This window comes from Hylobates moloch, unplaced genomic scaffold (assembly GCF_009828535.3).
Source record: "Hylobates moloch isolate HMO894 unplaced genomic scaffold, HMol_V3 SCAFFOLD_14, whole genome shotgun sequence".
Taxonomy (NCBI): domain Eukaryota; kingdom Metazoa; phylum Chordata; class Mammalia; order Primates; family Hylobatidae; genus Hylobates; species Hylobates moloch.
In genome coordinates this window covers 59,192,074-59,480,431 of record NW_026652289.1, presented here as the reverse complement: position 1 = coordinate 59,480,431, position 288,358 = coordinate 59,192,074, and the positions used below count along the sequence as shown (strand labels likewise).

The following is a 288,358-nucleotide window of genomic DNA, read 5'->3' as shown; positions in this document are numbered from 1 at the left end:
AATTTTCTCCCACCCAAAAGGGTGGGAGATTGTTTTATCTTATGGATAGGGTATATCTATATGCTATTAAGTTTTCTTCTGTAAGTAAGCCTTTGTCCCTTCTCTTCCATTTATTTATTCAGTCATTTATATCAATATGTATACTTATACATTGGCTTATAGTTCAATACTATGTTATTTTGTTGCTAAAGTTGTTCCAGTGTTGGTCCCTGTATTCCTTTGATATGTCCCGTCCTTTTCTTTTTTGAATACTTCCTTAATTTCTGGTACTACAAGATACTTCAGGCTTATCATATATTTTCTCTGCCCTAGCCCTAGAATCAGCCATTTCCACTAGGAGCCCTGGTTTCTTGTATTGGAGAATTGTGTGTAGATCTATTGTCTCTCTGGGTATTGGATATACTTGTTGATACAGGGGTATCACCATTTCAAGGCCTTCTCAGAGGATAGAGCTAGGAAATAATACATTTGTATATTAATCACGTATTTATGTACAACTATAATTGTACCTATCTATTTGTATTATATATTATGCTGTATATATAATATATATTAAGTTCATACTGACGTCTGTGACTAATCCAGTACCACGGGGTTCATACTAGGCTTCCCCACTTCGCTTATCTGTAACTTTCCTTTCTAACAGCAACCTGGCCTTGATCATCCATCCATTTACTTGTTTGTTCCATCTCAGTAAAGCAAGTTCACAGTTGTTAACCAGTACCCCTGTGAGAAATAAATTTACCCTACCCCCTTTAGTTGGGTTATGCCATTCGTTTATAATACAGCCAGATTCATTTGTCGTGGACTGCATTCTATCTTAAAATTCCCCCAACATTTTAGTTGATTTGTAAAAATTTGCATACGTTAAAGTTCAGTCTTTGTGATGTGCAGTTCTGTGGGTTTTGACAAATGCACAACGTCATGTATACACCACCTCAGTGTCATACAGAATGACTCCATCACACTAAAAGATTTCTCCATGCATCCCCTTTGTAGTCAGCCACTACTCCATACCCCAACTCCTCTCCTGACAACCAAAATCTCCTGTAGTTTTGCATTTTCCATTGTGTCATCTGAATGCAATCATATATTGCTTTTGGATCTGACTTCTTTCATTTAGAAAAATACATTTAAGGTTTATTCATGTTGTTTCATGAATCAAATAGTTCATTCCTTTTCATTTCTGCATAGTATTTTATTGTATAGGAATACCACAGTTTGTTTATCCATTCACCTGGACATTTTGGTTGCTTCCAGGTTTTGGTGATTATGAATAAAGCTTCATTAAATATTGGTGTACAGGTTTTTGTCTGAATACAAGTTTTCAGTTCAGTTTAGTAAGTATCTAGGAGTTTGACTGCTGTGTCATATGATAAATGTATACTTAGCTCTATTAGAAACTGCCAAACTGTCTTTCAAGTGGTTGTACCATTTTTTTAATTTCCACCAGTAATGAATGAGATTTCTATTGCTCTGTATCTTTAGCAGCATTTGGAATTACCAGTTGTTTTTGTTTGTTTTTTAAGCTATTCTAATCATGTGCTTTTGCTCATATTTAAATTATATTATTTTCTTACTGTTGAGTTTTGAGTGTTCTATATATTTGTTGGATGGAAGTCCTTTGCTCCATAAGCAATTTGCAGGTATTATCTCCCTGTCAGTAGCTTGTCCTTATGTTATGTTAAAGATACCTTTCCAGAGCATAAATTTTTAATTTTGGTGAAGTCCAATTTATAACTTTTAATTTTATGGATTATGTTTTTGGTGTCATATCTCAGAACTCTGCTTAACTTCAGGTAACAAAGATTTTATTCTTTGTCATTTTTTGGGTACAAGTTTTACAGTTTTATATTTTACATTTGAGTGAATTTTTGTGTAACATGAGGGTTTAGGTGAAATTTTATTTTTTTCTTTGCATATGGATGCACAATTGTTCCAACACCATTTGTTGAAAAGACAATCCTTTCCTCATTGTATGCCTTTGAACCTTTGACAAAAATCAGTTGACCCTGTTTGTGTGGATATATTTGTGAACACTGTTCTTTTCCATTGATTGACAGATCTCTCCCTTCAGCAATATCACATTGTCTTGGTAAGTAGCTTAAAGCCTTAAAATTAGGTAGTATAATTCCTTCAACTTTATTTATTTTAAAAATAGTTTTGTCTTCTCTAGTTCTTTTGCTTTTCCATAATAATCTTAGAATCAGCTTGTCTATAACTACAAAAAATCCTGGAATTTTTATTGGAGTTGCATTAAATTTCTAGACCAGTTTGGGGAGAATTGACATCTTTATGATGTTGAGCTTTCTGATCCATGAACACAGGATATCTTTCGACTTACTCAGATTTTCCTGATGCCTGCATCAGCATTTTGTTGTTGTTAGTGTATAGCTCTTGTGTATGTTCTAATAGGTTTATGCTCAACTATTTGGTTTTTATGGAGCTATTTTGAATGGTATTATTTTTAAATTTGAGGGTTCTAAACTGTTCATTGTTAATGTACAGAAATGTGATTGATGTTGACCTTTTCTCCCCAATCTTTGTCTATGTTCATATTGGATCATTTTTATTCATCTGTGGTAAGTTCACTGACTTTTTCTTCTGTCATCTTCATTCTGCTATTGAGCTCATTTAGTGAGCTTTTTATTTTGGTTATTGGTATTTTTCCACTTCTAAAATTTCCATTTGGTTCTTCTTTTATCTTCTGTTTTTTTTTTTTTCTGAGTTTATCTCTTTGTTTCAAGAATGTTTGCACTTACTGTAATAATGGCTCTAAATAGCTTTAATGTCTTAGATAATTTCAACATCTTTGTTTTCTTGATGTTGGTATTTTTCCTGTGCAAGTTGAGTTTTTTTGATTCCTTGTATACCTAGTAATTTTGGATTATATCTTGGACATTTGACTATTGTGTTAGGAGACGTTGGGCCTTGTTTAAATACTGTGCAAAATGTTGATATATTTGTTTTAGTAGACAGTCAACCCAGTTAGAGTCACACTGCAAATTTCTGTGGGTTGTAGTTACAACATCAGTTTGATTTTCAAAGCTTTTGCCATATTACTTGGTTCTGTCCCACATGTGTACCACCCATTGCCAGTCTGGAATTTGAGGAGTGGTCTGTTCATAGTTCTCAAAGTCTGTGTATGTTTGTTTGGCTCAGATGTATGCATGTGCCACTCGAGGGTGAGTCCAGGAGCTCATAAAACAACTTTGAGGTGTTGCTCACCCATGTTCCTTGTTTGTGATCTCCCAGTAATTTATAATTCTGCATGGCTCCCCTTTTCTGACCAGAAAGTGGGTCTTTATCCCTCTTTAATGTTCACTCCCTGCAGCTGTGCCCACATTCAGGGCCAAGTGGCAGGAGGACAGAGAGAGAAGCAAAAGGGATTCACCATATCCTCTTGGGACCACAGCTTCTGTGATCAGAGAGGTAGATTCCCTCTCTCAGAGTTTTAGTTCCTAATAACCTCCATTGCCACTGCTGCCACAGCTGTGATGGGTGGCTGGGCTTGAGAGAGTAAAGAGAGAAAAAAATGGGGATATTTGCACACTTTCTTGAGAGTCTTAGGAGACCGCTTTCCCTCTCTCAGAAGCTTTCCATTTGGGCTGCATTATGTTCAGTCTGGATGAAAGCAGAGGGGGAAATAAATGGTAAACCTGTGATTGCTTCAGTGGTACATCAAATTCTGGTTGTCTTAATCTGCCTGCTACTGTTACTTTTCAAAGTTCCCTAGTAGTTGTTCCATGCATTCTGTCCAGGTCTTATAGCTACATTAACTTGTTGGCATGTGATTACCCCATCTTATTTGGAACTGGAAGCTGACTTAAGGTTTTCAATTTTGTTTCTCTAGGAATTTGACAAGAAACTGAAGTTTTGATTCAGATATATTTTGAATTGAAACCAGAGATGTACTAGAGTTTAGATTCTTTCATTTGCTTAAGGTAAGATTGTTTGATAAAATTTAATCATACCTTTACTATACATTTTCAGAGATGTGCTAGAATTTAGATTGTTTCATTTGATTAAGGTAAGATTGTTTAATAAAATTTAATTATACCCTTACTATGCATTTTTAGACTTATATTTTAATGTGTATTTTATTAACACGTTTAAATTTCCCAGTCTAATCTGAGATTCTGACCTCAGGAAATATTTTTATGGTTTCTTTACCACTTAAATAGCTAATGTTCCTTGTAACAACTACTAGATTCAAGGGAAACATGATTATACATTCGCTGGAAGTGTTATATACTGATATCAAATCTGTTTGCCTAGAGCAGGAGTCAGCAAACTACAGCCTACAGGCCAGCCACCTATTTTGGTAAATAAAGTTTCATTGGAACACAGCCACACCCACTTAATACATATTGTGTGTGGCCATCTTAGGACTACATTGGCACATTGGCAGAGTTTTTAGTTGGAACAGTGTCTGTATGGCCCACAAGCCTAAAATCTGGCCCTTTTAGGAAAGTTTGCTGACCGTTGGCCTAGAAAACTGAAGCAGGGTATCTTATTATGTTATGTAATTATAATACATGAAATGGTAGCTAACTGATTTTAGTTGTCAGTAAGGCTTGTTGTATGAAAACTTATTAGAGATTTAAATATGCATATAAGTATATGTGCAGATACAGGAACTCTAATTTCTTGAAGTGAAGGGTCTGTATTATTTCTTAGGAGGTGCTAGTTTTCTGAAGTAATTGATTTTTAAAATAAGGCTTAATGTTAGCAGTTAAATACTAAGTGCTTATTTTTTAAGTAGAAGCCTTCATTTTGCTTAGATTTTCAAAAATAAAAGTTTACATGATAAAGGTCAAGCTTGTTCTCATTCTAAAAACTATTCACACGAATGTATTTAATTATATTTGTCTCTCCTACTAAATTTAAACTGAACAAATAATATTTTGAGAGTGATGATTGTGTGTTTTTAATATCTGTTCTAGTAATGCAAGTGGTTTAGCATATATAAACTTAAATGAAAACATGCTAATATAAAACTACATTTAGTGGCTAAAGTTGGAGTTACGTTTCTCTCTGAGGTTTAAATGGAAACGCTTACACTTGTTTGTGATTCCTAAAATTATTAGTGTTTAAATAAACATTAGAAGGAGAAAATAAAATTAGAGCCTAGAAAGTCTATAAAATCTTTGCTACACTCCTCAGAAGTCTCTTGGCTGAAGAAAAGAAGGTATATTTTAAAAACATGCCATATAAGTTAGAATTTCCAACCAATATCATAGAGGAATTTCTGTGTTCAGGGCACCAAAATTAGAAACAAATTATTTTTGCTATTTTCCATGTAATTTTAAGAAAATAAAGTAAGTTTCTAAAATCTTCATCTCGTAAAGAATGATTATTTGATTTGAAAACAACCTCTTTTATATCCTGTGTAACCTGAAATATATTTGGTTTCCTAATAGACTTGTGTGAGGTATCTTTGCTTGCATTTTTATAAAGTCAATTTAAAACTTCTTAAAATTTACTTTTTAAAGGAGGGAATCTGGAAACTTATCAGAAAGAAAATACTTTGCATCTTTTTGTGCCATCATGCATTTTATATTTATATCAGTATGGATTTAGAATTTGAGTGCTTATACATTTGAATTATGAAAGGTGATAAAATTAAGCTGCAGAAGGGATGGAAATCTTGATAGCTTTAATATGTTAATGAGGCCACCTTAGCATTGTGTGTGTTTAGCTGTGGAGAGTATCTGATTTGTAAACTAAGACTTATGAATAAAATAATCAATTTCTTATGAATAAGTAAAATTTCCTTTTAAGTGATGGATGATATAAGAAGGTAATGCTAACATTTTTTGCATCTATTAAAATCATATCTTAAGGCATCTTTTTAAAATTTCCCTGATTGATGTTCTAGTTGTGGTACTTAAAACAAGGGGAAATAAACTCATAGGAAAGTTTATACTTTGATTTTCTCTTTCATATAATCTTAGATTATTTAGATTTTTCTAACAGCATAAAATATTTCATTATGAAAATCAAATACTGAGTCATTGCCAATTTGACAGTATCATTAGAATTAAATATGTGTACTTTAAAGACAGGCATATAATTTTTTCTTTTAATTGAATATACTGCTTATCTTTTAAAGTATATGTGGCTAGATAAGAAAGGACCTGAATGGACTTGATTTGGAATTTTCTCTGTTCATGTCTTTGAAGGTATTCAGACTAAAAGAGAATGTCAGCTTTTTAACTTTGTAAAACATGGTCCATATTACCGCATAGCTGTTAGTTACAGTAGCTATTTGCAATGTTGAATTTTTGAGATGAGTATTTTTCCTGCTAACGATGTAGACATGTGTATTATTTTCATGTAACTGTCAGGGCAGTAAAGAAACTAGTTTGGAAGTAAACCTCCAAGATTTATCCTCATAGGAGACAGTGTTAAAAATCTTACTTTAGTTGACCACTATGGGGTTTTCTTTAAAATGTTAAATAATGTTTTTGAATAATTTGGTTTTTGTAACCATTTTATCTTCTACCAAATAAATTTAAAAAAATCAATTTTATACACATAATTTGCTATCAAGAAAGGTATACTGCATTTGAAGGAGAGGAATAAAGTCTCTTTTTCTCTCTTTTAAAGCTCTTAAAAATTTTATTTTGAAATAATTTTAGATGTACAAATAAGTTACAGTGATAATATAGTACAGAGAGTTTTTTTAATATTCATTACCCAGCTTACCCTCATGTTAACATCTTACATAACCATGGTATAATGATCAAAACTAAATAATCAATAATGACTTACTAAAACTACAGACCTTATTAGAATTTCACCAGTTTTTCCACTGATGTTCTTTTTCCAGGATCCCATATTACATTTAGTTGTGTTATTTCCTTAGTCTCCTCCGATCTGACAGTTCCTTAGTCTTTCCATGTCTCTCATGATTTTCACACTTTGAAAGACTCCTGGTCAGGTATTTTGTAGAATGTCATTCAATTAGAGTTGAGTTTCTCTGATGTTTCCTCATAACTACATTGAAGGTACAGATTTTGAGACAGAATACCACAGAGGTGATGTGCCTTTCTCAGCACACAATATCAGAGGCTACGTGGTGTCAGAATGTCCTATTACTGGTGATGTTAACCTTGATCACTTGATTATGGTGGTGTCTGCCAGATTTCTCTATTAAAAAGTTAATAATTTTCCCTTAATTAATAAATATTTGGGGGGAAATGCTTTGAGGCTTCACAAATATCTTGTTTTTCCTTAAATTTTTGGCCACTAATTTTAGCATTTATAGGTGGATCTTGCCTGCAGCATCTGTGGTGTTTTAGTGGTGCTTTTCTATTCTCTGTATTTCCTCTACATTTATCAGTTATAATTCTTCTGTAATACAGAGTAGTCCTTCCTCACATTTATTTGCTTAATCATTTACTTGTATCAGTGTGAACTCATAGATACTTATTTTATTCTCTGGATTAGAATCAAAATTCTGTTGTTATTTATTTTGTTGCTCAAATTGTTCCAGCTTCGGCCACTGGGGAGCACTTTTCAATATGTCGTTGTCTTTTTCTTTTCTTTTCTTTTTTTTTTTTTAAAGCAAGTCCTTATTTTCTGACTTTATGAGATGCTTCAGGCTTATCTTATATTTTCCCTGCTTTAGCCCTGAAATCACTTACCTCTCCAAGGAACCCAAGTCCAGCTTATTGGAGAATAGTATTTAGAAACCAGCATCTGGGTGCTAGGTATGTTCGTTGCTCTGAGGAGTTACTGCTTTTAGGCCTTTCAGGGGTCAGAGTTAGGAAATGTATACTGATATGGTTAGGCTTTTTGTCCCCACCCAAATCTCATCTTGAATTGTAATTCCCATAAGCCCTACATGTTGAAGGAGAGACCTGGTGGGAGGTGACTGGATCATGGGGCAGTGTCCCCATGCATTTCTTATAATAGTGAGTGAGTTCTCACGAGATGTGATGGTTTTATAAGTGTCTGACAGTTCCTCCCTTACACACTTGCTCTCTTGCCTGCTGCCGTGTAAGACATTCCCCTCTGCCATGATTGTAAGTTTCCTGAGGCCTCCCCAGCCATGTGGAACTGTGAGTCAATTAAACCTCTTTCCTTTATAAATTACCCAGTCTTGGGCAGTTCTTTATAATAGTGTGAAAATGGACGAATACATATACCAACTCACATACATACATACATCTATATTTATTTGTGTTTACTTTCTGTATACACGCTTAAAGTATTAATTCATACTGATACCTTCGACTCCAGTTTTGCACCACAGGGATTATTCTAGCATTTCCCCTTTGCTTATTTGTAATTTCTTTCTCCCACAGTGAGAAACCTGACTCTCATTCTCTACACTATATTTATGTATTTATTATACACATATAGTAGTTTCCAAATTGCTAACCCATACTCCTGTGAGAAACAAATTTACCAAATAGAATACAGTGTTTGTGTACAGTTATCTTTATCTTTATTCTCACATTATCCAGCCAGAATGCTTTTTTTTCCAAAGTTAGTTGTCAGGTCTTTTCTTCTGTACATCCCCATCAGTCTACTGTGCCATTTCATTTGTACCACAGTTAGATTCATTTTGTCACAGTTCGCATTCCCTCTTGGATTTCCCTGATATCCTGGTTGTTTGCATTTAATTTGTATACAATAAAATTCATTCTTTGTGTTGTACAGTTTTGTGGGTTTTGAAAACTGTGTAGAGTCACGTATCTACCAACAGCAGTTCTGTGACCAATCCCCTCCCCCCTCCCCAATTTTCTGTGCTGCCACTTTGTAGTCAGCCTCTCTCCCCAGCCCCAAATCCTGGCAACCTCTAATGTGTGTTCTATCCCTTTAGTTATTAGCCTTTTCCAGAATATCATATACATGGAATCATATAATATGTAACCTCTTAGGTCTGGCTTCTTTCATTTAGCAAAATGCATTTTAAGTTTCATCCATTTGTTGCATAAATCCTTAGTTTGTACCTTTTTGTTGCTGAGTAGTATTCTATTATATGTACACAATTTGCTTATTCATTTATCTGTTGAGGGACATCTGGGTTGTTTGCAGTTTCAGTCAATCATGAATAAAGCTACTACATTTACATAAAGGGTGTGTGTGTGTGTGTCTGTGTGTGTGTCTGTGTGGGTGTATGTATACATAAGTTTTCATTGCACTCGAGTGAACACCTAGGAGCAGGATTATGGACCTTATTTTAAGTGTATAGTTAACTTTATGAGAAACTGTTAAACTATTTCCAAGTGAATGTACAATTTTGCATTCCTGCCACCAATATATAAGAATTTTTGCTGCTCTGCATCCTTTTCAGCACTTGATGTTGTGCAGTATATTTTTGCCTTTTATCTGTTCTAATGTATGAGTAGCGGCATCTTGTGTTTTTCTAATGACTTATAATATTGAGCACCTTTTCATATGTCATCCTTATATGTTTGTGAAAAGGTAGCTGGTCTCTTTTATTTCTCTGTATTTTCTTCTTTTATGATCAGCCAGGTGGATAGTCTTTCCAATATCTTTTTTACCAAATTAGCTGCCATTATCTCTGACTATTTGGCTGTGCTTTATAATAAAATACACATTTTCATATATGAGTTTTGGTTATCTGTACCTATTCCAAGGGAATGTATGTATAGTTTTATATAGCTGAGTATTTGAATGATAATTTTATTGTTGTCTAAAGCTAGATTGCATTATAGGAATCTATCCAAAGATTACATCTGTGACTGAAAAAACATGTAAGACAAGACAAAGTGTAATAAATGCTGCTAGTGCTGAAGATTGGCATGGGATTGACAAATGTTACTTTAGAAAAATAAATTTTAGGGTCTTTGGTGAGATCTTTTCACCTTGGGTATCAAATGAACAAAGAAACCTGATACTCTCTTGGGATATCTGTCAATATGGACAAACTTTGGTATGTTCTTACAACTAATCAGTTAATATTAGGTGAAAGAGATTAGAAATGAATGTTTTTAAACTTGGGCTACTTTATATAAACATTTAAACTAGCAACTTAAAATACTTAGGACTTATATTTAGTTTCTGTCAGAATGGAATGAAGACACAGCAAGTTTCAGTGGTGGTTTTCTACCCTATTTAAGCCTGATATTTACTATTTCTTTTTGTAAAGACCTATGTTTAACCCATTAGAATATGTGCGGGGATGCTGTGTTATTTAATTAGGCCTTTCTATTTGTTTGCTGTATAACAAATAGAAAGTTATACAGCAAACTGTATAACTGCTGTATACTTCTTGCCCTTTTAATAACTTACTATATTACATAAAATAATATGCTTAGATTTGGAAAATACTATATGCCTAGATTTGGAAAATACTATATGCCTTAAAGGATAGCATTCCTGTCACATTATGTGGGTAATTATGATTGATTCTGTTGGTAATTCTAATTAGCTAAGTGAGTTCCCTATTTCAGTAGGAGATTATTTCCTATTTCAGTAGGAGAAAGCCAAACGAAACAATGTTTTGTTTACATATTCAGATTCTGAAAATAACTTTAGTATTAGAAGTCATTACATATGGGAAGATGGCTTTTTCTGCTTTAGAATAAGCATACCTCTTTAAATGTCCTATTTAATAGTGTGATCACATGACTGATATTTCTAATGGCTAAACCCAGTGTTGTTATTATGATGATGATGACAGTCTTTGATTTAAACCAAAGCCATTATAGAAAGGTCTACTCTTTCCAATATAAAACTTATATATATATAACTTACATTGGATGTAACTTGTGTATATATAACTTACATTAATGACTGCTGTAGTCATTGTATATATCTTACATTGTTGTCCCTTCTCAGGCCATGTTTGTAAATGAGATGTATTTTTTGTTTGTTTTTTATTGATCCTTATTCCTAGAAATGTAAATGAGATGTAAATAAGACAAACTGTTTTCCAAGCCTTGTAAAAGTGAAAAATTACTATATATACATATATTATAAATATATATTTTATTTCCTTTTTCCCTTCTCCTGAAAAGCAGGAAAAAAAAAAAACAAAGAATGTGGTTTTTTATTTGTTCTGTAAGGCCTTAATAGCAGCCTACTTCTTTGTTTATAGGAGACTAGGAAGGTGAACTTTGTGACTTCAATTGAGTATGCTTTAGAACCTGAAACATAATAAAGTGGCACCTGCTAGCAGTTTTGCATGTATGACAGTGACATTATCAATTTCACTTTCATTGTTGAAATCAGCACTTCTGAAATTGGGGTATTGAAGAAGGATGGAATTTAACTTCTTTTGAACAGCTGTTCTTTGGTTGACTCTGACTCAGGCACTTTGTTTCCTTATTATTTTATTGAATTCTTAAATTTAATCCTCACAATTTATTTAATCTTCACAATTAGCCTACAAAGGAGGTGTGATTACACACATTTTACAAACAAAATTTACTCAAAGGAACACAGCAGGCCAGGCGCGGTGGCTCACGCCTGTAATCCCAGCACTTTGGGAAGCCGAGGGGGGGCAGATCACAAGGTCAGGAGTGCAAGACCAACCTGACCAACATGGTGAAACCCTGTGGTGGTGCGCACCTGTAATCGCAGCTACTCGGGAGGCCAAGGCAGGAGAATCACTTGAACTCAGGAGGCGGAGGTTGCAGTGAGCTGAGATTGTGCCATTGCACTCCATCCTGGATGACAGAACGAGACTGTCTCAAAAAAACAAAAAAAAAGGAAATTCACACTTTTATCAACTATACTATATTGCTTCTTCTAAAACTAGAAAAGTAGTCCGGGCACGGTGGCTCATTCCTGTAATCCCAGCATTTTGGGAAGCCAAGGCGGGTGGATTCCTTGAGCTCAGGAGTTCAAGACCAGCCTGGGCAACATGACGAAACCCCATCTCTGCCAAAAAAATTGGCTGGGTATAGTGGTGCATGCCTGTAGTCTCAGCTACTTGGGAGGCTGAGGCTGGAGGATCGCTTGAGCCTGGGAGGCAGAGGTTTCAGGGAGCCAAGATCAAGCCACTGCACTTCAACTTGGCTGCTGGAGTGAGACTCTCAAAAAAGAAAACAAACAGAAAAAGAAAAATGATGAGAATTGTTAGAAAATCTCTCTAAATTTAAGCCTGTGGGAGGGAAACTAATAATTAGACAAGACTGAAATTTCAACCTTATGTAGTATTTTTCTCAACCTCACGGGGCTTCACTTTTGGAAAACCTGTTTTATGTGTGTTATACAAGATAACTGTCAGTATAATACCTATTAATGCTAATCATATGGCTAAATATCCATTTGATATCTTGGAAAAGATTAATAACATTACTGATAATTGTTTTCTTAGAAACAAATTATCTGTGAATCAGAAATAACACACATATCTGCATTGCTGTTAGCAGTAAAAATACTCATCTCAAAAATTTAACACTGCAAATGTAACTTTCTGATAGTCCAGTTAAACTCTTAAAATGATACTTAATATAATATTTGCAAAACAAACTCATATAGCTGCAAATAATACTTTTAAACTGTTTTGTCAATAAACTCATTTTATCGTAGATCAGTAAATTCTATTTGCATAGTGATTAAACTGTCTTTATCTTAATGGTATTAATAGTAATATAGTAATGTTATACTGTGAACATTAATAACTTCATGTAGAATTGTCAGTTGTAAGAGTTTTTCTTAACATTTTTGTTATATTAGCAGTCTTATTATACACTTAATATAAATTTATCTGTAGTCCAGTCATTATTTAGTATTTATTTCCAGCATATTAATATTCTCAAATCAATAAAATACAGAACATGTTTCAAGGATAATGAAATTGTATAGACAGTTGTTTCAGTATATATAAGCAGTCAAACTGTAGATTTTCTGTTGAAAAAGTGATAAATGTTAGTTGACATTTGGTAAGGAAAAAGTCCAGTAATTCAACATTTTTTTTTACAACATCCCAGGGTAAAAAGTATGTTTTAATACTAAGTAGTATATATAAAAGTAGTATCTGAGTCTGTGTATTTATTTCAGTGTTATAGGTAGAACAACAAAGTTAGAAAGCTGCAATGGAAAGCAAAGCCTTCGTAAGTAATCACAAGACTTGGGTCTAGTGTTGGTGCAGCCAGAACTAGTTGTATGACTTTGGACAAGTCATTAAACTCTAGATCTTATTTTTTTGTTGTTGTTGTTTACAAATAAGCTAGTTGGATTACGGTTTTTAAGATTATTGCCAGTTCTGTGATTCTTTTTTGTTTTCAGTTGTTTAAATTGTGTTAAAATACACATAATGTAAAATTTACCATCTGAACTATTTTTAAGTATGTAGTTCAGTGGTATTAAATACATTCATAATGTTGTGCATCCATTTCCATTACTCTTTCAGTCTTGTAAACGTGAAACTCTGTACTGATTAATCAGTAACTCCCCAGTTTCCCCTTCCCCCACTCCCTGGCAACCACCAATCTACTGTGTGTCTTTATGATTTTGAATAAGTACCTCATACAAATGGAATTATAGTATTAGTGTTTTTGGTGACTAGTTTATTTCACTTAGTATAATGTCCTCAAGGTTCATCTATGTTGTAACGTATATCATAATTTCCTTTCTTTTTAAGCCTGAAAAATACTTTGTTGTATGTATATACCACATTTTACTTATTCATTCCATTGATACACTCTTGGGTTGCTTGCACATTTTGGCTATTGTTAATAATGCTGCTGTGAACACAGGTTTACCAATATTTCTTCAAGATCCTGTTTTAAGTTCTTTAGGGATATACTGAGAAATGGAATTGTTGGATCATATGGTAAACTCTATTATTAATTTTTTGAGAAATTGTCATACTGTTTTCCAGAGTGGCTGTACCATTTTGTTTTTCTTATTTTTTAAATTTATTTTTCTTTCTTTTATACAAACCTGCACATGTAAGTGGCTGTACCATTTTACATTCTCATCAACACTGCACAAGAGTTCCATTTTCTTTACATATCCTTGTCAGCACTTGTTATTTTCTGTTTTTTGATGGTAGCCATTATAATGGGTATGAGGCAGTATCTCATTGTAGTTTTGATTTGTGTTCATTAATGATTAATTATGTTGAGCATCTTTTCATGTGTTTCTTGGCCAATTATGTGTATATTCTTTGGTGAAATGTCTATTCAAGTTCTTTGCCCATTTTTGAATTGGGTTGTTTGCTTTTTGTTGTTGAGTTTTAGAAGTTATCTATATATTCTGGATATTAATCCCTTATCAGATATATAATTTGCAAATATTATCTCCTATTCTGTGAGTTGCCTTTTTAGTCTGCTGATACTGTCTTTTGATGCACAACATTTTAAATTTTTCATGAAGTCCAAATTGTCTATTTTCTCTTGTTGCTTGTGTCTTTGAGTAATATCCAGGAAATCATTACTAAATCCAATATTGTGAAGCTTTTGCCCTGTTTTCTTCTAAGAATTTTATAGTTTTAGAATTTATGTTTAAGTCTTTCATCTATTTTTGCATATGGTAAGGATCCAACTTCACTCTTTTGCATATGGAGATCCAGTTTTCCCAACAGCATTTGTTGAAAAGACTGTGCTTTTATTCCCCTTTGGGTGGTCTTGCCACCCTTGTCAAAAATTATTTGACTGTATATTTGAGGGTTTATTTCTGGGCCCTCTAGTGTATTCCATTGGTCTATATGTCTATGCCAGTACCATACTGTTTTGATCATTCTAACTTTTGAAGTCAGAAAGTGTGAGTCTTCCAACTTGGTTCTTTTTTAAGATTGTTTTGGCTATTTGAGGTCCCTTGAGATTCCATGTGGATTTTTGGATAGGTTTTTCTATTTCCGTGAAAAACATGTCAGCAGGATTTTGATAGTGATTGCATTGAATCTGTAGATTGCTTTGTGTAGTGCTGACATTTTAACAATATTATGTCTTCCAATCCATCAACATGGGATATGTTTCTATTTATGTCTTCTTTAATTTTGTTCAGCAGTGTTTTGTAATTTTCATTTTACATGTCTTTCACCTCCTTGGTTAATTTCTAAGTATATTTTTCTTTTTGATGCTATAATAAATGGAATTACTTTTGTCATTTTCTTTTCAGATTGTTCATTGTTAGTATATAGAAATTAACTAATTAAAAAAAAAATTAGGCTGGGCACAGTGGTTCATGCCTATAATCCCAGCACTTTGGGAGGCTGAGGTGGGTGGATCACCTGAGGTCAGGAGTTCAAGACCAGCCTGGCCATCATGGCAAAACCCCATCTCTACTAAAAATACAAACATTAGCTGGACGTGGTGGTGGGCACCTGTAATCCCAGCTACTCAGGAGGCTGAGGCGGGAGAATTGCTTGAACCTGGGAGACTGAGGCAGGAGAATCACTTGAACCTGGGAGGCAGATGTTGCAGTGAGCCGAGATCACGCCATTGCATTCCAGCCTGGGTGGCAAGAGTGAAACTCCATCAAAAAAAAAAAAAAAAATTGAAAGGCTTCGTTGAGATATATTTCATATACCATAAAATGTACTGATTTAAAGTGTACAGTTCAGTGGTTTCTAGAATATATAGAATTATGCAGTCATGCCACAGTCTAACTTCAGAACATTTTCAACTGTTCAGAAAGAAACCTTGTACACATTAGCACTCATTCCTGCTTCTGTGCATCTCACCGCATGCTTCACTATAGCTCCAGGCCACTACAAATCTACTTTCTGTCTCCATGGATTTTCCTGTTCTATACATTTCACATAAATGCAGTCAGACAATACACAGTCTCTTATGACTGGATTCTTTCACTTAACATAATATTTACAAGGTTCACTCATACTACAGCATTTTTATTTATTTTTATTTTTATAGATCGGGGGTACATATGCACTTAATTCTGTTACGTGGCTATCTTGTGCAGTGGTGAAGTCTGGGTTTCTACTGAACCTGTCACCCAAATAGTGAATGGTGTTACCTTGTAGATAATTTTTCAGCTCTCACTTCCTTACTGCTCTGTCCTGTTTTGGAGTCCCCAGTGTCTATTAGACCCTTCTGTATGTTCATGTATACCCATTGTTTAGCTCCCACTTATACATGAGAACATATAGCAATTGATTTTCTTTTTCCGAGTTAATTTTCTTAGGATAATGGCCTCCAGCTCTATCCATGTTATATTGTAGCATTTTTAAACAGCCGAATAGTCTTTTAAAATTCATTTTTAAGGCTGAATAGTATCCCATCGTATGGCTATACCACATTTTATTTATTCATTCATCAGTGACAGGCATTATGTTGCTTCTAGTTTTTGACTATTTTGAATAATGCTGCTATGAACCATGTATGTACAAGTTTTGGTATGAAGATGCCTTTTCATTTGTTCTGGGTATATATCTAGGAGTGGAATTGCTGGATTATATGGTAGCTATGTATTCAACTTTTAGAGGAACTACCAGATGTGTTCTAAAGTGGCTGCACTGTTTTACATTCCAACCAGCAAAAAATGAGGATTCTGATTTATTTAAATTCTCATCATCATTTTTTAAAAAAACTTAGGTTTTAACTTTTATTTTAGGTTCAGGGAGTACCTGGGCAGATTTGTTACATGGGTAAATTGCATGTCACTGAGGCTTGTTGTACGAATGATTCCATCACTCAGGTGGTGAGCACAGTTCTCAATAGGTACGTTCCAAGCCATTTTCCCCTCCACGCTCCCTCCTTAAGCAGTCCCCAGTGTCTGTTTTTCCTATCTTTGTGTCCATGTGTAGTCAGTGTCTGGCTCCCACTTATAAGTGAGAACATGTGGTATTTGGTTTTCTGTTCCTGCATTAGTTCACTTAAGATAATGAATTCCAGCTGCATCTATGTCGCTGTAAAGGACATGATTTCATTCTTTTTTATGGCTGTATGGTATTGCATGGTGTATATATACCACATCTTCTTTATCCAGTCCACCGTTGATGGGCATTGTGGTTGATTCCTGTCTTTGCTATTATAAGTACCACTGCCATGAACATACAAGTGCATGAGTCTTTTTTGGTGGAACAATTTATTTTCCTTTGGCTATATACCTTACTGTGGGATTGCTGGATTGAATGGTTGTTCTATTTTAAGTTATTTGAGAAATCTCCACACTGCTTTCCACAGTGGCTGAACTAATTTACATTCCCACTGGCAGCATTTAAGTGTTTCCTTTTCTCCACAACCTCACCAGCATCTGTTGTTTGTTGACTTTTTAGTAATAGCCATTCTAACTGCTATGAGATGGTATCTCATTGCAATTTGTATTTGCATTTCTCTAATGATTAGTGAGGATGGTCATTTTTTCATATATTTGTTGGCTGCATGTATGGTTTCTTTTGAGAAGTTTTTGTTCATGTCTTTTGCCCATTTTTTAAATGGGTGATATGGTTTGGCTGTGTTTCCACCCAAAATCTCATCTTGAATTATATTCTGAATTATAATCCCCACATATTAGGGCTCAGAAGACAGGAAGATATGGGAAAGTTAGAACTTCCTAGAGACTTGTTGAATGGTTTTGACCAAAATGCTGATAGTGATATGGCTGAGGTGGTCTCAGATGGAGATGAGGAACTTGTTAGAAATTGGAGTAAAGGTCACTCTTGCTATACAAAGAGACTGGTGGCGTTTTGCCCCTGTCCTAGAGATATGTGGAACTTTGAACTTGAGGGAGATGATTTAGGGTATCTGGTGAAAGAAATTTCTGAGTGGCAAAGCATTCAAGAGGAAGCAGAGCATAAAAGTTTGGAAAATTTGCAACCTGAAGATGTAACAAAAGAAAACCCCATTTTCTGGGGAGAAATTGTAGCTGGCTGCAGAAATTTGCATAAGTAACCAGAAGCCAAATGTTAACCACCAAGATAGTGGGGAAAATGTCTCCAGGGCATGTCAGAAGCCTTCATGGCAGCCCCTCCCAGCACAGGCCCAGAGGCCTTGGAGGGAAAAATGGTTTCATGGGCTGGGCCCAGGGCTCTTCTGCTCTATACAGCCTCGGGACGTGGTGTCCTGCATCCCAGCTGCTTCAGCTCCACCTGTGGCTAAAGGGGGCCAACATATAGCCTCAGGCCGTAGCTTTAGAGGGTACAAGCCCCAAGCCTTGGTGTCTTACACATGATGTTGGGCCTGTGGATGTATAGAAGTCAGTAATTGAGGTTTGGGAACCTTTGCCCTAGATTTCACAGGATGTATGGGACCACCTAGATGTCCAGGCAGAAGTTTGCTGCAGGGACAGAGCCGTCATGGAGAACCTCTGCTAGGTCAGTGCAGAAGGGAAATATGGGGTCAGAGCCCCCACACAGAGTCCCCACTGGGGCACTGCCTAGTGGAGCTGTGAGAAGAGGGCCACTGTACTCCTTACCAGAGAATTGTAGGTCCTCCGACAGCTTGCACTGTGTATCTGGAAAAGCTGCAGGCACTCAATGCCAACCTGTGAAAGCCATCAGGAGGGGGGTTGTATACTGCAAAGCCACAGGGATGAAGCTACTCAAGGCCATGGGAGTCTACCTCTTGTATCAGCATGACCTGGATGTGAGACATGGAGTCAAAGGAGATTATTTTGAAACTTTAAGGTTTAATCACTGCCCTATTGGATTTTGAACTTGCATGGGGCCTGTAGCCCTTTTGTTTTGGCCAATTTCTCCCATTTGGAATGGGTGTATTTACCCAGTGCTTGTACCCCTATTATATCTAGGAAGTAACTAATTTTTGATTTTACAGGCTCATAGGCAGAAGGGACTTGCCTTGTCTTAGGTGAGACTTTGGACTTGGACTTTTGGGTTAATGCTGGAATAAGTTAAGACTTTAGGGGACTGTTGGAAAGGCATGATTGTGTTTTGAAATGTGAGGACATGACATTTGGGAGGGGCCAGGGGCAGAATGATATGGTTTGGTTGTGTTCCTACCCAAAATCTCATCTTGAATTGTAGTCTGAATTATACTCCCCATGTGTGGTGGGAAGGCCCTTGGGGGAAGTGATTAGATCATGGGGGCGATTCCCCCATACTGTTGTCATGATAGTAAGTGAGTTCTCATGAGATCTAATGATTTTATAAGGGGCTTTCCCCTCTTCACTCATTCTTTTCTCTCCTGCCACCTTGTGAAGAAGGACGTGTTTGCTTTCCCTTCTGCCATGACTGTAAGTGTCCTGAGGCCTCCCCAGCCCTGCAGAACTGTGAGTTAAACCTCTTTCCTTTATAAATTACCCAGTCTCAAGTATGTCCTTATAGCACATGAGAATGGACTAATACAATGGGGTTATTTGGTTTTTGCTTGCTGATGTGTTTAAGTTCATTATAGATTCTGGATGTTTAGACCTTTATTGGATGCATAGCTTGTGAATATTTTCTCCCATTGTAGTTTGTAGTTTACTTCGTTGATAGTTTCTTTTGCTGTGCAGAAGCTCTTTAGTTTAATTAGGTCCCACTTGTCAATTTTTGTTTCTGTTGCAATTGCTTTTGGGGACTTAGTCATAAATTATTTGGTAAGACCAATATCTAGAATGGTACTTCCTAGATTTTCTTCTAGAGTTTTTCTTGTTTTAGGTCATACATCTAAGTCTTTATCTTGAGTTAATGTTTGTATATGGTGAAGGGAAGGGGTCCAGTTTTAATCTTGTGCCTATAGCTGGCCAGTTATCACAGCACCTCTTATTGACTAGGGAGTCCTTTCCCCCATTGTTTGTCAACTTTGTCTGGGTTTATTTGGGTTCTCTATCCTGTTCCATTGGTTAATGTGTCTGTTTTGGTAGCAGTACCATGCTGTTTTGGTTACTGTAATCTTGTAGTATAGTTTGAAATCAAGTAGTATGATACCTCTGGCTTTGTTCTTTTTGCTTAGGATTGCTTTGGTTATTTGGGGTCTTTTATGGTTCTATGTGAATTTTAAAATAGTTTTTTGTCTAATTCTCTGAAAAATGACATTGATAATTTGATAGGAATAGCATTAAAACTGTACATTGCTTTAGGTAGTATAGCTGTTTTAACAATATTCTTTCATTTATGAGCATGGAATGTTATTCCATTTGTTTGTGTCATCTCATTCCTTTATTTGGTGTTTTGTAATTCTCATTATAGAGGTCTTTCACTTCCTTGGTAAGCTTTATTCCTAGGTATTTTATTCTTTTTGTGGCTATTGTAGATGGGATTATGCACTTAATTTGACTCTAAGCTTGGACATTATGGGTGTATAGAAATGCTAGTAATATTTGTACATTGATTGTATATCCTGAAATTTTACTGGAGTCATTTGTCAGTTCTAGGAGCCTTCTGGTAGAGTCTGTAGGGTTTTCTAGGTATAGAATTACATAGTCTGTGAAGAGAGATAGTTTGACTTCCTCTCTTTCTCTTTGGATGCCTTTTGTTTCTTTCTCTTGCCTGATTGCTCTGGCTAGGACTTGCAGTACTGTATTGAGTAGGATTGGTGAGAGTGGGCATCCTTTTTATGTTTCAGTTCTCCAGGGGAATGTTTCCAGCTTTTGCCCTTTCAGTATGATGTTGGTTGTGGGTTTGTCATATATGGCTCTTATTTCCTTTAGAGGTATGTTCCTTTAGTGCCTAATTTGTTGAGGGTTTTCATCATGAAAGGATGTTGAATTTTATTGCAGGCCTTTTCTATGTCTATTGATATGATCATGTTCTTTTTGTTAATTCTGTTTATGTGGTGAATCACATTTATTGATTTGCATGTGGTGAATCACATTTATTGATTTGCATATGTTGAACCAACCTTGCATCCCAGGAATAAAGCCTACTTGATTGTGGTGAATTAACTTTTTAATGTGCTGCTAGTTCAGTTTGCTAGTATTTCTTTTTTTTTTCTTTTTCTTTTTTTGAGACGGAATCTCTCTCTTTCACCCAGGCTGGAGTGCGGTGGCGCGATCTCTGCTCACTGCAAGCTCCGCCTCCCGGGTTCACGCCATTCTCCTGCCTCAGCCTCTCCGAGTAGCTGGGACTACAGGCGCCCGCCACCACGCCTGGCTAATTTTTGTATTTTTAGTAGAGACAGGGTTTCACCATGGTCTCGATCTCCTGACCTCGTGATCCGCCTGCCTCGGCCTCCCAAAGTGCTGGGATTACAAGCGTGAGCCACCGCGCCCGGCTGCTAGTATTTCATTGAGGATTTTTGTGTCTGTATTCATCAGGAATACAGGTCTGAAGTTTTCTTTTTTCCTTGTGTCCCTGTAGGGCTTTTATATCAGCATGATGCTAGCTTCATAGAATGAGTTAGAGAGGAGTCCCTTCTCCTCAATTTTTTGGAATAATTTTAGTAGGATTAGTACTAGCTCTTCTTTGTCCATCTGGTACAATTCACCTGTGAATCTATTTGATCCAGGGCTTCTTTTGATTGGTAGTTTGTTGTTGTTGTTGTTTTTAATCACTGATTCAATTTCAGAACCCATTATTGGTCTACTCAGGAATTTCACTTCTTCCTGGCTCAATCTTAAAAGCCTGTGTGTTTCCAGGAACGTATCCATTTATTCTTTGTTTTCTAGTTTGTGTGCGTAGAGCTGTTCATAATAGTCTCTGAGGGTTTTTTGTATTTCTGTGGGGTTAGTTGACATGTCACCTTTGTCATTTCTAATTGTGTTTATTTGGATTTTCTTTTTTCTTTATTAATCTAGCTAGCAGTCTAACAATCTTGTTTAATCTTTTGAAGAACCCACTTTGGTTTCATTGATCTTTTCTATAGATTTTTACATTTCAGCTCTGATTTTGGTTATTTCTTTTCTTCTGCTAGCTTTGGTGTTCACTTACTCTTGTTTTTCTACCTCCTTTAGGTGTGACATTAGGTTGTTAATTTGAGATCTTTGTAATTTCTTGATGTAGGCATTTGTCACTCTAAACCTTCCTCTTAACAATGCTTTAGCTGGCTGGATGCGATGGTTCACGCCTGTAATCTCAGCACTTTGGGAGGCCAAGGTGGGCGGATCACGAGGTCAGGAGTTCAAGGCCATCCTGGCTAACATGGTGAAACCCCGTCTCTACTAAAAATACAAAAAAATAAGCCAGGCATGATGTTGGGTGCCTGTAATCCCAGCTACTCGGGAGGCTAAGAGAGGAGAATCGCTTGAACCCCAGAGGCGGAGGTTGCAGTGAGCTGAGATCGCACCACTGCACTCCAGCCCAGGTGACAGAGTGACACTCCTCTGAAAAACCAAAATCAATGCTTTAGCTGTTTCCCAAAGATTCTGTTATGTTGTGTCTCTGTTTTCATTCGTTTCAACTAACTTTGTGATTTCTGCCTTAATTTTGTTCTTTACCCAAAAGTCATTTCAGAGCAGGTTGTTTAACTTCCATGCAATTGTATGGTTTTGATAGATCTTTTTGGTATTGATTTCTGTTTGTATTGTGCTGTGGTCTGAGAGTGTGGTTGGCATGATTTCGATTTTTTTTTAATTTGTTGAGACTTTCTTTATGGTCCAGCATGTGGTGAATCTTTTAGAGTATGTGCCGTGTGCAGATAAGAAGAATGTATATTCTGTTGTTGGATGGAGTGTTCTGTAGATGTTTACTAGGTCCAATTGGTCAAGTATCGTGTTTAAGTCCAGCATATCTTTGTTTGTTTTCTGCCTTGATGATCTGTCCAATGCTGTCAATGTTTTTTTTTTTTTAAATCCCCCAGTCTTATTGTGTGGTTGTCTAAATCTCTTTATAGATCTCTAAGAACTTGTTTTATGAATCTGAGTGCTCCAATGTTTAGTGTATATATATTAAGGATAGTTAAGTGTTCCTCTTGTATTGAACTTTTATCATTATGTAATACTCTTTCTTTGTCCTTTTTGATCATTGTTGGTCTAAAATCTGTTTTATATGATATAGGGATAGCAACCCCTGCTCTTTTTTTTTCCCACTTGCCTGATATTTCTGTACCCCTTTACTTTGAGCCTGTGAGTGTTGTTACTTGTGAGATGGGTCTCTTGAAGACAGCAGACAGTTGGTTTCTGCTTCTTTATCCAACTTGCCACTCTATGCCTTTTAAGTGGAGCATTTAGCCCATTTATGTTCAGAGTCAATATTGATATGTGAGGATTTGATCCTGCTGTGCTATTAGCTGGTTGTTATGTAGACCTGATTGTATAGTTGCTTTATAGTGTCAGTAGGCTATGTGCTTAAGTGTGTTTTTGTGATGGCAGGTATTGTTCTTTCATTTCCATGTTTAGCACTCCCTTTAGGACCTCTTGTAAGGCAGGTCTAGTGGTAATTAATTTAGCATTTGCTTGTCTGAAAATAACTTCTTCTTCACTTATGAAACTTAGTTTGGTGGGATATGAAATTCCAGTTTCTTCTGTCTTCCAAGATTTCTGCTGAAAGGTCTGCTGTTAGCCTGATGGAATTCCCTTTGTAAGTGACCAGCCTTTTCTCTCTAGCTCCCTTTAAAATTGTTTATTTCATGTGGACCTTGGAGAATCAGATGACTGTGTGTCTTGAGGATGATTGTCTTGCATAGCAATCTCACAGAGGTTCTCTGAATTTCTTGAATTTGCATGTCAGCCTCTCTAGTGAGATTGAGATTTTCCTGGACTATATCCTCAAGTATGTTTTCCAAGTTGCTTGCTCTCTCTCCACTTTCAGGAATGCCAGTGAGTCGTAGGGTTGGTCTCTTTATATAATGCCATATTTCTTGGAGGTTTTGGTCATTTTTAAAAAGTATTTTTTATTTCTGGGTTTTATGTCTGCCTGTGTTCCTTCAAAGGAGCAGTCTTCAAGCTCTGAGATTCTTTCTTCAGCTTGGTCTATTCTGTTTTTAATGCTTCCAGTTTTATTTTGAAATTCCTGTAATTAATTTTTCATTTCTGGAAGTTCAGTTTAGTTCTTTCTTAAATGGTTACATCATCTTTCAACTCTGGGATCATTTTACTGCTTTCCTTGGATTGGGTTTCAACCTTCTCTTATTTCTTGATGAGATTCCTTGCCATCTAGATTCTGAATTCCTTGTCTGCCATTTCAGCCATTTCAGTCTGGTTAAGAACCATTGCCAGGGAGCAAGTATGATCATTTGGAGGTAAGAATATGCTCTGGCTTTTAGAGTTGCCAGAGTTCTTGTGCTGGTTCTTTCTCGTTGGTGAGGGCTGATGTTCTTTTTTCCTTTGAAGTTGCTGTCCTTTGAATGGGACTTTTTGTTTTTATGATCTTTATTGCCCCAAGGGTTTGACTATGGCACAAGTTGCATGTGGTTGAATGGCTTTGTTTCTGAATGCTTTCAAAGGGCCAAGGTTCAGCTTTACACTCATGGGCTGCATGCTCTAACTCTGGGTGGCCTGGACTGAGTCCACAGCTTTGTCCACTGGTCCCTGGAAGCTGAGCCCAGGCTGGGCTAGAGGGTCTGAGGTACTCCCAGACTGCTGACAACAGCATTCCATAAGGTATGGCAGCACGGGTCCATGGGCTTAAGTGCTCCTGTGGGAGCATTGCAGGTGGGAGGCATTCTGGCAGGGGCACCATGGGTGGGAGGCAGGGGTGGTGGAGGCACCACGGGCAGGAAGTGCCCCAGCAGGATAGTCGAGGCTGTGCTGTGTGTAGGCACGACCAGACAGGGACTATGCGAGGGGCTGGTGGACAGCAGGGTGCACAGATCAGGCTCACCCTGGTCCCACAGGAAAGAAAGCCCTGTTCTCTCCAGGTCTGGCAGCTTACACAGGTCAGAGCCACCCCTTCCTAAGGAGCTGTTTAGGGCCTTGAACATATCCTGGCACTTGGCAACCCTGTGTGGGGTTCCCAGTTTCCTCCCTCTTCAGTCCTGGCATCTGGGTCATCTCTCTAACCTCTTTCAGTTTGATTTCTCAGATGATCTGTCTGGATTATGCTGGTTTAGTTGATACTCTGGTCTGTCTCAATGGGAGAAGTTATTTCTGGCTATGTCTAGTCAGCCATCTTGTTTGGGTCCTCTGCAACTGATTTCTGTTCATATCCTGCTCCTTTGCTGAATTCATAGTTGATTTTTTTTTATAGTGAAAGGTTTAAAATAATTTCACATTCCCTTTTGTGTATTTTCTATAGCTACTTTCTTTGTGGTTACCATGGGATTACAATTAACATCCTAGGTTATAACACTCTAATTTGAGCTTATAAAAGTTTAACTTCAATAATATCCAAAAATCCTGCTCATCTACAGCTTTATTCCCACACCTGTCAGTTGTTGGTGTCACAAATTACATCCTTATACATTATGTACCCACAAACAAACTCTTAAATGCATTAGTCTCTTAGGTTGTATAGAAAACAAAAAGTGAAGTTACAAACCATTATTACAGTAATAGTAGGTTTTATAATTGCCCATGTAGTTACCTTTATTGAGATATTTATTTCTGGTGTTCTTTCATTTTACCTTATAGGTTTCCCTTGATCATTTCTTGCAGGGCAGGTCTAGTGGTAATGAATTCCTTCAGCTTTTATTTATCTAGGAATATCTTAATGTCTCCTTCACCTTTGAAGGACACTTTTGCTAGATATAGGATTCTTGTTTGACAGATTTTTTTGTTTGTTTGTTTTCCTTCTAGCACATTGAATATGTCAACCCACTGCCTCTGGCCTCCAAAGTTTCTGATGAGAAACATGATGATAACCTTCTTGAGAGTCTCTTCTATATGATAAGTCTCTTTCTTACTGTCTCTTTCTTACTGATTTTAAGATCCTCACTTTGTCTTTGGCTTTTGATAGTTTCATTATACTATATCCCAGTATGGGTCTCTGAGTTCATGCTACTTGGAGTTTGTTGAGCTCCTGGGATGTTTATACTCATGTCTTTCATCATACTTTGGAAGTTTTTCATCATTATTCATGTAATCTCTTTGCCTCTTTCTCTTTTCTCCTCCTTTTGAAACTCCCACAATGTATATACTCATCCAGTTGATGGTGTCCCACAGATCTCTTAGATTCTCTTCATTTTTCTTCAGACTTTTTTTTTCTGTTCCTCAGAGTCATAGTTGCAATTGTCCTATCCTGAAGTTAGCTGATTCTTCAGCCTGCTCAGATATGCCTTTGAATCTGTACAGTGAATTTTTCATTTTGTACTTTTCAGCTCCAGAATTTCTCTTTGGTTCTTTTTTAGGTTCTGTAGCTCTATTGATATTTACACGTTTTTCATACATCATTTTCTTGATTCTGTCTGCATCTTCCGTTAGTTCTTTGCACATCTTTAAGACAGCATTTTTAGAGCTATGGTAGATTAGCCATCAGGTCTGTTTCAAGGACAATTTCTATGATTTATTTTTTGCCTTTGAATGTGCCATACTTTCCTGTTTCTTTGTATGCCTTGTGATTTTCTGTTGTTGCTGAAAACTAGACATTTAAATCTATTAATGTGATAAGTCTGGAAATCAGATTTTCTCCTTTCACTAGGGCTTGTTGTTTTAGTATTATTTTTGTTTATTGTTTTTGGTTTTTGTAGACTGGGTAAGGAAACAGGGATCAGCCTATGTCAGGGATAGAAATATAAACTTAAGGTCTTCCCAGGTATTTTCTTTGCATCTTTTCCTGGGCATGCATGATCATTTTCCAATTTTGTCCATATTTACAGTTGTTTTTGAATGTCCCAGTCTTTAATATCTGGCTCCCAAAAGGAGAAAAAGAGAAAAATAAATACAGGAAGAAAAATTGGCTCTGGCCCTTTAACTTCTCTGGAAGTCATTTCAGGGGAGCAGAGGGGCTCTTGCAACACTGGGAGGAGGTGCAACAACAATGGCTGGCACCCTCTTTGATTACACCCATGTGATCTTTGGCAACAATCAGTGATCAGAGTACAGATCTCTATACTTGGAGGACAAGGTCCTTTTTGCCGTGGGCTCCTGCAAGCTGAGTACAAACTGCTCCAGGAGCACATGCACAGCTGCCTGCCAGGGAGCTAGGAGTGGAGGATGGCTTACTGCAACTGTGTTAAGAGCTGAAAATGACCCAAATTAATGCACTTTATCATTTAGTCCTTCTCTTGGAAGTTGCAAGCCTTCAGTGGACTACAGAGTTCCAAGATAGTTACTTGAGACAGGTTCTGCCAGTGCAGTTGTTGTCTAAGTTGGAAGACAGATTCCTGGTGGTTCCTACTTTGTCATCTTTCTTGAATCCCTCTGTGATTTCTTATGGCAGAAATTATGTTAATAGTAAACTCAACATAAGTGATATAGTTTTTTGGTTCTTAATAAATTAGGTTTTTGCTTTTTGTGTTTAGAATGGCAGACCAAGGTAACTATGCTTGTGGTTTTATGGCTTATGGTACTACATATACCCATAGTGATATAATATGTCTAAAAAGGTATGATTCTTGGTATTAGGAATAAAAGGCTTCATTAGCCAAATATTTTAAAGCTGTTTTTTTTTCTTTTTTGCAGGGCAGAGGTGGAGAGGGGTTAGATGATTTCATCTACCCTACAGTTGGCATAATAAAGAGTAAGCCCTTAGTTTTGGGAATGTATGCAGTAAGCTAGGCATCCTTGCATCAGCTCTCATAGAAGTGTCTGTCCTCTTAGTCTTCAGTAAACATTAGGATATACCAGGACTTACATTCTGTACCACAGAGTTCAGCATTCAATTAAATATGTTCTTATATCATAGTCTAAATAATTTGTTAATAATTATAAGGTTTTGAGGGGCAGTTGTTATGCCTCTTGTTTGTACACACAGTGCCTAGTAGGTATTCAATAAACACTTGTTGATTAGGTTATCATGTATAAGCAATAATTTTTTTGTGGAATAATGAAGGTCTTGAAACTTGAGTAGACATTAGACTGAAAGTATGCACAACTCCCTGTGAATTATGCATAAATTTATAGATTTGAACTTTGACTTGCATACTAAGGATTCTTTTACTGTTTTTAGAGTGGTAGTGCTGATATTTCCTAACATTTACTGAGTACTTTCTCTATTCCTGGCATCGATCTGAACAATTTACATACAATAACTCATTTAATACTACCTTATGAAGTATTCTTTAAATCCATATGGTATATGAGGAAACTAAGATATAAACAAGTTAAATCTTTTCTTAAATACACAGAGTTAATAAGTGATAGAGCCAGGATTCAAATCCAGAAAAAAACAGCTAAAAGCCTACATCCTTAACTTCTATGTTATACTGCCTCCCAGTGTTACGTATATGACGTTTCCAATTTTTATTGGATTTAAGGGCCTAAATTCATCAAACCTCACTCCTCTAAACACACACACACGCGCGCGCACACACACACACACACCTATTTTAATCCTTTGTTATTAGATACAGTTATTAGACCATCTTGGGATCATGGCGTTTTTCTGTAACTTAAACTACCTACCTTTAGGTGAATTGAGTTAGAATTGAGTATTTGACACAAATATTACTTCTATTCCAGATTATGAACATTTCAAAACTCTATTTCATGAGTAATAAACATGATTTTGGCAATATTCCAAACACTGCTGTTGTTGGAAGTGTTAGGCTAGATAGAATTCTGAGTACTTTATTAAGTTAAATAGACACTGACAGGAATATTTTTATAAAGATCTGATAAGCCTTCTGGTCTGTATAAACCCAGTCTGTCCTACAAGTGTACAAATGCAGAAGATAGCAAAATCTGAGAAATGTTATAGTCAATCAGTCACTCCTAAAATGTAGGTTTTTACTTTGTCCATAGTGTTTATTGCAAAACAGCATAGGAATAATGGGGTCTTAAGAGTAAAGCTCAGTTGCCAAATAGGAAAGCTTATACTAAAATGGATTCCAATTTCTTAGTGAAAATCAAAACTTGATTTCATAGAAAGTATAAGAATTTCATGTTCACGAACTCCCTAATCCATAAATCAAGACTTTGAATATAGATTTCATCTCTTCAGACAGAGTGAGCTTGCTTGCTTGCTTTTTTTTTTTTTGAGACCTAATTTTTCTCTTGTCACCCAGGCTGGAGTGCAGTGGCATGATATCGGCTCACTGCAACCTCTGCCTCCCAGGTTCAAGCGATTCTCCTGCCTCAGCCTCCTGAGTAGCTGGGATTACAGGCACCCACCACCACACTCAGCTAATTTTTGTACTTTTAGTAGAGATAGAGTTTCGCCATGTTGGCCAGGCTGGTCTCGACCTCCTGACCTCAGATGATCCACCCGCCTCGGCCTCCCAAAGTGCTAGAATTACAAGTGTGAGCCACTGTGCCCAGCCAAGCGTGAGCTTTCTAATTAGTATATTCTTGAGTCGGATGTCAGTAGGGAAAAATGTGTATGTGTATAAAATATATATAATTATTGCCTAACTAAATCAAGAATGATTTATTGTTTAAATGTAATTTGAGTCAGTGGACCATGTGTAAGAGAGCAATTTTTGCTAAGTCACTAAGATTATGGGGAATATTTGTTACAACCCCAGGCCTAGATTATCCTGACTAATTAATACCCTATAGAAAGGGTATCCAGATAATCATTAGAGACCCCTATTTGTATTGGAGAGAGAACATCAGTATTAGTGAAGCCCTATGATAACTCAAGTCACTAGTCTTAAATATGATTTGTTCAATGTAGAGCTGATACTAGAGTAGGTGTGTCAGAGAAAGCTTTTTAAGTATGCACAAAAACACAGTATTTGTTAGAATGAACTGTTAGATAACTAAATCAGGAGAGTCATCAACTTTCTTTTTTCATATGACAGAAAAAAAATTAGATAATCTTTTTTGAGTGAATGCTGTGAGCCAAACATAAACCTTGCAAGAAGCAGCAAGGTCTGCAAGTATAGCTAAACCATTTAAAAAACAGTCTTTGTGTGCAGCAAACTTGGGCATATATGCTGACCTTATACTGATAATTTCAATTTTGTTCTCACCCTTTGTTGGTTGTCCATGATAGAGTTAAATATGACTGATTAATCTGTATGGTTATAAAAGCACATTAAGGAATATAGGTTTAGTATGGTAGTATCAATCCCTTTTGTATTTTTATACATGAGAAAATTCTGCTTTTATTTTTATGAGCTTATGTGGAAACTGGGTAAGGTAAACAATGATACGTAAGAATATGACTGCTAGTAGAAGTAAATATAGGTAAGTTGCATGTTATCTAGGAAGAGTTATTAGAGTACTGAAAATTGTCACATAAAGTATTTTCAGTTGATCTGCTAATAGATGCATTGAAAGCTAGCATTTGACATTTAAGCCTACTCTTAAAATAGTAGAGAAAGCTAGGAGGAAAGTTTTTCTTCTCTAAGGCATTATGTTCTTTCTGTACTGAAGTATTATGCTTTTCCTTCCCATAATCTGTCTGATAACATTTTTATTTTCTACATATCTTCTTTGTATTTTATAGCACTGTGAGGAACTATAAGTTGTCAAAACCAGTATGTATGGAAGAGTGACAAAGTGTAAATATATAGATGAACTATATTAATTGTATCAAACAATTTTTATGAGCTCTAAAATGTATGTGGAATTAAAACTCATGATATCAGCAACTCAAAAAGTGGGAAGGGTATACATGAAGTGTTTTAAGGTCTTAGAGTTAGCTATAAAGTGATAGAAGTACTGATTTGTATTAGACTGTAATTAGCAAGGATGGTTTTAATCATAAACAGTAAAAGAATGTATTAGCTAGCAAAAGAAATTGAATAATGAAAACTACTTGATAAAATCAAAAGAAGGGAAGAGAGAAGAGAAAGAATATAAAACAGGTTAATTGGAAGAAACAAACAATAGGCTAATGGATAAAATTTAAAATATATTAATGACATCAAATGTAAATGGTTTAAATATTCTAGTTAAAGACAAATTTGTTTGAAAAATTTGGAAGACTAAATTTCTTTCTTTTTCTTTTGAGTCAGAATCTTGCTGTGTTACCCCAGCTGGAGTGGCACGATCTCGGCTCCCTGCAACCTCTGCCTCCTCGGCTCAAGCAGTTCTCCCACCTCAGCCTCCCAAGTAGCTGGGACTACAGATGCATGCCACCACACCTAGCTAATTTTCTTTATTTTTTGTAGAGACAGAGTTTTGCCATGTTGCCCAGGCTGGTCTCAAACTCCTGAGCTCAAGCGATTTGCCTACCTTGGCTTCCCAAAGTGCTGGGATTATAAATTTCTTTAAAACCAAAATATATTTCATTTTCAAGGGATACATGTTACATATAAGAACACAAAAAGGTTGAAACTAAAAGGATTAAAATATACCATGCAAATGCTAATCAAAGGAAAGCTGATGAAGGTATGCAAATATCAGGCAAAGTAGACATAAGGCAAAAAGCAATACTAGACATAAAAAAGGTCATTTCATAATAATATAAAAGGTCCATACACTGGAAAGACATAATAATTCTAAATTCGTGTGAACTTAATAATTTGGCTTTAAAGATATAAAGCAAAATATGACAGAGCTAAAATGAGTGTGGCCACAAATTTAATTTCTCTAGAAGCTAAACCAGAGAGTCTAGCTGTGTGATTTAGAACAAATGAAGTGAGCCCACAATGTTTCTAGGCCATAGCACAGGGAGAGGGAAACCAAACAGCTCAGGAATTACACAGGTTTGAGTTTGGGGTTCCGAGATGACAAGGAATGAAAATTATGTCAGATGGAAATTTGCATCTACAAAAATAAATGAAGAGCCCTGGAAATGGTGAGTGTATATGAATAGATATGAAAGTCTTTTTTCTCTCATTTAAGAAACTTTTTTCTTAAAGATAATTGCTTAAAACAAGACTAATAATATGTTATGGAATTTTTCACATAAGTGGAGGTTTTTTTGTTTTTTTAAAGCAGTATAGTAGTGGAGATAAAATGGAATTATGAAAATTACTTACCGAACAATGACAAAAAGAAAAAAAAGTGACCAAGAAAAGATGAGACAAATAGTAAACCAATAGCTAGATAGCAAATATATACCCAATCATAGCAATAATCACATTAAATGTAAATGGTCTAAATACCGTTAAAAAATGGAGATTATCTAATTTGATTTTTAAAAAATTTCATTTACATATTGTCTACAAAAACTCACATTGAATATAAAAACACAGGTTAATAGTAAACAGATGAGGCTGGGTGCGGTGGCTTATGCATGTAATTCCAGCACTTTGGGAGGCAGAGGAGGGTGGATCACTTGAGGTCAGGAGGTTGAGACTAGCCTGGCCAACATGGTGAAACCCCATCTTTATGAAAAATTTAAAAAAATGAGCTGGGCATGGTGGTGGGCACCTGTAATCCCAGCTACTCAGGAGGTTGAGGCAAGAGAATCGCTTGAACCCAGAAGGCAGAGGTTACGGTGAGCCGAGATCGTGCCACTGTACTCCAGCCTGGGTGACAGAGAGAGACTCCATCTTGATTTAAAAAATAAATAAATAAATAAACAGATGAAAAAAGATATACCATGTAGACACTAATGAAAAGAAAACAGGAGTTCCACGATTAGTATCAGATAAAGTAGATTTTAGAGCAAGAAGTATGAAGGACATTTGATAATATGAAAGGGGTCAGTTTACCAAGAGTATATAGTGGTCTTAAACATGTAGGCCCCTAATAATGGAGCATTAAAATAGATGAAGGAAAATTAATAGAATTCAAAGGAGAAATAGACAAATATACAATTATAATTGGGGTCTGCAACATTATTTCTCAATAATTGATTCAGTTGAACTGTAGTCTACCACAAGAGGCATGATTTATCCTTGTTACATTAGTTTTAATGTTTCCATTCTAATTGGGAGTTGCTCTCTCATTAGCTAAAAGATTATTCCTGCTAACCCTGATTATCAAAGTAGTGTTAAAGTGCACATTCTATTCTAAGTATCAACAACCAGAGGTCAGTAAAAATAGCAAATACTTATTGGGGCTTACTAATTTCTAGATGTATTTGTGTCCTGTTGTTACTATAGCAAATTACCACAACCTTAGTTGCTTATAACAACACAGATTTATTTTACAGTTCTGGAGATCAGAAGTTCAAAATGCATATCACTGGGCTAAAATCAAGGGGCCAGTAGGATTATATTCCTTCTGGAAGCTGTAGTGGGGATCTGTTCCTTGCATTTTCTAACTCCTAGAGGCTGTCTGCATTCCTTGGCTCGTGGCTCCCTCCTAAAGAAGTAAAAAGGCCTGTATTTCAGATGGAATACTTGATCTGTGTAATCCATCAAGTAGATTAAACCACTTTTTTGGTTTATTGAAACAAGACCATGAAAGTAAAGTTTTGAAAAAGAAAACAAATTTTCAGTTCGAATCCCCTTTGCAATTCTGACGACAGTTTTTCTCCTGGTGCTCTGCTTAGGTATGGGTAAGCAGGGGTGAGACAGATTTCATTATACTTTAGACTTTTGAAGACAAAATATCTAATTTTACCAAGTTTTTATGAGCAGCCAGAGATTTTGCCTTTGCTACCTAGTGTTTTTTGTCCAGTCATTTTTTTTTTTTGAGACGGAGTCTCGCTCTGTCGCCCAGGCTGGAGTGCAGTGGCCCAATCTCGGCTCACTGTAAACTCCGCCTCCTGGGTTCACGCCATTCTCCTGCCTCAGCCTCCTGAGTTGCTGGGACTACAGGCACCCGCCACCACGCCCAGCTAATTTTTTGTTGTTTTAGTAGAGACGGGGTTTCACTGTGTTAGCCAGGATGGTCTCGATCTCCTGATCTCGTGATCCGCCTGCCTCGGCCTCCCAAAGTGCTGGGATTACAGGTGTGAGCCACCCGGCCTTGTCCAGTCATTCTTAAAAATCACATGTTAAGTCAGTTGATGGACTATTCCCTGAGCACTTGGCAACATCCTCAGCAAATGCCCTCATTTCATTTTTTTGTTGTTGTTTGTTCTCTAGATCTTAAAGGACTTTTTGATATCTTTATATATGCCTATGAGCTTTTTCTGTTTAGGATATACATGTGATTCAGATATCTATCTATCTTTTTTTTTTTTTTTAATCTGACACGGAGTATTGCCCTGTCACTCAGGCTGGAGTGCAGTGGTACGGTCTCGGCTCACTGCAACCTCCGCCTCCTGGGTTCAAGCAGTTCTCCTGCCTGAGCCTCCCAAATAGCTGGGATTACAGGTGCACACCACCATGCCTGGCTAATTTTTGTATTTTTAGTAGAGACAGGGTTTCACCATATTGGCCAGGCTGGTCTTGAACTCCTAACCTTGTGATCCACCTGCCTCGGCCTCCCAAAGTGCTGGGATTACAGGCCCAAGCCACCACCCCTGGCCTCAGATTTTTATATATACTTTTGGATGGAGTAAAGTAGGCTATTGTCTGAGTGATTATAGTTTCCTTTTATTTGCAAGAAAATAATTTTAATTATTTGAGAATGAACAGCTTCCTGTGTCTGGTATGTTAATGAGTGAAGCCATAGTGTCAGTCTGGTAGGAGAGTATGGTAGAATAGTCATTAATGCCTTTCTAACATCTAGTGCTAATCTAGGACTAATATTAGGTTCTTAGTAATCAGTGATACTTTCAGGCAATGGCTCCTGAGATACATATTGTGTTATATTACGAAATGTCTTCCTAGGAACAAAAGTCTTGATTAGTCACTTGGTTTTATGGGATTGATATGACTACATGAATCATGTGTGTGTGTATATTAATATGTCTGTATGTTCTTACTTCTGAGTTATTTGTCATGAAAATAGAAATCATTGAGTTATGCCTTTATTTTGCCAGTTGTCTAAAATATTTCAAGTACTTTTTAAAAAATTGATGCATTGCTTTCCAGTTTTTATTGTTGCAGAGCTTGGAACCATTATACTTCCTAAACTAGCTGCGGCTTCTTACAGGGAAAAAATAAGTGTTTAGAATAGCAGAGTAGAATTTGAGGGGGGAATTATATTCATATAATTTGTTTATATGTATTCTAGAAACAATTAGACAATTAAATAGAAAACAAGGGGGGAAAATCTATCCACACATGGCTTCTTCTCTCAAGGAGTTTATTTTTTGACATAAATGCAACAGCAAGGACGTGTAAGACATTTATCCTTGAGAGTAAGCTTTTGATTAGTCTAATGTCATAGACTAAATGGGAGTATTTCTGTTTGGGTGGAGAATATGCTGTTTTGGGAGGAGCAGCAGACAGTAGGAAAGGAGCCAAGAATACACAATTGAGAAACAGTTTTCTAACAGTGTAATATGACTTACTTGACATTTATTATTAAAGATTGTAGAATATTCATGTTGGGCATTTTAGGATAGTTTCTCATTTTCCCAGAAAGGCTGAAAGAGGGCATACTGGCTTAAAATTTCATAGTCATCTTAAGGGGTTCCTTTCAGAAAAAAAGTATGTTCAAAGTGGACATATTTAACTTTTGGGTGCTCTATAACCTCTAAGGATTTAGGTGTAAAGTATGTGAAAAACATGTAAAAGATTCCGTAAAGCCCCCAAAAGTCTTGAATTTTGACGTCCTCAGTCACTTCTTGTGACTAACATGGAGAAAAGAGAAATAAAAATTTTATTGACTTTATGTTTGTTTTTAGTTTATAAATTCCCCTTGTTTTATCTCTGCATTCAGGCTCTGTAAATTTATACCAAGAAAGTGCTAGAAAAATTACATTTTAAGTCAAGAAATAGACATCAATAACGTACTTAAATGCTTTCTCCCTCCCCACCCCAGGCACTAGTAATGGGGGGAAACATTGGTGTCATGTCTTCAAATTCAGTATATGTTAAACTTCTGTTTAAAGTCACTTTGCTTCCTAGAGGTGGAATTTCAGCACTAAGGAAAAAGAACAGTCTCTATCCTTATTACATATGTGCATTGTAGGGTGTGATAAGAAGCTCAGTTTATAACCCAGGTACCCTATTAGACTGTTTAGAGACCATAGCTACTTTGTGGTTGGCTTAATAGAGAAGGAAAGATTTGTATAACATCTTAATTTCTTAATCAACATTTGCCACAGTTTGAAACCTAGAGTTTATTATGATGTGTGAGTAATAATTTAAATTCTGTCTTAAGGAAGCAATTTTTAAAACATGAAGCAGTGTGTAGGCTACATGGTACAGCTTGTTGCAGGAAGAAAACACATATATAACGTACATATGAAATATATGTGATGCACATATACATACATATTTGGAGAAGATTTTTTTTTTTTTTTGAGACAGAGTTTCGCTCCTGTTGCCCAGGCTGGAGTGCAATGGTATGATTTCGGCTCACTGCAACCTCCGCCTCCTGGGTTCAAGCGATTCTCCTGCCTCAGCCTCCCCAGTAGCTGGCATTACAGGCACATGCCACCACGCCCGGCTAATTTTTGTATTTTTAGTAGAGAGGAGGTTTCACCATGTTGGCCAGACTGGTCTCGAACTCCTGACCTCAGGTAATCCGCCCGCCTCAGCCTCCCAAAGTGCTGGGATTACAGGCATGAGCCATCGCTCCCGGCCAGAAGATTATTTTTAAAAAAATTTTTTGACCTTATTTTTTCTGGGGCCACTGTTGCCACAGCCGAGGTGGGGATGCTACCCCATAGAAGATGATTTTGATTTGGGAAGAAAGACAGAAAGTATAATTTTCTCCTTGCCAAATATTTGTAATTCAGGTTTTACCTTTGTAACTAATCCTAGTGCCAAGATTTTAGGTTATTTATATAAATGTCAGTGAAAACTTAGTTTCAACTCTTAGAAAATGTATTGATATATATATATGGAATATATTTATATGCATTAAGAAATAATCTTAGGTAAAATTTCATTTCTGCTTTACCACCTTATTTTTTTAGGTAAATGCTGTTTCTGTGCTGCAAGTTGCATTCACCTCAGATTTAAAAACCAACAGAAAGTATCTGCACCCTTTGATCAGCATGAAGTAAGGTCTTAAGCAGGAGGTTGATGAAAGTTCTTGCAGTGCTGAAGTTAATTCAATTTGGTAACCTTCTTATTTGCTTAGAAAATTGTGCAGCTGGGAAATCTTAGTTTAAATATTATTTAATTCACATTTATTGCTGATAAAATTTATGTTACCTACCAATATATATAATGCATTTGTAATTCTGTGGAAAGGCAGATTGTATTTGTTTCTTGATTGCTATTCTTACCAACTTTTATGAGAAAATAAAAATTACAGAAGCTTAGAGAAAGGTGATTTTTTCAGGGGAATATGTACTCTGGTTTTACTGATTGCTTATTTGGGAAAATGTTAACATACCTTATAACATGTTTAACAAATATTTGTTGATTAAATGAACTGATACAGATAGATGAAGATTATTCTTTTTTTTTTTTTTTTTTTTTTTTGAGATAGAGTCTCGCTTTGTCACCCAGGCTGGAGTGCAGTGGCACGATCTCAGCTTACTGCAACCCCTGCCTCCTGGGTTCAAGCGATTCTCCTGCCTCAGCCTCACAAGTAGCTGGGATTACAGGCTTATGCCACCACGCCCTGCTAATTTTTGTATTTTTAGTAGAGACGGAGTTTCACCATGTTGGCCAGGCTAGTCTCAAACTCCTGACCCCACGTATCTGCCCATCTCAGCCTCCCAAAGTGCTGGGATTACAGGTATGAGCCACTGTACCTCTCCTGAAGATTATTATTTTTCTAATTGACTTAGATATCACTTCATCCATAAGCATTTTCCTTTGTTTGCCTATTATGAGTGCCTACTGTGTGTTAGGCACTAAATTATGTGTTCTCTTAATCTTAAAACTACTTTATAAAGCAGAAAGTATGATATCAGCTTAACAGATGGGGAAACTGAAGTTTGGAAAGGTCAACTAACTTGTCCAAGATTGTCAAGCTTACCAGGTTTCAAATTTAGGCCTATCAGACTAAAAAGCTCAGGTTGTCCCAAAAATATACCTTCTCCCTTTGTTTATATGACCTATTTAATTAGTTTCTTCTATATTTTCATAACATTTATTACTCAAAAACAAAACTATAGAAACCCATTATAGATTAATTTTACTAAGGTATAGTTTACATAAAATAAAATGTGCCCCTTTAAAATTTATAGTTGGATGAGTTTTATCGGATGAATACAGTCATTTAACTACCACCACAACAATCAAAATCTAGAACATTTCCATCGTCCTCAAAAGCCCCTCATCTATGTCCCGTTATAGGTCACTCCCTTCCTGCCACTGCTGATTAACTTTTATCCCTATGATTTTCTTTCTCCAGAATGTCACATAAATGAAATTATATAGTAAGTATGCTTTTGTGTCTGACTTCTTTCACTTAGTGAAATGCTTTTGAGATTCATCTATGTTGTGGCAGGTATCAGTATCAGTGCTTTGCTGTGTTGTGTTCCAGTGTATGGATGAACCACAGTTTATCCAGTCACCATTTGGCGGACATTTGGGTTGTTTCCAGCTTGGAATTATCGTTAATAAACTGCTGTAACCATACATGTTCATAACCTGTTTAGTTTTAAAATTTCTGGATTATTATGGCATTCTCTGGAGTCATATGGCCTTCTCATGAGTTCATAGATTCCTTAGTTTTAGATATGAGATACATCATTGAAGGCTGTGAGCCCTTTGTTAGAAATTGGAGATGAATTTGTTGATAGCTTTCAAAATTTGGAGGTGACATTTGAGACACGCCTTTTAAAAAAATTAGCATGTAGTAGTAGTAGTAGGAAATAAATGATATGAAAAATGCAGGGAAATGTAGTATAATGGCAAACACTGGACTAAGATAAATTTGGGTTCTGAGCCTATAATCTGGTTTCATTTTCCAGCTGTATCTCTTAATAGATTTTGGACAAGTTGAGACTTGAAAAAATTAGTAACCTCTCTGAAAGAAAAATGGAACTTACATTTCCACATTCTCGAGTATATACACTTATCTCATTTAGTCCTCAAGACACCTGTGAGGTACCTGTGCACTAGATAGTACTAGTGCTAGTGTACTAATGAGAAAACCGTGATTCAGAGAAGTGAAATAACTGGCAGTGGAAGAAAAGCTAGTAAGTGGTTGAGTCAACAGTTGCCTCTATATCAGTTTCCTTATCTGAAAAACGAAGGTAATACCACTTTGTAGTTATGAGAATTAAGTGGGATTACATTAATAAGGACTCAAAACTGCTGCTAGTCTCTTCCTCTACCCCCCTTTTTATAAAGGTCCCCACTTCCCAGTCTCTTGACCTGCCATTCTGTTAACTATTAATTACTAAGAGAAATTTATAATATGGATACTACTCTTATGTATCTTTAAAATTGCACAAGATTATGCAGTGTCTGAAGGCTGTATATTAAATGTTTCTTTTTATCATAAACATTAGAAAAAAATTACTTGAAATTGCAAGTAGAATTTGCAGTGTTGTTTATTCTACCAGATTATCCTCACATGTTTCCATTAGCATATTCTCTCAATCATTTTTTCTGATATCATGCTTTCTGCATTGCTTTGTGAAGTAGCTCAAAACTGCATTCTATATAAAAAATTATCCTAATAACTCATTTAAAAACCAATTTGGGGCTGGGTGTGGTGGCTCATGCCTGTAATCCCAGCACTTTGGGAGGCCGAGGCAGGTGGATAACCTGAGGTCAGGAGTTCGAGACCAGCCTGGCCAACATGGTGAAACCCTGTTTCTACTAAAAATACAAAAAAAATCAGCCAAGCATGGTGGTGCACGCCTGTAATCCCAGCTACTTGTGAGGCTGAGGCAGGAGAATCGCTTGAACCCAGGAGGCAGAGGTTGCAGTGAGCCGAGATTGTGCCACTGCACTCCAGCCCAGGTGACTGACGAGACTCTGTCTCCAAAAAAATTTAAAAAAAAAAATTGGGCACTGATTTCTTCCACATATAATTTCTTCTGCATAGCTAATACTCTGTATCTTATGATTTTTAAAATTACTATAAGCAGGCTTCTTGATGAACCTTTCTCCTTTAGACATTCCAGTTTGCAGGATGGCACCAAACTTGGTAAAAGATGTTTCATAAAAACTTATTGTCAACAACTATTCTATAGAACCTGTGTTTGAACCATGCAGAGTAAACACATCATTAAGTTTTCTTTTTCTTGGCTTTCCTAATGAGTGGAGAAATCTTAACACAGCTGGAGAAGCCTGGAACTCCTTTCTGAACTGATTTATTTACATAGCATATGCTTAGTTTGACACATTGCTTAGAAGCAAGCAGAGAGCTTTTAAAGTTAAGTGCTATACAGTACTTCAAAGAACATTTTAGCTACACTGTAATTGTTCAGCTTTTCTGGATACAAAGCATCTCTTTGCTGTTAAAAAAACATTCCTGTCCCACTTTTTTATGTTATGGCTTTCAATGCTAGAGAAAAGTAAGCTGAATGTATTTAAAAGCTCTTTTTAAAAACGTATTTTAGTTTCAGAAGCTGATGCATAATGCTAGTAGTTTAAGATTGTGTCTGCACAACCAAGGGTAAATCTTTCTGCTCTTATCTAGTTGGTGTGAAAGTATATGGTGACTTGGAGCCATACTATGATACTATGGTCTGATGTAAAGAACTTACACTTCAAAGCCAGATTAAATCTAGCTTTAAATCCCACTGTGTGCTCACTAATAATTTTTCTTCAGCAGAGTTAAGAACTACTCAGTTTCTGCAACCATATGTGGGTGATAAAAAAAAATCTTCTTAGGGTTTGATTTCAATAACCAAAAGTATATCTAATGCTTAGCATATATGGTAAAACTACTCGTTAAACCTTTCCTTTTTCTGTGACCTTCCCCACCCTCCCAAAAAGGAACAACTTCCTTTCTCATTGAAATGAAGATTTTTTTTTTTTAGCCTAAATATGTTTTATTAAGGTTTAAGGATAAATGAGAGTAGCAGGGTTGACCTACTTATGGAGTGCTGATGATGATTTTCATTCAGCACAAGCTCTGGATTGTGGGAAGAATAGGTTGCCATACAGGTAACAAAACCCGATAGAATAGTTTGAAAATGAACATACATAACTATAAACATGGCGACAAAATACATGCCTTCAGTGTGTCTGAATAAGGCACGTTTGAGTTGAATGCCTGAATAGACATTGATAGAGGGAGATATATATATAAATAAAAAGTGCCCTGCATCTTCAAGGAATTCAATCTAGAGAAAAATACCCACAGATTCATAGTTACATGCAAACCAGACTTGAAGAATTTGTGTAATTGAGATATAGTAAAGGGCTACATGGAGAGAGAGTGATTAATTTGTACATTGAGAAACTTTCTGGTGAGATGGTATGACAGCGACTGTGGGTTTCCTCTCAGGGTCTGTTTTCCCCTTAATAATAGAACCCTGTTTTTTTCCACTTGGCATGTGGCTGCCTAGAACAGAGGTGCCTCCTAGCTTCCCTTGCAGCTAGAGGTGGCCATGTGACTAAGATTTGACTAATGAAATGTTGGAAATGTTGTGTGAAGCTTGAGGAAAGTCTCGTTAGTGTGAATTAGTTCTACTGAGAGATGTGCTGTTTTGCCCTTTTGCCTTTCTTTTTCTCCCTGGGATACAACATAGACATGATGGCTGAGGCTTCAGTAGCTTTCTTGAGGCATAAGGTGATGTAGAAAGATAGAAAGCACCTAGGTCCTTGATGAGCACATAGCTGCATATATGCTCCAGACTGCCTATTTCTAGGTATATTTTATATGAGTGAAAACCCAAGCTGGAACATAAGATGGTTTATTTCTGGTGTCTGTTACTAATAGCAAAACCTGTTCCTCACAGGTACAGATAGCAGTGTGGTACAAGCATCTGACTCCCTCTAACCCCACATCTAGTTACCACTGAAATGACTATAAATATATCTAAATAGCGTGTACCAGCATTGAAAACACCGAAAAGGAAGTGTTCACATACCTGAAATACCAACATCCCAAGAAAAAGAAATAACTGCAGTAGGTTGAAATGTTATCAACTATGTTAAAAATCTGTGAGTTCATATGTTACTTTTTTTTAAAGCTCCTTATGTTTGGAGGCTAGGGAGCCAATTCATTATTTTGAAAATTGATAAAGATTTAATCATTAATTCTGCCCTTCCTATACAAACTGTATATCTCAGGGTAACCAAGTAGTTGGCAAGAGCAAGATTTTCTTTATAGAAATATTTTAACTATACATTAAGAAGGGCTGATAGAATATCACCCATTTTGCAACTTTTAATGAAACGATCATCAGTGATTGCTAAAAGTAATATTGGGTGAACTGCTAAAGGGTAACTTTATAATGGCTTTCCTCTTCTTTTTTGGCTACAACACAGACATGGCTGAGGCTTCAGTAGCTTTCTTGGGTCATATAATGGCGTTATAATGGATTAGGCTAAAAATAGGGATTAATCTTAACATCATAAAAAGAGAGACAATTGAACATTATATACTTCCTGATGAAAGTTCACATCTCTATCATGAAGTATCCTTGTGAAAAATCAAACTCTACTTTTATCAAACCTCTAGATATCTAGTAACTAATATGTAAGAAATATTGAGGAGACAGACTCTGAAATAAGATTCTGCAATCTTAAAAATACAGGAATGTTGCACTCAATACCAGGGCAAAAACACATACTCTTGATATAACAGATTACTTCTGTAACAAGAAAATTGTAGAAAACATTTTTTTATGCTTGTAGGTTTTTTAAATTGTGGAGTCTTTGGAGTGAGACGTAGAAAATAAGTTCATAAGGCAGCAGGCTGGGATGAAAGTGGGGGCTAGCTAACGGAGAGGCATACATTAAAAGGGTGTTGGATATTAATAAGTAAGGCCTATAGGATGGAAACTAAAAAATGCAATATCTGAATAAGAAACAATAAAATAGAAACTAAATAGGCAGTATATAGATTAAACTGCACCAGAAGCAACAGAGAGTGGATTAGAAAATTGTATTAGTGATACAGACTACAAATTTGAGAAGCTCTCCCAAAATGCAGAGGAAAAGGGGGAGAAGAGATGAAAAAAGAAAATTTGAAGAAAAAGATGATTGACATAAAGGATAGAGTGCAGAGATCCAATATATACAATTGACATTTTGGAAGAGACCAGAACAAATTCAACAGGAACAATTATTAAACACGCTATGGGATAAAAACTTTTCTGAGATGAAGGATGACCTGAGCCTGCAATTCGAACAGGCTTGTTGCCAAACACCAGGAAAAATTAATGAAAACAGCCTAACAACTAAATCTATTCTGGTGAAACTTTGTACTTTCTCTTGTTAAAATCGTCATCGTCGTCGTCATCATCATCATCATGATCATCAGGCATCCAGGAAGGGAGAAAAACAAGAAAACATATAAGTTGTTCACAAGGAAAGAAAAGGTGGACTAGCTTTAGATTGATTGTTCTTATCATTAAACATTGGCTTGTTCTTACCATTAAACAGTTGAGCAGTGTATACAGAGTTCTGTAGGCAATTTGGACCCTAAAATTCTTTATTCAGCCAAGTTGTTTGATGAAGAAGCAACACATATTTTCAGTTCTGCAAGACTTCAAAATATATACCACCCACCTACCCTTCTAAAAGAATTATTTCAAAACATACTGTTGCTGAGAGATTCTGCAATATACAGGCAAAAGCCAAAACTTACAAATTTTTTCCAAGCATGACTTTAGGGCTTAGCTAACTCTTGAATCACTGCTTCGTAAATTGATTCAAGAGTTAACTAAAGTCATTCTCACTGGAGCACAAACTAATTATTCTGTAAAAATCAATATGCTAGTGACCCTAATTTTCAGAATTGCCTAAGATAGTTCTGAGTTTGGGCAGCATATGTATTTCCACTTGCACATAGTACCTACTTTATGCATATGGTATATTAACCGTGGTTCTCAAAGTGTGATTCCCTGACCAGAAGCATAGGTTTCGCCTAGAACTTGGTAGAAAAGCAGGTTTTTAGGTCTCTACCTAGATTTAGTAAATCAGAAACTGTGGGGTTTGGGAACAGCAATCTGTGTTTGAACAAACCTTCTAGGTAATTCTAATGCCCAGTGAAATTTAGAGCCAGTTGTATTGGTTCTCAGACCAAATTAATCGTCAGAATCACTTGTGTAAGACTTTGAAACATCTTTTCCCAGTCCAGATGAGACTTAATTATCTGGATTTGGAAATCACTGGTCTGATAAAGCTTAGAACCAAAAGACCACCTTATCAATTTCTGAGCCTTAGTATTTTCTATTGTAAAATAGCACTCATTTTCCTGACCATTTCATTGGATTGTTGCAGAAATTAAATGAAGAAATGAATGTAAAAGTACTTTGCAGTGTAGATAAGGAAATCCATAGCTACAAGTTCATTATCCTGTGTTTGAAAAGAGCCTCACTTAATGGTTGTTAATATTCTCTTGGAGACCAGTATATACCATCTGTGTTGGGCTTCAGTGAAGTGTTCTCCTCATGCAGCTCTTTCTAGTATCTTTCCCTTTCCTAACTAAACTACCTGCCACACTACTTTTTATTTGATTTTCAAATTCAATTATTATATTTATTTTACCACCTTTTCAATGTGGATTTTTTTTCAGTTGCTTTCTGTATGTTCAAGTCTTGTATCTTCAAGGTTCTAAGTTATTTGAGAGCAGAAATCGTTTCTATATATATTTTTATTTTCCTCAGTATCAGATCTTAAGCTAAGCTATACATCTATATATATCTATATACTATAGATATATAGTAATACTAAGTAAAATGCTTCACTTATTGAATTTAATCTGTTAATTAGCTCATTGTCATTAACTGTTGTAGGAATTGATGAGGATTTTCTTTTTCTATTTCATTAATTTAGTGCTTTGATGCAAACAGCTTTCCTTCTAGTAGTATGAAAAGGTGGTTGGCCTGGAACCAGTCAACATCTGTACTTCTTAAAATTGTTTTTTAAAGGTTCATCATATTATTCTTTCTGCCTACTTTATGGTTGCTGAAGTTAAGAAAACTGGAACTAGGTGTGGTAGCTCATGCCTGTAGTCCCATCACTTTGGGAAGCCGAGGCATGGCGTGTTGCTTGAGTTCAGCAGTTCAAGACCAGTCTGGGAAACATAGTGAGACTTCATCTCTACTAAAAATAAAAATAAAAAATAAAAATTAGCTAAGCATGATGGTGTGCACCTGTAGTCCCAGCTACCCAGGAGGCTAAGGCAGGAGGATCACTTGAGCCCAAGAGATTGCAGCTACAGTGAGCTATCAGCATGGCACTGCACTCCAGCCTGGGTGACAGAGTGAGAGATCCTGTCCAAAAAAAAGAAAAGAAAGGAGAAAGGAAAGAAAAACAGAAAACTGAAATTGCTTTGGTGTCCTGTTAGGGGTAAGACAGATTTTCCTACAAAAGTATGTCAGGTAGGAGGCCCAGTAGGCTTAGAATATGAATTTCCACACCTGAGCTGATAGAAGCCACCAGGTGGTCTCAGGTCTTATGAGTAAAACGCAATAACCACGAATGTGTCTTACCCCAACTTCTAGTTCTGTTTTGCATTTTTATTTATACATTATCTTTAAAGGTTAATAAAATTAGCTTTCCTTAGATGGTTCTCCTTTATCTCTACAGTGTTGAAATTTTTTATTTTTGTTTTGCTTTTTCCTTTCATAGCTTCAAAGCTGATTTATTGGCTCAGCTCAGTGGCTCACACCTGTAATCCCAGCACCTTGGGAGGCTAAACGGATCACTTGAGCCCAGGAGTTCAAGACCAGCCTGAGTAACTAATGAGACTGCCCCATCTCAAAAAAAAAAAAAAAGCCAATTTGTGTTGCATGACACAAGCAAATAAATTTGACCTTTGGTGTCACTAGTGATTTTCATTCTAAGGGTAATTACAGTCTGTATTCAAGATTATATGTTCTTGCTGGAAATTAAACTAAGTAGAAAAAAAAAAGTTAAAGCTTTTTATTCCCCTTGACCTCTTGCCTTTTTAAAAATTATTTTTATTTTTGCTATGGCTAATAAAAAGTCATAGAAAAAAATAATTTTTTTTTTAAAAAGACAGGGTCTCAGGTCACCCAGGCTGGTCTGGAACTCCTGGTTTCAAGTCATCCTCCCACCTTGGTCTCCCAAAGTGCTGGGATGACAGGTGTGAGCCACCATGCCCAGCCCAAAAAATAGCTTTATCTTTACATTCTTCTGTTTTACACCCTAATTTCTTGTACTAATGTTAGTTACTCATATATACTGCCACCTTGGGGCTTTTAGAACATGAGTACATTTTCAAAGCCTCAGATTAACATGGGGAAAGTTTTGCTTCAATGAGCTATGCCAGAACATCGTAATAATTATTAACAGAAATAAGGTATTATAATGCATTTGTAAGCTATTGCTGGATTTGTGGGGCCAGTGAGGATTCTGTTGTCAAGAGCTTAATTATTCTAATCCCTGGGGACCAGGTAGCTTTCTTAGAATATATATACATAACATTCACAATCATGACTCTCATTTCTGTCCCTTTCTAATATTAATATGGCATTTAATTATACTGTTAGATTTAAAGAAAATTCAAAAATTTCAGTAGCTTCATTCAGAAATGCTAATACATTTTTAGAACAACTAGATAACTTTTCCTAAAATTGTGTTTACCTGTGTGAACTGTTGATTTATGGTAAAATTAAACTTTAACCAAAACAAGACCTGTGAATGTCTGAATTCAGTTCACAATCTAGTAACCTGTTATAAGTTAAAATCTTCTGGGGAAGGGGAGTATTCAGCTTCTGAAATATAATATTTATATATCTGTTCTAAGATACCCTGTGACATATCAGAGCACGGGCTTTGGAGTCAGACTGAAAAACTGGAGTTAAAATACCGTTCTTAATACTAGATATGTGGACCATCAAATAATCATGTGGCTTCAGGTAAATTACTTAACATCACAGTGCCTCAGTTTCATCATCTGTAAGTAGGGAATGCACAAAATTTTTTTATCAAATTTAAGTTCTCGTCTTGGCTTTGTTCCTGTCCTTTTCCTTTAGTAAATCTTTTTGTGGATTCTTATGCCTTAGTCTTTTCATCTATGAAATTCAAATAATATAATTTACTATAGGAATACATTGGAGATACTGCAGATTCAGTTCCAGACCACCATAATGTGAATATCACAATAAAGTGACTCACACACATTTTTTGGTTTCCCAGTGCTTATAAAAGTTATGTTTATTCTGTATTGTAGTCTGTTAAGTGTAGAATAGCATTATGTCTAAAAAATATACATACCTGGCTGGGCGCAGTGACTCACGGCTGTAATCCCAGCACTTTGGGAGGCCAAGGTGGGGAGGATCACTTGAGGTCAGGAGTTCAAGATCAGCCTTGCCAGCATGGTGAAACCCTATCTCTACTAAAAATGCAAAAATTAGTCAGGTGTGGTGGCATATGCCCATAATTCCAGCTACTTGGGAGGCTGAGGCACAAGAATCGCTTGAACCCGGGAGGTAGAGGTTTCAGTGAGCCGAGATTACGTCACTGCACTCCAGCCTGGAAGACAGAGCAAGACTCTGTCTCAAAAAAAAAAAAAAAAAAAGAAAAAAGTACATACCTTAATTTGAAAATACTTTATTGCTTAAAAATTGTTAGAGATTGTCTGAGCCCTTAGCAAGTCATAATCTTTTTACTGGTGGAGGGTCTTCCCTTGATGTTGATGGCTGCTAAATGCTCAGGGTGGTGGTTGCTGAAGATTGTGGTAGCTATGGGAATTTCTTAAAATAAGACAACGATGAAGTTTGCCACATAGAATGACTCTTCCTTTCATGAAAGATTTATCTGTATCATTCCATGCCATTTGATAGCATTTTATTCACAATACAACTTCTTTCAAAATTGGAGTCAATCATCCCAAATCCTGCTGTTGCTTTATTAACTAAGTTTATGTGATATTCCAAATCCTTTGTTGTCGTTTCTTTTTCTTTTCTTTTTTGTTTTTTGAGACAAGAGTCTCACTCTGTCTTCTAGGCTGGAGTGCAGGGGCACCGTGTCGGCTCACTGCAACCTCCGTCTCCTGGGTTCAAACAATTCTTCTGCCTCAGCCTCCCAAGTAGCTGGGATTACAGGTGCCCACCACCACTCCCGGCTAATTTTTATATTTTTAGTAGAAACAGGGTTTCACCATGTTGGCCAGGCTGCTCTTGAACTCCTTAACTCAGGTGATCTTCCCGCCTCAGCCTCCTAAAGTACTGGGATTACAGGCATGAGCCACTGCGCCCGGCCAGTCATTTCAACAATGTTCATGGCATCTTCACCAGGTGTAGATTCCATCCCAAGAAACCACTTTCTTTGCTCATCCATGAGATTGCAGCAGTTCAACCCCATCTTCAGAATCCACTTCTAATTCTGGTTCTCTTGCTGTTTTCACCACATCTGTAGTTACTTCCTCCACTGAAGTTTTGAACCCCTCAAAGTCATCCATGAAGGTGGGAATCAACTTACAAACCCTGTTCATGTTGATATTTTGACCTCCTCCCATGAGTCATGAATATTCTTAATGGCATCTAAAATGGTGGATCCTTTCCAGCAGGTTTTCAATTTATTTTACCTAGATCCGTCAGAGGAATCACCATCTATGGCCCGCTATAGCATTACAAAATGTATTTATTAAATGCTAAGACCTGAAAGTTGGCTGGGTGTGGTGGCTCATGCCTGTAATCCCAGCACTTTGGGAGGCCAAGGTGGGTGGATCACGAGTTCAGGAGTTTGAGACTAGCCTGGCCAACATAGTGAAACCCTGTCTCTACTAAAAATATAAAAATTAGCCAGCCATGGTGGCACACGCCTCTAATCCCAGCTACTCAGGAGGCTGAGGCAGAAGAATCGCTTGAATCCAGGAGGCAGAGGTTGCAGTGAGCCGAGATCATGCCACTGCACTCTAGCCTGGGCCATAGAGTGAGACTCCATCTCAAAAAAAAAAAAAAAAAAAAAAAGACATGAAAGTCAAATTGCTTTTTCATCTGTGGGTTGCAGAATGGATGTTGTGTTAGCAGGCATGGATACAGAATTAATCTCCTTGTACATCTCCATCAGAGCTCTTGGGTGACCAGATGTATCGTCAATGGGCAGTAACATTTTGAAAGGAACCTTTTTTCTGAGCAGTAGGTCTCAACAGTGGGCTTCAGATACTCAGTAAACCATGTCATAAACAGATGTGCTGTCATCCAGGCTTTGTTGTTCCATTTATAGAGTGCAGGAAGAGTAGATTTAGCATAATTCTTAAGGGCTCTAGTATTTTCAGAATTATAAAGGAGCATTGGCTTCAACTTAAAGTCACCAGTTGCATTAGCCCCTAACAAGAGTCAGCTGGTGCTTTGAAGCCAGGCATTGACTTCTCTCTAGCTATGAAAGTCCTAGATGGCATCTTCTTCTAATAGAAGACTGCTTTGTCTACATTGAAAATCTGTTTAGTGTGGCTGCTTTCATCAATGATCTTAGCTAGAGCTTCTGAATAACTTGCTGTAGCTTCTACATCAGCACTTGCTGCTTTACCTTGTACCTGATAAACCAGCCTCTGCTAGCTTCCAACTTTTCTTCTGCAGCTTCCTCACCTCTCTCAGCCTTCATAAAATTGAAGAGGGCTAGGGCTTTGCTGTGGATTATTAGGCTTTGGCTTCAGGGAATATTGTGGCTGGTTTGACCTTAAGACCGCCCAGATTTTCTCTGTATCAGCAATAAGGCTGTTTCACTTTCTTTTCATTCATGTGTTCACCGGAGCAGCAATTTTAACTTCCACCGAGAACTTTTCCATTGCTATCACAACTTGGCTGTTTGGCACAAGAGGCCTCGCTTTTAGCCTATTTTGGCTTTAGACATGCCCTTCTCACTGAGCTTAATCATTTCTAGCTTTTGTTTTAAAGTGAGAGACATGTGGCTCTTCCTTTCACTTGAATAGTTAACTGGTCATTGTAGAGTTATTAATTGGCCTAATGTCCATATTATTGTGTCTCAGAAAATAGCAAGGCCCAAGGAGAAGGTCAGAAACAGGGAATCGGGGAACAGCTGGTCATTGGAGCAGTCAGAACACATACAATATTTATCAATAAAGGTTGCCATCTTATATGAGTACAGTTAATAGTACCCCAAAACAATTACAATAGCAACATTGAAGATACTGATCACAGATCACCATAACATATCATTATAAGAAAATATTAGAAATACTGTGAGAATTCGGTAACATAAAGCATGTCCGTATATATACCTCCTACTCAGTTTCTTTGGGATTTTTTTCCTAGAAATACAATCTTATTTGAAGTATTATGAGCACTTGTATCACAGATCATTTCAATTTTGTTACTAAAAAATAGAAGAGACTTGCAAAATTTCCTTCCTGTTTTGCCTTATTGTGAGTAGCTACCAGAGAATTCTACTTGTTTATGTTACTAGAAGGATCCTAACAACCAAAAATATTAGACAGTTCTCCTTTGAGTTACAACTATCACTGGATATTTAACAATTTGACTGTATAATTTAAATCTTGGTCTATTAAGCAGTAAACAGATGGAACATTACTAACAGCAGTAATTAAATTGTAAATCTGTTTTAAAATTGGCCAATATACAGCATCACAGTCCATATTCTGTTAGGTCAGTTATGTTCATTTTTATTTGGATTACAATTTCTGAATACCCAAATATTGGAAAGAAAACAAAGTTGTCTGGTTCAAATGTCTGTTTTTTATTTTTATTTTTTAATTATATAGGGCAAGTGCTTGCTTGCTTGCTTGCTTCCTTTCAAGAAAGGAAGGAAAGGAGGGAGCAAAGGAGAGGAAAGAATATTTAACAATGTTCATTTATTCAACAAACCTTTAATGAATGTCTACTGTGAGCTAGGCACACATTTTTTTTTTGCCCCCTCACTCTGTTGCCCAGGCTGGAGTGCAATGGCGATCTCAGCTCATGGCAACCTCTGCCTCCCAGGTTCAAGCAATTCTCCTGCCTCAGCCTCCCAAGTAGCTGGGACAACAGGTGCGCACCACCATGCCCAGCTAATTTTTTGTATTTTTAGTAGAGATGGGGTTTCACCATGTTGACCAGGCTGGTCTCAAACTCCTGATCTTGTCAAGTGATCCTCCCACCTCGGCCTCCCAAAGTGCTGGGATTACAGGCATGAGCCAAGCTAGGCACATTTCTAAGTATTGGGGATAAAACAGTGACCAGGAGAAGCAAAACCCCAGCCCTCATGGAATTTGCATTCTAGTGGATTGGGGATGAATAATTTAAATGTATCATATGTCAAATGGTGATAAATTCTATGAAAAAAATAAAACTGAGTAAGGACCTACAGAATGATGGGGTGAGAACTGGTATTTTAGATAAGGTGGTCAGGGAAGCCCTTTCTATTGTATTGGCATTTAAGCGGTGACCTGAATGAAGTGAGAGAGCCATCCAAATGGATATCTGGAGAAATAGAGTGCTAGGCATGGGGAATGACAAGTGCAAATACCCTGACTTGGGAGCATGCTTAACTGTCAATCTTCAATTCATTCTACCTGGAAGCTTTTCTTAACACCTTAAAAGGTTTAAGGTGTTTTATAGCGTAGTCTACATAACTTTTTTTTACAGTTCTTAAATCTTAGCATTCTTATTTTTTCTGCCTGCTAATCTGTCCTTCAGAGACATGGATAATGTCTTACCTGCCACATAGTAGCTGCTGAACAAATATTGATCAAAACAATCAGTGAGTTTGATAATTTGTTGAGCAATTACTATTTCGTCTACTTACTCAGTATCAATAAATTATTTTTTTAATAAGAGTAAGCATTCTTCTCAATCAAGGAATTATAGGAAACATAAATAGATGCATAAGTAGATAAGAGAAATAAGCAGGGAAACCTTGGCCTACATTATTCAGAGGGAAAAAAGCCAATAACAATGTAAGTGAATATTTAAAAAACCTATTGAAAGGTTGTTCTTTACTGAAATATAACCTTCATATTTTGAAAGCTCATGATGCTATCCATAATTCCTGATATTTAGTGAATTACTCTAATAGTCACTTGGAGTAACTAGGAAAATAAATCTGAAAAGTAAAGTATCACAGAAAAGATAGTTGAATTGCAAATCGCTTTAGAATAGAACAATTTACTTTCCAAAAAAAAAACCCTAAAAGTTATATTTTACTTTCCCTAATTTTTAACTATTTCTACAAAGAAGTTTTTCCACAGTTTCTTTATGATGCTTACTGCATGACATTTTCTGTTTTAGATATCCAGCATTGTAAGACCTGATTTTTATTGGATTCTATTTCTAATGAAATAAATCTTTAGGGTCAGCCAGTAGGTGAGGTTTCAAGATTTTTTTTTTTATTTGTGAGTTTTTCATTTGTTGGTTTTACCTAAAACATCAATCTATTTTGTAGATGTGGCAAAAGCTTCAAAATAAGTAGGAAGCCTCTCACCACTCAAAGTTACCATCATTTATACCTAGCAGAATGTCAGTGCAATCTACTTCTTGAAATTTCAGAGTATCTGTGTCAGTTTTCTATAATTTGGCAACATTATAATGAAATTACTGTGTTTCTCTTTAAATGAGCCTATTTTTTAGTTAATACTGTATGTCAACACTCAGAGATTTCCTTCTCTTCATCTTCCTTCCATCTCCCTTATCATCCCCGCCCCCATGAAAAAACCCTGTGCCCGTTTGAAAGCTAAATTTTTCTACAGATTTTTAACTGATAAACATTTTTTTCTTTCAATATTTTAACAAAGTTAACCTTGCCCTTCTTAGTTTTTCATTTTTTTTTTTTTAAAGAGATGAGATCTCGCTGTGTTGCCCAGGCTGGAATACAGTGGCTCTTCACAGGCACAATCCCACTACTGATCATCACACTCCATTTCCAGCCGGGGCTGGTTCATCCCTCCTTAGGCAACTTGGTGGTTCTCTACTCCCGGGAGGTCATCATACTGATGGCAAACTTAATGTGGACACCCAATCGGCATAGCACCCTATAGCCCAGAACTCCTGGGCTCAAGTGATCCTCCTACCCCAGTCCCAAGTAGCTGGGACTGCAAACACATGCCATTTTTTATAGTTAAAAAAAAAAACAAAACAGTAAGCATGATCATGGAAAATTAGAAAATAAAGACCTATATAGGCATTGTTTACTTAAAATAAGATAATACTAAATGCGCTGTTTTGTAACCTGTTTTTTTCAGTTAACAGTCTTCATTTCAGTATCTTTCCATTTTATCAAGTCCATTGTTGAATTTCCCAGTCTAGGACCAAGTTTCACATCTGGTTGTTATGTCCCTAAGTCTCTTAAAAACACACACACACACACACACACACAAAACAGCCCCCTCTTTTTTTCTTTTCATATCACTAATTGAGTTGAGGAGACAGGACCAGCTGTCCTGCAGGATGTCTCACCTTCCAGAAGTGTCTGGTTGCTTCCTCCTTTAACTTGTTCCTCTATCCCTTGTATTTCCTGTTAACCAGAGATTAAATTTTATGTCCTGAGAGATCCAAGTGAAACATTTTGGGCTGGAATATATGATAAGTGATATATTTCTTATTATGACTTATCAGGAGACAGCTTCTGGATGGGTCACAATTAAGGAGACTAAAGTTGACCACTGAATTAGGGTATGACTGTCTGATCCTTTCACTGTCAAGTTTAATCTTTTTCTTCTTTCAACTAGAAAATAATGTATTTGGTGTTACTTTGCACAGTATGAATCTCTAGGTCATGGCAAACATATACCTGCATTTAACACTTGCCTGAATCTGTAATATCATGAGGGATTACATAATGCTAACTTTCTGATTTTTAAAAAAAATGTACTTACTATTATTAGATAGCCTTTTGTACAACAGAGTATTTTATTTACTAGGGTTATTGATTTGTTCTGAAATATGGTTGCTCCTACAAAGACCAGTAAATAATTTTTTTCACTCAGTTGCCAATTTTTGTCAGCTCAGATGATTAGGTCAGTTTTTTGCTGGCTTTCTCCTTTTTAAATATTATTGCAGATTCATGGATTTTTATTGCTTCGTTGTGTTGCAGTCTACTTCAGTCATAATTCTTACAAATTTGACTAATAGGGAAGAGGACCTTTTAGACTGATTCCTGTGTCTTTTTGCCATGATGTTATATATTTATGGAAATTTTTAAACAAAAGTATATAGTGAGTGGTATACTGAACTTCCAATATATCTATCACTCTCAGTTTTAGCAATTAGCAATAATTTTCTAATTTTATCCATCTCCTGCTGCTTTTTTGACACCCTTGATTTTTATCTCATTGGCCGTTGAAAGTTTGTTTTCTGGTATGGCAAGGTGTCCCATCCCTAGACCTGGAATTACTCATTTCTTTAAGAAGCCCTGATTGTCTTTAGTAACGAATGACATCAGACAATAAAACCTGAACATAAGGATTATTGGAAGTTTTTAAATTTGATTTTTCTTTACTTTCCCATCGTGTGCTTCAACATATTGGTAGCTGTGTTAGTCTGTTCTTGCATTGCTGTAAAGGAATACCTGAGACTGGGTAATTTATTTTTTTAAAAAAAGAGGTTTAAAATTGGCTCACAATTCTGCAGGCTATACAAACATGGTGCCAGCATCCACTCAGCTTCTGGTGAGGCCTCAGGGAGCTTTTACTCATGGCAGAAGGCAGAACTGGAGCAGGCAGGTCACATGGCCAGGGCAGGAGCCAAGGGAGTGTGGGCAATACTTTTCAGCAACCAGATCTCACACAAACTCATTCATCATCAAGGGGATGGTGCTAAGCCATTCAAGAGGGATGCACCCCCGTGATCCAAACACCTCCCCCTAGACCCCACCTCCAACACTGAAGATTACATTTCAGCATGAGATTTGGGTGGGGACAAATACCCAAACTATATCAGTAACCTTGTTCCATAAGCAGGGTTACAGGCATTTGAATAGTGGAGGAAGGGCACTTCTCAAAGATAGGATAAAAAGCTTTCTTTATATTTCTATATTAATTGGTCAAAATGTAAGGCATAGCTGACAGATTACTCAGCTGTTGACATATAAGTGTTTTTAATGAAGGATTTAAAAAAAAAACACCATTTAGTGTTATCAGTTTGTCCCCACTACAATATAAGGAAATCCTCAATTTATATGACTTCTAAAGTTTTGTTTGTTACACGTTTTGGTTTCTCATAGTAATAATGCAGATGATGAAATGAATTATTCTCAGTTAATAGGGTTAAAAATGCATTATTGGGTTTCCAGTTCTTAAAGTCTGTATTCACCTCCTTTCCCTTCTGATGCCCCACCAAAACAAAATGTCTAAAAATGAGAAATGAAGAAGCCAGTAACAGTAAATAGGAGGACTACCCAAGGATGATAGTTGAACAGATTTCCGGATCTCTAGTTGAGTACCAGTAGGCCCAACTATACCCTCTTCTCCCCTCCTCATACCTCTTTCACCCCTACACTTGAATACAGATAGCTGGCAAGAATCCCAGGCAAACACTAAGCAGATTTTCTTTAGAGAGCATGAGAAAGATGAAGGCTTCTAAAGTGTGTGCTGTGCTCGTGTAACAAAAGAGAAAACACCATCTTCTTTCTGGCATTTGAAAGGTCTGCTGGCTCCCACCCACTCACCCTGTGGAAACACTGCCAGTCAGCTTATGTCCAGCCCACACAGAGCTCCCTCTTTTTATCCCCTCCAGGGGAACAATCTAGCCAAAATCAGACTATCTTCAAAATAACACAGGAAATCTATGTTGGCTAATGAGTCATTCTCCCTTAAATGTGAACAAGTAACCGAAGATCTATGTTGGCTAATGAGTCATTCTCCCTTAAATGTGAACGAGTAACCGAAGATCACCAGGCATAGTGGGAAAAACTAATGGCATGAAAGACTAAATAACCAGGAAAATGGCCAGTGGAAAAAGTAAAACTAATAAGAAAGAACTTTATTTTAAAAAAAGAAGAAGAAATCATCTAATATATTCAGAGATCCAAGAAGATACTATATCCATTAAACAAGAATAGGAGGACACAAGTTTTTAGATTGAAAGGGCACACCAAGCGCTGAAATAGAGAATCAAACATGGTACTGTGACACATCTCAAAACTGCAGAATTCCTAGGATAAACAAAGATCCAGAAAGAAATCACACACATAGTAACAATTAAGAGACTGAAATCAAACCCCTTATGAATAACTCTTAATGATTTAAGACACTAAAGTATTGCCTACAACATTTAGAGAAAAAATAATATGCAACCATGGATTCTACAACCTGCCAAACTATTAATCAAGGGTGAGAGCAGAATACAGTTGTTTTCAGACACTGAAGGGTGCAAAGTTTGCTTTCCATTGGAAGTAAAAGAAATGAATGAATTACACATTCACCATCAACTTCTTGAGAAACGGAAGTTTAGCATTTGATTTTTTTAAAATATATCATTGCTGCCAAAAGGGTTGAGGGGAAAATGAGAAGGGGGGATTAAAAACAATAAAATTAGTTGTTGATTCACACCATACAATAAGTTACAGAGCTCCTGTGGCAAACGGCAGTTAAACTACTCCCTTTTCTCTCAGCAGGCTGAAATGTATCATATGTTATACATGTAACTATCCATAATTTCCCATGTTTCCCAATCATCCCAGCAAAAAGTAACCCAGGACTACTTGCTTTGCAATCACAACAGGCTCATACACTATATGGCCAGAAAAAGCAACAGGATGACATTTTCCTCCCATCAGGACTGGAATGACATGATCTGACTTAAATTTAAGAGCATCATTCTGACTGCTGTATTGAGAATAGACTTGAGGGTGGAGTAGTAGGGTAAGGGTAGAAGGAGAGAGACCAGTTTGAATATCACTGCTGTGTTCCAGGTGAAAGATGACAGTGGTTCTGACATGGTAGTAACAATGTAGTTGGTGAAAAGAGGTCAGATTCTGGGTATAATTTGAAGGTAGAGCCAACAGAATTTCCTGACTTATGGGATATTGAGTGAATAAGAAAGGGTCAAGATTTTTAGTCTGAGCAGTAGGAAGGGTGGAACAGATTGAGGAAAAGATTGGGAGTTAAGTTTTGGATGTTATTTCAGAAATTTATTTGACCTGCAAATAAAGATATATGTATTTGGTTATATGTATCTGCAGCTCTGAAGAAAGGCCTGGCCTGGCGAGAGAATTTGGGGATAGTCAGCCTTGTATTTAAAGGCATGAGGTTGGGTGAGATCAAAGTGAATAGAGTGAATAGAGATAAAGAAGTCAAAAGACTGGGACCCTAAGGTACTCTAACATTTAAGAATTAGGGAGATGAAAAGGAAGATTCAAAGAAGAGAAGAACAGCCAGTGGGATTTTAGGAGAACCAAAAGAGAATGGTGCCCTAGAAATCATGGGAAGAAAATGTTTCAAGAAGGAAAGAGCTACTGCCTATTTTGTGCTGTTAGGAGGTCAAGTAGGATGAGCACTAAAAATTCATTGTTGGATTTAGCAACATGGATGTTGATGTTTACCTTGAAAAGGTCTACTGTGTTTTTTCAGACAGCTACTAAGGTGTTAGGACATAAACACTTGTACGTAAGTAGTTATTTGGCCCCAACTATTTAATAAATGCTACATGGTGAGCATCCCAAGTTCAGAAATACAAAATACAAAATGCTTCAAAATCAAGAACTTTTTGAGCATCAACGTGTTGCTCTAAAGAAATACTCAGTGAAGCATTTCAGATTTTGGATCTGGGGTGTTGAACTGTTAAGTGTAATGCAGATATTCCCAAATCTGAGAAAAATCCAAAATCCAAAACCCTTCTGGTCCCAAGCATTTTGGGTACAGCATACTCAAACTGTATTAGGTATTTGTTTTGGCCTAGGGGGCATTGTGAAAAGTTACTGAGATACCAAGGGAGCCACAAACTAAGAAAGTTTGAACATCTCTGCTTTAGAAGCTTGACCTAACTAAGGATTTCACCAAAAGGAGGAAGTACCTCTTACCCTTTTTTGTGCTGAAAAGTTTGAGTTTGCAGTTTTAAATCTGATCCAAAATTGTCCTAATACAGTTGTTCAGCATTTAAAAAAAAAAAAAAAGCAAAGAAAACTTTATCCTGTGAAATGCCAGTAGTACATCTTTGCATGATTTTTTTTTCTTCTTGCCTCCATAGGTATGGTCTGAATATGCGTTGCTTGGCAGCTCGGGTCAACTATAAGACTTTGATTATTATCTGCGCACTCTTCACTTTGGTCACAGTACTTTTGTGGAATAAGTGTTCCAGTGACAAAGCGATCCAGTTTCCACGGCGTTTGAGTAGTGGCTTCAGAGTGGATGGGTTTGAAAAAAGAGCAGCAGCATCTGAGAGTAACAACTATATGAACCACGTGGCCAAACAACAGTCTGAGGAAGCACTCCCTCAGGAACAGCAGAAAGCACCCCCTGTTGTTGGGGGCTTCAATAGCAATGTGGGAAGTAAGGTGTTAGGGCTCAAATATGAAGAAATTGACTGTCTCATAAATGATGAACATACAATTAAAGGGAGACGAGAGGGGAACGAAGTCTTTCTTCCATTCACTTGGGTTGAGAAATATTTTGATGTTTATGGAAAGGTGGTTCAGTATGATGGCTATGATCGGTTTGAATTCTCTCATAGCTATTCCAAAGTCTATGCACAGAGAGCCCCCTATCACCCCGATGGTGTGTTTATGTCTTTTGAAGGCTACAATGTGGAAGTCCGAGACAGAGTCAAGTGCATAAGTGGGGTTGAAGGTTGGTATCTGTCTGCTTCACTTGCATTTTTCAAGCATGATTGTGTTGAGGAATAAGAAAATGTTGTTAATTATACATCAAGTACATAGCTTACTGTCAAAAGACCTTTCATCACTCTAATTTGGCAGGGAGGAACAGGTTAAGCCCGAACCTAGGGCAACTTCCTAGGTGCTATGACTTAAGGGCTGCCATAAGACCATACCTGGGCAAATAGAATTATTTTATTAACCTAACTCAGATTCTAAAATTCTCACCAGTAAGGTAAAGGCACTGCTTCTCCAGAATTTTGCATTAAAATATATAGCTAGAATCCTGTGAGAGATGGGAAAAGGAGAGAGACCATCCAGTGGACCCATCAATGTGCCAGTGTGGTCTGGTTACCTAATTAGTCAGGTGTCATCTCTGGAAGGAGGTTTCAAGTCTTCAGAACAAGACAATACGTAGATGCTTTTTCTCTGGACTTTATACTGAACTCCTAGTCTATTACGTTTTTCATTGTCTTTAAAACCTGGGGCAGTAAGAGTTCCTTGTGGATACAATTAATATGCTTTGGAATTTGCTTTTCAAACCAGAAAGCCAAATTGAATTTGACTTTAAACTATATCACTTAAACAGAGGAAAGAGCTTAATGTGTTTTGAGATTTATTGGTTTGGGTTTTACTTTCCTCATTTTGTTATAAAGTGATTTTAACATCTTAATATTTTAAAATCTGTATTGAAACAAGCTTTTAACTAACTAAGTATATATTTTTTGCTCCGGAAAGAAGTTTGTGCTCACTTGGTGACCATGTGGATATTTTCAGACTCCCACAGACCGAAGGATTATAGCCCACCCATGTCTGTGAAGTTAATGGTGTGTTTATTCATCAATTTGGAAATTGGAATTTACGTATCTGATGCGAGAGTTTTTTCATTTGTTTTTACTGCTTAGATAAATTTTTTATAATATCTTTTTCTCTTATTTTGAGACAGAATCTCACTCTGTCACCCAGGCCTGGAGTGCAGTGACACTGTCATGGCTCACTGCAGTCTCAATCTCCCATGCTCAAGTAATCCTCCCACCTCAGCCTCCCAAGTAGCTGGGACGATAGGCATGTTCCACCATGCCCAACTAATTTTTTAAAATTTATTTTTTGTAAAAACAGTGTCTCACTTTGTTGTCCAGGCTTGTCTGAAACTCCCGGACTCAAGCAGTCCTCCCGCCTTAGCCTCCCAAAGTGCTGGAATTACAGATATGAGGCACAGTGCCTGGCCAATATCCTTACCAAATGTTTAGAAGAGAGAATTGACCAGATTCACCTATACTCTTACCACCTCAATATAATTATTATTATTTTTATATATTCTCTGGAGGCCTTTGTACTTAGACATATGTTTTAGCATAATCGTAATGATGTTTACTATACAGTGATTCAGGAGAGTAATAGAGATTTCAAAGATATTCAGAGTCAAACCTTTTTTTCAGCAATTTTTTAAATGCATGAAATTAATAGGTGCCTAAATTCTAAAATAAAAAAGTAAGAAGTACCCATAACCACTATTAATATTTTGACTTTTTTCCCCAATCTTTTTTTGTTGTAGAAATATATTTTTTATTTTATTTTATGTTATGTTATGTTATTTTATTTTATTTTTAACTTTTAAGTTCAGGGGTACATGTGCAGATCTGTTATATAGGTAACCTCAAGTCATGGAGATTTGTTTTACGGATTATTTTGTCACCCAGGTATTAAGCCTAGGACCCATCAGTTATTTTTCTGATCCTCGCCCGCTGCCTACCCTCCACCCTCCAGCAGGCCCCAGTGTGTGTTGTTCCCCTCTATGTGTCCATGTGTTTTCATCATTTGGCTCCCACTTAGAAGTGAGAACATGCAGTATTTGGTTTTCTGTTCCTGCGTTGGTTTGCTAAGGATAATGGCCTCTAGCTCCATCCATATTTCTAAAAAGAACGTGATCTCTTTCTTTTTTATGGCTGCATGGTAGAAATGCATCTTTAAAAAAAATTCAGGGGGGTGGAGCCAAGATGGCCAAATAGGAAAAGCTCCGGTCTACAGCTCCCAGCGTGAGCGACGCAGAAGACGGGTGATTTCTGCATTTCCATCTGAGGTACCAGGTTCATCTCACTAGGGAGTGCCAGACAGTGGGCGCAGGACTGTGGGTGCAGCGCACTGTGCACGAGCCGAAGCAGGGCTAGGCATTGCCTCACTCGGGAAGCGCAAGGGGTCAGGGAGTTCCCTTTCCTAGTCAAAGACAGGGGTGACAGACGGCACCTGGAAAATCGGGTCACTCCCACCCTAATACTGCGCTTTTCCGACGGGCTTAAAAAACGGCACACCAGGAGATTATATCCCGCATCTTGCTTGGAGGGTCCTGCGCCCACAGTGTCTCACTGATTGCTAGCACAGCAGTCTGAGATTAAACTGCAAGGCAGCAGCGAGGCTGGGGGAGGGGCATCCGCCATTGCCCAGGCTTGATTAGGTAAACAAAGCAGCTGGGAAGCTCAAACTGGGTGGAGCCCATCACAGCTCAAGGAGGCCTGCCTGCATCTGTAGGCTCCACCTCTGGGGACAGGGCACAGACAAACAAAAAGACAGCAGTAACCTCTGCAGACTTAAATGTCCCTGTGTGACAGCTTTGAAGAGAGTAGTGGTTCTCCCAGCACGCAGCTGGAGATCTGAGAACAGGCAGACTGCCTCATCAAGTGGGTCCCTGACCCCTGAGCAGCCTAATTGGGAGGCACCCCCCAGTAGGGGCAGACTGACACCTCACACGGCCGGGTACTCCTCTGAGACAAAACTTCCAGAGGAACGATCAGACAGCAGCATTCGTGGTTCACGAAAATCTGCTGTTCTGCAGCCACTGCAGCTGACACCCAGGCAAACAGGGTCTGGAGTAGACCTCTAGCAAACTCCAACAGACCTGCAGCTGAGGGTCCTGTCTATTAGAAGGAAAACTAACAAACAGAAAGGACATCCACACCAAAAACCCATCTGTACATCACCATCATCAAAGACCAAAAGTAGATAAAACCACAAAGATGGGGAAAAAACAGAGCAGAAAAACTGGAAACTCTAAAAAGCAGAGCGCCTCTCCTCCTCCAAAGGAACGCAGTTCCTCACCAGCAACGGAACAAAGCTGGACGGAGAATGACTTTGACGAGAGAAGAAGGCTTCAGATGATCAAACTACTCCGAGCTACAGGAGGAAATTCAAGCCAAAGGCAAAGAAGTTAAAAACTTTGAAAAAGAATTAGACGAATGTATAACTAGGATAACCAATACAGAGAAGTGCTTGAAGGAGCTGATGGAGCTGAAAGCCAAGGCTCGAGAACTACGTGAAGAATACAGAAGCCTCAGGAGCCGATGCAATCAACTGGAAGAAAGGGTATCAGCGATGGAAGATGAAATGAATGAAATGAAGCGAGAAGAGAAGTCTAGAGAAAAAACAATAAAAAGAAATGAACAAAGCCTCCAAGAAATATGGGACTATGTGAAAAGACCAAATCTACGTCTGACTGGTGTACCTGAAAGTGACAGGGAGAATGGAACCAAGTTGGAAAACACTCTGCAGGATATTATCCAGGAGAACTTCCCCAATCTAGCAAGGCCAACATTCAGATTCAGGAAATACAGAGAACGCCACAAAGATACTCCTCGAGAAGAGCAGCTCCAAGACACATAATTGTCAGATTCACCAAAGTTGAAATGAAGGAAAAAATGTTAAGAGCAGCCAGAGAGAAAGGTCGGGTTACCCACAAAGGGAAGCCCATCAGACTAACAGTGGATCTCTTGGCAGAAACTCTACAAGCCAGAAGAGAGTGGGGGCCAATATTCAACATTCTTAAAGAAAAGAATTTTCAACCCAGAATTTCATATCCAGCCAAACTAAGCTTCATAAGTGAAGGAGAAATAAAATACTTTACAGACAAGCAAATGCTGAGAGATTTTGTCACCACCAGGCCTGCCCTAAAAGAGCTCCTGAAGGAAGCACTAAACATGGAAAGGAACAAACAGTACCAGCCACTGCAAAATCATGCCAAATTGTAAAGACCATCAAGGCTAGGAAGAAACTGCATCAACTAACGAGCAAAATAACCAGCTAACATCATAATGATAGGATCAGATTCACACATAACAATATTAACTTTAAATGTAAATGGGCTAAATGCTCCAATTAAAAGACACAGACTGGCAAATTGGATAAAGAGTCAAGACCCATCAGTGTGCTGTATTCAGGAAACCCATCTCACGTGCAGAGACACACATAGGCTCAAAATAAAAGGATGGAGGAAGATCTACCAAGCAAATGGAAAACAAAAAAAAGCAGGGGTTGCAATCCTAGTCTCTGATAAAACAGACTTTAAACCAACAAAGATCAAAAGAGACAAAGAAGGCCATTACATAATGGTAAAGGGATCAATTCAACAAGAAGAGCTAACTATCCTAAATATATATGCACCCAATACAGGAGCACCCAGATTCATAAAGCAAGTCCTGAGTGACCTACAAAGAGACTTAGACTCCCACACAATAATAATGGGAGACTTTTAACACCCCACTGTCAACATTAGACAGATCAACGAGACAGTTAACAAGGATACCCAGGAATTGAACTCAGCTCTGCACCAAGTGGACCTAATAGACATCTACAGAACTCTCCACCCCAAATCAACAGAATATACGTTCTTTTCAGCACCACACCACACCTATTCCAAAACTGACCACATAGTTGGAAGTAAAGCTCTCCTCAGCAAATGTAAAAGAAGAGAAATTATAACAAACTGTGTCTCAGACCACAGTGCAATCAAACTAGAACTCAGGATTAAGAAACTCACTCAAAACTGCACAACTACATGGAAACTGAACAACCTGCTCCTGAATGACTACTGGGTATATAACGAAATGAAGGCAGAAATAAAGATGTTCTTTGAAACCAATGAGAACAAAGACACAACATACCAGAATCTCTGGGACGCATTCAAAGCAGTGTGTAGAGGGAAATTTATAGCACTAAATGCCCACAAGAGAAAGCAGGAAAGATCCAAAATTGACACCCTAACATCACAATTAAAAGAACTAGAAAAGCAAGAGCAAACACATTCAAAAGCTAGCAGAAGGCAAGAAATAACTAAAGTCAGAGCAGAACTGAAGGAAATAGAGACACAGAAAACACTTCAAAAAATTAATGAATCCAGGACCTGGTTTTTTGAAAAGATCAACAAAATTGATAGACCACTAGCAAGACTAATGAAGAAAAGAGAGAAGAATCATATAGATGCAATAAAAAATGATAAAGGGGATATCACCACCGATCCCACAGAAATACAAACTACCATCAGAGACTACCACAAACACCTCTATGCAAATAAACTAGAAAATCTAGAAGAAATGGATAAATTCCTGGACACATACACCCTCCCAAGACTAAACCAGGAAGAAGTTGAATCTCTGAATAGACCAATAACAGGCTCTGAAATTGTGGCAATAATCAGTAGCTTACCAACCAAAAAGAGTCCAGGACCAGATGGATTCACAGCCGAATTCTACCAGAGGTACAAGGAGGAACTAGTACCATTCCTTCTGAAACTATTCCAATCAATAGAAAAAGAGGGAATCCTCCCTAACTCATTTTATGAGGCCAGCATCATCCTGATACCAAAGCCGGGAAGAGACACAACCAAAAAAGAGAATTTCAGACCAATATCCTTGATGAACATTGATGCAAAAATCCTCAATAAAATACTGGCAAACCGAATCCAGCAGCACATCAAAAAGCTTATCCACCATGATCAAGTGGGCTTTGTCCCTGGGATGCAAGGCTGGTTCAACATACACAAATCAATAAATGTAATCCAGCATATAAACAGAACCAAAGACAAACATTTCATGATTAATAGATGCAGAAAAGGCCTTTGACAAAATTCAACAACCCTTCATGCTAAAAACTCTCAATAAAAGATATTGATGGGTCGTACCTCAAAATAATAGGAGCTATCTATGACAAACCCACAGCCAATATCATACTGAATGGGCAAAAACTGGAAGCATTCCTTTTGAAAACTGGTACAAGACAGGGATGCCCTCTCTCACCACTCCCATTCCACAGTGTTGGAAGTTCTGGCCAGGGCAATTAGGCAGGAGAAGGAAATAAAGGGTGTTCAATTAGGAAAAGAGGAAGTCAAATTGTCCCTGTTTGCAGATGACATGATTGTATATCTAGAAAACCCCATTGTCTGAGCCCAAAATCTCCTTAAGCTGATAAGCAACTTCAGCAAAGTCTCAGGATACAAAATCAATGTACAAAAATCAGAAGCATTCTTATACACCAATAACAGACAAACAGAGAGCCAAATCATGAGTGAACTACCATTCACAATTGCCTCAAAGAGAATAAAATACCTAGGAATTCAACTTACAAGGGACGTGAAGGACCTCTTCAAGGAGAACTAGAAACCACTGCTCAATGAAATAAAAGAGGATATAAACAAATGGAAGAACATTCCATGCTCATGGGTTGGAAGAATCAATATCATGAAAATGGCCATACTGCCCAAGGTAATTTATAGATTCAATGCCATCCCCATCAAGCTACCAATGACTTTCTTCACAGAATTGGAAAAAACTACTTTAAAGTTCATATGGAACCAAAAAAGAGCCCGCATTGCCAAGTCAATCCTAACCCAAAAGAACAAAGCTGGAGGCGTCACACTACCTGACTTCAAACTATACTACAAGGCTACAGTAACCAAAACAGCATGGTACTGGTACCAAAACAAAGATATAGATCAATGGAACAGAACAGAGCCCTCAGAAATAATGATGCTTATCTACAACTATCTGATCTTTGACAAACCTGACAAAAACAAGCAATGGGGAAAGGATTCCCTATTTAATAAATGGTGCTGGGAAAACTGGCTAGCCATATGTAGAAAGCTGAAACTGGATCCCTTCCTTACACCTTATACAAAAATTAATTCAAGATGGATTAAAGACTTACATGTTAGACCTAAAACCATAAAAACCCTAGAAGAAAACCTAGGCATTACCATTCAGGACATAGCCGTGGGCAAGGACTTCATGTCTAAAACACCAAAAGCAATGGCAACAAAAGTCAAAATTGACGAATGGGATCTAATTAAACTAAAGAGCTTCTGCACAGCAAAAGAAACTACCATCAGAGTGAACAAGCAACCTACAAAATGGGAGAAAATTTTCGCAACGTACTCATCTGACAAAGGGCTAATATCCAGAATCTACAATGAACTCAAACAAATTTACGAGAAAAAAACAACCCCATCAAAAAGTGGGCAAAGGACATGAACAGACACTTCTCAAAAGAGGACATTTATGCAGCCAAAAAACACATGGAAAAATGCTCATCATCACTGGCCATCAGAGAAATGCAAATCAAAACCACAATGAGATACCATCTCACACCAGTTAGAATGGCCATCATTAAAAAGTCAGGAAACAACAGGTGCTGGAGAGGATGTGGAGAAATAGGAACACTTTTACACTGTTGGTGGGGCTGTAAACTAGTTCAACCATTGTGGAAGTCAGTGTGGCAATTCCTCAGGGATCTAGAACTAGAAATACCATTTGACCCAGCCATCCCATTACTGGGTATATACCCAAAGGACTATAAATCATGCTGCTATAAAGACACATGCACACATATGTTTATTGTGGCACCATTCACAATAGCAAAGACTGGGAACCAACCCAAATGTCCAACAACAATAGACTGGATTAAGAAAATGTGGCACATATACACCATGGAATACTATGCAGCCATAAAAAATGATGAGTTCGTGTCCTTTGTAGGGACATGGATGAAACTGGAAATCATCATTCTCAGTAAACTATCGCAAGGACAAAAAACCAAACACCGCATGTTCTCACTCATAGGTGGGAATTGAACAATGAGAACACATGGACACAGGAAGGGGAACATCACACTCCGGGGACTGTTGTGGGGTGGGGGGAGGGGGGAGGGACAGCATTAGGAGATACACCTAATGCTAAATGACGAGTTAATGGGTGCAGCACACCAACACGGCACATGGATACATATGTAACAAACCTGCACATTGTGCACATGTACCCTAAAACTTAAAGTACAATAATAAAAAAAAATTCAGATCATACTGTATGGTCAATTTTTATTCTGATGTTTTCTACTTAACATGTTTTGACTATTTCCCCTCACTGAATATTTATTGAACATTTTAATAACTAATATTTGTAGTAAGGACATGCCATGATATATGTAATGTATGAGACCCTTCTCTTTAGTTGTACAGTTAAGTCATTTCCAGGTTTTTTATGTTTTTTAATTAATGTTTTATATTTAATTTTTGTGGGTACATAGTAAGTGTATGTATTTATGGGGTATATTAGGTATTTTGATACAGGCATGCAATGTATAATAATCATCACATCAGGGTTAATGGTGTATCCATCACCTCAAACATTTATCCTTTCTTTGTGTTACAAACAATCCAGTAATATTCTTTTAGTTATTTTTAAATGTATAATAAATTAAGATCGAGTGAATAAAATCTGGTATTCAGTAGCACAAAGGGTGACTAACTACATTTCCATTTTTTTTGCTATTATAAATGGTACAGATTTTCATTGTTAGTCTTTACTTGCTATTTTAATTTTATTCTCATTGTAGTGTATTCCTATTCTGAGAATATAATTAACTGCCATGTCAAATAACCTGCCAAACCTTTGCACTGTTTTGCCAGCTGTTTTCCAGAAAGGTGGAACTTGCTCATGCTTCCAGCAGCAGAGTATGAGGGTGCCGTTGTCACCCAACTCTTGTCATCATGGAACGTTGTTTTTTTGTCTGTTGGTTACAGAGGGATATTATAATTTTCTCTCTTTAACAGCTAGTGAGATCGGGTATCTTTTTCTTATGCTTTTTGCAGTATTTTCATTTTCTTTACCCCTTTTTCGAATGTGATAAGTGGAGTTTTTTAAAAATGTATTTGTGTGAACTTACGTAGTAAGGGTAGCAGTACTCATATTTGTTAAAGATATTTCTTCATTTTGGTTGTCTTTTCATTTTACATATGATTTGTTGGTTGTAGAAGTTTTTAGTTCCATTTATTAAACTTAGGACAGGGTTTTTTGGATCTTTGTACCTCTTCTTTTTATGCCTAGAAAGGCACTTGCCACACCACATTATGATCAGCTTTTCACTTTTAGTTTCTCTGATAGTTTTATGGTTTCATTTTTTTACATTTAACTTTTTTAGTTCTGCTAAATTGATTTATATTTTGGCAAATGGTACAAGGTCACAGCCTAATTTTAAATGTTTTTTCCCAATATGTATTGAATCATCTCTTTTCCCACTGAGTTTGGTGGAATATTCGTCATTACACTAAATTCTTAGGAGTACTAGAATGTGTTTCTGGACTGCTACTTGGTTTCATTGATCAGTCTCAGTTCTTACACCAGTTGCACATTATTGTAGTCACCACTCATGTTTAATGAGGTTGTATAAACCACCTTTTATTAATTGATGATAATTCTATTTGAATTACAGAGGGGATACCCCTTTTGGAGGAAAGGTACAAATGTTAAAAAGCTTATCTGTAGCCTACCTAATTCCTTAAACATTGTTTTGAATCTACAACAAAACAAATAAAATTTTGTAGATTCCCAGTCTCTGCTGTGCTCATCAGATTCTTATTAATTTTAGAACTACAGATAGTAGTTTGTCTCTCAATACATACATGATTCAGCAATACAACATTATGTAAATGTAGGATTTGTAGCTCCTAAGTAGTAAATTACTAAGATAAACACTAATACCAAACATTTAAAAGTTGTACTTAGAACTTTACAAAAGGTAATCCATTAGTGAATTATTTCAAGAATCTGTGGTAAAATATACAAACTAAATTCATGTTTTAAAAAACAGTTCTTATTCTTAAGAATTACATTTTAACAGGAAAGATATGAAAAAGAATTTCAAGCTGTGTTTATATTTTAAATTGCCAAGTCACAACTGGCTTTTTTATTGTTGTTGTTGAGTCAGAGTCTTGCTCCATCATCCAGGCTGGAGGGCAGTGGCGCCATCTCGGCTCACTGCAACCCCCACCTCCTGGGTTCAAGCGATTCTCCTGTCTCAGCCTCCCAAATAGCTGGGATTACAGGCACCTGCCAGCACCCCCAGCTAACTTTTTGTATGTTAGTAGAGACAGGGTTTCACCGTGTTGCCCAGGTTGGTCTCAAACTCCTGAGCTCAGGCAATCCACCGACCTCGGCCTCCCAAAGTGCTAGGATTACAGGCATGAGCCACCGTGCCTGGCCACAACTGGCTTTTTAAGCAAATACATTAACCATCAGATGACATACCTAATTAGTAGACCACACTTTGACATTGGAGGGAAAGATGAGTATGTAGTAACTTGATTGTTAAGTATAAATGTTTAAGAAAATTTCAGGATTAATATAGAAAATAGAACTGTGGTGACATTAACTATATGCATCTAAATTGTGCAGAATTTGAATGTATGAAACAGGATTATGAAACATGACATCTGTAGCCATGAGCAAAAATAACACACATAAAAAGCCAGTCCTTAAAAGGTAATTTATAGTGTTGTACTATTTGTTAACAAATAATGAGAGTGAAAGAATACTTAATTTTTGTTTTTCACATCTGGTTAATTTGGTGTACTAGATCTGGTCATTATGAGAGCAGTATTATAAGGAAGCCGACAACTTCCTGATAACCCTGTAAGATTCCCCAGCAGTAAATCAGTGAGGAATGGTATTAGGAGTAGGCTTGTAAATGTCTGGATATGATTAGTCATTTTGTTTCTCTATTTTATAGGTGTGCCATTATCTACACAATGGGGACCTCAAGGCTATTTCTATCCAATCCAGATTGCACAGTATGGGTTAAGTCATTACAGCAAGAATCTAACTGAGAAACCTCCTCACGTAGAGGTATATGAAACAGCAGAAGACAGAGACAAAAACAACAAGCCTAATGACTGGACTGTGCCAAAGGGCTGCTTTATGGCTAATGTGGCTGATAAGTCTAGATTCACCAATGTCAAACAGTTTATTGCACCAGGTAAGTTATATATTATATGTGCCTGCTAATTTTATGTTGATTTATGGGACCCTGATATTCCCTTAAAATTTTAATATGGTTTAAAAAAACACATAAGCAGACCCTTTATATTAGATATATAAAGTAACAAATGGTGTCACCCCAATGAAATCTCTAAAAAAGATACAGCTAAAAAGTCAAGGTTATAAAAAGGAATATTTACTATGTAAAGAGCCAAGCCATAGATTGAATGGTAAGGTCCAGATTACTGCATAATGTGTACCTGCCTCCAGGGGTCTATATCCGATAGGAATGAAGTTCCTCCATTTAATATTTCAGTACAGTATAGTTTAATTTTTAAACTTTTGCAGTAAATAGAATGGTTTAAGGAGACAGCCATCCTTTCCTTTGCCTATTTGTTGCCAATAGCTTTTAATTTTTTCAGGATAATGTAGCATTACCAAAGAGGCCTGTTTCCCATATTGGATTTTGTTAATGTAGTAGATTATCTCAAACTTCATGTAAAGTCATTTTCATTAATAAAATAATTTACAAAATCAAATTAACTTTATGCAACATTTCCCCTTTTACTAAGACAGTCTCATTAATTAGAATGTAATGCATTTTCCTGCACTAATCAATATCAATGAGAATTAATGAGTCCATTACTTAAGAAGACAATGAAATAATTTTAGTTAGCACCTCAGGTTTAATTCTCTATGGGGGAATGTAGTCAAGTACAGAACTTGTTCCACCCTCCCACCAATCTTGCAGTTGGTAAATAAAAAGAGAGCAAGGGTTATAAGACCTCTTCTGTATTCTCTCCTTGTTCTTCATTGATGATGGTGTGATTTACAGACCCTGAAAGCCACAATACAAACCTACTCATTCTAGATAGCCTTAAGTAATGAATTTATGAGTACTGAATGCAGTGCAAATAAGAGATGACCTTTAATTTTTATTCTGTCACTAGAACTCCTTTTCTCCCATGGCATTCTGTGATATTCTGGTACACAGAGCATCTTTGCTTATTGTAAACAACAAGTTTGGCTGAGTGAGAAAGTACAACTAAATGTTTAAGAATATTTAGCTTGTGATACCTAAGAGGTTATTGCAACAGGAAATGATTAGACTATGCAAAAGAACTTTTGGGTGCACTCAAGAAACTTATTTTTGCACTAGTTAATAATGGTTGTCTGGATTAGGGTGGAATCAGCAGCCCTCACCTTGATCTCCTTGAGTGTTTGGAAGGTTTTCTAGGACAGTCTTTTGAACTCTTTCCTATTTAGAGCAACAGATTTCATTGTGTACTTTTGAGTGCTCTGAGTAATACAAAAGATAGGTCCCCACATCTTAAGTGAGGGATCCTCACCTTAGCCCCTCATTCTGTAGCCAGTAGCTGGAGATAAAACTACTTCCTAAGATGGTTTTAAGCATATAGAGGAAAGAACTCTGTGTCTTAACAGCCACTCTGAGAGTGGGACACAGCTGTTCCAAGTTGGAACTCCCTGTTGGTGGAAGCGTGCTAGCTGGGAATGGAATTCTCTGTGTGCATGTACAGGTTGAGTATCCCTTATCTGAAATGCTTGGGACTAGAAATGTTTCACATTTTGGAATATTTACATATACATAAATATCTTGCAGATGGGACTCAAGTCTAAACACAAAATTCTTTTATATTTCATATGCTATACACATAGCCCGAGGGTAACTTCTTATAATATTTTTAATAATATATGTGACCCATTATGAGGGAAGATGTGGAATTTTCCACTTGTGGCATCATGTTAGCACTCAGAAAGTTTTGGATTTGGGAGCATTTCAGATTTCGGATTTTTGAACTAAGGTTGCTGCATCTCCAGTTGCACTCCAGCCTGGGCGACAGAGCGAGACTCTGTCTCCAAAAAAAAAAAAAAAAAAGAGTATGAGAGAAGGTGAGTTGGAGTTACATGGGAGTTATTGCTCAGAACAGAGCAGAAGGGAATCAAAGAGGTGAGACTGTTTTATTGAAGCATAGGTATGAGAAATGAGGCTTTTTAGAGGATATAGACCTCATGGGAGATAAATTCAGAGAATCACCATTAAGAGGAAATTGGAACTTGTACATAAAAGCATAGGCCCAAGTGAGGTGGGACCCTGGAGGACCACAAACTGAATGCTGTTGGCCTTTTTTTTTTTTTTTTTTTTTAATTTCTTGGCCTTGAATTTTTTTTCTGAAAGGGGATAAAATCAAATATGAGTAAAGAGTCATATAATACGGTTCTGCAGCATATTTTTGTTGTTTTATTTGTTGGATAGTGTTTTATTCCTTTTTCTAATTTTAAAATTGAATGAATCGAAACTTTAGGCCTGTCCTACTCTGTTAAATTAAATTAGCTTTCCCTTTCCCCAAGCACTCTTTTCATTTGATTTCCACGACCTCACTTTCTCCTATTTCTGTAGCCATTCTTGCTCATACTTCTTGGGAGCTTCTCTTCTTCTGCCTGATTCTTCTTTCTCTTGGTGTTTCTCAAGATTTTGAGTAGGGCCTCTTCTCATGCTACACAGTAAATCTGTTGATTGAATGAATGGATTGATAACAGTTTTTGTTGGATGTGAAGCATTGATTTAAAGGCTCTTCTTTTTTTCCCAGCTTTATTGAGGTATAACTGGCAAACGTATACAATGTGATGCTTTGATATACATATATGTTGTGAAATGATTGCCATAATTAAATTGGTTAACACATCCATCACCTCATAGTTTCCTTTCGTAGTATGGTGGTGGTGGTGGTGAGAACATTTAAGAGATATTTTAGCACATTTCAGGCATACAATACAGTATTATAAGCTGTAGTCACCGTGCTGTACATCAGACCCCTAGAACTTATTCATCTTATATCTGAAGTTTGTACCCTTTGATCAGTATCTCCCCATTTTTCCCACCCCCCAGCCTGACAACCACCATTCTGTTTCTGTGAGTTCAGTTGTTTGGGGGTCTACATATAAGTGAGATCATACAGTATCTTTCTCTGACTTGTCACACGTAGCGTAATGCCTTCAAGGTTAGTCTATGTTGTCACAAATGGCAACATAGTCTTTGTTATGGCTAATATTCTATTCTATATGTATGTGTGTATGTATACACACGCGCACACACACACACACACACACACACACACATATATATACACCATATTTTCTTTATCTATACTAGACACTTAGGTTGTTCCCGTGCCTTGGCTATTGTGAATAGCGCTGCAAAGAACATGGGAGTGCAGGTATCTTTTTGAGATCATTGATTTCATTTCCTTGGGTTGTATACCAGGAAGTAGGATTGCTGGATCATATGGTAGTTCTATTTTTAATTTTTTGAGGAACCTCCATGCTGTTTCCTAATGACTGTGCCAATTTACATTCCCAGCCAAAGTGCACAAGGGTTCCCCTTTCTCCATATCCTCACCAGTACTTCTTATCTCTTCCCTTTTTTATGATAGTCATCCCAACAGGTGTAAGGTAATGATACATCATTGTGGTTTTGCTTTGCATTTATTTCCCTAGTGATTAATGATGTTGAGCACCTTTTTATATACCTTTTGGCCACTCATATATCTTCTTTGAAAAAGTGTCTATTCAGATCATTTGCTTATTTTTTAATCAGATTATTTTTTTGCTATTTGTGTAAGTTCCTGATGGATTTTGGATGTTAAGTGTCTATTCAGATCATTTGCTTATTTTTTAATCAGATTTTTTTTTGCTATTTGTATAAGTTCCTGGTAGATTTTGGATATTAACCTCTTATCAGATATGTTTGTACATATTCTCTCCTATTCTATAGGTTGCTTTTCATTTTGTTGATTGTTTCCCTTGCTGTACAAAAGCTTTTTAGTTTGATGTAGTCCCACTTGTTTGTCTCTGCCCCTTTTGCTTGTACATTTGATGTCAAATCTAAACAATCATTGATTGCTAAGACCAATGTCAAAAGTATTCTTAAATGTTGATCATCCTTTATTGCCTAAAGTGCATATATATGTGTCACATATGCCAAAAATAAACAGTTATAATAACTCCTGGGAATAACTGGTCAGGAGAGGATGGGTCATGGGTTTCAAACAATAAAAAAAACAAAACTTTCTATTAGATTTGAAGGAGGAATCTTCAGATAGTCTAGTACTTCCAGTAGAGCTCAGAACCTTACCTGGCACATGGCCAAACTGGTTGCCACCATCCCATTTGCTCCCATTCAGATCCTCCTGAATGATGCCGGGAGGTTATTTAACCTCCTCTGTATGTCTATAAAATGAGAATTAAAAGATTTGTAAGATTTTGGTTAATTTAAATTGAGGATTGTGACTTCTGTCACTTCTCCTAGATGACTCAGTAACCCCCTCTGCTGGTGTTAAGGTCGTAGGGAAATTAATACATTGGCTTTTTAAAAGGTTACATCCCTTGACATCGTTCATTACTGAGTTCTTTGGACTGGTTTGTCATATGAAGACATAAGGAGACTGATTAAACCATGTCATTTCATTAAATTTGTGTAAATAAAATTGAAATTCTGGGAGGAAATGGGTACTCTTCCAGCTTCCGAAATTCTGGGAGGAAATAGGTACTTTTCCAGCTTCCTCACACTTGGACTTCTAAAGATGGGTCATTGTTATCCAGTTTGGCCAGAATAGATGTCATAGTTAATAATCCCGTCTGATGAGAATGAAAAAATAAGTAGCACTCAAGACAGTCTGCTCCACTGAGTATAATTTAATCTTGAGTGGTTCATAAGTCAATTCAGAATCCTGCAATGTTTCAGGGATGTTGTCCTGAACTTCAGATCCCATTTTACTATAGATGCAGAAAAATACTAGTTAAGAGAGAGAGTACATGTTGACATTTTGCCAGATAAAATGGATTTTTTACTGTATTAGAAGTTTACTTCTGAAATCAGTTTTTCTATTAAGTTACTCAGAGCATTGTTTGATGCATAAGTCTATGAGGATGTTCTCATTCTTGATACAACTTTCAGAATTGTCTGTTCCATCCAATGAAGTAATTAAGAGCCTTGGACAAATATAACCAGACTGCTAGAGTCCAGTGTTGCAAGAGTTAAATGATAACATAGTGACACCCTCCAAGTATACACTATCATCAGTTTCACATTTCTTTTTCCCTTTTTTTTTTTAAGAGACAGAGTCTCATTCTGTCACCCAGAACAAGAGTGGTGTGATCATAGCTCACTTCAGCCTCAAACTCCTGGGCTCAAGCAATCCTCCCACCTTAGCCTCCCAAGTACCTAGGACAACACATGCCACTGCACTTGGCTATTGTATTGTATTTTTTGTAGAGTTAGGGTCTCGCTTTCTTGCCCAGACTGGTCTCCAGCTCCTCGCTTCAAGCAGTCCTCCTGCCTTGGCCTCCCAAACTGCTGAGTGTGACCAGTTGTGCCCGGCCCAGTTCACATTTCTGATCTTTGCTCCTGGTGACACACTAAAGATTTTTTCAAGGATTCTGCAAAGCAGAGATCTGCTTCTATGGCTGTGTCTAAGAGAACCTTTCTATTGAATATTCTCATAAGAATACCATTTCCAATATCATTTGTCTTTTTCACAGTCTGAACCTGAGTCCGGGAAATGTGGATTCTGGTCCCTGCTCTACCACTAATTAGCTTTTGGCATTGGGCAAACCATTTAACCTTGCAAAGCCTACATATCTTCACCTCTAAAATGGAGATGTAATATAATAATTCCTGCCCTACCAGCTTCAGAAGATTAAGTATCACATGAGATAATACATGTGAATGCGTTTTGGACATTTAAGCTGTGAAAAAATCAAGATATTAAGATTTCCCTTTAATATTTTTAAATTTGTACTACGTATATTTTTGTTGTTCTTATTCTTGCTGCTGCTATTTTAATATGCTCAGTTTCTTGGTAGATCTAGATGAGCAGTATTCAAAAAGTCATCTTTCTGGGAATTAGCCATCATTAATACTATAAATATTCAAGAGAAATTTCCTCTTTAATAATTTGTCAGATAAAACAGCTTTAACTGCTTTTTTAGCCTCTGAAGCCAGTGGCTTCGGAATAATAACCATCATTTATTACTATATTCCACTCCACTGTCTTTTTTAAAATCCTCACAATTACCCTGCAAAGTAATATTATCTCTATTTAACATGTGAAGAAACTGAGGCTCAAAGAGGTGCATCTTGCCAGACTTCTCAAAGCTAGTGGTTGAACAAAAATTCAAATCTGAGGTTTTTAAACTCCAAAGCCTGCCCACTCCACCATTCTCTCACTTTTTGTTGTATACATGAGCCCATTGCCTAATTTCCAGAAATTTTATTAGCACTTCTAGCAAGTATGTGAAAGCAAATCTATCATTTTCAAAATCAAATTAATAATGTGTTGTGAAGCGAGACCAGGCAACCTGGGTTCAAGTCTTGTACCTTGGGCAAGTTACTTCCTTGGGTCTCAGTTCCTCATCCATAAAGTAGGAATCGTAATAGCACCTACCCTTGTAATTGTTCAGGGGATTAAATGGGTAAGTAGGCGTAAAGCCCTTAGAACATAGTAAGTACATATTAAATGTTAAATAATTTAAAATTCATGTAAAACCATTTTTTTCTAGCCTCTTTCTTGCAATATTATGTGCTGAGCCAGCTTTTGGCTTTTTTTTTTTTTTTTCTGTTTGCAGAATGGATATACTAGGATAGTATACCCTGATTACTGATCAGCTAGTACTAGATTTAGGAAAGGCAGTTTTGATCAATGATACCTTAGCCATTTGCTCTCAATCAAATCTAGTTTCTACTAGAAACTAGACAGGGCAAAAGGGAAGAGCTTTGTCCTGATGCTCACAAGCCATCATGAACTCACCAATTCTGTCATTTGTTTTTGGTTAATTTAGTAAAAAATACAATTACAAATGATCTGATACTAAAAATATTTAAGTGTTAATTTTGTGTGGTCAGGGTTTTCAAGGATGAATTGCAATTCAATTTCAAATACAAAAGTGCTTTTATTCTAACCAGTCTGTTGGTATATTCTCCCCTGCAGAAACCAGTGAAGGTGTATCCTTGCAACTGGGAAACACAAAAGATTTTATTATTTCATTCGACCTCAAGTTCTTGACAAATGGAAGTGTGTCCGTGGTCCTAGAGACCACAGAAAAGAATCAGCTCTTCACTATACATTATGTCTCAAATGCTCAGCTAATTGCTTTTAAAGAAAGAGATATATACTATGGCATTGGGCCCAGAACTTCATGGAGCACAGTTACCAGGGACCTGGTCACTGACCTCAGGAAAGGAGTGGGTCTTTCAAACACAAAAGCTGTCAAGCCAACCAAAATAATGCCCAAGAAGGTGGTTAGGTTAATTGCAAAAGGTAAGGGATTCCTCGACAACATTACCATCTCTACCACAGCCCACATGGCTGCATTTTTTGCTGCTAGTGATTGGCTAGTAAGGAATCAGGATGAGAAAGGTGGCTGGCCAATTATGGTGACCCGTAAGTTAGGGGAAGGGTTCAAGTCTTTAGAGCCAGGTTGGTATTCTGCCATGGCCCAAGGGCAAGCCATTTCTACATTAGTCAGGGCCTATCTGTTAACAAAAGACCATATATTCCTCAATTCAGCTTTAAGGGCAACAGCCCCTTATAAGTTTCTATCTGAGCAGCATGGAGTTAAAGCTGTGTTTATGAATAAACATGACTGGTATGAAGAATATCCAACCACACCTAGCTCTTTTGTTTTAAATGGCTTTATGTATTCTTTAATTGGGCTGTATGACTTAAAAGAAACTGCAGGGGAAAAACTCGGAAAAGAAGCAAGGTCCTTGTATGAGCATGGCATGGAATCTCTTAAAGCCATGCTGCCCTTGTATGACACTGGCTCAGGAACCATCTATGACCTCCGTCACTTCATGCTTGGCATTGCTCCTAACCTGGCTCGCTGGGACTATCATACCACCCACATCAATCAGTTGCAGCTACTCAGTACCATTGATGAGTCCCCAATCTTCAAAGAATTTGTCAAGAGGTGGAAAAGCTACCTTAAAGGCAGCAGGGCAAAGCACAACTAGAGCTCACAACCAAAATTATACTTCAGCCTCTGCTGTACACAGAAACTACAAGCTCTGTCTCAGGAGAGCATAGGCACATTTTAAAAGGTTATGTACTAGGTTTTTGTGGATTCTATCAAAGTGATAAGTGATCCTTAAAACCAGCCTTCTAAAATAATTGCATTCCATGGGTTGTGTATTTAGAAATGTAGGTGGCATTTAGAACACAATGTTTAATCAATGGGCTGAACAAAGATGCTTCACTTTGCCTTGCCCATCACCCTATACAGTTTTGCAGATAGTCTAGTCACTCTATGTGAGAAAGATAATGGTAAGTAGATGCTACTGGCCAACTGTCTAGCACTTACCTGAGAACTTAGTATGGAGCTCTTTTAAAATGTGATTATTTATATTTATGTTGAAAGCAGACTTTAAAAAAAAATAATGTGCTGTAATACAGTAAATATGTACTTGTAGCCTGGATAGCAGACTGTGTTCAACTTTTTAAAAAGATGTTTCCTTTCTATAGATTAATTTCTTGGGAGCAAATGAGTATTTGTTGCATTTGTTCAATTTGTTGTATATGGTGAATATTTAATTATGGTTTTCTTGAAATGTGTAAATTAAAAACACAATCAGTGTTCAGGCTTCACAGTTATATAATGTAAGCACAACTGAAATGAAACTTGACTGCACAAGAAATTACAAAAATGTTTCTGTTTTGAAACTTTATCTACAATCAGTAAAAGTTTGATAATCAGTATATCCCTCCCCAACCCCCATTGTGACAGTTTCTTTTTGTCACTATCTAGAATTTTGTATTTTATTTCAGACTATACCTTGGAGTTTTGTATATTTTGAGAGAGATATTTTTGGGACATTATTTTGGAAACTTATTACAAATCTAAATTTGGAAAGGAGCTAGTAGCTTTAAGGCCACCACCATGTTTTACTTTTTTAGGACTTTTCCCCCTTTAAATAAAAATATTAGATCAAATACTATATACAAGAATCATAGCAAAGTTTTTTTTTTCCTACCAAGATCATTCTTGATCATCAGCTTCCCAAACTAGTGACTCTGTGCATCATTGGGTTTTTTTTTTAAATTTAATTTTAAATTATTCCAGCTATTAGATAGAAGGGATGTTACTGCATTTATATGTAATCAGATCTTTATTTAGGTACACATATCCCCCTATACCACACATAAATAGATTTCAGAGCCCCCATACAATGGGCAGTGTCTGCTATAGGGCTTCAGGCATTAAATAAAACCGAGGGTTGTTGATTTTGCTGTGACAGTACACTAAATCAATACTATATCTTATACAGTTTGAAAATATGATACCCTACACTTTCAGGGGACCGAGTCTGACAAACACAATGCATTTATCTGTGACCTATATCAAGTACACATTTAGGAGCCAGGTAGTTACCTGCTTACACACTGTATTTTAATTGAATTCAAACTACCAAGCACTACTTAGAAACTGGAAAACATATATATGTTAGCATCAAAGGGGGCAGAAGCAAAGAAGATACAGATCTGCACTGAAGACATTAAACTGGCCATAGAAAAGTAAGCTTGAACTCCCAATTGATGTGATCACACTCTTCTTAATTTTGCTCACAATAAAAACACTTTTGAGTTATTAGGCTTACCCCTAGCTTTTGACCTTTGCATTTCACATATGTTAGATGTCTCAGCAAGAATATCTGGTCTCCCCTAATTTTTATTCCCAGTGCCGATGTTCAAAATAAACTTTCTCCAATCTGGGAACCTTTTTTACTTTCCCATGTTTGTTATTTAGAATGGTTCATAACGTCTGCTTTGTTTGCATACTGGTCTTCAGATTATGAGACTCGATGATAACAGTATGGTACTGCTTCTGTGACAAATATCGTGCCTTAACAATGTGGCTGTCCTTTTCCACTAATGAAGGAAAGACTTTTTGATCTAGAAATAGCGTTGTGATTTCTTTGCTGTTGGTTTTACACTGCCTTCACATTGCAACAGCAACTCAATTTGTCTTGTGATCCCAGAATTTCTAAGAGGATGAGTTGAACCTATAGCAGCATTGTCAGTACAGACCAGGGGTTCTCAAACTTTAAAATGCCTCAGCATCACTTGGGAGCTTATTGAAATGCAGATCCCAGAGTAAGTAAATCTGCCTGTGAAGTATGATAGTCTGCATTTGTAATGAGCATTCAAGTGATTCTGATGCAGGTGAGCTGGGAGCATACAGGGAGGAACACTGCCCTAGACTATCCATTGCATTTTTGCCTCTAAACAACTACAGAATTTTCTAGGGTTTTAAATTATGTAAAATGTTTACTTATTCTGAGCTTAGAGAGAATGGGGAGGGTATTTTTAAATTTTATTGTTTTGTTTCTTTAAATTTTTCTTTGCTTTAAGATTATAGGTGTTAGGTTTGTTTTTGTTTTTCCACTTATCTTGAGTTCACTTTGATGTTAAATCTATTGCTACTTCAGTTGTAAAACCAGCCAAAAGTTTCTGGATGAAGGTCAAGTTTGACCTTTTAGGAGTTATTGTACATAAAGGCTTCATCCAAGAACCATCCGGCGCACAGAAGCAAATGCAAAAATGACACAAGCACAACTCTCCAGACGTGGCTCCTTCTCCTTTCTCAGTGCAGACTCTCACTGAAAGCTGCTATTTTCATCCTCCTTGTGGTTGCTTTTCTTGTTTCTCTTCCATTGTACATGTGGGTTATATACCATATGTTAAATATGCAATAAAGTGTTTACAGGATGCCTTTCTGAAGGGTAGTCCTTTGTAAAGCTGTACAGACTTTGCAGTTTAAGCACAATGTGCACATGTTAGTTTTATATACAGCAAAACTTGATTTTTTGCAGATGGAAAGGTATTTTGTTTCTATACAAAGTAAATGGATTGTTTGTGCTTAATGTAAAGCTGCTTTATAAAACTGTAAAATAAAGTTTTTTTCTTAAAAAGAATATACCTGGATATTTCTCTTTCTTCTCAAATTATTCTAAGGTTATTTGAACCCAGCAAGCAGATTTCTGACCATTTCCTGTTCAACCCGTGACCAGAAGTCAGGCAACAAATGTTGTTCATCAAAGTCATCAAAGGCATACCAAGCCCTGTCAGACAATGTGTGGGAACAAAGAGTATGCATGGGCTTTAATCCTAAGGCGCCTTAGTCTACAAGGGGGAGCACAATGTGTACTAAACACTTGAAGAAAAATAAAATGCTAAATTTTGTACTCAGGGAAGATGTTAGGGAAGAGACAGAGCCTAAGCTGGTGTTCCAGGGGTGGAGTCCAGGTGGAAGAAGTGGAGGGAGTAACCTGAGCAAAAACAGGTGTCCATGCCAGGTGAGAGGATGGCCTTTCTCATGCTCATTCAGACTGGGTAACCATTTTTTATTTAGATTTATTTGAGAGTTTGTCCCTCATATATTTTCTCTACTTGCCTCTTCAGAACAATCAGCATTATTTAATGTTTACCCCCTTCTCAAAGAATAATGATTTAACCTCCCAAACAGATAAAACCAGAGACCAGAGTCTGGCTTCATGTTATGTTTCATTGCACAGTATTTTTTGGATTATAAACATTCTGCACCATTTGTATAATGCAATTACAGTTGATCACCAGTCAACTTTTTCCAGCTGATGGGTGCACAGATTTTGACAGGCTACTAATCAACATTCTTGGCAGCTTTTCCTTCCCCACTGTCTTCAGTTGGGAAATGGCCATAAGGTTGCAAGAAGTCTTGGGCTGAACGAGCTCTCCAGCTGCTCTTGCTTTGATTTTGCTGCTTGTAGCCAAACTGTTAATACGTTGGCTGTTCTGCCTTAGCGCACTGAGCATCTCTTATTCATCTCCCCATTGCCCTTGAGAGGGGGTGGGCCCTCCATACTCCCGAGAACTTACTTGGTAGTCTGATGAGTGCTCCTTCCCTTCATAGCCACAGGCTCTGGCGGCCACTGTGTGCCTTGTGACCCTGCCTCCTCTGGCCGTGACTTAGACGAGGAGTGAGTCCCCTTCACTCAAGCTGGCCGGCCAATCAGTCTTTTCCCCAGGAATTCAAAATGGGATGGATTAAAAAACTAAAGCAGAAACACAGTGAAAAGCAGAGATGAAAAAACAAGAGTCTTGACAATGCTCCAGGCCCTGGATCCAATGCCCTTGTGAGGCCAGCTGTATTCCTCTCAAGTTCCGTGAGATACCACTGTATCCTTAGGATAAATTCTTATGTTTGCTGAAGTTGGCTGGATTTAGTTGCTGTTACTTGCAACAGATGAGCCCTAATTAATAATGTATCTCCATTATAGAGGAAAATACAGTGTAAATTCTGCATTTTCCTCCAATCTGGACCCTGTTGTATTAGCTTGCTAGAGCTGCTCTAACGAATACCACAGACCGGGTGGCTTACACAAGAAATTTATTATTCTCACAATTCTGGAGGCTTGAAGTCCAAGATTAAGATGTTGGTAGGGTTGGTTTCTTCCAAGACCTCTCACCATGTCTTGCAGATGGTGCCTTCTTGCTGTATCCTCAAGGTTGTCTCTCCAACTGTGTTCTCTGTTTCTAGGGCCCACTCACGTGACCTCGTTTTACCATAATTAACCTCTTTAAAGGCCTGTCTCTAAATGCAGTCACATTCTGAGATGCTGGGGAGTTAGGACTTAACGTGTGAGTGGTGAGGGGGACACAATTCAGCCAGTAGCAACCACTCAAAGGGTTGCCATTTAATTCGATGATAATCATTGAAGGACAAAACTCAAATCTCTAGGGACCATTAGTTGGGCAGAAATCTAGACTTGGTACTCAGAATACAGGGCTCCCTGGCTCAGCCATCAGAGCATCAAGAATTTACTCAGGCCAGGTGTGGTGTCTCACACCTGTAATCCCAGCACTTTGGGAGGCCGAAGTGGGCAGATCACCTGAGGTCAGGAATTCAAGACCAGCCTGGGCAACAAGGTGAAACCCTGTCTCTACTAAAAATAGAAAACTTAGCCAGGCATGGTGGTGCGCGCCTATAATCCCAGCTAGTCAGGAGGGTGAGCCAGGAGAATCACTTGAACCCCACAGGGAGAGGTTGCAGTGAGCTGAGATCATGCCACTGCACTCCAGCCTGGGTGACAGAGTGAGACTCCGTCTCAATAAAAGAAGAATTTACTCTTTCACCCCATAGACTTCAGTTGCCTCATGGTACAATCCAATAAATAGAGAACTCTGCTCTCAAAGTTTGTAGTAAACTAACAAAAGGTAACCACTAAATTTAAGCAGTGGTAAAAACAACAACAACTTCTAGGTTTTTATTCTTCTTACCTGTATGCCTTTTTCATAAGCTCATTCGGAATGCAGAACTCTGGGGTACTGCGGGGGTGGTGGGGAAGTATAGATACAGAGTATATAAAAGTGCAAGTAGTGGTGAGATTTTGTTTAATGATTATTTTTTAATCCCAAGTCTGCATTATCGTAACTTACAAATAGTCAACAATATAGGGATAAAATATTGATTTTCATTATACCAGCTCATTAAGGATGTCAAACTGAAAATGGATGTGAATGTAAATGTTGTATTGGTGATGAATTTGAATGTTTGCTGCTCAATTTCTTGTGAAAAGAGATACATTTACCATCTGGTAAGAATGACTGATAAGTTGCATGCGTATGCTGCATTTCCTGAATGTTAAGTAGCAGCAACACTGTGTAATTTTGCTAATCCTTTTCTAGGAGGATTTCACAAAATGACAGGACTGCAAAGCAAGCCATCAAAGAGCAGTAGCAAAGAGAACAGCAGAAGTGGCAGAAAAAAAAGTCCTGTGAAGGACCAGAAATAGAGCAGTGGACAACTAGTATTAAATACACAGTTTAGGTAAGATGTTCTTAAGCAACACAAAGCTTATTGCATCTAAGCTTAACATCAGAAGAGGTGGTGTCTCCCTGGGATTTTGCTCTGTTCTGTCAGCACCTAGTGAAATCACTGAGATAAGAATGGCTACTCCATTTCAGTTCAGAAAATCTAGTAAAGAGAGTTCATCTCTCTGGGGACTAGAGAAGGAAGTAAATCTCTGAAGTGGGGTGAGGAAGAGGTCTTGTTTTTAAGCAAACATATAGCAAGATGCATGATCTTAATGCCTGTTATTCTGTCATCTTTCCTTTTTAACACCAATGAAGTTAAATCTCTGCAATTCAATTGAATACAGTGGGAGGCCCCAAACAGATTCCCAAATCCTATCAATGGCATGGCAAGGTAGTCTTAGGGAAAGTGTCTGTCTATCTTCTTAGCTACTGCAGGCAACAGAGAGAGGCACTCTCTCCATCTGGAAATATCCATCAGAAGAAATTACCTAGGCAACTTCTTGTGAGCTTGAATTAGTAGGTTTCAGTGTCTGGGGTACAGGAAACCATGGTCCTGGGTTAGTGTTTCTTGCTAACGAGCATTTAGGAATAGGAAGAGGAAACAGGCACCATTACAGGTGCTCCTCTAACTCTCATTAACTGCTCACCATGACTCTGGAAGCCCGACTCCTGGTAGGTGAGAAAAAGAAACACTGCTGCCTAGTGTTCCATTATCGGAACGCTAAGCATGTGGGAGTTATTTATATCCTACTGCTCAAGGTCATCGCCAAGGTCTGATTTTTCATTCACGCAAAAATTCAAAAAATTGTAACCCCTGGCATAAATGGGTTAAGGAGCTTGCTGAAGCTCGTGCAGTTCTTTTCACTACGTATTTATTGAACACCTTCCTACTGATTGTGCTACCTGCCAAAAGCAAAGATGAGACCTGTCCCTGTCATGAGTCATAACTAGTCAACATAAAGAAGCGAGTCCACAGCTGACTGGCCTGGAGTGCTCTTCCCTGGGGTAAGCTTTGGATGGCCTTTCTTTTCCAAAATCACAGTCTGAGCAGTGGGGCCAACACGAAGAGCCAGAGTGTTTAAGCTCCCACAGGGGGTCGGGCTCTTGCTAGAAGACTCCACGGGTGTTCTTTCTAATCCTTTTGACAACCTTGGGAGGAAGTATGTGAACTTCATGGATGAAAAAACAAACTCAGAGAAGTTAACGACTTGCCAGAAACCATTTAGTTATTTGACAAACAAGGTCTCAAGCCCAGGTATGTCTGACTCCAAATTCCATGTTCTGACCCATCATCCCCAGGCAGGCAATAACTACAATCCACAATCTCCTGACTCCACCGTCTACACAGTGAGCTCAACCAGGGAGGTAGATCTCAGCCCCAGACTCTCCCACGTTCGCCAGATGAGAAAATTAGTCCATTTCGTCTGTGGACTCTATATCAGATCTGCTGAAATCAGTATTTGCTCCACTAAATGATTAGAAAAGCCCAAAAGCAGAGACAGGAAGTTTTTTCAGCAATTGAGTCTCTTAGCATGTGCCCCCATTTCTTCAACTTCCGTTGACGTTATTTTTTGAATACTCCAACATAAAAACCCCTCTAGCCTCTCTCTAGCCCTCTCCTGCTATTTGCTGTCTTCCCTAGTGGACTTTCAAAAAGCTGCCTCTATTACAAATTAAAATGTACACAGCATGTGTTTAATACATGCAAATACGCACACACACACAAGTGAATACACAGATGCACAGCAAACAGTTATCATGCACTGTGCTGGCTGCAAGGGATGCAGTGATGAGTGAGATGAAGTCTGCCCTCTGCGAGTCCGTGAAGTGACAGCTTTGGGACGTACATAATTTTATTCTTTGCTGTGAAAAATGAAACCGTTTAAAATTTTTCAAACTCCAAATTAGAGTTTGAATTAATGAGATTCTAAAGAACCTTCCTACGTTATACTTTTTAGGCTCGTTTCATGAAAATAATGACATATTTTATCCTCAGAATGGCCCTAAGAGACTGGCCGAGTGGGCACCTCCTCTCAGTGGCAGAGCAGTGGTGTGGGTGTGTCAGGACTGTCTGGGGTCAACGTCCTGGTGACGGAGCTGGAGTAAACCCTAGGTCTGTAGACTCACAGTTGGATTCTCTTCATCTTGGTGCCTTCACATCTATGGGAATCTGGAAAAGAGAGCTTCCTGGTGTGCACTTAGGCAGGGCCATGTCTTGTCTCCTTTGGCCCTAGGCTTGGCATGAAAGGAGAGGGGAAATGGGGCCGTTCTCTTGTGTTTCTGTTTCTCCTTGGCTGTCAGCACTTCTCTGTCTCATTACATCTGAGCTCTCACCAACAGGAACCCACCCAAAGGCCTGTCTACATGTTGCCTGGTTGTCTTATTTAAAGCTGTATTTTAATTTTTAAAAATACATTTTCTGTGGGGTGTGATGGCTCATGCCTGTAATCCCAGCACTTTGGGAGGCCAAGGCGGGCGAATCACTTGAGGTCAGGGGTTCGAGAACAGCCTGGCCAACATGGCAAAACCCCGTCTCTACTAAAAATACAAAAATTAGCCAGGTATGGTGGCGCAGCCTGTAATCCCAGCTGCTCGAGAGGCTGAGGCAGGAGAATTGCTTGAACTTGGGAGATGGGGCCCCTGCACTCCAGCCTGGGTGATGGAGTGAGACTGTGTCTCAAAAAAAAAAAAAAAAAAAAAGTATAGAAAATCAGATCTGACAATAGAACCAGCAAACAGATGCTTCCTAAGTAGCTGGGACTACAGGCATGTGCCACCATGCCTGGCTAATTTTTGTACTTTTAGTAGAGACGGGGTTTCACCATGTTGGCCAGGCTGGTCTGGAACTCCTGACCTCAAGTGATCCACCCACGTCAGCCTCCCAAAGTGCTAAGATTACAGTCATGAGCCACCATGCCTGACCCAAAATATTCCATCTTAAGGTGCCAATTACTTCATAAACTTTAAGATAGTTATATTTTATTCCTGGGGAATACTCCTGAGTGCCTCCCTGTGATTCGCGTTCGAGTAGCCCTGAGAAAAGCCGCCTCGTGTCGGGGATCGACTGCCCCCTGCTGGCCAGCTGTGGGGTGTGGAGCCAGTGACTTTGCCTCTTCACACCTTGGGGACTCCGTGGCTGTGTCGACACAGGATTGCAGGGGCAGGAGTGGAAGCAGGAAGCGTCCTAAGGAGATGGATGCCAGAGCTGTGGTGAGAGGGAAGGGGGGCCAGGGCTGAGGAGGGGTGGAGAGAGGTGGGTTGACTAGGACACATGGCAGAGCCGGTGTGCTGGCTGTACGGAGTGAGGAGTAATGGGGAATCAAGGATGTCCAGCTGTGGATGGCAGAAGGGCCACTGTCTGAAGTGGGAAGTCTGGACATTCCCAAAGGAGTCTTTGAAAGACTGGGTCTTCTCCTGAGCCTGAGAGCAGTGCTTCTTCGAAGGGCACTGCTTCCATTTTAAGGTATGTGGAGGAAACAAGATTTGGGGTGTGTGTATGTGTGTGTGTGTGTGTGTGTGTGTGAGACATTTCGGATGCCACTTTGTTTGCCAATGGGATTTCTGCCCCTGCCTCCCCCGCTGCAAGCCTGTGTCCATGTAGCCAGCAGAGTCATTGTTTTGGAAAATAACATCAGCTGTTCAAAACTCTCCAATAGCTTCCCAATGCCTGAAAATGGAATTGAAATTCCTCAGCAGGCCTGCAAGGCCTTCAGTGAGCTGTCCCCTGCCCCTACCCTCCCTCATTCTCAGCCTCCTCAATCCACCACTGGGCTCCCTCCGAGGGCTTCATGGACTGCCATGCTCCTCCTGCCTGGAACCCTGGCTCTCTAGTTTTCATGGGGCTGGCTGCTTCTCCTCACTCAGTCATCAGCTCCAATGTCAGCTTGGTGTGGCCATCTCTGCCCAGCCAGCCAAGGCGGACACCCAGGTGCTCCTTATCATAATACCTTGCTCTAAGGACCTGTGCAGGTTTACCTGCACACTGCCTCTCTTCCCCCACTGGAATGTGACCTTCTTGAAGACAGGGGCTTGACTCCTTGGTCTCCATCTCATACCCAGCATCTTAGCACAGGCCCTGGCACATCAATAGATATTGGTTGGTTAACTGGATGGATGGGTAGATGGATGGATGGGGGAATGGATGGATGGATGGGGGAATGGATGGATGGATGGATGAAAGATCCCACAGAATGGAGAGGGGCCTGGGGGCTAGAGTTCTCCTCACAACACTTTGACCATGTTCTTTACATTCTCCAGCATCAGCATGGCCCGGGAGCTTGTTGGAATGAAGAATCTCCAGCTCCATCCCAAACCTGCTGAATCGGAATCAGCATTTAACACATCACCAGGAACCCAGGTAATTGCTGTGCACAGTGAAGTTGAAGAAGCTCTTCTAGAGCACTGTTTCTCAAACTTGCCTGCACACTGGAATCACCTGGGGAGTTCTAAAAGTCACCGATGCAGGCGGGGGACGTTGATAATGAGGGAGGCTGTGCACCTGTGGGGGCAGAGGATATGTGGGAGATCTCTGTGCCTTCCTCAATTTTGCTATGAACCTACAACTACTCTAAAAATTAAAGCCTTTAAAAAATTTTAAAAACACTGATGGCTGGGCCACTCCTGCCAGGGATTCTGAGCTAATCAGTTCTTGGACTGATTAAAGTCTATCAGCTGATTCCATTGACTACCCAGCTGACACTAATGTTTGGCCAAGGTTGAGAACTAGCTGATGTCTAGCATTCTTTTTTGTTGGGAAGCAGAGAGCAAAGCTCAAGGAATGATCAGGAGAGAGACTGGGAGAGTGTGAAGAGAAGAAAGGGAAATATACATTTCTTCCCTGTCGCTGGGGCTCGGCTGTCTGCAAAGTACTTGTTCACCTTCATTAATTATATCAGGTGCCTTTCTCCTGGTTCCTAAGGTGCTCTAGGCCCTTCAAGAAGCTCTCAGGGGTCAAGGTGAGACCCAGACCCATGTGTGTGTGCCCGTAACCGCCCCCCCCCTCCACCACACACACACAGTGCAGCCTGACTACCGTCTCGGGGAATCCAGAGCTTAGCCCAGGCCTGGTGGGCCCAGCAGACGCTCAGGCAGAAGCTGCAGGAAGGTAGGAGTGGTAGAAAACCAAGAGAAGTCAGGAAAATCACACCCCATTGCCGTGTTTTTTTTTTCTTTTTTTTTTTTTTGAGACGGAGTCTCACTCTGTCGCCCAGGCTGGAGTGCAGTGGCGCAATCTTGGCTCACTGCAAGCTCCGCCTCCCGGGTTCACGCCATTCTCCTGCCTCAGCCTCCTGAGTAGCTGGGACTACAGGCGCCCGCCACCGCGCCCGCCACCGCGCCCGGCTAATTTTTTGTATTTTTAGTAGAGACGGGGTTTCACCGTGGTCTCCATCTCCTGACCTCGGGATCCGCCCACCTCGGCCTCCCAAAGTGCTGGGATTACAGGCTTGAGCTGCCGCGCCCGGCCGTGTTTTCAATGCAAAGGAGGCTTTGCCCATGGTGGAACCACACAGAAGAAATACCTCAGGGCTGGATCTCAAAGAACAATTCCAGCTCCCACTTGAGGAAAAGCTTTTGGGTCCAAGAACAGGCCTCCTGCCTCTTCCCCCACCCCACCTTGCAGGCCACCCCACAAAGGTCTTCCCTACCTTTCCCTCAACCCCTAGCAAGCTATGCCTGAAATCAGAGACTTGGGCTGAACCATGATTGTGGTTAAAATGCAGACTAAATTGTAAGTTGTTTTCATCATCTACACCTCGATGTAACTGGAGTAACCAGATCCTCTATTGAGAATGGTTTGCTGGGAGGCAGCACAGCCAGTGGGCCCTGGCCAGGGGAGAGATGCCTTGTGGGGCTCCCAACAGCCTCCCACATTCTCCCGGCCTGACTCCCACCTCCACGATGCAATTCTTGTCTCCCTTTCTAGCTCCTTGTCCTCCAGAGCTGCCTCTTAATGGGCGGAAGAAATCACTAATCTAAGGCTTCCTCTCTGGTTCACAAAGTTAGTGACTTTGCACAGCTGCCTTAAATCAACGTGCCCAGCCCTCTGGTGACAGTCATAGTGCCTACTGTAACTGGAAACAGATCTCATAGTGTATTCACTTTTTAAAAATCACCAACTGAATGAAAATAGACCGAGAGGAAAAGGTTACGGAAGTCAGCCCTGGCTCTCGTCTTTGCTGATTGCACAGAGTTCCTCCAGGGCCCTGCAGAGACCTCTGTCCACCCGGCTAGGCCTCTTTCAGGAGGTTAAGGGGTGACCCTTTGCAGAACTCTACAAAAGCCAGGGACTCTCTCACCAGAATAATGCTCAGAGAATTTAGGTACATTTAAGGTCCCTGTCCACAATTTTTGGGCCTCCAGATACTCTGAATTTCATACAAAGATCTGAAAAGGGTCCACAAACCCCAAGTGAAAAATCACTACAGTTTTTATATTTAAAAATTCAAACTACAAACTCACAAGCCTTCAGAAACCAGGCAGGGGAAGACTTGTCACAAGACTTCGGAAACCAGGCAGGTGAAAATTTGTAAGTGAATAATTGAGTCCATGGATGATAAGGAATGGTGGGTACCATTTAAAGTCATTTCATAAATTATTACCAGATAGACCAAGTAATATATATCTTCAGACTAGATTTAGCTCATGGGTAACCCGTGTATTGTTCAGAATTTTCTAGGTATTTATACCTGCCTGCACCCTCCATTTGAGAATGAGATCTACCTAGTATCTAAGCCCAATCATTTCTGCAGGAACATGAGCTTATTTCTCCTCAGTTTTACTTGGCAAGAGTTCTCTCAATTCTCCTCCTCCACACTACTGTCAGTTCTTCCAGAGGTCTGCCCAGCTCCAAGGCCCAAGCTAAACAGCCCCTTCTTCCGTGAGGCATCCCTGATAGCCGCACACCCACAGCCAGACCCGCATCCCTCGCCCTTCCATTCCTAGCCACGGATGTGTTGGCACTGCAGTGTGCTCCCTGAGTCCTCTCTGACTTGATTGTTGACACCCATTCCCCAAGCTGTTGTTCTTACCCGGGAGCTATTTTGCTTCCTAAGGGACATTCGGCAATGTCCAGAGACATTTCTGATGGTCACATATTGGAGGGAGGGAATGCCCCTGTCATCTGTTGGGAGAGGCCAGGGATGCTCCTAAACATCCTACTAAGCACAGGACAACTCCCCACAACCAAGAGTTACCCAGTCCAGATGTCAATGCTGAAGCTGAAAAACCATCCTCAGCGAGCCCTGGATAAACCCCTTGAGGGCAGGGCTGTGTCTTGCTTAATGTGGTCCTCCCAGAGCCTAGGATACAGGGTCTGGCATGCAATAGGCACTCAACACTAGCATGTAGATGGGATTTAATGGTAGCAGGCTAGGTCAAAAGAGAAAGACCCAATCTCATCCCCAAATAGCTCATAGCTAGATCAGAGAGGAAAACACATGTCCAGCTGGCTCTCCTCTGCAGTGGATGATGCAACCAAGGCTGGACAACCATGAAATGAGTTTGCTCTGGGAGGGGCTTCACCACTTTCAGGAGGGGACATTAGGACTGGATGTTTGTTTCAGCTGAACTCTTTATTGCAATACAGAAATGAACTCAGGGCTTCTTAAGAGGTGAAAGATCCACTGCGAAGAGACACCTGAATGAACGCCCCAGCCCTGGGAAGAGCAGAGCATCCATCCATGGGAAAGCTGGGCTGGGGCAGTCACACGGGCACTGTCCACTAAGGAGATACAGAGACAGCCCCACCTCTTCTCTCCACCCCACCCACCCCAGGTTCACCCAGACATTTCTGCTTCTCTTTGCCCTGGGACCCCACCAGGGCCAATTTATCTGTTAGCCACAGTGCCTAGGGCCCACAATACTTCTTAAGGGCCCTTAAAAATGTTTAATTTTAATTTATTTTAAAATCAGAAGAATAAAAGAACATAATAACAATGAATCTAAAATAAGGAATCCAGCCTGGATTGCATTCATCTGTATACCTATGCAGTCACGTAATCTAATTTTTTCTACATTTTTATGGAGAGGGGCCCAAAGGTACCAGCCATCACCCCCTCCCAGCCCTCTCTACTCCTCCCAGGTGAAGCTCCCACCACAGACCAGCACTCCTGGGTTCTTCATGAAAATCTCATGGAGGATCCACTGGAGACATTTTTCTCTCTGTCTTTTTTTCATTTTTACTACCAAATATCTATGGAGATATTGTTTTTGTTGCTGTTGACACGGAGTCTCGCTCTTTCACCCAGGCTGGAGTGCAGTGGCATGATCTCGGCTCACTGCAACCTCCACCTTCCGGGTTCAAGCGATTCCCCTGCTTCCCAAATAGCTGAGATTACAGGCGTCTGCCACCAGGCCAGGCTAATTTTTGTATTTTTAGTAAAGACGGGGTTTCACCATGTTGGCCAGGCTGGTCTCGAACTGCTGACCTCAAGTGATCTGCCTGCCTCAGCCTCCCAAAGTGCTGGGATTACACGCGTGAGCCACTGCACCCAGCCTATGGAGGTATTTTTAATACAAATATGTAACTCAGAAGTTCTCTGACTTTGACAAATTTTTCTTAGGAAAGGGTTTTCCAGGATGGACTCCATTAAGTCAATTTAATTCCTTGATCAATTTTGTAAAAAGCTCAGTTAAACTATTTCCAATTTTTTCACTTTTTCATTTCCAATGGACTGAAATTATTTTCATTGGGACCAATTCTTTTTCGCTTAAATTTTATATCAGAACTCGATTTTTGTCAATATCAAATTTCACCAGTGATAGCTGCTGCCGTGGCAAGTTTCCTTTTGTGGACTTCATTTCTATCACCTCCATTTTCCAGGGTCAAATTTTGTTCTAAATTTTGTCAAGAACATTTGATTCTTTCGTGAGTTCTACCAGATAACAACTTATCTAATTTAGTATCTCAGTTTTTTAATGCATTGGATAAAAGATTTTAGAGTTTGTAACTGTTTCTTGGCTTAAACCATGAGAAAATGGTGACTATATTTATGAGACAGAGAGGCTGTTGCAGGAGAGAAGAGAGGCAGAGCAGAAAGGCAATGAGTTTAGCAGTTCTGCTAGGTTGAATGCACACTGGAGGTCATGATGTCCTGGGGAGGAGGAGAGAAACAAGTGGTAGTATCAAGACGCTGTTTTCTGTTCCAGCTCATTTTGCGAACAATGTTATGTCACAGGTCACTTGGCTGTCCTTGGCTCAACTGTGAGTAAGGAGGAGTCCTGCGGAATGAAAAATGACTACCCAGAGTTGCCACCAAAATCCAACAGGAGTGCCTTAGAAAGCAGGTAAGGCATAGGAGCCCCAGTCTTGGGGCACAAGAAGAATGGTCTCCATCTGTCCGGTCCTCTTCATGGGAGGTGCGTGCCCGTGCCTGTGCACTCTTTTTTTTTTTTTTTTTTTTGAGACGGAGTCTCCCTCTATTGCTGAGGCTGGAGGGCAGTGGTGCAATCTCAGCTCACTGCAACCTCCACCTCCTGGGTTCAAGTGATTCTCCCGCCTCAGCCTCTGGAGTGGCTGGGATTACAGGTGCGTACCACCACGCCCGGCTAATTTTTGTATTTTTAGTAGAGACAGAGTTTCAGCATGTTGGCCAGGCTGGTCTCGAATTCCTGACCTCAAGTGATCCATCTACCTCGGCCTCCTAAAGTGCCGGGATTACAGGTGAGAGCCACTGTGCCCGGCCACCTGTGCACTCTTTCACAGGATTTCTAAGCAGTGCCGGGAGGCAGGCAGGATCGCTTTCGACTTATGATGATGGAAGAAAATTAAGCTAAAGTGGGTCATCTTGTTTCAAACCCAGTGATTGTCCTATCATGCCTTGAAGCATCTCGAAAGAAGAGGTGTGAGGGTCAGTACAACACTTTGCCATTGGCAGAGGTCTTTGGGCTGGCTCCCGATGCCTCTGGGCCCTGGAACAAGAGAACAAATGGAGGCTGCCCACCATATGTCTAAATATTATTTAAAAGTTATTAATTAGGGGCTGAGCGCAGTGGCTCATGCCTGTAATCCCAGCTCTTTAAGAGGCTGAGGCAAGAGGATCGCTTGAGCCCAAAACTTCAAGACCAGCCTGGGCAACATACAAGACCTTGTCTCTACAAAAAAATGTAAAAATTTGCTGGGTGCAGTGGCATGCCTGTAGTTTCAGCTACTTGGGAGGCTGAGATAGGAGGATGGCTTGAGCCTGGGGGGTTGAGGCTGCAATGAACCAAGACTGCACCACTGCGCTCCAGCCTGGGCCACAGGGCGAGACCCTGTCTAAAAAAACAAAACAAAGCAAAACAAAAAAAACAGGCCCGGCGCGGTGGCTCACGCCTGTAATCCCAGCACTTTGGGAGGCTGGGGCAGGTGGATCACGAGGTCAGGTGATCAAGACCATCCTGGTTAACACTGTGAAACCTCGTCTCTACTAAAAATACAAAAAAAAAAAAAATTCGCCGGGCGTGGTGGCGGGCACCTGTAGTCCCAGCTACTTGGGAGGCTGAGGCAGGAGAATGGCGTGAACCCAGGAGGCGGAGCTTGCAGTGAGCTGAGATTGCGCCACTGCATGCCAGCCTGGGAGACAGAGCAAGACTCCATCTCAAAAAAAAAAAAAAAAAAAAAAAAGGCCCAGGAGGAAGGGGTGCAGGAGCTTCTCGGTAGCTGAACACGTGGGGTTTACGGAGAATGCTGCATCTGAGGAGGACATGAAAATTCTGTCCCCCTTCCCCATACCTCACCCTATGTGTCTCTTCATCTGCATCCTTTATAATATTCTTTATAATAAATCAGTAAACATAAGCAGTGTTTCCCCTGAGTTCTGTGGAACCACTCCAGCAAATTAATCAAACCCAAGGGAAGGGTAGTGGGGACCCTGATTTATAGCTGCTTGGTCAGAAGCACAGGTAGAACAACCAGGGGCTTGTGATTGGCAGTGGAAGTTGGGGGGCAGTCTTGTGAGACTGAGTCCTCAACCTCTGGGATCGGACGCGGTCTTTAGGTAGAGAGTGTCAGAACTGAATCGTAGGACACCCAGCTGGTGTCCACTGCAGAACTGATTGCTCGTTTGCTGGTGAGAGAAATCCTCACATATGTGGGCACAGAAGTCTGTGTTGATTGTTGTGATGTGAGAGCAGATAAAACACATTTTCAATTTGTGGCTTTTTTCCACTCACATATCTATATTCAAAACAAAAAAGAAAGGATCTCACATACCCACACCTTACACAAAAATGAACTCAAAATGGATTATAGTCCTAAGTGTAAAACATAAACCTATGAAACTTCTAGAAAATATAGGAGAAAATACGCGTGACCTTCAGATACTAGAGGAATAATCTATAAAGAAAAAAATGATAAATGAGATTTTATCAATATTAAAAATGTTTGCTCTGAAAAAAAGTGAAAATGAAAACACAAACCACAGACTGGCAGAAGATATTTACAAATCATATATTTGACAAAGGACATAAAAAGACTCAACAGTGAGAAAATAAATACATTTTGCCAATTAAAAATAGGCAGAAGACTGAATAGATACTTCACCAAAGAAGAAATGAGAATGACAAACACACACACACACACACACACACACACACACACACACACACATGCAAAGATGCAGAACATCATAGTCTAAGGGTAATATAAATTAAAACCACAACAAAATGATCTAAATACTCAAAAATAAGTGATTAGTTAAATAAATTAGGGTGTATTTGTGCAAAAGGTTATTATCCATCCCTTAAGAATTATGTTTTGCACTTTAACATGAAAAATAGTTATGGAAAAATGTATCAAGTAAAAGAAAGAGAATTTAAAGATATACAGAATATTACTCCAAACTTGAAGGAAAATTGTGTATATGTTACATACATGTGTTCAACAAACACTGAAATACATTAAAATATAAACAGGCCTCATTTCTGGGTGTGGCAATTATAGAAATTTCATTTTTATTCTTTCTATTTCTCAGACTTTTCCTAAATATTTTCCAACACACACATATTATTTTTATAAATTATTTAAGACGAGAGAAAAACATAGCCATATATCTGAGCCCCCCACTCCATGCATCATTCAGCCCTTTTTGTAAGCGATGCCGCTGTGGAGACCCCCAGCAGTGGGAGTCACGTACCCCAGTTTTCCCTCTCAACAGCCTTTCCCAGAGGCCTCCTCTGGCTCTCAGCTCTTGGTGCTGCTGCCTTTCCTTCCAAGGGGAGCGCCTTCCTCCCCTGGCCATCTCCTTCACTGACACTTCTGCTGAGTCCCTCTCCTGGGATGGAGGTCCCTGGGGATCCCCTCCTTCCCCTTTTCCTTCACAGCCCTCATTCTGTCCCTGTGGGATTTCATTTACTTCTATGGTATCAGCAAGGGCACCCAAGACACCCACATCACTGTGTCTTGCCTAAACCATTCTCATGGGCTCCAAGTCCATCCATGCCTTAGATGTTTATTGGGTATCTATAGCCAGGCTCAGCTCCAGAGTCTGGGGACCCAGCAGGGGCAATCACAGCAGAGGCCCTGCTTCCAGGGACCGTACATTCTAACAGAAGAGTCAGGCAATAGACACATCCACAAATCAACAAGCCCATTCACACTTCAGAACTTGCATTTTAGCAAGATTCCCCAGGACAGGTGAAGGCACATTAAAGTTGGAGGCCCACTGCCCTACACCAGTGGTTTCTAAAATGTAGTTCCCAAGCAGTGGCTCTCCTAGGAGCTTCTGAGAAGTGCAGCCTCTCAGCTCCAACCCAGACCTACTGAATCAGGAGCTCTGTGGGTGGGGCCCAACATCAGTTGTGTCCTGCAACTGATGGAGGGCCCTTCAGAGGATTCTGCTACAGTCCCATAAAGGGCTACTCAGGGCTAGGGACCACATCTCATTTATCTTGCTATTTGTTAGTTTCCAATTGTAGCAATCACAAATCACCACAAAAGTAGTGGCTTAAAGCAACACAAGTGTATTATCTTATAGTTCTGGAGATCAGAAATCTGAAAGCAGTTCCACTGCACTAAAACCAAGGTGCTGGCTAGGCTGTGTTCCTCTTGGAGGCTCTAGGGGATGGTCCGTTTCCTTGCCTTCTCCAACTTCCAGAGGCTGCTGGCATCCCTTGGCTCATGGCCATATTGCTCTGACCTCCACTTCCGTCGCCACACTTCTTTCTCTGACTCTGATCCTCCTGCCTCCTTCTTAAAAGGACCCTGTGATTACATTGGGCCTACCCTGATAATCCATGATGACCTTCCCATCTCAAGATTCTTAACTTAATCACATCTGCAACATCCTTTTTGCCATGCAGGATAACATACTCACAGGATCTGTGGATCAGGACGTGAACATCTTTGGAAGCCGTTATCTACCCCACACCATCTCTCCAGCACTTAGTACATGGCCTGTACACAGCAGATGCTTGGCCAGGATCTGGAGAAAGAAAGAAAGAATGAATGAATGAATGAATGAATGAATGAATGAATGAATGAATGAATAAACAAAGAAATCAGGAGCCAGATGAAGCCTCCCCTTCTTTCCCCCTGAGCCCTGGTCCACCTGTGAGCATCTGACCGGCATCAAATGCTCCAGGTCAAAGGCAATGAGGCCCCACAGTGCTCCCTAACACATGAGTCCTTCAATTCAAGGTGGGGCTCAGGGTTGAGGCTTTGCCCTCAGGACTGAGCTCCACAGGCAGCACCAACCAGGCAGTGGGGCAACCAGGCCAGCGCTGTGGAGGTCAGCAGTGAAGGGGCTTCTGGGGTCCTAGCTGGTAGGCATGGTGTCTGGGGGCACCAAGAGAACATGGGCTTTTGGTTGAAGTCCTGACTCAGCCACTTGCCTAGTGTGTGAGCTGGAACAAGCTACTTAACCACTATGAGCCTCCTTGGTTACTTCCTCCTGCATATGGGATGGTAACAGCAGCCTTGCCAGGTTGTCCTGAGAATTAGAGGACACGAAGTACCTGGCCCTGGAGTGGTGAATGAGCGTGGAGATGCTGCTGCTGGAAGTAGGGTAAATAGGGAGCTGGCATTCGGACCTGCGCTTGAGTGGGCTGGGTGCTGGCTTTGATTCTGGCTTGCCTGGAGATCAATCTCCCGCCCTGAGGCCCACTGGCCCCCAGCCATGACGAGCCTGGGCATGAGTTACCTTCTAGTTTTCACACGGTTCTTCCTCTCTGTGTGATATGCTGACTCTCTTTTGTCATTCATTGCAGGAGAACTGAGCTCAGAGAAGGGAGGAGTCATTGGGGGGGCTCCCTGCAGACCCCAAACTGGGACAGAAAGTGCTCAGGATGTGGATGAGGAAACCTGGGCTCTGGCACTTACCAGCTTCCCTGACCCTTTAAACCTTGGTTTCCCTGTCTATAAGCAGGGATCTGCAATCTGTCCCTCCTCCCTCTCCGCCCCCGTTGCAAGGACATGCCGAGGAGGTGAAGGAGTATGCGACCTGGCAGGATGGAGGGAGCAGAACCTGGGACCAATAGAAAGAGGCTCTGGCTGGAGACTTCTGATCGGGGGTTTTGATAGTGAGCCTGAGAAAGGGTTGTTTATCATTAGTTAGACCTGGGAATATTATGATAAAAACGTTAATGTTCTGTAATTAAGGCTACCAGCTTGGGGCTAAATTAAATATTTACACAGCCCTCGATTATCTTCTTCCTCTCTTTTGCAACTCCCTCCCCATGCTAAGATATTTAGCAGGGATTTCAGAAGTGTTCTGAAATCCAGCTATGGTTCAGAAAGTTACTTAATAGCCAGGAAGTTTGCGAACACTGCTTTTAGTAGATTCCCAGTGGCTGCGGCTCTCATTGGAGCCCAGGATAATCCACATGGCTCATCAGATGGGGGTGTTAGATGGAAGCTTTTACACTTGGATTTTTACAACAGAACCAAAATAAACTGCGTATGGTAGGTATGAGACAAGCTGGACCCAAAGGGACTCTCTAATACAAGTGTCACAAACTGCCTCCAAAATAACTGCACAAAAATGTTAAAGGAGGAAGAAACCCCAGCTGGACAGGTGGCAACGAATGCAAAGTCAGCCTTTAATTCATGAAGTGACAAGCAAGTCACTGGCCCTTTTAGGATCTTACTGTTCCTAGAATAGCTAATAGATTTCTGTGGTCCCTTCTGGTTTAATGTATGAAATGGACTAGAAGTAGTCTATATTTCCCAAAAGAACAGTGGACAAAATGCTTGCTCCTCACATTATCTGAATATTCACCATTTTTGCCTCAAAGGCACGATCCTGTAAGCCTCCAGATTGGCTGGTTGAAGTGAATAGGAGTCCTGTTTTGAACATTAGCTATAGGATATATGTGGTGGTGAATTCAGAGCATATATGTTCAAGGAAGAATTATATCTATATTTAATTTTTGAAAATGTAAATGTATTCTCTGATTACTAAGAGAAGTGGTACTAAGAACCGTGTGAAACCTACTGGGTAATTCACGCCCAGGCTTGCCATGGCTGGAGGCCAGTGGGCCTCAGGGTGGGAGACAGCAACTGAGAACACAAACTTTGGGCCAGTCCTGATTTGAGATCCAGCTGTGTGATCTTGTAGACATCACAGCCTCAACTTTCCAATCTATAAAATGGGATGGTGATAGACATGGAGTTTGGTGAGTACCACATGAGCTACTGATCCTGCAAAGCTCTTGGCACCCAGCTTGTAGTAAAGGCTTGGTAAACATTGGCTGTTACTATCATTTTAAATCCTCTTATCAAAGTGAAGCCTTCCCTTCCCATGGAATGTTTTGTGTAAATCTGACTTCCACACCCTAAGCAGGCTGGGTATGTCATAGGGTTCTTCGGCCTGCCCTGAACTGCCCCACAGCCAGCAAGTCCAGCCCAGGCCCCAGGAGAGCAGCCAGGGAGAACTTTCTACGTCTTTTGAGCTGGGTGGGAACAGAGAACACAGCAAGGCTTCCTCCAGCCTTTCCTGAGAACACAGCTTCAAAACGTTCACACCCAGATGTTAAGAAAGCCCCAGGCCCAGGGCCAGCCCCCTCCTGCCTGGAGTCAGCACCCTGTCTCAGCCTTAGAAGACTCCATAGCCCTCCAGCCTGCTGCAGAGGAGGCTCAGGATAGCGGCTGGTCACCTCTCCCCTACCCCGTATCGGGGGGAAGACCCAGAAACAGAGGGTAGAAGGCCTTTGCCCTTGGCTGAGACTACCTGGGTTCAGCTCTCAGCCCTGCCTTACACAAGCTGTGGCCCCTCGGCCCCCTTCTTACTCTTTCAAAGTATCCCCATCTGACCCTACAGATAATCTTATTTTTTTTTTGAGACAGAGTCTCACTCTGTCACCCAGGCTGGAGTGCAATGGCATGATTTCGGCTCACTGCGACCTCCACCTCCCCAATACAAGTGATTCTCCTACCTCAGCCTCCAAGTAGCTAGGATTACAGGTGCATACCACCACACCCAGCTAATTTTGGTATTTTTGGTAGAGACAAGGTTTCACCATGTTGGCCAGGCTAGTTTCAAACTCCTGGCCTCAGGTGATCCACCCACCTTGGCCTCCCAAAATGCTGGGATTACAGGCATGAGCCACCGCACCAGCCCAGATATTCTTAATATGGAGTAAAATACCACCCAGAGAAAGTGAGGCTCGGAGCCTGAGTTGCCTGTAAGCTCTGCATGACCATCTGCCCCTTCCTGCATTGCACAAAGGAGAGTGCACTGAGCTAGGAAGGCTGGTGGTCCTGTGGGTGGCTGTGTGGGGAAAGGGTCGGCTACAGGTGGTGAGCTCAGGGCCTTTCCCTGCCCATAATAAAATAGCTGTCACCAGCCGGGCATCATGGCTCACGCCTGTAATCCCAGCACTTTCAGAGGCCAAGGTGGGAGGATCACTTGAGGTCAGGAGTTTGAGACCAGCCTGGCCAACCTGGTGAAATCCTGTCTCTACTGAAAATACAAAAAAATAAATCAGCCAGGCCTCGGCGTGAGCGCCTGTAGTCTCGGCTACTTGGGAGGCTGAGGCACCGGAATCACTTGAACCCAGGAGGCAGAGGTTGCAGTGAGCCAGGAGATCATGCCACTGCATTCCAGCCTGGGTGACAGAGAGAGATTCTGACTCAAATATAAATAAATAAATACAATAAAATAGCTGTCAGCCTGGCTGCAATGTAGGCTTCTTTCAAATGCAAACATTCCAGAAAGACAGTCCATGTGAGGATCCATGCTCAGGTACACCTGTGCTGGAATAGGTGCATTCAAGAGGCTTCCCTGGATATACAACAAATTATTATCATTATTATTTCTTCATATAAAATATTTATTGCGCAAACAATATTATAACACCACCACAAATAAAAAAAAAAGAAATTACAATCCCCCAAACCTAGTAAATGGGCATTGGTTTTCTTTTTACTTTTGTAATTCCCCTCCATCTCTCATTCACACACACACAATTTTCTCATAGCTGGGCTCCAGCGCAGTGCAATTTGCACCGAACCGCATATCATCAGCATTTCTCCACGTTGCCACAGTCTTCACAATTAGCTTTTAACATGAGCATGCTTTGCTTACCAGCGCTCTGGAGCTGGGCATTTAGGTTGCTTCAAGTTTCTGGCTATTAGATATAAGGCTGAAACTTTGTTCAAAGAGCTTTTTCATTTTTTGAGGATTATTTCCATGGGCTACCTTCTCAGGTGTGTGATTGCTGGATGAAAAGTGATGATTATTTTTGTGGCTCTTGAAAGAGACAGCCTAGTAGAGGTTTTACCTGGGGCTTGCAGACAGCTGGTACCTTAGGGTTGAGGGGGAGCTGGGGTCAGGGAAGGAGTCTCTGTGCTTGCCGGGGCAGTGGAAGTTTTGCCTGGAGCAATTCTTAAAGGACTTTAGCCCTAAAGGAGAGGCAGTGGCTTCAGGCTGAGAGCAGATCCCAGAAGCTGCCCAGAAGATGCTCCCTCCTTCCCGTTCCTCCCTGAGTGGGGACAGCCTCAGCATCTGTAGCATCCACTCATTGGGAGAGGGGGCAAGGGCAACATGGAGAAACCCAGGGAAGCAGCAAGCACTGTGTAACTGATGGCCCGTGATTCAGACAGTAAGGGCAATTGCAATTGCTGCTGGGAAGAATCCACCACCGTGGCTATTTGCTGGAGCAGCAGAAGGCTGTATGTGTCCACACATACATATTTATATGTCTTTGCTGTGTGCTGGGCCCGACCCAGAGCACTGTAGGAGCGAGATGGTAAGGAAGCAGCCGTGGCCTCGCCTCCAAGATGCCCCAGGAATCAAGCAGGCCGAGGTAGTTGGACTACCTGGGGGTCTCCACCCTGGCTGCACATCAGAATCCCCTGGGAGCCTGAACACCGACGTGGGCCTCACCTCCAGAGATTCGAATTAAATAGTGTCGGATGCTAACTTGTTGCCAGGATTGAGAACCAATCGACCAGATGTTATGTTTTCTTATTAGGGCAATTATGGATGCAGGAACAGAGACCCTCTTAAGCTAATAGGATAAAACAGAAATTACTGTGGGTGACCAGGATGCATGCGGGGGAGGGTAGGCTAACCTCCCTTCATAGAGGCCTCTATAATCACCCTCCTCCAAGCCATCCCAATTAAACCCTCTGCCTAAATGAAACAGCCTGCTTCTATCCTATTGTAGCTTCAAGCCTAGCCCCCCAGGTCCCCCTCTGCAAGCAGGGGGCTGCCCAAGAGGCACCGTGGACCCTCAGCTGCTGTAAAGGTATTGCCTGGGCCTGGGAAGCTGGCACCGAGACAGAGGCAACCTGGATGCTACAAGCCTGCTGGTCCTCTCACTGCATCTTTGCTTCCCTGCAAGCAGCTTTCCTCCGCAGGTCAGATGGCCCTGAAGGCCTTGCTGAGTGTTCTGGTCCTTGATGGCTACTGGCCCTCAGGAGCCCACCTGGCACAGGGCACGCCTGGGGCTTCCTTCAAGTACCAGACATGACAGGCCCTTGTGATCTCTCTCTCTGGCCAAGGCAGGTCACCCTCCTCCTGTCTCAGCATCTTTCCCCTGACACACACTCTCCAAAGGCCACCTTCCCATGCTCCACCTCCCTCAATCCTGCTCTCAAGACAGGGTCACACCTGGGGATCCATGCCAGTCACAGTGTCCCCTGCCCCAAGGGGTTCTGCCTGAAAGTCTGTGCTTTCCACATGGAATTCAAAGCTTTGTGGATCCCTGGCAAAGGGGGTCTCAGGACCTGGGCATCAGAAGAAGGGCTGGGGCACAGGTGGGGTGAGAAGGGAGAACAGGCATTTTCTCTGAGCCTATTCACCGGAAGGGGCATCTTTCCATAGGGACCCCATGATGGGAAGATGTTAGAGGAAGGGCATCAAGGGTCCTTTTGAAAGGCCATGGCCAGGCCGGGCACGGCAGCTCACGCCTGTAATCCCAGCACATGGGAGGCTGAGGCGGGTGGATCACTTGAGGTCAGAAGTTTGAGACTAGCCTGACCAACATGGTGAAACCCCATCTCTACTAAAAATACAAAAATTAGCCAGGCGTGGTGGTACCTGAGTCCCAGCTACTCAGGAGGCTGAGGCAGGAGAACCGCTTGAACCTGGGAGGCGGAGGTTGCAGTGAGCCAAGATGGTGCCATTGCAATCCAGCCTGGGTGACAGAAAAAAAAAAAAAAAGCCATGGCCAGACTGTGAGGTAGTAGGAAAGGGAGTTAGAGGGAGGTAAGTCCCCCAACTCAATGTCCCCAGCAAGGACCCTATATGGCTTTACCCTCCTTTCTCCTCCATAACATGACCAGACAGAAGATGCTATAGGAGACCCTCTCTGACACAGTGAGAAGTTGAGGGAAGGACAAAAGGAAGAAACTGACCTTGCTGGACCCCCTTGTGCTGCCAGTGGGGGAAAGACACTGATGTGGATTGAACAGTGTCCCCAGAATATATGTCCACATCCTAACTTCCTCTACCCGTGACTGTGATCTTATTTGGAAAAAGGGTCTTTGCAGATGTACTTAAGCTAAGGATCTTGAGATGAGCTCATCCTGACTCCAGTGACTGCTGTTCTACAGAGACGAGAGGACACAGACACACAGAGACGGCATGTGAAGACAGGCAAGGTTGGGTGATGCTGCCACGAGCCCAGGGATGCTGGGAACCAGAAGCTGGAAGAGACAAGGAAGGATTCTCCCTCTCAGGGTTATTGTGGTGACCACAGAATGCACTTGGAATTGGCTTTGTAAACTGCAGAGTGATAAGCAAATTCAATATTTGGAGTTGTGTTTTATTTTCCAAAGGCCTCAGTAAACATTTGTGGAACTGACCGGTGTTGGATTGGGCACTGTGTCTCTTCACAGCCATGGGCAGAGGGACCATAAATGTAGGGGGCAGGGGTGGGCAGCGGTCAGGGGGAGCCATGGAAGCTTCAGAGGGAAAACAACTCTGCAATGCCCCAACTTGGGCCTTCTGGCCTCCAGGACCGTGGGAGAATAAACGGGTGTCGTTTGAAGGTGCTGTGCATGATAATTTGTCACGGCAGCACTGGGAAACCACCGGCAACATGGACCCCTTATCTGGATGCAGTGGCAGAAAAGAAAGCTCTGCAAGAAGTTCCCGTAAAGCATGTCCTCGCCCTTAGTGCCGGTTTCCTCCTCTGTCAAATGAGGCAAATACTTCCAGCCCTGATGAGATAATGGCCTCATTAGCAGGGCGACTCCGATGGTGTGGGTGAGGCTGTTCTAGGTTTCGCGCTGCCAGGCAGCGCCTCTCTCCCAGCCTCCGTTTTCTCATCTGCCGAGTGAGGCAGTAAGCCCTGCCCTGGTGACTCCATTGCCAAGGAGAGGGGAGGAGGGAGCGGCCTTATGGATCAGGGTAGGGTTGGGTGTCAGGGGGCTGAGAACACATGTGAGGGACCTGAGTCTTGCCATATTAGCTGAGGGCGATGGTTTCTATAGTACTGTTTCTGCTATCCAACAAGGCCTTGTAAACAAATACAACGTCTGGGCCCACCCAGGAGGAGCTGGTGAGCGCCTGAGGAGTAGATGGCCAGTGGGGATGGGTGAAGAACACATAGAATAGTGATGTCTGGTATGGCGCCCCTTGAACACACAGGCAAAGGAAGAGATGGGGCATTTTGAGTCACATGGATTGGGGTAGGACTGTTTCCCCTCAAAAATACTTTTTGAATTCTGTTGTAAAGATGACAGAGGGAGACTGACATTGAAGACTGGAGCTCTCCTTCTTTCACACCCTTGCCAGGACCCCCTCTGATGGCCCCCAATCCCTGCCCCCTCTGTTTGTGGTCCCTCCGCCCATTGCCATGAGGAGACAGTGTCCAATCCAATATCAGTCAGTTCCACAAATGTTTACTGAGCCCTTTGGAAAATAAAACACAACTCCAAATATTAAATTTACTCAGAACTCTGCAGTTTACAGAGCACTTCCAAATGCATTCTGTGGTCACCACAATAACCCGGAAAGGAAAAAAGAGATGATTGTCTCCCACTCCACGGAAAAAGAAACTGAGGGTCAGAGAAGAGAGACAACTTGCTCAAGGCCATTTGATTGGAGGTTGCCTGACTCCTGGAGCTGCTTCCCTGTCTCCTTGCTGCCTTGCTGTCACGTCACCTGCTGTCTCACTGGGTCATTTGGGCGTGTGCCTCTCCCACGCCTGTATCTTCCCAAATGGTGTCAGCTGGAAACCCTCTGTGGTCTGCAGTGCTCAGCCTGGCTTTCCAGGTCTGGGCAGCTCCCTCCTTCCAGATCCCGCCTGTGATTCCAGCTCCTTTCCCTTGCAGTACAAGATTCCCACCTCTGCACTTTGCCTCACTCCTTCTTCCTGCCCACTGGTACGTATCCCAGTCCTTCCCACACTTCAGGTCTCCCTCGGCTGCACAGGAGGCCCAAATCCAGCATAGATTCCTGAAGTCCTGGGTCCAAGTTCTAGCTCTGCTACTAACTTCCTGTGACTGTGTGACCTTGGACAGGTCACTTTCCCTCTCTGGGCCTCCATTTCATCACTATGAAATAGGAGTGTTGAACACAATACTCTCTAAATGCATCTCCATGTGGTCTAAGTAGCCCCCTCCCTGGCCCCTCCCTGCCCTTCCCCCTCCTCTGATTATCCTGTGTGCTCACCATCCACAATCCCCTCTCCTGGCTCCACATCGTTCTCCAAAGGGTTCATGTTCAATCATTCAGTTAGACTTTAAACTCCCTAAGAGCAGAGGAGGGTGTTTTTGGCCAAGATGCGGAGATCGATTCATCAGTAATCCACTGACCACCTCCATTTAGGTTGGGAGCCTCTTTATCTTCCCTCTTTAGTTTCTTCAAGGTGCACACACAGATACCTACGGCAGGCAAGAGTCTAGGTGGGGCACCAGGCATCTCTGCTCATCTTGGCTGCTGGTGGTGGGGTGCCTGCCTGTGCTGTGCATGCTGCAGCTTCGGCAGGGTGGGCAATCAGGCCAGTGCCAGCCTTTGCCTCACAGAGAACGCTTCACACCCTATTCTTCCCCCAAACCCATCACTGGCCCAGGCATCAAAAGGTGGCATCAAAATCACACATCCCTGTGCTATTCCCCTTCAAAGAGCTTCATATCTAATATCTCATTGAGTTCCCCGACTAGCCTTGGAAAGGCAAAGCAGGGATTGTTAATCTCCGTTTTGTAGATGGTGAGGGACTTGTCCAAGGCTACTCTGAATTCAGCATAGGGCTGGAACTGGGCTCCACTCTCCTTGTGTCCAGTCATTCTTGTCAAACTCTGGTCTGCGGAATATACATGCCTGCCTCTGTGTAGGCCCCAGTCTCTTTCCCTTTAAGAACTTAGGTCTGAGAGGACAAGTGCATGCGCGCGTGCACACACACACACACACACATGCACACACACACCCTTACAAGATGCACAGCCACCAAAAAACCTAATGAAGCAAGATGCCCAAGACCACGGTTCAGGATCCATAAAAATGGCCAGAGATAATTGACTTGCAACCTATTCACTGCAAATGGGGCAACTTAGGCCCACAGAGGGCCAGAGACTTCACCCAAGTCACAGAGTAGACTAGAGCCCAGGTCTCTGGACTCCCAGTCCTGTGCTCTCTCCACTGTCTGCGCCCTCAGCAAACAAGGCAAGGCAGGGAGGAGCAGGAGCTCAGAAAGCCTGGGGCTGAAGGGTGGGAGGAAGGAGCCTGGTGGGGCACTTCAGTCCACAGGGGTGGTTGTTCCAAACTTTCTATGGCAGGGTCCGGGTGGGGGCACCAGGTAGCTGCAACCTGTTCCTTCAGCACCTGGGAGGAGACACAGAGTCTGGTTCCCCGAAGCCAAATGTTTCTTCTTTGTCCTCTGTGTCCCTTCATCTCTTGTAGCTGTGTCCACTGAGTGGCAGAGGTCCAGGCCCAGCACCTTCCAGTCTAGGAGCCTGTGACCTGGGACAGGACCCCTGGGGAAAGGGTGAGGGCTGGCAAAGGGCCCACCACCCTGAGCACTCCAAGAGACAGGGGTGGAACTCACTTCAAGGATTCGGAGCTGCCAGGAGCCTCTCCCACCGGCGAAGGGGACACCGCGGTGGGGTTGCGAGTACCCATTTGTATTTTTTTCTCCTTCCCTGTGCTCCACCCCATGCACTTTACCGAGGTGCAAGCTCCGCAGTTCTCCCATCAAGGAGTCTCTCCAGGCTCCCTGCTGGCCTTAGGCTCCTGGGGTGGAGGTGGGCGTGGGGTACATGGGCCCTAGGAGAATGGGGTGTGAGAGACTCCCCTGGGCTCATGGCTTTGGTGGCACCTCAGGCTGTGGAATGGGGTGGCGAGTCTTTGGAAGTCACAGAGCCCAGGGTCGGTGGCACGTGATGAGGCGCAGGCCTGGCTCAGGGAGTGGTGCCCACCGCCCTCGGCTCCTCCCCCGGGGCCGCCCCGCCCCGCGCGGGAGGGGACGGGCGGGGACCGGCATGGGTAGGCGCGGCGACCCGCAGGGCCAGGTGCAGGGCCTGCGATTCCGGGGTCGCCGCAGCCCGGGAGGAGTGTGTCTGGTCTCCGGCCTGCCTGTGCTGTCCCCGCGCCCTGTCCACTGGACTCCCGAGACCCTCGGAACCCAGGTAACCCGGGGCGGGACTCCCCGCCGCGCGCCGCCTCCCCACCTCCCGGTCCACGCGCACCCGCCCTCCGCGGCCGCCCCAGCAGCCCTGCGCCCGTGGAGCCCGTGGAGCCCGGGTGGCCGCTCCGAGGGCGGGTCTGGGAAAGTTTGCGCCGGGGCGGTGCGGCTCGGCCACTTTCACCGCACGCGGAGCCAGTGTGAAGGTGGGGCGGCCGCCGCCGTGCAGAAGGCTCTCTGCTGCAGTCGAGGGCGGTGAGGGGAGCTGTTGCCTTCTCGCACCTTTTCTCTCACTCTCCAGGGCGTTTGCGCCGCTTACCCTTCCTCCACCGCCCCCCTCCCGCCACCCCCACTTTAATAAAACCCTTGGATTGGGGCTGCACAGTTGGCGATTTCTTTACACCTGTGCTTCCCGCCTCCTGAGCCCAGATGTGAGCCTGGGCTGAGCAGGACTGTGTGGGTGAGGGGCGGCCCACTGCCTGCGGGGGTCGGTCCAGGCCCTGTTGAAGTGGGTGCCCAGCTACAGGGAGTTCCCCGTGCTCTGTCATTGGCCTCCCCCCTGGCCACAGCCCCCAGCTGGGCATCTCTTGGCTCGCCTAGCACTTCCCAAGTCCCAGTCGGATGAGCCCAGAAGAGGGGGTGGACCCCAGCCCGGGAGAGCGAGAACTCAGGAACCGGGTACCTCTTATCCATGAGCAGAACCGGCTTCCTCCAGCTTAGGTTGGGAGGAGGGCTCAGCTTAGTGGGAGTCGGGGGTGACAACTGCCCCTTCCCACGCAGAGCCATAGAGAAGAGATGCGGAGAGGTCAGGGGATCTGAGAAGAGCTAGCAGCCAACAGGGACACATCCCTGATTTCATTTGAACCTAACAAACCAATGGCGAGTAGATATTAGCACATGAGCAGATGAGAAGACAAGGAGGCCCAAGGAGGCTCAGCCATTTGCTGGAGAAACTGGTGGACTTTTCTCCACCACTGAGTGGCGGATTTCCCACCACATGCTTCCAGGGCCGGATGGTTGCTTCTGCATTCTTGCAGTGCCCTTGACTCAGCAGAGGTTTGTTTCTTTGCCCCCACTCCCCACCCCCCTAGGTTCTGCCTGTGAAAGAGGTTCAGGGGAGAGGGCACCTCCAAGCAGACACAAACTCCAGTCAGGAAAGTCCTCCGAGAGCCAGCCAGAGCCTTGCTAAGCTCCCAGAACGGCAGGAGGGCAGGAACCTGCTTTGTTCCCTGCTGTAGCCATAGTACCTGGCACACGGAAGGTGCTCTGCGAGAATGGAATGATTAGCCTGCAACAGCAAAGCTTCTTTTCCAACTGCCTTATCTTTGCCCTTGGTAAGCAGAAAGGGCACTCTGAAAAGTTGGATCAGAAAGGTGTCCAGCCCCACCACTGAGATCCTTTGGCACCCTTACCCACGTGGGGCAACATTTTCCCCTTACACCAAGGGCACATCCTTAATCTTGTGTGCTTTTCTTTCTTTCCTTTCTCTCTTTCTTTCTTTCTTTCTTTCTTTGTTTCTTTCTTTCTTTCTTTCTTTGTTTCTTTCTTTCTTTCTCTTTCTTTTCTTTTTCTTTTTTCTTTCTTTCTCTCTTTCTTTTCTTTCTTTCTTTCTCTCTTTCTCTTTCTCTTTCCTTCCTTCCTTCCTTCCCTTCTTTCTCTTTCTCTCTTTCTCTTTCTTTCTTTCTTTCTTTTCTTTTTCTTTCCTTCTTTTTTCTCTTTCTTTTCTTTCTTTCTCTCTTTCTCTTTCTTTCTCTTCTTCCTTCCTTCCTTTCCTTCTTTCTTTCTTTCTCTCTTTCTTTCTTTCTTTCTCTCTCTCTTTCTTTCTTTCTTTGTCTCGCTCTATTACCCAGGCTGGAGCGCAAGGGCGAGATCTCAGCTTACGGCAACCTCCGCCTCCCAGGTTCAAGCAATTCTCTTGCCTCAGCCTCCCGAGTAGCTGGGATTACAGGCACCTGCCACCACGCCTGGCTAATTTTTGTATTTTTAGTAGAGACAGGGTTTCACCATGTTGACCAGGTTGGTCTCGAACTCCTGACCTCAGATGATCCACCCGCGTTGGCCTCCCAAAGTGCTGGGATTACAGGCGTGAGCTACCTCGCCCAGCCCCCATGTGCTTTTCCAGAGAGACAGGGGACTTTCGCTTTACCCTTGTCCCGCCAAGGAGAGGCTGGGGCTGGTGGGTTCCATGCCCAGCTTGGCCCTACCTTAGATTGGAGACAGAGCAACTTTGTCTCTTTACGTAGAATTCTTACGCATCCCTCCAGGGGTAAGAATTGGAATTGGAATTATTTGGAAACTTTAATCTTCATTGTCTCCTCTCTCTCCTTACCACTCCACGGGGCAGCTATGTATTGGGCGAAGAGAAGGTGCTTTTCTGGGCCTCAATTTCCTCATCTGTAAAATGAGAACAACAGACCCTGTGTGGTTTTAGGAGATAATAAGTTGTTCCAAAGGACTCTGTGGGCTGCAAAGCAAACTGTAAGAGCAGATTGTTATTTTCTCCTGTGTGTTAGCCTGGCCTCCCTGGTTGACGGTAAGTCCTTTCTCAGCATCTTGGTATCCCTCACTCATCCTGAGTACACAGAAGGTTTGCGAGACATATTTTCAAATATGATCCCTACAGGAAGAGAAAAATTGTGAATTCGTAAGAAATGGGGGGAGATTTTTTTATTTTTATTTTTATTTATTTATTTATTTTTTTAGTCCAGTGTTAGGAGTCAAGAATGGTGGCAGGAAACTGGGCAGGGCCATGTGTGAGTACAGGGACAGCTCTCAGGGGTGGTGGGGGTGGTAGGTTTGTGCATGGGCTTGAGCCCCAGTCAGTCTCTCAGTGGCTTCCTCCAGGAAACAAAACTGACCAACTCCGGGTTGGTCAGATATATATATTTGAGACAGGGTGTTGCTCTGTCTCAACAGAGCAGGCTGGAGTGCAGTAGCATGATCTCAGCTCACTGCAACCTCCACCTCCCCGTCTCAAGCTATCCTCCTCACCTCAGCCTCCTTAGTAGCTGGGACTATAGGCATACACCACCATGCCTGGCTAATTTTTGTATTTTTTGTAGAGGTGGGGTCTCACTATGTTGCCCAGGCTGCTCTCAAACTCCTGAGTTCAAGCGATCTGTCTGCCTCTACCTCCCAAAGTGCTGGGATTACAGGTGTGATCCACCATGCCCAGCCAGAAATGGGGACTTTCAAATTCCTCTCCCTCCCTCCCCATGTAAGGGGAGGGGACATCCCACCATGCAGGGGAGGATCAGTAGGAGGGAAGGAAGGGTCTGAGAGGCCCTGTAGTTGGAGGTGGCCAGTGTCTTGCTCATCAATGGTCAGGGCAGAGTGAGGGATGTAGAAGAGTCCCTGGCAGTGCCCTGAGGATGCCGCCCACCTTGCTTTGAAGAAATCCTCCCCTCAGTCAGGACTTTTGGGGCCCTGCCAGGAACCCTCTGTGACCCCTGGACTCCTCAGCAGACCCAGGTGTCTGCCTTTACCTGAGAACAGGCCAGCACACCCGGAGTTGATCAGTTCTGTTTCTGGAGAAAGCCGCTGAGAGACTGACTGGGGCTCAAGCCCGTGAACAAGCCCACCATCCCCACCACCCCTGAGAACTGTCCCTGTACTCACGCATGGCCCTGCCCAGTTTTCTGCCACCATTCTTGACTCCTAACAAGGATCCAGCAGAGTAAGAGCTTTAGACCCAGAGTCTCTAAGCTGGACTAATCCTTAGCAGCCATGTCCCCCTGCTCCTTCTCTGCTTCATTTTCCATGGCTCGCATCCCCTTCTGATGGTCTATAGATTTCACTCCTTAATCTTGTTTGCCATCTGTCCTCCCTGTTAGAATAGCAGCTCTGTGAGGGCCAGGCCTTTTGTCTGTTTCATTCCATGGTCTCTCCCCAGAGATCAGAGTGTAGTAGGTGCTCAGTTAACATGTGCTGAGTAGATGAACACATCCAATGCACCATTTCTCAGTATACAGATGGGGAGACTGAGACCCAGAGGCGAGGAGTGAGTCTTGGAGGCAGAGCTGGAGCGTTTCCTAATTAGACTCAAGTTAATTCAAAGTTGGGTCTCTGTCCCCCACTTTGAATTACCTTGGTTGCTAGGGGTGCTTAAGAGGCCCTTGGCGAGAACCTTCAGGCCAGCTGCCTCCAGAGTTACCCAAAGGGGCAGCTCCCAGACTGAACGGACAGCTGCCACATGAGGCGACTGGAGAGTTCCAGAAAGGAGTTATCCCCATCAGACCTCCATCCTCAAAGAAAACCTCCCAGGGCTGCTCTCCCAAGGCAGCCAGTTCCTCTGCTAGTGAGTTCTCTCTTGGTGAAAATAGTGCCCTCTGCAGGCAGCCTTTTACAATTCCCCAGTGCAATAAAATAAATAAATAAATAAATAAAAATAATAAATAAATAAGCAAATTAATTAATATATTAATTAATTCTCCAGTGCACTGGAGAACTAAGGAAATCCAAAGCCAGGCTCCAGGCAGCCATGGAAAAAGGGGTGGCATTCCCATGGACTTGGGCTAGGGATAACTGACCAGTCTGAGAAGTGCAGCCAGAGGCCCAGGGAAGCCTTGGGGTTCTGAGGCCTCACTTGGGAATCTGGCAAGACAGCCTAGAGGCCACAGTGCTCAGCATGCCCCCCACAGAGGAGCAGATCTTGTGCAGCCCTCTACATTCCATCCATGGGGAGTTTTGGCTTTCTTCCCCAAGCCCAGCTATTGACCCCAAACATCTTTTTCCATCGTGATTGTGGTTTGCCAAATTCAGGGTTGGAATGCACCTGAACCTTGGAGCTGGGGGAAGGACTCCAGAAATTAGGCCTTGAAGGATATATAGGAGTTTTCGAGCTTGTTGGAAAAGTTAGGGAGGAAGGGGACAGGCAGGTGAGGGAGCAGTGATAATGCTTTGCCTGAAGAAACGAATCTGTAATGGGGCCTTTTTCTGTGACTGAGGCCATTGTAGGCCCTTCCCTACCCCACCATCCTTGTCCCCAACCACCCTCTATGGGCTCCCTGCTCCTGAAGAGGGTGAGTCCCTGACCTAAGACAGAGCTTCATGCACTGCTGCCCTGGCCTTCTCTTTGTTACCACTGTTACTACAAGTTTGCTGACTTTCAGCCACAGTGGATGGAAAAGTACGCCTGTTGCAACACGATGTGAGTCAGTTGTTCATAAATAATGGGATTGCACCGTCAGCTCTGATGCCCTGGTGTCTGGCCCATAGTTGGAGACATGGTGTTGGCTCCTTGGAGAAAAGGGTAAGGGTGACTCTAGACGTCAGTTTGAAATTACACAGTACGGCAGTGAGGATCAAGCAGGTGTGAGAGATACAATCATTTTTGGCATCTAGGAAAAAAGATAGTGCCCCCAAAGCAGTGATCCAAGGTTTAATTCTGACACATGCCCTGTCCTCCGATCCAGGTTTTGCCTTACATAGTCATCCTCTCTTGTGACCTTGACCTCAGCCAGGACCACCCCCAGCATGCTATGGACTTAAGGGGTGAGTTTTGCCCAAGCCTCAGAGAGGGTCTTTCTGCCTGGACACACCACAGCCCCTTCAGACAGTCTTCCTCTGATTATCTGGGAACCCTGTGACCAAGATGGTCAGGTTCACCTTGGTGGGATTCATTTGGAGCCTGCCAGAGACACAGAGCCCAACTATGATAGCTTCTAGACCCCAGAGTCCCAAATTCAGCCACTTCACTAGCTTGCCACTTGTCTTGGAGTTGATCACTGCACTCCTGGGAGCTGAAGGCCAGTGTGGTTGGTAGAGAGCCCTGGATTCTAATTCAGACATTATCTAATGCATAGTGTGACTTTGATCCTGTCACTTCGTCTGCCTCAGTTTCCTCTTCTGTACAGCTTGGATTCATCATGGTGTCTCAACCTCAGCACTATTGACTTTCGGGACCGGATAATTCTTTGTTTGTGGTGGGCGGTGGAGAGGAGGGATGTGCTGTGCATTGTGGGAGGTTAGCAGTAACCCTGGCTTCTACCCACCAGACACTGCACCATCACCTCCCCTTCCCTTCCTGGCAAACAAAACTGTCTCCAGACGTTGCCAAATGTCCTCTTGGGGATGCCCAATCTCTGGTTGAGACCCCTGGGTTCAACGATCTATAAAGATCCTCCCAACAGTCATCCTCAGGACAGGGGAGACCGTTTTCTCTTTCCAGCTCCTGTTTCATGAATGTGGACTGGGTGTGAATGAAGAGTCAACAGGTGGGGTGTGCAAGGACTTATGGGTGGAGGGGCCCCTTGGACCTCATGCTGAGAGCCAAGGCCAGTTCTCTTCGCCTTCCAGACCTTGGGTTACATAAGTCGGGGTGGGTGGGGCGAGGTTCGGGGTGAAGGGGAGAAAGGCCTGAGGTTCGGGCCCGCACACTAAGGTCAGTGGCCTTCCAGCGCGGGGCAGCGTGGTGACTAATCATCTAAACATGTCCGAGGACTCAGCATTCCACCCACTTTCCCCTCTCACGCTGCCCTGGGAGGGGACACAGGAAGTGAATCAGCCCACCCACCAAGCAGAGGAGGGAGAGAGGGTGGAGTGTGGTGTTGTTAGATGCAAGGGCACGCCTGCGCCAGCCTACCCTGGGTTTTATTTTGTTTATTCCTTCCAAGTTAGCTGTTTATTAACTTCGTCCACGGAAACCTCCTTCTGACCTTGTTGCTTAATGGAAGGGCAGACAATCTTTGGCAGGGGGAGGGGTTTGTTGATGAATATTAGAAGTAAATCACTGTTCTGGGAATAACAGGCTGTGAGGTTTGGGATAGTACTAACCCAGAGCTACTGGTTTGGGGAATTCATTCCTTCATTGAAGAAACTGTGCTCTGGACTGTGGGCTAGATGTGGGGCAGGAGAAGGGAATGAGACATAGTGCCTGCCTGCAGAACCCCTCAGTCTCGGAGGGCAGATATGGCTGTCAGACTGTCCCTGCAGGGTACTGGGAATGTACATGGAATGCATGGAGTGGGGTGTGGGCAGCTCCACCCAGCTGTGTTGTGAGGAATTGGGGGTGGGCAGCTGGGGCAACACATGTGCTTGGGGAGGTGGTGGGAATGTTCAGGCAGCTTCCCGAGAGGAAGAGGTGGAATTTTTGTTGTGTTATTTTGTTGTTACCTTTTGTTATTGCGGTAAAACATACAAAACATAACATTTACCATTTAACCTTTTTTTTTTTTTGATACGGCATCTTGATCTGTTGCCCAGGCTGGAGTGCAATGGCACCATCTCGGCTCAGCGCAACCTCTGCCTCCAGGGTTCAAGCAATTCTCCTGCCTCAACCTCCCCAGTAGCTGGGATTACAGGCGCGCGCCACCACGCCCGGCTAATTTTTGTATTTTTAGTAGAGACAGGGTTTCACCATGTTGACCATGATGGTCTCAATCTCTTGACCTCATGATCCGCCCACCTCGGCCTCCCAAAGTGCTGGAATTACAGGCGTGAGCCACCATGCCCAGCCCATTTAACCATTTTTTAAGTCTGCAATTCATCGTCCTTAAGTACATTCACATTGTTGTGCAACCATCACTACCATCCATCTCCACACCTTTTTTATCATCTCTCAATTGAAACTCTGTACCCAATAAACAGTAATTTCCCATTCCCCCTCCCCCGGCCCCTGGCAACCACCATTCTCCTTTCTGTCTTTTTATGAACTTGAGTACTCTAGATACCTCCTGTAAGTGAAATCATGCTGCACTTGTCTTTTTGTGACCGGCTAATTTCACTTAGCATAGTGTCTTCAAGTTTCATCCGTGTTGTGGCATGTGACAGAATTTCCTTCCTTTTTAAGGCTGCATGATATTCCATTATGTATACACCACATTTTTTTTTTTTTTTGAGAGATAGTCTCACTCTGTCACCCAGGCTGGAGTGCAGTGGCATGATCTCGGCTCGTTGCACCCTCCACCTCCCGGTATATACCACATTTTGTTTATCATTTGTTACTGACTTCGGTTGCTTCACCTTTTGTCTGCTGTGAATAATGTTGCTATGAACATGGAAATGCAAATATCTGTTTGTGTCCCTGCTCTCACTTCCTTTGGATGCATGCCTAGAAGTGGAGTTTCTGGGTCATATGGTGGTTCTATGTTTAAGTTCTCGAGGAATCATCAGAGTATTAAGGAAGAGGTGTTTGAATTAGGTTTTAAGGATGAGCGTGGGATCTCTGGGCAGCTCAGAGGGAAGGGGAGGGAAGAGGAGGGAAGGAAAAAGCCCAGGCTGCATGAAGAAAGTGGCGCCGAGGTGTTTGTGCCTGGGGCTGGAGATGAAGTCATGAGGGTGGGAGGGGCTGGGGAGAGTATGGAAGGTCTTGCACCCTTCATCCCCCGCCAGGCTGGGGAACTTGGGCTTTGCCCTGTGGACAGTGAGAAATGTCGAAGGAGTTTTCATCAGGAAGTGAGGCCGATGGTCATCTTAGAAGGACATAGTTGGGAGGGATGTCCCAGGTGGACTGAGAGGGAAAGAGGCTTCAGGCAAGAAGACCAAGTGGGAGAAAACTGGGGGACCCTGTGGCTGTCGGTGGGGAGGTAGAGGGAGCAAGTCTGAAGGGTGCTGTGCCACACAAGGGTGCCCAGGATTCTGGTTTGCTGGCTGGGTTGATGGTGGTGCAGGCACCTGGGTAAGCTCACTGGAGGAGCAGCCGGCTTGACAACACGAGGAGTGGATAAACTTGGGCCTGGTGGCTTTGAGGGGCCCACAGAACCACCAGGAGATGAACTTAGAGACGAGGCATTGACAAGTGTGAAAAGGCATTGCAGAGATAGTTGCCGAGTACACGGTGAGAAGCCAGTCGAGGGCCAGGGCAAGGACTGCCATCAGATGACCCGGAGGGCCCTGCAGAGTTGAAAGCCAGGACACAGGGTGGCCTCTGCTCAGTGTGGCTCAATCCCTGCCCTAGGCATGTCATATCAATCCACACATTTTCACTGCCAAGCTCGGGGCTGCATGCTTGGTTTGGGCACTGTGGGTAGAGACCCAGAGATCAACATGACCTAGTGACTTTAATTTATTTATTCATCCCATAAAGCTCAGAGAATGGAATCTGGCCAATACCTTTGCACAGCTAAAGACTGAATGTCTGCAGGAGAAATGGAGTGTCTTATGGAAATGTATCATGGGCACATGACAGGCTAGAGCAGGATTTCTCACCTTGGCCCTGCTGACATATTGGGCCAGATAATTCTTTGTCGTGTGGGACTGTCCTGTGCACTGCAGGATGTTTAGCAGCATCCCTGGCTTCTATGCAACAGATGCCAGTAGCCACACACAACCCCTCCCTGCTTGTGACAACCAAAAATATCTCCAAACATTGCCAAATGTCCACTGGGGAGCAAAACCACCCCCCAGTGAGATCCATTGGTCTAAGGGTCAAAAAAGGTTTCTTTGAGGTAGTTATATTAATCTGAATTCCAGAAGATAGATAAGAATTAATTAGGATACAGCAGGGGTGGAGAGTGGAGGAGAGTATTCAAGGCACAGGTTCCAGCAAGTGCAAAGGCCCTGAGGTGAGAGAGAGCATGGAGGCAGCAGAGAGGAACCTGGTGTAGCTTCCTCACTGAATGAATGGGGAAGGCTTTGATTAGGCAAGCAGTGGTGAAGGTGGGAGAGAAGGGTCAGATTCTGGGGATCTTCCGGAGGGAACACTCTAGGTTCTGATGAGACATGAGAGTGCTAAGGAAATCCTCCAGGTGCAGAGAATGAAACCGATTAGAAGCTGGTGAATTACATTTGGAGCATGCTGGGTTGGAGATACCTGGGAGACAGCAGGTGGGGTCCTGAGCTCAGAAGAGAGGTCTGGTTGGAGCTACACAGTTGGAAGCTACATGCATACAGGTGATGAGAGAAGCCCCGGGAGAGCCTGCAGACTGAGAAGTGGAGCATGGAGAGGAGGGCCTGGCAGGAAGCAGCAGGAGCTCCAACATTTAGAGATGGAGAACGAGTTCCAAGAGAGATAGTGGAAGACCGTATGGAGAATGGTGCTGTGGAGGCCCATGGAAGAGTGCTCCAGGCGCAGGGCATGGGCCACTGTGAAGCCTGTGGAGCACGAGCAAGTGGATGAGGACTGAGAAGTGGCTGGGGATTTTGAAGTGCTACGAGGAGGAACCAGACTGAGATGGTTGAGGAATGGGCAGCAGGTGGGAAAAGAGGCAGCTGGCAGACAGTTTTTCCAAAAATGTGTCAGTAGATGTGAGGAGAGAGTGAAGAAGCCAGAAAGGGATGTGGGTTTAGGATCTCACTGGGAAGAGTTTTCATCCTCCTATCTCCTCCGATCTCCCTGTTCCCTCCCTCCTCGGAGGCAACGTTACCAGTTCCACGCATGTGTTAGAAAAGATGTATACAGATTATTTCCCCCGGATGGTGGCACATGCATGCACTCTGCCCCTGAGTCTTAATTTTTCCACCTAGCTACCTACCGTGAGGTTTTTCCATATCAGTACATAGAAAGCTGCTTCTTGGCCAGGTGCAATGGCTCACACCTGTAATCCCAGCACTTTGGGAGGCTGAGGCGGCTGATCACCTGAGGTCAGGAGTTTGAGACCAGCCTGGCCAACAAGGTGAAATGCCGTCTCTACAAAAATACAAAAATTAGCCGGGCATGATGGTAGGTGTCTGTAATCCCAGCTACTTGGGAGGCTGAGGTGGGAGAATCACTTGAACCTGGGAGGTGGAGGTCACAGTGAGCTGAGATTGCTCCACTGCACTCCAGACTGGGTGACAGAGTGAGACTCCGTCTAAAAAAAAAACAAACAAAAAAACAACAACAACAAAGGAAAGCTGCTTCTTCCTTGCTTATGGATGTCACAGAACTTATTTAACTAATCTGTTTTTTGGACATGGAGGTGGTTTTGAGCCTTTTGCTACCACAAATGATTTCCCACAGAATCCCCTTGTACTTCAGTCATTTTGCAAATGTAGGTGGCTATAGGTAGGATAAAGTCCTAGAAGTGGAACTGGTGGTTCAAGGGTATGTGCGTTTATATTTGGAAAGATATCGGCAATGTGCTCTCCATAGAGTTTGTAAGTATGTACCCGCCTACCAGCAGTGGATGAGGGTACTCATTTACCACACCCTCCAACAGAGAGTGTTACCAAACGCACCAATATTTGCCAATCTGGAAGACAAAAAATGATTTCTTGATATAGTTTTAACCTGCATTTTTGAATAAGGTTAAATATATTATCACAGATATAAAAGTCATTTGAATTTCCTTTTCTGTGAACTGTCTATATGTTTTATCAATTTTATTTGAAGTTGTTGATCTTTTTCTTATCGGAGGAATCAGAGGGAATCTTGATGTATTGGGGAAACTAGTCTTGTCTGGAATATACATTATACATTTTTCCCTTACCCATTTGGTCAACAATTTATTATTATTATTATTATTATTATTCTTGCTGTTACTGCTGTTTTTTTAAGAATTATGAGTATTGATGGAAGAGATTCACTAGAGAGGGGATCTCTGATACGGAGGTCCCTGAGGAAGCATTTAGGTGAGTTCCAGAATGAACCAGGGCTTGTCCTTAGGCAGGAAGGGAGATACCTCGCTGTCATGACAGGTAGAAAGGAGGGAAGAGGGAGCTGTGTGCCAGGAACTGGATGGCTACACATTGAAAGAGTGAAGGAGATCGTGAGTTCATCTAGGGAAGGGGCTGTGTTCACGAGAGAGCAAAAGTTAGAGGGGTGAGAGAGTTCACCGATGTAGCGAGAGTGATTGCACTGATGAAGCCTGGAACCTGAGTTAGGTGAGGGAAGTGAGTGGATGGTGTTCTGACGTTTGCTTAGATTTTGTATTTGTTTGTATGGCATTTGTTAGTCACAGGGCCAAACAATCAGCCCAAGTTGTTTTCATCTCCCCTGCAACTTAAAATCCATGCTCTGAATCACTTTCTTATCTAACTCTGTTGCACCCTGCCAATCTTTCCCTGCCCTTAGTCACCCAGGCCGAGGTACCAAATGAGTTGGGACAGCCTCTATGCCCCAGTGCCCACAGGGGTTATTTAAACTAGCCATTCCTAACCTGCTCAACCTGCCCTGCTGTGCTTTTCCCCTTGAAACCCAATAAAGGATCTGACCGAGGCTTCCCGCTCACTGACCAAAGCCTGGTGATTCCCCTGCAGCCACACACTGGGTTTGGTGTGGCCCTTCCTCTTGGGAAATGCAGGTAATACATTCTTCTTTCAGCAGCATTGCCTCTCTCTGTTATCACTCAGTTGCCTCCATCAGTTAAAATCCTGCAGGTACAATTGAGACCACAAAGGACCCTCAAACAGGAATAGAATGTAAGGGTCAGTAAACTGCAGGCCCAGTGAGGCTCCAGAGCCATCAGAGCATGAGTGGTTAAATAAGCAAGCTCTCCAGGAAGACTTCCTGGAGGAGGTGGGCTGGGGAGATGGATTCTGAAGAATGGAGATGAGGAGATGCCTTGTAGTGGGAATGGCAGGAGCAAGCTGGGGGGTGCAGGGGAGTGTGTGGGTGTGTTTGGGTGTCCGGGAGGACAGCAATCAGAACTGAAGGAGGCTGGAGGAAAATCTACAATGAGGAGGTTAATCTGATGGTGTATAGAGGAGGCAGGGGCGATAAGGTCCAAGAGGTAGGGTGGAGCCTGCAGATGCTTTTTGAAAACAGGATTTTTCTTTCCAAGAATGATTGATTTTGTGGTAACTCCTTCTGGGGGCTCAGAGTGGGGCTTGAAGATGCCTGTGATGAAGGACCTAGATGTGTGTTCCAACCTTGCATTAGGTCCAACTTGACTCTTGCTATACAGTAAACCCCTTACCCTGCTACCTTTTGGTTACCACATTAACAAAACCCCATTCCTGGCTGAGCTCAATCATCTGACTTTGCCCTTCAACCCTGGCAAAAGTCATCCTCTTCTCTCTCTTCTGCTTGTTGCAGCAGCAGGGGAGCTTCCCTCCTATCTGAAGTGAGCCTCAGGCCTCCTGGTGCCTTCTTCCGCCCCATGAAAACCCCCCTTCTCCCGCCCAGTCCCCCGCCCTCCCCCAGGATCAGCTGCCCATACCTGGTGACTGCTTCTGACTTTCCAGGGGCATTTGACTTGAGAAAAAAAAAAAGAAACCGGAAGACCAAAAAGTCTTTAAAGCATGAAGACTCGAGCAACACTGGTCGGATGATGGGTGGTGGCATTGCTGTACTGAAGCCTGAGGCCTTGTTCCACACTGCCTCAAATGACAGAGACTCTTTTTTGGGGGTGGGGATTTGCCCGTTCTAATAATGCTGGCCTAGGTCACAGTCCTATGTGCTATAAATCAGTAAATCCATGGGAAGTTCACAAACGCATGCACCTACTTGGCAATTCCTCGTGCTACCTTGGAATTTCTCTTGTATTGTTGCTTACACAGTTATTTACCTTTTTGAGAGTGGAATTTGTGCGGAAGTCATCTCATATTCAGCAAGTGCTTGCCTAGTTCTCACGAACCCTGAACTGGGCCAGGTGGCATGGATCTTAAACCTTTGTTGTACGTGTTTTACCTCCCCAGTAAAGACCCTGTCATGACTCCCTGATATGCCCTATAGTCCCCATTGCCAATGCAGAGAATAAGGGAACCCAGCCAGGCACAGTGTCTCAAGCCTGTAAAATTCAAACACTTTCAGAGGCCAAGGAGGGAGGATCCCTTGAGCTGAAGCGTTTGAGACCAGCCTGGGCAACATAGTGAGACCCCCATTTTTACAAAATTTTAAAAATTAGCTGGGCATGGTGGTGTGTGCCTGTAATTCCAGCTACTCAAGGGGGCTGAGGTGGAAGGATCACTTGGGCCCAGGGAGCTGAAGCTGCAGTGAGCTGTGATTGCACCACTGCACTCCAGCCTGGGCAACAGAGTGAGACTCTGTCTCAAAAACAGCAGCAACAACAACCAAATAAATAAATAAATAAATAAAGGGAACCTAGATGGGCTGTGGTTGGCAGAGAAGATTTCTTGAAAAAAGGAAGAGCTCGAGCAGACAGTACGTCTAGAAAAGGTAGGAAAGGGGAAGGAAGAGAAAAGGAAGTCCACCAAGGAGGCCCCATTTCCGGCACTCTACAGAGCCAGGTGTCCCCGAGGGGAGGTTGAGTGTCAGCCCTTCAGGGTGGCCAGTGGATGGCGACTGGTCACCCCGGGGTTGGGGGGTGACAGGTGAGCAGGTGAGCCGCCTAAGAAGGAAAGGGACAGGAGGCAATGGAGTTCCTGCCAACAGCGAGGGTGGGGGTCTGTGAATGTCGCCCCCTCTCTGCCTGCTGGGGAGTCCTGGAGGGGGCTGCAAACTAGATGGGCAGGGTGGGGAGTGGGTGGACTCAGGGACCTTGCTTTTCTGTGAGGGACTGAAGTTCCTTCACAGCCGCCTCCCCAAGCACCCCATGGTAGGGAACAACCGTTCTCCCAGATCAGGGCTCACCAATGCCTCCTGCCTGGAATCCTGGCTTGCTGAAAGGGAGTGATAAGGAGCAGGGAGTTCCGAGAGGAGGGCTTCCGTTTCTGAAATAGAGGATGTCAATAGTTCATTTCTTCGGTGTTTTTGGTACACATCCTTTCTAGAACCTGACTAATCATTTTTTACAAATTGTAAGTGGAAAACAAAAGGAAATTTTGTGCAGGAGGATGAAAATTTGGCTTAAGCATGGGCTTAACCAAGCAGGAAGGGAAAGTGACTGGCCCAGTGGCCCTTCTCCCTCCTGTCCCTCCTAGTCTGGTTTGGTTTAATCTTCCCTTTGTCCTAGAGGCAGTTCCAGATGCCCAGTTGCTGGAACATTACTTCTGGGTGTAGCTTAGCAAGACCATGGCCTCTGGACCCGTGATCAGCGCGCTGTGTGGTCCTGAGCAGCCACCCAACATCTCTGGGCCTTGGATTCCTACCTGGCCTCTCTTCTGGATGCATCATTTTTGCCTTTAGGTATCTGGACCATTCCCTCCCATGGATGATAAAGTCTTTGCTTCACACCCTCAGGATTACCTTAAGGGCCTGAAAAGAACAGAGGAGGAGTCTGAGGAGGTGAATTCCAGCCGTGCTCTTGCAGGCTGGCTGGGCAGTGTGCTGGGGAGGAGAGGGAGCCTCTGGCTGGGCCTCCTCCACCAGGCCTGGTGTGCTGGGAACACCCCGAATTGTCTCAAGGCCTCAGATTTGACTTTCAAAGGGAAAACAGCTCTCCTGATAAGGTGGGTCTTGTTCTATGAAAGATGGCTTTGTTCCAGTGTCCTGCAGGTATGAGAAGAACAGAGGCTGCACCGGGTCTCTAGGGGGTTAGACAACTCCTGCTTTGGGGGGGCCGAAGGGTTTCATGTGCCTGGGCTGTGCCTGGTTGTGCCTTCAGCATCACTGTCTGGGCACCTGCTGGTGCCGGGTGCTCTATTAAATGTGATCTTAGGGACCACTCTGGAGAGCAGAGCAGGAGTGGTCATATCTATTTTCTCAGCCTGGGATGAGGAAACTGAAGGGTGTGCAGCTTGTGCAGAATCCCTTGGGCTTCCCAGGGGACAGCTCAAGTCAGACTTGAACCACGTCTTAGGAATCCTTGCCCAGAGCTCCTTTCCCCACAGACTGTTTACGATGGGCTTTCACACAACTGCTACTGCTTTCTCTGCCCTTCCACTCCACCCCTTCTGCTCTCATGTGTCCCCTGCAGCATCAATGGTTGCCAATTATTGAGGAAATGAATTCGCTTTGTTCAGGGAGGAAGATCTGGGTCTTTGTATGAATAATAAAAGAAAAGAAAAGTTTGCTCTAATAATTTCAGTGAATCCCCACAACACCTCCCCTCTCCCCAAAGCATCAGCACGTCTTCATGTTTTCCAGCATCCTTGAAGACCCAAGGAAATGGGTCTCGAATGGGGAAATCTCCAGTCTCAGGGCATAGGGGCTGGCCCCTGACTCACACTGCAGAGGTGACGGCTTTTCCACCTTTTTACCCAGCCTTACTTTCTTACCACAGCCAGCCCTGAGTGACATTCCTGTGCCAAGAAATACAAGGACCTATCTCCAAGTGTGTTTCACCTTGACTGGCACTTTCCACCTCACATACCCAGGGACACATGTTTGGGAGAGGTGTCTAAACTATGGAAGTGATTTCTTTTCTTCTCACTTTTCATATAGAGGCCCTGCGTTTTCTCCCTGGGCAAAGTGAATCATTTCCCATGACAAGCAATGGCAGTTGGAGCTCTGGGGGCAGGGACTACCTGCGTTGAGGGACAGCTGTAGTAAGAGTCTTGCCCTCCAGCCCCTCCACTGTCATGCACTTGCCAGTCCCATGCCGCTTCCTTCCCCTTGGGCTTGGGGCAGTCCTTGGGTCAGGAGCTCAAGGCCAGCCTGGAGCCTCAGAGGTGGTCCTGGGCAGTGAAGGCTCAGGGAAGGCGGAGGGCTTACTATTTACACCTTCTGAGCTCAGGCTGCATGTTCTCGGGGGCTGATTTAGATGAACTGTTATTCTCATTATTCATAGGGTTTTTAATTTTTTTATTTTTTTGAGACAGAGTCTCTGTCTGTTGCCAGGTTGGAGTGCAATGGTGTGACCTTGGCTCTCTGCAATCTCTGCCTCCTGGGTTCAAGTGATTCTCAAGCCTCAGTCTCCAGAATAGCTGGAATTATAGGTGTGCTCCACCACGCCCAGCTAGTTTTTGTATTTTCAGTAGAGACGGGGTTTTGCCATGTTGGCCAGGCTGATCTGGAGTTCCTGACCACAGGTGATCTGCCTGCCTCGGTCTCCCAAGGTTCTGGGATTACAGGCATGAACCACCGCGCCCAGCCATAAGGTTTTAAATAGTGCATTTTGCCTCAACCCTTTTAAAAAAAGCCTGTGCTTAATAATGCTAGAATTAAAAATGTGACACATGCCTTGTGTCACATTTCAGCCACTGGGGCTTTTAATCCACCACTGCATTCAAATGTTGTGAAATGTGTTACTTATGATATTGGGTTAGCAGGAAAAATAATGTCCTAGCAAGAAGGAAGGAGAATACATTTTCCGTTTTATCTTGTAGCCTGGGACAGGCCAGAGAAGGCATGTCCCTGGTCATAAGTTAGAATGACAGTTGCTCTTTTTGAGTCCCGGCTATGCATCAAGGGCTTACACATGGGGCTTACACTTACTAATGCTTGAAACACCCCAAAGAAGTAGTTGCTCTGGGGATTATAAAAGTGTCCACCTAAAGAGATGCTGTGAAAATTAAGTGGGGTGTAAAATGCCCATAAGCGGTTTATTTATTTCTTTATTTTGAGATGAAGTCTTGCTCTGTCGCCCAGGCTGGGTGCAGTGGTGGGATTTTGGCTCACTGCAATGCCCGCCTCCTGGGTTCAAGCAATTCTCCTGCCTCAGTCTCCCAAGTAGCTGGGATTACAGGCGCACGCCACTAGGCCTGGCTAATTTTTGTATTTTTAGTAGAGACGGGGTTTCACCATGTTGGCCAGGCTGGTCTGGAGCTCTTGACCTCAGGTGATCCGCTCGCCTCAGCCCCCAAAGTGCTGGGATTACAGGCGTGAGCCACTGCGCCCAGCCCATAAGGGGTTGAGAATAGATTGAGCGCTCAGTAGTGGTGTTTCAAATCAAACATCATCATCTCCATTCACAAGGGAGGAAAGTGAGGCCCAGAGGGGCTTCGGGACTCAAAGCCCGGGTGAGCTGACTCTGGAGCCCAAATGCCATACACACCAGGGGGATTGGTTGGACATTATGCAGGCAGGGGCATCCGCCCAGGCTCCCCCACCCCATCTAAGCTCCCCACTGGCTGTGGGGCCACTTACAAGACACGCCCAGATGGGAATCTGGGCCCTGAGTCCTTCTCTGACCTCTAGTACCCTCCAGTCTCTGCTGAGGGTCTGGGCCCATGCCGGTCCACCGCCCTACCCAGGTCCATGCAGCATTCTTCCCTCTGCCAGTTCACATCTCCCTGGCTGCTTGGCTGCCCTGACCATTTTCCCCTCACCTGTGAGGTGTGCTCTTTGGGTAATGATTACGTGAAATGGCTCACCTACAGCTTTACAGATTTACAATCACCCTAGCCCCAGCGGGTGAAGCTCAGAGTTAATGATTGCTAGAAAAGCTTCCCACAAATGCAAATCATTTAGGGAGGTGCAGTGGCTCCCTGGACGGTCCCTCACTGGCCTGGCATTGAAATGCACCCGGGGTGCTATGTCTTGGCCTTCTCCACATGCCCACCCTCCTTTCCCCTTCTCCCCATGCTGTGCTCCCACCTCTTGCCTCTCCGAGCTTAGCACCAGCAGGCCTCCCTGCTTGCCGTCTGCCACCTGCCTCCCTGCCTTGCACCTCTGCTGTCCCTGGGTACATCGTTCCCTCCTCTGCCAAAGCAAGTCCTCAGCCTCTTTGGTATCCACCTAAAGCACTGCCTCCACCAGGAGCCTGCCCTGACTGCACCAGCATCCTTGCTCAGGCTTTCTTCTCTGAACTTCTCCAAGCCACCAGGCAGATCTTTTCTGAGTGCTATCCCATACATTGGGCAATGTTTAATTGCGAGGACCCAGCAGTGAGCAAGGCAGGAGCCCTGCCATCCAGAGGGGCATTGGTGTGCCCTGGGAGCACCCAGCCAGCCTGAGCTGCAGCAGAGGCTCAGAGAAGAGGGGTGCACTGGAGGCTGATGAAGTGGGGCTCGGGCTGGGACAGATGGTGTGGTGGAATTGTCTAGGCAGGCAAGGAATGCATCTCGAAGCAGAGTGGGTACCTTGTTCGAAGCACAAGGCAGGATTTGGTGTCAGATAATGACTCAACTGCAGCCATGTCATGTTTGAGACACCTGTTTAACAGCCAGGTGGAGGCAGGTGATCCCTCAGAGATGTCTGTCTCCCTCTCTCCTGTTACCTGCTCGTGGTCCACTGGGTATGTCTGTCTCCTCAGAAAGATGGGGTTCTCTTTGAGGGCAGCCAACATTTCTGACACTCTGCCCAGCTCAGACCCCAGCACTGAGCATGCACTCACTGCAGAGATGTGGGATTGAATTTAAACTCACCTCCATCATCCATTCTGCCTCCTTCTTCTTGGGGCATCTGCTTTTCATCTTGTCCTGCTAGTACAGTAGTCCCCCTTATCTGCAAGGAAGATAGTTCAAGACCCCAGTGGATGCCTGAAACCACAGATAGTACTAAACCTGGTATATACTATGTTTTTTCCTATATATACATACCTATGGTAAAGAGTAAGTTATAAATTAGTAAGGATTAACAACCATAATAATAAAACAGAACGATTATTATAATGTATTATAATAAAAGTTATTCGATGCTGGGTGCGGTGGTTCACACCTGTAATCCCAGTACTTTGGGAGGCCGAGGCAGGTGGATCACCACCTAAGGTCGGGAGTTTCAGACCAGCCTGCCCAACATGGGGAAACCCTGTCTTTAATAAAAATACAAAAGTTAGCTTGGTGTGGTGAGGGACGCCTTTAATCCCAGCTACCTGGGAGGCTGAGGTATGAGAAAAGCTTGAAGCCGGGAGGCGGAGGTTGCAGTGAGCCGAGATCGTGCCACTGCACTCCAGCCTGGGCGACAGAGCGAGACTCCATTAAAAAAAAAAAAAAGTATATATATATATGAATGCGGTCTCTCCTCTCACGCTCTCAAAATATCCTATTGCACTATATACCTATTTTTGGACCACCGTTGACTGCAGGTGACTGAAACCCCAAAAACTGAAGCCATGGATAAGGGGGACTGCTCTGTGGGTCCCCAGCTCCTTGTACTTCTGCTTGCTTTTGGTAGTGAGTGTCTTGTCTCCCAAACGGATTCTGGGCCATGTGACCCGAACGAGCACAGCTCAGAACAGTTGTTCCCTCCCTGGGCTGAGCGTGGGACTCACCACTGGAGCTTGATAACAGGGTGACCCCCAGGCAGCACCCCAAGGGACCCTCATTCAGAAGGTTGGAGGTAGGCCCACCTTGGTGGCTCTGGGTTCTGACAAGCCCCTAGGTTATTTGGAAACACAGCTGGGCTTGGCACTTGCTGCCGAGAGGTTTCCAGGCTCCTGTCTCTACCCTAGCTTTAACCAGTCCTCACCTCTTCCCAGGGTTAGAACCTTAGACTCGATCTGGACGTTTTTGGAGCAGGGAGCTCAGTGCCCATGGAGCAGCATGCGGGTGGGAGCGGTGCCTTGCCTCTGTGGGTTGAGCTGAATGAAGCCTGTCTCCTAGAAGCTCTTGTCTGGGGGTCTTGGTTCTGCTCTCAGGGGTTGCATGGCCTCCTCCAGGTTCCCAGCCTGCTGCCCCTGGACGTGTGAAGGCACTCACCCTCGGCCCAGGTCTTCTCTGGGTCTCCTTCCTTTCCTTCCTCTGCGGTCTGGGCTGGCTTCCACAGGCTGGCAGCTCTATCTCAGACTTCAAATTTCTGATCAGATTAGAAGCTTGAGAGCAGGGTGGAGATAGGATCTCGCCTTCCCCAGCGGCCAGAGGCTTCCCTGTTGGGGTGAGGGGAACCCAACAGTCAGGGCCTGGAGTCACCTTCCATCAGCCTGGCAGGGGCTTCGCCCTTTCCCGGCCTTGGGGGAGGACCCCGCCTGCTGCACCCACCCTGGAGGCCAACTAGCTGGGTAGCATAGAGCCAGAAAGAGCCCAGGCTGGCGTTCGGCACCCTGGTGCTAGATCTACAGGGCTCAGCAGCAGACTGGCTCCAGGTGGGCTCTGCTCCTCTTACCTGGGACCAGCTTTACAGTCACGACGTGGGTCCCACTTCCCCTCCCCGACCCTTGGTGAGCTGGATTTAAATGAGCTAGGATTGGGCCTGGGCACTAGTATTTTTTTACTTACTGGGTGGTTCTGATGTCCATCCAGAGAGGTGCCTAGCATCCCCTTCCAGCTCTGACAATACATGGAAATAGTTATTACATGCTGCAGTAAGATCACCAGGGCCAACAATATGCATATCATATAATGCTGAAATCAGTACTTGCATTTTACAAAAAGGTATTTAAAAAATGTAAAACAGGAAACCCAAATATTTAATAATTTTAAATATAAAAATGCTTTAGAATTCCAATAAAGGTTGACTTAGAAAAATACACATTCTCATTCTGGTCTATGTTAGCAGATAAAATAAACAAAAATGAAATATTCAAAACATTAAAACCTATCCACCTCAAAAGCTCAAAATTCAGTCATGGAAAGTTCAAGAAGGGATACTATTTGATCCCTTTTAAAGCAGAAATTTAAAATCAAAGGATGTTGGCAATATCATTATGTCACAAGTATGTTTTTTTCCCTGTAAAATTTTCTAGAAAAAGCTTTTCCTGACTCTACACTAGTTGGGGAATAGTGAGAAGATATATTTGTGTGATATCTTCGAATATTTTCTGCTGACAAGGCCTTTTGGCTTTTTTTCAGAGACTGCCGTCTTTTATTTATAAGGAGCCACGATTTTTGTTTCTAAAGCATTTCCGTTTGCCTTTAAGTTCTTTGGTTTTATCTTGTTCAGATGGAGATTCTGATGCACACTTCCTGTATCAGTTTCAAAACTGTCATGTTGATATCCCACATGTTAGGAAAGTCTGTGAATAGAGTGATAATTATTCTTGCAGCGGAGTTTTGCTTTGTCTATAGGCATGCAACGTCTGAGTAGGACTCAAAAGACATATTTCAGGGTTTTTTCTGACATTGTTATTCTCTCTTTTTCAAAGCATATACAAAGATTGAGAGATTAGTAGATTAACTTCCATGCCTGGCTCCAGCAATTATCAACTCATGGCCAGTGTTTTTCATCTATACTCTTACCCAGTCCCCTGGATCCCCACCAGATTCTGTTACAGCCGATCTGAGATATCATATCATTTTATCTGCAATTACTTCAGTATACATCTCCAAAGGAAAATGGCCCAATAAAACACATAACCACAGTGCTATTACTGTACCTTAAGAATGGATAATTCCTCATTATCATAAAAGAGCAAATGTTCACATTTTCCCAGTTGTCTCCTACATTTTGTTTTACAATTAGTTTGTTTGAGATTTCTGATGTTTAAGCTTTTGAAATAAATATCTTCGGACCAAACAGATGTATAATTTTGGCAGTGAAGTGCAGTTTTCGTGAACACAGCGTGGCAACCACTGTGTAGAAGATGCCAGACAACCGGGCCAGACCCTGCCTCTAGGGCTCAGAGTGCAGTGGACAGCAGAAGTCATTCAGTGGCTCAGCAAACAGTCATTCATTGAACAGGAACACTGGACAGTGTTCCTGGGCTGGGCACCATGGGCACAGCAATGACCAAGACATGCTCGGTCTGTCTTGACCTGATGAAAACCAGGACACTGGCATCTAACTGAAGTTTGCAAATGAAATGATAGATATCCTTGTAGTGGAACCCAGAAGAGAGTGGAAGCTGATTTTGCCCTAGAAAGCATTATAGAACAAGTGACATTTGCGTTTAGTCATAAGGAAAGGAAGAATTTTGTCAAGAAGACTGGTGGCTCACGCCTGTAATCCCAGCACTTTTGGAGGCCAAGGTGGGAGGGTCACTTGAGCCCAGGAGTTCCAAGACCAGCCTGGGCAACATAGCAAGACCCTATTTCTACAAAAAAAAAAAAAAAATTAAAAACTAGTCAGGGCTGGGTGCGATGGCTCATGTCTGTAATCCCAGCACTTTGGGAGGCCAAGACAGGCAGATCACCTGAGGTCAGGAGCTCGAGACCAGCCTGGCCAACCTTGACTAACATGGTGAAACCCCGTCTCTACTACAAATACAAAAATTAGCTGGGCACGGTGGCAGGCACCTGTAATCCCAGCTACTCGGGAGGCTAAGACAGGAGAATTGCTTGAACCCAGGAGGCGGAGGCTGCAGTGAGCTGAGATGGCACCACTGCACTCCAGCCTGGGTGACAGAGGGAGACTCCATCTCAAAAAAAAAAACAAAAATAAAAAACAAAAAAAGCCTAGCCAGGCATTGTGGCGTGTGCCTGTGGTCAAAGCTACTCAGGAGGGAGGCTGTGGTGAGAGGATCATTTCAGCCCGGGGTGTCGAGGCTGCAGTGAGCTGTGTTTGCACCACTGCACTCCAGGCTGGGTGACAGAGTGAGACCCTGTCTCAAAAAAAAAAAAAAAGAAGGAGAAGAGGAAGAAGAAGAAGAGGAAGAGGAAAAGGAAGAGGAAGAAGAAGAAGAAACAGAAGAAGAAGCAGAAGAAGAAGCAGAAGAAGAAGAAGAAGAAGAAGAAGAAGAAGAAGAAGAAGAAGAAGAGGAATTATTTCATCAAGAAGAGAAGATGGAGGAAGAGATGTCTCATCTAGTGCAAAGAGCAAGCACAAAGAGCGCATGGGGGTGGGAAGTTCCTGGTGCACTAAGGACCGAGATGAGAGGTGGGCGGGCATATGGCAAGGCTGGTGGGAGGTGGGGCTGGGGGACTGCCGAGGGCTTGGGGATATGTTAAGGAGTGGAGTTTTCCAGGACCTACTGCTGGGGACTGCACTATTTTCTTGTTTGAACATAAAGTGTGGACCATGGGGCAGGAGAACAGACCTTGCAGGAACAATGAGGAGGATTTGGATTTCCAAGCCCTTCCTGGAGCCCTCTGTCCACTAGGCCAAGAGTCTGCCTGGATCTCCATGAGTCTCCAGGGATAACACAGAGGCTGGCTCACAGTGAGTGCTTGATATAGGTCTATTAACAGATGGCCTCTGCCATGCTCCCAGTGAGAGTGCTCCCACCGGCCTCCACCTTCACCTATGGTGGTGAGGGAGGGATCCTCCTCTTTACGCCTTTGGCTCCGGGAAATGGGGTGGCTTTTCCAAATGCATGAGCTGTTAGGCTTTAGGACTTGGTCCCCAGCTCCCCTGAATGGCCAGTGGTGCTCCTGGGCCAGCAGGCAGGATGGGGGCACATAGGGTAAGGCTCACCTGTGACCTTCTCAGGTGGGTGTACAAGCAAATGCCAGCATTTGCAACCCATGGGCTGGCTGACACAATTAATCCCTTTAAGACTGGCCAAGAGTTAGAGGACTCATTCATTTATTTTCTTCTAATAGCATTGGGTTAAAAGAAAGAAAGAAAAAGAAAAAAGAATATACATGCTCATTGTGGGCAAACCCTGTTGTTACAGAAAAGGAGAAAGAGTAAAGCAAATCCCTAGATTTGCTGATCTACCACCACCATCTAGAGAGAGCTACAATGAACAACCTTCTAAATCTTCTTCTGTTCATAAATACAAAGCAGTTAAATGTAGCACCATTTATATAGACAGTATTATGAGATTTAGGCTGTTCTATAACCTGCTTTTTTTCATTTAACAACTTGCCATGACACTGTTACCTGTCAGTTACCACAGATCTGTACCATTTTTAATAGCCCCACGGTACAGTTTTGCATGGATGTGCCGTAAGTTACCCAGCCAGTTCTCTGTTGGCCAGAGATGTGGATTGTTTTCCATTTTTCTCTGCAATGTGCTAGGAAATATCATTCAGCTTTTTCAGATATGTAATAATCGCCTAGCAGTAAATATTTAGAATAGCTGGGATAGCTAGGGCAAAAAAAAAAAAAAAAAAAAAGAAAGAAAAAAAAGAAAAAAGAAAAAAGGCTTAGTACACTCAGAGTCCTAAGCCAAGCTGGGAGGTCACCATGGTAACCCCCTGCCATCCTCACACAGGGAGTGCCCATTTGCCACGGCTTCAGCCAGGTAGGCGGGTCAGAGATGGAGGAGAAACAGTCTGTTTTCAAGCAGTTTTATAAACCAAGGCCAGAAGGCACAGGAGAGAGCATTAATGCAGACCTGAGACAGCTTAAAATGCAATGGTGATAATAGCTTTTTATTGAGTCCTTGTCATCTGGTAGATACCATGGGTATTCATCCTCACCAGAGCCGTTGAAACTTTTATGATCCTCATTCAAGTGATTAGAAACTCAGAGATTAAGGAATCTGTCCAAGGGCACACAGTAAATGATGGAGCCAAGGTTTGAAATTAGTCTGCATTCACTCTTCAGCATTCTCCTTGCCACCACAATTGGGGTGGCCAGCCTCTGTCTCATCACCATCCCTGAGGCTCAGGTCCTCTTTTCCCAGTCCCACTAGAGCATTCATTCCCACCCCATTCATATGCAGCTCACACCAATTCTTCATCTGGCCTCTGTTTTCTGGGCTCCACTCTGGCCTCCTGCTTCTCCATACCCTGCGTACTTCCGCGCTGAACTACAGACGGGTCCTCGAACGGCACGCCCTCTTCCTACCTCCATGGCCCTGTCCTGCTATACCCTCAGCTCTCCCCCATAGCTGTGGCACTCCTGTTGACTCTTCAAGACTTATCCCAAACTTCATTTCTTTTTTTCTGAGGTAGAGTCTTGCTCTGTTCCCCAGGCTGGAGTGCAGTGGGGCAATCTCGGCTCATTGCAATCTCTGCCTCCCAGGCTCAAGTGATTCTCCTGCTTCAGCCTCCCAAGTAGCTGGGACTACAGGTGCCCACCACCATGTCTGGCTAATTTTTGTATTTTTAGTAGAGACAGGTTTTTGCCATGTTGGCCAGGCTGGTCTCGGACTCCTGACCTCAGGTGATCCACCCAGCTCAGCCTCCCAGTGTGCTGGGCTTACAGGCGTGAGCCACCGCGCCTGGCCCCAAGCTTCATTTCTTCAAGAAGTCTCCCCTGACTCCCTAGCATAATGCCCTCCTCTGTGTTCCCCTAGAGGCATAACCACTATTTTTTAAGCACTGTCTATCCCCAGGCAGCTGCATCACCCTTATAGGTCAGGCGGCCACAGCACCCTGGAATGTTTGTTTCTCTTGCAGAGGGAACGAGCACCCACCTGGGCCTGCAGCCAGGTGCACAGTGAGTCTGCAATAACCACTGCTTTACTATTAGATGGGCCGTGTGGCAATTGTGAGTGCAGATCTACACTAGAATGTGAGCTCTAAGGGCTAGAACTGTTGTGTCTGCTTCTTCATCCCCATATCTTTCCTACCATAGCTTTGGACATATAGTAGGTATTCAGGAAATGTGTACTGAATAAATGAATGAATGAATGAATGAATGAATGATCAAGTATATTCCTGCCCACTCTCCATTTCTGCTACCAGCCCCAGGGCAGGTACAAACTCGGAACTACATTAAACCAAGCAGCCTATCAAGTTCGATGCCTCTCACCTGGCTGGTTCCTGACCACTCCCCAAACACCTGACCCCTCCTGTCTCCTTAAGCCTCATCTACCTCTCCACCCACCGCAGTTTCTACTCACAGCCATTGTCCGGGAAACTAAGGTTCTGGGTGAACCCTTATCATCACCTCTACCACATCACCCCATGAACCTGGCTTTTTCTTATCCCTTGGGCTCCGCTGTCTGTGTTCCTCTCCTTGGTGGGACCTCAATTATTCCCTGGGGCTTTGAAACTCACTTTTCTCTCCCTCTGAAATGTGTCTGCAGCCTCAACTTCTCCTCCAAGATGCAGTCACATTTTTTTTTAACTGCAAATACGTGCAAATCAAACTCAACTTGTCTGAAAACTGTCCTGGTTTTCCTCACTTTCTTCATCATTTCCCGTTGATGTCATCATTTTCCAGTGCCTGGGAAATGGCGCTCCAAAGATGCCAGCCAAATGTGCCTGTCTGTTTCTCTGTGATCAGACACCTGACTTTTATGACCAGGGCCCCAAACTCCCCAAAGCTCCCAGCCAAGCCTGGCAAGAGTAGTGAGGCCTCAGCAAACCCAAGGGTGAGTACCTATGTGAAGAAGCTGTGTCTCCTGGGCTGCAGCCCGTTCTTTCCATGTGCAAATTCAGCCCAGGGCTGTAGATCTTCAGATTTATCAAAAGAAACTGGGAGCAGGATTTTTATGTTGACAGCTCTTGGTCTTTTTTTTTTTTTTTTTTTTTGTGATAGACTCTCACTCTGTTGCACAGTCTGGAGTGCAATGGCATAATCTTGGCTCGCTGCAACCTCTGCCTCCCAGGTTCAAGCAATTCTCCCTGCCTCAGACTCCTGATTAGCTGGGATTACAGGTGCCCGCCACCACATCCGTCTAATTTTTGTATTTTTAGTGGAGATGGGGTTTTGCCACCACGTTGGCCAGGCTGGTCTCAAACTCCTGACCTCAGGTGATCTGCCTGCCTTGGCCTCCCAAAGTGCTGGGATTACAGGCGTGAGCCACCACACCTGGGGTTTTGTTTTCTTAATAGACTTTATGTTTTAGAGCAGATGTAGGTTTATAGAAAAATTGTGCAGAAGGTAGTTTCCATTCTCTCCCTCCCCACCCCCTGTTATTAACATCTTGTATTAGTGTGTATGATGAACCAACATGGATGCATTATTATTAACTATTGTCCCTCCTTTACATTAGGGCTCATGCTTTATGTTGTGCATTCTATGGACTTTGACAAATGCTTAATGTCATGTTTCCACCATTACAGTATCATGCTGGGTTTTTTTTTTTTGACAAGGTGTTGCTCTGTTGCCTGGGCTTGAGTGCAGTGGCAGTAACATGGCTCACTGCAACCTCGACCTCAGGCTCATGTGATTCTCCTGCCTCAGCCTCCCTAGTAGCTGGGGCTACAGGCATGTGCCACCACACTTGGCTAATTTCTTTATTATTATTGTTAATTTTTTTAGAGATGGAGTCTCCCTATGTTGCCCAGGCTGGTCTTGAACTCCTGGATTCAAGTGATCTTCCCACCTCAGCCTCCCAAAGTGCTTACAGGTGTGAGCCACTGGGCCCACCTGTGGGTCTTTTAAACACTTTAGGCATCTTTTAAACACTTTAGGCATCAGAAGTCTCTGCTTTCTACGCTCTTTCATCCTAGTGTGCCCCTCCTTCTCATTGTATCTACCCCACAGTATTCAGCTCTTTCCCCCTCTCTCCACTCCTTAGAGCCTCCTGTCCCTACACATGGTCAGCTTTTCATTTGTGTCATCTTTCTACCAAACGCTAAGCTCCTGGAGGCATTTGGAGGTTTAATTTAGAAGTCTCAGTCTCCCCAGTGCCTAGGGTGCTTTTGAGATTCACTAACATTCACCTGCAGGCATATTGAGCAAGTGCCTGCAGGTGTGTTGGCTCTGAGGCTTCCAGGAAGATGCTTTAGGTCCTGTTGACAACAGAGAAAGTGAGAGCATGTGGCAAGGGATGAAGACTTGGGTACATCTCCAGTGGCAGTGGCTGCAGGGAGGAGAGAGGAGGTTTTCCAGCAAGAATAGTTTGAGAGAGAGGAGAGGTGAGGGGACAAACAGCTTTGGGTGGGAGGATGCTTGAATCCTTGGGAGCTGCCCCATAGAATGCCCAAGTTGGGATCTCAGACTCCCAGGGCCCTCACCTACCAGAGTCAAGCAATTCTCCTGCCTCAGCCTCCCAAGTAGTTGGGATTATAGGCTCTTGCCACCACACCTGGCTATTTTTTGTATTTTTAGTAGAGACAGGGTTTCACCATGTTGGCCAGGCTGGTCTCAAATTCCTGACCTCAGGTGATCTGCCAGCCTCAGCCTCCCAAAGTGCTGGGATTACACGTGTGAGCCACCGCGCCTAGCCAAGTCTCTTCTTCTATAATGAAAATAGATCCAGGTCCTGTCTTTCAGGAATCTGAATTGTGGCTACCAAAATGACAACACTTGAAAGAATCAGAGAATGATATAAATCAAGCTAATAATAATAATGACCTTTGATTGAGCTGTTTGCTGCCAGCCACACTCTATGCAAAGAACCTTATATACATTATTTCATTTAATCTTCATGCAGTTTATAAGCTAAAGACCGAGAGGCTGAGAAAGCTAAGACCAAGGCTGAGACAGTTAAGCAACATGTTCAAGGGCACCAGTTAGTGAATAGAGAAGCCAGGTCTGAAACCCAGATCAGTGTGACCCTGAAGTCTGGTCTCAGCCACTTCCCTACAGCTAGAGCGTTCAGGGAGGAGGAGAGCAGCAGGAGAGGAGTCACTGGAGCCCGTGTCCCTCCTGGAGGAGGCCAACTGTGGGCTGGGCCTGAAAGGCTGCCAAGGAAGTGGCCAGCTAGAGGGTATTCGAGGCTTGGGGGCAGGCCTGAAGCCTGGCCAGCCTGGAAAGACTCACAGGGAATTGCACGGGATGGGGGAGGGGGTGGCCATTATCCCAGCCTGTGCTTACCCTGAGTGGCCCACAGTGACATGGATGGCAACCCCTCCTTAGGGCCCTGCCAGGTTCCCGTTGCCTTTCCCTCTGTCACCCATCCCCCTGGGTCTGCAGACGAGATCCAGGCCCATTGCCTCTGGTGTGGGCTGGTTGCCTTGGGTGTGGACTTTACCCAAGTCAGAGGGCAAGGCCAGTGCAGCCTGCAGAGCCGCTTCTCCCTGGATCATGCCTGCTGAGGGAATGTCTCTCCCAGCCACCGGACCAGTTTCCAGTTTCCAGGGTGGGGCAGTCAGGCAGAAACAGGTTTCTGTGAAGTGACACTCCCTTCATTCACTGACTGGTAGCATGACTTTGTCCCACCACTTGGAGCCATGCCAACAAATCCTGCCCTGGACTGGGGATTCCGTCTGGACTCCAGGTTACTCTGGGAATGTGGCTTTGCCCTTGTTCACCAGGCACTGCAGGGGGCTGGTGGTTCTGAACCTTTCCTGGCTCACAGATGCCACTGAAACTGTTGAAACTTTGTTGAAAGCCATGGCCCCTGTCCCCAGTGACACACACACACATATACACTCACCCACACATAATTTAACCTATAATTTGATAAACTCCCTGAGGCCTATCCATGGATTTTCATGGACCTCAGGTTAAAAACCCCCATCCTTGAATATAGAGAGTAGATTGGTGGTTATCAGAGGCTGGGAAGGAGGTGGGGAATGAAGGGGAAAAAAAAAAGGAATATAAATGTATTTACAATCCCTGAACTAGATGGTAAATTATATATGTATATTTTACCTAAATTTCTTTTTTCTTTCTTTCTTTTTTTTTTTTTGGAGACAGAGCCTTGCTCTGTCACCTTGCTCTGTGTGATTGTTACCAGTGCAGTTGTGCAGTCTCAGCTCACTGCAACCTCTGCCTCCCAGGTTCAAGGAATTCTTGTGCCTCAGTCTCCTGAGTGGCTGGGACTACAGGTGTATGCCACTACAGCCGGCTAATATTTTGTATTTTAGTAGAGACAGGGTTTCATCATGTTGTCCAGGCTGGTCTTGAACTCCTGAGCTCAGGCAATCTGCCTACCTCGGCCTCCCAAGGTACTAGGATTATAGGAATGAGCCACTGCAAACAGCCTCAATTTTTGGTTTTTAAATCATCCTAAAAGTTTTTGCCACTGATGGCTCACTCTCCTGAATGTGTTCTTTGTAGTAATAGTAGCCACAATAGTAGCCATAGTGGTAAGTACCACTGGCATTGATTCAGTGTTTTGTAGTTAACAAAATTTGTTCACATCTATTATTATTTCATTTTAGCTCCCCCATAGCCCTGGCCAGGTAGGTATTAATATTTTTATTTCACAGATGATAAGAATGAAAGTCATTTGGAACAAGCCCAGCCAAATTCATATCTAGGAGATGGTAGGGAGGAGACCTGACCTTGGTGACCCAAAATCCCAAGCTCTATGTGCCTCTCCCCATCTTCACAGAACATTCTCCAAGCTTAGGCAGTCCAGGGTACTTGTTACAATACACCAGGGAATGTTAGTGAAACTACCTTTGCAAAATTATGGCTGAGACAGTGAAAGAGATCTAACTTAACTGATTCCATCTTGCTTCTAACCCCAAGCTGTCTTTTTTCATTCCTGGGCATAGGCTGAACTTACTCTGGGAGAAACTTGGTTTGTAGTTTATAGTTTAAACAAAAATGGTAACAGCTCTTTCCCAAAGGAGACCTACTTCTTGCCTGGGGACTAGATTAACATTAGCCACAGGATTAGAAATTATGGTTTAGGAGTCATGCAGTTGGAGGCCACAAGATTCTGACCCTCCCTAGACTGCTCCTAAGATCAGTGCTTGGGATATTTTGCAGACCCTGCATTTGATGGATCAGCAGGCACCACCCAGATCAATGAACTGGTTCCTCTGATCTTGTGGCCCCCTCCCAGGAACTGAGTCAGTGCAAGAAGACAGCTTCGACTGCCTATGATTTCATCCCTGACCACCACTCCTGGCTCATTGGTTATCCACCCCCCAACCATTAACCAAGTTATCCCTAAAAACTCTGCTCCAGGAATGTTTGGGGAGAGTGATTTGAGTAATAATAAAACTCCAGTCTCCCACACAGCAGGCTCTGCATGAATTACTCTTTCTCTATTGCAATTCCCCTGTCTTGATGAATCGGCTCTGTCTAGGCAGCGGGCAAGGTGAACCCCTTGGGCACTTACAAATTTGGTGGCTCATCCAGGATTGCCCTTGTGGCTACCTGCCCATGGTTCAGTGGCCCCACTCCAGTGATGGATCCAGAAGCCAGCCCAAGAAGCCACCTAGTTCTCTTGGACTGGGGGCTGACTCTGGTACTCTCTCTACTGGTGGAGCACTGCCAACCCAGTGTGCATGGATCTAATTGCAATGGAGAAATAGTCCTGGGGTGACATCCCTTAACTGTAGTCCTATCACAGGGTGTCTGTATAGCCCATGATGGGGTGACTGTAGCCCCATTGTGGGGTATCTGGATTGGTGAGTATCCCAGGTGCTGTCAACACCTCCTTCCTTCTCCCCACTGGTTCTGTAGCCCTATGGTGTGGTGTCTGTAGCTTCACCATGGGGTGTCTTGTGTCTCTAGCCCCATTGCAGGGTGTCTGTTCAGCCACTGTGGGGTCTCGGTTTGCTCTTTCTAACTTGTAAGAAGAGTCTTGGTTTGAGAGACTTATTGTCAATCAGGAAGATTTTGAGGAGGTTTCTCAGATGGAGAATAGGAGGATAGTTTGGAAGGGATACTCTTGGAGTTCTTGGTTAGAGATCTGATTTGGAGGCCTTCTGTCCATCTCATCTTTGTGTGTGTTTGTATATGCGGAAGGGATCTCAGGAGGGGTTGCTAATGGAAGTCCAGCAGGTCTAACTCAGAGATCCCTCCTTATTTGTCTGGTTACATTTGGTGAGCCCTGAACAGGACCTGTCTCTCGGGGTGACTATCTGGTCTTTGCCTTGCCCAGAGACCCCATTGTGAATTACCATTTGGAGGTCGTCCCTCCCCACCTGGAGTGGATCAGAAACAGGGAGCAACAGGAAAAAGTTTGAGCTTTACCAGACTGATATTGGGTGCTGAATGAGGTGACTAATGTTTGTTTTGTTATGTGTATTTTGCTGGGATGGAAAATGTTAATTTGGTTCCCCATGCAACCCGTTGGTTAGCATCTTGCAAATTAAGAATCTTGCCTATGGTTCCATAAAACAGTAAAGTGGCTTTTTTTTTTCTTGTAAAGTGGCTTGAACCCCACAGCTATAGCACAAGCAAGCAGGGTCATCAGAAGCCACTCCGTTCTTCTGGAAGCTGCAGAGAAATGGAACCCAGAAGCCTCGTATGCCAGCAAAAAGGGTAAGAAATTCTTACCAGCCAAGTTTCTGGTCTCTCTTTCTCTGTCAGGGTAAAACAGTGAACTATTGGTCTCCTCTGCAAGGGTTTGATTAATAGAAAAAAGGATTTGTGAGACTAATCTTAGGCTGTAGCAAATCTGCTGTACTTTGTGCTAAGAATTTGTCTTTCTGTGTTCTGTAATGGAGAGAGGGGTATCACAGGATAGAATGTGGGTTTAGGACCCCTATAAGCCCGCTTTTCAAGCCAGCTTGGCAGGCTGGTCAGTTCCAAACCTTGCTACAGTTCCCTGAAACCAATACTGGATGAAATTTCTCTGTCTTGCTTTGTGTCCTTAAGAGCTTTTGACCATGTGGGGATACTTTCTCTTGGTTTCTGCCATCCAGAGGACAGGAATTTTGGGGTTCATGTCATAGGCCTAAAATTTTTTTCTTGAGCAGTTAAAAGCCTGTGCAAGCTTGAAATTGGCTTCTCTAGGCTCCTTCTGGGGAGAGCAATAGAAACTGCTCAATGCTGTAACTCAGTAGCTGAGGCTTTGCCTTTTGACAATGGCAGCCTGGGTTTTAGTCTTGGCTTCCGGAATGATTCCTTTCTGGGTTTTATTTATGATACTTTGCCATTTATTGAGGTTCCCCACCTCACCCCCACCCCGGCCAACCCATGGATAGCTTCTGATTCCCTGTCTTGAATTTTCCTTTCTCTAAACTACCCTGGGGGAGATTCTAAATCTTGTAAAAAAAAAAAAAGAAACTGCTTACCATCTCCTTGAGACATGCATGTGTCCATGGTTAAGTTATAACCTTAGCTAAAACTTATTAATTTCATGTGGGAAGTTAACTGTGGTAGAACTTAAAAGCCAAAAATACTGGTCGCTTAGTGTGGTTAAAGTCGGGTAATAAAAAGTTTAAAAGGATATTTTTTAAAGAGCGCTATGGTTAAAAGTCAGCTTAATTAAAAGTGGATAAACAAGCAATAAGTATATTTAAAAGGCCTTTATGTTTTTCTCTTTTTGGATCTTGTTTTTTTCCTGGAGAAAGGTTTTTTCTTCTCAGTTGACTGAATTATTTTTTTCCATTTTTTTTCATCTTGCCAATCTTAATACACACATGAGAGGTCCTAAGATAACTTCTGGTAGGCTGGGACTCCTTGGGAAAAACAGAGGAGGCACCATGGACCCCGTTTTGGAAAAAGCTCTGTTTTCCTCATGGAGCCCCAGGAATTAAAAGCGGATAGATCCCTCTCAAAATCAAAGGCTCTGTTCTGTTTTTCATTGTGTTACCTGACAGTTTTGAGTTTTAAGGGTATCAGAAATTACTTCTCATTATGAGAGAGCTTTGGTGTGTAATAACTAGGTAGGAAATACACTTTAGGGGGTGGCTAATAGTAGTTATGGAGGGATACTCGACTCTGCACACCTGGATCAGAGACGCACGCTCTTGGCCACCTGGAAGATAAGGAGGCATCCCCGCCTCCCACTGGGAGATGAGACTCCCGTGAGAGATGGGCCGATTACAAACTGGGCTGACTGGCTTTGGGTTGCCTTGAATGGAATGCAGGGTAGAAGCACTGCATGGTCCTCTCCCACAGTTTTTCCCTTCTTTTGGGGATCCAGGATCCAGTATAAAATGGCACCCTTAATTTTGGGGATCTGTCTTTGCTTTCAGCTGCTTATTTGGCCCTAGAAGTGCATGCTTTCCCGGCCCTGTTCCTCCAAGGGCTCCACCCTGAAGCCAGACATCCAATTAAGAAACTGGCAAATGAAAAATCTTACAAGTGCTGAATCTTCTGTCCGTCTGTATTCATATGTGTGTGTGTGTGTGTGTGTGTGTGTGTGTGTGTGTGTGTGTGAGATGTTTGTATAAAAGAGCTCTGGTTAATTGGCTTAGAAATATAAACATTTAAATCAAATATTTTATCACAAAAATAGAAACTGTAATACCTTTTTGTTCACATGACTTTAGTAGTCTTTTGGAAATAAAGACGGTGTTTTTGTTTTTTCTTTGAGACGGAGTCTCGCTCTCTCACCAGGCTGGAGGGCAGTGGCGCAGTCTCGGCTCACTGCAACCTCCGCCTCCCAGGTTCAAGTGATTCTCCTGCCTCAGCCTCCCAAATTGCTGGGACTTCAGGCGCCCGACACCACGCCTGGCTGATTTTTTTGTATTTTTAGTAGAGACGGGGTTTAGTAGAGACAGTGTTAGCCAGGATGGTCTCCAGCTCTTGACCTCGTGATCCACCCACCTCGGCCTTCCAAAGTGCTGGGATTACAGGCATGAGCCACTGCACCCGACCTTGGAAATAAAGACAGTTTTAAAGATTATTGGTAAAATAAAATGTCTTGAAAATGTAGACATTTGGTCTAAATTAAGGTCAGGTATCAAATTTGCTAAACGCTTTAAGGTCAAACTGTTTCTTTGACTTTTGAAAATTGTTCAGTTTCCCTACTTTGGAGCATTAGATGATAGGTAAGGCCTGGGGACATATGGAGAGCCAGGCCCGCCAGCTATGCTAAGAGTCAGACCTTATCTTCATTTCTGACTGATGTCCTAGGCTCCACCCCAGTACATAATTAAAATTGCTTACGTACCAGGTTTTTCACTAAAAATAAAAGTTGCTAAGATTTAACATTGTAATATGTAGTTGAGACCACTGGAGAAAGAGTTTTACATAGTAGGTGTGTAGGGAGTGTGTTTTTGGTAAAAGATGATAAGAAGGCGTGGGAACATGGCTTTTGTTAAAGGGAATGTAATTTTGTCTACTTCAGAGGGTTTTAAAGATTGTCTTAACCTAAAAGAGTAATGGAACAAAACTGAAGGTTTAAGCAAAGGGAAAAGGGTTTGTAAAGGGTTGATCTTATAAAAAAATTCTGTGGGTATAAACAAGTTGGCTAAGATTTAAAAGAAATTGGCTAGGCACGGTGGCTCACGCCTGTAATCCCAGCACTTTGGGAGGCCAAGGAGTGGGGATCCCTTGAGGTCAGGAATTCAAGACCAGCCTGGCCAACATGGTGAAACCCCAACTCTACTGAAAAAATACAAAAATTAGCTGGGCGTGGTGGCAGGTGCCTGCAATCCCAGCTACTCGGGAGGCTGAGGCAGGAGAATCACTTGAACCCGGGAGGTGGAGGTTGTAGTGAGCCGAGATTGTGCTGAAGCCTGGGCAACAGAGTGAGACCATGTCTCAAAAAACAAACAAACAAACAAACCAAAAAAAAAGATTTAAAAGAAATTTTAGCTCTTTTTTTTTTTTTGGAAACGGAGTTTTGCTCTTGTTGCCCAGGCTGGAGTGCAATGGCACGATCTCGGCTCACCGCAACCTCTGCCTCCTGGGTTCAAGTGATTCTCCTTCCTCAGCTGCCCAAGTAGCTGGGATTACAGGCATGCACCACCACACCCGGCTAATTTTGTGTTTTTAGTAGAGATGGGGTTTCTCCGTGTTGGTCAGGCTGGTCTCGAACTCCCCACCTCAGATGATCCGCCTGCCTCGGCCTCCCAAAGTGCTAGGATTACAGGTATGAGCCATCACATCCAGCTTCTTTTTTTTTTGAGACAGGGTCTCACTCTGTCGCCCAGGCTGGAGTGCAGTGGCACGATCTCGGCTCACTGCAACCTCTGCCTCCCAGGTTCAAGCCATTCTCCTTACCTCAGCCTCCCGAATAGCTGGGATTACAGATGCATGCCACCCTTAGGTTAAAACATTAAAATCATACTGATGTGGGGCCAGAATCTGGGCCTGTGTGTCCAAATAACAGGGTTTTCTTAGAAAACTGATCTGCTGTTGGATGGAAAATTGTAAATAGTTCTAAAAAGTTTAAGAAAATCTTACCTTATGGTCAAACTAATTACAGCTGGATAGAGATGTAAAATTTTATTTAAAAAACTAGCTTTAACATTAAAGATGCACTAATGCAAGCCTGAAATTTGGTTTTCTCTTTTGAAGACGATTTTTACGTAATGTTAAAAGATAATGAAAGCGGTTTGGTTTTTTCCTTTGGGTAAATGGCAGGAAAAAAAGGAGGAGAGAGAAAAGAGACAGATTCAATTGGCTTCCTGCTATCTTCATTGAGCCTTGTTTGGAAAGCTAAGTCTCCTCTATCAGAGTAAAGGTTTTCTTTTCAAAAAATTTTTTTGGAGTTTTCATTTTGGCTAAATGAATGACTTATGGTGACCTGAGATTCTATTTTGTGATATCCAGTGTTTTCAATCTTGGATATTTGACAAACTTTCCAAAATCAAATTATAAATTATGTCTCTTTCTAACCTAATATTTTAGATATGATGTCCTCTAAAGTCCAAAAATGACATTTGGCTTATTTGACATAAAAATCATACAGGAAGCCTTGTCAAGTATGAAATGGTCTTTGGCTTTCTTTGGGCTATATTTGTGTAAATGTATTATTGGCATAGGTTCCAAAATTATGTAAAACTCCTAAAATTTTAATATGACTTCATATATGTTATCAGTAATAATTATAATTATGTTAAATGGCTGTGTGCCACAGAGGTAACAAATTTCCTCGTCGATTGTGTCTTTAACTGTGGCTACCCTAAAATGTTTTTGTCATCCACAGAAAATTGTTGTCTCATTTTGGTCCTCCTAAAAGTTGGTTTTATAATCAGCTGTAAAGTTTAACAGGTGCTCTTAAATGCAGATTTCTAATTAATAACTCTGGAGATTGTGACATTACAAAAGACAGAAAACTTTCAAAAGAAAGAGAGAATGGTGTTTGGTTTTCTTTGGACTGCATTTGTATAAATATGTTATTAGTATGTGTTCCAAAAATTATGGGAAACTTCTATAATTCTGATATGATTTAGTGTACATTATTAATAATTATAATTGTTATGTAAAATTTTTGTATGCCACAGAAGTGGAAGAACCAAAATTCCTAGTCAATTGTAGCTTTAATAGTGGCTATAGACTTTTGTCATCCACGGACATTTTGTCTTGCTTTGGTCCTTTACAAAAGGCAATTTATAATCAGATATAAGACTCTGAGTGCAGGTCTCAGATAACTTTAAAAATTGTGCTATTGGAATAGAGGAAAAAAGGAAACTTCTAGGACTCTCATGGAGAGCTAGTGTGTTAAACATTGCTAATCCTTTTGTTTTCAGAGTCAAGATTACTTATTTCTTTAGAGCTATTTGCAACTTTTAACAAGTGAGTAAAATATACTCCCGTGGAAAATTTTGGAGCATATTTGTTTCTCTCTACCTGATTGCTCTAGAATTTGGAAACCATTTGTGTGTATTCTCAATTTATGGCAGTATAGTTAATTGTATAAGTGCAGTAAGAATCTGTTTTCTTTTGTCACAGGACACCATTGGAGAAACTGGTCATTTTACCAAGGATTTGACTGGAATGGCATGCTTCCTTTAAAGAATTAAAGTTGACTTATACAGCCAATTAAAGCCCTTTGGGGAATCTGGCCTCATACCTTGTCCACAGAGTTCCTGTACAAGTTTCCTGACCTGTGGTAAGTAAAGAATGTCACTTTCTAAGAGGCCCAGGAACCCCAAGTTATCTTGGGACCTCAAGAGGAGAGGATTTTGCTCAACTCATAGGTATTTGAGGGTACAAACCCATGGCTGGGCTCAGCTTTTAAAAAATTTTATCTGAGATTCTTCATGGAACAGAGTTCTATCAAAGCCAACTTAAAAAGCCTAAGTGAAAAATAATTATTCTTGCTGCACTTTATGCAAATAATCAGGCCAAGTAGAGTAAGACTAAAATTTATTTTGTAAACTGTAAATCAGTTCTATCATGATTTGCTTTTAAAAAAATGGGGACTGAAATCCCAGCACTTTGGGAGGTCCAGGTGGGTGGATCGCTTGAGGTCAGGAGTTCAAGACCAGCTTGGCCAACATGGTGAAACCCTGTCTCTATTAAAAAAAAATACAAAAATTAGCCAGGCGTAGTGTTGTGCACCTGTGGTCTCAGTTACTTGGGAAGCTGAGGCACGAGCATTGCTTGAACCCGGGAGGCAGAGGCTGCAGTGAGCTGAGATTGCACTACTGCACTCCAGCCTGGGTGACAGAGCAAGTATCTGTCTCAAAACAACAAACAAACAAATCAGAAACAACAACAACAACAACAAAAAGATTGTTGTGGGAGGACTAAGGCTACCAGGTACCCAGGCAGATGCATGTCTGGACAAGAAGCCCCAACTGCCCAAGGGGTTCACCTTATCCACTGTCTAGTGGCAAAATTATACTCCAAAAGAAAACTATAGTGTACTGTTGTTAGCTGTTCTTGAGGTTTTTGCCTGCAGTTTAGACTAAATTCCAAATTCCTTGTGGGTGAGAAGTCCCCAAGCTAACACTTTCAAATCTTTGCTTTTAAAGTCGGGAATCGTACTCCTCATTGTGGAACTCGTAATTTACCTTATAGTAAGGCTGTTCACTTAAACCCTGTAGTAAAACTATAGATGAGAACACTAATGTTTTTCCCACACAAGCCTTGGAAGCCCAGCCAGGCCTGCATGAGTACAGTCAGACAGTTAGAAAGCGGTTCCACTTTTCTCACCTTGGGATTCACTCCCATTCCCACTACCTCCCCTATCAGCAGGAAGAAGCCAGAGTGATTGACAACCTTTTCCCATCTTCATAGCCTACACCTTAAGATTAAGGTGTTACGAAATCCAAAGGGAGTGATTGAAACCGCCTTTGCAAAATTATGGCTGAGACAGTGAAAGAGATCGAACTTCACCAACTCCATCTTGCTTTTAACCTCCAAGCTGTCTTTTTCATTTCTGGGCATAGGCTGAACTAACTCTGGGAGAAACTTAGTTTGTAGTTTATAGTTTAAACAAAAATGGTAACAGCCCTTTCCCAAAGCAGACCTCCTTCTTGCCTGGGGACTAGACTAACATTAGCCAAAGGATTGGAAATTATGATTTAGGAATCTTGCAGTTGGAGGCCTCAAGATTCTGACCCTCCCTAGACTGCTCCTGAGATCAGTGCTTGGGCTATTTTGCAGACCCTGCATTTGAGGGATCAGCAGGCACCACTCAGATCAGTAATCTGTCTCCTCTGATCTTGTGGGCCCCACCCAGGAACTGAGTCAGTGCAAGAAGACAGGTTCGACTCCCTATGATTTCATGCCTGACCAATCACCACTCCTGGCTCACTGGCTACCCCTGACCCCCACCCACCAAGTTATCCTTCAAAACTCTGCTCCTCGAATGCTCAGGGAGACTGATTTGAGTAATAATAAAACTCCAGTCTCCTGCACAGCCGGCTCTGTGTGAATTACTCTTTCTCTATTACAATTCCCCTGTCTTGATGAATTGGCTCTGTCTGGGCAGCGGACAAGGTGAACCCCTTGGGCGGTTACATTAGGAGAGGCTTCTTGTCCAGACATGCATCTGTCTGGGTACCTGGCGGCCTTAGTCCCCCCACACAACAATTTTTTTGTTGTTTCTGGGGGTTTTTTTGTTTTTTTTTGTTTGTTTGTTTGTTTTTTGAGACAGAGTCTTTCTCTGTCACCCAAGCTGGAGTACAGTGGTGCAATCTCAGCTCACTGCAGCCTCCAGCGTCTGCCTCCCAGGTTCAAGCAATTCTCGTGCCTCAGCTTCCCAAGTGACTGGGACCACAGGTGCACACCACCACACCTGGCAATTTTTGTATTTTTTATTAGAGACAGCATTTCACCGTGTTGTCCAGGCTGATCTTGAACTCCTGACCTCAAGTGATCCACTCACCTGGGCCTCCCAAAGTGCTGGGATTACAGGCATGAGCCATTGAGCCCAGCCCCTCCACAATCTTTAGAATGTACCACAGCATGTGTGACTCTAGGTGGAAAAAAATCCATGGCTCTCCATAATCAATACAGGTGACCTGTGACATTAACACCTTTTTTTTTTTCTTTTTTGAGACGGAGTTTCACTCTTGTTGCGCAGGCTGGAGTGCAATGGCACGATCTTGGCTCACCGCAACCTCTGCCTTCCGGGTTCAAGCGATTCTTCTGCCTCAGCCTCCCGAGTAGCTGGGATTACAGGCATGAGCCACCACGCCCGGCTAATTTTGTATTTTTAGTAGAGACGGGGTTTCTCCATGTTGGTCAGGCTGGTCTCAAACTCCCGACCTCAAGTTATCTGCCCACCTTGGCCTCCCAAAGTGCTGGGATTACAGACATGAGCCACTGTGCCCGGCCTCACATTGACACCTTTTCTTTTCAAGCTTTTTTGATTATGGCTTTTAGTAAGCAATACCTTTTGTCATAATCTAGTACACGCATGCAGTCATACATAACACAGCAAGCAATATCTATAAACATATGTAACAAATATCACGAAACAGTACTTACCTTTACTCTGCAATACACTGATATTTTCTGTCTGTTCTTTTCCATACAATTCTATCTTTAAATGTTAATCATGATTCACTAAATAGATTTCACGATCCATTGAGAGGTTGTGACCTGCAGTTTGGAAAGCACTGCGTGAGGAGACATAATCATGGCTTTAATGAATGGCAAACTACTTGGGAGTTGTTTATAATCTTGCTGAGGTGGGCATTTGACCCATGCTGCAAGGAGGCTAAAGTTCAGGCACGTGTCATTCAGCTGATGCGTGACCTCAGCTTTCCCCCAGCTCCCTGCCCTGTGATTTGGCCCTTTTCTCCCCATGGTGGATTCAGGCGTTGGCATGGCAGCATGGGCTTCTGGTCCTTCCAACCCTAGGACCCACGCACATGTTCCCACTGCTCGTTAGAGATCTTCCTTATTTTTGACTTTGCCAGGCCCTCACTGAGTGACCTCAAACAAGTCATTTCATGTCTGAGGTTCTCAGATATAAAATAGGAAGAAGGGTGGATTGAACTAGTCCGCGCTTCTCACAGTAGAGGGGGAGGCAGTTTGCAGCAACAGGATGTGTATAATATGTATTTTTTTTCCGGAAGATTTGGAGAAAATAAATTTTTGTATTAAAACAACTATAAATTATGGAGCAGACTACAAAAAGCACATGCTTTTTTGTGATACATTTTTATTGTGGTAAAATATACATAACAGAAAATTTATCATGCTAAGCACTTAAAAATGTATAATTCATTGGTATTGAGTACATTCACATTGTTGTGCAACTATGACCACCATCCATCTCCACAGCTTTTTCATCTTCCCAAATAGAAACTACGTATCCCTTAAACACTAATTCCCCATCCCCCCTACCTGCCCCCCTGGCCCCCCTGCCAGACTGTCTTTACATAAATGTCTCTATAAGTTTGCCTATTCCAGACATGTCATCTTAGTGGAATCATACAATATTTGTCCCTTTGTGTCTGGCATATTTGACTTAATGTTTTCAAGCCTCACCCATGTTGAAACATGTATTAGAATTCTATTCCTTTTTTTTTTTTTTTTTTTTTAAGAAATAGCATCTTGCTCTGTTGCCCAGGCTGGAGTGCAGTGGTGTGATCACAGCTCACTGTGGCCTTGTTCTCCCGAGCTCAAGTAATCCTCCCACCTCAGCCTCCAGAGTAGCTGAGATTACAGGCATGAACCACCACATTGGGCCTTTTATTCTTCCTTAAGGCTGAGTAATATCCTGTAGTATAGATATACCACATTTTGTTTATCCATTCATCTGCTGATGAGCATTTGGGCATTTTGGTTGTTGTGAATAATGCTGCTATGAAAATTGGTTTAGAAATACCTGCTTCAGGCCGTGTACAGTGGCTCATGCCTGTAATCTCAGTACTTTGGGAGGCCAAGGTGGGTGGATCACTTGAGCCCAGGAGTTTGAGACCAGCCTGGACAATATAGGGAGGCCTCATCTCTACAAAAAATACAAAAATTAGATGCCATGGTGGCATGTGTCTGTGGTCCCAGCTACTTAGGAGGCTGAGGTGGGAGGATCACTTAATCCCAGGAGGTCAAGGCTGCAGTGAGGCACTCCAGCGTGGGCAATAGAGTGAGACCCTGTCTCAAAAAAAAAAAAAAGAAAGTCTGTTTCAGCCCCTTTCATGTCTTTTGGGTATATACGTAGAAGTGAAATTGCTGGATTATATGGTAATTCTGCTTAACTTTTTGAGAAACTGTCATACTGTTTTCCACAGCTATTGCACCACATTACAGTACCACCAGAAATGCGTTAGTTTCTATTTCTCCACACCCTTGCCAATACTTACCTTCTGTGTTTTTTGTTTGGTTTTTTGCTAGCAGCCATCCTAATGGCTATGAAGCGGTATCCCATTATGGTTTTGAATTGTGCTTCTCTAATGACTAGTGGTGCTGAGAATCTTTTCATGTGCCTATTGGTTGTTTGTTCTTTTTTTATTATTGTTATTTTTTCTTTTATATTAGTTGTTTGTATATTTGGGGAAAAATATCTATTCAAGCCATTTGCCCATTTTTGAATTGGCTTGTTTGGAATTTTTTTTGTCAAGTTCTGGGAATTCTTTATATATTCTGGATATTAGTCTCTTATAGACATCTGATTTGCAAATCTCCCATTCTGTGGTCTGTCTTTCACTCTCTTGATAGCGTCCTTTGATGCATACAGGTTTTCAATTTTGATCACATGTCTCAAGGTAAAACGGTGGTCTGAAAGCAGCTGGGGCCCCTGCTCCTAGGCTCTGTCTCCCTCCATCCTCCCCCAGGGTGCTATGCAGTCCTTGGAGGTGGTGAGGACTGCCGGGGCCTTCTGGCACAGTGATGGGATCAAGACTTGGCCTCATTCACCTCCTGGGCTCTGTGCTGTTTTCTGTCCACATGAAGGAGATTAGACAGGAGCCCCAGGGGAAGGAGAGGATCAGAAGTGTGGCTCAGCCACCCAGAGCCTGCCTAAACGCAGGACCTCCCCTTCACCTCTCACTCTCTGTTCTTCTCCAGCCATGCTCAGACCCCGCACCTTGCAGCACTGGCTAAAGAAGCCAGCTCCTCCTACCACACGCAGGAGGCATTCAGACCACTCTGAGGATAAGCAGAAAGGTGATGCTGGCTTCCCTCTCCCGACATCTCCTTGCTTCCTTCTCACAGAACCTGAAACCCCTCTGTTAACCTTGCTTCTTTGGGTCAAATGTATGACCACTTGTCTGAAATGCCTTCAACAAAATCCAGACATCCAGTGGTGATTTAGACTGGATGGCTTCTCAGAAGCTTCCTGGTCTCATGTTTCCATTCTAAAGCAAGCACGGAGAAATTTCCTACCAAACAGTATTCTTTGCCTTTGCTATGCGTTACCCGACTATGAGTTGAGTATTTTGTTTTCCAATATATTTTTCAGGAACAAGGAAGTGGCATTACAGCTGGGTCTATCCAGAGCTTTTCATATTCAGGGTCACTGTGTTCCTTTATTAGGGTAATAGGCTTTCTGGGGAACGCCAGGTAACCCTGGACTTTCCCAGTGAATTCTTATTTGGGATCCTTTCAGAAGGCACCTGACACAAGAGAGAGGGAAAGAAATAGAGGCAAAAAAATGTAACACAGATTGAGATTTTTTTTCCAGGAACATGGTCTTCCAGTTGCAAGTCCTGGTTTTGTGGTAAAAGAGACTTTAAAGACCCCTTTAAAGAGCAGAGTAGTGAGTTTGGAGAAAGTAATCATTGCAGATGAACTTAAGCCAATTGCTTATTCACAATGACTGTATTTCATCAATCAATTTCAACATGCACTTTTTTTTGTGACATTTTAACAGCTCTGAAGTCAGGATTCATTTCCCATCAGTGGTGCCTCATGATAAAATTGGCAGCATTTGTGTGTGTGTGTGTTAGTGGTAGGCAAAAATAGCGGCATGACTTCCAGCTGATAGATAGTGTCTGAAGTTGATTGAAATACAGTCCTAGGTTCATTCAGTATCTGCAGGTACCTGAGAACTAGAAGGACCCCCACAATCTCAGCACCAGGTGGCACAGCACAGTGGAAGATTCAGGCTGAGCAAGCAGACAGAGAAATAGTATAATGACCCAGCAAACACCAACAAGCTGCTCTTCCTCCTGAGTCGCTGGGACCACAGGCACATGCCACCATGCCTGGCTTATTTTTGTATTTTTGGTAGAGATGGGGTTTCACCATGTTGCCCAGGCTGGTTTCGAACTCCTGGACTCAAGCAATCCACCTGCCTCGGCCTCCCAAAGTGCTGAGATTATAGGCGTGGGCCACCGTGCCCGGCTACAGCAAGCTACTCTTTTAGGAAGTCTTAGTCACACCTTGCTTGAAAGTTCATGCATGGCTGATGTGACAGGTGTCTTGTGGCATGCTTCAGCTGAACTTCTAGTTGTATTCAAACCATTGACTCTTCCCTAAAGGGTTTATCTGGGCTCATTCAGAGGAGTGGCCTCTTTGGGGTATACCATAGCTGTCACGCCAGAGAGAGGAAACCTTCTCACTAATTCACATATCTCTAATTCCACTCATTTCTCCAAAGAAACAGCATTCACTCAGCTAATTAGCAAGCCCTCTGGTGTTGATTAAAAATAACCTCAACTGAATCAAAGCTGTACTCTCCGGAATGTGTGTATAAGTTTATGATTCGTCTTTCAAATGCTAACTAACCACCCCCACCAGGGGTATGGATTAAAACTAACATTTTCGTATCATGTTATCTGAGTGAAGTATTTGAAAGCAAATTGCAAACAGCATGATAATAGCAAATGAGTACTTGTGACTTCAGACACACTTTTCGGCAATTAGCATTAAACACAGCTTTAAAAAGTATAGATTTCAAATAACTTTGTTGGCGGTGAGAGTATTTTTCAAGTAAACTGTGTGAGGTGACTCAGAAGAGTGGCTGTAGTTGTGAAGATGCTCTTTTGATTTTGAATACAGTTATTTCTGTGAAATATGAATGGAGGCTGGGCACGGTGGCTCATGCCTGTAATCCCTGCATTTTGGAAGTTTGAGGCAGGTGGATCACTTGAGCTCAGGAGTTAGAGACCAGTCTGGTCAACATGGTGAAACCTTGCTTCTACGAAAAAATACAAAAATTAGCTGGGCATGGTGGTGTGCTATAGTCCTAGCTACTTGGGAGGCTGAGGTGGGAGAAACTCTTGAATCCAAGAGGCGGAGGTTGCAGTGAGCTGAGATCACACCACTGTCCTCCAGCCTGGGTACAGAGTGAGACTCTGTCTCAAAAGAAAAGAAAAAGAAAAAAGAGAAAGAAGAAAGGAAAGAGAAAGAAAGAAAGAAAAAAAGAAAGAGAAAGAAAGAAAAAGAAAGAAAGAAAGAGAAAGAAAGAAAGAAAAAGAAAGAAAGGGAGGGAGGGAGGGAGGAAGGGAGGGAAATATGAGTGGAAAAGCTATTTTAAAATTAAGATATTGAATATATTTAGGGGTTCTGAATAAGTATGCCTAAGTAAATTAATAAATTAATGATGTGAAGAGACTTTATTAGTTCATTTGTATTACTAGAAGTTATTAAGTTTCTGGACCCTCTCACTGGGAAAATAGTCCATAGGCTTATAATTTGGCCACCTTTTATGTAAACATATTTGATAGGTTATGAGAGTTGCCAACTGTGTCCTTCAAAGCCTGGGATCCACAGAGTGTAGGCCAAAGTTCACGGTTGGGGGATCTTTATGGATGGGCCCTTAGCCTGAGAGGAATGAGATAGCCAAGTGCAAATTTCACCTTTTAGTAATTTTGCTTGGTCTTGAATGGAAAGGTTTTAGCCTGAAACCTCCTGATGGTGGTTTTGCTGTTGATTTGCCTGTTTTGTTTTCTTTTTTAAGGCTATTTTAGGGGAACTCAGCATGTCCTGGAGAGTGTATTAAACACACACCCTCTTTTTGTTTTGATTTTTTTGAAGCTACTTAAAACTTATTTTAAAGCTTTGGAACTCTCTTTTAAATGAAATGTTACATTCAGGATCTGTATCCTAGGTCAAAAAAAGAAATCTTGTATAGCTGGGAGTGCCTGTAGTCCCAGGTACTTGGGAAGCTGAGGCGGGAAAATGCTTGATGCCAGGAGTTCAAGGCTGCAGTGTGCTGTGATCGCACCTGTGAATAGCCACTGCACTGAAGCCTGGGCAACATAGACCCTTTCTTTAAAAACAAAATAAAACAAATGAAATCTTATATGGAACACAAATACACTGTTAAAACATTGGCAGAGGTTTACAGTTATGTTTTGATTTCAGACTTCTTAGAGGCCCTTTTGTTTCATTCAAGATGTTTCTAGACCTCTGCAGAAAGAGATAACAAGCCAAGTTGCTATTTGAAATACTAGAAATTACAATCTGGATTTTTTAGTATTGGTGAAATTAAGAGCTTGGATTATGGTGGAAAGAAGCTAAAAAGACCAGTGAGTTCATTTTATGGTCAATCATAACTGAAATGATTAACCACGTAGGAATCACATGATGACTTCCTGTGATGGGCCATGGATGTTTTGTAATTTTTTTTTTTTTTTTTTTTGAGACAGGGTCTCACTCTGTCACTCAGGCTGGAATGCAGTGATACAGTCATAGCTCACTGCAGCCTCCACCTCCTGGGCCCAAGCCAATCTCCCACCTTAGCCTCCCAAGTAGCTGGGACCACAGGCACGTGCCACCACGCCCCGCTAATATTTTTTGTAGGGAGGAGGTATCACTATGTTACCTAGGCTGGTCTTAAACTTTTGGGCTCAAGTGATCCTCTCGCCTTGGCCTTCCAAAGTGCCACCTTTTATATAATTATAAGCATGAGCCACCACGTCTGGGTGCAATTTTTTTTTTTTTTTTTTTTGGAGTACAGTTTCACTCTGTCACCCAAGCTGAAGTGCAGTGGTGTGATCTTGGCTCACTGCAACCTCTGCCTCCCAGGTTTAAGCAATTCTCCTGCCTCAGCCTCCTGAGTAGCACCACAATGGTAATTTTTGTTTTTTTTTTTTTTTTTTATATATATATTCGCCCAGGCTGGAGTGCAGTGGTGCAATCTCCACTCACTGCAAACTCTGCCTCCTGGATTCAAGCAATTCTCCTGCTTCAGCCTCCCGAGTAGCTGGGATTACAGGCTCCCACCACCACGCCAGGCTAATTTTTTGTGTATATTTTTAGTAGAGATGAGGTTTCACCCATGCCAGGCTAATTTTTTGTGTGTATTTTTAGTAGAGATGAGGTTTCACCATGTTGGCCAGGCTGGTCTCAAACTCCTGACCTCAGGTGATCCACCTGCCTCGGCCTCCCAAAGTTCTGGGATTACAGGTGTGAGCCACCACGCCAGGCCTCCAGCTGCAATTTTTGACAAACTGAAAGATTTACATTTTAAATGCAAAATAATCATGCATTAGCAAGAGAGTTCTTATTTATCCAGATGGCAAGAAAACATGACACAAGAAATCTCTCACTTTTGAAACAGGAGGGTCAAGTTGGGTCTTACCTGATAGTTTGTCTCAAGCTAATTAATTGGCAAAGAGATTCATTGTTTAGCATCTAAGTTATAAACATGATTGAAAACATTCTGTATTTTCCATATTCTCTCAGTCGGAAAGAGAAATTAAGTCCTAGTATCTGCTAGGGTTTAAGTCCCTTTAATTAAAGTCAATTCTCTTCTTAAAAGGAAACTTACACCTCATATTTTCTTTCTCAAAGGGAGGGCTTTATATTATGTTTTCACTATAATCCAGAAAAAAGTGGGCATCTTCTGGTTAAAATAGGGACAGAAGTGACCTCTCTTTCTCCCTGGTCGCCATTACAATCCCCACCCCTCCAAAAGTGGTCTCTGGGTATCTTAGTTTGTTCGAGCGGCCGTAACAAAATATCATAGACAAGTGACTCATAGACAACAGAAATTTCTCACAGTTCTGGAGTCTGGAACTTCAGTAGATTTGGTGCTTTTGGTCCATAGACACTGTGTCTTTTTGCTGTGTCTTCCTATGGCTGAAGGGCAGGTGAGTTCTCTGGGGCCTCTTTTATCAGGGCGTAAGTCCCTTTCATGAAGACTCTGCCCTCGTGACCTAACTACCTCCCAAAGACCTCACTTCTAAATACCATAACATCAGGAGTTAAGCTTCAGCGTATGAATTTTTAGGGTGACACAAACATTCAACCTATAGCACAGGAGCATAACCAAGGGCCTCACAGGGGACAGTTTCAAAGCTTCCAATCTCTTGAGTCTCTTTAGCCAACAGTCCTCAGCTCAAAGTGCAGGGCTCCATGCACCACCAACATCCCTCCCGTCCCTGACTCCCTCCACAGACCTTCAGGCAAACCAGAAACCAAAGACTGCCTACTGGCTGTGTGATCTCGGGCAAGGTCCCTAACTTTGGGACACCTCTGTTTTCCTCTCAATAAAACATAAAATTAATTTTCCTGCCTGAAAATTAATCATAGCAAGTGTTTGTTGAACTCTTACAGCAGTCCCTTTACATGGGTTATGTCTCTTAAGTATAAGAAGGACTCTATGAAGAAAGTACTGCGATTTTAATTTTACAAATAGGGAAACTGAGGCACAAGGTGTTAAGTAAGTTACCTAAGGTTGCATAGAAAATGGCGAAGCAGTCTTTGAACGCAGGTGGTTTGAACCTAGCACTTGGGCCCTTACCCACTTTGCTGGGATTTCTCAGATGGCTGTGGTGAGGGTGAATGAGATGGGGCAGGCAGGCGAGGTGACCAGCATAGGTTTGGTTCAGAGTAGGGGAGAGTTTCCCTGCTTCTCAGGGTTTGTATGTGTTAGTTGGGTACTGTGAGGGTTAATTTTAGGTGTCAACTTGGCAGGGGACATGTTCCAAGATATTCCAAGTGAAGGCCTGAACTGCATATAGTACTAGACCCCAGAGATGGTAGTTTTTTCCGATCTGATACCCAAGATAGCTACTAGGTGACCAGAGGGGCAGGTAGCTGTACTCAGTGAATACACTAGACAAAGGGTGATTCACAGGAATTCACTGCCCAGGCCCGATGGAGTGGGATGGTGTGAGATTTCACCGTGCCACTTGAACTATGCACTATTTAAAACTTATGAATTCTTTCTGGAATTTTCTATTTAATATTTTTAGACTGCCATTGACTTCAGGTAACTAAAACCATGGAAGGCAAAACCTTGGATGATGTGGGGAGCACTCTACCTTGAGAACTGGTAAAGCATTATTTTGGGGTACACCTGGATGGGTGTTTTCAGGGGAGATTGGCTTGTGAGTCGGTGGACTGCGTGGGGAAAATTTGCCTGTAATGTGGGTGGGCACCATCCAGTTGGCATCCCCACCCACAGTGGTATAGCCTTCCCACCTCTGTCTGCGGGTAAACTCTGCTCGCCCAAGGAACCAGAAATGGCCTCTCCAAGGCAGTTGCCAGGAAAGATAATTCTGATTCTCCTCAGGACCCACACATATCACTCCTCTTTGCTTCTAGACCTGCAACCAGACGTGAGTCCCAGCAGGCCCCTGAAGGTGAAGCCCAAAATGTGACCCACGAGGAGTTGCACTACCCTCCACAAGAGCCAAATCCAGGGAACATGTGTGGGGATGGCTATCAGGGTGTGGGATAATGTGGAAGGAACATCAAGTTGGATCAGGCCGAATTTATTGCTGTGGGCACACTAAACAGAGATTCTGCATGTAATGTTCCAGCGTGGGGAGTTAGGAAAAGCAGTAACACTTTGGTTGGTTGGCTGAAACATGAATCAAAACATGGGCCACTATTAACAAGTTGGAGGTGTTCAATCTCCCTTAGTTTATTTATTTATTTTTTATTTTTTGAGACGGAGTTTCACTCTTGTTGCCCAGGCTGGAGTGCAATGGCGTGGTCTCAGCTCACTGAAACCTCTGCCTCCTGGGTTCAGGCGATTCTCCTGCCTCAGCCTCCCAAGTAGCTGGGATTACAGGTGCCCACTACCACGCCTGGCTAATTTTTGTGTTTTTAGAAGAGACGGGGTTTCACCATGTTGGCCAGGCTGGTCTTGAACTCCTGACCTCAAGTGATCGGCCCGCCTTGGCCTCCCAAAGTCCTGGGATTACAGGCATGAGCCACGGCACTCGGCCTTCCCTTAGTTTCAAGCAGAGGAAGGGATCCACAGGCTTAGGGAGATTGGAAGGCTAGAGTGGATTTTTCACTTAAGACTTACTCATCCTAAAGAGCTCTGACTGCTCATTTCTGTAGGCTAGACTTTACAATGGGAAAAGCAGTCGCTCAATTGGAAAAGTTAAATGCAGTGGGAATAACTGGACCCCAGGGTAGCAGGGGCCACGTGGCGGCACTCAGCTCCAATGGCAAAGCGGGTATAGTTATGGTCGTGGACAGCAGAGGCAAAGAACCAATCAGAATTGTCTGTCTCATGCAGATCTATGGCATTGGCTGGTCTAGAAGTGAAATAGAAAGTCTACTACAATCTTACTTGATCTGTATAAGCAGACAACTTCCAGATCAAGTCAACAAAGGCCTAATTCAGAGTGTAAGAACAGGCTGGACATGGCGGCTCACACCTGTAATCCCAGCACTTTGGGAGGCCGATGCAGGCAGATAACTTGAGGTCAGGAGTTCGAGATCAGCCTGGCCAACATGGTGAAACCCTGTCTCTGCTAAAAATACAAAATTTAGCCAGGTGTGATGGTGCACGCCTGTAGTCCCAGCTACTTGGGAGGCTGAGGCACAAGAATCGCTTGAACTCAGGAGGCAGAGGCTGCAGTGAGCCGAGATCGAGCCACTGCACTCCAGTCTGGGCAACAGAGTGAGACCCTGTCTCAAAAAAATAAAAAATAAAAAAATCACACACACACACACACACACACACACACCCCAAACAAAAAAAACCAGAGTGTAAGAACACAGACTCACAGTCCCTCAATCAATTCCCAGACATGAGCTAGTTTATAGACCCAAAAACCCTTGAATATAGGGGAGGCTGAGTTCCCTCAGGGAGGGGGACACTACTGAAAATTTATACTATTACTCTTTCTCCCAGCCTTCGCCGAAGGGATCTGTGACCCAGGATAACTGTGCATTAGGAAAAGGAAGTAATCAGAGGTTTCATGGACTGCTAGACACCGGCTCTGTGCTGACACTGATTCCAGGAGGCCCGAAATGTTACTGTGGCCCTTTAGTCAGAGGCGAGGCTCATAGAGGTGAGCTGATCGGTGGAGTTTTAGCTCGGGTCTGACTCACAGTGGATCCAAGGGAATAGACATACTTAGAGGCTGGCAGAATCCCCACATTGCTTCCCTAACCTGTGAAGTGAGGGCTATTATGGTGGAAATGGCCAAATGAAAGCCATTAGAGCTGTCTCTACCTAGAAACATAATAAATCAAAAACAATATTGCATCCCTGAAGGGATTGCAGAGATTAGCGTTACTATCAAGGACTTGAAGACACAGGGGTGGAGATTCCTACCACATCCCTATTCGGCTTACGTATTTGGCCTGTGCCAAAGACAGATGGATTCTGAAGAATCCAGAAGACAGTGGATTATCACAAGCTTAACCAAGTGGTGACTCTAATTGCAGCTGCTGTCCAGATGTGGTTTCATTGCTTGAGCAAAATAACACATCTTCTAGTACCTGGTATGCTGCCATTGATCAGGCAAATTTTTCTCTAACCTTGTCTATAAAGCCCACCAGAAGCAACTTGCTCTCAGCTGGCAAGGCCAACAATACACCTTCACCGTCCTACCTCAGGGGTATATAAACTGTCCGGCCCTCTGTCTCGATTTAGTTTGCAGGGCACTTGATCACCTTATCTTTCCACAGGAGATCATGCTGGCCCATTACATTGATGGTCTTATGCTGATTGGACCTAGTGAAGTAGCAACCACTCTGGGCTTATTTGTAAGACATCTGCTTACATAGAGGGTGAGAAATCTGACAAAATTCAGGGGCCTTCTACCTCAGTGTAATCTCTAGGGATCCAGTGGTGTGGGTAGGGTATCTTGAGATATCCCTTCTATAAGACAAGGGATAAGTTGTTGCATTTAGCCCCTCCTACAACCAAGAAAGAAGTGTGTGAACACCTTGGGCTTGTTTGGATTTTAGGGACACACATTCCTCATTTGGGTGTGTTACTCTAGCCCATCTACCAAGTGACCTGAAAAGCTGCTAGCTGGGAGTGGAGCCCAGAACAGAAGAAGACTCTGCAACAGGTCCAGGCTGCTATGCAAGCTGCTCTGCCACTTGGGTCATATGACCCAGCAGATCCATTGGTGCTTGATGTGTCAGTGGCAGATAAGGATGCTGTCTGGAGCCTTTGGCAGGCCCCTATAGGTGAACTGCAGCAGAGGCCCTTAGAGGGCCTTTTGGAGCAAGGCCTTGCCATCATCCACAGATAAATACCCTCCTTTATTTATCCACAGATAAATACCACAGATAAATACCCAAGGCAGCTCTTGGCCTTAGTAGGACTGGGCCTTAGTAGAAACTGAATGCTTGACCATGGACCACCAATTTACCATATGACCTGAGCTGCCTATCATGAACTGAGTGTTATCTGACCCACCAAGCCATAAAGTTGGGCATGTACAGCAGCATTCCATCATCAAATGGAAGTGGTTTATACATGATCAGGCCTGAACAGATCCTGAAGACACAAGTAAGTTATATGAAGAAGTGACACAAATGCCCATGGTTTCTACTCCTGCTACTCTGCCTTCTCTTTTCCATCCTGCACCTATGACCTCATGGGAAGTGCCCTATGATCAGTTGACAGAGGAAGAGAAAACCAGGGCCTGCTGTCCGGATGGATCTGCATGATATGCAGGCCACCTGAAAATGAACAGCTGTAGCGCTATGGCCCTTCTATGAGGCATCCTTTAAGGACAGTAGTGAAGGGAACTCTTCTCAGTTGGCAGAACTTCGAGCAGGGCACCTGGTCATGCACTTTGCTTGGAAGCAGAAATGGCCAGACGTATATAGTATACTGATTCATGGGCTATAGCCAGTGGTTTGGCTGGATGGTCAGGAATATGGAAGAAACATGACTGGAAAATTTGTGACAAGGAAATTTGGGGAAGAGGTATGTGGATGGACCTCTCTGATTGGGCAAAGGAGGTGAAGATATTTGTGTCTCATGTTAATAGTCACCAAAGAGTGACCTCGTCAGAGGAGGACTTTAATAATCAAGTGGATAGAATGACCTGTTCTGTAGATGCCAGTCAGCCTCTTTCGCCGCCCATCCCTGTCATCATCCCAGAGTCTCATGAATAAAGTGGCCATGGTGGCAGGGATGGAGGTTATGCACTGGCTCAGCAACATTGACTTCCACTCACTGAGGCCAACCTGGCTACAGCCACTGCTGAGTGCCCAGTCTGCCAGAAGCAGAGACCAACACTGGGTCCCTGATGTGGCACCATTCCCTGGGGTGATCAGCCAGCTACCTGGTGGCAAGTTGCTTACACTGGACCCCTTCTATCATGGAAGAGGCAGTGTTTTTTCCTTACTGGAATACATATTAATCTGGATATGGATTTGTCTCCCCTGAATGTGATACTTCTGTCAAAACTACCATCCATGGACTCATAGAATGCTTTATCCATTGCCATGGTGTTCACACAATATTGCTTTTGACCAAGAAACTCATTTTACAGCCAAAGAGTGTGACAGCGGGCCCATGCTCATGGAATTCACTGGTCTTACCATGTTCCCGTTATTCCAAAGCAGCTAGCTTGACAGAACAGTAGAATGTCCTTTTGAAGTCATAATTACAGAGCCAGCTAGGTGGCAATACCTTGCAGGGCTGGGGCAAGGTTGTCCAGAAGGCTGTACATGCTCTGAATCAGCGTTCAATATATGGTACTATTTCTCCCACATCCAGGATTCACAGGTGCAGGAATCAAAGGGTAGAAATGGAGGCGGGTGGGGGGCATCACTCACCATTATCCCTAGCGACCCACAAACAAATTTTTGCTTCCTGTTTCCAAGAAGACTTGATGCTCTGTTGGTCTAAAGGTCTTAGTTCCAGAGGGAAGAATGCTTCCACCAAGAGACACAACAATGATTCCACTGAGCTGGAAGTTAAGACTGCCACCCAGCCACTTTGGGCTTCTTGTGCCTCTGAATCAACAGGCTAAGAAGGGAGTGATGGTTTGGGCTGGGATGATTGATGTGGATGACCAGGAGGAAATTGCACTCCTACCTGACAATGGGAGTGAGGAAGAGTATGTCTGGAATACAGGAAAGCTCTTTGGGCCTCTCTTAGAATTATCCTGCTCTGTGATTAAGGTCAATGGGAAACTATAACAACCTGATCTAGGCAGTACTAACAAATGGCCCAGACCCTTCAGGAATTAAGGTTTAGGCCGACCCACTAAGTAAAGAACCATGACCAACTAAGGTGCTTACTGAAGGCAAAGAGAATGCAGAATGGGTAGTAGAAGAAGATAGTTATCAATACCAGCTACAAACATGATCAGTTACAGAACCAAGGACTGTAATTGTCATGAGTATTTCCTCCCTGTTTTGTTAAGAATATGTCTGCATGTATATATACATATATTAACAAATATCTTTGTTTTTGTGCTTCTCTTATTTCTTCATCACGTAATATAAGATTTATTGACCTTGTATCAGTAGTTAAGTATTATTAATGTTATATCGTAGTATTTAAGTTATGAGATATCAAGAGAAGAGTAAACATTACCCAAGAACTTTACCTCCTCTTCTGTGGAAGGGATGAGTGCATTTTGGGTTGTATGCAGGATAATTGTATCATGTTTTGCAGAACAATCTTATTGTTGTTGTTTTTATTTGGAGACTAAATATGATTTAGGAGATGCAGATGGGTGCCAAGTTGACAGGGGGTAGACTTGTGATGGTTAATTTTAGGTGTCCACTTGGCTGGATTAGGGAATACCTAGAGAACTGCTAAGTGTGATTTCTGGGTTTGTCTGTGAGGATGTTTCCAGAGGAGACTGGGTTGTGAGTCCATGGACCAAGTAGGGAGGATCCGCCCTCAGTGGGGGCAGACACCATCCAATCAACAAGGGCCCAGAGAGAACAAAAAGAGGAAATTCAAATTCTCTCTCTTTTTCTCCTGGAGCTGGGGCACCCTTCTTCTCCTTCCCTTGGGCATCAGAATTCCAGGCTTTCTGGCCCTTGGACTCTAGGACTTTCACCTCCACCCCGCAGAGTTCTCAGAGCCTTCTGCCTCAGCCCGAGAGTTAAACCATCAGCTTCCCTTATTCTGAGGCTGTAGGACTTGGACTGAGCCACACTGTGGGCATCCCAGTGTCTCCAGCTTGTTAGAGAGCCTGTTGTGGGAATTCTTGGCTTCCATTATCACGTGAGCCAATTCCCCTAATAAATCCCCTGTCACCCATCTCTATCTATCTATCTATCTATCTATCTATCTATCTATCTATCTATCTATCTATCTATCTATCATCTATCTATCTATCTATCTATCTATCTATCTATCTATCTATCTATCATCTATCTACATACCTATCTACCTATCTACTTGGTTCTGCCTCTCTGGAGAACTCTAATACAGGAGTATATTTGTCTGTCTTTCTTTCTTTCTTTCTTTCTTTCTTTCTTTCTTTCTTTCTTTCTTTCTTCTTTCTTTCTTTTCTCTCTTTCTCTCTTTCTCTCTCTTTTTTTCCTTCTTTCTTTTTTTTCTTTTTCTTTTTCTTTTTTTTTCCTTGAGACAGAGTCTCACTCTGTTGCCCAGGCTGGAGCGTAGTGGCGAGATCTCGGCTCACTGCAACCTCTGTCTCCTGGGTTCAACAGATTCCCCTGTCTCAGCCTCCCAAGTAGCAGGGATTACAGGCATTCACCACCACGCCCAGCTAATTTTTGTATTTTTAGTAGAAACAGGGTTTCACCATGTTGGTCAGGCTGGTCTCAAACTCCTGACCTCAGGTGATCCACCTGCCTCAGCCTCCCAAAGTGCTGGGATTACAGGTGTGAGGCACTGTGCCTGGCCTGTCCTATTTCTTTATTTCTTTTTTATACATTTCTTGGAGACAAGGATAGTCTTATTCATCTTTTTTCCCCTGTGCAATGAAGGAATAGAATGATATAAAGCATGACTACTCCCCTCTATTGTGCGTATCACAAACTTAAACAATTTTTATATCAGTTAAATTCTCAGCTTTTCCTTAAATCTGCGGCAGCCCACAGAGAATAATCAGCTATTCACTTATCCCTTACCCTTTCTTTCTTAAGCTATTCACTTATCCCTGATTAAAACGCAGTAAGCAGTGAATGAATGAAGAAATTAATGAATCCTACACTACATTGTATTACCCCTTATTTTTGCATGGCTAATATGGTCATCCTACCTAAATAGTGTGAGAGTAGAGACTGTGTCTTTCTTTTCCTTCCCATGATATTGAGTCATAGCCAGAGAGAACTAGAGGACCTAGGTAGGCAGGTTTGTGGAGACCCAGTCTTGATTTCTATTGTTGTCTGAGGCTTCTCTGGTGTGTTTGAGTTTCCCTATTACTGGACTTTTGCCTCTTGTCCTGCCATTAGGTGAATTAGTGGTGCTTCTGTGAGTGTGCAAGGCTTGGTGATTTGGCCATGAAAAACTAAGTGTACCATGGCTCATTTACATCAGTGTTGTATTTTTTCCAAAGTATTAACTTTTATTTTTTAGCCTGGGCAAAATGTAGGTGAGCTTTAAAAAGTTATTTTCTTTATTATTCTATTTGAAATCGTATGTCACTATTTCATTGGTATAAAATATATATAACATTTAGCATTTTAACCATTTTTAAGTGTATAGCTCAGTGGGATTAAGTACATTGGTATTATTGTGCAACCATTGCCGTCATCCATCTTCAGAACATTTTTATCATCCCAAACAGAAACTCTGTGTCCTTTAAACACTAACTCCCCATTCTCTACGCCCAGCCCCTGGTAACCACCATCCAGCTTTCCGCTTTCTGTTTCTAGGAATTTGACTACTCCAGGTGCCTTGTACATGTGGAATTGTACAATATTCGTTCTTTTGTAAGTGGCTCACTTCACTTAGCTTAAGGTTTCAAAGGTGTGTCCTGGTTGTAGCATATATCAGAATTTCCTTCCTTTTTAAGGATGAATAATATTCCATTGTATGTATATTTCACTGATATAGTTTGAATATTTGTCCCTGTGCAAATCTCATGTTGAAATGTAATCCTCAATGCTGAAGGTGGGGCCTGGAGGGAGGTGTTTGTATCATGGGGGCAGATCCCTCATGGCTTGGTGCTATCTTCGAGATAGTGACTTCTCTCAAGATCTGGTTGTTTAAAAGTGTGTGGCATCTCCCCACCGTCTCTCTCTCTCTTTCTCTCTCGCTCCTGCTTTCGCCATATGACTTGCCAGCTACTCCTTCGCCTTCCGCTATGATTGTAAGCTTCCTGCGGCCTCCCTAGAAGCCGAGCAGAAGCCAGCACCATGTTTCCTGTCCAGTCTACAGAACTGTGAGCCAATCAAACCTCTTTTCTTTATAAATTACCCAGTCTCAGAGTGTTTGTTTGTTTGTTTGTTTTTGAGACATAATCTTGCTGTGTCATCCAGGCTGGAATGTAGTGGTATGATCTCGGCTCACTGCAACCTCCACCTCCAAGGTTCAAGTAATTCTCCTGCCTCAGCCTCCCTGGTAGCTGGGACTACAGTCGTGCACCACCATGCCTGGCTAATTTTTGTATTTTTAGTAGAGATGGGGTTTCACCATGTTGCCCAGGTTGGTCTCAAACTCCTGACCTCAGGTGATCCACCCACCTAGGCCTCCCAAAGTGCTGGGATTACAGGTGTGAGCTACCACACTTGGCCTCAGGTATTTCTTTATAGCAATGCAAGAATGGACTGATACCACCACATTTTGTTCATTCATCCTTTAATGGACACTTCAGTTGCTTCCACCCTTTGAGTATTGTGAATAATGCTTCTATTACTGTTTTTAAGAAAGAAGCATATTTACGATGGTGAAATAAACAAATTGTATTTTGCTGCATAGTTTCAGATAACACTTAGAACAAAAATATAAGAAGAAGCAAAAGTAAATGAACCACAAAAATAAAAACAAAACAGCTTCGAGTTCAAACTATGAGCATCATTGCTTCATTAAATAAGCATTTGCTGAGGGCCCAGGGTGGACCAGGCATACACCCCGAGTTTCCAGCCAGCCATGGGAGGCTTCTTCTGAAGGGGCAGACGAGGCTTAGGGAGTTAGCTGTGACTGTAGGTACGATGTGGTTGGTGCTGCAGGTACATACAAGCAAGGTCTCTGGGTCTTCAGAGGCAGGGAAAGCACACCTCTGGTTGATGGGGACTATGAGGAGGGCTCTCAGGAGGTGGTAGACTTTGGCCCAGTGATGATAGGGGTAGAGGAGGAAATTTACTATGGTAAATTCCCAACTCTGCTCTTCTTTGCTAAATCCAAGGTGTATTTTTCTGTTTCTTGGACCTGTTCCAAGGGTTCTGGGTCTCTGTGGTGCACATTACTCAGAGCTCTTAAGTGGTCTTCATCCTTCATTTAAGCAATCTTCTTACTTACTCTTGAGTTGCTCTGTCTCCAACAAGTGCCTTGGATTTATTTGCTTGGCATGGTTCTTTTGTGTGTCTCAGGGCAACCAAGCTCCGGTCAGCTTTCTGGAAGAGTTGAGTTGCTTCTCTTTCTGTGATCTGAGGCAGCTGCTGACCCTCTTCCACCCACTGGCTGGACACAGACTTAAGATCCCACTGTCTGTCCAGGGGCAGCCTCTGGTGGAGTGGAGAGTAAGCAGCCCAGCTCCCTGCTGCGGTGCAGCCTTGGGAAAGTTATTCTGCCCCTCCCGCCTTCATGTGTAACATGAGAAGACTGGGTGACCTCTAAGGCCCTTTTCAGCTCTGTGGCTTTTTTTTTTTTTTTTTTTGAGACAGAGTCTTGCTGTGTTGCTCTGGCTGGAGTGCAGTGGCATGATCATGGCTCACAGCAGCCTTGACCTCCTGGGCTGAAGTGATCTCACTTTAGCCCACCCTTGAGTACAACACCATACCCAGCTAATTTTAATTTTTTCTTTGTAGAAACAAGGTCTCACTATATCGCCCAGGCTGGTCTTGAACTCTGGAGCTTAACTGATCCTCCCATCTCAGTCGCCCAAATTTCTGGGATTACAGGCGTGAGCCACCACATCTGGCCTTAGCTCTACAATTTTATGATCACTGTCTTAGTCCATTTGGCATGCTATCACAAAATACCTGAGACTGGGTAATTTATAAGCAACAGAAATTTATTGCTAATAGTTCTGGAGGCTGGGAAGTCCAAGGTCACGGTGCCAACAGATTCCCTGTCTGGTGAGGGCCCATTCCTCATAGATGTCTCCTTCTATGTGTCCTCACACGGTGGAAGGGGCGAACAAGCTCCCTCAGACCTCTTTTCTATGAGCACTAATCCCACTCATAAGGGCAGAGCCTTCATGACCTAGTCACTTCCCAAAAGCCCTGCTCCTTGTCACCACATTGGAGATTAGGTTTTGACACATGAATTTTGGGGAGACACAAACATTCAGACCATAGTAATTGCCCATATTATTGTCGCAGGATGAACCGCAGACAAAACTCCTCAGACACCAAGTTAAAGGAGGTAGGGGTTTATTCGGCTGGGGGCATCGCAAGACTCCTGTCTCAAGGGCCGAGCTCCCCGAGTGAGCAATTCCTGTCCCTTTTAAGGGCTCACAACTCTAACGGGGTGTGTGTGAGAGGGTCGTGATTGATTGATCAAGCAGGGGGTACGTGACTGGGGGCTGCATGCACTGGTAATTAGACAGGAACAAAACAGGATAGGGATTTTCACAGTGCTTTTCTATACAATGTCTGTAATCTATAGATAACATAACTGATTAGGTCAGGGGTCGATCTTTAACTACCAGGCCCAGGGTGTGGCACCGGTTGTCTGCTTGTGGATTTCATTTCTGCCTTTTAGTTTTTACTGTTTCTTTCTTTGGAGGCAGAAATTGGGCATAAGACAATATGAGGGGTGGTCTCCTCCCTTATTATTAATTACCTCCTTCCAGCACTCTTGGAGTGGATGACTCAGCAGTCTGATCGTTTTGCTGTTTTTAAGGAAGCTTGATTTTGTGCCATCATGTGTAGTAAGTATATATTCAATAGTTGAACAAGCTGACTGTCCTGACCCAGCTGGAGTTAGGCTGAAACTGACTGGATTTCTTCATGCTGTCCTCTTTCAGGGAAGCGGCACAGCACCAGCTAGGCAGAGACGCCCCAGGCCATGTCAGAGCTTTAAGTGAGGCCTGGTAACAGGGAGGCGCTGTCACCTACTGGCCTTGCCAATCCAGCTCCAAGATGCTGAGCCTGAAGCTCCCCAGGCTGTTTAGCATAGACCAGATACCCCAGGTATGTGCTCTATTGATTATGATGGTTCATTTCCAGAGCATGACCAGGGCTTGGCCTCTGCAACGGGGGACTGTTGTCTTCACCTAGTCTGTTCTGTACAGGCCCATTCCCTTCAAGGACCCCCTCCCACACTTCCTTGGGGGATATTACAGCCTCCTACTTCCCCCACCTACCTTGAAATGGAAGTATTCCCAAAGTTGTTTAAGTTGTAACCCTTCCTTGCAGCATCTGTGTTTTATCCAGAAGCAAAGTCATTACTGAGATTCAACCCGAAGAGATAAAGCCAGCAGCAGCTGGCTGGGTAGGAGGTTTATTTTTTTAGGCCCCTCCTATGGGTGCTTGAAAGCAGGCTATGGGCAAAGGCACACCAGGTCATGGATTTGCCCATGCCCGTTACTTGCAGGATGCCCAGGCCAGGCCTTCACTGGGGCGATGGGGAGAGTTGTTGAATGGGCCTTAGCATTGCCCTTTAGTGGACTCATGGGCCTGGGAGCTCACAGGCAGGTATCCTGAAATATGTGCGACTCACTGATGATCTGCTTTAATAAGCCACAGGTGAGCCTGGTTGTGTGCTACAGAGAACTGGTGCACTTCCTCCTTCTCTTGCAAAGGAAACATCATTGTGTTGCACCCCTTTGTTGATGTCAAATTTCCTTCCTTTTTGACTAAGAAAAGTGGGTGTCATTTCATGGTGGGAAGTTTCTTTGGGAAGATGTGACAGAGTGGAGGAGAGTTCTACTTGGCTGATTGCCAAGCACTTATGACTTGCCCCAGAAAAATAGTTTCGAAATAAACTCAACATTACCAATGGAAGATTGAGGGGGAAACTGCCAAACCCTAACTCTAAAAGCCTGTGAAGCCAGGTGATTCCAGGAAGATGGCATGGGGGAAAACCATAAGTGATGCAGAGCTGTCTGGTGGGGTGAGCTGAAAAATGTGGCAAGTAATAGGCAAGCTACATGTGTGGCTGGCTCCCATGACACTGGAAAGAGTGCCTGCCTCTGTTCTTACAGGGCAATCACCTTCTCTTCTTGGTGCACTTCGCTGGTTGGTTCTACCCATAGAGCATTAGCAGCTGTGATTAGTGGGAACACAGTGTGATTCTTGAATTTATTTACTCATGAAATTTGTATTGACTGCCTACTATGTGCAAGGGATTCAGAGAATAATTACATACAAGTCCTGTCCTTGCGTGGCTCATATGTTGGTCAGGAAGATTTTTAAATGTGCATGATAAATTCTTCCCTAAAGTGGGTTAGGGTCTATCCTAAGACAGGGTGATTGTTTCAGAGAAGGGATTGGTCACTTCCATCACAGAGGAGTGTATTAGTCCATTCTCACACTGCTATAAAGAATTGCCTGAGACTTGGTAATTTATAAAGAAAAGAGGTCTAATTGACTCACAGTTCCTCATGGCTGGGGAGGCCTCAGGTAACTTACAATCATGAGGGAAGAGGCACGTCTTACATGGCAGCAGGTGAGAGAAAGAGAGCATGATGTGAAGGAGGAACTATCAGACACTTATGAAACCATCAGATCTCGAGAGAACTCACTCAGTTTGGGGGACAACACCCCCATGATCCAATCACCTCGCACCAGGTTCCTCTCTCGACATGTGGGGATTATAGGGATTACAATATGAGATGAGATTTGAAGGGGGACACAGAGCCAAATTATATCAGAGAGGAAGGGATCAGGGAAGGCTTCATGAAGGGGGTGATCTGTAAGACAGATTTTGAGGGGTGGACAGGATTGTGGAAGTGGGGAGAGCATTCCAGGTGGAAGGGGCAGTGTGAGCAAAGTCCTGGAGATGGGAGATCATGGGGCAGGTGGTGATGGTGGGGGGACTGGGGAGCCTCTTGGGGGTAGAGGTTATGGGAGTCTGCTTAGATGTCTTTCTGGACATTTTGGTCAGGGTTGGATTCAGAGTATGTCCGCAGGAAGGAAGTGAAGGGGGCAGAGCGGTATCAATAGGTCCTTTGGGTAACCTGCTGGGAATCTGAATGTATGGAGATTCTGAATGTCAGGGCTGGACAACCCCAGCAGAGGCTAAGGGAGAAAGATGAACATGTCCCCTCTGTCCAGTTTTTCATAAGTTAGAGGATGATAATATCTTTTAGTGAAATGGCACTGGCTAGAGGCAGAAGACCAACATCACACTTTGCATCCACCGTTTGCTTTAAAATCTTCCTTGGGCTCCAGCATCCACTACTGGGTTTTGGGGCATCATGCCCAGGGTTCATGAAGCCATAGAGAAAATACAGTGGCTCTGCCTGCCTGGAGGGTAGTTTTACCTGAGGATTTGAGGGCAAAGACATTTATTAGTATTAAAACATATGCACGGGGCCGGGCGTGGTGGCTCACGCCTGTAATCCCAGCACTTTGGGAGGCCAAGGCGGGTGGATCACGAGGTCAGGAGATCGAGACCACGGTGAAACCCTGTCTCTACTAAAAATACAAAAAATTAGCCGGGCCTGGTGGTGGGCGCCTGTAGTCCCAGCTATTCGGGAGGCTGAGGCAGGAGAATGGCGTGAACCCGGGAGGCGGAGCTTGCAGTGAGCAGAGATTGTGCCACTGCACTCCAGCCTGGGTGACAGAGCGAGACTCCGTCTCAAAAAAAAAAAAAAAAAAAAAAAAATGCACGGGTATTAAAAATGGAATGCACAATTTACAGGAGTATTTAAAATAAGATACTTCATACAATTGTTAAAGCTTACCTTTGGTGGGCTCTGTGGGTTCCAATGCTTGGTTTTTAGAGTGGCCTCAAGCAAGATAATCTCTCTACCTCAGCTTTTGCTTCTGTAAAATGGGAATGACAATAGTATCTGCCTCCTGGGGTTGTGAGAATTAAGTGAGATAACCCAAGTGAAGTGCCTGGCATGTGGTGAACAGTTAATAATGTTGGTTGTCATTATTATCATTCTGTCCTAGGCTCTTTAGGGCACTTTGAGGGGGAGAGCATGCTGGCAGGAGACTTCAGAGGCCCTATCCACAGACTCGAACCCCGGCTCCCCCATCTGCTGTTCACCATCTTCACCAGCCTGATCCCTCCCCACTTCTTCCACCACGTCCCATCCACAGACGCTCTTCTTTTTTTTCTCCCCAGCAGATGCAACCTTCACTTGTCTTGATTTCTGTTTGAAGAAGGCTTCCCTCTCCCCAACCTTTGCTCCCCCTTTCTGGCTTCCTTTTTTGTGGAGTGGCAGGTGTCTGCTCCTTTCCCCGAGCTCCTTCAGCTGTTGGTTGTACCTCTACAAGCTGCTCTGTACAGCTGCCTCTCCTTTTGTATATCAGCCAGCTATGTGACCTGGGCCACTGCACTACCCTGTCTGGGCCTCAGCCATCTATAGGGAATGGTGTGCCCACCTCTCTGCATCATCAGAGTTGTAATCCTGGCCCATTCTTGGTGCATTCCTGGCTGTTAGATTGTTCATGGAAAAGGGCAGTTTCTCTCTTCCCTCAGAAGGCAGAACTTGTGTGTATGCCTCATAATATTTAGTCTCCCTTGTGTCCAAAACTAAGCCTGGGTACATCAGAGGGTCATTAAAGATGTGAACAAAACCTCAAGGAATGGAATAATTATCTAGATGTTGATTCTTACACAGACCTCGTTTAGAGACAAAACAGAGAGACCTAGAAAAAAGACAAGTTCATATGCAACACAGCATGACACTTTGCCAGGAAACAAGAACATCGAGTGTCAAATTGCTAAACTGTGTTTTTTTTTGTGTTTTTTTTTTTTTTGAGACAGAGTCTTGTTCTGTCACCCAGACTGGAGTGCAGTGCCACTATCATGACTCACTGCAGCCTCCGCCTCCCAGGTTCAAGCGATTCTCCTTCTCCTGCCTCAACCTCCCAAGTAGCGGGACTACAAGTGCATGCCACCACACCGGGCTAATTTTTGTATTTTCAGTAACAACAGGGTTTCACCATGTTGGCCAGGCTGGGTCTCAAACTCCTGACCTCAAGTGATCCGCCTGCTTCAGCTTCCCAAAGTTCTGGGATTACAAGCGTGAGCCACTGCACCCAGCCAAATTGCTAAGCTTTAAATAACTACAGCCTTGACTCACAGGCTACAGATAAACACATCCCATAGTCCCAGATGCCTTAGTTTAGGGGCCTGGACAGGAGGATTCCCTGAGGCAGTGGTCTACACAGACAGGAAAAGCAACGCCGTTTCCAGACTTGCACTGCAGCTCTGCCACACAGTCATAACCTTAGTCTCAGTGTTCTTATCTGTAAAATGGAAGTGACTCCTGTTAAGTCAGTCTCACAGGGCAATTGTGAAGATCCAATAAAAATGAAATAGAATAGTGGGATTATTATGAATGAAGGAAGCACAGCCAGATCAGTGGCTGGCATAGGTGTTTGGTAGGTGGGCTCAGGCACTGGGAATAAGGAGCAATCTCAACAGGTAAACGGTTTCTCCAGCCCAGTGCTATTCAGAGAGAGAGTGCTTAGATCACCAATGTCAGAATTACCTGGTAGGATATTAAAATATGACAGGAGCAAGGCTCAGTGGGTCACACCTGTAATCCTAGCACTTTGGGATGCCGAAGTGGGTGATTTTAAGGCAATCACCATTCTGTCTCCAAAAACAAAACAAAACAAATATATATATATTAGGAGTTCTGATAGCAGGCATCTTTGTATTGTTTTTGGTTTTAATGAAAAGAAATGCTTTTAACATTTCACCGTTTAGTATGTTTGCTGTGTGTGTGTGTGTGTGTGTGTGTATGTGTATATATATATATATATATATATAAAATTAATCTTTTCATCTTTATCAGATTAAGGGTATCATTTTATATTCTAGTTTGCTAGGATTTTTTCCATCATAATTTTTTTTTTTTTTTTTGGAGATGGAGTCTTGCTCTGTCACCCAGGCTGGAGTCCAGTGGCGAGAGCTCTGCTCACTGCAACCTCCGCCTCCCAGGTTCAAGCAATTCTCTGCATCAGCCTCCCAAGTAGCTGGGATCACAGGTGCCCGCCACCACACCAAGCTAGTTTTTGTATTCTTAGTAGAGATGGGGTTTCACTATGTTGGCCAGGCTGGTCTTGAACCCCTGACCTCATGATCCACCCACCTTGGCCTCCCAAAGTGCTGGGATTACAGGCGTGAGCCACCACGTCCGGCCTTCCCTTATGAATTTTATTTTATTTTATTTTATTTTTATTTTATTTATTTACTTAGAGTCTCGCTTTGTCACCCAGGCTGGAGTGCAGTGGCGCAATCTCGGCTCACTGCAACGTCTGCCTTCCAGGTTCAAGCGATTCTCATGGCTCAGCCTCCCAAGTAGCTGGGACTACAGGCAAGTGCCACCATCCCCGGCTAATTTTTGTATTTTTTAGTAGAGATGGGGTTTCATCATGTTGGCCAGGCTGGTCTCAAACTCCTGACCTCAGGTGATCCACCTGCCTCAGCCTCCCAAAGTGCTGGGATTACAGGCGTGAGCCACTGCACCCAGCCTCCTTTATGAATTTTACAGAACTCTTTTTTCCTATCACTATCTTTTGAGATGATCATATATGATTCATTTAAGTTGTTAATGTGGTGATACATTGATTGATTTACTAATGTTAAACCAATTTTTTGTTTTTGGTTTAAATACAGCTTGATTATGATGCAATATCTCTTTAATCTATTGCTAGAATCAGTTAGCTAATATTTTGTTCAGGATCTTTAAGTCTATTTAATGAGTTGGCCTATAATGTTTTCTTCTTGTGCTGTCCTTGCCTGGACTTGGGATTCAGATTACGCCAACCACAAGTGAGTTGGAGATTTCTGCCTATTTATTCTATGGGGAAAAATATCTAATATTCGAATTATACATTCCTGAGTGGGTGGTAGGATTTATCTGTGAAATTACCTGGGCGGAGCCACCATATTGCCCAACTCTAAGGGGGCACCATTTCCCTTTTAGTCTACGTGAATGGCAACCTCTGGAGATGTGCAGGGAACAACTTGGCCCCACAGCTGAATTTTCTTGATGGAAAGATTTTTTTATAACAGCCTTGTTGAGATGCAATTCACATATTATAAAATCCACCCTGTAAAAGTGTACGTGGGTTTTAGTATGTTGAACACAGAGTGTGTTGCACAAAACCATCACCATGATCACCAGTTTTTAGAGCATTTTCATCACCCCAGAAAGAACTGCACCCGTTAGCAGCTATTTTCTATCCCCTCAGTTCCTGGCAATCACCTAACCTGCTTTCTGTCTGTATGGATTTGCCAATTGTGGATATCTTCAACAAATGGAATTGTGCAAATATGTGGCCTTTTCTGACTGCCTTCTTACACTTAGCAGGATGTTTTCAAGGTTCTTCTACGCTGTAACATCTATCAGTACTTTGTTTTCATGGCCAAATCATAGTCTATTGAATGAATATACCATAGTTTGTTTATCCATCCATTAGTTGATGAACAGGCGAGTTGTTTCTATTTTTCGGCTATGATAAATATGCCGCTGTGAACATTCGTGTACAAGTCATTTAGGTGGACAAGTTGTCAGTCTCTTTGGTGTACAACCCAGGAGTGGAGTTGCTGGATCATATGGTAACTCTATGCTTCCAAGTATATAGAGTTTTTATACTACAGATTTAACTTAATTGATCTTGGTCTGAGAATGTCCCCTGTATTATTCCAATCCTTGATGTTTGTTTAGACTAGCTCGATGGCCCAGCACATGAATGATTTTCATAAATCTTCTAAGTGTGCCTATAAATAATGTATAGTCTCCAGTTGTTGGAGGAAGTATTCCATATTTGTTCATAAGATCAATTATCTTTATATTTTTACTAATTTTGTTCTACTTGATCTATGCATAATTGAGATGTGTTAAAAATCTTCCACTACGGTGGTAAATTTGTAAATTACTTCTTGTGAGTTAATTTTTGCTGTATGTATTTTGAGCCTGTGTTTTCTAGGTATATCCAAGTTTATAATTGTCGTATTTTCTATCTTCCTGGTGATGCAAAGGTATGATTTTGTAGTGATTATCTTTATATCTAGTAATGCTTTTTGCCTTGGAATGCATCCGATATTAATATAACTACTCTAGCTTTTGTTATCATTTTTTTGGCTTATCTCCTTCCTTTGACTTTCAATCCTTCCCCATGATTATATTTTAACTGTGTCTTGTGTAAACAGCACACGGTGAGATTTTATTAGTTTGACAATATTTGTTTTTTAGCTGAGAGTTTAGTCTACTTATGTTTATAATGATTACTGATATCCACATTTATTTTCATTGTCTTAAATGCTTTTGTCTTGTTTTCTCTATTTGTTCCTTGTTTCTCTTACTTTCTTTGGATTGAGTTTTACATTCCTCGTTTTTTTTCTTTTCGTATGCTATTTTTCCCTTCCACCTGTTTTATAATTAATGTGTTAGAAATATGCTCTGTGTGGATTAGTTTAGTGGTCACTTCAGCTATTTTAACATGAATAGCTGTACTAGACAGGGTCAGGCTATGCTGAGTTAAAAATTACCCCATATAGCTTAGTGACTTAACATAGCAAAGGTTATTTCACATCACACTACATAGCTAAGTGGTCAGTGAGGGACTGAGACACCCAGGCAGCCATCTCCCGGCTGCCCCCTCTGGAACCTGCAGCCTCCAAGGTCATCCCAGAAGGGGAAGCGAGGGTCTACAGCCATACCACCCTGAACACTCCTATCTTGCCTGATCTCAGAAACTAGGCAGGGCTGGGCCAGGTTCGAGCTTGGATGGGAGAAGGAGAAGAGAAAGTTAGTTTCCCTAGAAACAGACTCTGAGAAAAAGATTCAGGCACAGGAAGTTTATGGGGGAGTATTCTCAGGAACAACACCTGCAAGGATGTGAAGGAGGCAGGATTATGCAGAAGAAGCTGCATTAGAAGCTCCACCAGTCACTCAGGAGCTCTGGTCGTTAGTTGGCCTTTCAGAACTGTCCCAAATGGGAAAAGGAGGCTAGGACCTTGATCCATCATCAGTGGATGTACACAGCCCCTGGGGAGAAGTATAACTAGTGCCCATTGGCCAAAAACAATTCCCGTGGCATGATGAGTGGCTCAGTTCTGAAGAGTCCCTCTGAAAGGTCCTTCAGAAGTGTGTAGTGATATCTGCAAGAAGGCTTCCTGCTTTTTTTTTTTAGATCAAGTCTTGCTCTGCAGCCAAGGCTGCAGTGCAGTGGCGTTATCTTGGCTCACTGCAACCTCTGCCTCCCAGGTTCAAGCAATTCTCCTGCCTCAGCCTCCCATATAGCTGGGATTACAGGCATGCACCACCACGCCAGGCTAATTTTTGTATTTTTAGCAAAGAATGGGGTTTCACCATGTTGGCCAGGCTGGTCTCGAACTCCTGACCACAGGTGATCTGCCTGCCTCGGCCTCCCAAAGTGCTGGGATTACAGGCATGAGCCACTGCACCTCTGCTTTTAACTGTTCTGGCCTAGAAGTAACATTAACCGGAAATAGTCACATGCCCCCAACCTAACTTTGAGAAAGTCTGAGGGATGTAGGAAAGCACATGTAATATTTGGTGAACACCAACTGTCTACTTAACCTCTTGGATCTGAAGACTGACGACTCAATAATTCTAGAAATGTATCAGTTATTTCTTCAAATAGCACATCAAAACCATTTTTATTTTCTCCTTCTGGAGAAATGTCCTCTGTGTCTCTTATTAGCTTTTTCATATTTTCTATCTATTACTGTCTCTGGACTGCATTCTGGGTACTTTCTTTGGATCTTTCAGTTGACTAATTTGCTCTTCAGACAGGTCTAGTGTATTATTTATTCCTTTGATGTATTTTAAATTTCAATTATTATTTTTTAATTTCTAAAAGTTATATTAGGCTCTTTTTTTTTTTTTTGAGACAGAGTCTTGCTCTGTTACCCAGGCTGGAATGTCGTGGTGCAATCGTGGCTCACTGTGGCCTTAAACTCTTGGGCTCAAGTGATGCTCCTGCCTCAGCCTCCCCAGTAGCTGGAACTACAGCTGTGCTCCACCATACCCAGCTAATTTTTAAAAAAAATTTTGTAGAGATGAGGGTGTCTCACTGTGTGGCCTATGCTGGTCTCAAACTCCTGGGCTCAAGCAATCCACCCACAATGGCCCCCAAGGTGTTGGCATTACAGGGTTGAGCTACTATGACCAGCCTGTTCTTGTCAAATTGTCTTGTTTCCTGTTTACCGTTTTTTCTTTAAATATATTAAACACAGTTATTTTATATTTTAATATTTGTTCTTTGATCTCTATCTCTGCCATCTACTGTTTCTGCTGTTTCTCACTCATGGTGTTTTCTTTCCCTATGTGTGCATGCCTGTGTTAAAGTAGAAATCTGGGTGAGTGTGGTGGCTCACGCCTGTAATCCCAACACTTTGGGAGGCCAAGGCAGGTGGATCACCTGAGGTCAGGAGTTCGAAAACAGCCTGACCAACATGGTGAAACCCTGTCTCTACTAAAAGTACAAAAATTAGCGGGGCATGGTGGCACGTGCCTGTAATCCCAGCTACTCAAAAGGCTGAGGCAGGAGAATAGCTTGAACTCAGGAGGCGGAGGTTGCAGTAAGCCAAGATCACACCATTGCACTCCAGCCTGGGTGACACAGCAAGACTCTACCTCAAGTTAAAAAAAAAAAAAAAAAAAAGTAGAAATCCTTCAGAGAGGATTTGTGTTTGCTTTTGTTACTTAGCTGAGGGAACTACAAAATTTTAACCTCTTTCTATTTGTAATCACTTTGATTTTTTCACTTGAGATTTCCTGGACCACAAAAGTATTAGGGGCATGGATCACAAACCTATATGAAGACTAATTGATGGTTATGAATTTTGGGAGTTTGTTTTTTTTTCCAGAGAAACAACTTTCCTTATCGTCCTCTTCTGGCTGGTTGAATTTATTTCACACTCACTTATCTTTAGACTCCTAGCTTTATTGGCAAAGTCTCGTATTAGATTCCCTGCCTTTGATGGGCCTTGGGTTTCATCTCGTTTACAAAATCTGGCAGCAGAGACTCTGATGGTGAATGCAGCTTACCTCACAGGATTCCTGGTTTCCCTCTGTTTTGGGGCTTTGTGACTTCTTTACTTTTGTGTCATTTTGCTGATACACTGGCTTATGATGCATACTCCAGACAGCATATTAATTGCATTAATCAGAAAGATCCTTCATAACATCTAATCGACCATCATTTGGCCAGAACCGGAGTCCCCCAGCCATTCTTCCATGACACTTAGCATTTCTATAAAGCATGTTTGTAGCAATCCTTAGTTCCACCAGCTGGGTGCTGTGAAGCACACAGGGGTTTTGCAATTTAAGACTAGGGTTTGCGTCTTGGTTCTGCTATTTATTATGGCCTTGGGAACTTCATCTCACTGAGCTTCAGTTTTCTTATTTGTAAAATGGGTCGACAGTCCCTACCTTGCCATGCTCTCATGATGATCAAATGAAACCAGATCTGTCCTTAACATATGCTAAGTCTGAATAAGGAGGACAAATGCAGGCCATAGGCTATATGTCTAAATACTTAAAAGTTATAAATGAAGCCAACAAACAGTTATGTAAAGTGGTTCTATTCTACCTTAACAAATGCCCCTTTATTTTATTATTTATTTATTTATTTATTTTGAGACAGAGTTTCGCTCTTATTGCCCAGGCTGGAGTGGAATGGCGTGATCTTGGCTCACTGCAACATCCGCCTCCCAGGTTCAAGTGATTCTCCTGCCTCAGGCTCCCGAGTAGCTGGGATTACAGGCACCTGCCACCACGCCTGGCTAATTTTTTTTATTTTTAGTAGAGACAGCGTTTCACCGTGTTAGCCAGGATGGTCTCAATCTCCTGACCTCAGGTGATCCACCAGCCTCGGCCTCCCAAAGTGCTGGGATTACAGGTGTGAACCACTGTGCCAGGCCTGACAAATGCCCCTTTATAAGGACAGAAAAAGTGAAACTCTGATTTTTATGTAGCTAAAGTCAGCAAAATATGAAAAAGAACTGAGTTTAATTATTATTGCACATGTCTAAATGTTACATTGATGAATTACTTATGTTTGAAAGAGTAATAAAACAAAAGCATGCGTAATTTATAAATTATTACATGTGTTTATTCCATATAATTTATTTTATTTCTTCATTTCAGCAAAATTGAGTTATAATGTTGTAATCAACATTATCATATAATTTGTGGTCTATTGACAATGATGTTAAATTAAACCACTATTCCTGAGTTGTTGTAGTTCTTAGTTTTGTTTCTTCAATTAATTTCATTTGGGAGAAACTTCTGCTGAGATTCCATTCAGTTTTATTGAAGTAGAACAGCTGGAATTACCAAAAAAAAGTTCTTAAGGCCACATTTTGAATCAGAAATGAATTATAAATTTTTTTCTTTTTTTAATTGAAGCCAGTTTGAGCAAGAAAATTATAAATTTTTCATATGAAGTTCAAACATTGTAATGAGGCTGCAGCATAAGATAATTATATTAAGCAGAAAAATTATTAAATATTTTAATTCCATATAGATTACCATCTCATCGTGCTATCTTTACTCCCTCAACGTAATGTCTAGATTAGTATTCATCTATTTTATTAAGAAAAATATATTATAAAGAGATAGTATAAAGAAAACTGAAAACAGTAGGGTTTTACTCAGTCTACAATGTCCAGAGAAATAATCCCTACAGAAGTTAATTTCAGGATGATTTGTACGTGAATCTTCTCTTTCATAGTCTAGAGACATTTTTGTTTCCCTTTTTGGATTTTATCTTATCAGAATGTCACCTTTATTATATATTTTACTTGTGACTCCTTTGGTTTAGAAAAGTCCTATACATATTTAAAATAATAAATATGTATTTTTAATCCCTTTAAAAATGGAATAGCCAAACCTAGATTTTTTTGTAGGCTTTTGCTAACACTATCTCGTAACAAATATCAGTTGAGAGCTCAAATTCAAAATTAATGTTATTTCCCACTAAAAATAGAATTTTCTGTTACACTGATTTCTTCCCATCATCCTATATCTTACCTAAATTAAATCTAAGTGTTTAACAGCACGGATTTGATATTCCCATTGTGTGAATGAGAGTAGTTAAGGTCAAATTTGTATGTGTTTCAGCAAGATGTCCCATTTGAGAGAAGATTCAGAGAATGTCATATATAATTTTTGAACTATTCTATAGAAAATCTAATTGAGAGCCTAATCAATTTTAGTAAGCAGTTCAAACCATGTGCTACCATACCCAGCACTAAGAATACTTTCAAGCCACCTTACATGTTCGGCCAGAAGAAATTTACCATTGTCTTCTGTAAATATTGTGCTGCATGTAAAAAAAGCACTCTTTGGCCAAGTGCGGTGGCTCACGCCTGTAATCCCAGCACTTTGGGAAACCAACACAGGTGGATCACTTGAGGTCAGGAGTTCGAGACCAGCCTGGCCAACATGGTGAAACCCCATCTCTACTAAAAATACAAAATTCGCTGGGCGTGGTGGCACATGCCTGTAATCCCAGCTACTCAGGAGGCTGAGGCAGGAGAATCACTTGAATTCAAGAGACAGAGGTTGCAGTGAGCCAAGATTGTGCCACTGCATTCCAGCCTGGGTGACAGAGTGAGACTCTGTCTCAAAAAACAAAACAAAAAGCATTCTTATGCTTGACTGAATATTGAACACATTATTTTTTGAAAACCATCACACCACTGTTGTAAGTTGGCATTTTCCTGTAATTGTTTCATACCAGCAATGGCTGGCTATTAATTCAGCCTATTTAAAGTTCTAGTAATTGCATGTGTGTTGTGTGTAAGTGATGTTTTATGTTCTTTTAATTGAGAGCCCAATCAATTTTCCTAGTAAGCAATTCAAACCACGTGCCACCATACTTAGCACTAAGAATACTTCTGGATTTTTGGTCAAATTCTAAACTTGCATTAGTTTTCTGTTGCTGCTGTAACAAATTACCACAAACTTAGAGGCTGAAAAAACAAACAAACAAATATATGATCTTACAGTCCTCTAGGTTACAAGTCTGACATGGGGCTCACTGGGTAAAATCTAGGCTTTGGTGGATGCTGTTGGGGAGAATGTTTCCTTACCTTTCCAGCTCCTAGAGGCTGCCTGCTCTCCTTGGCTCCTGGCCCCTCCCTCCATCTTCACATCAGCAGTGATGCATCTCTCTGACCTTATTCCGTAGTCACTTCTTCCCCTGAGTCTCTTCTTCTGCCTCCATTTTCCATTTTTAAGGACCTTTTGATTATACTGGGCCCACCTCAGTAACCAGAGAATCTCCCTATTTTAAGGTCAGTAGATTAGCAATTTTAATTTCACCTGGGACGTTACTGCCCCTTTGCTGTGTAACCTAACATATTCACTGGTTCTGGCAATTAGGATGTGAACATCTTTGGGGAGCCATTATTCTGCCTACTGCAGACTTAGCAACCATGTTATACTATTATCACAACCTTGCCTATGGCAGCTTTTGAAATCAATGCCTAAAACTGAAAATAGTTTTTCTACTTCTTAAATCAAAGACTGCATTTTTACAACAAATGTAAAACTGGCGGAATTGCTCTGTTATTTCAACTTTCTTACTTTCTTCTGCTGTAGATCAATACTGTCTATAATGCTAGTCATTCCATGGGACTTTTCTTCTCTAGTACACACTACCTGAGTTCTATTTACTTTTCTTTTTTTGAGACAGAGTCTCGCTTTGTTGACCAGGCTGGAGTGCAATGGCACGATCTCGGCTTACTGCAACCTCTGCCTCCCAGGTTCAGGTAATTCTTCTGCTTCAGCCTCCAGAGTAGCTGGGACTACAGGCACACACTACCATGTCCCACTAATTTTTGTAGTTTTAGTAGAGATGAGGTTTCACCACGTTGGCCAGGCTGGTCTCGAACTCCTGACCTCAAGTGATCTGTCCACCTCAGTCTCCCAAAGTGCTGAGATTACAGGTGTGAGCCACCGTACCCAGTGCTATTTACTTTTTAAAAACATTTTGTGTATCTTTTTTTACTTTATTGTCCATTAAATTATTAATATTCTTTGGTTCCTCCATCCCTGATATTGATCATTTATTTCATTAATTTTTATCCATCTTACATGTTCAGCCAGAAGAGACTTACCATTGTCTTCTGTAAATATTATACTGCATATACAAAAAGCATTCTTATGCTTGACTGAATATTGGACATGTATTTTTAAAAAACATCACAGCAATGTTGTAAACTGGCATTTTCTTGTAATGGTTTCATATCAACAATGGTTGGCTATTAATTCAGCCTATTTAAAGTTCTAGTAATTGCATGTGTGTGGTGTGCAATTGTTGTTTTATGCTCTTTTAATTGAGAGCCTAAGTATTTCTGTCCTATGGGAACTAAGCATGGTCCTGTGAGGGATGTGGCATATACTATCCAACCTAGAGCCTGGTGCACCGCAGGTACCCAGCAAATGGTAGGTTATAATTGCTGCAGCAAGGCCAGGCACAGTGGCTCATGCTGGTAATCCCAGCACTTCGGGAGGCCAAGGCGGGTGGATCACCTGAGGTCAGAGGTTCGAGACCAGCCTGACCAACATGTTGAAACCCTTTCTCTACTAAAAATACAAAAATTTAGCTGGATGTGGTGACAGGTGCCTGTAATCCCAGCTACTCAGGAGGCTGAGGCATGAGAATCACTTGAACCCAGGAGACAGAGCTTGCAGGGAGCTGAGATCGCGCCACTGCACTCCAGCCTGGGCAACAGAGTGAGACTCTGTCTCAATAGTAATAATGATAATTGCTGCATCAATTCATGGCCTCCTCCTTTTCCCTCCCATTCTTCCCCTGCCCTCTGCCAGCAAACACCTCATCAGACTCCCCACTAACCTCTAACTATTCCCTGTCCTGGCTTTCCCTGTCACTGTGTCCCTCTTACATACAAGGAACTTCCTCTTCTGTAGGGAACTGGATTCTGGGCAGGGACGATGCTGGGGTGGGAGTCTGGCTTTGAAGCCAGAGGCAGTTGCAGCATCAGCAGGCCTTGGGAGCTGGTTAGAACTGCAGACTCTCGCCCCAGCCACCACACTGCAGTAAAGTGCCCAGGTGGTCTGCACACACTTGCAGAAGAAGGTTTGAGAGGCACTGGCTTGCACAACCTCACCGCTTGTATTAGTTTGCTACGACTGCCATAACAAAATACCACAGACTGAGTGGTCTAAACAACAGAAAGTTATTTTCTCGCGGTTCCGGAGACTGAAAGGTGTTCAAGATCAAGGTTTGGACAGGGACAGTTTCCTCCAAAGCCTCTCTCCTTGGCTTACAGATGGCCACTCTCTTTGCTGCCTCTGCACAGAGTCACCACTCTGTGGACGCTCATCCCTGGTGTCTCCCTGTGAATTCAAATTTCCCCTTCTTGTGAGGGACACCATGCAGATTGGATTAGGACCCACCCTAATGGCCTCTTGAAAGACCTTATCTCTGAATGCAGTTGCATCTGAGGTCCTGGGGTAAGTTAGGACTTTAACTTAACAGATGAATTTGGGGAGGGACACAGTTCCCTCCCAGATTTAGTTCATAATGGCACTTTAATGAAGAAGAATCTAAGGCTCAGAGAAGTATGTCACAGTCCAAAATCATAGTACAGGCCAGGTGATAAGGGTTATATCTCTCAACAGAGCCCTCCCCAGGGGGAGCAATGAAGGACAGTGCACAAGAGGACGGGAAATGGAGTGTGCTGTCTGCATTGAGGTTTCAGCTTTGCTTCCGTTACTTTTGAGAACTTGAATAAATGCCCTAACCTCTCCAGGCCTCAGTTTCCTTTTCTGTGAAATGGGGACAATAAAAGGCTCTTCCTCACAAGCTGGTTGTGAGGATTCCGTGAGCAGGAATTGCAGAATTCATGTGAATAGCGCCTGAGGCCCCCTGATCCCACTCTGCCTCTTCTCTTTCCCTGTTATCCAAATCTGCCCTTATTTACTGCTGGCCAAAAATGCCCAGTGATTTTCCCCAGGTGGCTTGCAGTTTAATAGCTAGAAAAACTAAAGGCTTGAAAGTGTCGTGGTGGAATTGTAGGCATCGGCTAGCAGGTGCATGCAAGTCTTGGCCATGCAAGAAGGCTTTCCTGGATGCTAAGCCTGAGGCAGGAACTGAAAGGGAAAACTTGCTGATGTGCCCTTCCGCTCCTAGTTCCTGGAGGTTCTCACTTCTAAATAATAGGCTGCATATGATTTGATTTTGTTTCACTCTAAATTGCTCAGCCTGCAACTAGGGGTGCAAGGTGGAGTCCTACAAATAAATTCTGTGCAAATAATCAGGCACCTGCTTACTTGGGGGTGCTTAGAAATGAGTCCAAGCTACAAAGTGTTGAGGAAATGATTGCAGTTTTCCTTTGGGGTCAAACTGGGTTTGGAATACAAAATTGTTTTCGAATATTTAGTTTGTCCTTTCAGTGTATGTACCATGCGTTCTATGAAGGTCTGCTCTATGCAAAGCACTTTGCTAAGGCTAGAGTGGGAAGACAGAGAGAATGTTTTTCCTTTCCTGTGCTCACATGAGCTTGGGGCAGGAGTGCAACTAAGACCTAGTAATGGGGTTCCATAGACAGAGGTTCAAGTTGGGGAGGGCAGGGCAGGTCAGTCTTCTTAGTCTAAGCTGGAACATCACTGTCCTGGGACAGAGGGACTCCTTTTATTATCCTGTATCCATCCATTTATTTTTTTGGGAAGGCTGCTTTAAATCCTGCCCCTATTACATGGCCAATATTGGGCTTCCCATCCTTGTCTGGGGTCAGCATAGCAGGTCAGATGGAGGCAGGTTTTTTTAATCCGGGCCCAGCCGTGGCTTTGGTGGCAAAATATCCTCCCCAGGTCTGGGGCCAGATTCCTAAATGAGGTCGAGTTGTCCAATGTATGAATTTCCCTTCTGTTCCCTGCTGGCTTTTGATGATGCCAGTCCCCCTAGTTTCGCCTGCCAGAATGCCAGGATCCACAGAGAGAAGGGAAGTAGTCACAAACTGTGAGTGGCCTTTTCCTCCAGCTTCTGTCTAGCCACTGCCACTGTGGCTGTCACAGGATCTGTGCTCTCCTGCAGCCCTGCCCGGCCTCCTCCCTGCAGGTCACCGCCCCCACATGCCCTGTGCTCTGAAATGTTTCTGCTCTCACTGGCCCCTTGTCACAAAGTCTCTTGGTTTATAGGATCTGCTAGTCTAATTCATATGAAGGAGTAAATAATGATTAATGGAGTCTGCATTGGAACCAGTGGCCAGTGCTTTAATTAATAATTATAAAACAACAACTTGAAAGGAAGAGAGAAAGAAGCTTGAAAGGTGGAAGGATAGACCCAGTGTGCAGCTCCTGGGAGCTGTTATTTCTGCTAGAGAGCTTTCCGAGTCCTGCCAAGCACGTGCCGTTCTCCTCCACAGGATCAAAGGCTGAAGGCCATTGGCCTATTTGCCTCCTTGTCATCAGCCTTGGTGGGGTGGAAATCTGCAACTCAAGATTCCTGCTGCCCGTTATAGGAAGCTGTCCACCATAAACCGGGGACGTCAGCAGAATTGAATGGTGAATCAAAAACTGGAACAAATCGCTTTAATTACCTAAGACCCAAACCTAATTCATAGTATTTCTTCACTGGACCAGGAGCCAACTTCATTATATCCCCTCCCTCTAGTTGAGCAGTTTAACCCAGAACTGAGCTAAGAGTTCTCTAAAACTTGGAGCTACTGCTGGAAGGGAATGTGCCTACCATTCAGCTAGCCAAGCCCTCTCATTTTACACAGAGGCCCTGAGAGCTGTGACCCAGGGCTTCAGCTTCACTTAAACGCTTCACTTTTCTCAAGGCCACATGGCACCTTGGGGGCCCAGATTTGACTCATTACTCTGGCAGCCCCTCACCTTCTGCACTGTTCCATGTGACTGCTTGACTTGGAACCCCAAGAAGTAGCACAAGGCTGGGCACAATGGCTCACACCTCTAATCCCAGCACTTTAGGAGGCCAAGATGGGAGAATCACTTGAGCCTAGGAGTTCAAGATGAGTCTGGGCATCATAGTGAGACCCTGTCTCTGCAAAAAAATAAAAAATTAGGCTGGGCATGGTAGCTCACGCCTGTAATCCCAGCACTTTGGGAGGCTGAGGTGGGTGGATCACTTAAGATCAGGAGTTCGAGACCAGTCTGGGCAACATGATGAAACCCTGTCTCTACTAGTAATACAAAAAATTAGCTGGGCATCATGGCATGTGCTTGTAATCCCCGCTACCCGAGGGGCTGAGGCAGGAGAATCGCTTGAACCCAGGAGGCAGAGGTTTCAGTGAGCCAAGATAACACCACTACACTCCAGCCTGGGCAACAAAATGAGACTCCATATCAAAAAAAAAAAAAAATTAGCTGACCATGGTGGCACTCCTGTAGTTCCAGCTACTCAGGTGGCTAAGGTGGAAGGATCATTTGAGCCCAGGAGTTTGAGGCTGCAGTAAGCCATGATTGCACACTGCACTCCAGCCTGGGCTTCAGAGCAAGACCCTGCCTCAAAAAAAAAAAAAAAAGAGAGAGATAGCACAAACTCTGGTATATATTGTACATTTTTTTAACAGAAAACCTCTCATACACTAAGAAATTGACACCCCAAATGAGAAATGGGTGGCTAGATTGAAGTTCCTCTAGCCTTCCCCTCACAGCCCTAGAAATTCAAAGGAGAGGGTTTGCAACTTGTTGTGACCTGATTTAGATTATGATTACTAATATTATCATTGTTTTTATTTGCTTCAATTACCCTACTCATTTATAATTTATGTTTCGAAGGATATGGCAACATTTATCTATATCAGTGGTCCTTACCTGGGGGTGATTTTTGCCCCCAGGGGACATCTGACAATATCTGGAGACATTTCTGTCTGTCACAACTTGGGGGGTAGGGTGCCAACAGTGTGAGCTAGTGGCATTTAGCGGATAGAGGCCATGGATGCTGTGAAAGGACGCACAGGTTGGCCCCCACAACAAACAATGACCTGGCCCAAAGTGTCAATAGTGTCAACATTGAGAACCCTGGGTCTAAATCAACACAGAAGGGGAAAATAGGTCTCCTGCAATCCTGCTACCTCAACAAATTAAACACTTCACTTTTCTATGTTCCTCCCAGCCTCTGCCCCATGGTGTAAACTTCAATTTCCCAAGCTCTTCTAACCATGGCAGGAATACAGTTTAAATTCCACATTTCTTCACTTATTATTGCATCCTGGGCTGTTGTCCCTCTGGCCTCATTATCTTCTCACTTACCACTTTTAGTGGATGTAATACAATACTCCAGGCAGGTTGATACCCCATATTTCACCTGACCAGTCCAGGTTTCTCAGTGGGGGTGTTTTTTGGGGGGGGACTTGCCAAATGGGCTGCATGGGGGTGGGGGTGGCTTGAGCAGCCCTGCTGTGGGCAGCCGCCTCCTCTTCCTGCAGCCCAGGCATCAGCATCATGGTCCTCATCATCAAAAGCCCTTTATGAAGCACCTTGGTGAATATATCCTGGCACCGGGGGCATCTTCTGCAGAGTTCTTCCCACCAGCCCCTGACATGCAGGGCTTGCCGGCTCAGACAGACAGCATCTATGTCAGCTCACCGAAAAGGCGTCCAAAAACTGGGCTGTAGGCTCCAGGCAGAGGGGTGAGAAAACGGATTCTTAGGCAAGATTCATGCGAAGAGTAAGTATGCCGGGGAATGCAAAGACAGGCTGGATTCCCAAAGGGAGCCTGGCCCTTGAATTCCCTCCTCCAGCTGGCTGGAGGCTTCTTGGAGGACACGGGATTTTAGAAGCTACTGCGAGGGAAGGAGAGAGTGAGGGGAACAGCTTAACAGTTCAAGGACTTGGGGTCAAGCGTTCCAGGCACACAGTGCATGGCCTGGAAGATGTTTCTCCAGAGACCTTCGTGCCACCCTCTGGTCTCACCCCAGTGTCCTTTTCCTTTGCCTCTGCAGGTGTTCCATGAGCAAGGCATCCTGTTCGGCTACCGCCATCCACAGAGTTCTGCCACTGCCTGCATCCTCAGCCTTTTCCAAATGACCAACGAGACTCTCAACATTTGGACTCACTTGCTGCCCTTCTGGTACCTTCTGGCCCCCTCGACCGGCCTGTCTCCTTCAGGAGCCCTGGAGACCCGGGTGTCTTAAAACACAGCTAGTGTTGAGAGGGCTGTGATTCTGTGCTGGGGTTTGGGGATCCCCCGTGGGTATACGCGGGTGAAGGAAGTGTGTGACAGAGGGAAGAGACATTGGGTGTGCCACTGGGATGACCTTTAAGGCATGGACTGGGGTAAGATTTGAGGGGAAATCCTGAAAGTGCCTCAGTCCTTCCCTGCTCCCTGCTCCGGTGCCTGATATGATAGTATTTACCTTCATCTCCAGTCTTGGAGACTTTCTAGGTCTTCTAGCAGCCCTGGTTAAAATGTCACTAGTTTGAGCAAGTCAACCTCTCTGAGCCTCACATTTTCCTACCTGCAAAGCAGGAGTGATGGTCTGCACCTTCCCAAGGGTTGCTATGAGAGTTTGGGGAGAACACATTGGTAGAGGCATCTGGCACAGAGTTGTGAGTGTTCTGTAATCATTCTGGGAACCACGGCAACTGGGAGGCACTTGGTCAGGCAGCCTGTAGATGGAGCTAGCTAAGAGCAAAGCTCTGGGAAGCCTGTAAGCAGAAATGGGAGTTGCCAGGGAAGTGAAGAGGGGCCTTGCTGAGAAAGGTGGGAGATGAAGGCCAATGTCACACACTGCACACCTTTGCTTAATGAATGGAGGATGGAGACAGGGTCAAAGCACCAAATCACAGTGGATCTGAGCTGAGAGAACTCAGAGGCCATTCAAGCCACCGTCCCACTCAGACCACCATTGGTCGATGTAGACACAGCCGAGAGAAGGGGTGGCTTCCTTATGTCATGCAGGGGCGCTGTGGCACAGGCTGGTCACTGGACTCCCTCCAGTCATGTTAAGAAGAGATGAGGAGTGTGCCATGAGTGGAGATGGGCCCAGGCTCCCCGCACAGGGGCAGTCAGCCTGAGTAGAAGTCAAATGACAGACCTGGGGCCAAAATGCAGGAGCAGGCTGTTTGGTTCCAGCAGCCAGCTCAGTGGAGAGGGGAGAGAGCTCAGTCTGGTGTGGACTAGGGTGATCTGTAAAGGAGCGTGGCAGCCCTGGGCCTGTGGACCAGGCAGGGGTGGCAGCACAGCCCTGCTCCAGGGGCCATTTGTCATTTTTAAAAGTATACATGCTTATAAATTATAACCCTTCAGAAGGGAATAGAGTCAGGCTCTGCCACTGGCCCCAGTTCTCCTCCCTGGAGTGGCCAGGAGGACCTGCTTCCTGTGCGTCCTCCTGGAGCTTTTCTGGGGACCCAGGAGCATCTGTGCTGTGAGTGTCCCCAGCATCTGCCTCTTTCCCTGCTGCCCTCCTCTTACTTACCTCCCTTGGAAATCTCACTCTGTCAGCATCTGCAATCTGCATGTCTCCTGGACCTTGGAACATCTGCCTGGTGTTCCATTTTCTGAATGAATCATGGTTGATTTAGGCTGTTTTGAGACTTGAGCTGCTAAAAGGGTACCGGCCTGTCCATCCCTGCTTGTGGGTCTTGCGCTGCATGCATGGATCCCTGTAGGGTGAATTTTTGCTATTTTACAGCTGAGCCAAGCTGGGTGAGCCGCACCCCCCTCACCCCCAGCACTGCCTATGCACCTCTACACTGTGCCAGGCTCTCAGAGATGATCCTGACTGAGCAACAGAGAGTAGCAGGAAGGACTTGGGAAGGTCTGGATCAAGATGCCCTAAGGAAATGGGACCACTGAAAAATTGAAATGACTGAAGGATACATTTTGAGAAACAGCAAATAGCTTAAGCTTTACTTCTGCTGGGACAAAAATAAAAAGTCCACAAGTGTAGCTGGAAGGATTTAGCAATATTCCTTCAACTCCTGTATATGAAAATCTTGGTAGAGTCTCCTCCCTTGGAGGAGTTAGTGGGAAAGGGAGCCAGCTCTCTAGGAGTGATTTGTGGAAGTGAGGTGCTCCACAGGCGGGAACCTCATGCATGGACTATAGGTCAGGCAGATCTGGTGAAGAATTGTGGAGTGTCTCTGCATAGAGATCTAGGCTCCGCTGAGAGTCAGCTGTGGGACTAGCTATTCAGAAAAGTGATTGTACTCTTAGTGGAGGAACAGTGTGGAGGAGGAGGGAGAAAATAGTCCTCTTGGCCTCTGGGCTTTCAAGGGTCCACCTGGGGCATTGCTTCTATTTGAGGAGCCTTCCTACAAGAGGGACATAGACAAACTACATGGAGCAAGGACAAACCACAGGGATGGTGGTAATGCCAAGTTTAGATCCTGTGAGGAATGGCTGAAGGAACTGGGAGTATTTAATGTGAAGTTCAAGGAGGTGGGAGGGGGTTAGAAAGACTGCCTTAAAATATTTGATGGGCGGCCGGGCGCAGTGGCTCGTGTCTGTTAATCCCAGTACTTTGGTAGGCCAAGGCAGGCAGATCACAAGGTCAGGAGATCGAGACCATCCTGGCCAACATGGTGAAACCCTGTCTCTACTAAAAATACAAAAGTTAGCCAGGTGTGGTGGAGGGTGCCTGTAGTCCCAGCTACTTGGGAGGCTGAGGCAGGAGAATTGCTTGAACCCAGGAGGCAGAGGTTGCAGTGAGCCAAGATCGTGCCACTGCACTCCAGCCTGGTGACAGAGTGAGAGTCCATCTCAAAAAAAAAGTGTATATATGTATGTATGTATGTGTATATATATATATATATGTATATGTGTGTGTGTATATATGTGTGTGTGTGCATGTATGTGTGTATATGTGTGTGTGACACACACACATATACACACACATATACATATATACACACATACATACATATATACATATACATATATATATACACACACACACACATGTTAAGCTTGTTTTCTATGATCCTGGTGGAGGGAACTAAGGGCAATCAAATGGAGATAGATTCCAGGAGGACAGATTTGAGCCAATGAAGGAGAACTTTCCAGCCCTCGGAACTGCTTTGGGAGGTAATGAGCCCCCCATCCCTGGAAGCATGCAAGCTGAGGCTGCAGAATCACTAGGGGATTGGACTAGATATACATAAAGCTTCTCTTCTTACTTCACCTGCCCATTCCCAAAGTACTGCCTCCCAATTAAAAAAGGACCCCCCACCTCCCTAGCACATGGTTTTTCCCCAAAGTGAGAACACGAAGGAATTGGTCATCGCCGGGGAATGGAGACAGTAGATAGGCGAGGATCTAAGAGGAGCTTCCAGCATGGAGGGTGAGTGGGTCCTCTGTGTCCATGGTGGAGGGTAAGTGGCCCTCCGTGTTCATGGTGGAGGGTGAGTGGGCCCTCTGTGTTCATCGTGGAGGGTGAGTGGGCCTCCGTGTCCATAGTGGAGGGTTAGCGGGCCTCTGTGTTCATTGTGGAGGGTGAGCTGATCCTCTGTGTTCATCATGGAGGGTGAGTGGGCCTCTGTGTTCATCATGGAGGGTGAGTGGCCCTCTGTGTTCATCGTGGAGGGTTAGCGGGTCCTCTGTGTTCATCATGGAGGGTGAGTGGGCCTCTGTGTTCATCATGGAGGGTGAGTGGGCCTCTGTGCTCATCGTGGAGGGTTAGCGGGTCCTCTGTGTTCATCGTGGAGGGTGAGTGGGCCTCTGTGTTCATCATGGAGGGTGAGTGGGCCTCTGTGTTCATCATGGAGGGTGAGTGGGCCTCTGTGCTCATCGTGGAGGGTTAGCAGGTCCTCTGTGTTCATCGTGGAGGGTGAGTGGGCCTCTGTGTTCATCATGGAGGGTGAGTGGGCCTCTGTGCTCATCGTGGAGGGTTAGCAGGTCCTCTGTGTTCATCGTGGAGGGTGAGTGGCCCTCTGTGCTCATCGTGGAGGGTTAGCGGGTCCTCTGTGTTCATCGTGGAGGGTGAGTGGCCCTCTGTGTTCACTGTGGAGGGTGAGTGGATCCTCTGTGTTCATCGTGGAGGGTGAGCGGGCCCTCCGTGTCCATGGTGGAGGGTGAGTGGGCCTCTGTGTTCATCGTGGAGGGTGAGTGGGCCTCTGTGGTCATCGCGGAGGGTGAGTGGGCCTCTGTGCTCATCGTGGAGGGTTAGCGGGTCCTCTGTGTTCATCGTGGAGGGTTAGCAGGTCCTCTGTGTTCATCGTGGAGGGTTAGCAGGTCCTCTGTGTTCATCGTGGAGGGTGAGTGGGCCTCTGTGTTCATCGTGGAGGGTGAGTGGCCCTCTGTGTTCACTGTGGAGGGTGAGTGGATCCTCTGTGTTCATCGTGGAGGGTGAGCGGGCCCTCCGTGTCCATGGTGGAGGGTGAGTGGGCCTCTGTGTTCATCGTGGAGGGTGAGTGGGCCTCTGTGGTCATCGCGGAGGGTGAGTGGGCCCTCTGTGTTCCAGGTTCTTTGCATGGAGGTTTGTGACTGCACTGTATGTGACAGACATCAAGAATGACAGCTACTCCTGGCCAATGCTTGTGTACATGTGCACCAGCTGCGTGTACCCGCTTGTGTCCAGCTGTGCGCACACTTTCAGCTCTATGTCCAAGAATGCCCGGCACATTTGCTACTTCCTGGACTATGGTGCCGTCAACCTCTTCAGCCTGGGTATGTGAGGCCTTGTTCTTGTTTTCCTTCCCCTGCAACTGGGCTGTTTGCCCCTTCTCCTGTGAGCTAGGGTCACCAGAAGGCTTTGATGAGTTTGCAGAAGAGTCCAGGGAATGCCAGTGCCCCTGTCCAGGTTCCTAATGGGTGTTTTATAAGAAACTATCCATAAGTATGCTGCTAAATATTTAGCCACTGGCTCTGTGGGGACAACAGCCCCAATCTGCAGTGTTTGCCAGTTTCTGTGGTGTAAATCTTCCCATCATGGCCAGCTTCAACCTACTAACATGACGTCACAGAACACAAGGGTGGGAAGAGATATGCGTAGCACACCATTACAGAAATTCCACTATGCAGATACAGTAGATGTCGTCATTGAGTACTCAGTATTTTTGTTAATATGATTTATTTAATTGCAAGTTTATGTGATTCAATTTTTAATGATGGCTGTGTTCAGCACTCAGCTCTCTCACAGGCCAGAATGAACTGACTCCAGTACATCAGTGCTGGTCTCTGTCATGCCAGGCAAGAGGAGGAGGGTGAGGTCATGCGACTCGTACGTCCAGAGGCTTAGCACAATCAGAGAGATGCTCAGAGTGTGCAGGAATAGAGCAGCAGCCTAAGCTGGTGAAATTGGGTGCTGACTGCCCCCTCTTCCTTGTGTTTTTCATTGACTATGATGCCCCCTCCTCCAGTCTCTTCTTCTCTCCTCCCCTTGTGGGCATGCATCTATCCCTAAGGATATGAGTTCTAGATTCTTCCTCCGGCTCCCGTGGTAGGTGAGAAAACCAATTATTGTCTTCCTTGCCCAAGAGGTTGTCCATGAGGAGCCTACCTCCATCCTCTTTCTTCAAATACACACTCTTACACTCACACAAACACACACTCATGCACTGACACACACACAATGCACTCACACATACACATACACACACTCACCACATATACACAATACACTTAAGTGCACACACACACTCTCACTCCACACACACACCACATGCCACACATACACATTGACACACACACAATACACTCACATACACTCACACCACATACACACAATACACTCACATGCACACACACTCTCAGACACTACACACACACCACACATACTGACACACACACTACACTCACATACATACACAACACATACACACAATATACTCACATGCACACACACATACTCTCAGACCCTCCACACACTCACATCCACATACACACCACACATACTGACATATACACACAATACACTCACATACACATACACACCACACATACTGACATATACACACAATACACTCACATACACACTCACACCACATACACACTCACATGCTTATATACGTGCACATACTCTCAGACACTACACACACATTCACACACACTCTCACATATGTCACATACACACACCACACCCATGCACATCACACACACCACATACATACACACACACCACACACACACTCACAGACACACGTGCTCACTCACACACACTCTCACACACATACACACACATTTTCCTGTGGCACCGCTCACTCCTCAGTGCTCTGCTGCTCAGTCCCCAGCATTCACTAGATCTTGCCCCTTTCCGTGTGAGCCAGGCTTACCCTCAGGCTTTGATGGGTTCGCGGAAGAGAGCAGGGAATGTGCGTGCCCCTGTCAAGGGTCCCGGCCTCCTGACTGTCGAGATTGACGCAGGGGTCCTTCAGGCCTCCTCAATGCCCCTCTCTTTCTCTGGTCCCTGTCACATCCCTCCCTCCCTTCCGGATCCCCTCCCACCCTCCAGATCCCCTCTTACCCTCCACGTCCCCCCTCCCCTGGGCTGGCTCCCCTCCTCTGCTTTCTGGCACACACGGGCGGGGAGGCTCAGAAGTGGTCCTTTGACCTCTCCTCTCACATGATCCAGCTCCCCAGGGATCTCCTCCGTGCCTACTGCATCTCTTCCCACCTCCAGAGAAACCCTGTCTCCACTGTAAACCTCTTACCTGAGGTCCACGCCACCTCGGAGCCATGAGACCAGAACTGTACCTGCTCCCGCCCCTGCCCATACACCTGCTACCCCTCTGTATGTCCAACCTGACTGATGGTCACACCCCTACTCCTCCCGAGTCAGAGCCTGACTAATCCTTGGGGTCCCCTTCCTCTCATTCCCCGCCCACGCCTACCCTCTGGCCAATTGGTTATTAAGGCCAGGTGACTTCTCTCCTACCTGCTCTAAGCGGCACTGCCCCTTCGTCTTGACTCAGGCCCCGGCCTCTCACTTGCACAGTTATCACAGGCTTCTCCACCTCACCCGGCCCCTGGAGGCTTCCACCACACCTTCTACCACATCACCCTCCCACTGTCAGGGCCCTCATCAGCCGGAAGCAGTCCACACTCCTTAGTGGGGTGGCTTCCTTGGCCCTCGGTTTCCCGCCCTGGACTTATTTTGGTAAGTGTGGGCATTTCTGGAGTAATCTCTGCAGGGCAAGCCCTGGTCCAGGCCCCTGACACACACCCCTGAGGGGCCACACCATGTTTAATGGTCCAGGTACTGGCACCCGATTCCACCACCCTTAAACATTAGAGGCTCCTGTGCAAGTTTTGTAACCCTGCCAAGCCTCAAATCTCTCATCCACAAAATGGATGTAATATCTTCTTTGTGAGTATATTCTGATGATTAAATGTGTTTTAAATGAGGCTCAGAGCCTGGCCTTAGTCGGCATCTGAGGGCAGCCATTACCACGATGATCTCGTTAACCCTGGCAGCAGTCCCTGAGGTAGGTCCTAGTGTCATACCCATACCTAGGTGAGGAAAGTGAGGCACTGTGGAGGTAAGTGACAGGTCACACAGCTGTGCATGGCAGAGCCAGGGTGAGGACTGAAGCCCATGTGGTCCGCCACCAACCTGTCCCCTGCCTTCCTCCATCACGGGCCTCATTGTCTGTCTGTGTAAGAGTTCCTCTTGTTGCCATGGTCTCCCTTTCCTGTATCCTCCCATAGGCCATTCCCCCAGAGCTCCCTCTTCCCTTCTCTGCAGGCTGCACCACGGGAGCCTCAGGGGCCCCTGCCCTGTGCCCTTCCTCCAACCCCCAGACCTGGATATACCCCCACCATGGTTCTTCTGATCCCCAGCCTACCAGCCATGCCGGCACACCTCCCTTGCTGGAAACAACTCCGGAGCACAGAAGATGCCTCCAATCTGTTTTTCTAGCCCATAGCCCAGTGCTTGATGTGGGGAAGTGTTCAGGAAACATGGAAGGAACATCTAGTCCACCAAGAGAGCCATTGATTCCATCTGGGACTCCCTGCTCCACCCTCTGCCCCTGCCTCCCTCCTCCCTCCCTGTCAAAGCCCTCAATCCCACCAGTGTAGCAGCCCTCCCGCCACCTCCCAGGCTTCCAGGAGTTCCTCCCTCAGGCCATCCTGTGTGCTTTCACTAGGTTTTGGTCATCAAAATCCTTCAGTGGCTCCCTTAGTGCCTGAAAGAGGAAGTTCCCTTTCCTTAGCCTGCACCCAAAGCTGAAAGCCACCCTGCCCTCAGGCTCCTGTCAGAATCCTGGATGACCTGCCAGGCTCTGTTCCAAGATCAGCTCCTGTGCCTTGCGCTCCACCCATCCCGAGCGCCTGCCCCACCCTGGAACCTGCCTCAGGCTCTGATCTTTTGCTTCTGGCTGTGGTTCTGGGCAGGGTCAGAGGCTCCCTGGCTCTTGCATGGCCCACAGCTTGCCCTAGTTGGCATCTGCTAAGTGAATGCATCCCAGTCTGGAAGGGAACCCCCTCCCAGTATGGGGCCAGACAAAGGGCTTGCCTCTCCCTCTGGAGGCAGCTTCCCACTGAAATCTCGCGGGCTGCCTGCTGGAGCTGGGAGTATGGGACCAGGAGGCTTTGGTGTTCACCCTCTTTGCCTGTGTGGCCAGCTTCGCTAGATCCACCTGTCGCTGGGATAAAAGACAGAGATCAACCTGTGTGGCCCAAGGCCTTGTTCAGCCCTGAGCTAGGACTCCACGATTCCTGATGTCTTTGGAATGACAGGTGACCTAGGCATGGCCATCAGGCCTTGGGCTGCCTCCCTTAGGGGAGACCTCAGGAGGTGAGGGTGCAGGTCCAGGCCCATCTCCCCAGCTGAAGCACACCTGGCCCCTTTGAAAAGGACAGTGATCTCCCCTGCTCTTCCAAATAAATGCTTCAGCAAACAGGTCTCTAGAAGGTCCTTAAGCAACCCTTCTTTCACAAACTCCAAAACCTAAAACACAACGCAACACCCAGCCTCTCAGCTGGCCTGTCTCCCAGCTGCTGATATGACATCCTCGTCTCAGCAAGGGCCCTCCCTCCAACATTGATCTTTCTACCACAGGCACCCATGTCCCTGGGCAGGTGAGATGTGCACACTCTGAGTAGAGCTCAGCTTGCTGGGTCTGTCATCATGGACCACAGCATGTGGCTAAAGCAGGGACTGTCACTAACCTGCCTGGGTTTGAAGCTCATCTTTGTTAACTCTCTAGCTGCAGGACCCTGGGTGAGTGATTAAACCTCTCTGTCCCTCTGCTTCCTATCTGTACAATGAGGATAAGTGCAGAGTTATGAAGGAAGATGGTTAAAGTATTACGTGAGGCCATATATGTAAAGCCCTTGGAGCAAAGCTGGGCTCACAGTAAATTCTCAGGATGGGATTTGGGTGGGCAGAGAAGAGAGAGGAGGACATCCTGGAAGGGGAAATGGCACCAGCAAGGGCACAGAGCCAGGACTGTGGGAATGATGAGGGCCAAGCCAGATGCTGGGGACAGTCTTTGCAAGGGACCCACGTGGTGCCAAGGCCTGGCTCCTCTCCCTAGGCTGGCTTTTCTTCCCCAGGCTCAGCCATTGCCTACTCTGCATACACATTCCCAGATGCGCTGATGTGCACCACCTTCCATGACTACTACGTGGCCCTGGCTGTTCTGAACACCATCCTCAGCACAGGCCTCTCCTGCTACTCCAGGTACTGGGTCGCTCTGACCTCAGATGGGAGGGGAGGGAGGGTCTTGCATGCAGCTCCCTGCACTCTTTGAGGGAGCTGGGAAAGAGGTGGGCTCAATGGAAAAGGTGCTTGGGAACCTAGGACTCTGTTCCAGGTGGACTTCCTATTGCTGGCAAAACCAGCTTCCTGGGCACGCAAGCTCCAGGCCTCCATGCTCAGAGTCCATACTTGGTTTAATACTCTGCTGCCTTTTTTTTTTTTTTTGAGACAGGGTCTCTCTCTGTGGCCCAGGCTGGAATGCAGTGGTGCGATCTCAGCTCACTGCAGCCTCGCCTTCCTGGGCTCGTCTGCTGCATTCTTAATAATTTGTAATAATTTTTGAACAAGGAGGTCACTGATCTTTGATTTGGTACCAGGCTTTACAAATTGTGTAGCTGGTTCAATTGCTGGACAAGTCGCTTATCCAAACTTGAACTTTAGTTTGCTCATCTATAAAATGAGGCCATTACAAATACCCCTAAGACAAATGGAAGGATTACAGGTAATGTACCCAGGACACTTAGCACAAGCCTGGCACAGAGGAGATGTCCCATAAATGTGCGGTCACTAATGGTGACTGGGTGTGCCTGCCTCTGGGCATATGTGATGGATGATGGTGTTATTCAAATGCCCTATGCATCCCTCATCACTGTGAGTCAGGCCCAGCTTAGTGGCCTTAATTCCCACTGTTTTTTTTTTTTCTTTCAAGAAAACTCATGGGGGTGTGAGTGCAGAGAATGATGTTATGGGGATAACTACACCCATTTATTCAGCTCTTTGTAGAAGCGAACTGCCTGAAATTTCCTTTTCTGTAAGATATTCAGGGAATCTCTCGAATGGTTGTGCTGGGGTAACAGCCCTGGCTGAATAGTGCCAAGGCCGGTACTTTTGGGCTGGAGGCCTTTGGTGCTGGTCAGGAAAGGTAGGCTGGCAGGTACATCTGAGTTCTCTGTACCCCCACAACGGCAACTCCAGCGAGCCAGTGGAGTCTCCCTGCCTCTATTCGCCCCCCCCGTCTCCCCAGGAAAAAACAGGCAGGTGGGATATGCCCCATCTGGTAACTTCTCCAGAATGATTTTGTCTCCAACTTCCTTTGGGTGACACTTGGGATGTGTGGGGCCGGTAAGTTTCACAAGGGAGGGCAGGCAAGTTTCACAAACACGACATACCAGTTTTTTTTGTTTCTGTTTTTTATTTTTAAATGGAAGGAAGGATAGATTCTGAAACAGCATTGGGAATACTTGTTCCAATTCGCTTTCCATTTGCCTGCGCTAAGGTGGGTTGGAAGTGTGGAGCTGCCTTCCATGGGAGTGAAAGTCTTTTTCTGGGAGTCCCTGTCGTGGATGAAAGGAGGTATAACAGACATAGAACAGTAATAACCTGCGGAAACAACTCCAGCAGAGATGAAGCAAGCCCCAGAGACCTGGGTGCATGGGCTTGTGGACCGGCCATGGTCCAGGAACCTGGACACTCTTGGACCTGGTCCTTGGACCAGTCACTACCCCATCTGGTTGGCTCTCCTAGGGCTGTGTGGCTCTGGTGTTTGAAACTTAGGATTAGACTGGGAGAACACCATAGGTTGAGGGGGCAGAGGAGGAAGAGAAGGCTTCGTGAGTGTGGAAGAAAGTCTCCAGAGTGAGGCTGTGTGCAGTGGCTCACACCTGTAATCCCAGCATTTTGGGAGTCCCAGGTAGGTGGCTCACCGGAGGTCAGGAGTCCGAGACCAGCCTGGCCAACATGGTGAAAACCTGTCTCTACTAAAAATACAAAAGTTAGCTGGGTGTGGTGGCGGGTACCTGTAATCCCAGCTACTCAAGAGGCTGAGGCAGGAGAATCACTTGAACCCAGGAGGCAGAGGTTGCAGTGAGCTGAGAGCATGCCACTGTACTCCAGTCTGGGCAATGGAGCAAAGAAAAAAAAGATTGTCTCCAGAGTGAATGATCCAAGGTGGCTTCCCCATGAGCTCATAATTCAAATTCTTAGAACACTTGCTGGTTTTAATTTTTTTATTTTTATTTTTTAAGTAGAGACAGGGTTTCGCCATGTTGGCCAGGCTGGTCTCAAGCTCCTGACCTCAGGTGATCCACTCTCCTCAGCCTCCCAAAGTGCTGGTATTACAGATGTGAGCCACCGCGCCCGGCCTAGATTGCTTTCTTCTAGCCAGGAGTCTTCCCTGATGGTTCAGATAGAACAGATGGGGTCTTTTGGATGTGGCATGCCTGGTATCTTTGGAGGAACTTATCTGGCAGGGCAGCTTTGCCAGACATCTCCTGGGTGCCTGAGTTTGGGGGCTTCTCCCTTTGCCAATGAAATGGATTATTTATTTATGGAGTACATCTGTGGCTATTCCATCCATCCACCCATCTACACACCCACCCACCCATGCAACATTCCTTAAATGCCTGCCATAGTCCAGGTACCACGTTAGGAGCTGGGGGTGCCAGAAGGATGCCCTTGCCTTCAGACAGCACCCAGTGCCATAGGAGAGACAGACTGCAGATGCCCCCAGAGGCCCATGAGGCCATGATTTCCTTTAGAGTGTAGCAGGAGGGAGTGTAATGTAAACAAATAATGATAAGGCAGAATGACACCTGCTGGGATACACAGGGTTCTGAGAAGTGGCATTAGGACTGGATATTGAAGGAGGTAGAACACTTTAGCTGAAGAGGAGGACATAGCAACCAGCCAGGACAAGGATGAGGACTACAGAGAGGGTGGGCCAGGGTTGGGAAGCAGCAAGGTGTGTTAGAGCTGCCAGAGCCTGCAAGAGTGGATGGAGGAGAGCAGCTGCAGAGGGGCTTGGATGGTGGGCTGGGGGCCTGTGGGTCCTATGAGGACTGACCCTTTGCTCATGAAGGACAAGAATCTCCTAGGGGAAAAAAAAATCCTATGCACTCAGCTTCCATGCCCTGAGGGGTTTCCAGGCATGTTAGCAGCAACTGAAGTGGGAGCTGAGGGGTGAGGGAGACGAAGGGCTATGTTGGAATCAAAAAGGAGGAAGGGGGCACATGCCACATTCTTGCATCCAAAGGTAGAGTGGGCATTCCAGCTGTTGCCCTTCCAGTGCCCTTTGTACCTCGTCCTCGCTCCACGTTCTCCGACCCATGGTTTTGCTGCTCTTACAAAGTCTGTCCTCCCCTCTGTTCATTCCCTCTCTCTGCCTTTGGTGTCTGGAGAGTGAGAAAGCTGACTCGTGTGCAGAAGTGATGCTGGTCCTGAGTAATTTCAGGAGAAGTGGGTAGAGAGGAGGGTGTGGGCATCTGGAGGCCTGAATTTCAACCCTGCTCCCCCAGACTTGCTGTATGGCCTCAGGGCAGTCACTGTCCACTCTGGGCCTCAGGGTCTGCGTCTTCAGTGAGAGCATCTGAGACAATATCCTCTGGGTCCTCTCTGGTTTGGGCATCCTGCAATGCCAATGCCATAGTGTCTTCTCTAAGCTTCCTCTCCCAGCTGTCTTCCTCCCCCAGGCTCCACCCCTGCCTCTCCCTCCTGCTCCATCCGGCTGCAGTCGGGCAGGAACGGGAGAGAACCACCTTCCCCTCCTGGGAGCACAGGGGGAGACCAGGAACCTCAGTATTAGCTTGATAGTTATCTGATGCTTGCCCGAAAATCGGGGTTGAAATGGCATTCGTTCCATTACAAGGCAGACCATTAAGGCCAATCTCAACATAGAGAGCTCTGTCGTCCCCTGAGTGGTTTTTGGTTCTTACTATCATGGACTTTGGTTCAAATGAAAATGTTCCAGAAAACTGCCTTCTCATTCTGTAGCATTTGAGAGGGGAAATGAGAGAATGTGTGCCCTCTTTGTGGTTCTTGGAGCAAGGTGGGGGTGCGCCGAGGCCCTGGCCTACTCACGCCTGCACAGGAAAGGGCTGCCACTCCCTTCAGGAATGTCAGTTACACAGCAAGTACTGTATGTCACAAATCACTGTCCATCTCCATCCAACGCATCCAACCATTGACTGCTTTTTTTTTTTTTTTCCCAAAGAGCTGCTGAGTGAAAAATCCCCTGGTCAGAGCTGTGAGGGCGAGAAATTAATTTTCACCCATGAGCTCTGCTGTAAGGACAGCTTGGCAGTTGCTGAGGCAGCTCAGAGGGGTGGAGCTGACCTGGAAGGGGTTTGGGGTCAGCGCTGGAGGTAGAAGGCTCAGCAGACATGGTTCTCAGACGGAAGCTTGGCCAGAGTATAAAGTGCTGCTATGGCCAGGTAGGGGCATGGGGAAATGTCTACATTTCTGCAGTTCTCCAATATAAGACAACTCCTACACAATAAAACAACCATAACCACCGCCCCCATGTACACACACACGTGCACTCGTGCGTGCGCCTCTGCAATAGAATGATTTTTCCAAAGGCCCGCTAGTTTCGAGCCCTAGTTCCGGAATTCCAATTGCCAATCCTTCCAGCTTTGTTGTCAGGGTTTAGAACAGACTGTGTTGAATCGACCCTCTCTTAACGAAGGCTTCTCCCGCAACCCAGCGTGTCCTGCCAACCTCGTTCTGAGCAGAGACCTGACTTCCTGTATAGCAGCCCCTTAGCCCTCTGGTGCGGGACTGCCCTAAGCCCGAGCAGGTTGGGCTCTGGGGCCGCGCGTGGGGCGCCTCTGAGGATGCTGCGGCTGTGGCTCTGCTCTGGCTGTGGCGACATCGCGTGGCCTGATGCGGAACTGCAACTTGGTAGCGGATGGCCCTTCTCCTAAGCTACTGGCCCTTCTGCCTTTTTCTCTCTGTTGCTGTCTCTCTTCTGCTTTTTCTCCTTCTCTTTTCCCTCTAGACTCGGCTTTGCAGCTGGAGAGGCTGGTCCGTTTGCCCCTGGGGAAACACTTTATCAGGCCGAGCGAAATGTTGTCTCAAGTCACAGAAAATCCATGCTTTGGGGGATGGCCTTCGCCAGCCAGAGCCAGATTTCTTCTAGTGTAAGTGGCCACAGGGGCCCTTTAAGAGCGAGCCTCTCAACCCAGAGACGGCAGGCGGTGGCAGGGCACAGGGCAGGAAGGGGCGGCCTACCGCGGCGGGGCAGGGTCTGCCAGAGGACTGAGAAGGCCAGTGAGGCAGGTACCTGGCTCTCGGGATAGCAGGAGTGTGTGCCCTCTGCTCCAGGGGCGGAGCGGGCAGGGAAGGGTGAAGGCTGGGCGGGGTCTGAGGCTGTGCAGCCTACTGCCGGAGGCAGAGGGGGTGACACTTGGGAGCCAGAAAGCCCAGGGTTTAAATCCTAGCTCTGCTTCTTATTGGCTCATCTGACTTCAGGCAAATCACCCAGAACTTGTTTGTTCCCTCCTGTTCCTATTATCTGGACCAGCATAGATACAAGGTGGGGATGGGAAGAGAATGGAGCGTCACGATGCATGTTTTCTAAAAGCTGCTATTTAGTCTGTGCGACTGTGCTATGCACAGTTCTAAACACCTTGCGAGCATCGTTTCACCAAATCCATACAACAAGGCTGTGACGAGGCACAGTCATTGTCCCTGTGTTACACATGAGGATCAGGAGGTACACAAAGGTTAGTGACCTGCCGAGGTCACGTGGTTGTGAAGGGCAGAGTCAGGATTTGAACCCAGGGTGTCCCGATCAAGCTCTCCACATAAAATCCCAGTGCTGTGCTGCCTCACCTCTCCTGGAGTTTGGTTCTTTTTCGGGGGGGATGATGCATCCTAGTCCCTTCTCCTTGAGCTTCTCACCTGGTACATGCCATGTGTCATGTATGACTTACAGGCAGGGTCAGGAAAGAAGAAACACGAAAGTGGGCTGGAGTGAAGTTGGGGCTTGTCTTAGGAGGCTGGGGGGCTTCTCGGGGCACACAGTGGTGTCCCTTTCCCCTGAAACAGGAATCTCCGGGTGGGCCATTTGTGCTCGGTTGCCCTGAGGACTGAGTGGAGCACAATAGCCTGGAGAATGTCCGCGTCCTCAGACCTGCTTCCGCGCTGGGTCCCCGAGATCCAGGCCTGACCAGATCTGGTGGCTGCCTGAGGAGGGTTCCCTAACTGCCCGATGTGGAAGTCCCTGCATACTCCATGCTGAGGGATACAGGCAGCAGCCGGGTTTATGGTCAGGTGGCTTTACTGGCTCATATGAGACATGAACAGGCTGGCCAGGTGAAATCGGTCTGGGCTCAGAGGAAACAGCAGATGGCATTTGAAGGAGAAAGAACAGGCTTGTGGACTGGGACCGAGGTTCTTGGGAGCAGAGGTGGGAGCCACAGCAGGACACAGACCCCATCCCTCCAGTGTGATAAGGGGCAGAACTGTCAGCAAAGGCTGAAAGGGCCCAAATGCATGCATTGCCTTTACAGACTGCATCAGAACAGCCATCCCAAGAGCCTTAGCGTGTGGCTGTGCATCCACTGTGCTGGGTTCCTTACCCTGCAGCCCTGTGGGCCCCAAGGGAGGACACAGCCCTCCACAGTACACCTCAGCATTGATGTGGGGACTGTACCTGTCCCTACTACCTGGCCTTGGTGGCCCAGCCAGGGCCCATGAGCACTTCCTTACCCAGGCCTCAGTTCAGGGCTGTGATTTTGTGCAGAGACCCTCCTTACCCCTCCCCATGTCCTCCCAGTGTGCAGCCTGCTGTCTGTGCTACCCAGTTCCCCATACTCTGAGCTGCTGCCGCAGGCTGGGCCCAAGTCAGCTGAGGCCCTGTCATGTTCTATTTGGGGGGACCTGCCTCTCTTCTCAACAATCAGCATCGCTTGTTTTAATGTTGCTGTCAGCTGTCTTTGGATTGGAGGTTGGGTGAGGGTGGCAATGAAGGAGAGAAGGAAAGACTTCACGTTTATTTAGTTTTCCCAAGCCAAGTATCCCTGTGTGTGGTATAAATATTCCAGAAAGCTCTCCAAGGATCAAACACCTACTCAAACCCAGGTCTCCTGCTTGATAATACCTGGGCTCCAACTAGATGGGTGCATCTCAGCCTTTGCAGAGTGTGCCCCCCAAGAGTCTGTGGCAGTGGATCCCCCGATTCCCCCTACCCGTTCCTTGTCCCTGTAGCAACTAGAGTTTTAAAAGGCTCTTTGGCAGTTACATAACTTGGCCCTCGAAGGGTTTCTGCCCAGCGCCTCCTTTCTGGCTTAGTCTGGACACCACTGCTTCCCATGGTCAGGAGATGGTGTCTATGGAGATCTTTTTGCATCTGAAGTTTTGTCACTTCCATTGGGGTGGGAGGAATGAACGAGGCTGGTGGAGAAGCTGCTGGCCACAGGAGCTTGTACAAAAATGTTTGTCTTCTGTTGATGACCAGGTCCTTGGTGTGCATGCATGTGCGTGTGCAATTTGCTGAGACTCTTTTCATTCCATTTCCTCCCCATTTTCCTCCCCTGATTTAGGTTTCTTGAAATCCAGAAGCCCAGACTCTGTAAGGTGATTCGTGTCCTCGCCTTTGCTTATCCGTACACCTGGGACTCCCTCCCCATCTTCTACAGGGTAAGGACCGGCTGCATCTCCTCTCTGCCTGTTGGCAACACCAGGAAGTCGGTTGTTTTCCTGAGCTTCTGGGGGGTCACAGCACTGCAACAGGAACCGTAGAACAAAACAGGAGTCGAGATCCAGGTGAAGGGGGCCAGCCCCTCCACACCTGTGGGTATTTCTCATCAGGTGGGACGAGAGACTGAGAAAAGAAATAAGATTTTTCTTAGTAGATCAAAATGGAGTTTCTTATGTCTTCCTTTTTCTACATAGACACAGTAACAGTCTGATCTTTCTTTCCCCCACACCCAGGTGCTGCCTTGGTGGCACTTGAGGAGTGGTTAGGAGATGGCATAAGCACAGAGGCCCTGACTGACAATATGACTGGGGGCTCGGGAACGTCACAGAGCCAGGCAGAGCAGGCAGCCTGGGGCTGAGTGGAGTGAGCAGGAGAGCGAGCTCTGCAGGCAGGTCTCCAATACTTGCTGTCAGTCCCTGGGCCAGTTCTCTATGCCTCGATTTCCCTCATCTGTAAGCTGGGCCTGATAACACCTCATGGGCTGTGGGGAGGATTACACGGGGAACATGTCAAGTGCTGACTGGTAGCAAGAGTTTGGGAATGCATTGTTCCATCATCAAGTGGCATACTGTTAGTACTGAAGGAAAAGGCATGAATGAGGATCTTAAAGGAGCAAAGGGAAAGAGATGGAGAGCATAAAGGAAGGGGGTGTAGGAGGGACAAGTAGGACAAGAAGGGGAAAGTCCATGCACTTTCAAACCATATGGGCTTGAGTTCAAATTCTGGTCCCACTGCTCACTGGCTATGTGACCTCAGGCAGGACACACAACTCTCCGAGCCTCAGATTAGTTTCCTCATCTGTACATGAGGGTACTAGCCCTCCTTTGTAGGGGGAAAACAATGGATCTGATAGGCTCTGCAGTGTCTGTCCAGTACCCGGTGAGTGAAGTTCCCTCCTAGAGGCAGTGTCCTGTGGGCTTGAAGAATAAAGCCCAGATGGCAGGGCTGAGGGACAAGGGGAGGGGCTGAGCTCCACCCGCAGCTGGGGCATTGAGCATGTTCTCTGTGCTCTGCCTCTGTGGGTCTGGGGGAGTGCCAAAGATGGGGCTGCAGCCCGTTCCCCTCACTCCTTCCTCGAGGGTGCAGACCACCCACAGGAAACCAAGAGCAGACAGGGCAATTCTGTCTTATGTACCTCCAAATCAGGCAGTGCAAGTCCTGTGTTGTGACAAGCGTCGTGTGCTTCTGGCATGTGGCTGAGTCAGAGGAGGGCAGAGGGAAGGGGAGGTCCAGTTTTAAGTGGTGATGTTGATGCTGGAATCAGCCTGCCTGGATTCAGATCCTGACTTCACTTCTTACCAAGTGATGTGCAAGTCACTCTCTGGCCCACTCTCCTCATCTGCAAAATGGGGAAAATTATGATAATTGTGGCTCAAGTGAAATGAGGCATGTAAGAGGCCTGATCTGCTGCCCTCGGTAAGTGGTGGCTACTATGACTGTTTATAACAATAATACAAAAACTATACTTAGCTTTGAAACAATATAGTGGCCATGATTGATACTTTTGGATGACTCAGAAGGCCTTCCAGGATTTCTAGGCCTTAAAGCCTTAATTAGGAGCACCAGTTCAGTGGATGTGCTGATAAAAAGTGAGTTCCCGTGTGAATCCACTATACAGTTGACCCTTAAACACGGGTTTGAACTTATACATGGATTTTCTTCCACCTCCGCCACTCATGAGACAGCAAGACCAACCCCTTCTTCCTAGTCCTCAGGATTTTCTCAATAACACTTGCTTTTCTCTAGCTTACTTTATTGTAAGAATACAATATATAATACATATACAAAATATGTGTTAATTGGCAGTTTGTTACAGGTAAGGCTTCCAGTCAACAGGAGGCTATTAGTAATTAAGTTTGGGGGAGTCAAAAGTTGTGCACGGACTTTTGATTGCGGGGGGCCAATGCCCCAGCCTGTATGTTAAGAGTCAACTGTACTTACATTTTGCCCCAGAAAGAATACCAATTATCTAATAGGATTTTTGTCTTTCTTTTCCTTTCCCATTCCTTCCTTCTTTCCTTTTTCTCCCTGCTTCAGTAAGTAAATAACCCAAAAGACTCTCATGAGTATTTGGGGGACTGAAATACAATAGTCTCGAGTCTCAGTCGACCACACTCAGGATAGGAGTTCTGCTCACATGGTGCCTGAGTTTCCTCTACCAGGTCACAGACCTGAGGAGGCCAGGGCCTTGGCCTCTGGAATTTGTGTGTGTGTGCTAACATGTGTGGGTGTCAGAGCCCCCAGAGTCCCAGCTGCAGGTGCTGAGAAGGAAGAGGGCCTGCCTCAGGCCTGTCCTCTCAAGATCTGATGTTTCTTTAAACACTTGCAGCTATTCCTGTTCCCAGGGGAGAGTGCACAAAATGAAGCCACCTCGTACCACCAGAAGCACATGATCATGACCCTCCTGGCCTCTTTCTTGTACTCTGCACACCTGCCAGAACGCCTAGCCCCTGGACGCTTTGACTATGTCGGTGAGTGGGCAACAGCCCTGCTGCTCTGCTCATTGCCCTCCTGACTGGGGAGGGTCCTGTCCCTGACTCCAGTGCACGTAGCTGCAAAGGGCAGGCAAGGGCAGGGAGAGAGACCAAGGTGAGTAACATTGCAAGCTGACAGAGGCCAGGATGTCTACAGCAGGTGCATTGTTAGCTAGTATGGGCAGGATGGAGGGCAGGCGGGCGCAGGAGCCTAAAGCATTCTGATGGGGTATGGAGCCAGTGTGTCTTATTGTCATCCAGAACATGGAATCCCATGATTAAGTGAACACTGGGGCTGGGCGTGGTGGCTTACACATGTAATCCCAGCACTTTGGGAGGCCAAGGTGGGCAGATTATTTGAGCGTGCGCTCAAGACAGTCCTGAGCAACATAGTGAAACTCCATTTCTACAAAAATTAGCTGGGTGTGGTGGCGTGCGCCTGTGGTCCCAGCTAGTCGGGAGGCGTTGGTTTGAGCCTGGAAGGTTGAGGCTGCGGTGAGCCATGGTCGTGCACTGCACTCTAGCCTGGGTGAGAGAGATCCTGTCTGAAGAGAGAAAAAAAGGACACTGGGGGCAGCCGAGGAGAGAAAGAGGAAAGACAGGACGAAGATGGCTCTGAGGGTACCAGACAACACGGGGCTGTGCAGAAAAGGGGAAAGTATCTTTCTTTGTCTTGAGCATGGTGGACGGGAGGGGGCCAGGAGTTCAGGGTAGAGCAGTGGCTTCTCAAGGGGTGGTCATCAGCCAGCAGCATCAGCATCATCTGAGAACATGCAGATTCTCAGGCCCCACCACAGACCTCCTGAACCAGAAACTCCAGGAGTAAAACCCAATACTCACACAGAGGCCGAGTCATCCTCCAGATGAACCTGAGCTCACTTGAGTTTGAGGTGATGCGGTGGAGAGAAGGTGTCAGAGTCACGGGGGTTTCCACCTGCTGGCAGAGTTCTTTCCCGGCTCTGTTTAGGGAAGGAGGGGCGGGGCCCTGCAGAATGTGCCTCCTCCGCTCTGGCTCTGGGACTAGCTAGGAGGAGGCACCCTTGCATCACTTCTGGTGAGGCTGACAAGACTTTAGGGTGACAGTTCCTTAGGTGAGTACGTGGGAATCAAAGGGCCAGTCATTGTCCCCACCAGGGCGGGAAGCTTGCTTCTCTCCAAGCCCATTTTGTTGCTGATTTTCCATCTCCTCTCACTAAGAGATGTGGCCAGATGCAGTTTGTTTGATCTGATTAAAGTTTTATCTCCTTTTCTTCTTTTGTTGTGTCAGAAGGGGTTGTAACTAGCAAAATGCTTAAAGAACAGATTTCCAAAAAGGAGGAAAAGGAGAGGCCAGGGAATCGGAGTCACCAGCATCCTGACTGCCATGTCCACCTCCCCAGCCCCGCTTGATGAAGTAGAGGTGGCTGTGTAGCAAGTTTTGGGGTTGCAGGAAAAATGGCCCTGGGCCTTCTTTTGCTATCACTCAGGTTTCTTTCTTTCTTTTTTTTGAGACGGAGTCTCACTCTGTCGCCCAGGCTGGAGTGCAGTGGCCCGAGCTCCGCTCCCTGCAAGCTCCGCCTCCCGGCTTCACGCCATTCTCCTGCCTCAGCCTCCCGAGTAGCTGGGACTACAGGCGCCCGCTACTGCACCCAGCTAATTTTTTGTATTTTTAATAAAGACGGGGTTTCACTGTGTTAGCCAGGATGGTCTCGATCTCCTGACCTTGTGATCCGCCCGTCTCGGCCTCCCAAAGTGCTGGCATTACAGGCGTGAGCCACCATGCCCAGCGTTTTTATTTTTTTTAAACCAAAAGAGAATCTTTATTTAACTCTTATGTTGCATTAGTTTGCTAGGGCTGCCATAACAAAGTATCACAGACTGTTGTGGCCTAAACAACTGAAATTTATTTTCTCACAATTTTGGAGGCTGGAAATCTGAGATCAAAGTGTTGGCAAAGTAGTCTTCTCTGGAGGCCTCTCTCTTTGGCTTGTCGATGGCCGTTCTTTCCATCTGTCTTCACATGATCTTTTTCTTTCTATATATGCATGTCTGTGTCCTAACCTCCTTTTCTTTTCTTTTCTTTTCTTTTTTTTTTTTTTTGAGATGGAGTCTCGCTCTGTCGCCTAGGCTGGAATGCAGTGGCATGATCTCGGCTCACTGCAAGCTCTGCCCCGGGTTCATGCCATTCTCCTGCCTCAGCCTCCCAAGTAGCTGAGATTACAGGCACGTGCCACCACGCCCGGCTAATGTTGGTATTTTTAGTAGAGACGAGGTTTCATCATGTTAGCCAAAATGGTCTCAATCTCCTGACCTCGTGATCCGCCCACCTCGACCTCCCAAAGTGCTGGGATTACAGGCGTGAACCACCGCACCTGGCCTAACCTCCTTTCCTTATAAGGACACCAGTCATAGTGGATTAGGCCCATCTTAGAGACTTCATTTTTACTTATTTCTCTAAAGATCCTATCTGCAAATATGGTCTCATTCTGGGGGTTAAGACTTCAGCACATGTATTTTTCAGGGACATCATTCAGCCCATAACACATGTGGTCTCCTCCCTACTTCTGGGGTCTGAGGGTTGTCCCCTAAAGCTGCTCCTGACCCTAGGCATTGGATTTGTTTTCTCACCAACCACCCAGCATGTCCCTGTCCCTGTCACTCCCACCACCCTCTACTAGGCTCCCAGCCTCTGTGAAGGGCACCATGTGAGCTGGGTCCAGCATGGCATTGGGGAAGAAGAGTCCTGGTCATATCTGTGACTAACTGGCAGTAGGGAGAGGTCCACTTGGTTAGTGGCCAACAGAAAATTCAGCCAGCTTCTCCCTCAGCACTGAAGTGAGACTCTGAGCTGATCAGTGCTGGCCCTCAAGAGATGACCTTTGGTGCCAATTTTTTCATCCGAAAAATGAGACTGGTGGATAAGTTGTTTTAAAAAAGAATTTGGGGCCGGGCGCGGTGGCTCACGCTTGTAATCCCAGCACTTTGGGAGGCCAAGGCGGGCGGATCACGAGGTCAGGAGATCGAGACCACGGTGAAACCCCGTCTCTACTAAAAATACAAAAAATTAGCCGGGCGTGGTGGCGGGCGCCTGTAGTCCCAGCTACTCGGAGAGGCTGAGGCAGGAGAATGGCGTGAACCCAGGAGGCGGAGCTTGCAGTGAGCCGAGACTGCGCCACTGCACTCCAGCCTGGGCGACAGAGCGAGACTCCGTCTCAAAAAAAAAAATAAATAAAAATAAAATAAAATAAAATAATAAAAAAGAATTTGGATTTGGTTTTCTCTGATGGGCCTTTTATTTTTCCCATATTGCTTCTTAAAAATAAATTTATTAAGGTATATTTCACATATTCAATAATTCTCTGTCAAGTATACAATTTAATGATATTTTCAGTAAATTCACCATACATCAGTTTTAGAACATTTTCATCCCCTCCATCAGACCCATGCACTGTTAATCCCTATTCTCACCCCCTGCTTGAGGCAGCCACTAATCTACTCTCTTTCTTTATGGATTTGCATATTCTGGAGATTTCATATAATATGTGGTCTCCTGTCTGGTTTCTTTCACTTAGCATCATTTTTAGCATACATGCCATAGCATGTATCAGTACTCATTCCTTTACATTGCTGATCTTGATGGCCTTTTGTGTTTGCCATAGGTCACAGTCACCAGCTGTTTCACGTGTGTGTGATCCTGGCCACGCACATGCAGATGGAAGCCATACTTCTGGACAAGACTCTGAGGAAGGAATGGCTCCTGGCCACCTCCAAGCCCTTCTCTTTCTCTCAGATAGCTGGAGCCATACTTCTGTGCATCATCTTCAGCCTCAGCAACATAATTTATTTCTCAGCTGCTCTGTATCGGATTCCCAAGCCAGAATTACATAAAAAAGAAACATGACTCAGACCATAAGCTTTTCATGCCAGATGTCAACATTAAGCTGCAACACCCTAACCACCATAAGCCGGAGGTGGTTACAGCTTATCATGGCCTAAAACATTCATGATGATTGGTGTCTGTTGAATAAATTCATGTCAAAAACGTATTCAGCTGGGGAAATTTCTCTAAATGTACACTGATTCTGTGTGTGTGATTTTAAAAGGAGAACATGGTTCAAGCAAGTCCTTGTTAAGGCAAACTATTGATATTTCATTAATTTTAAATTTACTTAAAATGGGGTTTTTAATTCTATTTAAACAATTGGATTAAGCATATTACCCTGGAGCTTTGTATTATTCTTTAAAAATGAATCTTGCATCATTTGATGAATTTGATGTCACAAAGCTTCTCTCAAGAGCTCTCGTAGTGGCCTCTCAACTACTTTGGGAGAATGAGCCATGTCAGTCACTGGGAGGACCTGTGAAAGAAAGTTGGTCACTGAGCGCCTTGGGGACTGGCGAAACATTCCAGAATGAAGAGAGCTGTTTGGGGAGAGACCTTCTTCCCTTCTCCACCTAGTGAAGGGAGAACAGAAGGGGAGTCCTCTCTTCCCACAAGTCCATTCTGCCTTCAAAGTACAAGTTCTCATGTCATTACGGATTTGGAGTTTGTCAGTTTTTTTCTTAAAAGTCCACAGCGGGGTGTCATGTGTTCTGTTATGTTCTGTTTTCTGGTTGCCAGTTTGATCTGCAAAGTATTTTTCGGTGCAGGTAAAATGTGTTAAACCATAAGAGCTGACTGAGTTAATCCCAGTTGGTTGTGCTCATATGCCACTTTTTAAACCAATGGAAATTGCTATATTTGGGGATGTCATACATTTGATATTGCTTCAGCATTTCAAATATGTTGCAAAATTTAGTATCCATATGCGTAAGAAGTTAATTACATTGCCAGCGGGGTGGTCACATATAGTGTTCTCAAGCTTTACTGTGAATCAGACACATCTAGTAAGCTTGTGACAAATGCAGACTCCTGGGGAAAACCAGGGGGTTCTGCTTCACTAGGTTAAAGGTAGGTTTTGTAGAGGAGATCTGCACTGGAGCAAGTCTCCCAGATGATTCTAATGCAGGAGGGCCAGAGGCCAAACTTGAAGAACTGCTGGTGTTACACGTTCCAAAAGGCATTGGACCTATCAGCTTTGTTTCGCCTGATCTCAAGTTTTAGCAACTCACCAACTAAGGCATAACCCCCATTTTATGTTCCAGAGTTTTCTACTCTGAATAGTTCTAAAACACTGAGCATTTTCTCATTTGTTGCATTACTGATTAAAGTTCAGTATTTCATGGTGTTTTCAGGGAACACAGAAATGCGGATGCAAAACAACTTTTGACAGAGGCCCATCAAACCCTGATCTGCACTTGGTAATGACGTAGGGGGGCTTCCTCACAATGCAGGATCCTCTTTGCTGACTCAGGAATACTCCATATTTTAGACTACTGCCTCTAACATTAACTAGCCCAGGCATTTGAATGGCCTTGTAAACAGCTCACTGTCTAATCCTCTAAGGACAAGTAACAATTTATATTGGATGAGAGTGGTCAAGAAATAGGATTTCATTAGTTTTATTATCTGTTTACTTCCTCCGGGGAAGGCAGACTGATAAAATTACACGGGCTGGTAAATTTTTGGTATATTAATTGCAAGCTGTATGACAAAATTTGTTTTTTTTGGCAACAATCTGACATTATTAGTGGAATTCTACACCAACAGGACCTGTGGGCTTCCATTTCATCTTACCATAACTTCAATTTTATGGCAAAAAAAGGTACAAAGTTTAAATACCCCTTTCTAGTAATGCCAAAGACATACAGTGTTTTACATTCTCTCCTTTACACATAACAAAATAATGTTTAGCTCAGTAAGTACTGAAATAATGAGTGATCAATTTGAAGGATTTTTAGATTATTTAATCTTTGCTTATGTTGCTTTTTCACATGCTTAATGATGAAAATGAAATGTTAAATCAACAAAATAAGATTCAGTGTTTCATAACATTTTTATAAGTTTGGTAAACTTTAGTCCCATTATATACTTTTGGGGACAGTGTTATAAATCAGAATTTTACGACAGTTTGCAGCACACTGATTTGAAAGCTTCCTGTGCAAAATGAGAAAGGGTTCAAATATATTAATTATCATTAAGTATTAAATAATAGGCATTAGATGTCTAATGTGAGTATAATTTCATCCAAGCCATCTCAGAAAGTCTAAAAGGTTGGCAGGGGATCAGCTGAAGACCTCACTGGAGTGGGTCTCAATTTTTAAAAAGACATGTGACACATTCCCATTGGTAACAATTGCTCACCATGGCATAGTCTCAAAAAAGACTATGGTGGGGAGGGTAGCACATTCCTAATGGGATGTACCTCTCCCTGCTCCCCTTGCTTGAGAAGCACTACTCAAAAATTTACCAGACCTTACAACTGCGATAAAACTTGAATGTATATGAATAAGGCCATTCAGTTAACTTTAGCTCCCTTTACCCATTGAAGGGGTTCCTTTTCCATTGCTCAGTTTTTAGAAAATAATTCTCATCTTTTTTCTAAAGAAATGAATTTGTGGCTGGTCTGAAGGTAGTGAGTTAGCTCAATTGATTGTTCACAGTCAGTTACAGATCAAGCTCCTTGTTCTACTCTTCCCCTCTTCTCACTACTGCACTTGACTAGTCTTAAAATAAAGAACGAATGAATGAATCAATCTGTGGCTGGATGCAGCGGCTCATGCCTGTAATCCCAGCAGTTCGGGAAGCTGAAGTGGGAGGACTGCTTGGGCCCAAGAATTCGGGACCAGCCTGGGCAATAGAGCCAGACACTGTCTCTATAAAAAAATGTTAAAACTAGCTGGTTGTGGTGGTACACACCTGTGGTCCCAGCTACTGTGGAGGGTGATGTGGGAGGATTGCTTGAACCCGGGAGTTGGATGCTGCAGTGAGCTATCATTGCGCCATTGCACTCCAGACTGGGCAACAGGGCAAGACCCTGCCTCAAAAAAAAAAAAAAAAGAGAATTTGTAATTGTTGGTAGGATGTTGTGGGAATTTCAGAGGCCTTCTGTGTATAAAGCAGTTTAAATATTTGGTCTGCTGAAGTGTTGTTCCCCGCCCTGCCCCGCCCAGCAGAACCTTGCTCAAATGAGAGGTTCTGAGGAAGGTGGGGTGGAGTAGAATGGCATTGTCAGATATGTTCAAGAAACCCTTCATTTGACACTATTTTGTACCTTATGGTACCCTTTAAATTTTTTTAATTAAAAAATTATTTTTTGAGACAGGGTCTTGTTCTGTTGCCCAGGTTGGAGTGTAGTGTTGCAATCTTGGCTCACTGCAACCTCTGCCTGACAGGCTTTAGTGATCTTCCCACCTCAGCCTCCTGAGTAGCTGGGACTACAGGTGCATGCCACCAAGCCTGGCTAATTTTTTGTAGAGATGGGATTTTGCCATGCTGCCCAGGCTGGTTTAGAATGCCTGAACTCAAGTGATTTGTCTGCCTCAGCCTCCCAAAGTGCTGGGATTACAGGCATGAGCCACACTGCACCCAGTCCATGATACCCTTTTATATGAAACACCTATTAACACTGTACAACAACACTTTGAAACATATTATTTGAATGTCGGCCTCTGATTTTCTAGTCAACAATCCATTAAGGCAAAGACCTGTTTCCAAACTCAGATGTTCTCCAACTTACACTAATGTCTGGTTTTCTTGAACTATGTTAGAGAAAAAAATAAACAGAATTTATTTATTATCATAAAATCCTGTTTGCCACTTAATTTGGTTATGTTTTATCTACCACACTGCAAGCGTGTTCATTCACCATGAGAAACAGATCCCTATACAGATATATATCAGTAAATCATTCAATGAATAGTTAGTGCTTAGGATGTATAGAATGGCCACTGTCCTAGGAATTGGGGATACACAAGAGAAAAAACCCTACAATGTCCCTCCCTAAGGAAGCTAGTGTTCTGGTTGGGTAGGCAGACATGATATATAGATGAATCCAGATAATAAGTGCTGTAAAGAAACTAAGCCTAGTAGAGCACATGTGAATTGATGGTCACTCTGATAAGCTGACATTTGAGGAAGACTTGATGGGCAAAAAGGAGCCAGCCTTGTCAGCTTGTCGGGGGAAGGCATTGCAGGTTGAGCTAAGTAGAGGGGTCCCAAGGCTGGCAGGTACTTGTTCTACTGGAAGGATGTTAACTCCAGAAGATATCTGGATGACTTGACTTTTGAAGAATTCTGAGATTTTCCTGATTTTTTTTTTCCCTTGAGAAATTGCCTATAGGGCTTTCCTATGTCTCTTGGTACTTGTATGGAATGTGTCAACTCATAAGAAATTAACTTCAGACAGTTGCCACGCTCATTCTCTTCAGGCTAAGCAACAGATTTCTGAAACAGGCTGAACTTTTTTGCCTCCTCCAGAACACAGAAGGAAAGGCCCTCAAAGATCATTTAATTCAGCCCTTTTAAAATTTGTTCGATGATGTATAATGCAGATTCTCAGGCCCAAACACACTGACACAGACTACCCACAGTGGGGGAGGGGATCCTGTAGTTTCAAATTTTTAGCTAAAGCTGTAGGTAATTTTTAATATAAGGGAGTTTAGAAGCACTGATATAGTCCCACCATTTTTAAACACAATTTCAGACTTAGAAAAATGTTGCAAAATAGTGCAAAGAATTCCCAGGTACTTTTCACATTTTCTCCTTTCCTCCCTTTTCCAACAGTGAGAAAGCTGACTCCCATTAGCCACAATACATTATATATATATTTTTTATTTTATTTTATTTTTTGAGACGAAGTCTCACTCTGTTGCCCAGGCTGGAGAGCAGTGGCACGATGTTGGCTCACTGCAACCTCTGCCTCCCATGTTCAAGCGATTCTTCTGCCTCAGCCTCCCAAGTAGCTGGGATTACAGGCGTGTGCCACAATACCTGGCTAATTTTTGCATTTTTAGTAGAGACAGGGTTTCATCATGTTGGCTGGTCTCGAATTCCCGACCTCAAGTGATAGACTTGCCTCAGCTTCCCAACATGCTGGGATTACAGGCATGAGCCACCTCGCCCAGCCCATTATACATTTTATTTGCTCAATCCTAGAATGTACAGAATGTTGTTTCAGAATTACCAACTAATGTCTGTGCCTACTAATTAGAATTCAATAAGTTTCAAGTTTTTTTTGTCTTGACCCTGAGGGCAAGCTTGATTCTAAATAGTCACAGTTACCTGGGTTATTTCCCCCTTTCTGTGTATGCTATTTATTTGAAATATAGTACAAGTCATTTGTTTCTTTTTGTGTAAATTTTACAGTCCCCCAACCTCCCAACACACACCCGGGTTGATTTTATTAATTTGTGTTTTGTGTATGTAAACATTAACATCTAATCATTCATGTTACAAATGGCCTGGCTAGAGAGATTCATGGCCTGGGAACCTGAGACAATGTTTCTAAGGCCACTCAGTGACCAGCAGGGCCTGGGAGGGAACAGTGTGCGGAGCATGTCCAAGCTCCCAAGGCAGTGCTGTCTCCATTTTACTGCCTCCCCTCAAACACTCTGGGCTTCAGCAGTTTCTGGTCATTGGTGTTTACTGAGTTCCCACAGCTGGACTTGCTTATCTGAGTGTTTGGATTAACACATGGTTTCAAATTTGTGTAGTGTCAGCCCCTCTTCAATGATTTGGATAAGACTTGCCTGGTCCAATTTAACAGTTTCTAGTAAAGTTAAACTTACCATAAGACCCACAATCCCACCCAAGAGAAATAAAAACACACCTACATAAAGACTTTTACACAAATAATTATACCAGTTTCATAATCTCCAGAAAGTAGAAACAACCTAAATGTCCAACTGGTGAATGAATAAATTGTCCTGCATTCATACAGTGGAATAGACTCAGCAACAAAAAGGGAACAAATCACTGGTACATGCAACACATTGATGAAAATATCAAAGCATTATGCTGAGTGAAAGAAAAGACATTCTGGAAAAGGCAAAAGTATAGGGAAGAAAACCAGAAAAGTAGTTGCCAAGGCCTGGGAGTAGGGGCAGCACAGAGAATTTTCGACTGTGATGGAAATACACGTTTGATTGTGGTTACAGCATACTATATATTTGTCAAATATATAGAACAATACAACTAAAAAGGGTCCATTTTACTGTATGTAAATTATACCTAAAATACTTGACTTTAGAAAGAAAAAAGCCCCTCAGTTCTCCTCTCCCCACCCTCCTGCGCTCACTCCTGATCTGGATCTCTAATTCTATGGTAAAATGCCAATCTTTTAATGGCTATAGGTAGCCCTTTGCTATTTTTGAATAGCGAAATGATGTAATTATTTGGTAGTTTTAAGGAAATTAATAAGCCAGAGAGCTTTAATACAGAAGTGAGGGAGGAAGAAGAAACTGTCCTGAAGAGAAGCTGGAGGTGGTGTGATGTAACTGGGTCCTCAACTGGAGTGTTCTTTGAAGGGATGGATTCATTCATGCCTTCAAGCTATGTATGGGGCACCTGCACTGCTAGGCACTGGGCATGCAACAATGCCATCTAGTGAGGCTGTGGGGATAAGCCAGTAGAGGAGACAGGAATGAACAGTGACTGCCAATTGGAATGTGAGTGCTGAAACAAGTCAACAGGTGCAGTGAGTGGGAAAGGGCAGTTCTGGGGGCGTGGGGGCTGTACCATGGGGCCCAGTATCCACAGCAGGGTAGCTGGCAGATCTGCGGAGAACTGAAGGCAAGGCATTGTCAGAGGAAAGGAGGGAGGAGAGCATGACAGCACAGAGAATGGCGTGTGAGCCCAGTGTGTTCAGGGTACTGCAGTTCAACATGACTGGAGGGGACAGGCGGCAGTGATGGGTGACGAGCCCCAGAGGAAGCGCGTCAGGGCCCTGTGGTGGGTCTTCAACAATGGGGAAGCACTGCAGAGTTTCATATAGGTGTGTGACATAATCAGATCCGTGATCTACAGGTGAGCAAAATGGAAACTGGATTGGAAAGTGGCAGCAGAGAGGCCTGTTAGGAAACTGCTGTCTTTATCAGACAAGAGATGATGGTGGCCAAGGAGACAGAGAAAAGTGGAGCGGTTTGGAGGTTTGGCTACTTAGTAGGTAGAACTGTTAAGATTTAGTGATTGAATATTGAGACAGAAGAAGAAAGAAAAGCCAAAAATGGTGCCTTAGACTCTGGCTTGGCAGATGCCATCCACTGAGAGGGAGCAAGTTTGGGAGAAGAGATTAGAATGTGTTAGGTGTGAGATGCTTGTGGGATATCGAAGTGGAGAATCCAGAAGACAGTTGGATATATGGCTCTGGAGCTCAGAAGAGCAAACATGAATGGTGTGTGAAGCCATATGAGTGCTTGAGAGTGCCTAGGGAAAAGGCACACCTAGTGACCAGCTCTAAACCCTGAGCCCCAACATTTAAGGGAGAAAAAAGAACTCACAAAGGAGACTGAGAAAGAAGGGCTAGACAGCTAGGAGAAAAAATAAAGGCATGGGAAGAAAGGAATGGGCAACATTTTTTAGTGTTGTTAAGAAGTCAAGTAAGACAAAGGTCAAATAGATTTAACATCAAGGAAGTGGTAATTTTGGTGACAAGAGTTCCAATGGAGAGTCTGAGGTAGAAGCTAAACTGAAGAGCAACTAGGATATAAGTAGTCAGCAACCAAGTCCAATTCCTAAATGATAAAATTCCAAACTCTAGGCTGGGTGCGGTGTCTCACACCTGTAATCCTAGCACTTTGGGAGGCCGAGGCAGGTGGAGCACTTGAGGTCAGAAGTTCAAGACCAGCCTGGCCAGCATGGTGAAACCCCATCTCTCTTAAAAACACAAAAAATTAGCCAGGCATGGTGGCACACCCCTGTAGTCCCAGCTACTCGGGAGGCCGAGGCAGGAGAATCGCTTGAACCCTGGAGGCGGAAGTTGCAGTGAGCTGAGATTGCGCCACTGCACTCCAGCCTGGGTGACAGAGACTTCGTCTCAAAAAACAAAACGAAACAAACAAACAAATAAAATACCAAACCGTAGCTTGACAACAAAGTCCTAATGATTCAAAGACTTCAACATAAGAAGCAAAGCAATAAAAGCACTAGGAAACAAAAAATGGGAAATAAAATAAAAAAACTCAGAATGGATGTATTTTTCCAGTATGACACAAAACAGAAGCCACGAAAGAAAAGACGGATTAATCTGTCTACCTGAAATTTTTTCTAAGCTGTCACAAAACATATACAAATCAAAATAACCAAAATGTGAACAATAAAAATATTTAAACTCGTATTTTGGATGAGGACCAATTTTTTTTTTAATATAAGAACTTTCACAAATCATTAAGAAAAACTAACAACCAATAGAACAAAGAGGCAAAGAATATGAACACAGTTGACAGAGAAGGAATCAAAAGGGCTCTTAAATATATGAATAAACAACATTATTTATCTGAAAATAAATGAAAATTTTAACTACATGTTTCTTCTCACCAATTGATAACAGATATCAATAGATTGATATCTACTGAAAAGTTTGATAACACTTTGAGAATTGTGGAGAAATAGGCACTCTCATACAGGCTGGTGGGAGTGTACATTTGGACAGCTTTTATGGAGAATGATTTGCAATATCTGTGAAATGTTACACATGTATATACTCTTTGACTCAGCAATTCTGTTTCTAGAAATGTGTCCTACATATTTACCTGCATTGTATAAATTTCCAAGTTCATTCACTATAGCTGTATCTGTAATAGCAAAAATTGGAACCATCCTAATTGTGCAATGTAGGGGTGGAAAAGGTGTGATACTTTTCTTTACCCATCTTAAGGGTCACAGCTGACACTACCATAACAAAAGACAGGTTAGCAAGATAAATGGATAACTAATTTATTGAATCGTAGTTTTATGTGACGTAAGTGCCTTCAGAAATGAAGACCCAAAGACCCAGGGAAAGCTGTCCATTTTTATGCTTAGATGAGATGAAGAATGGACAGCTGTGTAGAAATGTGATTGGACAAAAGGAGTATGATCTAATAGTAACAGACTGAAGGAGGAATCCAGCAAGTCCTGTCTGTTCAGATTCTTCTTGGCCTCTCTGTGTAGCTTTCCTTCTTCCTGAGTGTAGGGCAAGACCCTTTTGGAACGAGGGTCTTACGACAAGGTACATCAAAGAATGTCTTTATGGCCAGCTCTTACACAAAAAGGTGGGGGAAGGCTAGATTAATATTTCTAAGTTTTTCTAGAATAATGTTTCTGGCTTGCTTGGGAGAAAAGGGGTTCTAGTTTCCATGACCCACCTTGGGGAACAGAAATTCTGGTTTCTATTATTTGCTTTAGGAGACACAGAGTGGTGGGAGACAAGAGGGCAGGAGACAGTCAGAGACAGACTTTGCTTTTAAGGCTTCTCTGAGGCCCTTTCAATCTTCTTTAGTTCAAAGCACTCGGTGTGCCAAAGAGCCATACTTTGGGGTGTCGTTTCCTGAGCACCAACAATATGGGCCAAGGATATTGTGACTATCCTTACCAGTGCTGTGGTCCTTCAGGAAGTTGAGAAGGGGCTAGAGTTCCATGAGAGCCCAGGTGTAGATGTGTATTTGACAGTCATCGGCTTAGGGTCAAAGACTGAAGTGATATAGAATCAGCTCATCTAAGGCAAGAATAGGTTCTAAAGGTTGCCCCTCAAGGGTAAGGACCAAATTTTATTCATCTCCGTAAGGCCAGGATCAAACACAATCAAGATTTGATAAAATAAGCCGGGCGCGGTGGCTCACGCCTGTAATCCCAGCACTTTGGGAGGCCAAGGTAGGCAGATCACCTTAAGTCAGGAGTCCTAGACCACCCTGGCCAATATGGTGAAACCTCATCTCCACTAAAAATACAAAAATTAGCTGGGCGTGGTGGTGCGCGCCTGTAATCCCAGCTACTTGGGAGGCTGAGGCAAGAGAATTGCTTGAACCTGGGAGGCGGAGGTTGCAGTGAGATGAAGACTGCACTCCAGCCTGGGCGACAGAGCAACTCCACCTCAAAAAATAAAAAAGGAAAAAAAAAAAGAGTTGATAAAATGATGTACATATAGGACAGAGCTGGAGGGAAACCCAGTAAAGGTGAATCAGAGAGAGAAAAGAAGCCAAGATAATGTGGTGACTTGGGAGCCAGAGAGAGGGAGCCTGAGACTCGGAGCAGGGCACAGCACAGGAATACAACACTTTTCACCAGAACGACATTCCGACCTCTGAATCAACCCTGGAAAGGCCCTTCCATTGAACTTCTTGTGACGGAGGAAGAGAAACCCTCAGTTTCGTCATCGCAAGGCGGAAGAGTTTAAATACCATACCTCAAGATCTCCCTCCAGTCCTGACACACGACTCCGCGGCCCTTTCAGCGTCGGTCGCCTAGGAGACAAGCGCCACTTCCGGCAGCGCAGTCACTTCCGCGGAGGTCCTGCCTCTCCCTGCGGACGGGCGCTGATTGGCCCGTTTGAAATGCGCCAGGCGGGAGCTCACCTGGGGTCTTAGCGTCTCCGCCGGCTTCGCAGAGCACCGCGCCTGGGTCGCGGAGTCCCGGTTCCTGTTGCGGGTCCTAACGTCCCGCAGTCTTCGCCAGCCCGCCGTCCCGCGCGCGCGTTTGGGCGGCGTGGATCCTGCTGCCATGAAGTCAGCGTGAGTACGAGGTCGCCGAGCAGGGAAGGAGGGCGGAAGGGGGCCGAGGCCGCGGGGCTGGGGGCAGGCGTCTCCACTTAGGCCGCGGCCGGATGCGGGCAGCGCGGACAGCATCCCGCCCGGTGCTCCTGCGGCCGCGACCCCAAAGTGGGAACCTCCACGTGTGGCCGCTCCGCGGGAGCCTGGGCGCGGAGACCCCTGCCGCGTCGCCCCCCGCCGCCCCGCCTGGGCCTCCAGGGGCCAGGAAGGGTCGGCCCGCAGCCGGGGGTGTTTTATGCCGCACCCGGTTCCCGGTAGCGGGGCTGTCCTCCTCGGGGCCCCGGGACAGCCTTCCCCTTCTCAAGTTCCCCTTCTCCTTCGCTGGCTGCCGCCGCCTCCAGAGTGCAGTTGGCCGACTTACTGCGGGTCGGAGGTGGTCTCGTGTGTGGAGCCGAGCGAGCGTGCTGGGCATTGGTTAGATGGGCTCCGTTTCTGGAGAGCCCAGGCACCGGTGATCGCCGCAAGCTTTTTTTTTCAGCCGAGCACCCTGTCCTTGAGGCCGAGCCCATCCGCTTACACAGGCCAGTTACTTCTGCTGTATTTTGTGGCCGCGGAGAACCTCCGCCCACATTCCTAAGCCAATATTTTCGGCGCAGCATTATTCCTGGGTAAAGAAATATTTGTCGTGCAAAGGAGAGGAGTCGTTTGCAAAAGGCAGCTTGTTTATTAAAAGGCTGAAGTCAAAATCTTTAGATGAAAAAAATTGTATATAAGAAATATACGTTGAGTTTAACTTAAGCCCACCACAAAGTATTTTGCACTGAATAACACGAATTTGCTTGTGTTTCATCTGAGAATATGTTTTGAAAAATATTTTCAAACTACAGTCGAAGCCAATAATCTCACTTAATTTTAATGTGTTAAATGTATATCTAGCCTATAGATAAATGTGAAGGGAAAAAGATGAGATGCTAGAGAAACGGTGAAATCCATCAAAAAAAACTTTTTGATTGCCCCTACTTAAGAAACCAAGAAATTGGCAGTGTGGGACCGGATTTTGTTTGGAGAGAAAGAGTAATGTTTTGAGCATTCAATGACTGGTTGTTTCTTGAAAGTACAGGCATAAATCTTGACGAAAGAATGTTTTCCTCCATGTGCATTTTTATAGTGTATTGAAGTTAATCGCTTGTCAGTCTGTAAAGTGTGGGCAGTTATTTGTAGATTTTTCAAATTTGTAGTGCCTCTGTTAAATTGTTGCTCAAGAAAATATGCAAGCTATTTTAAGTGTAGCACTAATCAGAGAATATAAGTAGGTACATTTGGTACCAAAAATGTATTCTAAAGCAAATTTTAATTACTTTAGGATTACGCATACCACAAACACTCTGCTACTATGATTATTATTCATGTTATTTGGGATGCGGTGTTTTGGAACTGCTAAGGGATAATTTACAGATAACCTAGAAAGATTGTATAAGTTTTAGGTGAGGCTTTTGTATTCGTGTTGAACTGGAAAAAAGTTATTATTTTTTTTAATCTATGACCAGGAGAGCTAAGACACCCCGGAAACCTATCGTGAAAAAGGGGTCCCAAACGAACCTTAAAGATCCAGTTGGGGTAAGGTCTCCCTGTGAATTTATGTGTGTGTTTAAGAAACTTACCTCTTCAGTCCTTTCTGTCTTATGTGTATGCTTGGAAGGGAAGGAAAAAGACATGTGGAAGTATAATCAAATAACATTTAGTTAAATGGATGTACTACATTGTGTAAAACTAGTTCTAGCTGTGAAATTTTCTCCATAAGATTAATTAAATTAGTCCAGTAAAATGAAGTCTTTGGTTGTCAACTGCATACCTTCTGTAATTATAATTTGGAGAGTTAGATAATTAAAAATCTCCAACTGGGTTCATATTCATCCCAGAGAATATGAACTGAGTTCATATGAACCCAGTTCATGCCATACAGTAACTGATGGCATGAGGAGAGTTCCAAACTTCTTGGGACCAAGTTTAATTCAGTCTAATATCTACTCATATTTCAAGTACTTCACTAGTTTCTGGCTTGGGAACTTGCTTTTAAAAGCAAATGTTAAATTATGAAGAAAAAATGAAGCAGGCAAAAAGAATAAGAATTTTAAAACAAAACAGCAAATGGCAAACAAAAAGGATCTTTTGCTCTGAGGTGTTTTAAATCTACCCCTCGCTGCCACTGGAGTGGGTCCCTGGCTCTGAGTTAAGGGAACCAGGTGCTTTGCACACAGCTGAATGAGTTTTCCTCAAGCCCCCTCCCCTGCTTTCAAAAATGTCTCTGTAGGCTGGGTGTGGTGGCTCACGCCTGTAATCCCAGCACTTTGGGAGGCTGAGGCGGGTGGATCACCTGAGGTCAGGAGTTCGAGACCAGCCTGGCCAACATGGCAAAACCCTGTCTCTACTAAAAATACAAAAATTAGCTGGGTGTGGTGGTGGGCGCCTGTAATCCCAGCTACTCGGGAGGCTGACGCAGGAGAATTGCTTGAACCCAGGAGGTTGCAGTGAGCCGAGATCCGGCCATTGCACTCCAGCCTGGGTGACGAGAGAAACTCTGTCTCTAAATGAATACATAAATAAAGATGTCTTTGTATATTAAATGTTGGGTTAATCTGACAAGTTTTTAAATTGACATCCATTTCCAAGAAATTCTAACAGTTTTAAAAAATCTCATTGTGTGTCATGTTGTTGACTTTTAGAGATATTAGTAGTAGTATAACTATTATTTATGTACAATATAATGGTGAATACACTGCAATTTGATTTTTATTATCAAAATTTATTTTAATTTTGTGTGTATTTAAAGTATTCTTATATCTAATACATGTTTGTATTTGTCAATCTCAAGTAGCAGATTTTAATTTTCATAGCCCTTGGAGATACAGAGCTCGTAAATTGAGAGACCGAATGTTTGTTGAATGAATGAATGAATGAGAAACTTAAGTGAAAAATCAGGCAAAAGGTCAAACTTTGTTCTTGCAGCACCTTCCCACCTTCCTGTTTCTTCAGGTATACTGTAGGGTGCGCCCACTGGGCTTTCCTGATCAAGAGTGTTGCATAGAAGTGATCAATAACACAACTGTTCAGCTTCATACTCCTGAGGGCTACAGACTCAACCGAAATGGAGACTATAAGGAGGTAATTCTGATTTGGACCAAGTTGTTTTTACTCAATATGTTGTTTCCTGAATGACTTCTACATTTTTAAATGTAACAAAGTTCATTTGTGAGCCCACATTTTCGAAAGACTTATTTACTTCATTATAACCACTGTATCTAAAGTGTTTTTGACTTCTGGGATGCACAGACATACCTTTGGTATGCTGGAATTAGAGGATTGCTTTTAGCAGATAATTTCTTACACTGAGTATTATTGTTTTTTAGAGCATGTGTTAGGGATGATTTAATGTGGAATGATACATGATTGTGCTAGGCAGTTTTATATATACAACTTCATGTGTGGAAATGAAAATAACATTTAATAATAGGCGTTGTATACTTGCATCAATGCAGTGTTTTTATTTTTAACAAAATTTTGAGTCAACTCAAAAATATTGTTTAGCAGATGTGCTAAGCTAATAGCTGGAGGGTGGAAGGAGATTTAAAAAAAATGAGCATGACATACTCCTTGCCTTTAGAAAGTTTATAACTTAAGATATATGGTAAACAAATAATTCTCATATAAATAAGAAAGTTAGGTGTGCTAAAGATGAGGGGACTGTGAGAAGGCAGTAGGATTAATTCAGGCTACCATTTCTACTTCTAGCTGTCACTCAATCTTCTGTGCCTACTATTCCTGTGAAATTGCTCTTCAGAAGACTACCAGTGGCCTCTTTGCTGCTAAATTTGATGTATACCTCTTCATCCTCATTATAACCTGTTTGTCAGCAGCACTCTCCTGTCTCCTCCTCCAGCTCTCCTTGTATCTTCAGCTGAAACCTTTTCTCTGGCTCTAAACATTCAACCACTTACTTGATATCTCTGCTTGGATGTCACGTGTGCATCTCAAATTTTACATGCCCAAAAAGGAGTTCTTGATTTTTCTTATTCCCTCTCTAAATACTTCCTCCCTTGTTCTCTTCTCAAGGAACGGCACTGTCATCTGTCCAGTTGCTCAAGCCAGAAACCTGGTACCTACCTTTTACTTGTTCCTCCTCATAACTAGTTCATTAGTAGCTCCTATGAGTTATATTCCAACATGTGTCTTGAAACTGTCCTTTCATTTCCATCTCCACTGCCACCACCCTAGTCTGAGCCCCATTATTAATCACTGAGACCAGTGCTACTGTAATGAAGGAGTAGCTTTTTTATTTTTAATGCATCACAGCTGGGACTTTTGTACAACTTGTGCTAGATGGAACTGCCCGTGTGAGTTAGACAACAGGGAACTAGTTCATAATCTCTTCATAGAGATGAGCCTGTTGACTACGTGCTGAAATACTGATAATTGAGCAGTGCCAGATGCCTATAAAACTTTCTAAACATTTGGCGGGGTGCGGTGGCTCATGCCTGCAATCTCAGCACTTTGGGAGGCCAAGGTGGGCGGATCACCTGAGGTCAGGAGTTCAAGACCAGCCTGACCAATATGATGAAACCCTGTCTCTACTAAAAATATAAAAATACAAAAATTAGCTGGGTGTGATGGCGTGTGCCTGTAATCCCAGCTACTCGGGAGCCTGAGACAGGAGAATCACTTGAACCCGGGAGGCGGAGGTTACAGTGAGCCGAGATCGTGCCATTGCACTCCAGCCTGGGCAACAAGAGTGAAATTCCATCTCAAAAAACAAACCAACAAAAAACAACTTTCTAAACATTTAAGTAGTCTGGTAACCGATCTCAGACTGGCATTGGTTTGCTGAGTGTGCTTTGGGTATCATTGACAAGACTGCCAAAGCCCAACTGCCTCCACTTGGAATCTTCTTTAATCCATTTCTACAGAGCAGACAGAGTGATCTTTTAAAACATAAAATCTCATTTTCCTGTTCAAAACCTTTCAAAGAATAAAATCTTTAAACAGACAAAATCCTGCTTCATCTGCCTCCTGTCTCTCCACCTTCATTCATCTTTTAGTATTCATCCAATCCTTTGAGTTTCTTGGATAAGGCAGAATCCTGGCTGTTAGCTGTTGCCTTAACCTGGACTTCTCTTTTTCTGGGTCTTAGCATGGGTCATCATTGGGTTTCAGCTTAAATATCACCTCCTCAGGTTGTATAGACTACCCAATCAGAAACAGCACCCCACGACCCCTCTCCCCTGCTCTGTACTTTGTGTACGTCCTTTACTTAACCACAATCTATTTATTTACTTGTTTATTGTCTTTACCATAATGTAAACTTCCGGGGAATATGTACCTTATATGTTCTGTTCATCAAATAGTAAATGTGGCTTCAGCAAGAATGAGTGGTCTGGGAGGGTTTTCTGGAGGAGCAGGTCTTTAAGGATATAATATAGTTAAACACTGATTTACTGAGTTTTACTTCTTTAAGTAAATTTCAACTATGTATAAATAAAGGTATCAAGTAGGTATAAAAAGCTTTGATGGGGAATAAAAATAATCACTGCTTTCTGACAGAAGGCAATGTTGTATAACGAAAAGAACATTGCTGTCGGGCATGATGGCTTACACGTGTAATCCCAGCACTTTGGGAGGCTGATGCAGAGGGATCACTTGAGATCAGGAGTTCAAGACCAGCTTGGCCAAAATGGCGAAACCCCATCACTACTAAAAATACAAAAATTACCCAGCCTGGTGGCGTGCGCCTGTAATCCCAGCTACTTGGGAGGCTGAGGCAGGAGTATTGCTTGAACCCAGGAGGCAGAGGTTGCAGTGAGCCGAGATCCCGCCACTGCACTCCAGCCTGGGTGACAGAGTGAGACTCTGTTTCAAAAAAAAAAAAAAGAAACAAAAACATTGCACTAATGATGGCTTTGATACTAATTAACTACATGGGCTCAGAGAAGTTTCACCTTTGGGCCTCAGTTTTCTTTACCTTGAAAAGAGGAAGTCATTCATGAGGACTGTGAGGTCATCTATCTTCTCAGTATTGGCCTATGTGTATCCTCTCAGTTCCAAGATTCTTTGTTCTTTTTGAACTCTAAAGCTGTTTTTACAGGATATTTTATTAATTGTATTTAGAGAGCCTTGATAATTGAAGTATTCTTGCTTTCTTAAAGGTCACTATTTATTTAAAATGTATTTCATGTAAGAACTCAGAGATGAGATAATATTTACAAGTTTACTTCTGGTTTTAAAATATAGTACATCAAAACGTGGTATTATGCTGCTATGCCATTTTACTTTATGTGTCTTTTTTCTTTTTCTTTTTTGAGACAGGGTCTCACTCTGTTGCCCAGGCTGGTGTGCAATGGTGTGACCACAGCTCACTGTTTTTTTGTGGGGTTTTGTTGTTGTTGTTTTTACTTTTAAAATTTTTTATTAGGTGAGCTTGCCCAGGCTGGTCTGTTAACTCCTGGCCTCAAGTGATCCTCCTGCCTCAGCCTTCCAGAGTGCTGGGATTATAGGTGTGAGCCACTATGCCCATACTGTGCTATTTTAAATGACACCTTTATAAAGAAAAACTAGGAAACAATAAAGTTGTGTATGACATAATGCTTGTAGATTTCCACAAATCTGTGACAATGAATTGTTATAATACCTTTTGATCTTTGTCACTTAATTAAAACAAAATCAGCCTTAGATTAGAAGCATTAGTGGACTTAAGACTTTTCTACATTTTTGGCTGGGTGTGGTGGCTCATGCCTGTAATCCCAGCACTTTGGAAGGCTGAGGCGGGTGGATCACCTAAGATCAGGAGTTCAACACCAGCCTGACTAACATGGTGAAACCCGTCTCTACTAAATATATAAAAATTAGCTGGGTATGGTGTTGCACGCCTGTAATCCCAGCTACTCGGTAGGCTGAGGCAGGGGAATCGCTTGAACCCAGGAGGCGGAGGTTGCAGTGAGCTGAGATCGTGTCATTGCATTCCAGCCTGGGCAACAAGAGCAAAACTCCATCTCAAAAAAAAAAAAAAGAATTTTCTACATTTTCTTTAGTAGTTGTGACTGAAAACATTTACCAGTTTATAATTGGTATAATATAGGTATGTTGTGACTTTTTAGTAACTGAAAAACTAAGGGTTCCAACTGTAAAGACCATTTGTATTTTTTCTTTGCATGCTTAGATCTTAAATGTCATAAACACCTTAAGTTTCAGTAGATGTATTTTTAGCCTAGATAATAGTGGAATTCTATTTAGTGCATTTTTTCTCTCTCCACAGACTCAGTATTCATTTAAACAGGTATTTGGCACTCACACCACCCAGAAGGAACTCTTTGATGTTGTGGCTAATCCCTTGGTCGATGATCTTATTCATGGCAAAAATGGTATGATACGACTCTTGGAGTTTTGTTGGATTTTCCTTTTTCTCCTCTTCTGATAAAACTTTTTTGATATTTATATATTTGATTTATGTTTGGCATTGAATCCATATTTAATTTGTTAGGGTGGTGCTAAACTTGCCTTTTTTGAGCTGGCTAATTGTTAGTGTTTTCTAACGCAGTGAAGAAATATTGTAAGTGGAGAACTTCTAAGATATAACTCATTGTGACTTGCTACACTGTAGGTCTTCTTTTTACATATGGCGTGACGGGAAGTGGAAAAACTCACACAATGACTGGTTCTCCAGGGGAAGGAGGGCTGCTTCCTCGTTGTTTGGACATGATCTTTAACAGTATAGGGTCATTTCAAGCTAAACGATATGTAAGTATGATTCTTTTGTGTTGTGACTATCTTACTGGACTAAGACACCTATGGATACAGTAGTAGTAAAGAAGAACCAAAGCACTGGATTCATTTTGAAACCTTAACTGTTCCTTAGTTTTTAAACATGTTTCTTACTATTTAAGTTAAATTCTAAAAAATGTGGTGTGATTTTTTTTTTTTTTTTTTTTTTTGCCCCCACTTCAGGTTTTCAAATCTAATGATAGGAATAGTATGGATATACAGTGTGAGGTTGATGCCTTATTAGAACGTCAGAAAAGAGAAGCTATGCCCAATCCAAAGACTCCTTCTAGCAAGTAAGTAATTATATTTGTCTGCAGCACTGGCCTAGGGGCACAAGATTCTTTCCTTTGGTTTGCCCAGACATGAGGAATGGTGAACATTAAATAGAGAAGTTGACTTTTGTGAGATTAAGGAATGTTCTTAAGTTCTTTGCTCAGATGTTTTCTCTTTGGCTTTGAGCACATTTTGTTTCAATCACTGTTTTAAGAAGGTGCCACTCTGGGTGGGGAGAGGGTATAAAAGCCTTTGTTGTGTGTTCGGGAGGACGTGGGAATACTGTTGGCAAACCATGAGTATGAATAAAGCTGCTTTGTGCATTTCTGCTTGTAATTGCAGATATTTATTGTATCTGTTAGTTTCCCCTTGGGATCATTTACTTTTTTTTTTTGAGACGGAGTCTCACTCTGTTGCCCAGGTGGAGTGCAGTGGCATGATCTTGGCTCGCTGCAACCTCTGCCTTCCGGGTTCAGGCGATCCTCCTGCCTCAGCCCCCCAGTAGCTGGGATTACAGGCACATGCCACCATGCCTGGCTAATTTGTATTTTTAGTAGAGACGGGGTTTCGCCATGTTAGCCAGGCTGGTCTCGAGTTCCTGATCTCAGGTGATCCGTCCACCTCGGCCTCCCAAAGTGCTGGGATTATATCTGTGAGCCACCATGCCTGGCTGGGATCATTTACTTTTAAAATGGACTTACAACGTATACAATTGAACTTTTTTTTTTTTTAGACGACAAGTAGATCCAGAGTTTGCAGATATGATAACTGTACACGAATTCTGCAAAGCAGAAGAGGTTGATGAAGATAGTGTCTATGGTGTATTTGTCTCTTATATTGAAATATATAATAATTACATATATGATCTATTGGAAGAGGTGCCGTTTGATCCCATAAAACCCAAGTAAGTAGTGAAGAGAGCCCCTTCTTAGCTGTTAATGTTGGGGAAGTTACTTTGCCTCAAGGAGCTTTAGTTTCTTCAGTTATGAATGAGAATAATGCTTGCATTTGTTTTCAGAATGAAATGATATAATTTGTATATTACGTGGTTTTGTGTTTGAGTATGTTTATTATTAATTAGATATGTACCTGTATTAGGAACTAGTGGGTTAAAGCATCTAAGGAGAAGAGGGACCCAAATATTCATCTTGGAGATTACTTTTGAAAACTCTGGGCCCTGGGCTATGTTTTGAGAAGGATCTTAATTATATAATTAAGAACGTTTCAAGAACCTAAGACAGTAAAAAGAGTTTTGTAGCCTCTTTAACCACCTGTGTCTTGGTGATTTCTACAGGCTGGAGCCTAAAGCTGTTATCTGTACAAGTAATACTTACATACCTTCTATCATTCATTAATAGGGTGTGGTATCTGCACTATAATTCCACCAGAGTTGAAATACTACTTCCTAGATTTTCTTGAGTCTTGCCTTTCTGAGACGTAAGACTGGTTACCACTTGGCACCACAAATGGTAAATCTGCGTTTGTGCCAGAGTTGACCCTGGGATCTTATGTTTAATATTAGTATCTTGTTCCTGAGTTGATGGTTTTGTTTTTAAGCTAAAGGCTTGTCTTTAATGCTGTCTTTATTAGGGCCTCTCAGGACATAAATAATACAAAGACCTGTGGCTTATATTTAACTTTGTATATCTAATGGAACATTATTGGAGAAACAGCTGGATTTAGAAAATCATTAGACTGAGAATACATACCAGTATATCCACTTTTAATTACATGAAAAATTTATGGACTCTGGTTGAGGCCATACTTGATACGAGTATTTCTGTGGTTCTTAGTGAGTCACATTTTGATACAGTTATCTTCACCAGAGTCCTTGAATTTTCATCACATTGATTGGGAAAACAATTACAATATGGCTAAGTAAGCTAAATGTAAAAATATTAATACTCTTAATACTAAGAGTTTATGCCAAGGAAGACTCTTTTGCTCTATTTAACCTTTCTTCAAGTGAGAACTTTACAAAGGGACTTATTTCTGGAGTGACCTATCTTTATTTACCCTTGGAATGTTGGTAATAGTAAAAATACTTGGGTTAGGTTGTGGAGCAATACATGGAAGAGTTAAAACCTTGTGAGACAGTTACTTTTTATTTTTTTTTTTTTGAGACAGGGTCTTGCTCTGCCATGTCAGCTCACTGCAGCCAACCTCCTGGGTTCAGGTGATCCTCCCGCCTTAGCCTCCTAAGTAGCTGGAACTACAAGCACAAGCCACCATGCCTGGCTAATTTTCTAATTTCTTGTAGAGATAGGAGTGATAGGGATCTCACTATGTTGCCCAGGGTGGTCTCGAACTCCTGGCCTCAAGCAATCCTCCCACCTTGGCCTCCCAAAGTGCTGGGATTACAAGTGTGAGCCACCATGCCCGGCCTGACAATCACTTTTTATATCAAGCTAATTACTTTCCCATTTGTTTTAAAGTGTCAACTGTCTTGACTCTAATCTTGAGTATACCCATTTTCCTGTATGCCCATGTGCCAACTTTTTGTTTGGTTTGTTCTAAATGAGATTATTTTCAAAGGATCATATCTTGGCTTTATTTACTTATACAAAAGAAGATTGACAAAAGTACCTTGTGTGCTTTGTAACCTTTCTGGGTAACTCCTTAAATGAACATACAAGGGCGCTTGTTTGGCCCTGAATTCAGATTTAATTTGTTAGGTTGGTGTTAGACCTGCTTTTTTAAGCTAGTTAACTTTTAGTAGTTTTTAATACAATGAAAAACTGTTACAAGTGGAGGGTTTTTAAGATATGACTCATTGTGACTGTCACATAGTCTGGACTGAACATGTTGGTGTGAGATGGCTGCTGTAGAAACAGTAACTTCTACCTTATTCCTTTGGTAGGTGGAACAGTTGCAGCACACCCATGAGGAACACAGATTTTGTGTATGTGATGGTGTTGGCTCTTTTCTTAAGGAGAAGGGTGCAGTTATACTATGGTTGGCATTCTGTGGCATGTTTGCATGTAGGTTATTTTCCATTGTCACTGGGCTGACTGCTGTCTGTAAGCCCTCCTTGCTTCCTGAAAAATCTGCTATTGACTATCAGTGATGGTGGCTGGTAAATGTCTCTACCCTCACCATTCACAAGACTTAAGACCAAACAGGTAGCTCTCTTACCCAACCTTCATCTTGTCATACAGTCTAAAACTTCATAAGCCACTTCGAAAGGATTGCCACTCCTGGTATATACCAAACTCTTTCTGAATTTGTTTTCTGCTGTTGCTGAGGTCGTCAGAACTGGTTCTATCTGCGAGTCTTTTCAAATTAGGAAAATACTAGATTTTGATGCTTAACCTGTGCATGTGATGTTGCTGTAATACTACTTTGGTCTCTAAATTGTTTAGTGTATTATTTCATGTGCTTTCTTAGAGCAAATTAGAGCAAAGCTTTTAAAACAAAATTGTTTTCTGTTATCTTGTAACTAATCTTGACTATTTAGCTTTACAATCTTAACTAAGTTTAATATTTCTCTGGAGTATTATACATTATTTATTATAAAATATATATAATTTTCATTAGAAGAATAACATGTCATGTCACTTGGCGTTTTAGTCCTAGTCTTAAATGAAGATACTGGCATCTCATAATTTAGGAGACTAATCTTTTTTTTCTTTCCCATAGACCTCCACAATCTAAATTGCTTCGTGAAGATAAGAACCATAACATGTATGTTGCAGGATGTACAGAAGTTGAAGTGAAATCTACTGAGGAGGCTTTTGAAGTTTTCTGGAGAGGTTAGAAATACCTAGAACTAGAAAAATACAGCCGGGCGCGGTGGCTCACGCTTGTAATCCCAGCACTTTGGGAGGCCGAGGCGGGCGGATCACGAGGTCAGGAGATCGAGACCACGGTGAAACCCCGTCTCTACTAAAAATACAAAAAAAAAAAATTAAAAATTAGCCGGGCGTGGTGGCGGGCGCCTGTAGTCCCAGCTACTTGGAGAGGCTGAGGCAGGAGAATGGCGTGAACCCGGGAGGCGGAGCTTGCAGTGAGCCAAGATTGCGCCTCTGCACTCCAGCCTGGGTGACAGAGTGAGACTCCGTCTCAAAAATACAGAATGATAAATATCACCTAGAGTTGCTACTAAATTTGATGGCAATCTTTTCTGACTTATTAGAAAGCATGTGTAATGAAATGACTGAGTTCAGGTTTGACCAATGATTTCTCTGTTGTCCTAGGCCAGAAAAAGAGACGTATTGCCAATACCCATTTGAATCGTGAGTCCAGCCGTTCCCATAGCGTGTTCAACATTAAATTAGTTCAGGCTCCCTTGGATGCAGATGGAGACAATGTCTTACAGGTAAAGTTGTAGTATGTGGAGTTTTTCTGGTTCTAACTCTATCCTTAATTTTTGGAATTAGAGTAATCCAGCCAACATGGCAAAAACCTGTCTCTAGTAAAATTGGAAAAATCAGCCAGGCATGGTGATGCACCACTCCTGTAATCCCAGCTACTTGTGTGGCTGAGGCAGGAGGATCGCTTGAACCTGCGAGGCAGAGGTACAGTGACCTGAGATCGTGCCACTGCACTCCAGCCTGGGTGACAGAGTGAGACCCTGTCTCGAAAAAAAAAGTTAAATTAGAGAGGTTTTATTGCAATGAAGATTGCTCTAGAATAAACATACAGTTGGTTCTCTGTATCTGTGAGTTCTACATCTATAGATTCAACCGTGGATTGAAAATATTCGAAAATAAAATGCCACCTTTGTGCTGACCATGTACAGACTTTTTTTGGTCATTATTCCTTAAACAATACAGTATAACAACTTGTTACATAGTGTTTACATTGTATTAGATATAAGTACTCTAAATATGATTTAAAGTATACAGGGCCGGGCGCGGTGGCTCACGCTTGTAATCCCAGCACTTTGGGAGGCCGAGGCGGGCGGATCACGAGGTCAGGAGATCGAGACCACGGTGAAACCCCGTCTCTATTAAAAAAAAAATACAAAAAATTAGCCGGGCGTGGTGGCGGGCGCCTGTAGTCCCAGCTACTCGGAGAGGCTGAGGCAGGAGAATGGCGTGAACCCGGGAGGCGGAGCTTGCAGTGAGCCGAGATCGCGCCACTGCACTCCAGCCTGGGCGACAGAGCAAGACTCTGTCTCAAAAAAAACAACAACAAAAAAAAGTATACAGGAGGGCTGGGTGTGTGCGTGCGTGCGTGGCTCATGCCTGTAATCCCAGCACTTTGGGAGGCCAAGGCAGAAGGATCACTTGAGGCCAGGAGTTTGAGACCAGCCTGGACAGCAAAACAAGTCTCTTGTCTTTGCAAAAAAATAAAATAAGGCTAAAAAATAAAAAAATAGAATTTTAGAAGGTGTATGAGAGGATTTGCATAGGTTATATGAAAATACTACACCATTTTATACACAAGACTTGAGCATCCATGGAATTTGGTGTCTGTGAAATTTAGTATCTGTAGGAGATCCTACAACTAATCCCTTGAGGATACCAAGGGATGACTCTGTATGTAGGCGATGACATTAAAAACTTTTTTTCCCCCATTATTATAGTTTTGGGAAGCTGGATATTGAATCTTAGAGCCTGAATTTTGCTGTGAAAAAAGTTTGCAAATCTTTAAAAATCTCTTTGGTAGAAGTGATAAAATAAGACTGATTTTTTTCTCTCTGGCGACTCATTCTGTAAGTGGAAATTCAGTTAATGGTTTTAAAATGTCAGTAATTCATTTTTCAGGGTAGGTATAGTTTAGGAAGTGGCCAGTGTTATAAGTTGTTCATCTCTTGGTTGATAGGCCAGTAGGGTCCCCCATATGCAGATCACTATTTACTGCCTGGCCTGCCACACTACAAGGCTTGTGTCAATTAGTAACAGCATTTGAGTCTCAGTATACATAATCTAATAACTGTAACCCATTAAAGTGTAATTTTATTCAAACTGTATCATGAAATTGTGGCATTATGAAGGTTTATAAGTGACAGGAGTGGTATTGAAGACCTCCAGGGTTTGAATGCTCATTTCTACTTATTTACTGACTAGCTATAATAAAACCTCATTATAAGGTTGTAAGAATTAAAGGAGGCAATGCGTGTGAAGTTCTTAGTCCAGTGCTTAGCTTATAGTCAGCACTCAATAATTGTTAGCTAGAAAATAGTTATAAGGGCCAGGCGCGGTGACTCATGCCTGTAATCCCAGCACTTTGGGAGGCCGAGATGGGCGGATCACGAGGTCAGGAGATGGAGACCATCCTGGCCAACATGGTGAAACCCCGTCTCTACTAAAAATACAAAAATTAGCAGGGCATGGTGGCGCATGCCTGTAGTCCCAGCTACTCGGGGCTGAGGCAGGAGAATTGTTTGAACCAGGGAGGCAGAGGTTGTAGTGAGCCAAGATCGCGCCACTGCATTCCAGCCTGGCGACAGAGCAAGACTCTGTCTTAAAAAAATAAAAAATGGTTATAAGTCAGCCTTCCATATACACGTGATTTTCATTGAATCACATCTAATATTACAGCATCAGTTCGGTACCACTTGACTTTCACTTCTTTTTATAAGAATTATCTGCTGGGTGTGGTGGCTCGCCCCTGTAATTCCAAGCACTTTGGGAGGCTGAGGCGGGCGGATCAACTGATGTCAGGAGTTGGAGACCAGCCTGTCCACATGGTGAAACCCTGTCTCTACTAAAAATACAAAAAAAATGAGCTGGGAATGGTGGCACATGCCTGTAATCCCAGTTACTCGGAAGGCTGAGGCAAGAGAACCGCTTGAACCCAGGATGAGGAGGTGGTAGTGAGCAGAGATGGCGCCACTGCAATCCAGCCGGGAGACAAGAGTCTCGCTCTGTCTCCCAAAAAAAAAAAAAAATTATTATTTATAGCATTATGAAATTATAAGATTATTAAATATCTGATTATAGAAGAATTTAGGATAATCCTGTTCTGGACTCTTATTCAGCAAATATCTGCTGAGTTCCTACTGAGTGGTAGGCACTGTGCAGCATGCTGGTGATAAGGTAGTAAAAGACAGAGTCCCTGCTCTCAGGGAGCTTACTGTCTGATGCAGAAGGAAGACCAGCCAATTGACAAGTAATCATTAATGTCATGAGTATATTTATCATACTCTTAGCAAACTCTCCCCTAAAATATGTATCCTTTGCCTGTCCTGTGCATTTTGTACTGTGCAAATGTTCATTAAGACTTAGCTTCTTGATATAAATCTATTTAAAGAACATTGTAAACCAGTTATAACCCATTTTAAGTTATTGGCTTTGTGATCTTTTTAGGAAAAAGAACAAATCACTATAAGTCAGTTGTCCTTGGTAGATCTTGCTGGAAGTGAAAGAACTAACCGGACCAGAGCAGAAGGGAACAGATTACGTGAAGCTGGTGAGTAAAGCATAGTATTTATTTATTGCTACAACTTTCAGAAACTTGCAATGCCAGTTTATTATCTACTTATCAATGGGTGGTTCTTTGTTTTTTGTTTTGTTTTGTTTTGTTTTTTAATTTTTATTTTATTGAGACGGTCTTACTCTGTTACCCAGGATGGAATGCAGTGGTGTGATCATGGCTCATTGCAGCCTCAAACTCCTGGGCTCAATTGATTCTCCCATTGTAGCCTTCTGAGTAGATGGGACTACAGGTATGCACCACCATGTCTGTCTAATTTTTAAAAATTTTTTGTAGAGATAGGGTCTCCTTATGTTGCCCAGGCTGGTCTCAAATTCCTGGGCTCTAGTAATCTCTCACCTTGGCTGCCCCAAAGTCTTGGGATTACAGGAATGAGCCACTGTAACTGGCCTTGATCGTGGTTTAAGCACAATTGTCCTCCATTAGATAATTTAGAGGCTAAGTTTATAGTTAGGCTGGTTTGGTATCAATCTATTACAATACATTGATTTCTTTAAGAATGAGGAAAGTTGTATTCAATTAGTCTGGGTGCGGTGGCTCACACCTGTAATCCTGGCAATTTGGGAAGCCAAGCCATGTGGATCACTTGAGCCCAGGAGTTCAAGACCAGCCTTGGCAACATGATGAAATCCCATCTATACAAAAAATTAGCTGGGTGTGGTGCATCTATAGTTCCAAGCTACTTGGAGGCTGAGGTGGGAGAATTGCTTGAGCCCTGGAGGTCAAGACTGCAGCGATCCCTGATCTCACCACTGTACTCAAGCCTGGGCAACAGAGAACCTGTCTCAAAAACAACAACAACAACAAAAAAGGAGTCTATTTTTAGTGTTGTAGGTCAGTATTGGGGCCTTGAAATGTTATTTCAATATTTATTAGTGGTAAAAATTGGCTTCTAGAGATGGGAAAATTCTGAACACAAGCCAATTGAAGGCTTTAAATATATATATATAGCCAATCTGTATATGTGTTTTTTAAAATCCATGCATGTTATGTCCTGTTGCCTTTTTATAGTTTTTTAAAAATTAATATATCATAGTTGTACATACTTTTTGGGTATATGTGATATTTTGATAGATGTATACAGTGTGATCAAATCAGTAATTGGGTTTTCTGTCACCTTGCATGTTGTGTTTTATGTTAATAAACATGTATTGAGTACCTACTGTGTACCAGGAATTAAACACAGATACAAAGGACACAGTCCTGCTGGAGAGAGCCCATCCTAATAGAGGAGATCAGGAGATAAACTAGATTGTTTGAGTAGAGTATGATGAGAGTGCAGGGTAGGGCTGCCTAAACCAATCTGGGAGTGGGAAGGTGAAAAATTGAGTAGGAGTGAGCTGTATGAAGAAGGATAGGATTAAAGGCAACGTTCCTATCCCAGGAGGCAGTTGCTTGGTCCTGAGATAATATGGCAGAGTCAAAGTAGCTGAAGTAGAGGATACAAGTTGGTGAACTATGAGAACTGAGGCAGGAGAGCAAGGCAAGGTCATGAAGACCCTTGTCTGTCATATCAAGAAGTTTGAATTTTATCTTGAAGGAATAATGTTAGCTGCCAACTATTAAGGGTCTAGTGTGTATCATAGTATCCACACACTAGATAGGTAGGATTGTATCACACTCATTTTTCAGATGAGGAAATAGGTTTGGGAAGGTTAATTTTCTCAAGGCTGGAGCCAGGTTGGTTGGACTCTCACAGCTTGTGTCTTTATTCTATGTCATACAGCCTCCCCTTAAAGAAGGGTTAGTCTTTTAGAAAGATCGTTTTGCCAGTGTAGAGAAATAATTTACCAGGGGTGAACCTAAATATATGAAAGAGCAGTTAGGAGCCTTTTGCAGCAATTCAGGTATGCAATTGTGTGACCTGGAGGCAAAGATCAGACAACACGGAGAGCTAGTTAGGAAGCAGGTCCAGCTGGATGTGGAGAATAAGGAGGTGTTTGATTGAGGAGAAGCGGTTTTCGGAGCAGGTATAGGCAGTTAATGAGTTGCGTTTGAAATGTTCGATTTATGCAAGTGAAAGTGCCTTGTAATTGGATGCAGAGGTACATGGATTTGGAATCAGAGAGATTTTGATTTGAGATTTATAGGTTTAGGCTTTGCCAGTAGAGAAATGATTGAAGCAGTTGGGTGAGGTAAGATAATTCATAGCGAATGGAGAGGAACAAACTGAGACCAGAAGCTTGAGGAACAACAAGCCCTTGATTATTAGCTTGGGACGGACAGAGAAGGGTGATAGCTAAAAGGGATTTGGGGGATTATGAAATGATGAAAAAATACACACACACATTATATATGTACATTAGAAGATAGTAAAGACTTGAGTTTCTTCATATGCTGAAGAGATGATGTTTAAGTCCAGTGGCGAGAAATGGGGCCTTTAGAGCTGCCTCTACCCTGGGCCAAAGGACTCAATTTGTCTGAATCACTTGAATTTCATGAGAGTGGACTGTGTGTGTGCTGTCTGTCATTGTCTACCCAGTGCCGCTTACCTACTAGGTGTTAATAATAAAGTGGTGATTATTGGTGGAGCAAGATCCCAGAAGAGGCAGGAAAATCTGAATCTAGATCCAAGAGGAAGGATTAACTTTGATGGGACAAGAGCTGGGTTGGGAAGAAAGTAAAAACTTGAAGTTTTGGATGCTTTGGGGAAAAGCTAGAAAGGACTGTTAGTGTTAATACAGAGTTAGGGAGTGAGAGTAGAAAAGGAGATTGTAGTCGGGGCATATGGCAGAGACTCCAGGTTTTTAGAGGTGGTACACTTCTGAGGGATAGGGTTTGGGCTGTCAGCTGTAATGGAATAGAGATAAAGATTTACTGGAGTTGGGACATTGGGACCCTGTGACTACAGCATATGAGAATGATTGTTGTTCTCATGGATACCAAAATAAACCAGGGACTGGCATATAGGAGGAATATTTCAAGGCAATAGGGAGGAACTAGGAAAATGTTGCTAGCCTCTCCCTCTGTTTACCATACTTGTAGAATGTCAGCCTTTAGAAAACAAGTAGCTTTTTTTTTTTTTTTAACTGAAAGGCTACAGGGCTGCAGCAGGAGATAAATGGTTAGGTTGCAGGGCTGTGTGCCATGGATGTAGGGTGAAGCCTATGGACCCTTCCTGGTATAGTATTTCTGAAGGTATAACACAGAGAGGATTACAGTGGAAACCAATTGCATTGAAATGTGTTTTAAAAGTATTCTTAAGTTTGTCATACAGTAATTATGTGCTTCTTTATTAATACCTTAAAGACACAGCAGCAGGTCTGATTAAATAAATGCAGTGTAATGATGAACATGAATATCTTGATGAGCAACAAACTGTAACATGCTATAAAAATATCTGTGATTTGTATTGATACCAATTACAGGTACTACTAATGCTGTGGTTTTTGGCCTGCATTCATAATTGAAGGAACTAGTGATTTCCAGTTAGTTTGGTAAAAAATAAATTATGTAATTTATTTTCCATCTAAGTATGCAGACACCTCATAATGTTCCCCCGGACAATACAGACCTCAGGTTAAGAACCCCTCACCACTAGGGAAAGCTATCAATGGATTATTTTGTGAGAGATTTGAAGATGCAGGGACATCTGTTAATAACATGAGTTCCTGAGAGCACAGTGGGAGAAGAAAGAACATTAGGAGTTTGGGTCAAGGAACATAAATCATGAATCATGGAATATTACAGAGGTACAGATGAGTTCTGTATTTCTGGAGGTGTATCCAAGATCCTCTGTATCCTTGGGAGTCCAAGGGTGAAAGCATAATCGAGTTAGCTGACCTCAATCAAGGTTCCAAAATGAACTCATTCTTATGGGGTCTAATCAGATGAGAGGTGCATTCTTGAAAGCTTGATTAGACTGTTAGGCTTGCCTTGGCTCAGAAATCCAAATAAGAGTGGTCAGAAGTAACAAGTATGCCACCTAAGAAATCCTTGCTGAGATGTAGAGGGGACAGAGTTAGCTGATTCCAAAGACACTTGACTGTCAGAAACAACAGGAGAGCCCCTCTAGATGCAGCAAGAGCTTCAGACTCTTGCATGCTTCTTATGAGAATCTAATGCCTGATTATCTGAGCTGGAATGATTTCATCCCAAACCACACCCCCCAAGCCTCAACTCATCTGTGTAAAAATTGTCTTCCATGGAACTGGTCCCTGATGCCAGAAAGTTTGGGGATCTGCTGCCTTAGAGAATATATTTTATTTATTTTTATCTTATTTTATTATTTTTATTTTTTAGCCACATAAAAGGCAGCACACTTATTTGGAAAACAATAATTTCAAAATCATCTCCTGAACTCAGAATCGATGGGTCAGGGTAGATACCCTAAGTAAACAGGTGAAATCTTCATTAATTGTTCACTTATTAAGTAAAAATTTAAATTAATTGAGTATGTACAGCAGTGTTTTTCCACATTTCCCTGATAAGAATCATTTGGAGTGCTCTGTAAACACAGCTTCACTGGAGATTAATACTATCAAATTGATTTAGTGGCGCTGGGATGGGCAACAGTAATTTGGAAATTTTTATTTTTACAAATGCTTCCTGATAATGACCAAGTCCAAGGAAATTTGGGAAACACGGATCTGGAACATAACTTTCAGTTTTCCCTGCAGTTTTTAAGTCTTGAACAACTGATCATCCTAGAGATAACTCACTGAAAAGTCTTCTCCAGTCCAGTTTTACGAAAGAAAACTCTTTAGAACATTTAGTTTGATAAAATGTTTCCGAAGCATCAGAAGTACTCTACTTTGGCTTTTAAAATTTCTGGCCCATCCGTTCTAGTTCACGTTTTCTTGAAGAATCCATCTTCTCTGAGTTGAGCCATAGCAATCTAATCATTTTTTTAAATAATTGGTTTCTTATTAAAGGATTGTGACATTTAATAGCTGTTGTTTGCCTTTGTCTTCCTCCCTTCTCCCTGAAACTTGTTAAGAAATGACTCAATATTCTGGCCTTTCCACCTTCAATCTCATACTGACCACACCATGTATGCCAGCCTGGATCTCATTGTTTTCTTTAACTGGTCCAACTGCCTTTGGTGTCCTGGTCAAGATAATATCTCCTTCTTCCAAGGTCATGATCTTAGAAACATAGTTGATGATATAGGGGATAGAAAAAATCATGGAGGATGTCTCACCCTCCTGTCTTGAGTTCGCCGTTGACCTTGAGCCAGAGCCTCAGATTGGGAGGATCAGGGATCTTCTCCTTGGGCACAAACGCACTGACTGGGCAGGAGGCCGTAAGGCTCTTGGCCAGAGTCCAAGGCAGCCCCCTCTTCTTGTCCTGCACGTCCCTGGCAGTCATGTCCAGGCACGGGGCATAGCTGCTCACGTAGTCCATAGCTGCGCGGCCATGCTTGCCCATCACCACGCCCAGCTCCAGCTCGTGGTGCAGGTTGCAGCTGTATGCAGGCATGAGGATGGGCGAGCCCTCAGGTGTGTAGGCCGTGGACAGCTTCAGGAACAGCACAGACTCGCTCAGCACCGCGTTGGCATCTCCCTGGTGTGGTCCCATAGTTCCTCCCCACACAGACGATATTCTTCCCCCACCCCTAGAAGCGGGACAGTGGCCTGGGGGTCGCCATGATTCCTGCCAATTGCCTAGAGAATATATTTTGATATGAGGATATTAAACATCCCTATCTAAGATATTCTTTCAGAGAATTTAGGATTTGGAAGAAACCTTATAGTTATTAACTGTAATGTTGCATTTTGTGGAAAATCCTGTTGATAGAATCCCTGAAGGATGGCTGTTTAACCTTCCCAGAAATACTGCTATTGAAAGAGAGCCTGGACCATGCATAGACAGCTCTTTATATTGAGCCGCAAAAACTTGTTATTTATAATTTCTATTAGTTGTTTGAAGTTGAGATTTTATAGGCAAACAGAACACACTGTAGCTACTATACTGTTGTTCTGAAATAGCATCTATGTATATTTTTCTGTCAGGTAATATTAATCAGTCACTAATGACGCTAAGAACGTGTATGGATGTCCTAAGAGAGAACCAAATGTATGGAACTAACAAGGTAGGCAGCAGCCTTCTCTGACCTTTTGTATAGTTTCATTTGTGTGCATTTTTTGCTCTGATCTTTTGAATAGTTTCATTTGTGTGCATTTTTTTTGCTCTGATCTTTTGAATAGTTTCATTTGTGTGTATTTTTTTTGCTCCGATCTTTTGTATAGTTTCATTTGTGTGCATTTTTTTTTTGCTCTGATCTTTTGTATAGTTTCATTTGTGTGCATTTTTTTTTTTTGCTCTGATCTTTTGTATAGTTTCATTTGTGTACATTTTTTGCATAACACATTTGGATATGAATGTCTTTGTAGATGGTTCCATATCGAGATTCAAAGTTAACCCATCTGTTCAAGAACTACTTTGATGGGGAAGGAAAAGTGCGGATGATCGTGTGTGTGAACCCCAAGGCTGAAGATTATGAAGAAAACTTGGTAATTTTAATGTATTTGTCGTATAAAGTCTTGAGTTTTTGTCGGGAAAACAGTTATTTGGATGAGCAGAATGACATTTTGAATATTTTATAAATGGATAGAGAACCATTGATTGTAGAAGTAAACTAGGCTTGGTGTGGTGGCTCATGCTTATAATCCCAACGCATTGGGAGGCTGAGGTGGGACGATCAGTTGGGCCCACCTGGGACGTTGAAGCTGCAGTGAGTCGTGTTCATGCCACTGCACTCCTGCCTGGTGACAGTGAGACTGTGTCTCAAATAAATAAAAATAAGCAATCTTTGCTTCATTTAGTAATTTCTGGGGCTTGGATATCCTTATTTTTTTTTTAAACTCAATTTGTTTTGTGTTTTAGCAAGTCATGAGATTTGCGGAAGTGACTCAAGAAGTTGAAGTAGCAAGACCTGTAGACAAGGCAATATGTGGTTTAACGCCTGGGAGGCGATACAGAAACCAGCCTCGAGGTCCAGTTGGAAATGGTATGATTTGGTGTTGTATCATTTGTCCACTCATTGGTCTATCTCTTTCTCTCTTTTTTTAAAAAAATTCTTTCATATAAGAGAAATGTTTACATACCTTCAGAAGAACCAAGCACATAATAATTTGAACAAAATTTAAATGAGCTTATTTTGCATACTATGATTCTTAGGCAAATAAAGTTATGTCAGCTCAAGAAATGGCAATGGTTAGTTGCACTGGGGCTGTATTCAGTGTTAAACTTGTTTAAATAAGCTCTTTCTCTTCTATGTAACTTTTTGTAATTTTCTATAATTCAATACAGAACCATTGGTTACTGACGTGGTTTTGCAGAGTTTTCCACCTTTGCCATCATGCGAAATTTTGGATATCAACGATGAGCAGACACTTCCAAGGCTGATTGAAGCCTTAGAGAAACGACATCACCTACGACAAATGATGATTGATGAGTTTAACAAACAATGTAAGGGCAAAACTATTTGCAATAATTTTATTTAGTTATTATTATTATTTTTTTGAGACACAGTTTCACTCTGTCCCCCCAGGCTGGAGTGCAGTGGCACAATCTCCGTTCACTGCAACCGCTGCCTCCCGGGTTCAAGCGATTCTCCTGCCTCAGTCTCCCGAGTAGCTGGGACTACAGGCACATGCCACCATGCCTGGCTAATTTTTGTACTGTTAGTAGAGACGGGGTTTCGCCTTGCTGGCCAGGCTGGTCTCAATCTCCTGACCTCAAGTGATCTGCCTGCCTCGGCCTCCCAAAGTGCTGGGATTACAGACGTGAGCCACCACTCCCAGCCAATTTGCAATAATTGTAACTTCTGAAATTGAAAGTATTTTCAATGAATCTGAGTTATATGGTAGATTGCATCTTTAAGGAAGTTAAAGAAAATTGTGTCTTTATAACTTAGAAGCACTCAAGGCATTGTTTGATTAGTATGACAAGGGATTTTTCCACAGCTCTTTTTTGTATTCTAAGGAAGTCAAAAAGAAAAAAGTGAGCGTGTGTTCTTTCTTTTGTTTTTTACAAACAGTGATGGAGACACAAAGAAATATTTTTTAGTTTCCCCTGTCTACATAGTGGGGATTGTAATTGTTTCTACCTCAGGATATGTTGTGAAGATAAATGAGATAAAGTATGAAAATCCTGTAGAACAGTAAACTCTGGTACATAGTGAATGTATGTCAGTGAATGAATGTATCTACTTTTTTTTTTTTTTGAGACTGAGTCTCGCTCTGTTGCCCAGGTTGGAGTGCAGCGGCGAAATCTTGGCTCACTGCAACCTCCTCCTCCCAGGTTCAAGTGATTTTCCTGCCTCAGCCTCCTGAGTAGCTGGGATTATAGGTGCACACCACCACGCCCGGCTAATTTTTGTATTTTTAGTAGAGACGGGCTTTCACCATGTTGGTCAGGCTGGTCTCAAACTCCTGACATCGTGATCCATCCACCTTGGCCTCCCAAAGTGCTGGGATTACAGACGTGAGCCACCATGCCTGGCTCTACTATTTTTATTATCATTATTCATTTGAATCTTTACCAAAAAGTTGTGAGAGAAAGTGGTATTTAAATTTCCATACTGAAATGAAATTTGTTCAGAAATATTAATTAATTTGCCTAAGTCATAACTAGTAAGTCATGTACCACGGATTTCAGCTCAGGTTTAATCCCAAATGTAGTGTTGTTTCTGTTTTTGCATTTGTTGCTGTGAAGCAAAGTACCTGTAAGGATTGGGAAGAGAATGCTGTAGTGCACAATGAAAGACTTGAGTATTTTTTCAGCATTTAACAGAAAGCTTCTGTGAATATCTTGTCAATTTGAGAATGAAGCTCTTGATTTCCCTCTAAACTTGTTTTCTCATTATAGACTGATTCTCACAGAGATGTGCTGAATAACTACATTTTATCTAGTGTCTGCTAGCAGAAGTTGATATCATTGTTTTAGAACTGGTGTAAAACTTGACCTGTGTGTTTTTGTTTCAGCTAATGCTTTTAAAGCTTTGTTACAAGAATTTGACAATGCTGTTTTAAGTAAAGAAAACCACATGCAAGGGAAACTAAATGAAAAGGAAAAGATGATCTCAGGACAGAAATTGGAAATAGAACGACTGGAAAAGAAAAACAAAACTTTAGAATATAAGGTTTGTTTTGACATTATTATGATAGATGTATGTGCTGGTGTTTTAGCACTGGTCTCTGAGGGAGATATTGTGCTCCAATGGCCTGTAAATGCTGCTTATTAAGAGTTCTCGGTCGAGTGTGGTGGCTCATGCCGGTAATCCCAGCACTTTGGGAGGCTGAGGTGGCCAGATCATCTGAGGTCAGGAGTTCAAGAACGAGCTTGGCCAATATGGCAAAAGCCTGTCTCTATTAAAAAAGTACAAAAATTAGCTGGGCGTGGTGGCAAGTGCCTGTGATCCCAGCTACTCAGGAGGTTGAGGCAGGAGAATCACTTGAACCCAGGAGGTGGAGGTTGCAGTGAGCTGAGATTGAGCCACTGCACTTCAGCCTGGGCAACAAGAGCGAGACTCTGTCTCAAAAAAAAAAAAAATGAGTTCTCAGGCTGAGTGTGGGGGCTTATGCCTGTAGTCTCAGCACATTGGGAGGCCAAGGCAGGGAGATCACTTGAGCCCAGGAGTTCCAGACCAGACCGGGCAACGTGGCAAAACCCCATATCTACAAAAAAAATTAGCCAGGCATGGTGGTGCACGCCTGTAGTCCCAGCTACTCGGAAGGCTGAGATGGGAGAATAGCTTGAGCCTGGGAGGTTGAGGCTGCAGAGAGCTGGGATTGCACGACTGCACTCCAGCCTAGGTGACAGAGCGAGAGCCTGTCTCAAAAAAAAAAAAAAGTTCTCAATTGGTTATTTACTAATCCTCATCCCATGCTAAGGAGGAACTGTGAGTGAAATGAAGAATCATATGTTCTTTAATTTTATGAGAGTTTTAACAGTTGAAGAGGATGTTCTCTGACCCAAACAAGGGAGCTTTCTAGAGCTTAGCTTTGGTTGTAGCTTGCTTTTCGATGTATTAGAAATACTTCCTTAGTATGCTTTTTTTTTTTAATGAGATAAATGATTAAATGAAATGGTATAAAAGTGCCAGCATCGGACCTTGGACATAACAGATACTCAGTAAAGCTTAATTGGATCTGTATTTGGTTTACAAATCAGATTGTAAAAGTATAAACTCAGGATTAATCTCTGACAATGGGGTAGAAGGAAATACCGTTTTGTTGGGAAGCATTGCAGCACTGTGTAATGTATGTTTGTTCTTTCATTTACAGAGGGTCATTTAGAGGTTTGGTGGGGGTACACATTCATAAGACAAGTTAGTCTCAACCAATATAGTTTTTTTAAATTCTGAAAATAACCTAAAAACAAATTTTAGCCCTTAATTTTAGGAGAAAGTAATTTTCACATGAAGTTAGTTATAAATGTCTTTGGGTGAGGAGCTTGTTTAACATGTTTTCATTTCTGAGAATGGGGGTGGGAATTCAGATGAAATGTTAGAGAAAAAAGTGCTTTCTCCATGATTTTTCTTTCCACAAATATGCTTGCATAAGCAAATTAAGGAAGACTATTTTATAGCGACATGAAATGTTTATATACCAAATATTGAACATAGTGGTCTACCTTCCTAGATTGAGATTTTAGAGAAAACAACTACTATCTATGAGGAAGATAAACGCAATTTGCAACAGGAACTTGAAACTCAGAACCAGAAACTTCAGCGACAGTTTTCTGACAAACGCAGATTAGAAGCCAGGTTGCAAGGCATGGTGACAGAAACGACAATGAAGTGGGAGAAAGAATGTGTGAGTATCATTTGTGTAGAGCTTGTCTCAGAGTTGGATGATTTATTTTACATTGTAGTTAGGTTCAATATTTTGAATTACTCTATTTGTGGTAGGGTTTTGGTGGTGGTTGTTAACTCTCAGGAAGAATTGGAGAACTGTCATTTTTAGGAAATAAAGTGATTGGGTGATCTAGTGTACTTGTTTGCTGTGATTGAATAATAATATACGTTGCCATTGATTATCTGTAGGAGCGTAGAGTGGCAGCCAAACAGCTGGAGATGCAGAATAAACTCTGGGTTAAAGATGAAAAGCTGAAACAACTGAAGGCTATTGTTACCGAACCTAAAACTGAGAAGCCAGAGAGACCCTCTCGGGAGCGAGATAGAGAAAAAGTTACTCAAAGATCTGTTTCTCCACCACCTGTGCCTGTAAGTTATTTGTAATTATGTAGTAACTTTGTACTAGAGAAATTTTGTTCAGATTAGATGACTATTTCTATGAGAATTTTTACATTTTATAATTACATTTCTGAAATTTCTCTTTAAAAATATTTTAAAATTTAGAATAAACACGAATTTAGCACAAAAAAAGAACAAATAATTATTTGTAATGTTAAGTCTTCATGTGCTAGCATTATAGAAAAGTAATGAATTATTTCTCAGTTTTTCAGTCTTGCTCATTAATTTTTCTCCAATTTTTCTAGCTTTCTAGTAACTATATTGCTCAGATTTCCAACGGCCAGCAACTCATGAGCCAGCCACAGCTACATAGGCGCTCTAACTCTTGCAGCAGCATTTCTGTAGCTTCCTGTATTTCGGAATGGGAGCAGAAAATGCCTACGTACAACACACCTCTCAAAGTCACATCTATTGCAAGGCGTAGGCAGCAGGAGCCAGGACAAAGCAAAACTTGTATCGTGTCAGACAGAAGGCGAGGGATGTACTGGACTGAAGGCAGGGAGGTGGTTCCTACATTCAGAAATGAGATAGAAATAGAAGAGGATCATTGCTGCAGGGTTAGTGCCAGTATTATTTTAACGCATTGTAGCAATAGATTTTATCTTCTTTGTTTTTCGTAACTTGTGTCTGAAAGTTCATTGGAAAAATGGCTGGGCTATAGTATAAAGAAGGTCTAATTTCTCAGTTAATTTGAAAGATTGACTCACTGAAATTGAGGCCTGGCTCTTCATCTGAAAAAGCCTAAACACATCTGGCAGCAGAAGTGTGTTCAGTGAACACAGGTCAGTTTGGTGCATCCCAGAGTAGTCTGAGCTTTTCAGCTGCATACGCTAGTAAGCTTTGCACAAAATTGGTTAATGTGTTTTAAAGCATACTTTCCATATTTTTCTTTTGGTTCCCCTTCCCCAAATTAGGTTTTTTGTACCTCCTTTCATGCCCTAGATTTAAAAATTGTTTTCCCAAATTTTTATTTTGAAAAATTTCAGACCCAAAGCAAAGTAGAATGAATAGTATGGTAATGTCTTTTCCTCCTTGCCTAAGTTTACCAATTGTTACTTGATATAGATATGTAAACCTTTTTCCCCTAAGCCTTGTGAAAGGAAATCACAGACTTAGAGACAATCTCTAAGAATAAGGACATTGTACTACCTAGCCACAATCTTTATCACATCCAAGAAAATCAACATTAATTAAATAATTATCCTCTATTGGGACATTATGCAGTTGTCCCAAAATTGGCTTTTCTTTTCTTTTCTTTTCTTTTTTTTTTTTTTAAAGACAGTCTCACTCTGTCACCCAGGATGGAGTACAGTGGCATGATTATGGCCCACTGCAGCCTCAGTCTTCCTGAGCTGAAGTGATCCTCTCACCTCAGCCTCCCGAGTAGCTGAGACTACGGGCAGGCCACCACACTAATTTTTTATTTTCAGTAGAGACAAGGTCTCACCATGTTGCCCAGGCTGGTGTTAAACTCTTGAACTCCAGCAATCCTCCTGCCTTGGCCTCCAAAGGTGCTGAGATTACAGGCAAGCCATTGCACCCAGCCAGCTTTTTTTTCAATCCATGATACTGTGAAAGCGTATGCATTGCATATCATGATTATGTCTTTCATCTCAATATAAAATAGTCTCACCCTGTCCCCCTACTTTTTTTATTTTTATGACATTGACTATTTTCATTGAAGAGTCTAGGCTAGTTATTTTAAAACTACTGATTTCCGTGCCCAATAAATTGCTTTTAATCTTGAGGCATTTATCTCAATTTACATTTGCCTCATTCAAGAGTATTTAAATAAATTCACTTTCATATTTTTCTTCTTAAAGATTAAGGTAAAGTTTCTTTTGAATCTGAATAAATGGACCAAGTTAATGTTTGTGAATTTTATATTTAGTAAAATCTTAACAAAGCTCTTTTAGAATTTTTCTTCTAAATCTTACAGTAAACATTTACTTTAGATTTTCTTATATAAGTCAGGGTATAGATGAATGTTCATTTATGTGGCCTGAATTCCTGATTATTAAGGGATGGTGATGAATCCCAAGTTACTTACCAGGGAAACAGATGATTCTAAAGTCTCTTAAGTTCTTTACTTTGCAGATTTTTCCTTAAACATTTTTAGACAGCAAATTAGGTAAATGGTCATTCTGATCAACTATAGTCAGTCATTTTATGAAAGTTTATAGGCTGAAAACTATTCAAGGCTTGCTTATGCCTTGCAAACAGTAATGAGATATCTAATTTGGCTATGAGATATTTAAGGGAATTTACTAGAAATTCTTACGTGAAATCAAAATCTCTTTAGAAGTGCAGCAGAAAAGTTACTGTAAGGTTAGTATCTGTGCGTCTAAGTTTGTTGGTCAAAAATTACGTTAGGTGGACTGAATTCATACTTCAGTGAGGGAAAAAAATTAAATATTTGTTTCATAAATGCTAGTAGATTGTATGGATTATCATCTTTCTGAAGCTTGTTTCATCATATGCTTTTTGTTAAATGTTTGAAGGAAACCTTCATTTTTGCTAAATGGTAGATGATAAGGACCAGACTTTCTTTTGTGTTCAACATCAAATAAATCATTGTAGGAATAGAAAGTTCCTGTTTGTCTTGAGGCTCAGCATCTTTAGTGGCAAACTGTATTGCCCATGTCTTAGAGCTGTCACTAGTGCTGCATTTGTTTCTTGTAACTATATAGCGAAAATGATTCTCAGATATGCATTTTGAAATTGAGGTCTTCATATTTGACTAGCTTTGACGTATTTGGCCTGTGATAGACTTTTTCAATTTGCGTTCAGCTTTGTTTTTTGGGTTTTTTTTCTTTTTTTTTTTTGAGATGAGGTCTTGATCTGTTGCCTAGGCTGGAGTGCAGTGGCGTCATCTAGGCTTATTGCAGCCTTGACCTTCCAGGCTCAAGCGATCGTTCTACCTCAGCCTCCTGAGTAGCTGGGACCACAGGCATGTGCTATCACACCTGGCTAATTTTTAAATTTTTTGTAGAGATGGGGTCTTCTTACGTTGCCTAAGCTGGTCTCGGGTGGTCCTTCTCCCACCTCAGCCTCACAAATCTTGGAATTACAGGTGTGAGCCACTGCACCCAGCCCTGCTTTCAGTTTTACAAACAGGAGATGTTCATAAAATTCCAAAGATAATTCATTTCTTCAAACTATAGCTATGGCAGATATGTGAAATATTATTTTCTTAGGCTGAATGTGCTTAATTTAGCATTCCCAGATTTACATGACATTTCACTGGAAGCAACTTGTTTGTTTTTGAGGCAGGGTCTCATTCTGTTGCCCAGGCTGGAGTGCAGTGGTGCGATCTTGGCTCACTGCAATTTCCACCTCTTGGGCTCAAGCAATCCTCCCACCTCAGCCTCCTGAGTAGTTGGGACTACAGGCACGTGTCACCAAGCCCAGCTTTTATATATATATATATATATATATATATATATATTTTTTTTTTTTTTTTTTTTGTAGTGTCTGGGTTTCACCATGTTGCCTAGGCTGGACTTGAACTTCTGAGTTCAAGTGATTCCTCCACCTCGGCCTTCCAAAGTGCTGAGATTACAGGCATGTGCCACCATGCCTGGCCTAGCAACTGGTTTTTTATTGTATGATAGTGACTCATTTGACACTGTATTATTTATTCGTTTCTTGGAACCTGTATGAAATGTTTGGGGGAAAAGTTAGTTGGTGTATTGTAGCCATTATTGTATTTGAACTTTTCATGAAGTTCTATTATGAGATTTTAAAATCTTAACTGAAAGCACTCAGAAGTATTTCACATTTCTTTAATCATTTTATTCATATGGTTCTTATTATACCTATGTTCTTTGGATTGTTTTCTGTTTTGTTTAGAAGTCTAGAAAATGTATAGGGCTTTCATTGATCTTACTGAAGATTTTAACAGAGTTGTGGACATAATAGATTACCTCTCAATAGCAGGGATAAATACTGGTTTTTGATCAAGAATATGAAATGAGTTGTTTGTCCTGAACCACCCCCAAGCAGGAAAGACTTGCAGCATTACCAGAATTTTTTCTTTTATCCTTTGTTGAAAGGAAAACTCCCAGATAGAATGTGTAACATACAAGTTGATGTTAAAGATGTTTGTTGGTTTTGTGTTTAAATGCAAAGATCATGTTTAAAGTACTTGAATAAAATATTTAGCTTTGGAAAGGTTTGCTATGATACTGTCATCAACTAATGTAGCCAAACCTGCTGCACTTCTAATAATGCCCTTAAATTAATTCTGGGTTATGCTTGTTTCTCAGTTACTCTTTCAACCTGATCAGAACGCACCACCAATTCGTCTCCGACACAGACGATCACGCTCTGCAGGAGACAGATGGGTAGATCATAAGCCTGCCTCTAACATGCAAACTGAAACAGTCATGCAGCCACATGTCCCTCATGCCATCACAGTATCTGTTGCAAATGAAAAGGCACTAGCTAAGTGTGAGAAGTACATGCTGACCCACCAGGAACTAGCCTCCGATGGGGAGATTGAAACTAAACTAATTAAGGTAAAAAACTAATTTTCACGGGAGAAAAAAATATATTAAAAAATTCAACAAAAGTCCATTTGTCCTGCTACTCCTTTGGTGACACACAGGTAGTGTCAACTGGAACATCAATGGGTATTTGATATAACCTTTTTGTTAGCAGAAAATTAGTCACTGCTTAGGTTTTAAGTCTGCCAGACTGGGACTAAGTATGCTTTAAATAGGTGTAGATTCTTCGGTTTCTTAGAATTCTAGATCCATGATGTACTTTAATTTTTTAATGACTGTATATTTAGTTTTAACCACTACTTAAAGTAAATCTAAGCAAAGAACTCCTATTGCTCTCTGTCAGTTCAAGATAAAACAAAACAAAACCTGTGTTAAAATTTGACCCACCAAAATTACTCAGTATTGAGCTACCTAAAGCCGTTTTCCAGAAAGAGACTTGCCTGCCTGTAGAAGAATTCCCCTTTGATCATAGAGTCAGTGAATAATCAGGAAAGTAAAAGATGAGACCAAAAAAAAAAAAAAGCTTTTTATTTCAAGTTCAATTTAGAGTTTTTGTTCTTGTTATAATTAGCTACAAATAAAACTATACTGTCATTTGAATATGGGCAACAGGGGGCACTCAGAGAGGAAAGTACCATGCCTTAGAGCATGTAGAAACTTCCAGCAAGTTTCTTGATCCTTAGTGCAGTTTAGTTTTTAAATTACATATAGAGCAAAAGGAATATTTTTTTCTACAATTATTTATGTTACTGATTACATTGTATTGGACTTCTTTTGTTTGTGAGAGATATGTACTCAAATTTCTAAATTATTTTGATAGTACATACTCAGCAAGTACCAAGTACCATCTGATTTTGTGGATGGGAATTTCTATAAAATAGAATCATGAGAACAATTTGAAATATATATGTGTGTTTTTCATTTGGGTGTATCAGTGTGTAACAGTGACCTTTTCTTTTGGCTTTAGGGTGATATTTATAAAACAAGGGGTGGTGGACAATCTGTTCAGTTTACTGATATTGAGACTTTAAAGCAAGAATCACCAAATGGGTAAGTAACCATCAAAAATCTCTGTTTAAAAGTTGGTCATTTTCTTAGCTGTTCATTTTGGAGGAAGAGAATAGCCTGCGAAATGTATCATTAATTCTCCAAAGGGATGTAGATGGTATTCCCCTACTTCTAATATTTTTCCTCTTCTTAGATGGAAAAATAATTGTTGCATCATGTTTCCCCTTTTTCAGTAGTCGAAAACGAAGATCTTCCACAGTAGCACCTGCCCAACCAGATGGTGCAGAGTCTGAATGGACCGATGTAGAAACAAGGGTAGGGGAAAAATTAAGTATTTGTCTGCCTACTAAAATTAGGTTTGTCATGTTTTAAACCCCACAGCTCTAGATTTTTATGCTCTTTGAAAATACTGAGGTATAATCTCACATTGCCAGTGTACCATGTAGGCCTATTCCTAGAATAACAAGAATCCACTTCATCAGGAACCCCCTTGCAAGTGTTATTCCTGAGGAGAAGCTCAGGAATAGAAAATGAGGAAAGAATATGGGAAGGTAGGGGTCAGGAGGCTAAGCTATGGCCTTAGCCACCAACTCTCTTCACAGACTTATCTAAAATGAGATAAGTTACCTAGATGACCTAAAGATCTTTCTGGCTCAACATTTGTGGCCTGTGCCAGAAATAAATTACGAGTGACTGGTGTTTTAACATAAGAGTCTTTGCTGAACTAGAAAGCAATATTGCATTTCACCTAGGTGTAGAGCCTGCTAAATAACTGTGTTTTATAGACTATTGAGAGGAGCTGATCTTTTTCCTCTTGTCATTTTCCTCTCAGTGTTCCGTGGCTGTGGAGATGAGAGCAGGATCCCAGCTGGGACCTGGATATCAGCATCACGCACAACCCAAGTGAGTACTGACTGTAATTGGGGTCTTGCTGTGTGCTTTTTTCCTCCTCTGGTCTTTACGTTATCACTCCTTCTACCGCCATCCACTTGTTCTTCAGAACAAATATATGGTTTTGGTTTTCCCCTTGGACTATCTGGGCCTCCACGGGCAGACTGCAGTAGGCGGCTGGAATGCTGAGAGCCTCAGAAGGCTAGATAAGAGCAATAAGAGCTGCAAGGCAGGCGGTGGTGGAAGATTGGTGGCTCTTGTTCATATTCTGCCAACACTCATAAAGCTTTCTGAGGGTGAACTGAGAGTACCTCTAAGGAGGGAAGGCTAAAAGCTTAAGTTGGGGACTAGACAGCTTTGTGTAAATCATTGTTTCCTGACTTGCTTCTTGGTCTTGGTGTAGCAATAGGTGTTCACTAAAATAAATAACACTGAACGGAAGAATTTATAGTAGGGAAGGAATCATACCTTTTCTTCTTCTGTTAAACTTATACTCAGGAGTCTGACCTAGTCTTTTTCCATATTTTAATAAAATCCCTTCTTCAAATACATACATATATATGTATGTATATAAAGTTATATACATATGTATATATGTACATATATACATATGTACATATATACATACGTATATATATGTACATATATACATACGTATATATATGTACATATATACGTATGTACATATATACATACGTATATATGTGTATATAACATTTTAAACATTTATGTACCTTAGTGAGCAATTTAGAAAATTGTTGCAGCAGGATAAAGATGAGAAATCCTTTTTTCTAAATTTAATACTAAGATAAGCATATTTTATAAAAGTTGTTTGCTTTCTCAGAGGGACTTGAATTTTCTCATCATAAAACAGCAGTTCTCAAAGGTCTCCTAAAGACTGATTTGCTATGAATGTGTTACTAATTGCAAAATTCAGTAAGTGCTGGTTGTTATGTTTTAGGCGCAAAAAGCCATGAACTGACAGTCCCAGTAGTGAAAGAACATTTTCATTTGTGTGGATGATTTCTCAAAAGCCATGCCAGAAGCAGTCTTCCAGGTCATCTTGTAGAACTCCAGCTTTGTTGAAAATCACGGACCTCAGCTACATCATACACTGACCCAGAGCAAAGCTTTCCCTATGGTTCCAAAGACAACTAGTATTCAACAAACCTTGTATAGTATATGTTTTGCCATATTTAATATTAATAGCAGAGGAAGACTCCTTTTTTCATTGCTGTATGAATTTTTTATAATGCTTTTTTAAAATATATTTCATGTATACTTATAAACTAATTCACACAAGTGTTTGTCTTAGATGATTAAGGAAGAATATATCTAGATCATGCCTGATTTTTTATTGTGACTTTTCCAGCCCTGGTCTGAATTTCTTAAGGTTTTATAAACAAATGCTGCTATTTATTAGCTGCAAGAATGCACTTTAGAACTATTTGACAATTTAAACTTTCAAAATAAAGATGTAAATGACTGGCCAATAGTAACCATTTTAGGAAGGTGTTTTGAATTCTGTATGTATATATTCACTTTCAGACATTTAGATATGCCAAAAGAATTAAAATCAAAAGCACTAAGAAATACATAGTTGTGTGATGGCCGTTCATTCAACATGTCCTCCCGGCACCTGGCACAGTGCCCTGCATTTACCTAGCACTCATTTTTTGCGGGATGAATTAAAAGAAAGCTCGAAAAAATACAAGATAATAAGATGTTAAACGGACAATGCCTTTTTTTGTGTGACAGCCATAATTATCTACATATTAAGTATGACTTCTAGACATTTAAACAAAAAACATAGTTGGGGACAACATAAATTAGAAAAAATACTGTCGAAACCATGGTGAAATATCCCATTGCATGGGTGAACACACATTTTACTTGGATTTAATTTGGATTTCTTTTGAGGCTGAGCTTTTTTTTTTTTTTTGACATGGAGTTTCACTCTTGTTGCCCAGGCTGGAGTGCAATGGCACGATTTTGGCTCACTGCAAACTCCATCTCCTGGGTTCAGGCGATTCTTCTGCCTTAGCCTCTCCAGTAGCTGGGATTACAGGCATATGCCACCAGGCCCAGCTAATTTCGTATTTTTAGTAGAGACGGGGTTTCTCCATGTTGGTCAGGCTGGTCTTGAACTCCCAACCTCAGGTGATCCGCCCTCCTCGGCTTCCCAAAGTGCTGGGATTACAGGCGTGAGCCACCGCACCTGGCCTATATGTGTGTTTTTAGAATGCTTCAGAACACCAAAGGTTAAATTGCTATTGCAGTAGATACAGAATTTATTTCTTGATTTTCTTCTTATTTTTAAGTTTTTTTTTAGAAACAGGGTCTTGCTCTGTTGCCCAGGCTGAAATGCAGTGGTGCAATCATGGCTCACTATAACCTCAGACTCCTGGACTCAAGTGATCCTCCTGCCTCAGCCTCCCAAGAAGCTGGGACTACAGGTGCTCACCACCATGCCCAGCTAATTAAATTTTTTTTTTATTTTTGTAGAGATGGTGTCTTGCTATGTTGCCTAGGCTGGCTTCTTTCTTTCTGTTTTGAGATGGGGTCTCATTCTGTCACCCAAAATGGAGTGCAGTGACATGATCACAGCTCACTGTAGTCTCAACCTCCCAGGCTCAAGCAATCCTCTCACCTCAGCCTCTTGAGTAGCTACAACTACAGGCAAATGCCAGCACACCTGGCTAATTTTTTTTATTTTTTGCAGAGATGGGGCCTTGCTCTGTGGCCTTGTTTGGTCTCAAACTCCTGGCCTCAGCAGTCCTCCTGACTTGGCCTCCCAAAGTGCTAGAATTACAGGCATGAGCCACTGCACCCAGCCTGCTTTTGAAATTATTATTTAAAATAATAGAGACAGCCCGGGCATGGTGGCTCACAACTGTAATCCCGGTACTTTGAGAGGCTGAAACAGGATGGCTTGAGGTCAGGAGTTCGAGACCAGCCTGAGCAACATGGTGAAATCCCATCCCTACAAAAAGTTTAAAACTTAGCCAGGTGTGGTGGCATGCACCTGTAGTCCCACTTACTAGGGAGGCTGAGGTGGGGGGATTGCCTGAGCCTGGGAGGCAGAGGTTGCAGTGAGTTGTGATGGCACCACTGTGCTCCAGCCTGGGCAATGGAGTGAGACCCTATCTCAAAAAAAAAAAAAAATTAATAGAGACTGGGTCTCACTATGTTGCCCCAGGCTGGTCTTGAACTCCTGGGCTCAAGGGATCCTCCCGCCTTGGCCTCCCAAAAGTGCTTGGATTACAGGTATGAGCCACCATGACCTGCCCCAGCCCACTTAAAAAAAATTAGCTGGGCGCAGTGGTTTACCCCTGTAATCCCAGCACTTTGGGAGGCCAAGGTGGGCGAATCACCTGAGGTTAGGAGTTCGAGACCAGCCTGGCCAACATGATGAAACCCCGTTTCTACTAAAAATACAAAAAGTTAGCCGGGCATTGTGGCACATGACTATAATCCCAGCTACTCTGGAGGCTGTGGCAGGAGAATTGCTTGAACCTGGGGGGCGGAGGTTGCAGTGAGCCGAGATCGTGCCATTGCACTCCAGCCTGGGGAACAAGAGTGAAACTCCGTCTCAGAAAAAAAAAAATTTTTTTTTAATGGCTTATTGCATAGTATTTTCAAAATATTAATAGGAAATTTTTACTGTGATAGGAGAATATGGGGCAGTGGAATTTGTCTGAAGTAACTTGAATCCACTAAGTCCTTCATCAACAAAAAAGGAAATGCATGAGTATTGGTGTTTTGCTTAACTACTCTTGAATAGCTGTGGTTAGTGCTTACTGTTTGATACCCTGTAAACGTATTATCTGTAATGTATACGTGGAGAAAACGATTATTTCCTCAATGACCACAAAGTGCCACCTGCCAACCAGATCAGTTTTGTTTGTTTTTTTGAGACGGAGTTTTGCTCTTGTTGCCCAAGCTGGAGTGCAGTGGCACAATCTCAGCTCAGTGCAACCCCCGCCTCCCGGGTTCAAGCGATTCTCCTGCTTCAGCCTCCCTAGTAGCTGGGATTACAGGTGCTCACCATCACGCCCAGCTAATTTTTTTGTATTTTTAGTAGTGACGAGGTTTCACTATGTTGGCCAGGCTGGTCTCGAACTCCTGACCTCAGGCAATCCACCCGCCTCAGCCTCCCAAAGTGTTGGGATTGCAGGCGTGAGCCACCGCACCCGGCAGATTAGTTTTTTATGTACACTGCTGCACAAACAGTATTTTGGACTGACTCATCGTAGCTTTGGAAATGTTTGGATTTTTTAATAGCTTTAACCTTTCTTGACCAAAATTCCACTATAATGGCTGCTTAGATTTGGATGAAAACTCAACAGCTTTATTTTTTAAAAGTTTGATAGCTTTATAAAAGCTTTTTTTAAAAATTCGGAATATGAAAATATTTGTTTGTAGTTAAGATTGACCCAAGTGGGACTCTAGATTGGTGGATTCCAACAGAAATATTTCTTCAGAGATGATTATTAAATAATGGGATGGACTAAATAAAGAAGGTTCCCCCCGCAAAAAAAAAAAGAAATATATATATATATGAATTAACTTTCCGGTAAACGAAGCGAATTCCACGAGGAATGTAAAGATGACCATTTTTGAAGGTAGGAATTTAAATTGGGTTTAGACAGCACATAACGGGTTGTAGACAATTTACCCATAATCCCCCCTTCCCCCAAGCACTAGGCAGCGAAGTTAGGCTTCTGGATTCCAACACCACGCTCCACCGCGCGGAACTATGCAATCTTGGGTTAGTTACCAGGTCTAAGTTAGGCTTCTGGATTCCAACTCCACGCTCCACCGCCCGGAACTATGCAATCTTGGGTTAGCTACCGGGTCTAAGGCTTCTAGATTCCAAATCCACGCTCCACTGCGCGGTAACTACACAATCTTGGGCTAGTTACCAGCTCTAAGACTTAATTTTGCCATATGCAAGATGGAGATAACATCCAACTCCTGCTGTGTGAGGATTACCGTGAATCCTTGTAGAATGTGGCTCAGTGCCGGGGACATTGTCAGCGCTCTACGGCTTCTGCTATCATAACGCTGTTAGTTTCTCTCTTCCTCCTCCATCTACCTATCTCACCCAAGGTCCTGCGCTAAGCAGGGGCCTCCAAGGTGGGACGCAGCCCTTACTCTAAGGGCCAGCGCCCGCTGGGAAGGCCGCGACCTAACCAGATTACGAACAATGTCATCAGGGCCACAGCGGAGCTCCTGCCAAGTCAAGCAACTCATGGAACCAGCGGGGGCGAAGTCCGAATACCTAGGCAACCCTATCCTAAAAGTGTTTTTAACGTTCTCAGATCCTATAATATACCAAAATAAAGTGGGACCGTACTCGCAGGCGCCGAGAAACCTTCTCAACCGGAAGGACGAATCAGGCGCAACGCGCAGGCGCCTTCAGTCGGTCCTGGGTCCGCCTCTTCCGCCCCCCCCGGCGCGGGCGCCGATTGGTCCGCGTGGACACATAAGAGGCTGCGCATACGGGCGAGAACCCTTTTCCTCAGCTGCCGCCAAGGTGCTCGGTCCTTCCGAGGAAGCTAAGGCCGCGTTGGGGTGAGGCCCTCACTTCATCCGGCGACTAGCACCGCGTCCGGCAGCGCCAGCCCTACACTCGCCCGCGCCATGGCGTCCGTCTCCGAGCTCGCCTGCATCTACTCGGCCCTCATTCTGCACGACGATGAGGTGACAGTCACGGTGAGTGCGGGCGCGGGCCGGCGGCCGGGCTGCCTGTGGGCGGTGACTCTCGGCTCTCCATGCGGTTCCCGGCTCCAGGCCGTTCGACTGAGCACTTCCGGCCGGGGCCAGGCGGCGAACACAGGCGGCATGGGGCGGGCGCTTCTCGGGGCTGGGGCCTCTCTCGCCAAGCAGGACCTGGGCCCCCAGGACCACGTGCGGGCCCAGCGGGCATGGGGTGCGCTTGAGGGCTGGGCGCTCCAGCTCCAAGAGCCTTCGTGTAGAAAAGCTTTTCCGCAGCGCTTGGGCACCCTGACCCACGCCTCGTCTCTCAGGGACACTTACTCGGACCTCTTTCGGTGTAATTGCTTTGAATTCCCCCGGTCGTGGAGGAAAACGCCCGAGCTCGGCTCCACCTCCCAGGTCTTGTAACTTAAAAATAGCCGCGTGACTCAGGCAAATCCCAGCCCGTGAAACAGCAGTGATGGGCTCGCCTCATTGCAGGGCGCCTGGCACACATCTCTTTTGCTTGTGATAGACTATTTGAGCTGGTTAAACATGTTCTGTACATTTACTGAGTGACTTGCCTTTAACTTGCAGCATTTTGGAGATAATTACATACGCTACATTTTGATGGATTGACGTTTTTGTTTGTTGTAGGAGGATAAGATCAATGCCCTCATTAAAGCAGCCGGTGTAAATGTCGAACCTTTTTGGCCTGGCTTGTTTGCAAAGGTAAGGTGATGGTGGCAAAGTGATGTGTTCAGGCCTGCTGATTTACGAGGGCAGGTGTACATGCTAAAGTACCTCCAGCGGTGCCATAACGCCCCACATGCCACTGGATCTCCTACGTGTTTTTCATTGCATGTATATCTCTAGGAGCTAATAAGATTTCAGCTTGTCAAGTTTTATGTTTCCTTATCAGACTCTGGTTTCCCTTTTGCTCTGAAACCATGGTTTAAAAAAAATGTGAATCAGGTCATTTATTCCCAAAAAGGGTCACTCGGGAGGTAGGTACTACCCATGTTAAGTTGCAAGCAAATTCTTTTTCTTTTTTTTTTTTTTTTTTTTTTGAGACAGTCACCCAGGCTGTCAGCCAGGCTGGAGTGCAGTGGCGCGATCTCAGCTCACTGCAAGCTCCGCCTTCCAGGTTCACGCCATTATCCTGCCTCAGCCTCCCGAGTAGCTGGGACTACAGGCGCGCGCCACCATACCTGTCTAATTTTTATGTGTGTTTTTAGTAGGGACGGGGTTTCACCATGTTAGCCAGGATGGTCTCGATCTCCTGACCTCGTGATCCGTCCGCCTCTGCCTCCCAAAGTGCTGGAATTACAGGCGTGAACCACCGCGCCCGGCCCGCAAGCAAATTAAGTAAATTCTTGCATTAAACCTATGGCTTGATGGACATTTGGGTTTAGCAGACTTCATTGACACAGTAGGTACTGTGTGTTGGGATATAAAAGACTAATAATAAAGAGGTTCCTGGTCATGGAGCTTGCACTGGCTGTTTTCCATTGTTATAGGTTACTTAATCTCTGGCAAGTGAAGCTAATAGCATCTAACTCCAGGGTTGTGTCCTCTGAAGAGTTTTGAAAGATTGAAAACATCGTACCTATGTCATTAACAAGCCCCTTTTGAAGTCCTACATTTTGTTTAGTAGACTGAAAATTTGAATTCCGTTAAGAGGAGACATGGAACTGTGGAAAGAATATTCATTTGAGTGTTTCAGGAAGTTTGGAATTTTTTTTTTTTTTTAAACCAATCAGCTACCTCAGGAGGTTCCTAACATATAGGAATGTAATTGTCAGATTCAAAGCTGAACAGTAGTGTGTTGCTCTGTAACCTAAGTCTTGGCTGTTAGCAAAGAAAAGCCAGTGTCTGGGGTATTGGTTCTAGGACCTTCCACTAATAACAAAATCCCAGGATGTTCCATCTCTTATATAAACGTATTTGCATATAACCTATGCACATCCTCCTGTATACTTTAGAAGTCTACATGTTTGGTACACATGCTTATTTTTCCACTGTTGAATCCATGGATGTGGAACCCACTGTACATAGTGTTAGGGGTTGATCACTGTAACCTGGAATGGGGGATACTTTTCGTTTTTGGCTGCGTGAGTGCTTAACAAAGACAGAACTGGGCATTTACCTATGCATGCATATGTATTGCAGGCCCTGGCCAACATCAACATTGGGAGCCTCATCTGCAATGTAGGGGCCGGTGGACCTGCTCCAGCAGCTGGTGCTGCACCAGCAGGAGGTCCTGCCCCCTCCACTGCTGCTGCTCCAGGTAGGAAACATGGTGTTTTTAGTATTGGGAGGAGTGTAGAGATTTAAAAAAAAAAAAAAAATAGTATTATAGGCAAAATTGCGGTTAATTTTCCACAAGGAGATGAAGTATGGAAATCCTAACACCTGATTGACTTTTTTTTTCTAGCTGAGGAGAAGAAAGTGGAAGCAAAGAAAGAAGAATCCGAGGAGTCTGATGATGACATGGGCTTTGGTCTTTTTGACTAAACCTCTTTTATAACGTGTTCAATAAAAAGCTGAACTTTACTGCTGTTGGTCTTGTCCATAGTTTGGGAATGTGCTCTGCAAAAATGGTCTGTTTTGTAATGTTGGCTTTCAGCCTATTCTGCCATGACACAGGCTGGATTTTCGCTGCCACCATTGCCAGATGTAAGATTTAGACAATCCTGATGCTAACAAGAAGGCGTCTCGTTGTACAGTGTTGAAAACTGCACTGGGGAGGCAGGAGGAAGGATCAGAGCAGATGCTTTGTCCAGGTTACCTGTGTAAACTTGATGATTATAAGGTGTGTCCCCCACACGGGGTGGAGGGTAATACCAGCTTTAGAAAGCCACCTGGGTATTTACCCTATACAACCCTGCGTAAGAACGAACTTTGACCTATGCTGAATGTTGACTGCTACATCCCAAGGTTGTAAAGAAACAAGACTTAGCTGTGTAATGTCTCACCAAATGTTTGGGAGTTTTATGGTTAACATTGAAGGAGTGCAGAAAGTTTACTTAATAGTTTATTAAGGTCCCCAGTTAGACAAAGTGGAAAAAAAATTCAAACTTGTGTTCCAAAAACTAAGCTTTTTTTTTTTGCCAATTAATAAACATGAATGGAAATTTCAACTTTTCAGGCTTGGATTTATGTAATAAACCCATGGGTATTGTGTGTTCAGAGCAGCTGATGACATGCCAGGCACATGAATGAGTGTTATCCTTACCTCCATTAGCATTTAAAAGATGAAGACATTCAGTGATGAAAAGCATGACTTCTAGCTGCGACTCCTCATTTCAATGTGAAAAAGATCATTTGTGTAAGTTACTACAACTACTTGGGGAAAATGGCAGTTCTACTTTGAGGCATTACTCGAGAAACTACATGTGGACATGAGGATACATGCCTGGGAATGTTCAAAACAACACTGAGCTTTTCATAAGTTCAAAAAAAGACTTTAAATATATGCATCTGATAAGAGTAATAAGTACCAAAGATGGGATAGTGAACAATTTAGGACCTTGAGCAAGGTAGAGTTGACAATGGGTAGGAGTATGTAGGTGTCAGTGTTAGAGTTTTAAGTTTTTTGAGAGGGGTTCTTTTGCTGTTGCTCAGGCTGGAGTGCAGTGGTGTAGTCATGGCTTACTGCAGCTTCAAACTCCCAGGCTCAAATAGATCATCCCACCTCAGCCACCCTCAAGTAGCTGGGACTACAGGCATGCCACCATTCCTGGCTAATTTTTTGTAGAAAAACTTTAATCTCCTGATCTGCACGCCTTGACCTCCCAAAGTGCTGGGATTGCAAGTATGAGCCACCATGCCTGGCTAGTTTTGTGTTTTTAATACATGGCTTGAGCATCCCTTACCCAAAATCCAAAACAAACATGACACTCAAAAGAAATGCTCATTGGAACGTTTTGGATTTTCAGGTAAGGAATGCCCAACCTGTATATTAAAACCATAGGCCAGGCATGGTGGTTCATGCCTGTGATTCCTGCACTTTGGGAGGCTGAGGCAGGAGGATCGCTTAAACCCATCCCTGACTCTACAAGAAATTTTTTTTTAAATTAGTGCAGTGTGGTGGCATGCACCTGTGGCTTCAGTGAGCCGTGTTTGTACCATTACACTCAAGACTGGGTGACAGAGTGGGACCCCGTCTAAAATTATCTAAGATCATAAAGTATACATAAAGACCCTAAGTATATACAAATATTACAAAGTCTGAAAAAAATTAGAAATCTGAAACACAAATGATCCCAAGCATTTCGGATAAGGGATGCTCAGCCTGTACTAAAGGGCAGTTGTGAACTAGTGAGGATGGTGTCACAAGACAAAGATAAGTGATAGCCTATATCCACATGTTAAGTGCCTGCTTTTCCTTCGCCCAGTAACAGCTAACATTAGCTAGGACTGCTCGTCTGTGTGGCATGCCATTCTTCACAACAGTCCCATGACAGTATGACCCCATGTTGGGGATGGGGAAGTGGAAGCTCTCAGGTTACAAACTAGTAAGTGGATGGGTGAACCAGATTAAAACACACTTTGTCCCTGTTCTCTTAACAGCATGGTCCATGCTTCTGGTCCTTTCTCCCACCTGCATCAGCCTCCTCATTTGTAACGACCTTAGGGTTCTGGAGAGGTAACAGTAGGAATTCTTTGTGCTGAGTGAACAAGTGTCAGAGGAGGGAATACTAACACTTCACTTAGCTGAAGAATGGGTTAAAGAGAATACTAACAAGATACGGGAAAAGCACAGCATCTAGAAGAGCAGACATTAAGTGGTAAGCTAGGGATATTGCAAATATCAAACGCAGCTATCCAAACAATCCAATCATAACTAAAATGTTCACTAGCAAGACTCCAATGTTAACAGTCTGTAAGTGCGTGGCCCAGGCTTTTTCCCCCCCTCAGACTGCATCCTCTCCCTTGGAGGAAGAGAAGAACCATCATCAATGGCAAATGACAGTTGCAGCAAAGCAACACCAAGAGCCAACCTCACGCTCAGCAGAGAATGCTGTGCTGCCACCTCCTCATGGTTTCCAGTGTTGTACACATTGAGAGAAACTTCTCTAGTAAGGAACTACAGAATTGATGCCTGAAATTATACTCTTGGTCCAGTATTTTTTTTTTCAATTTATATGAGACAGGGTCTCACTGTTGCCCAGGCTGGAGTGCAGTGGCATGGTCATAGCTCACTGCAGCCTTTCTTGGGCTAAGTGATCCTCCCACCTCAGCCTCCTGAGTGGCTGGGACTGTAGGCATGAACCACCCTGCCTGGCATGGCCCAGCTTTTTAAGAAATCTTAATATAGCTAAAAATCTTTCTAAAGAACAATTTGAAAATCAAATTAGGAGACCCACATACATACATAGAAATACTAACTTAATTCATCTGATACTGAATGAAGTCCTCTTTGTTCCATCTGCTTTCTAGTTCTCTTGAGCCTCCTTTTGCAAATGGGAATATCTACTTCATATTGGGGAATGAAAGAGGTAAGTGAACATTCAATACTTGTTACTTCCCTTTTGCATACAGTACAAGGAACACGGCTGGCATCCCTAGTTCCCCAGATCTCCAGGTCTAGTAGGTCCAAGCCTTGTGCTCCTCAAACCCCCTACTCCCCATTCTTTTTGTTTGTTTTGGTTTGTTTTGTTTGAGATAGAGTCGCACTCTGTCTCCCAGGCCTGAGTGCAGTGGCGCGATCTACTCCAAGCGATTTTCCTCTGCCTCCAAGTGATTTTCCTGCCTCAGCCTCCTGAGTAGCTGGGATTACAGGCGTGTGCCACCACACCTGGCTAATTTTTGTATTTTCAGTAAAGAGGGTTTCACCATATTGGTCAGGCTGGTCTCGAACTCCTGACATCATGATCCGCCCGCCTCAGCCTCCCAAAGTGCTGGGATTACAAGCGTGAGCCGCTGCACCCGGCCCCCCATTCTTATGAATCAGGCAGGTTTGGTTTCTCATATTTCATACTTCTGATTGTTCACCAAGCATACATGTTACTTTGCTTACATTTCCATTGCTCTCTGCCTTGTGTTCACATCTCCTGTGGCCACTGGAAGCGTACCCAGGTCCATGGCTGGCCAACTCACACCCCTTTAAAAGTCTATCAGCAGGAAGCCAAGATTAGGCATGAAGGGCTCTCATGTTCTGGAGAACTGTAGGAACAGACATGCTCAGAGACAAACTATCTGAACAACTTCATAAACCTGTATTGTCACTGAATGTGTTGCACAATGGGATAAGTAAAAATATCCAAAGCTCCTGCCAATTGTTTTACTCTTTTTTTTTTTTTTTTTTTTTGCTTCTTCTCAACTGAATATAAGGAGAGAACCACATGTGAAATTTTAAAACCACCTTTTGGAAGCAATAAACACTCTAATTAAAATGAAAGAATTGGATGCAGTGGCTCAAGCCTGTAATCCCAGCACTTTGGGAGGCCCAGGCAGGCAGATCACTTGAGCCCAGGAGTTCCAGACCAGCCTGGGCAACAAAGTGAGACCCCCATCTCTACAAGAAAAAAAATGAAAAAATTATAATGTCCAGATTATTGATCTGACCAGAACAGTCCAGGTTCCATGATGCATGCAGTGGTGTCTGTGATCTGACTTTGAGAGACATCTGGCTCTGTTTCAGAATTACTAAAAATACAAGTGCTGTAAAGCTTTAAAGCAGCCCATGTTTATCTCAAGCTGAATTATCCAGGCTTGCTTACAAAGATGAGAGAGAAGTGGCTTGTAAAATGACAGAGAAAAACATTAAGTGCTTGCTGGTCGCTGTATCTTACAAAAATATGTGTGTGGTGGGGACTCCGTGACATGGCAGAAGAAAAGCTGGGTTCAGACAACTGAAGTGCCAGGCCTAACTTTTACCACATAGCTGCCATAGTACCTGAACTTATGAAGGTACTCGACCTCTCTGAGCAAGTTCGTTGTTTTGTTTAAAATTGTTTTGAGACAGACTCTTGCTCTGTCACCCAGGCTGGAGTGCAGTGGCACAATTTCGGCTCACTGCAACCTCCATCTCCCAGGCTCAAGCAATCCTCCCACCTCAGCCTCCCAAGTAGTTTAGATTACAGGTGCATGCCACCATGCCCGGCTAATTTTTTTGTATTTTTTGTAGAGATGAGGTTTCGCCAGGTTGCCCAGGCCGATCTTGAACTCCTGGGCTCAAGTTATCTGCCTGTTTCAGCCTCCCAAAGGTTTTGTTGGGCCAATGTGAGCCACCATGCCTGGCCAGTTTCTTTATATTAAGAGGGCTAATTGAGTTCTCCTGACATGGTAAAGCCCTGAATGGGAGAACGCATGAAAGTTATCTCTAAAGTGCTACTCAACCAGATCAACAATTATGTGGCTCACATTGTTCCCTAAGAATTTTCTGTATATGCTCATTGAAATTATGGGGGGAGAAAGGATTTGGCATGTTTTATTTGAATCTATAGAAATATAGTAAACATTTTGCTTCATAATTATTTTGATTTCTTTCATTTTACTTTATATTTTTGAGACAGGGTTTTGCTTTGTTGCTCAGGCTGGAGTGCAGTGGTGAGATCAGTGCAGTGGTGAGATTGATTACAGCTCACTGCAGTCTCGACCTCCTGGATTCAAGCCATCTTCCTATCTTAGCCTCCGAAGTAGCTGGAACTATAGTTTTAGTTCTTCTGAAACAGAGCCAGATGTCTCTCAAAGTCAGATCACAGACACCACTGCATGCATCATGGAACCTGGACTGTTCTGGTCAGATCAATAATTTGGACATTTCCATCAGAAAACAGAGTCAGAGGTCTTCACATATGTTTACAGGATTGCTCAAATACTTATGGGGTTTCAAAGAATTCTCCAAGGCCTTCTCAATTTAACTTGCTGAAGCTTCCACACCTCTGACTTGTATGCTTTTGAGAGTGTTTATAATGTCCAATTCAAGAAATATGTGTGTTTCATGCCCCAGACTTTTGCACTTGCTATGACCATGCTATTGCACTCCAGCCTGGGCAACAGTGAGACCACTTTGGGAGGCCAAGGTGGGCAGGTCACTTGAGGTCAGGAGTTCCAGACCAGCCTGGCCAACATGGTGAAACCCCATCTCTACTAAATACAAAAATTAGCGGGGAGTGGTGGCGCATGCCTGTAGTCCCAGCTACTTGGGAGGCTGAGGCAGGAGAATCACTTGAACCCGAGAGGCAGATGTTGCAGTGAGCCGAGATTGCGCCACTGCACTCCAGTCTGGCGACAGAGCTAGACTCTGTCTCAAAAAAAAAAAAAAAAAAAGTACACGTGTAATTACGTCCACGTGACTGTTGACGATCTGCCTCCTACTCCACACCATATGTTCTGGGGATCAGGGCTGTCCGTTTTGCTCACCTGTATCCCCAATACTTAATGCTGGGCTCCTTGTTGGCCTTCAATATATATTTATCAGAGTTAAACTCTCCTTTTACATGTTAAAAGTTAGAACCGGCTAGGCACAGTGGCTTACGCCTGTAATCCCAGCACTTTGGGAGGCTGAGGCGGGCAGATCACCTGAGGTCGGGAGTTAGAGGCCAGCCTGGCCAACAGGGAGAAACCCTGTCTCTACTAAAAATACAAAATTAGCCGGGCGTAGTGGCGCATGCCTGTAGTCCCAGCTACTCGGGAGGCTGAGGCAGGAGAATCGGTTGAGCCAGGGAGGCGGAGGTTGCGGTGAGCTGAGAACGTGCCATTGCACTCCAGCCTGGGCAACAAAAGTGAAACTTCGTCTCAAAAAACAAAAACAAAAAACAAACAAAAGAAACAAGAAGTTAGGACCCAGATGGGAGGAGGAACTTATTAAGCAGCAATGATGAACGGAACCAGAACTAGAACCCATGAATCCAGACTAGCAAATGCTCTTTCCATTGTCGCAGCCCTTTAGGGGCAAACACGCGCCCGCCATCTCCCAGGAGCCTCATTCATTCATTTACTTTCACAGCACGCACCTTCCAGGCTCCCCCGCACACGTAGAGGTTTGAGGCGGGAACCAGATGAGGACGAAGGCGGAGATGCTGTTGGTACCAGGTCTGGCCTTGCACTCCGGCTCTGCGAACCTAACGCGCGGTCTTGCAAGCCTAGCCCCTGGGCATCAGGGCTGACTGCCCTGGGAATGCCTGGAGAGATGAACAGGGAACTTATCAGATGCCACAGCAGAAGCAAAGGCGTGGCATCTGGAGGCCCACTTCCTTCTGGACACGGAGTCCCGTACTCAGGGTGACCTGTCACCTCCTCTGTCACGTCCAACATCACCTACGATGAAGGAGAAGATGCAGGAAGCTTAGAGGCCGAGGCTAGGCGGCCAGACGAAGTGTCGTACTCTGCCCCGGTCTCGGCCCCAGGGATCCTGGCACCTCTCCTACGCTGGCGCGTGAAGGTCGCAGGCCCACAGTTGAGCTTTTTTTTTTTTTTTTTTTTGAGACGGAGTTTCGCTCTTGTTGCCGAGACTGGAGTGCAATGGAGCAATCTTGGCTCACCGCAACCTCCGCCTCCCTGGTACAAGCGAGTCTCCTGTCTCAGCCTCCCAAGTAGCTCTGATTATAGGCATGCGCCACTATCCGCGGCTAATTTAGTAGAGACGGGGTTTCACCATGTTAGTCAGGCTGGTCGCGAACTTTGATCCACCCACCTTGCCCTCCCAAAGTGCTGGGATTACAGGCGTGCGCCCGGCCGACAGTCGAGCTCTTAGAGCCCGCGGCGCGCCCACCTACGCGGCGCCGGGAGGAAAAGGCGGGCGGAGAAGCGGGGCTGGAGGCCGAGTGTGGCCGAGGGAAGCCGAACTTTCCAGTTTCGCTGAGGCCTGTTAACCGCTGGGGGCGCCTTCGGGACCGCCGGCTTCTGCGCATGCTCTTGACCCTCCGTCCCCCGGAGGAATGTCTTAAGCCAGGAGCTGATTAGTGGATGAAGGCAGCTGATCTGTTTTGAAGCCTCCGTGTCTAGAGAGGCCAACGCTTTCATTACCCAGCAGGAATGGGGTGGGGCGCATTTGTAGTTGGGAATCCTGAGCCCGGGCTGTTGCTTGGAGGACTCGGGAGCAGCAGTAGATTTCGGCGTTACCAGGAGAGGTCTCGAGCACCAGATCCGTGTTCCTTCACTTCGCAGAAGTAGGTTCTAGCCGTTCCCAGCGCCTTCATTTCCAGAAGGCGATTTTACCCAGAGAAAGGAGAGGGAAGATTTGCTCTACCTTTGGCTCCTTATCAAATAGCTAAATCACGTGGGAAGCTGGTAAACAAAAACACAAAAATGAATGAAACAAACAACTAAACAGCTTGCCGGGCCCCTCCAAAGCCCACTGAACCAAAATTATGTGCATATGTTTATAGTATTAAAAAACTTCTGGGAGGATTCAAAAGTAATTACAGTGGTTACTTCTGAGGACAGGGATTGGATGGGGTGGAAGAAATATTTTTACTTTCCAGTTTATCCTTTCTATATTGCTTGAACTTTTAAAGACCATGAACATGCATTACTTTCCTAAATTAAAAACACTAGTTTTGATTTTTTTAAAATTGGAGAGGGTTTCATGTGGAAGAGAGACTCAACTTCCAAGTAGTTCTAGAAGGAAGGACTCTGACCAATTTTGAGACAGTTTTAGGTCAAAATAAGAAAAATAAGGAAAAGCTTTGCTAGGTGTTAGGCTGAGGCTGGGATATGGAAGACAGTGTTGCTTCAGGAGGAAGTGAACTAGATGCTTCCTCCAGCTATGAGATCATGTAAGTCTTCTGGGACACAGGGTTAAATGCTCTGATATCAGACTACCTGGGTTGGCTCAAATCCCATTGCTGCTAAATAGGGCTGTGTGACTTTGAGTGAGTTATTTAACCTCTCTGTGCCTCAGTTCCATCATATGCATAGTGGGGATCATGTTGACACCTACCTCATAAAGTTCTTGTAGAATTAAATGAGATGGCACATATAAAACTCTTAGCATAGTTCCTGTTCAAAAACTGTTGAGTGTTTCTTTGCTATCTCATATGAATTGGTGGCTAAAAAGTTAAAAAGTGGCTGGGCGCAGTGACTCACTCCTTTGGGAGGCCAAGGAAGGTGAATCACTTGAGGCCAGGAGTTGGAGACCAGCTTGGCCAACATGGCAAAAACCCATCTCTACTAAAAATACAAAAATAAGCCGGGTGTGGTGGCATGTGCCTGTAATCTCAGCTATTCAGGAGGCTGAGGCATGAGAATCATTTGAACCCTGGAGCTGGAGGTTGCAATGAACCAAGATCGTGCCACTGCACTCTATCCTGGGTGACAGAGAGACTCTGTCTCAAAAAATAAAAAATAAATAAAAAATAAAAAGGAAATCAAAGAAACAGTTTCTACAATTAGAAAGACTGTTTTATTTTTACACCCTTTATGGGGAAGGTCAAATATTGGATTTTCAGAATTAAAGGAATTATTGGGTTGGTAGAATTTCATATATGCTGGATGGCTTTGCTGACAAAAGGAATTTTTGTTTACCAGATGCTGGCTCAGTGTTGCCCCATAGTGGCCAATCCTGGGAAGGGCTACCGGGATTGACCCCTTCACGCTAGAGTGCTTTCTAGGCTAGGGTGTGAATTCCACAGTCAGGGCTGTCTGGCTGCTTGGCCGAAGGATGAGTGAGTCAGTCCACACCTTAGTAAGGAAAGCATGTTTGTGTGCCCTCCCATGACCCAGCCAAGAGGAAACCAAGAGAACTTTAATATGGTCTTCCCTCCCTTGTAGTTTACTTAGCACGCTTGACTTCGCCTCTGCAAACGCTCAAGTTCATTTCTTGTTTAAAAACAAAGAAAGATGTCACTGAATCACTGCAATCTGGTGCACCCTTGGTTTTCCTCAAAGGTTGTTGGAAGAAAAGGCCACATGAAAACCATTTCTACTTTTGCCAGAAAACTTGAGCAGGCTGTTATGTTGTTATGGTCTCCTAAATAAGGTCTCATGTGAAAAATTCTTGTAAAATTTAGGGGCAGGAGAAAGTTTGTGTCCTCTGGGGCATTAGTCCGCATCCTCCTGTATGATAACGAGAGCTCTGTGACTTCACACTCTCTCTTCTCTGCTTCAGCTGCTGAGAAATTCAGTACCAGACCAGGTGCCCAATCTCAGTAATTAAATTAACCCAAATGGGTAAGGTATTTACCTCCTCCTCCTTTTCTTGGTACTGATTTTTAAAATAAAAATTTTGGCAGCTCTTTTATTGACTTTACTGCATAGTTGTACTTTGATCTATACTCAAATTCTTTTGAGAAAGAGGAAAGGAATTCACAAATTAAATGAAAAATTGAATATTGGAAGGTTTTTTTTCTGGTGGCACGTTAAATGAGATATTAAGTTAGTGGTTGTACTTGGGTTTTGAGACTAACAAGCTTATAGGTCCAAGATTTCAGGTCATAATTTTTCTTTACTTGGGAAAATGAGAACCTCATGCATATCAGGCCATCAAAGAAGTTGTGGGGTGTGGTGAAAAGATAGAAAGCAGTTCAGGCTTGTTTTTTGTTTGTTTGTTTGTTTCGGAGACGGAGTCTCTCTGTCACCCAGGCTGGAGTGCAGTGGCATGATCTCGTCTCACTACAACCTCCGCCTCCTGAGTTCAAGCGATTCTCCTGCCTTTGCCTCCCGAGTAGCTGGGACTACAGGCGCGCACCACCACACCCGGCTAATTTTTGTAGTTTTAGTAGAGACGGGGTTTCACCACAAGGCTTGTTTTTTATCCACTATCACCAAGGATAATATTGAATCAGTGTGAACATTCAGAGACCAAAAAAGCTAGAAGCCCTATTTGGACCCAAAATATTTTCCCTCTGCTGTCATTTCAGACATGCCGCCATTAGGGCTTCATTTCCCTGTAGTCTTCTTTAAATACCAAAACTGCCGTGGGAAGGTTAAGACACCAGTTTCTTCATACTTCAGAGCAAATGGGATTGATTCCCAGGTCCTCGTTTCTGCGGACTGGGTTTTTGCCTCCTCACCAAGAGACTGGGCTCCCTGGACGAGCAGAGGCTGCTGGGTAAGGGAGACTTAGTTCTGTTTCAACAAGCTGTGTGGCCTTCGACAAGCCCCCTGACCTCTGTGGCCCCTGGTGTCCTCACATTGCCATGAAGGGCTTTTGAGGATGCTCCAGGTCCCACATGGCCAATCCCGACTCCCCTCCCAGGGCCCCTGATGGGCCTTGTGGCCGGTGCCAGTGGAGTCACCTTCCAGCCCAGCGGGGTGCTTCAGCTCCTTGCTCTGTTGACTCTCAGGTAAAGCCTTTCTTGTGTTTACTCAGCAAAGATTCTTTTAAGACAGGCTAAGCACACGGTTTACTCTGCTAACAAGCCTTGGCATTTATTGTGAGGACCTGTGTTGACTTATTCTCGAGTCTCCATTGACATTCACTGAGAAACGTTAACGTAAACACAAGGAGACATCCTGGGAGCTCTGAGGCCTGACATTGTGCTGGGGAAGGAGCTCCAGAAAGGGCCATCCTTTCTGTTTTGGTTAGAATCACCTTGAGAGTTAAAAATAACAATAATATAGGCACCATAAGAGATTCTAATGATCTCCTTTTACTTTTTAGGTTCAGTATCTGAACACTTTGGCTGAAGGTCTCTGGAAAGCTCCCTGTGTTAATTCTGGATGAGACTGTGTCCGGGCCAGCCACTTCCTGAGCCTCCTTCCATGTGCATAGGCCTGCTGCATGCTGGAGACCCGCGGCACAGCTGCCAAGTGCCCCTGTGTGGCTCTGTGATCTTGGGACAGTCACTTCCTCTCTCTGGTTGTCAGTCTTCTCATCCGTAAGGTAAGGGGACGCTGTCTCCATGCTCATCTCCCCAGCTAGACTGGGGCCTCAGGCCTGAGCCCAGGGCCTAAGAGCCCTAAAAAAATGTTTGCTGGATAAATGAATGAATAAGCCACATTAGCCACTCTCTCCAGTCTTGCTCCGACATTTTGCGCCTGAATCCTCCCCCAATGCAGGCTCTGCTTTGAGTCGTAGTCTGATGAGATCTACTAATGGGGTCACTGCAGACAACCACAGAGCCCCAGTGTCTGACTCATACACTGCGGCTGCCAAGTGGTTTCACCTGCCTCTGCCTCTCTCATTCTCTCCTCTCATCCAAGCTGATGCTTGTAAAGGAAACAGCTTTCAGGTGAGGGGCCTGTGTATTTGGTTTGTCTTTGTTGCCTGGAAACTGTTGACATCCTGAGACATTCTGTTGCCTTCACTGGGTAATGAAAAATTGATTACTTTTCTCACTGTCAACAAACTATAGCCTGTTCCCCTTGGCTGGGAATGGGTGAGAAGTGTGTGCGTCTTGCTCCGTGGCTGTTTGCTTGCTTTCAAGAAGTTGGGTTTGCTTGACTTAGAGGTGGGGGTGGGGCCCAGAGCAGAGGGACAGGGTGAGTGCCTGTGGGGGAGGCTCTCGGGGAGAGGACCCTCCTTACTTCCCTTGAGCGCTCCCTCAGTTCCAGCAAATGCCTTCGCCCAGCTGACCCGTGTCACCTCTCCCCTCTGCAGTGTTCTCTCTGCTCAGCCTACCCAGAAGCCTTCTTGAGTCTCTCCAGCCCTGGGGACAACCTGAGATACACAGCTAATACCATTTCCTCTGTGTTCTGCTCTGTATGGTGTCTCCTCTGGACTGTGCACTGGGCTGGCATCCCCTACCTGAGGGGATGGGCAATAGATATACCCAGAGGAGCTCAGCATGCTAGATTTAGAAGGGACCTCAGAGAGCATCCAGCCCTCTTGGTTTTACATTTGTGGAAGAGGAAGCTCAGAGGGCAGGTGACGTGGCTGTGGCCACATAGCTAAGTGGTAACAGAGTATGGCTTCTTGACTCCCAGTCCAGTGGAATGAAGTTCGTCAGTTTGGTACTCACTGTCCTTGGTGGAATATGAAAGTCATGAGATGGCCCTCATCCCAGGAACATATAAAACACTCAGCAAAAGGGGACAGAGACTGAGCAAGAGTGGACAGAGGCCTGGGGTCTTTCCGTGGGGAGCATGGTGACTTGGCCACTCATCAGGGATGGAGGTGGCGGAGCTTATGCGAGAGAAGCTTTCAAAAGGTGGTGTTGAGAGAATAGTGAAGAACAGGCTTTGCAAGTGTGGCCTGATGTGTAGGCTTGGCCAAGTCCTCTCCTTTCCTGACTCCACGTTTGGTGCCTGCATGCCTTGCTCCCCAGAGCGGGGACAGCATGTGGGCCCCACAGCCACGGGAGAGCAGAACTGCCCAGGGTAGGAGGTCACAGCCTCAGGCCTCCTGGTCCCACTCCAGCAGCCTTCTTGGCCCCAGGTAAGATCTGTAGATCACCCCGTAGCCTCCGCCTTGCCCCCCCCCTTAGGGAAGCCCTTGCTTGCAACAGGGTAGATAAGGGCTCTCTGAGATTCCCTGAGCTATCACTCCTGGCTGGCCCTACTTTAGACCTGCCTTGCTCCAGGAAAGGATCTTACACTTGGTCCCAGGGCCCCAGGCCTGCCTGGATGTCTCTGAGTCAGCTTCAGGGGATCATAACTTTAAGCCTCTTGTTCTTCGCTGATTCTTGTACTCAGGCATTTCTTGAGTTCGTTAGTCCCTGGGTTTCAGGCTGGCTGAGGAGCAGCCAACTGGAGGGCTCTGGACGTGTTTTGCTTGCTTTGCATCAATGGTGGACTGGGGCTGGGGCTGGGAAGGGTGCTTTATCACTAATGTCATTTAGAATTCCCAGTGCGTGGTCAGGATGAGAAGCAGACTAGCTTCTTTTTCTTCTTTTTTTTTTTTTTTTCTTGAGACAGAGTCTTGCTCTGTCACCCAGGCTGGAGTGTAGTGGCGAGATCTCGGCTCACCGCAACCTCCGCCTCCCGGATTCAAGCAATTCTCCTGCCTCAGCCTCCCGAGTAGCTGGGATTACAGGCGCCTGCCACCATGCCTGGCTAATTTTTGTATTTTTAGTAGAGATGGGGTTTCACCATGTTGACCAGGCCGGTTTCGAACTCCTGACCTCAGGTGATCCACCCACCTCGGCCTTCCAAAGTGCTGGGATTATAGGCGCAAGCCACCACGCCCGGCCCAGACTGGCTTCTACTCAGTTTTATCATTATTGTTACATTCTCTACAGACTCATTGCCTGACCCTGGGGGATGGACCCTTCTGCCCCTCACCCCCACCCCAGGTATACCACCAGCAGGTACAGAGGTTTTTACATACTTCTTTTTAAAATAAACCTTATTTTTTAGAACAGTTTTAGGTTTACAGCAAAATTGAGCAGAAGGTACAGATATTTCCCATATATCACCTACCCCTACAACATGCACAGCCTCCCCCACCATCAAAAACCTGCAGGGAGTGAGTGGTCCATTTGTTACAGTCCATTAACCTGCACTGATACATCGTCATCTCCCAAAGTCCATAGTTTACGTGAGAGTTTGCTCTTGGTGCTGTGTATTCTGTGGATCTGGAAAATGTAGAATGACATGCATCCATCATTGAGGCATCACACAGAGCAGTCTCACTCCCCTAAAAGTCCCCTGAGCTCCACCTGTTCATCCCTTCCTCCCCCAACCCTGGCAACCACTGATCTTTTTACCGTCTCCATAGTTTTGCCGCTTCCATGATGTCATCTAGTTGGAATCGTGCAGTCTGTAGCCTTTTCAGATTGGCTTCTCTCGCTTAGTAATGTGCATTTAAGGTTCCTCCATGTCTTTTCATGGCTTGGTAGCTCATTTCTTTTTAGCACTGAATAATACTCCACTCTCTGGTTGTGACACGGTTTATCCATTCATTTACTGAAGAACATCTTGGTTGCTTCTAAGTTTTGGCAATTATGAATAAAGCTGCTATAAACACCTGTGTGCAGGTTTTGTGTAGATATAAGTTTTTTTTCAACTCCTTTGGGTGAATACCAAGGAGCATGATGTATAGAATTTAAAAAATTGGGAAGCAGGTGAGGCACGGTGGCTGAGGCCTGTAATCTCAGCACTTTGGGAGGCCAAGATGGGAGGCGTGCTTGAGCCCAGGAGTTTGAGACCAGCCTGGGCAACAAAGTGAGACCCCCATCTCTACAAAAAAATAAAAAAGTTAGCCGGGTGTGGTCGTACACATCTGTAGTCCCAGCTACTTGGGAGGCTGGGGCGAGAGGATCCCCTGAGCCCAGGAGGTTGAGGCTGCAGTGAGCCATGGTTACGCCACTGCCCTCCAGTCTGGGTGACAGAGCAAGACTGTCTCGAAAAAAATAAATTTAGAAACATTACCCAAATTGTGGATTTCTGGTTTCTTGTTAAACATTGGAGGAGCTGGATGGTATGTGTCTGATGGTGCAGTCAGCACCGCTGCTGCTGTCCTTTTGGGTTGGGCTGTGCCGCCTCTTCAACTCGTCTCTGCCCCCACCTCCTGTAGTCATTACTCTGCCACAACTGCACTCGTGCCTGGCCATTTGAGTTTGCAATCCCTGGAGGAGATAGTGTGACACTTTTCAGGTGAGGGGCCTTGAGGATGGTCCAACCGCATCACTACATGTCCCTGGTAGTCCTGGATTTGGTAGATGTGGTTTAGGTGCCCTGGAGGTCCCTGTAGCAACATGTGATTTTCCTGTGGCCTGGTTTTGAAGGGAGCATGCCACAAGGTTGGTAGAATGGAGTGAATTGCTGACAAGCGGGTGAGTGGGCCTAGCCTGCCACCTGCCACCCAGCTCTCAGTACCCCTGTTGGGCTTGGTTTTGTTCCCAGAATCCAGTCTTGATGATTTGCCTGACAGTCTGCTCCTTCCCAGGTGCAGGAGTTTGTTTTAATTCTCCTTTCTTTCGATGGACTGGACGCATTTGTCTACTAACTCATTCACTCATTGAATTATTCAGCATGTATCCACGAATTATCATTAGGCAAACACTGCTTTCAATGTCAGAGATGCAGAGATTAGTTAGATCAAGTCCTAACTCTTAAAAGTCTCTTATCTGGTGGAATAAAGACCCTTCAAGGGTTATACTGTGTTTAGGAGGTCTGTGGTAAGGAGCAGCAGCTGTCAGGAGGCAAGGGCGGGGCAAAGGGGTGGGCTTGTGTGGGAAGGTGTTAGGGAGGCTTCCTGGAGGAGATGTTTTGGCTGCAGAGAAAGCTGCTCTTAAATAACACGGAGTAGCTAGATAAACATCCATAGAACTGCAGGGATGTGGTGTGGGTGGAACTGAGTGTAAGGAGAGTGGCAGTGGAAGAGATGACTGGGTGAGGGCCAAGCTCAGAGTAGCCCTGCCCAATAGAAATAGGACGAGCCACCTAGGCGATTATAAACTTCCTAGGGCCACATTCAAAAATGGAAAAGGACACAAGCTAAATCACTTTTATTTTATTTTATTTTTTTTTGATACGGAGTCTCACTCTTGTCGCCCAGGCTGAAGAGCAGTGGCACAATCTCGACCCACTGCAACCTCCACCTCCTGGGTTCAAGCAATTCTTCTGCCTCAGCCTCCCAAGTAGCTGGGACTACAGGCACCCTCTGCCATGCCCAGCTAATTTCTTTTTGTATTTTTAATAGAGACAGGGCTTTACCACATTGGTCAGGCTGATCTCAAACTCCTGACCTCAAGCGATCCACCCACCTTGGCCTCCCAGAGTGCTGGGATTTCAGGCACCTGGCTCAGTTTTTTTTTTGTTTTTTTTTTTTTTTAGGATGGAGTCTCACTCTGTCACCCAGCCTGGAGTGCAGTGGCGCTACCTCAGCTCACTGCAACCTCCACCTCCTGGGTTCAAGCGATTCTCCTGCCTCAGCCTCCTAAGTAGCTGGAATTACAGGCAGGCATACGCCACTAACCACGCCCAGCTAATTTTTGTATTTTTTTTAGTAGAGACAGGGTTTCACCATGTAGGCTAGGCTGGTCTCAAACTCCTGACCTTGTGATCCGCCCACCTTTGGCCTCCCAAAGTGCTGGGATTACAGGCGTGAGCCACCGCACCTGGCCTTGAGTCATTGTGCCTAACCTACCTGGCTCAATTTTAATAATATATTTTATTTAACTCAATATATCCAAAATATTGTCATTTCAACATGTGGCAGTAGCCACATTTCAAGTGCTCAATGGCTACATGGACTAGTAGCTACCGCAGTGATGGGACATTCTTCTAGAACATTCTTTTTTTTTTTTTTTTGAGACAAAGTCTCATTCTTTCACCCAGGCTGGAGTACAGTGGCATGATCTTGGCTCACTGCAGCCTCTGCCTCTGCCTCCTGGGTTCAAGTGATTCTTGTGCCTCAGCCTCCCAAGTCACTGATATTATAGGCTCATGCCCCCACGTCTGGCTAATTTTTGTATTTTTAATAGAGATGGGGTTTCGCCATGTTGACCAGACTAGTCTCGAACTCCTGACGTCAAGTGATCTGCCCACCTCAGTCTCCCAAAGTGCTGAAATTACAGGTGTGAGCCACCATGCCTGGCCTCTCTAGAATGTTCTTTATCCTCAAGCCTCAAGGAGGGAGTGACACAGTAGGTTTTTGTTGAAGAAATACCCTCCAGCTCCTGGAAAAGTGGAAAAGTGGAAAAGTGCCTGAGGGAGGGAGGCGCGGAGGCCCGTGGAGGCAGTGCAGGAAGCACCGACCTAGGCGTGAGATAGAGAGGAAAGCTCAGGTATGAAGGAAGATTGTTTTTTAATGACTGTCTCCCAAGGAAGTTGTGATTCAGCCCCCTGAAAAGATGTGACATCAGCAGGAATCCCCACTCCTCAGGAGAGCCCCAGAATTGTCTTGAGCCCTAAGGCAAGGATATAAATTTAGGGAAGTCATCATAGACAATTTTGCTCTGAAACTCAGGGTGCTTGACTGGGCGCAGTGGCGCACACCTGTAGTCCCAGCAATTCAGAAGATCAAGGCAGGAGGAATGCTTGAGCCCAGGAGGTCAAGACTGCAGTGAGCTGTGATTGTACCACTGCACTCTAGCCTGGGTGACAGAGCAAGACCCTGTCTATAAATAAAACAAAACAAAAAGCCACCCAGAGTGCCACCATCCGCAGCCCTATGTCAGGTTCAGATCCCATCCCTCCCTCCCAGCCTGCATTTCCTGTCTTGACTCCTTGACTGAGACAGCATCCGCCTTTCTGCTCTCTGCCTGTCTCTCACAGATGGGGAGGGCTGAGCTCAGGGGCTGACTTTGAGCCACTGTCCCTGGGGCTCTGTCCTTGTCCTGAGCTACCCCTCAGCTCCAGCTGCAGATCTAGAGCTGCACCCTGAGTCAGCAGTGGGACCTGAGTCTCAAAACGGCAGAGGAGTCCTGGCTGTCTGCTGAGGTAGCACACGAGGAAATGGATTCCTCGTACTGGCCGGGTGGCCTCTGGCCTGTCATTTGTCCTCTTTGGACCCGTGCCTCTCACAGCATAGTCTGTGGACTGCATTGGTTCCCAAAATATTGTTACTTGTCTATATGGAGACAGGTACAGTAAGTACCTGCTGAGAATGTAAGAGTAAGCATATAGAAACTTTTGGCAGGGTGCAGTGGCTCAAGCCTGTGATCCCAGCAGTTTGGCAGGCCGAGAGGAAAGGATCACTTGAAGCCAGGAGTATGAGACCAGCCTGGGCAACATGGCGGAATCCTATCTCTACAAAAAATAGCCAGGCGTGATGGTACACACTACTCAGGAGGCTTAGGTGGGAGGATCCCCTGGATGGGGAAATGGGGAGACTTTGGTCAAAGGGTAAAAGTTTCAGTTAGACAGAAGGAATACCTTTTTTGAGGTCTATTGCACAGTATGGTGACTATCCTTAATAATAATGTATTGTAAATTTCAAAATTGCTAAGAGTGTAAATTTCAGATGTTCTTACCACTAAAATGGTAAGCGAGATGATGGATTTGTTAAAATTAGCTTGACTTTATCATTCCACACTGTATACATATATCAAACATCACATCAGACCCTACAAATGTATGCAATTAATAATAAAAAATTATAAACAGGAACAAAAAACCAGTGGCAACCTGGTCCTTCTTCAGAGAGGGCTTGGGAAGTCCTGCCTCGACCCTCTCTCCAGTGGGGTGAAAGGGAGGTGAGCCTTGCAGTTCTCCTTTGGGGCAGGAGGGGGCAGCAGATACACGGGTAATCCATCTTTCCCTGCTGGACCGGCTCCTTCATTCTCCAAGCATCCTCCATTTGGCACCTTCTGGATGCTGGGGACACAGGGAGAAAGAGAGCTTTCTCCTTCTTCCTGTTTTGCCTCAGTCCAGGGCAAAGCCACCAGGGAGAGTGTCCAGGGAGGCTGTCTACATGGAGATGACACAAAATGACCCCTGCCAGGGGCTCTCCTCCCAGGAGGTGTAGCTACATGGCTTGAGTGTATAGCAGAGGCCTGAGTCAGGCTTTCTGGGTTCGAATCCTGACTCCTTCTCTAGTTGCTGTGAGATGTAGGAAAGTCAGTCGCTCCAAAGCCCAGCTTCCTCAAGTGTAAAGGGGGCGTGTTAATGGTAGCTGCCCTACAGGGGTATTGGGGGATTAAAGGAGAATTTTTTTTTTTGAGATGGAGTTTCACTCTTGTTGCCCAGGCTGGAGTGCAATGGTGCATTTTTGGCTCACTGCAACCTCCGCTTCTCAGGTTCAAGTGATTATCCCTCCTCAGCTTCCCAAGTAGCTGGGATTACAGGTGTGTGCCACCATGCCTGGCTACTTTTTTTGTATTTTTAGAGGAGACGGGGTTTCACCATTTTGGTCAGGCTGGTCTCAAAGTCCTGACCTCAGGTGATCTGCCCGCCTCGGCCTCCCAAAGTGGTGGGATTACAGGTGTGAGCCACTGCGCCTGGCAGCAGATAATTCTTACAGAGCACTTAGTACTGTGCCTGGCCTGTACAGACACCTGCCTAAGCAATGTGTTCATTATTGTTGACAGTCTCACCCTGTCTTGCTTTCTCTCAGCTCCTGTGAGGTTGAGAAATGTCACTCTTCTCTGATAGGCACTTTTCCTGAGGGAAGCCAGTTCCACCAGTCACTCTGACTGTTGGACCCTTTGACATAGTGAGATTTGGCTCAGTCCTCACCTCCTCCAGGAAGTCTGCCAAGATGAATGCAAGTCCTAAGAGCCTCCTCACTGTAGTCTCGTTTTTCAATGATTAATTCCTAACTAATTCCTGATTTTCCTCCTGCATGTCACCCCAGCCCTGCAGAGACTCTGCACGTTCCATAATGTACAAGCCATTGTCCTAGCCATGTTGCTGCCAGAAGACACTGTTAGGGTTGCAAGCCTGGCACCAGGAGCCAGGCTGCCTGGGTTGGAATCCTGGCTCCACATCTGGCCAGCTGTATGGCTTTGGGCAAGTTGCTTGACTCCTCTGGGCACCCAGCCCTCAGTTTCCCTGTTCTATCTTGCGTATTACTGTGATATGAGTGAAGTAATGCAGGTGAAGGCCAGGTACCTGCACTGAGCAAGTGCCCAATAATCCCAGCACTTTGGGAGGCTGGAGATCACTTGAGGTCAGGTGTTTGAGACCAGCCTGCCCAACATGGTGAAACCCCATCTGTACTAAAAATACAAAAAGTAGCTGGGTGTGGTGATGGGCACCTATAATCCCAGCTACTTGGGAGGCTGAAGCACAAGAATTGCTTGAACCTGGGAGGCAGAGATTGCAGTGAGTCCAGATCGCACCACTACACTCCAGCCTGGGTGGTAGAGTGAGGCTCTGTCTCAAAAATAATAATAATAATAATAATAATAATAATAATAATAATAATAATAAAATTAAAAAAATAAATAAAAATCAGGCCAGGCGTGGTGGCTCATACCTGTAATCTGAGCACTTTGGGAGGCCGAGGCACATGGATTACTTGAGGTCAGGAGTTCTAGACCAGCCTGCCCAATATGGTGAAACCCTGTCTCTACTAAAAATACAAAAAAAGTAGCCAGGCGTGGTGGCACATGCCTGTAGTCCCAGCTACTTGGGAAGCTGAGGCAGGAGAATCACTTGAACTCGGGAGGCAGAGGTTTCAGTGAGCCAAGATTGTGCCACTGCACTCCAGCCTGGGCGACAGAGCGAGACTCCATCTAAAAAAAAAAAAAAAAAAAATCAGCAGAAGAGAACACTGCGGCTCAGGAAGGAGAAGAGCTTGATTATTAAGTACCTACCAAATGCAGGGCCCTAAACGTACACTATCTCATTTTTTCTTCCCAGAAGAAAGGTAGGCACTTTTGTCTCCATTTTGCACATGAGAGACTCAGTTGCACAAGTCTGCAGGACCACGGAGAACAGGAGTTGTTCCTGATATGAAGGATCTGACAGTTAGTATCTGATACAAAGTCCAGAGTTCCTCTTTGCCTGTTTTGTGATGGAAGGATAAAAAGATGTGAGTTTTTTGGGGTCCCCTAGGCATAGACCTAGAAGGCCAGAAATAAACATTTATTTTCCTCTCTGTTTTGCCTGAAAACCCAAGAGGGCTTTCAAGAGGATAAAGGTGTTAGTGGGAAAGTGGGGGTCTCATTCGAGGACCCCCTAGGGTCTCTTGTAACAAGTGGCCCTGCAGCATTAAAGGCTCTTGCAGAAGAGCGTGGGAGTGAGCAGCAGGGGGCGCTACGACCTCGGCGGAGAGACGCAGCTTCCCTGGGGAAACAGACCCTGGGCTTTGAGTGCTTAGGAGCAAAGCTCAGCCTGAAATAGACAGGCAGCAGCACCCCAGCCCACTCACCCACTCAGGAAACTTGAACCTGAGAGCTGAGAGCTAGAGGGGCCTCCCGAAATCAAGATCAGTATGGTAACTGCAAGCACTGGCTTTGGAGTTTGTGGATTTGTAGTTGAAAATCCGCTCAGCACTTTCTAGTTATGTGACCCCGGGCAGGTACTTAACCTCTTGGAGCCTCAGTGGCCTCACTGAATAAAAATTAACACCTGTTTCATGGAGCGCTCAGGAGGATCAAGGCAATGATGCGTGTAAATTTCTTAGCATAGTGTCTGGCATCTATGAGCACTCAGTGAAGGGCAGCCAGTGTTGCTATTAAAGGTCATGTGATTTTCAGGGTAGTCCCAAAGAGGCGAGGCCCCTGCCCTTCAGTGTCTAGAGCCCCTATGCTGCTGTGGACACCTGCTTTGGTTCTTCAGTGGGGCTCACTTTCTGGGACACTGGACTATCTGGGTCTCTTTCTGACAAGCAAACTGCCCATGCCCTGACAGCCCTGCTTGTCTCCAGATGCCTAAGAATCCCATTTGGGCCAACAGGTTTGCTGGAGGTCAATGGGGAGGAGGGAGGGTAGTGTGGTCCCTGATCTGCTATGAACTTGCTGAGGCCTGTGTTGCCTGGAATAAGTCCCTTGCCCTCTCTGGGCCTCGATTTCTTCATTTAGATCTAGAGGAGCTGCAAGAGATAAGTGTTGGGATCCTTCTCAGTCCAGTCTCAGCATCCTATGAGTGTGTCTCCATCCAGGAAACGTATGTGCATTTTAACGGGGTCCTTTGCTGGCTAAACGTGAAAGTGTGGTTTGAGGTAAAGAACACATAGGCTTCTAGCTAAGGCCCATGGACGAGACAGCTTGTGGACAACTTTTCTCAGTAAAGAGGTTAAAGAGGTGGCATGGGCCTTCCACACTGTCCAACATGCCTTTCCTGTGTCCCTCCTGGATTACACTGTCCCCAGGATCAGGGTCCCTATCCTCTCTCCACAGCACCCAGCACAGTCTGCTGTAAGGAAGGGTCTGAGAGAGTAGTTTTCCCTAAGGCACGAATGACTGGTAGGGCTGGAGCTACCCATTCTGAGGAGATTTGAACTTGGGCAGGAATACAGCTTTTTATCCAGAGAAAATAGACTCTATTTATGGAATGCCAGCAAGGGACTTTGAAACTGGAAGAATGTCACCTCCATTCAAGTCACAGCAGCCTCATTCCCTGGCTTTCCTCGGGCAGGTGTGGCTGCCAGGGCAACTGGTTCAAAAACCTGTGTCACACAGAACGAAGAAGAATGAAGACACTGGACGTCATCAAAATCACAAACTTTTGTGCTTCAAAGGACACAGTCAAGAAAGTGAAAGATTATCCCACAGAATAGAAGAGAATATTTGCAAGTTATGTATCTGACAATAAGCTTGTATCCAGAATATATAAATAACTCTTACAACTCAACAACAAAAAGACAAATGCCCAATTTAAAAATGGGCAATGGACTTGAAAAGACATTTCTCCAAGGGAGATATACAAATAGCCAACAAGCACATGAAAAGAGCTTGGTGTCATTAGTCATTAGGGAAATGCAAATCAAAACCACAATGAGATACCACTTCATACTCACTAGGATGGCAATTATTAGAAAGATGGATAACAATAGGTGTTGACGAGGATGTGGGGAACTCGGAGCCCTCATACGTAGTGAGTGGGACTGCAGCCACTTTGGAAAAACAGTTTGGCAGTTACTCAAAGAGTTAAACAGAGTTACCATATGACCCAGCAATTCACTCCTAGGTGTATACTCCAGAGAATCAAAAACAGATCTACACAAAACCTCCTATGTGAATATTCATAGCAGCATTACTCATAATAGCTAACAAGAGGAAATACTGTCCATCAAATGATGAATTGATAAATTAGTATATATCCATACAATGATTTGAATAAGTGAATTCAGCCATTAAAAAGGAATGTTGGGCCGGGCGCGGTGGCTCACGCTTGTAATCCCAGCACTTTGGGAGGCCGAGGCGGGCGGATCATGAGGTCAGGAGATCGAGACCACGGTGAAACCCCGTCTCTACTAAAAAATACAAAAAATTAGCCGGGCGTGGTGGCGGGCGTCTGTAGTCCTAGCTACTCGGAGAGGCTGAGGCAGGAGAATGGCTTGAACCTGGGAGGCGGAGCTTGCAGTGAGCCGAGATTGTGCCACTGCACTCCAGCCTGGGCGACAGAGCGAGACTCCGTCTCAAAAAAAAAAAAAAAAAAAAAAAAAAAAAAAAAAAAAAAAAAAAAAAAGGAATGTTGTACTTATATAGGCTACAACATAGATGAACCTTGGAAATATTATGCTACGTGAAAAACCCAGAGACACAAAAGACCACATACTATATGATTCCATTTATGTGATGTCCAGAATAGACAAATCCATAGAGACAGAAGTAGATTAGTGGTTGCTGGAGCTTGAAGGAGAGGGGGATGGGGCATGACAACTAACAGGTATAGGGTTTCTTTTTAGGGCAATGAAGATGTTCTAGAATTAAATAGTGGTGATAGTTGTACAACTTTGTGAATGTACTAAAAACCATTGAATTGTACACTGTAAAGAGTGAATGTTTATGATATTAGAATGCCATTGCACTTTTCCTTTTTTTTTTTTTTAAAGGCTCACAGAAGCTGGGTGTGGTGACTCTCGCCTGTAATCTCAACACTTTGGGAGGCCGAGGTGGGAGGATTGCTTGAGTTCAGGAGTTCAAGACCAGCCTGGGCAACATAGCAAGACCTTGTCTCTGCTAAAAATTAAAAAAAAAATAGCTGGGTGTGGTGGTGTGTGCCAGCTACTCAGAAGACTGAGGTGAGAGGATTGCTTGAGCCTGGGAGGTTGAGGCTGCAGTGAGTCATGCCACTGCACTCCAGCCTGGGTGACAGAGTGAGACCTTGTCTCAAACTGTACCCATGTCTCACCAAAAAAAAAAAAAAACTAACAAAGCTCATGGAAAGAATGGGGAAGTTCTTGAAACCGTCAATAAATAATAAATGCCCCATCCCCACACCCAACCCACAGCTACCCTAGTGTATGTGATGACTCTTCTTTAGGGCAAATTTTCCATGCAGATGGGAACACTCCGGGTGGCCCTTTAAAAATGTGTGTGTAGGGTATTTCTGGTGGTCACGATGTTAGGAGGCCACTGCTGGCATGATTGGGTGGCCTGTGAGAAACCAAGGGTACAAGACACTCTGCAATGCGTGGGTCGTCTCACAATAAGGGACTGTCTTGCATTCCACGTAACTTTCAAATGTCTCTCAGGACACTGATGTAGATTAGATGATTATCTAATCTAAAAACTCAACTTTGCTTTACATAATAAACATCAAGCATATTTGCAAGGCTTTAACGTATACCAAATTTTCCAAGAATATAGCTGCTCTGTCAGTTGGGAAGACTGCATGACATCTCCTGTTTAATGTCAGTAATCTATCCCCCAAAATGAGATGTTCTGTGTGAAAATGCTTCTGGGAACATATTTCCTTTCCTTTCATGTCTTTTTGTTTATTGTCTTTCCATTATTCTTAAAGGGATAAAAGTTATATTGTTACTGGTTAACCCAGTCCCTTAACCAATTTCCTAAAATCTAACTAAAATACAGTAAAATGCTTATATTTGTAACAAACAGTCATACTAGGTTGTAAGATGCTTAAAGCTTTGCTTCTTGGTCACCACATAATTAATATAGACATTAACAAGCAGTTGCTCTGTAAACAGGAACCTGGCCTCTCTTAGTGCCAGCAACAGCCAAGAGGCAACCACCCACTTTATTGTCACTGTCATGTTTTTCTTTTTCTTTCTTTCTTTTTTTTTTTTTTTTTTGAGATGGAGTCTCACTCTGTCACCCAGGCTGGATTGCAGTGGCTCAATCTCAGCTTGCTGCAACCTCTGCCTCCCGGGTTCAACTGATTCTCATGCCTTAGCCTCCTGAGTAGCTGGGATTACAGGTGTGTGCCACCATGCCCAGCTTATTTTTGTATTTTTGGTAGAGACAAAATTTCACCATGCTGGCCAGGCTGGTCCCAAACTCCTGGCCCGAAGTAATCTGCCCACCTTGACC

The 288,358-nt window shown here is 43.3% G+C and overlaps 4 protein-coding genes, 1 long non-coding RNA gene, 2 other non-coding genes and 1 pseudogene across 20 annotated transcripts; 4 read left to right on the top strand and 4 right to left on the bottom strand.

Annotated features, from left to right (window-relative positions):
- Positions 1-3,857: 3,857 nt before the first annotated feature.
- GLCE (glucuronic acid epimerase) lies at positions 3,858-80,493 on the top strand. 6 transcript variants are annotated; one of them, XM_058428003.1, is made up of 5 exons: positions 3,858-3,944; positions 30,717-31,501; positions 57,803-58,401; positions 69,252-69,497; positions 76,507-80,493. In XM_058428003.1, exons 2-5 carry the CDS (start codon positions 31,431-31,433, stop codon positions 77,529-77,531), a joined length of 1,941 nt encoding a protein of 646 aa, XP_058283986.1. In that variant the 5' UTR covers positions 3,858-3,944; positions 30,717-31,430; the 3' UTR covers positions 77,532-80,493. The 6 variants fall into 6 exon arrangements, with proteins under 6 accessions (XP_058283986.1, XP_058283985.1, XP_032032103.1 ...); XM_058428002.1 differs by having other exon boundaries at positions 3,862-3,944; positions 25,450-31,501; XM_032176210.2 differs by lacking the exon at positions 30,717-31,501 and adding an exon at positions 36,578-36,663 and having other exon boundaries at positions 3,913-3,944.
- A 26,719-nt stretch (positions 80,494-107,212) lies between these two features.
- PAQR5 (progestin and adipoQ receptor family member 5) lies at positions 107,213-211,399 on the top strand. Of its 4 annotated transcripts, XM_032175996.2 has the most exons (9): positions 107,213-107,359; positions 145,019-145,178; positions 167,698-167,863; positions 187,779-187,906; positions 192,240-192,445; positions 197,276-197,402; positions 204,743-204,839; positions 207,230-207,371; positions 211,013-211,399. In XM_032175996.2, the coding sequence occupies exons 3-9, from the start codon at positions 167,813-167,815 to the stop codon at positions 211,252-211,254; spliced, it is 993 nt and encodes a 330-aa protein (XP_032031887.1). In that variant the 5' UTR covers positions 107,213-107,359; positions 145,019-145,178; positions 167,698-167,812; the 3' UTR covers positions 211,255-211,399. The 4 variants fall into 4 exon arrangements, with proteins under 4 accessions (XP_032031887.1, XP_058283599.1, XP_058283601.1 ...); XM_058427616.1 differs by lacking the exons at positions 107,213-107,359; positions 145,019-145,178; positions 167,698-167,863 and adding an exon at positions 187,359-187,504; XM_058427618.1 differs by lacking the exons at positions 107,213-107,359; positions 145,019-145,178; positions 167,698-167,863; positions 187,779-187,906 and adding exons at positions 188,503-188,539; positions 191,038-191,120.
- LOC116482803 (small nucleolar RNA SNORA77) lies at positions 132,964-133,091 on the bottom strand. Its single transcript, XR_004252066.1, has one exon. It is a non-coding gene; the product is annotated as a small nucleolar RNA SNORA77 (small nucleolar RNA).
- On the bottom strand, positions 204,173-221,750 carry LOC116482495 (uncharacterized). 2 transcript variants are annotated; one of them, XR_004251881.2, is made up of 4 exons: positions 221,615-221,750; positions 211,573-211,711; positions 206,036-206,239; positions 204,173-205,023 (listed from the first exon to the last, which is right to left on the bottom strand). It is a non-coding gene; the product is annotated as an uncharacterized LOC116482495 (long non-coding RNA). The 2 variants fall into 2 exon arrangements; XR_009209706.1 differs by lacking the exon at positions 221,615-221,750 and having other exon boundaries at positions 211,573-211,941.
- A 39-nt stretch (positions 221,751-221,789) lies between these two features.
- On the top strand, positions 221,790-256,588 carry KIF23 (kinesin family member 23). 5 transcript variants are annotated; one of them, XM_032175992.2, is made up of 24 exons: positions 221,790-221,939; positions 223,466-223,535; positions 224,952-225,080; positions 229,222-229,327; positions 229,567-229,703; positions 229,911-230,020; positions 230,734-230,904; positions 232,861-232,902; positions 233,640-233,752; positions 234,197-234,318; positions 237,257-237,359; positions 243,338-243,417; positions 243,719-243,838; positions 244,212-244,335; positions 244,638-244,796; positions 246,314-246,471; positions 247,973-248,146; positions 248,377-248,556; positions 248,832-249,143; positions 252,855-253,106; positions 254,062-254,144; positions 254,336-254,417; positions 254,935-255,005; positions 255,955-256,588. In XM_032175992.2, the coding sequence occupies exons 1-24, from the start codon at positions 221,929-221,931 to the stop codon at positions 255,968-255,970; spliced, it is 2,925 nt and encodes a 974-aa protein (XP_032031883.1). In that variant the 5' UTR covers positions 221,790-221,928; the 3' UTR covers positions 255,971-256,588. The 5 variants fall into 5 exon arrangements, with proteins under 5 accessions (XP_032031883.1, XP_032031885.1, XP_058283598.1 ...); XM_032175994.2 differs by lacking the exon at positions 248,832-249,143; XM_032175993.2 differs by lacking the exon at positions 232,861-232,902 and having other exon boundaries at positions 221,792-221,939.
- Positions 242,330-242,973, bottom strand: LOC116482494 (acylpyruvase FAHD1, mitochondrial-like; annotated as a pseudogene).
- A 3,909-nt stretch (positions 256,589-260,497) lies between the features above and the next one.
- Positions 260,498-263,249, top strand: RPLP1 (ribosomal protein lateral stalk subunit P1). Its single transcript, XM_032175991.2, has 4 exons — positions 260,498-260,711; positions 261,351-261,425; positions 262,866-262,983; positions 263,131-263,249. Exons 1-4 carry the CDS (start codon positions 260,640-260,642, stop codon positions 263,208-263,210), a joined length of 345 nt encoding a protein of 114 aa, XP_032031882.1. The 5' UTR covers positions 260,498-260,639; the 3' UTR covers positions 263,211-263,249.
- A 2,358-nt stretch (positions 263,250-265,607) lies between these two features.
- Positions 265,608-265,816, bottom strand: LOC116482837 (small nucleolar RNA U3). The gene has a single exon (XR_004252093.1). It is a non-coding gene; the product is annotated as a small nucleolar RNA U3 (small nucleolar RNA).
- Positions 265,817-288,358: the final 22,542 nt, after the last annotated feature.

Coding starts and splice junctions, on each gene's coding strand:
- PAQR5 (XM_032175996.2), top strand. CDS start 167,813: ATGCTGAGCCTGAAGCTCCCCAGGCTGTTTAGCATAGACCAGATACCC. Junction 167,864..187,778: donor GCATAGACCAGATACCCCAG/GTATGTGCTCTA, acceptor TTGCCTCTGCAG/GTGTTCCATGAGCAAGGCAT. Junction 192,446..197,275: donor CGTCAACCTCTTCAGCCTGG/GTATGTGAGGCC, acceptor TTTCTTCCCCAG/GCTCAGCCATTGCCTACTCT.
- KIF23 (XM_032175992.2), top strand. Junction 232,903..233,639: donor ATGAGGAACACAGATTTTGT/GTATGTGATGGT, acceptor TCTTTCCCATAG/ACCTCCACAATCTAAATTGC. Junction 246,472..247,972: donor ACAAAACTTTAGAATATAAG/GTTTGTTTTGAC, acceptor CTACCTTCCTAG/ATTGAGATTTTAGAGAAAAC.
- RPLP1 (XM_032175991.2), top strand. CDS start 260,640: ATGGCGTCCGTCTCCGAGCTCGCCTGCATCTACTCGGCCCTCATTCTG. Junction 261,426..262,865: donor GGCCTGGCTTGTTTGCAAAG/GTAAGGTGATGG, acceptor TATGTATTGCAG/GCCCTGGCCAACATCAACAT. Junction 262,984..263,130: donor CTCCACTGCTGCTGCTCCAG/GTAGGAAACATG, acceptor TTTTTTTTCTAG/CTGAGGAGAAGAAAGTGGAA.
- GLCE (XM_032176207.2), top strand. Junction 58,402..69,251: donor GTGCATAAGTGGGGTTGAAG/GTTGGTATCTGT, acceptor TCTATTTTATAG/GTGTGCCATTATCTACACAA. Junction 69,498..76,506: donor CAAACAGTTTATTGCACCAG/GTAAGTTATATA, acceptor TCTCCCCTGCAG/AAACCAGTGAAGGTGTATCC.